Source organism: Punica granatum, chromosome 5 (genome assembly GCF_007655135.1).
Source record: "Punica granatum isolate Tunisia-2019 chromosome 5, ASM765513v2, whole genome shotgun sequence".
NCBI lineage: Eukaryota > Viridiplantae > Streptophyta > Magnoliopsida > Myrtales > Lythraceae > Punica > Punica granatum.
In genome coordinates, this window is record NC_045131.1 from 1298598 (window position 1) to 1542237 (window position 243640).

At 40.7% G+C, this 243640-nt stretch overlaps 48 protein-coding genes and 1 long non-coding RNA gene across 83 annotated transcripts; 22 read left to right on the plus strand and 27 right to left on the minus strand.

The window, feature by feature from the left end:
• Nucleotides 1-9881: 9881 nt before the first annotated feature.
• LOC116208736 (cyclic nucleotide-gated ion channel 2) lies at nucleotides 9882-15684 on the plus strand. The gene is made up of 8 exons (XM_031542286.1): nucleotides 9882-10101; nucleotides 10234-10885; nucleotides 13075-13290; nucleotides 13396-13715; nucleotides 14245-14356; nucleotides 14464-14700; nucleotides 14809-14895; nucleotides 14983-15684. Exons 1-8 carry the CDS (start codon nucleotides 10073-10075, stop codon nucleotides 15481-15483), a joined length of 2154 nt encoding a protein of 717 aa, XP_031398146.1. The 5' UTR covers nucleotides 9882-10072; the 3' UTR covers nucleotides 15484-15684.
• Nucleotides 15685-16359: 675 nt separating this feature from the next.
• LOC116208630 (probable ubiquitin conjugation factor E4) lies at nucleotides 16360-22106 on the plus strand. The gene is made up of 16 exons (XM_031542160.1): nucleotides 16360-17453; nucleotides 17656-17860; nucleotides 18026-18177; nucleotides 18251-18518; nucleotides 18617-18769; nucleotides 19085-19288; nucleotides 19370-19482; nucleotides 19586-19700; nucleotides 19839-19928; nucleotides 20042-20245; nucleotides 20361-20456; nucleotides 20575-20697; nucleotides 21098-21190; nucleotides 21294-21458; nucleotides 21569-21658; nucleotides 21746-22106. Exons 1-16 carry the CDS (start codon nucleotides 16606-16608, stop codon nucleotides 21914-21916), a joined length of 3090 nt encoding a protein of 1029 aa, XP_031398020.1. The 5' UTR covers nucleotides 16360-16605; the 3' UTR covers nucleotides 21917-22106.
• Nucleotides 22107-23116: 1010 nt separating this feature from the next.
• Nucleotides 23117-26681, minus strand: LOC116208633 (tRNA (guanosine(18)-2'-O)-methyltransferase). Of its 3 annotated transcripts, none has more exons than XR_004157103.1 (7): nucleotides 26438-26681; nucleotides 25882-26365; nucleotides 25338-25476; nucleotides 25053-25114; nucleotides 24293-24431; nucleotides 23656-23978; nucleotides 23117-23576 (listed from the first exon to the last, which is right to left on the minus strand). XR_004157103.1 is itself a non-coding variant. In XM_031542165.1 (6 exons), the coding sequence occupies exons 1-6, from the start codon at nucleotides 26556-26558 to the stop codon at nucleotides 23439-23441; spliced, it is 1083 nt and encodes a 360-aa protein (XP_031398025.1). In that variant the 5' UTR covers nucleotides 26559-26681; the 3' UTR covers nucleotides 23117-23438. The 3 variants fall into 3 exon arrangements, 1 of the variants encoding a protein (XP_031398025.1); XR_004157104.1 differs by having other exon boundaries at nucleotides 23656-24015; XM_031542165.1 differs by lacking the exon at nucleotides 23656-23978.
• A 187-nt stretch (nucleotides 26682-26868) lies between these two features.
• LOC116208631 lies at nucleotides 26869-31206 on the minus strand. 4 transcript variants are annotated; one of them, XM_031542162.1, is made up of 6 exons: nucleotides 31065-31206; nucleotides 30694-30905; nucleotides 30462-30569; nucleotides 29531-29766; nucleotides 28958-29384; nucleotides 26869-28755 (listed from the first exon to the last, which is right to left on the minus strand). In XM_031542162.1, exons 4-6 carry the CDS (start codon nucleotides 29762-29764, stop codon nucleotides 27224-27226), a joined length of 2193 nt encoding a protein of 730 aa, XP_031398022.1. In that variant the 5' UTR covers nucleotides 29765-29766; nucleotides 30462-30569; nucleotides 30694-30905; nucleotides 31065-31206; the 3' UTR covers nucleotides 26869-27223. The 4 variants fall into 4 exon arrangements, with proteins under 4 accessions (XP_031398022.1, XP_031398023.1, XP_031398024.1 ...); XM_031542163.1 differs by lacking the exon at nucleotides 31065-31206 and adding an exon at nucleotides 30275-30342 and having other exon boundaries at nucleotides 30694-31021; XM_031542164.1 differs by lacking the exon at nucleotides 31065-31206 and adding an exon at nucleotides 30275-30369 and having other exon boundaries at nucleotides 30694-31021.
• A 3015-nt stretch (nucleotides 31207-34221) lies between these two features.
• On the minus strand, nucleotides 34222-35558 carry LOC116208243 (UPF0301 protein SAV_5129). The gene is made up of 2 exons (XM_031541589.1): nucleotides 35225-35558; nucleotides 34222-35137 (listed from the first exon to the last, which is right to left on the minus strand). The coding sequence occupies exons 1-2, from the start codon at nucleotides 35343-35345 to the stop codon at nucleotides 34377-34379; spliced, it is 882 nt and encodes a 293-aa protein (XP_031397449.1). The 5' UTR covers nucleotides 35346-35558; the 3' UTR covers nucleotides 34222-34376.
• Nucleotides 35559-37113: 1555 nt separating this feature from the next.
• LOC116208242 (pentatricopeptide repeat-containing protein At3g29230) lies at nucleotides 37114-39368 on the minus strand. The gene has a single exon (XM_031541588.1). The coding sequence runs from the start codon at nucleotides 39301-39303 to the stop codon at nucleotides 37483-37485; it is 1821 nt and encodes a 606-aa protein (XP_031397448.1). The 5' UTR covers nucleotides 39304-39368; the 3' UTR covers nucleotides 37114-37482.
• A 1040-nt stretch (nucleotides 39369-40408) lies between these two features.
• LOC116208530 (chorismate mutase 1, chloroplastic) lies at nucleotides 40409-44220 on the plus strand. Its single transcript, XM_031542016.1, has 6 exons — nucleotides 40409-40861; nucleotides 41476-41698; nucleotides 41786-41872; nucleotides 42322-42465; nucleotides 43459-43551; nucleotides 43666-44220. Exons 1-6 carry the CDS (start codon nucleotides 40686-40688, stop codon nucleotides 43906-43908), a joined length of 966 nt encoding a protein of 321 aa, XP_031397876.1. The 5' UTR covers nucleotides 40409-40685; the 3' UTR covers nucleotides 43909-44220.
• Nucleotides 44221-45096: 876 nt separating this feature from the next.
• Nucleotides 45097-45705, minus strand: LOC116208305. Its single transcript, XR_004157033.1, has 2 exons — nucleotides 45564-45705; nucleotides 45097-45438 (listed from the first exon to the last, which is right to left on the minus strand). It is a non-coding gene; the product is annotated as an uncharacterized LOC116208305 (long non-coding RNA).
• LOC116208304 (lamin-like protein) lies at nucleotides 45605-47492 on the plus strand. Its single transcript, XM_031541677.1, has 2 exons — nucleotides 45605-45891; nucleotides 46838-47492. The coding sequence occupies exons 1-2, from the start codon at nucleotides 45714-45716 to the stop codon at nucleotides 47167-47169; spliced, it is 510 nt and encodes a 169-aa protein (XP_031397537.1). The 5' UTR covers nucleotides 45605-45713; the 3' UTR covers nucleotides 47170-47492.
• Nucleotides 47493-48530: 1038 nt separating this feature from the next.
• LOC116208303 lies at nucleotides 48531-51533 on the plus strand. 2 transcript variants are annotated; one of them, XM_031541675.1, is made up of 7 exons: nucleotides 48531-48838; nucleotides 49154-49248; nucleotides 49454-49571; nucleotides 49662-49780; nucleotides 49947-50133; nucleotides 50268-50417; nucleotides 50880-51533. In XM_031541675.1, the coding sequence occupies exons 1-7, from the start codon at nucleotides 48572-48574 to the stop codon at nucleotides 51174-51176; spliced, it is 1233 nt and encodes a 410-aa protein (XP_031397535.1). In that variant the 5' UTR covers nucleotides 48531-48571; the 3' UTR covers nucleotides 51177-51533. The 2 variants fall into 2 exon arrangements, with proteins under 2 accessions (XP_031397535.1, XP_031397536.1); XM_031541676.1 differs by having other exon boundaries at nucleotides 50274-50417.
• Nucleotides 51534-52374: 841 nt separating this feature from the next.
• LOC116208302 (probable WRKY transcription factor 4) lies at nucleotides 52375-55414 on the plus strand. Its single transcript, XM_031541674.1, has 4 exons — nucleotides 52375-53047; nucleotides 53709-54424; nucleotides 54509-54673; nucleotides 54802-55414. Exons 1-4 carry the CDS (start codon nucleotides 52637-52639, stop codon nucleotides 55082-55084), a joined length of 1575 nt encoding a protein of 524 aa, XP_031397534.1. The 5' UTR covers nucleotides 52375-52636; the 3' UTR covers nucleotides 55085-55414.
• Nucleotides 55415-56747: 1333 nt separating this feature from the next.
• On the minus strand, nucleotides 56748-61727 carry LOC116208300. Of its 12 annotated transcripts, none has more exons than XM_031541670.1 (11): nucleotides 61274-61727; nucleotides 60278-60321; nucleotides 59641-59981; nucleotides 59432-59515; nucleotides 58765-59262; nucleotides 58469-58604; nucleotides 58173-58338; nucleotides 57961-58089; nucleotides 57682-57876; nucleotides 57445-57567; nucleotides 56748-57137 (listed from the first exon to the last, which is right to left on the minus strand). In XM_031541670.1, the coding sequence occupies exons 3-11, from the start codon at nucleotides 59918-59920 to the stop codon at nucleotides 57024-57026; spliced, it is 1725 nt and encodes a 574-aa protein (XP_031397530.1). In that variant the 5' UTR covers nucleotides 59921-59981; nucleotides 60278-60321; nucleotides 61274-61727; the 3' UTR covers nucleotides 56748-57023. The 12 variants fall into 12 exon arrangements, with proteins under 12 accessions (XP_031397530.1, XP_031397525.1, XP_031397526.1 ...); XM_031541665.1 differs by having other exon boundaries at nucleotides 59641-59989; XM_031541666.1 differs by having other exon boundaries at nucleotides 60278-60407.
• Nucleotides 61728-68073: 6346 nt separating this feature from the next.
• LOC116207785 lies at nucleotides 68074-68943 on the minus strand. Its single transcript, XM_031540879.1, has one exon. The coding sequence runs from the start codon at nucleotides 68941-68943 to the stop codon at nucleotides 68074-68076; it is 870 nt and encodes a 289-aa protein (XP_031396739.1).
• A 735-nt stretch (nucleotides 68944-69678) lies between these two features.
• Nucleotides 69679-70835, plus strand: LOC116209377 (transmembrane protein 230). 2 transcript variants are annotated; one of them, XM_031543002.1, is made up of 3 exons: nucleotides 69679-69893; nucleotides 70102-70428; nucleotides 70525-70835. In XM_031543002.1, exons 2-3 carry the CDS (start codon nucleotides 70158-70160, stop codon nucleotides 70602-70604), a joined length of 351 nt encoding a protein of 116 aa, XP_031398862.1. In that variant the 5' UTR covers nucleotides 69679-69893; nucleotides 70102-70157; the 3' UTR covers nucleotides 70605-70835. The 2 variants fall into 2 exon arrangements, with proteins under 2 accessions (XP_031398862.1, XP_031398861.1); XM_031543001.1 differs by having other exon boundaries at nucleotides 69681-69890.
• Nucleotides 70836-70986: 151 nt separating this feature from the next.
• Nucleotides 70987-72350, minus strand: LOC116207786 (ethylene-responsive transcription factor ERN1-like). Its single transcript, XM_031540881.1, has one exon. The coding sequence runs from the start codon at nucleotides 72202-72204 to the stop codon at nucleotides 71152-71154; it is 1053 nt and encodes a 350-aa protein (XP_031396741.1). The 5' UTR covers nucleotides 72205-72350; the 3' UTR covers nucleotides 70987-71151.
• A 408-nt stretch (nucleotides 72351-72758) lies between these two features.
• LOC116209373 (CSC1-like protein HYP1) lies at nucleotides 72759-79740 on the minus strand. 6 transcript variants are annotated; one of them, XM_031542994.1, is made up of 13 exons: nucleotides 79545-79740; nucleotides 79248-79440; nucleotides 79020-79122; nucleotides 78251-78606; nucleotides 77638-77790; nucleotides 77461-77524; nucleotides 77148-77357; nucleotides 76823-77011; nucleotides 75915-76213; nucleotides 74971-75247; nucleotides 74133-74408; nucleotides 73708-73941; nucleotides 72759-73477 (listed from the first exon to the last, which is right to left on the minus strand). In XM_031542994.1, exons 4-13 carry the CDS (start codon nucleotides 78529-78531, stop codon nucleotides 73313-73315), a joined length of 2148 nt encoding a protein of 715 aa, XP_031398854.1. In that variant the 5' UTR covers nucleotides 78532-78606; nucleotides 79020-79122; nucleotides 79248-79440; nucleotides 79545-79740; the 3' UTR covers nucleotides 72759-73312. The 6 variants fall into 6 exon arrangements, with proteins under 6 accessions (XP_031398854.1, XP_031398855.1, XP_031398857.1 ...); XM_031542995.1 differs by having other exon boundaries at nucleotides 79248-79457; XM_031542997.1 differs by lacking the exon at nucleotides 79248-79440.
• A 408-nt stretch (nucleotides 79741-80148) lies between these two features.
• On the plus strand, nucleotides 80149-82307 carry LOC116209374 (pentatricopeptide repeat-containing protein At5g15340, mitochondrial). Its single transcript, XM_031542998.1, has one exon. It carries the CDS (start codon nucleotides 80347-80349, stop codon nucleotides 82231-82233), a length of 1887 nt encoding a protein of 628 aa, XP_031398858.1. The 5' UTR covers nucleotides 80149-80346; the 3' UTR covers nucleotides 82234-82307.
• LOC116209375 lies at nucleotides 82263-83879 on the minus strand. Of its 2 annotated transcripts, none has more exons than XM_031543000.1 (5): nucleotides 83509-83879; nucleotides 83303-83389; nucleotides 82943-83092; nucleotides 82732-82843; nucleotides 82263-82560 (listed from the first exon to the last, which is right to left on the minus strand). In XM_031543000.1, the coding sequence occupies exons 1-5, from the start codon at nucleotides 83749-83751 to the stop codon at nucleotides 82526-82528; spliced, it is 627 nt and encodes a 208-aa protein (XP_031398860.1). In that variant the 5' UTR covers nucleotides 83752-83879; the 3' UTR covers nucleotides 82263-82525. The 2 variants fall into 2 exon arrangements, with proteins under 2 accessions (XP_031398860.1, XP_031398859.1); XM_031542999.1 differs by having other exon boundaries at nucleotides 82646-82843; nucleotides 83509-83878.
• A 1924-nt stretch (nucleotides 83880-85803) lies between these two features.
• On the plus strand, nucleotides 85804-88018 carry LOC116207787 (transcription factor MYB35-like). Its single transcript, XM_031540882.1, has 3 exons — nucleotides 85804-85936; nucleotides 86415-86544; nucleotides 86788-88018. The coding sequence occupies exons 1-3, from the start codon at nucleotides 85804-85806 to the stop codon at nucleotides 87674-87676; spliced, it is 1152 nt and encodes a 383-aa protein (XP_031396742.1). The 3' UTR covers nucleotides 87677-88018.
• Nucleotides 87790-90570, minus strand: LOC116208659 (mitochondrial outer membrane protein porin of 34 kDa-like). Its single transcript, XM_031542196.1, has 6 exons — nucleotides 90413-90570; nucleotides 90195-90262; nucleotides 89106-89216; nucleotides 88902-88988; nucleotides 88570-88778; nucleotides 87790-88449 (listed from the first exon to the last, which is right to left on the minus strand). Exons 1-6 carry the CDS (start codon nucleotides 90459-90461, stop codon nucleotides 88143-88145), a joined length of 831 nt encoding a protein of 276 aa, XP_031398056.1. The 5' UTR covers nucleotides 90462-90570; the 3' UTR covers nucleotides 87790-88142.
• A 1344-nt stretch (nucleotides 90571-91914) lies between these two features.
• Nucleotides 91915-94711, plus strand: LOC116207488 (ATP-dependent Clp protease proteolytic subunit-related protein 2, chloroplastic-like). Its single transcript, XM_031540446.1, has 9 exons — nucleotides 91915-92076; nucleotides 92171-92214; nucleotides 92309-92381; nucleotides 93083-93197; nucleotides 93402-93539; nucleotides 93607-93723; nucleotides 93958-94026; nucleotides 94111-94206; nucleotides 94301-94711. Exons 1-9 carry the CDS (start codon nucleotides 92027-92029, stop codon nucleotides 94436-94438), a joined length of 840 nt encoding a protein of 279 aa, XP_031396306.1. The 5' UTR covers nucleotides 91915-92026; the 3' UTR covers nucleotides 94439-94711.
• A 269-nt stretch (nucleotides 94712-94980) lies between these two features.
• LOC116207487 (uncharacterized protein At5g39570) lies at nucleotides 94981-96825 on the plus strand. Its single transcript, XM_031540445.1, has 2 exons — nucleotides 94981-96182; nucleotides 96496-96825. The coding sequence occupies exons 1-2, from the start codon at nucleotides 95052-95054 to the stop codon at nucleotides 96580-96582; spliced, it is 1218 nt and encodes a 405-aa protein (XP_031396305.1). The 5' UTR covers nucleotides 94981-95051; the 3' UTR covers nucleotides 96583-96825.
• Nucleotides 96826-97108: 283 nt separating this feature from the next.
• LOC116207489 (transmembrane emp24 domain-containing protein p24delta9-like) lies at nucleotides 97109-98732 on the minus strand. The gene is made up of 4 exons (XM_031540447.1): nucleotides 98141-98732; nucleotides 97826-98035; nucleotides 97647-97723; nucleotides 97109-97431 (listed from the first exon to the last, which is right to left on the minus strand). Exons 1-4 carry the CDS (start codon nucleotides 98354-98356, stop codon nucleotides 97287-97289), a joined length of 648 nt encoding a protein of 215 aa, XP_031396307.1. The 5' UTR covers nucleotides 98357-98732; the 3' UTR covers nucleotides 97109-97286.
• Nucleotides 98733-101236: 2504 nt separating this feature from the next.
• Nucleotides 101237-105189, plus strand: LOC116207490 (phosphate transporter PHO1 homolog 9-like). The gene is made up of 13 exons (XM_031540449.1): nucleotides 101237-101995; nucleotides 102085-102391; nucleotides 102490-102538; nucleotides 102622-102693; nucleotides 102782-102911; nucleotides 103045-103165; nucleotides 103247-103505; nucleotides 103613-103717; nucleotides 103834-103878; nucleotides 103982-104131; nucleotides 104227-104505; nucleotides 104590-104729; nucleotides 104818-105189. Exons 1-13 carry the CDS (start codon nucleotides 101407-101409, stop codon nucleotides 104909-104911), a joined length of 2340 nt encoding a protein of 779 aa, XP_031396309.1. The 5' UTR covers nucleotides 101237-101406; the 3' UTR covers nucleotides 104912-105189.
• A 2810-nt stretch (nucleotides 105190-107999) lies between these two features.
• On the plus strand, nucleotides 108000-113063 carry LOC116207491 (phosphate transporter PHO1 homolog 9-like). Of its 2 annotated transcripts, none has more exons than XM_031540450.1 (12): nucleotides 108000-108917; nucleotides 109025-109073; nucleotides 109159-109254; nucleotides 110176-110305; nucleotides 110412-110532; nucleotides 110617-110875; nucleotides 110983-111087; nucleotides 111206-111250; nucleotides 111353-111502; nucleotides 111598-111876; nucleotides 111970-112109; nucleotides 112198-113063. In XM_031540450.1, the coding sequence occupies exons 1-12, from the start codon at nucleotides 108181-108183 to the stop codon at nucleotides 112289-112291; spliced, it is 2205 nt and encodes a 734-aa protein (XP_031396310.1). In that variant the 5' UTR covers nucleotides 108000-108180; the 3' UTR covers nucleotides 112292-113063. The 2 variants fall into 2 exon arrangements, with proteins under 2 accessions (XP_031396310.1, XP_031396311.1); XM_031540451.1 differs by having other exon boundaries at nucleotides 109159-109230; nucleotides 112198-113062.
• A 3883-nt stretch (nucleotides 113064-116946) lies between these two features.
• On the plus strand, nucleotides 116947-119073 carry LOC116207788 (phosphate transporter PHO1 homolog 3-like). Its single transcript, XM_031540883.1, has 7 exons — nucleotides 116947-117496; nucleotides 117588-117676; nucleotides 117795-117893; nucleotides 117973-118044; nucleotides 118129-118231; nucleotides 118519-118651; nucleotides 118734-119073. The coding sequence occupies exons 1-7, from the start codon at nucleotides 116947-116949 to the stop codon at nucleotides 119071-119073; spliced, it is 1386 nt and encodes a 461-aa protein (XP_031396743.1).
• Nucleotides 119074-119846: 773 nt separating this feature from the next.
• On the minus strand, nucleotides 119847-121951 carry LOC116207493 (SPX domain-containing protein 4). Its single transcript, XM_031540453.1, has 3 exons — nucleotides 121301-121951; nucleotides 120821-120983; nucleotides 119847-120699 (listed from the first exon to the last, which is right to left on the minus strand). Exons 1-3 carry the CDS (start codon nucleotides 121598-121600, stop codon nucleotides 120218-120220), a joined length of 945 nt encoding a protein of 314 aa, XP_031396313.1. The 5' UTR covers nucleotides 121601-121951; the 3' UTR covers nucleotides 119847-120217.
• A 769-nt stretch (nucleotides 121952-122720) lies between these two features.
• Nucleotides 122721-126471, minus strand: LOC116207492 (cystathionine gamma-synthase 1, chloroplastic). The gene is made up of 11 exons (XM_031540452.1): nucleotides 125888-126471; nucleotides 125680-125783; nucleotides 125510-125583; nucleotides 125238-125406; nucleotides 124913-124972; nucleotides 124622-124825; nucleotides 124426-124512; nucleotides 123967-124074; nucleotides 123537-123632; nucleotides 123300-123418; nucleotides 122721-123070 (listed from the first exon to the last, which is right to left on the minus strand). Exons 1-11 carry the CDS (start codon nucleotides 126384-126386, stop codon nucleotides 122947-122949), a joined length of 1644 nt encoding a protein of 547 aa, XP_031396312.1. The 5' UTR covers nucleotides 126387-126471; the 3' UTR covers nucleotides 122721-122946.
• Nucleotides 126472-133293: 6822 nt separating this feature from the next.
• On the minus strand, nucleotides 133294-134396 carry LOC116207426 (casparian strip membrane protein 1). The gene is made up of 3 exons (XM_031540353.1): nucleotides 134086-134396; nucleotides 133864-133987; nucleotides 133294-133742 (listed from the first exon to the last, which is right to left on the minus strand). Exons 1-3 carry the CDS (start codon nucleotides 134301-134303, stop codon nucleotides 133524-133526), a joined length of 561 nt encoding a protein of 186 aa, XP_031396213.1. The 5' UTR covers nucleotides 134304-134396; the 3' UTR covers nucleotides 133294-133523.
• Nucleotides 134397-135424: 1028 nt separating this feature from the next.
• On the minus strand, nucleotides 135425-139490 carry LOC116207424 (pentatricopeptide repeat-containing protein At5g15280, mitochondrial). The gene has a single exon (XM_031540351.1). It carries the CDS (start codon nucleotides 139345-139347, stop codon nucleotides 135586-135588), a length of 3762 nt encoding a protein of 1253 aa, XP_031396211.1. The 5' UTR covers nucleotides 139348-139490; the 3' UTR covers nucleotides 135425-135585.
• A 127-nt stretch (nucleotides 139491-139617) lies between these two features.
• On the plus strand, nucleotides 139618-142893 carry LOC116207425 (polypyrimidine tract-binding protein homolog 1). 2 transcript variants are annotated; one of them, XR_004156921.1, is made up of 11 exons: nucleotides 139618-139942; nucleotides 140040-140249; nucleotides 140466-140528; nucleotides 140627-140700; nucleotides 140820-140915; nucleotides 141329-141386; nucleotides 141483-141587; nucleotides 141675-141756; nucleotides 141843-141908; nucleotides 142164-142362; nucleotides 142451-142893. XR_004156921.1 is itself a non-coding variant. In XM_031540352.1 (11 exons), the coding sequence occupies exons 1-11, from the start codon at nucleotides 139760-139762 to the stop codon at nucleotides 142537-142539; spliced, it is 1272 nt and encodes a 423-aa protein (XP_031396212.1). In that variant the 5' UTR covers nucleotides 139619-139759; the 3' UTR covers nucleotides 142540-142893. The 2 variants fall into 2 exon arrangements, 1 of the variants encoding a protein (XP_031396212.1); XM_031540352.1 differs by having other exon boundaries at nucleotides 139619-139942; nucleotides 141843-141955.
• Nucleotides 142894-144680: 1787 nt separating this feature from the next.
• LOC116207435 (expansin-A15-like) lies at nucleotides 144681-146307 on the plus strand. Its single transcript, XM_031540370.1, has 3 exons — nucleotides 144681-144925; nucleotides 145122-145410; nucleotides 145518-146307. The coding sequence occupies exons 1-3, from the start codon at nucleotides 144790-144792 to the stop codon at nucleotides 145825-145827; spliced, it is 735 nt and encodes a 244-aa protein (XP_031396230.1). The 5' UTR covers nucleotides 144681-144789; the 3' UTR covers nucleotides 145828-146307.
• A 2490-nt stretch (nucleotides 146308-148797) lies between these two features.
• On the minus strand, nucleotides 148798-149931 carry LOC116207436 (probable calcium-binding protein CML45). Its single transcript, XM_031540371.1, has one exon. It carries the CDS (start codon nucleotides 149420-149422, stop codon nucleotides 149105-149107), a length of 318 nt encoding a protein of 105 aa, XP_031396231.1. The 5' UTR covers nucleotides 149423-149931; the 3' UTR covers nucleotides 148798-149104.
• A 3829-nt stretch (nucleotides 149932-153760) lies between these two features.
• Nucleotides 153761-157012, minus strand: LOC116207437 (cyclic dof factor 2). The gene is made up of 2 exons (XM_031540372.1): nucleotides 156616-157012; nucleotides 153761-155472 (listed from the first exon to the last, which is right to left on the minus strand). The coding sequence occupies exons 1-2, from the start codon at nucleotides 156784-156786 to the stop codon at nucleotides 154186-154188; spliced, it is 1458 nt and encodes a 485-aa protein (XP_031396232.1). The 5' UTR covers nucleotides 156787-157012; the 3' UTR covers nucleotides 153761-154185.
• Nucleotides 157013-162964: 5952 nt separating this feature from the next.
• LOC116207439 (uncharacterized protein At5g19025-like) lies at nucleotides 162965-165445 on the plus strand. Its single transcript, XM_031540375.1, has one exon. The coding sequence runs from the start codon at nucleotides 163409-163411 to the stop codon at nucleotides 164087-164089; it is 681 nt and encodes a 226-aa protein (XP_031396235.1). The 5' UTR covers nucleotides 162965-163408; the 3' UTR covers nucleotides 164090-165445.
• An 849-nt stretch (nucleotides 165446-166294) lies between these two features.
• On the minus strand, nucleotides 166295-166885 carry LOC116207791 (E3 ubiquitin-protein ligase MPSR1-like). Its single transcript, XM_031540886.1, has one exon. It carries the CDS (start codon nucleotides 166883-166885, stop codon nucleotides 166295-166297), a length of 591 nt encoding a protein of 196 aa, XP_031396746.1.
• A 423-nt stretch (nucleotides 166886-167308) lies between these two features.
• Nucleotides 167309-171791, minus strand: LOC116207438 (granule-bound starch synthase 2, chloroplastic/amyloplastic-like). The gene is made up of 8 exons (XM_031540374.1): nucleotides 171027-171791; nucleotides 170019-170610; nucleotides 169665-169729; nucleotides 169490-169567; nucleotides 169287-169397; nucleotides 169143-169187; nucleotides 168771-168944; nucleotides 167309-168563 (listed from the first exon to the last, which is right to left on the minus strand). Exons 1-8 carry the CDS (start codon nucleotides 171354-171356, stop codon nucleotides 167607-167609), a joined length of 2352 nt encoding a protein of 783 aa, XP_031396234.1. The 5' UTR covers nucleotides 171357-171791; the 3' UTR covers nucleotides 167309-167606.
• A 3273-nt stretch (nucleotides 171792-175064) lies between these two features.
• Nucleotides 175065-177369, minus strand: LOC116207440. 4 transcript variants are annotated; one of them, XM_031540379.1, is made up of 4 exons: nucleotides 176292-177365; nucleotides 175843-176211; nucleotides 175529-175758; nucleotides 175065-175447 (listed from the first exon to the last, which is right to left on the minus strand). In XM_031540379.1, exons 1-4 carry the CDS (start codon nucleotides 177259-177261, stop codon nucleotides 175196-175198), a joined length of 1821 nt encoding a protein of 606 aa, XP_031396239.1. In that variant the 5' UTR covers nucleotides 177262-177365; the 3' UTR covers nucleotides 175065-175195. The 4 variants fall into 4 exon arrangements, with proteins under 4 accessions (XP_031396239.1, XP_031396238.1, XP_031396237.1 ...); XM_031540378.1 differs by having other exon boundaries at nucleotides 175065-175429; nucleotides 175529-176211; nucleotides 176292-177369; XM_031540377.1 differs by having other exon boundaries at nucleotides 175065-175444; nucleotides 175529-176211; nucleotides 176292-177369.
• A 4223-nt stretch (nucleotides 177370-181592) lies between these two features.
• On the minus strand, nucleotides 181593-190043 carry LOC116206651 (structural maintenance of chromosomes protein 4). Its single transcript, XM_031539440.1, has 28 exons — nucleotides 189685-190043; nucleotides 189408-189497; nucleotides 189186-189287; nucleotides 188771-188947; nucleotides 188558-188688; nucleotides 188080-188158; nucleotides 187844-188001; nucleotides 187677-187752; nucleotides 187460-187588; nucleotides 187250-187394; nucleotides 186649-186779; nucleotides 186240-186392; nucleotides 185974-186163; nucleotides 185633-185766; nucleotides 185130-185288; nucleotides 184595-184903; nucleotides 184338-184514; nucleotides 184134-184217; nucleotides 183844-184053; nucleotides 183618-183707; nucleotides 183370-183491; nucleotides 183122-183277; nucleotides 182950-183057; nucleotides 182807-182867; nucleotides 182579-182713; nucleotides 182238-182325; nucleotides 182062-182134; nucleotides 181593-181959 (listed from the first exon to the last, which is right to left on the minus strand). Exons 1-28 carry the CDS (start codon nucleotides 189850-189852, stop codon nucleotides 181839-181841), a joined length of 3756 nt encoding a protein of 1251 aa, XP_031395300.1. The 5' UTR covers nucleotides 189853-190043; the 3' UTR covers nucleotides 181593-181838.
• A 415-nt stretch (nucleotides 190044-190458) lies between these two features.
• LOC116207992 (probable LRR receptor-like serine/threonine-protein kinase At1g67720) lies at nucleotides 190459-196739 on the minus strand. Of its 2 annotated transcripts, none has more exons than XM_031541157.1 (16): nucleotides 196424-196739; nucleotides 196143-196233; nucleotides 195014-195545; nucleotides 194069-194574; nucleotides 193771-193903; nucleotides 193233-193304; nucleotides 193061-193129; nucleotides 192916-192987; nucleotides 192705-192773; nucleotides 192306-192457; nucleotides 191976-192217; nucleotides 191764-191890; nucleotides 191603-191674; nucleotides 191318-191504; nucleotides 191079-191214; nucleotides 190459-190998 (listed from the first exon to the last, which is right to left on the minus strand). In XM_031541157.1, the coding sequence occupies exons 2-16, from the start codon at nucleotides 196231-196233 to the stop codon at nucleotides 190663-190665; spliced, it is 2796 nt and encodes a 931-aa protein (XP_031397017.1). In that variant the 5' UTR covers nucleotides 196424-196739; the 3' UTR covers nucleotides 190459-190662. The 2 variants fall into 2 exon arrangements, with proteins under 2 accessions (XP_031397017.1, XP_031397016.1); XM_031541156.1 differs by having other exon boundaries at nucleotides 196143-196342.
• A 3979-nt stretch (nucleotides 196740-200718) lies between these two features.
• Nucleotides 200719-203309, minus strand: LOC116208068 (60S ribosomal protein L4). Its single transcript, XM_031541283.1, has 2 exons — nucleotides 202127-203309; nucleotides 200719-201096 (listed from the first exon to the last, which is right to left on the minus strand). Exons 1-2 carry the CDS (start codon nucleotides 203231-203233, stop codon nucleotides 200983-200985), a joined length of 1221 nt encoding a protein of 406 aa, XP_031397143.1. The 5' UTR covers nucleotides 203234-203309; the 3' UTR covers nucleotides 200719-200982.
• A 4514-nt stretch (nucleotides 203310-207823) lies between these two features.
• On the plus strand, nucleotides 207824-214232 carry LOC116207552 (pentatricopeptide repeat-containing protein At5g02830, chloroplastic). The gene is made up of 12 exons (XM_031540547.1): nucleotides 207824-208417; nucleotides 209252-209339; nucleotides 209555-209759; nucleotides 209910-210017; nucleotides 210181-210345; nucleotides 210488-211078; nucleotides 212452-212517; nucleotides 212624-212704; nucleotides 213069-213166; nucleotides 213242-213452; nucleotides 213640-213700; nucleotides 213832-214232. Exons 1-12 carry the CDS (start codon nucleotides 207853-207855, stop codon nucleotides 214107-214109), a joined length of 2517 nt encoding a protein of 838 aa, XP_031396407.1. The 5' UTR covers nucleotides 207824-207852; the 3' UTR covers nucleotides 214110-214232.
• LOC116207553 (DNA topoisomerase 6 subunit A) lies at nucleotides 214211-215950 on the minus strand. The gene has a single exon (XM_031540548.1). The coding sequence runs from the start codon at nucleotides 215743-215745 to the stop codon at nucleotides 214483-214485; it is 1263 nt and encodes a 420-aa protein (XP_031396408.1). The 5' UTR covers nucleotides 215746-215950; the 3' UTR covers nucleotides 214211-214482.
• An 887-nt stretch (nucleotides 215951-216837) lies between these two features.
• LOC116207902 (thioredoxin-like protein AAED1, chloroplastic) lies at nucleotides 216838-220069 on the minus strand. The gene is made up of 9 exons (XM_031541018.1): nucleotides 219760-220069; nucleotides 219530-219674; nucleotides 219386-219431; nucleotides 218962-219021; nucleotides 218465-218501; nucleotides 218079-218158; nucleotides 217886-217977; nucleotides 217604-217664; nucleotides 216838-217251 (listed from the first exon to the last, which is right to left on the minus strand). Exons 1-9 carry the CDS (start codon nucleotides 219989-219991, stop codon nucleotides 217192-217194), a joined length of 813 nt encoding a protein of 270 aa, XP_031396878.1. The 5' UTR covers nucleotides 219992-220069; the 3' UTR covers nucleotides 216838-217191.
• A 293-nt stretch (nucleotides 220070-220362) lies between these two features.
• On the plus strand, nucleotides 220363-223713 carry LOC116207899 (ABC transporter F family member 4). Its single transcript, XM_031541013.1, has 2 exons — nucleotides 220363-220540; nucleotides 221169-223713. The coding sequence occupies exon 2, from the start codon at nucleotides 221193-221195 to the stop codon at nucleotides 223392-223394; it is 2202 nt and encodes a 733-aa protein (XP_031396873.1). The 5' UTR covers nucleotides 220363-220540; nucleotides 221169-221192; the 3' UTR covers nucleotides 223395-223713.
• A 2794-nt stretch (nucleotides 223714-226507) lies between these two features.
• On the plus strand, nucleotides 226508-230230 carry LOC116207900 (probable WRKY transcription factor 3). 2 transcript variants are annotated; one of them, XM_031541014.1, is made up of 7 exons: nucleotides 226508-226836; nucleotides 227058-227118; nucleotides 227825-228280; nucleotides 228360-228455; nucleotides 228668-229344; nucleotides 229436-229594; nucleotides 229695-230230. In XM_031541014.1, the coding sequence occupies exons 3-7, from the start codon at nucleotides 228062-228064 to the stop codon at nucleotides 229885-229887; spliced, it is 1344 nt and encodes a 447-aa protein (XP_031396874.1). In that variant the 5' UTR covers nucleotides 226508-226836; nucleotides 227058-227118; nucleotides 227825-228061; the 3' UTR covers nucleotides 229888-230230. The 2 variants fall into 2 exon arrangements, with proteins under 2 accessions (XP_031396874.1, XP_031396875.1); XM_031541015.1 differs by having other exon boundaries at nucleotides 227831-228280.
• Nucleotides 230231-231209: 979 nt separating this feature from the next.
• On the plus strand, nucleotides 231210-234349 carry LOC116207901 (probable serine/threonine-protein kinase PBL7). Of its 2 annotated transcripts, none has more exons than XM_031541016.1 (5): nucleotides 231210-231743; nucleotides 232107-232309; nucleotides 232574-232763; nucleotides 233064-233455; nucleotides 233659-234349. In XM_031541016.1, exons 1-5 carry the CDS (start codon nucleotides 231653-231655, stop codon nucleotides 233983-233985), a joined length of 1203 nt encoding a protein of 400 aa, XP_031396876.1. In that variant the 5' UTR covers nucleotides 231210-231652; the 3' UTR covers nucleotides 233986-234349. The 2 variants fall into 2 exon arrangements, with proteins under 2 accessions (XP_031396876.1, XP_031396877.1); XM_031541017.1 differs by having other exon boundaries at nucleotides 231212-231743; nucleotides 232110-232309.
• A 222-nt stretch (nucleotides 234350-234571) lies between these two features.
• Nucleotides 234572-239183, minus strand: LOC116209586 (thylakoid membrane protein TERC, chloroplastic). Of its 2 annotated transcripts, none has more exons than XM_031543274.1 (15): nucleotides 238912-239183; nucleotides 238731-238811; nucleotides 238360-238502; nucleotides 238189-238265; nucleotides 237773-237860; nucleotides 237573-237656; nucleotides 237420-237476; nucleotides 236972-237053; nucleotides 236575-236624; nucleotides 236273-236329; nucleotides 236066-236144; nucleotides 235902-235960; nucleotides 235658-235715; nucleotides 235447-235567; nucleotides 234572-234956 (listed from the first exon to the last, which is right to left on the minus strand). In XM_031543274.1, exons 1-14 carry the CDS (start codon nucleotides 239063-239065, stop codon nucleotides 235476-235478), a joined length of 1161 nt encoding a protein of 386 aa, XP_031399134.1. In that variant the 5' UTR covers nucleotides 239066-239183; the 3' UTR covers nucleotides 234572-234956; nucleotides 235447-235475. The 2 variants fall into 2 exon arrangements, with proteins under 2 accessions (XP_031399134.1, XP_031399135.1); XM_031543275.1 differs by having other exon boundaries at nucleotides 237573-237653; nucleotides 238912-239182.
• Nucleotides 239184-240105: 922 nt separating this feature from the next.
• Nucleotides 240106-243302, plus strand: LOC116208680 (protein MODIFIER OF SNC1 11-like). 2 transcript variants are annotated; one of them, XR_004157111.1, is made up of 6 exons: nucleotides 240106-240552; nucleotides 241261-241341; nucleotides 241428-241550; nucleotides 241671-241798; nucleotides 241964-242100; nucleotides 242772-243302. XR_004157111.1 is itself a non-coding variant. In XM_031542221.1 (5 exons), the coding sequence occupies exons 1-4, from the start codon at nucleotides 240191-240193 to the stop codon at nucleotides 241747-241749; spliced, it is 645 nt and encodes a 214-aa protein (XP_031398081.1). In that variant the 5' UTR covers nucleotides 240106-240190; the 3' UTR covers nucleotides 241750-241798; nucleotides 241964-243302. The 2 variants fall into 2 exon arrangements, 1 of the variants encoding a protein (XP_031398081.1); XM_031542221.1 differs by having other exon boundaries at nucleotides 241964-243302.
• The last annotated feature ends 338 nt before the right edge of the window (nucleotides 243303-243640 follow it).

Sequence of the window (243640 nt, forward strand, 5' to 3'; positions counted from 1 at the left end):
GATTAAATCATATAAATGCCGTTTACCATACTACATTTCTCTGCTTGCCGCAAGTTTCACAAAGGAGAGAGAGAGAGAGAGAAACATAGTGAGGAGAGAGACTGGGGAGAGATAGGGGATAGAGTGGAATGTGAGAGAGACAAGAGAGGGAGGAGAGCGATAGGAGGGAGAGCTTTTTTTTTTTTTTAAAAAGAGAAGATATTTTAATTCAAAATTTTTAAATTTCAAATTATTTCAATTTTATTTAATTAGAAATGATTTTTTTTATTATGACAGTAAGGCCACATCAGATATCATGTGACGCATATAGGTGCCATGTCATAAAAATGTTAACGGCGTTAGCGAAATTGACGGAATGTAGTTGATTGTATCATTTTGTAAGATTTTGTATCAAATTGTTATAAAAAACAGTTTTTCTATTGCCGGCGAAACTTTGCAAAAGTTTTTTGTTTCAACCGAGTAATTTTTCCTGAACTAATATATCCTCAACTTTTTTTTTAATCTAATAGTTCTTAATTTTCGATGTTATTTTTATTATTAACAATATGGTAAATATAAAATGTTACGCAAAATTACTTCTCTTCCCTTTAGTAATATAGATGATCCAAACATACAAACACAATATGTCATGACCTACTCACGACGCGTATTTCTTCACAATTTAAACTTACTTTTAGCACTTCTATTTCACAGAATAAAAAGTGAAGTATATTTAACATATGAGATAATGTGACACAAATTTTATAAAAAGAAAGTCTCGCATGCATCTGTATTATCTTCAATATAAGAGATTGTAAGGGTTGCTCCACATATCACTGAAAGACCCCATCAAACCCTACGAGCTAGATAAGAGAACAGATAATTCTCGAAGCATATGTTTATGCGCCAGCCGCACTTGCTCGAAGGCGACTCGAATACGACATGGCCTTCGTATGATTAAAAAAAAAAAACCGAGTGGACACGTGTATTTTGTAATTTTGTTTCTCTCTGTGTTCGTTTTGCTTATTACAAGCGATTCAAGATGAGTAAGCTCTCTTGCGTGCGTCTTGCGGAAGGAAACACGTACGGTCGGCAGACAGAGATGGAAGATGCGTGTGATGGGCGTTGGTCGAAGGTTCCTATGTTAGCGCCATGCATGAACGGCTACCTACATATATTATAAATTATAATGACAGTACCGTACGTATAATGTAACAATATTTGTCTGCCACTGTCATCCGTGATTAATTAACAAACATCCAAACAGAAGTACAGTTTTTTGGGCGAAAGGAGTACCTAAAAAATAAAAAGTAAAAACGAACATATTTTTTTCTTTAATGTGGGTCCAATGCATGAAAATCAAGCATCGATTAGATTTGTTGATATATCCCACCCCCCACCTCCCCCCTCCCGAAAAAGAAAAAAAGCAAAAAAAAAAAAGGGTCTCTTGATAACTTATCCCAGTTGTTTTTTTCTTTTTGTACGGTCGAATGGGGACGCCAGGTGATTTGTTTTGTTGCTTTTAGGTAAACTGTGGTTTCATAAGGAAGTTAAAGGGCACGACTTTTGGAGATTCTTTAAGGCCCTTTTGCTTAATCTTTTGAAAACAAAGTTCCCCTAAGTTAATTTATCGTTTTCTCCATAAATAATTCCAATAGGTTCGTAGATCATATATACATATATATAGAGAGAGATCTATTTCTAAATTGTTTATTCATAGCCCCATTTGGATTATGGCCAGTTGAATCCCACGTGTATCGGATGCTAATAGTTTAATTATCCACGGAATCTTCCTTAACTGAGTTAATGATTAAAATCTCTGTACCATAAAATAATTAGTAATTCCACTTTTAGATATCTTCGAGATCATGGCCACAAAAAGATATATTCGAGAGGTTTATTTAAGTATTCTTTTTTATACATTCAAATAATTTACTTAAAAAATATTTATTTGAAATGGTACATTCAAATATAATACCCACTTTTCATTCCAATGTATTGTAGAATAATCTTTCACTACAAGGGATATATATTTGTGAGTTTATATTCTATATTCCGGAAGAGGGGAAGTCCATTCATTTTACATGAAACTAAATTGCTCGAATCATTTCTTGTTATTCATCTAAAAACTTATGTTTAATAATCTTTTTTTGGCTAAGTCTTATGTTTAATAATCAATTATTGTAGTTCAATGGATGTAATTGGATCTTTTTTTTTTTATGGAGTCTAAGCAAGGATGTCGCCATTGTGACTGCTGCCAAACATCCCCTTGATTGGACAGATTGATTGGATTCCCGATTGGAGCAAAAAGAACAGACACAGAAAACGAATATTCACGGGTGATAACTTCAAGGAAAAAAAAGATAACGCAAAAGAATATTCACGAAAAACCATGATCATGATCACACTTCACTTTTTAGTCATTTTTGAGTTAAAGGTGACACTCCCAAATGAAACCCCACTTTGTAAGAATCTTTGACATGAATTTCATGGAAGTAGAAAATCTAAATCAGATATTGTGGGCATGCAGGTTAGATTAGGGGGCCTCCAAAGGGGGAAATGAACAGAAGTTCCATGTCACGTCGTGCCCAAAGATATAGCAATAAAACATAAAAATGTACGCACGTTATTTGAGAAGCCATGCATTAATTGAAAGACCAATACGTGGCCTAGATGGCTGGTCTATTACCTATCAATGCAAGGGAAAAAAAACAAAATACTAACCCAAATTGATTTAAGCAGTTCGGTATTTGCTCTCCTTAAATAAGATATCGAGTTTGAATCTTGTAAATCCATTCGGGTTTATATATATATATATATATATATATATCACAGATACATATAAAAACTGATGAACCGTAGAGCAGATTTCATCAATTTCTGTTGAGAGTGTATTAGAACAATTATTTATGTATTTCCCGAGCATAACATTATCGAGTATGTTATTACGTGCACACTGTATATATATATATATATATATATATATATATACACCGCATGCAGGGAGAGGACCACATGCATGTTCCTATGTAATGTTTGGCACTCTTGGAAGATAGAGGGATGAAAGTAAACTACAAAGGAAGAAAGAAAGAAAGAAGAAGTTGGGGAACCGTATGGACCATCAGAACATGTTATGCACGCAATTGACTGTTCATATGGCCTGTGTTTATGTCCTCGTCATTTTCTTGTCGCTCATATATATATATATATATATATAATATATATATACATACTGTCTTCCTCTCTCCTCTATACAATTTTCTAGCATTCACACTCCTAGAAATCCTTTGATTAATCTGACATGCTAATTGGAATTAGTACTCAATTATAATTAAATCAGTAACTCTAAAATCAATTACAGATTAAATTAAATCTTCCCATGTATGCAATTCCTTTTTAGAGGATATATATATCTGGTTCTCAATTACATCTTGCAAGTATATATGTCATACGTGAACTAACTTATAAAGAACATCGTGATGCTCTGCAAACGGCGTTTCTAGTTCATCCTAAATGGAATGATGTTGGGCCTAAATCCCGATTTATTCTAGCTGGTGTGGGAACGGGGGAGAAGGCACATTCTTCATCATTTATTAGAATCAGAGAATCGATCGAGACCATCAAGTTGCATTCTTTTCCTCGGCTATGCATTAATTTTGAGTGGCCAAATTTAGCTTTCCTTCAGCACAAGAATCACTTTCACATCCATCTGATGATCATCGAAAAGGCCAAAGAAGGCCAGCAATTCTCGATTGATAGTGGCAGAAGAAGCAGCCAAATTTGGGCAAAGCCGCATTATTGCTTCTCTCTCTCTCTCTCGTGCATTTTGTCTTCAAATTATAAAATGAAGTTATACATGTATCTATCAATATCGTGATTTTAAAAATAAAAGAAAGAAACCCATGATGATATATTATACAGATATATATGATCGATATCGTTATCTCTGTTGATCGCACAAAATCTTTCTTTCTTTCTTTCTTTTTTCTCCTTTCTGGGACCCATCTTGTTCTTGGATTAATCTTTTCTTTTTGGTGGTAATTCTTGGATTAATATATTAGTACGACGAAAACCTCGGCTCTAAATTATAGAATACAATGCAGATAACAAATTACGCTTTCTATAAGTAAATTTTAATCATAGTTTAGGACTTTTGAATCTACTAGTTATTAACATGGATTGGTTCAAGCGGTTCGGCGTTTGTTCCGCTTAAGCCAAGTCTCGTGTTCGAGTTCTTGTCAAAAAATTCATGTTATGAAAGCTTTATACCTTAATGAGTCAACCCGGCTCAACTGAATTACTCGGAGCTCAATTAAACTTTCAGATATCAGATTCACACCGAAAAAAATTTATTATATATAAATAACGTGTTCTAGCTAATAGAAAGAAAGAACCTTCAAACCTAATTGAGACCATTAATACCCAAAAAAAAAATCCTTATCTTTCTGTGACTTGCACTTTTCATCAGTTTTGCCTTATTTTTTTTATTATGAATATTTGTTAATTAAGTTGGTCTTTTAGCTAAAAATTATGATGAGCCGATAAATACGTACTAATTATCAGGTGTATCGTGGAGAGTCAAATGGGTTTTTTTTTTTTTACACTAGCCAATAAAACAATATGTCTACAATGCTATAGGTTTTATACGAGCTTTCAATTCCATCTTCACTTAACAGTTTAAATTTTGAGGTTAGAGATGATTTAAATTCGTATTGACCCACTAGAAATTTAATATGTAGATATACTTCACTTTCATGGTAACATAATTGATTCGTCATTAACGAACTTCGTATGGAATTCCTAAGAAATTTTCAGTCACTAACTGATAATGCCAATTCACGTTATCATATATAATGCAATCTTCTCGAAAACATAGATGTCAATCATCAAAGGGTTAGACTAAAAACAATCCTTTCTATCGGAATTATTGAAGAGGAAGACGACAGTCATCCATTAATATAATCATGAGGTGGACCTTTCCGTTCCTCCTTCGAGCCGGAGTCCGGTCGTTTTCTGTCTCCGTACCATACTCTATGTCGTACCGCTCTTTCTATCAACTCACTTCCAATTCTTCTTTTTCTTTTCCTCCTCATTATTTCTATCCTCGGGAATTATGATTGGTCATCATGATAATTATTATCAAACTGAATCTTCATATATATGATAACGAGAATCGAAAAATCGAACGATTAAGACTAATTATTGGAGGTGGCGTGCTATGAATTCCCGATCAACATGTCCATATGCCTTTTCTTTAGTAAATGAAGCGATCAACTTAAACTGAGAGAAAAGTCTCGATATTAAAATTATTGTAAGAGGGGGAAAGTATTGATTGTGGGGGTGAAAAAAAATATGATTCCTAGATGCATCACTTCCCCTTCTTTTCTGTGGCTAATAATAGTTTGCCTACAGGTTACTTTCCAGGAAAGAGAGGGATGAGGCAAGGAGATCCTTTATTATCATACCTCTTTGTGATTGGAATGAAGGTTCTTTCTCTGCTTCTTGACTTTGCAGCTGCTCAAGAGAGGGTGAAATATCATCCTAGATGCAAATTACTTTCACTCACTCATCTATGTTTTGCTGATGATCTATTTATATTTTTCGATGGATCTGAAAGCTCAGCGATAAAAATTCTAGATACTTTGAGTGTCTTCTACTAGTGGTCTAGCTTGAAGTTTAATCATGACAAAACTGAGTTATATTATGGAGGCATAGAAGACAAAAAAAAATGAGGATTTACTGCACTGCAATGGATTTAAGAAGGGAAACTTACCTGTAAGGTATTTGGGTCTTCCTCTTATTTCTGGAAAGTTATCCTTAGGGAATTGTGAAAATTTGGTGGAAAGGATCGCACTGAAGATAAAAAATTGGACTGTGAAACACCTTTCTTATGCAGAGAGGATTCAACTTATGAATTCGGTTATATTTAGTATGATTTCTTATTGGTGTGCTCACTTTATCTTGCCAAAAAAGGTTATCCATTTAGCTCATCAAAAGTGCAAATCCTTTATTTGGAAGGGCATAGATGAGAACAAAGCTGACGGCAAGCTGAGCTGGAATGAAGTTTGTTTGCCTAAAGGAGAAGGAGGCTTAGGCATCTGGAATATAGAGGAATGAAATAAAACTTGTGTTTTGAGGAGTATATGGATTATTTTGACTAATGTAAGTTCATTGTGGGTCACTTGGGTGAAGCGACACCTAATCAAGAGAAGATATTTTTGGACGTTAAAAGTTCGTGGGGATTGTACTTGGAATTGGAGGAAGATCCTTCAACTTAGACCTATTGTTGAACCTTTGTTTAAGAAATTTGCGGGGGATGCGTCAACTATAAGTTTCTGGCATGATTGATGGATACCTGTGGGACTTCTAGCCCTATACTGTACTCGGGGTCTACAGTGCTTTCCTACTATAAAGAGTCATGAGCTGATTTGTCATGTCCTCAATAATGGTAGTTGGCAATGGCCAAGGAGCATTGATCCTTAGTTTGAGGAAATAAAGCGCTTGGTAGACACCTATTTTCCATGGATTCACAGACCATGTTATTTGGCTCCCACGTAGATCTGGACCCTATACAATAACAAGTGCACGGGAAAGTCTTCGAAACAAACGTTCTAAGGTTACATGGCAAAAAGCGGTATGGTTTGTTGGCCACCTCCCCAAGGCTTCTTTCATTAGTTGGTAAGCTTAACAGGTTAAGCACTAAGGATCGAATGCTTAAATGGAGAGTGTCCATTCCAACCCCTCAATGTGAGTTTTGCAGCGACTATGAGGAAACGATGGATCATCTATTCTTTGGGTGCATGATTACTAGAGGGATTTGGTGCAGCTTATTGTGCGAATAGGACATGTTGGACAACCAACAAATTGGGAACTTGAACTTTAATGGGTTTCAAACTTGAAAGGTAGGTCACTTGATATTACTACATAGAGACTCCTCTGGACCATAGACATCTACATGATATGGAACGAAGGGAACTTGAGAATATTTGAGAAGAAATTAGCAAGCGTAGTACATTTAGTGCTCCGTGCCATCAGGTTTTTGAAGATGAATTGTTATCAATTCTAAATGTACATTTTAAGTTGTCTAGATATTTCATAACTCAAAGTTTCAGGTTATAGTTTCTCTGAGTTTGTATTTTGGATGAGTGAACTCTTGTACGTTTTTTTTGCTTAATGAAAATTACACCACTTATCAAAAAAAAGAAGAAGAAGGAAAGATTCCTAAGTAGCTAGATAGCTTGGTTGAAATATTGGACATGAGAGGTAGCAGGTGACAAGGATTTGCAGGAAATATATGTATGGAGCGTTAACACATGTGGTGGAGATCATCAGTCTCTGCCACCCAACCCCAACATTATTATAATATTTATATTATATCAAATATCTCCTTTTATTTTGATGAATATATTATATCAAATATCAAACCAATTGAAGGGAACTACAAAAAAGAAAATAATAATAATAATAATAATAATAATAGTAGTAGTAGTAGTATGACCTCTCTAAATATTCTGTGCTTATAGGCCCTCTATTTGTTCTCCTAATCTATATATCTCAGTTCATTAACGTTGTCCATCCTTTTTCTAGCCAGGGCTTCAAAATTAATTTTATCTACTTAAAGTGATTATCTCCGAGTTTCTTTCATAACTCGTTTCGATTCGGGATTGCAAAGGTTAGAAGGGATGGGTTATGATGATTATAATATAAATTCGTATTATAACTTTTCATTATTCACCCTTGCATAACCTCCCTTAGCCCACTATCCAAACAAGCAGTTGAAGTATATAATTTGGCACTGCATCGATCATTCATATTTACAAATAACCTTTGCGGTTACAAGGGAAAAAAACAAATAATAACTCAGCAGAGTTGGAATTTAGGTGTCAAGCAAATACGAGGTCATGGTAAGATAGCTAGCTAGCTTGTAATATTTTCCCTCAGAACATCCCCGCATTGGATGGCTCTTTATTATGCATTTTATTCCCCTTTGTACGTAACCAATAGTAATATATTTTACAGGATAAAGGTAAAATTATTGCTACATTGACTATCTTATCGATCCTTGTAGTTAATTAGTCAGGATGCGATATCATTATCAGATATTTTTTTCAGGCTAACCTACCGGATAATAATGCACTTAATAGGAAGAAAAAGACAGTAGCTTCCTAATGTATTTATTGCGCGAGGACAAGCAATATTAATTAACCAGATCAAGGAGTATGTATTCCTTTAGCTCTCGGTTGTTTTTATGTAAGAAAATGCAATATGCACTCGATCGATTGGTAGCTATTGTGCGTGCATGACTTCGTTCAAAGAAAAGGGTAATCTTGGTGGAATATCATCCCTCATCGTCGTCATGGCTCTTCAATGGCAGAAACTGAAACACGTACTATATATATATATATATATATATATAGAGAGAGAGAGAGAGAGAGAGAGAGATATCATGTGTGTGCATGTAATTTATAGAGAGCAAGCTAGCAGTTTCTTGAAACATAAATATTATGTATACCGGAACCTGTAATGTGACGTACAGACATGCATGTGAGGGGAGAATCAAAACTGATGAAAAGCTAAGAAGAGAGAACAGGATATGCCGATAAGTAACTTTACTGGATTCCTCATGAATACGCATATTTCCTTACCAGCCATAGGAGAGTTTATAGCTACGTACACACATGCATACATACGGATATTCCTTTCATGCCTCGGGTTTTCGATTTAAGAATTCAGTGCAGTAGAAAAAGGTGCATTTGTATTCGAATATACGTTTCTCCGAACAGGGAAATTTAAACAATATACATTAATTGAAGAACACTACAATCGATCGAGAAGAAGTTGTCGGAACAAACAAATATTCACGGTGTCCTGATTCGTGTATCCATGAATACTGAATCCCGACTTACAAACAAATATTTGGTTCTATACAGTGTCCCAAACTAGGAGAACAACGTGACCGCATTCCACCTTTTAATCCCATGTAAGAGAAAGTTTTCTTGTTATTATTATTATTATTATTATTATTATTATTTTCTACATTGTACTATCCCTGGTGATCGATGCATATCTGCAGTTGGAATGATTCTGTAAGTGGAAGGGCAGAGTTTCTTTAATTAGTGAAGCCACGGATGACATATTTATAAGACAAGCGCATTTACGAATCTTGCGTTGCTTTCGGTAACATTCGAGCAGTTAATGTCATCGATCGCAGTATTTTCTGCGCAGTGAAACGAGAAAACATATGTGTGCATAAACGTACGGAATTGCAATGGACATATTTTTTTTTTATAGATGGTGGTCAGGGTATCTGTAGTTAACTATCTCAAAAAAGAAAAATCATGATCTTTTATCAAAATATAGCGTAACGTAATGAAGTGCATTTTTATATAATAATTAAGAGATTTTAAATTTAATATTTATCGTGAGATTGTTCGCATTCCATCATTAATTATTATAATTTTTATTTTAATGTAATAAGAGAGCATTTGATTTCAGAGTTGAAGTAACTTTGATTTTAATTTTGATTGTGAAAAAGGACAAATGAGATGGTATTATAAATTTGATTTGAAAAACATGTATTTTTATTGTTTAGCGGGTAAAGTTAAAATCAAAATCATAATTCTAAAACTAGTTTCAAATATCAAACGGGCCTAAGTCATTGTGTCTATGATTATTATAATAGGAAAAAATCATCTGTGTTTTGCATTTAAAGAGAGGGTGCAGTGGTGTGGTCCCCACCCTCGACCATCACATGCGGCGGGAGCGGCAGAGAGCAGTCAATTTCCCCTCAAGTCGGACCGGACGACCGGGGAGGGCCCCAATCTCCACGCACCACCACCATCGCCACCGCCAGCACCATTGTGTTCCGTGACCGTCTCTTCAATCGTCAACCTCACACCTCTTCTTCCCACAACTGTACTCTCCTCTCTCCTTTCTCTCTCTCTCTCTCCTTCATGTGCTACGGGACACATCTCTCTAATACAGTCCCTCCAAATTAAAACTCTCACTCCCCTGACTCCTCTCTCTGTGTTCGTCTCGATCTCTCCCACTCATCTGATCTCAAGCTCTTTTCCATGGTTCCTCTCCCACAATCATGGCTCTCTTCCGCTTCTCCCTCCCACGGTCTGCATACCCACCTCTGCTTCCCCTCTGTTAATTAATTAACATCTCTAATTCCCAGTCCCACCACTATTAACGTCGTACGTCTCTGTGTCTGTTAATGTTTTCTCCGGCGGTTTGGGTTCGATTTTGCAGGTGGATTGGACGGCTGGGGCTGCAGAAGCAGAGCGGTAGTGACGATATCGCGGAGAGTGACAGCAGCGGAGGAGACGACAGTACCAACCCGGTGGTCTTCAACTCCATCGAGTGCTACGCCTGCACCCAAGTAGGCGTCCCCGTCTTTCACTCCACCAGCTGGGACGGCGCCCACCAGCCTGAATGGGAGGCCTCCGCCGGCTCCTCCCTCGTCCCCATCCAGAACCGGAAGCGCTCCGGGGGTTCCGGATCCTGTACCGGCCGCAGGCCCAGCTCCGGGCCCTTCGGCGGCGTCCTCGACCCCCGCAGCAAGCGCGTGCAGAGGTGGAACCGCGGGTTCCTCCTCGCCCGGGGGATGGCCCTTGCCATCGACCCGCTCTTCTTCTACGCGCTCTCTATCGGTAGGGGCGGCGTCCCCTGCCTCTACATGGACGGCGGGCTTGCAGCCATCGTGACGGTGCTCCGGACTTGCGTCGACGCCGTCCACCTCTTCCACCTGTGGCTCCAGTTCAGGCTGGCCTATGTGTCCAGGGAGTCGCTTGTGGTGGGCTGCGGGAAGCTCGTGTGGGACCCATTGGCCATCGCCTCTCACTACGTCCGCTCCCTCAAGGGGTTCTGGTTCGACGTCTTCGTCATCCTTCCGGTGCCACAGGTGAGCCCTCCCCGCGCCCCCACCCACCCCCCCCCCCCCCCCCCCCCCCCCCCCAACCCAAACCCCAAAAACGATTTTTACTTCCTTTCCGTCTTTGGCCACTCCGGCTGTCCAATGACAAACATGGCACGTACGTCACGACCGTAATTGTCCGCAGAGGTAGTTGCGTAGGTGATGCCTTTTTCTGACGGCATCAGAAAGATTCACCCATGTTGTCCATGCAACAAGAAAAGGCCTCAACTCGGGCGTTAATACCAAAAAAGGACGTCTTCTTTGCTAATTAATTCGGTTAATAAATGATATTAGGCTTCCAGATAATTAAGTTGGTTCAAACGGATCGACATTTGTTATCTTGGACTCGGGTTCAAGTCTTATGAATAAATGTTGTGAGAGTTTTACTCATTAGTGAACCGATCCACCTCTAACTGAATTAGTCGGGGTTCAATAGACTTCTAGATATTATGGTATACACAAAAAAAATAATATTAAGTGTTGGTATTTGTCTCGATTAAGTTAAGAAAACAATAACCAAATAAGATGAAAACACAAACACGTTCCAATTAATCGATTGTGTTTAAGAGCTTGTTCGGAAGCGGAGGGGAAAGGGAGAGAATGCTATATAAAATTTTCAAAATTTTCCTCACACAAATTTCTCTCTATACAGTGGAATAATCTCTTGGCTCTGTATTGTATTTTTTCGTTTACAATTATTGTCAATGCATAGAAGAATATGATCAATCGGGATTAGTCTCCATCAATTGACATTTGGTTGAGCATTTCTACGGTTTTATTGAAAAAAAAAAAAGAACTTGGCATTTCACTAGGACTCAATTCAAGACATGGGAGCATGTAATATATATATATATATATAGATGCGTGTATTCTTTTATAAGTATAAATATATATATATATATTTATATACATTAGTTTCTTGTGAAATCAATGTCTTTGTTTTTCCTAATAAATTATGCGCAGCCTCAAAGTTCGAGCTGCTGGTCCCATTTATTGCACAGTTGCTCAAATTATGAGTTCATAAAAGGGCAGTGTTCTGTATGGCTAAGGCTACCTCTCGTGTCATCAACCCCACCATTTACAGTATCAATTTTTCTTTTTCCTCTAGCGAACGAAATAAAATTCTAGATTGCGTTTGGTTTCAGAATTAAAGTAACTTTGATTTTGATTTTGATTTTAATTGTGAAAAATGACAAATGAGATGGTATTATAAATTTGACTTGGGAAACTTATGTTTTTGTTATGCAGTGGGTAGAGTTAAAATTAAAATCATGATTTTAAAATCAAACTCTAAAATCAAACGGGCCCTAGTAAAGTTCAGTAGGTTTCGGCTAAATTATGTATAAGAAGGGTCAGTCTAGTAAAGGCTTTCAATCGTGGATTTGAATTCACAATACTCAAAATTCGACACGCATACATTATTAATTCTAAATATGATCCCCGCCATCTATCGTTTTCCACTTTCCGTAGTCGTTCTGAAGCAGAATATTGAGTGAGCTGTTGGGTCCCTCATGCAGAGTATTATTGCTGCAGCTCCCTCCTTTGTTTTCGCTATCTATATATAGCTTCCCCCCCTCATCCTTGACTTTCTGGCAAAACACTGCACATGTTTACTTGAAGTATTATTTACATATTTCTTGTCTCTGTAACCATCTGATCGATTTTAACTATCTAAAGATGATCCGACAGCTACATAGGCAAGTAAGAAAAGTTGAAGTGGACGTAGAAGCCATTCATAGTTTTCAATATAACATAAGCTTGCTCGCAGTACAAAGATCAGATATTTACGCGAACCAGCAAATGAGTAGCAGTCAATAGCTTCGTAACTAAAGACCTTCAGATGGTCACCAATAGCCGGACCATTTCGCATAACATACACCTTGTTTTATTTTTTTATTTTTGCCAGATGCATATATTACACTTAAATTATATATGTGGGCAAATTATTAAGTCTCTAAGATTGTGTACAGATGAAAGAAGAAAACAGGGTCCAAGAAGTGGCCAATGTTTTGATTTCTTTGTTTTCCTATTTTCTTTGCTCAAGAAACTTCCGATGTTCAAATCAGAATCGAAACTTATATTTGGTGGCCCTGAAATCATACTCTGGAAACTCACAGGGATCCATTAACTCTCGATATTTATGTTGCTCATACTACCTTTGTTTTCTTCTTTTGCAGGCTGTGTTCTGGTTAATAGTACCGAAACTGATCAGAGAAGAGCAGATTAAGCTGATAATGACGATACTCCTATTAATCTTCTTGTTCCAGTTCCTGCCTAAGGTCTACCACAGCATTTGCCTAATGAGGAGAATGCAAAAGGTCACAGGCTATATATTCGGCACCATTTGGTGGGGTTTCGGCTTGAACCTTATCGCCTACTTCATCGCTTCACATGTAAGCCCATCTTAGATTTTCACCAGTAAATTAGAATTAGATCTTCGTTCAGTTCTGTTCCCCTAGAGTCATCACTAACAAGAATTACAATGTATTACACTGCAGGTTGCCGGCGGGTGCTGGTACGTGCTTGCTATACAACGAGTCGCTGCGTGTCTGAGGCAGCAGTGTGAGAGAAGCGGTACCTGTAATCTCTCCCTTTCTTGCTCGGAAGAGGTATGTTACCAGCTTCGTTTACCAGCAGGCATCATGGGGAACCCATGTGGTAGCAACTCCACTGCAAAAGTTATTAGAAGGCCTTTGTGTTTAGATGTGAACGGGCCATTCAATTATGGTATCTATCAGTGGGCTCTTCCCGTTATTTCTAGCAACTCCATTGCTGTCAAGATCCTTTATCCCATATTTTGGGGCCTGATGACTCTCAGGTAAGTTTAAAACCCCAGGGATCTCAAGCGATTTTCCTGGATTTCTTGACACCTGAGTAGATTCGGGGCCGTTTGGATTCAAAGTTAAAGTTACTAGCCTGTTTGTTTTCAGAGTTACAATCACAAAAACTTTAACTTTAACTTTAACTCAACCCACTACACAACAAAAATACACATTTCCCAAGTCAACTTTAACTTTAACTCAACACACTATACAACATTTGTACTTTTCCACAATCAAAATCAAAGTTACTTTGACTCTGAAACCAAACGCCTCATTTGATTTTAATTTTAATTTTGATTGTGGAAAAGGATAAATGAGATGTGATTATAAATTTGACTTGGGAAACGTGTGTTTTTGTTTTGTAGTGTGTTGAGTTAAAGTTCAAGTTAAAATTTTTGAATTGAGAAATGTATATTTTTGTTGTGTAGTGTGTTGAGTTAAAGTTAAAGTTAAAGTTAAAATCAATAAACTCTTAATCCAAACGGGGCAGAAATGTCTGAATCTGAATTGTCGTTATGATTGCAGCACCTTCGGGAATGATCTCGAACCTACAAGTCACTGGATGGAGGTGGTCTTCAGCATATGTATCGTTCTGAGCGGTCTCCTTCTATTCACTCTATTGATTGGAAATATTCAGGTCAGTTAAGTCACGATGCAAGCTCTAATGTTTCCATTAGAATAATTACCTGTGACTTCCAAATAGAGGCGTAACTTGACATCGAGTGCTTGATATTTCTCAAAAAGGTATTTCTCCATGCTGTGATGGCGAAGAAGAGGAAGATGCAGCTGAGGTGCCGGGATATGGAGTGGTGGATGAGGAGGAGGCAGCTGCCCTCCCGTCTAAGGCAGAGAGTGCGCCACTTTGAGCGGCAGAGGTGGGCAGCGATGGGTGGCGAAGATGAGATGGAGTTGATCAAAGACTTGCCCGAGGGGCTTCGAAGAGACATCAAAAGATATCTTTGCTTAGACCTCATCAAGCAGGTAAACTCGATACTAGTCCCCATGCTCTAATCGGCACAATAGCCTGCATTTTAGAGCGGCCACAGTTCTAAGTTATCTTCAATGTCTGGATTGTTTTCATGGTTCCAGGTGCCGCTGTTCCACAATTTGGATGATCTTATTCTCGACAACATATGCGACCGAGTTAAGCCCCTCGTCTTCTCGAAAGACGAAAAGGTTTCAACTCTCAGCTTCACATATTAATTCCCCTATATATGACTGCAAACTCACCGGTATGTCTGACAATTGCTTCAATCTCAACAGATAATCAGGGAAGGAGATCCTGTGCAGAGAATGGTGTTCGTAGTCCGCGGACGAGTTAAACGGAGCCAAGGACTAAGCAAGGGCATGGTGGCCACGAGCATGCTCGAATCGGGAGGCTTCCTAGGCGACGAGCTTCTCTCTTGGTGCCTCCGCCGCCCGTTCATAGACAGGCTCCCTGCATCTTCGGCAACGTTCGTGTGCATGGAATCAATCGAAGCGTTTGGACTCGATGCCAACCACCTGCGCTATATCACCGATCACTTCCGATACAAGTTTGCCAATGAGAGGCTCAAGAGGACCGCAAGGTACTATTCCTCCAACTGGCGGACTTGGGCAGCTGTGAACATCCAATTCGCGTGGCGGCGTTACTGGACAAGGACCCGGGGGCATGCGGTCTCCCCAGTGAGCAGTAGCGGTGACGCGGGCAACAGTAGTGAGCGGCGGCTACTCCAATACGCAGCAATGTTCATGTCGATTCGCCCGCACGACCACCTCGAATAAAAAGGCCATAGCTCGGTCGGATTAATTTTTGATTTATTCTGTTTTGGATATGTCGCATCATTCCGGTTCATTCTTACGAGGTGGTCCATGTTGTGACTTGTCAATAATAATGTCTTTATTCAAATAAACTAAATTAAGATTGAGTCCGTTGATTCATCATAATTTCGCAAAAAGATATGAACTTTTATGTTGTCTTCACAAGATCGAAGCATTTCTCACTTGAAATTTCGATTACCTTTTTTGATGCATATGGCATGTATACATCCCGAAATAATAACGAAGAGGTAAGTGTTTAAGGTCCTAATTTCAAATCTTTTTTTTTTTGGGAAAAATTCTCTTTTTTGGGTAAATTAATTTCAAATTTTCTTTCACTATAGTTCTTCCTTTTTTTTAAGCAAAAAAAATGTTGAATAAGAACCTTTAACACATTATTTGGTTTTAGAGTATAATTTTAATTAAATTCTACTTATTTTCAATTCAACAACACAGTTGTTACTTTTCATTTTTCTTTAATTTTTTAACCATTTCATTTAATTTTTAATATTAAATTCTCTCAACTACTAATTACGTTTTTCATAATTTAACGACACAATTATTATTTTCTATCAATTATTCATTACTTTTTTTTACACTTTTTCTCATAATTCAACAATATAATCATTACAATTCAATTATATATATATATATATATAAAAAGCTGGGTAGAGCCAAAAAAGTCATAAAATTCGCGGGACTCACTTTTATGGAAAATAAATATTAATATTCAAATTTATTATTTTTTTGGCAAAATTTCCCCCCTCGGTGTAAACGGCGGCGTTTCACCCACCAGTTCTACAAGCTACTGCAGCTTCGGTGTCTCCTATATTGACTGGATTTTCACATTTCTTTCCGCCGAAGTCTCCGTAGAGCCCAAATTCTCCGTTCCGTTTCGCCGAGAAAATCCTTCGCTTATCACGAAGCTCTCAGCTCCGTCGATCAAATTGTTCAATCTCGGAACCGCCATGGATTCCTCAGAGCATCCTTGACCTTTATCAATCAATCAGTCGCATTCATCCAGCTCGTTTCCCGGCGAAGTTTGATCGGAGAACCTGATTCGGTCACGTTCCTCGGACCGCCGCAGCCATGGCGACCGCGAAGCCCCAGAGGTCCCCACAAGAAGTCGAGGACATAATCCTTCGGAAGATATTCCTCGTAACCCTAAACGATTCAGCCGAGACGGACTCGAGGACCGTCTATCTGGAGCTCACAGCTGCGGAGCTTCTCAGCGAGGGCAAGGACTTGAGGCTGTCCCGCGACCTGGTGGAGCGGGTACTGATTGATCGCCTCTCTGGAGGCTTCCAATCCGCTGAGCCTCCTTTCCAGTACCTGATTGGCTGCTACCGCCGTGCGTACGATGAAGGTAAGAAGATGACATCCATGAAAGATAAGAACTTGAGATCGGAGATGGAGCTTGTCGTCAAACAAGCTAAGAAGTTAATTGTTTCGTACTGTCGCATCCATCTGGCGAATCCGGAGCTCTTTGGAAGTTCCAGCCCTAGTGATTCTACTAGAAAATCGAATGTTTCGCCGCTTTTGCCCTATGTTTTCGGTGAAGTGGCTAGCACAATTGACGCCTTTGGAGGGGCTGGGACTAGTGAAGGTGTCAAGCCACCTCCGGGGTTCGTGGACGAGTTCTTTCGGGATTCCGATTTCGACAGCTTGGACCCGGTATTGAAGCAACTGTACGAGGACTTGAGAGGGAGTGTGCTTAAGGTGTCTGCTTTGGGTAACTTTCAGCAGCCACTCAGGGCATTGATGCTCTTAGTGAGTTTCCCGGTTGGCGCAAAGTCTTTAGTGAATCACCCTTGGTGGATACCCAAAGGTGCTTACTTGAATGGGCGTGTTATCGAGATGACCAGCATTCTGGGCCCTTTTTTCCATGTCAGTGCGCTACCTGATCATACCATATTCAAAAGCCAACCTGATGTAGGGTAAGTGCTATATTGTGATCCTGTGGACTGGAATCGAGCTTAGTACACATTACTGCTGTCCCAAATCCCGCCATTCCATTTCTTCTGATACTGTTTAAGCAAATATATGGACCATTGGAATGGGCATTGCCGTGTTTGCTGTTGCATTGCGTTGTTTGATTTATTTAAGGGGCTGAGATAATGTTGTTTCTTAAAATGCCAGACAACAGTGTTTCTCTGAAGCTTCAACTCGTAGGCCGGCAGATCTCTTATCTTCATTTACTACAATCAAGACCGTTATGAATAATTTGTATGATGGGCTGTCTGAGGTTCTTCTTGCTCTTCTAAAAAACACTGAAACTCGTGAGAATGTACTTGAGTATCTCGCAGAAGTAATCAACAAGAATGCCTCCAGGGCTCATATCCAGGTAAATTTTCCTTTCTCCGTTAAATTGCACTTTCAGGAAGGTGTTGATTTCAAGTCATACCCTAATGACACGACCAGTGCCTCTCCTGAGCTTAAATTGCCCATCTGAGCCTATTTTGCATTTTCTCGTATCCTGAATTTTGTTGCATGTTTTCTTTTGCCTCAGGTTGACCCTCTATCCTGTGCGAGTTCAGGAATGTTTGTGAATCTCAGTGCTGTCATGCTTCGACTTTGTGAGCCATTTTTAGATGCAAATTTGACAAAAAGGGACAAAATTGATCCAAAATATGTATTTTACAGCGATCGCTTGGATTTGAGGTAAATTCTTCTTCCTGGGACATCTGCACTTTCAAACTTTTCTGCTGCTGATGGTACTTATCAATTTTTATAGACCATTGACTGCTCTGCACGCATCATCGGAAGAAGTGGTTGAATGGATTAATAGAGAAGATCCTGGGAAGAACAAAAGTACTGGTCAAAATAATGAGGGTGAAAATCGCTTGTTACAATCTCAACAAGCGAGCAGTTCCGGCAGTGGACAATTAAGTAATGTTGGAAAGCCAAAATATCCCTTTATCTGTGAATGCTTCTTTATGACGGCAAGGGTCCTCAACCTGGGTCTTTTGAAAGCATTTTCTGACTTCAAGCATCTAGTTCAGGTAAGCATGTCTGGGATAACTATATAAATATATTTTTTATCTGAGATATTGCGCCTATGGCCATCGGTTACTTGATTTTATGTTGTTGATCTGAGCAGGACATCTCCAGATGTGAGGACGCTTTATCTACCTTTAAAGCCTTGCAAGGGCAATCACCTTCTCCACAATTGGATTCGGAAATTTCTCGCCTAGAAAAGGAAATAGAGCTATATTCTCAAGAGAAACTTTGTTCCGAGGCTCAGATACTGAGGGTGTGTCTACATTCTCTCCTCACTTTAAGAGTCGCAGACCACTCCTAGATACATACCTACAAAGAAATGGTGGTCAAGAGCAAACGGCCTTCCACTTTGTATTTTAATATCTTTTCATCAAGTTGTTTCTAGGAAGAACAAAGCTACATTTATTGTAAAAATATTTCCCTGTTTTGCTAATATGACGGTAAGGTAATATTGGGGAGGAAGTAGAAGATGCAGCATCGAATAAAATTCGAAAAAGTCCTTGTTAACGGGAGACTTACTTTCTTTCATTTGATTTCTCAAGAATGATTTTCTTTCCTTTTGTTAAAGGATGGAGAACTCATTCAACGAGCACTGTCTTTCTACCGGTTAATGGTGGTTTGGCTGGTTGGGATGGTTGGCGGATTCAAGATGCCACTGCTGTCAGATTGTCCAATGGAATTCGCATGCATGCCGGAACATTTTATTGAAGATGCCATGGAGCTGCTGATCTTTGCTTCACGCATTCCAAAAGCTCTGGATGGAGTTATGCTGGTATACTGTAACTTCTCTTTATATTGTGTCAATGTGTTTGCATGTATTAGCTCATTTTCTCTTTTCATTATGCATTGGCAGGACGATTTTATGAATTTTATAATCATGTTCATGGCAAGTCCACAATACATCAGAAACCCTTACCTTAGGGCAAAGATGGTTGAAGTCCTGAATTGTTGGATTCCTCGTAGAAGGTAGTTGATGTTTCTATCTATTCAGAAATAGTTAACTCCGCTTGACAGTCCCTTCCATAACTTAGTCTGGGTGACTGAGGTCTTTCTATCATGAATTCTGCAGTGGTTCATCTATAACAGCTTCTCTATTTGAGGGACACCAACTTTCTCTTGAATACCTCGTGAGGAATCTTTTGAAGCTTTATGTGGATATTGAGTTTACTGGTTCTCATACTCAGGTGCTTGCAACTTTATTGTTCTCGCCTTTTCATTTACTATGATCATCTTGATAAATTAGTTATCATCAACACCTTTCTTTCTTATTCTCTTTGGCAAATTCTTTTTCTGCATTTGTTGATATCCTAGTGTGCTTGCAGTTTTATGACAAGTTCAGCATTCGGCATAATATAGCGGAGCTTCTTGAGTACCTGTGGCAAGTTCCCAGTCACCGGAATGCTTGGAGACAGGTTAAATTATCATCTTCATTTTCTTACTGATGATATTATATGTATGCATCGTCAATGTTCAATTGCGTATCCTTCCCTGTCCGTCTGAGGTGATAAATTAATTGACGTTGCAGATCGCAAAGGAAGAGGAAAAGGGCGTTTATCTTAATTTCCTGAATTTCCTGATAAATGATAGCATCTTCCTTCTTGATGAAAGTCTCAACAGAATTCTTGAACTAAAAAAGCTGGAAGCAGAGATGGCTAACACAGTAGAATGGGAAAGAAGACCAGCACAGGAGAGGCAAGAGAGAACTCGATTATTCCACTCTCAAGAAAATGTGAGTTTGCTGATTTGTCTACTCAATCCAAAAGCACCTTTGGTTACTTGAATAGACATACATGTTGGAAAAGAAGTTGGATTGGACTGTAATGTAACATGCTACATGTCTGCAGCTCATCCGGATGGATATGAAATTAGCAAATGAAGATGTGAGCATGCTGGCATTCACTTCAGAGCAAATAACTGTCCCTTTTCTGCTTCCTGAGATGGTAAATAAAGCCTTTCCTCTATGTCTGCTTTCCCTAACAGCTTGTTACTGTGTTAACAAGAATCCTGCTTTATTTTTTTCACTAGTTTTATGTTTGGTGATTTTCTTTCCCCTTTCAGGTTGAAAGAGTGGCCAGCATGCTTAATTATTTCCTGTTGCAACTTGTGGGTCCGCAAAGGAAATCTCTTAGTCTGAAAGATCCAGAGAAGTATGAATTTCGTCCAAAAGAGTTACTTAAGCAGGTCCGTATTGGTTAATTTTAACCTTCTTTCTTTTTTTGTCTGGTCATATTTAAATGGGCTACTTTGCTGATTTAAATGATAATCAGAGTCTGTTTCTTAGCTATTGTAACATTTGATAAATCGAAAATGATTAATCATGAATAATTTAATGCCATCTCATGGGGTGAGATTGGCCAAACTCCCTCGAGTCCCTTAGCTATGATATGAACTGGAGTGGAAACCCATCATGGATTCATGTCGCTCCATTATGGCATAAATGTGGTAGTTACGATCGTAACATGCTGGTGTGACTTCTCATTGGGTGACAGTCCGATCCCATGAAAAGCAACCTCGAGATTGCAATTTGGATATTTCCCTGCATCTGTAATATGCATGATACCATTTTCCTCCTGGGTGGTAGATTGTTCGCGTATATGTTCATCTAGCTCGGGGCGATGCAGAAAATATCTTCCCAGCAGCGATCTCCAGAGATGGTCGATCATATAATGAGCAGGTAAATGGCTGAGCCAGTACGCTACTCTCTGTGGAAGGATGATGTTTTTTGGCTTCTAGAATTGTTCATTCGACGCCAACTGATTGTTTTGAGAATGTTCCAGTTGTTTGGTGCTGCAGCAGATGTTCTTCGAAGAATCGGAGAAGATGGGAGGGTTATACAAGAATTCTTAGATCTTGGTGCGAAAGCTAAAGTGGCGGCTACTGAGGCCATGGACACTGAAGAGACTCTCGGAGAGATTCCAGATGAATTCCTTGACCCAATTCAAGTATGTACTACAGTTTAATGTTTCGGTATCATGATTCCTTTTGGTGTGGCGGACCAATGTCTGTCTCTAGGTTTATCTCTCATTGATTGTACCATTTTATGTTTCTGCAGTACACGTTAATGAAGGATCCAGTGATATTACCTTCGTCGAAAATCACGGTGGACCGGCCAGTGATTCAGAGGCATCTTCTCAGTGATAGTGTATGTACACCCGATGTATATTATTCTATTAGCCGTTCACAAATCTTTCCACCTGTGTTTTGTGTTGACTGAAGCGGTGAATTGCAGACTGACCCATTCAACCGATCCCACCTCGCTGTGGACATGCTGATCCCGAACACCGAATTGAAGGCAAGAATCGAAGAGTTTGTCAGGTCGAAGAAGCATGGGGAAGGACTGCCATTGCAAGCTGAGAAGGGGGTGATTCATACTAGCGGCGATGAGATGCTCATTGATTAGGGGTAGAATCAGCCAGTGAAGCATGCTGGCTGCTGTTGAGTGTGTCTTTTCCTCGGCAAACTTCATTGCAAGTAGATGGTCTATTTAATATGATGGTCTCAATCGATTTCTTTTCTAAATTATATCATGTTTTGGTTTTATATGTATGTATCAGAGAATACTGATTAATTTTTACTCAAAAGACTGGGGGGTCTGGGGAGTCTGATGAGGTCTGGGCCAGCCAGCCCCGGAAAAGCCATCCCCGTATGAAGGCTTGATGGTGCACCTGCCCGAGTCTTGTGCGTGATTGGGCGTTGACTGCTTTTCGGAGGGGCTACCTCTAGCCCCTGCGAAAGTGCTTTTCTTTCTTATAAGCTGTGCTTGCGGCCTTGTACTGGGGTTTTATTTCAGATTTGCGTGGAGCCCTTACTAAGGGCTTTTTTTTTAAAAAAAAAAAAAAACAAAATTTCTCAAATTCGTTGGACGGGTCAACAGATGGTACTCGAATGGCTCGTTCCTCCCAACGGGACATAACCTTTTGTATTAGTCTCAACAGTGATTTTTATTGGGGGGTTCAATATTTGGTCTGACCGGGATTTTTCTTGGGCTGCTTCAGATGCGTGCACTGATGGTGGGACTTTATAGATATATATATATATATAGAAACTCTCCATAATATAACCTTCAATTCAAACAATTGCGTGAGTCATTTGGCCTCACCAGAGTGTGGAGCATTCAATATGTCCTTCACTTTTCATGGCAATCAGCGGGTGCCTTCACTTACTTATGGCACTTTGACGAGCAAGGCCAGTGACGGGCCCAAGTGGGACAATAACGGGGCTTCGCGGACCAACAATGGGCCTGAATGGGATGAGCAATCCTGACGAAGCCACTAACCAGTATCTTGGGCAGGCTGAATTTAATCTGGCCTCTACCTTGAACGGTGACTCGCGTGTGCCTTAGTTCGGTCTTGGGGTCATGTTGGGTAGGACAGAAGCTACGGAAAGACCATTACAAGCTTCTGAAAGCCAGCAAGCCTGAATCTAAAGATTATCCGCTGGACCCGGGTTGTATTAAAGGCATTGCTTGACCACCAGGCTCGGACCTTCTTACAGGTCAAGTATGAGTTCAAGCTTGCACACGCCCTGGCCGACTCATCAGAGCCGCCCCCCCCCCCCCCCCCCCCCCCCCCAAAAAAAAAAAAAGAAAACACGTTCAAGGTTTAGGAGGAAACATACTCCCCCCATCATCACCTGGGCTATAAAGAATAGCTGCGGGATAAAATAATTATCCACTACAATAACTCGGGCAACCCTCAAACTCAAAGCAACAATAATTACTAGAACCCAAAAAGCTGCCAACCGCAGCTTTCTAGCTAACTTAAAGCAGGCATTCTCTGCCCAGATCCATTCCACGCACGTTCTCGTCTTCCCCCAATCATATTAGCGCAAACGAATGGCTGTAGAGACCTTCCATGTCATCTTCCCATACATATATATATGTATATATATCCTGAGGAGATTCAAAGATTAAGATTCCGCATTCAAAGTTTTGGCAGTGGCAAGGCCGGACTCCTCTTTGAGTACTCATTGGCAATGCTAATCGCACTCTTGCTGTGTCGCAGGAAGAACTCCGCTAGTAGTATTTGGCTCTCTTCCTTCGTCAGATCACCATGACGCCCCTGTAAAGACCATCAGTAGTTAGAATCTCCAGCTTTGTAAGGACCCAAGCATATAAAAATACGAAATAACTGACCCTACCAGATGTTCCGTGTAGCAACTAGTAAGTGCAGCGATATATTCTCAATTCTCAATGATCGGGATCACCCTCACAGCTCAACAAACCATTGGATGAACAGTAAAGACGAGCACCCCATGCCACAGGGAGTGGGACAGCCATTCAGTTGATTTCATTAGTAATGAGGATCCGTAATATTACATTTGATCAATCAAAAAAAAAAAAGAGACATGATAGTTTACCTACAGCAAGAAATCCATTCAGTTTGATGAGCACAGAAACATGATCAAAGAATCATGTGAAGTTGCAGAGTGGATGATTTCATTCCAGGTTTAATACTTTGTGGCTTCAAAATTGATTGAATCAAAAAGTAACTGAGAAATCTGAAAAAATAGGAATCATTTAAGAAAAAGAAATCCTCTATCAGCTCAAACACCAATAGTAGGCAGTAGACGCTGATCCTCACATGGCCATTTATAGATCAGGGGAGTCTTTGGATCTCGAAGCTAATGTGATGCACTGAGCATCTTTAACTAACAAGTTATGAATGGCTAATCTACCAAATTTAAGGCACGAGCACTTGTTGGAAGTGCATGGTAAGGAAGTACATGAAAAGATGCAACCGCCAAATGAATATCCACAAACGGTTGAAGGAAGTACCAAACGCGCAATTCTGTCACAGACAGCATGGTGCATGAGGATGCCAGCAGCGACAGAGACATTGAAGGAGTCCACCATGCCTTTCATAGGTATGCTGCAATGCAGATCTGACAATTCCAGGGCCTCGTCACTGATCCCCCTGTCATCATAGGTTCAAACTATCAGGTGATGATGCCAATGATAGACTTTTAACCAGGATATTATAAGTGGGAACTTGACCAGTTAATGCCAACTTCAATTTTTAATGAAATTTGAGCTGAAGATTACAAGGTGTTGTTTTCAGCACAGGGGAAGAAAAGATGGAAACGTCCTAATAGACTCCACAGAGCAGCCAATTGCTTTTCTCCTTCCATGATTTTCTAAATTACCAAGAATTATATGAACATACATACAAAGCAGTGCTCGTTTTTCTTTTAAATGCGGCTTTGAACACAACTGAAAAGGATTAAGAGAAACAGCTGCTGCGTAATAGAGAGATCACAAAGCAGCCAAATTGTTTCTCTTTCATGATTTTCTGCTCGAAGATTACATGGAAGTTTGCAAAAAACTGCTCGGGAACGTAATGTGTTGTACATCAATAGTAAGTCTGAATAACTATCAGCTGATACTGTCTAGACTTGCAAGATATGAGTGCGAATGACTACCAACAAGATAACAGTAAAGATAACCGTGTTCTGGTATATGAGATAACAAAAACAGCAGTAAACATAAAATAACTCTGTTTTGCTTTTGAAAGGCATATAACTAGGATTCAGCCTACCTATTCTCATTTCCAACAACTATTGCAGTTGGGTGTGACCAGTCCATATCATAAATAGATACCTGCAGAACACATCCAAGGGTAAGTGCCCCACACCCATAGGTAATACGATTATGTCATCATGGACTAGCAACAAACTTAAAACGCAACTCAATTAAGTACTTTATCCTACTGTACAATAGCTACTCAAAATCCTAGACAGGAGCGAGGTCAAACTTAGAAAAAGTGATGCATTTGGCAGGAAAACAGAGAGATGTTCATGGAAGATGCAGACTAAATCCTTACTGCATCCTTTCCTAGATGTGTCGTGGCAATGCGATATCCACGTGATTTAAGACTACTGAAACACTCCCTCGTAGAGTCCCAAAGTTCAATGTCCAACCATTTCTCTGCACCCATGCTTACATGTCGATTATCTCTGTACCTGCAATAAGAATGCATATGTCAGCAAAAAGCTAACGTACATTTAAAGATGAAGCAAATTAAGAGACTAGACATCCTTCTCGCGCACTACGAAAGACATTAATAGTGAAACCTAATAATCATGCAGAAACTATCAAGTGAAGTCTTGTTCCAAATTCTACAAGAAAAGATCATTCAGCACTTGAGCAGAACAGAGCATCCCATTCCTCAATAACAGTCATGCATGCATGGCCAAGGCACAAGATAAGCCCCGTTATTCCTAAGTGATGGAATCAATTCTCATAAAAGGAGATATACTGACAAAGAAAGAGTATTTACAGACACTCATGCCAACATCTTTTCTCATATCATATTCAGCTACGAATACAAAGGAAACGAGATCCTTTCACCTCATGCGTCGCAGCACCTTTTCGAGTCGCAGGACACGACGTGAACTGACTGGAGTCCCAATGCATCGGCAGAGCGGAACGCAGCTGAAACATTTCCGAAATCGCACAACCCTTCCACCACCAAGCATACGGAATAGCTTCGATTCTTCACCACATTTCTAAACCTCTCCTTCCGCGCATCCATAATGAGCGGATCTACAGCTTCCAAAACCTCACCGCTGCTCAAATAAGAGCCTCCTCCGCACTCGAACCTGTCCAAATAAGGAAACCACCGCTTCAGCTGCACGGGCCCATCGCCATCGCAGTCATCGGTCAAGGACCTCCGCTCCATCTTCATTAACCGAGCAACGTCGTCTCTGCTCGCAACCAACTGCTCCACCGCGTCCTTTGACGAGCTGCCACAAGACTCCTCATCGGTGAAATCGGCGGCTTCAAGCGAGACAGCTCCTCCAATCGAGGCAGAACGTCGTGAGGATACTCCAAACGGTTTGAAGCCTAATCCTGCGAGAAGCAACAATCAGAACGAGAGCTATAGCATAGATACAGAATCGAATCTGCGGAGGAGGAGAATACCTCGAGAGGTGAAAGAGTGGAAGGGCCGAAGGGAGAGAGAGCAGACGGAATGCTGGTGGCTTCGAAGAGTGGAACCGAGTGAGCGAAGCGAAGCGCGGGTTAGGGTTTTGCAGGCGCTCATCGTCGAAAGTTTTGGCGCCACGGAAATGAGAAACGAAGCAGAAAGACAGAGACGCTCTCGAATTTATCGGATAGCCTCTTCGGGCTTCCTTTTATTTGCTCGAGCCTACGACATCGTAATAACTACCTCCCGGGTAACCGACGATGTCCTGCCTAAGATAAGTACAATAAAAGATACGAAAAATCTCCCCAATGAAGGTTTTATTGCCGATGACATGAAAACGTACGTCACTGTATTATACTCCATTTCCCGAGTATCCTTCTACTGCAAAAAGAAGACCAAAAAACTCCCAAAACAAATGCACGCTACAAAACGAAAGGCTCTCGTTTGAAGCTTACGTGTATGAATCATTATATCCTTTGAATTTAGTCATCCAATAACAATCTCTAATGTAAAATGTCCACAGCAATGGATGTTATGTCTACTACCCGAGTAAATAATACATGGCATCGGGCATTCACATCGGAAACTACGAACAGGACAGAACATGGTAAATTACATTGAGGTTTCGAACATAATGCTATGAATTAGAAGCAACTGAACCCACACTTCTCTTCTGGGATGAAGAAGGTATATATACACTACAATGCGAGTGTGTCGCCGTGACCTCAATAAAGAAGCTGGGATATAACTTGCTCCGATATTGCTCGAACTGATAAAACGAATTATAACACTTCCCTCGGCAATATTGAATGAATAGCAGCCGAACACCGAGCCCTCTTAGGACGCCGAGCCCTCTTCCCCCATCCCATCAGAGTCCCCTCCTCGACGCCCGGCAGTCGCCGCACAGCTTGAGGATTCATTGGATCATTACCTGTAAAATTCCTTTTGTTGGTCCTTCCCCTAGCTTTGCTGCCCTTACTGGCACCGTTTTTCTGCGACGGGCCTGTTCTTGAGGCCCCGCCTCTGGCCTTTATCATCCCTTCAATCGTGTGGAGATCCTCAGACACTTCGTTCCTCGATAGGGAAGTGAGACAAGGCAACACATCCTTCTGGAAGTCCTTCTTCTGCCTCCCTCTCCTTGCGTGGCCCTTCTGAGGCCGTCCCAAGGACAAGTTCTCTTGCATTTCCTCTGAAACAGAAGGCTTGTAAGACAGCTCCTCGACCTTCATTTCTGCCAAGTTCAGTGTGGCAAACTCGAAATAATCCATCCCCTTGGGAACGTCCTCTCCTCCATCGAGAGGTTCAGTTTCAAGATCAACTGAAAAAGAAGAGGTGATTATTTCAGCAAACCACTGAAGGGTCTCGCTCTGTGTGTCTTCAGATTTGTCAGGGAATATCGGTTCTATAATTTTATCTGCAGAAATTGCTGATAACTCGACTAGAGTTTCAACTGCAACGCTCAGAAGCCCATCATTATCTTCTCCCAATTTAGTATCCAGTATCACCGAGGATCCCTGTTTGCTATCCGTGGATTCCTCTCCTGGAGATTCATTAACTTCCGGGACCGAAACTTCCAAATCAATATTTCCTCTGAAGGGCTTGACGTGGGAAGTCTCGGAGCAAATGGTTGAAGAAATGTCCTCTTCAGTTGGACAGACATTTAAGTCAAGAAATTCTCTTGAACTCAAACCGCGAGCATTCATGTTCTTCTCCACAAATTGCTCAATCTCTACCCCACGTTTAGTATCAGGTGCAGCAGATTCTGGAGATATGGAATCATCCATCAGATTGATGTTTGCCGATCCAACTCCGCCAGCTGAATGAAATTTGCCCACATAAGATCCAAGAATCTTCTCGTTGCCTGAGCAGCCATCGACTCTCCTCTTCTTGGAGTCAGTGGTACCGGTCACTGATGAAGAATCCTGGACAAGACTATGAGGTATGCTTATTTTCGTTTTATTCATACCAACAAACTGACGAAAGTTGATTAGAAGTGAATCTGTGCTCATCTGGTATGAACTCCCCGCTTCTCGAATACCCCTAATTAGCTGTTCGTCCTCAATAACTTGAGGGCTTCGCATTGAATTCTCGAAGCTCAAATTTGACCCAGAAGACGCATTTCCGACTTGACCAAGTATTGCTTGCCGCTGAAGGGAAAGCTGGGGCTCATTGTGGTTTCTATGGGAGAATTCTACTCCGAAAATTTTCCTGCTTGTCTGCAACTCTGAGCTATGGTGGTCGGATAAGAGAGATACGGGATCCATTTCACCACGTAAACTTTGACCAAAGAAGCTCCCATCACTAGTTGGTTGCACTGAAAGACGGAGATTAGCCAGCTCAAAACCATCAGCATGAGTTGAAAAATAGAAAAACAAAAGCTTGCAGCAGAAAAATGAACCATGATTGGCAAAGAACCCAGAAGCAAAGAGACTGGCTCAAGCAAGAGAGTACAGAAATGATCTTGATCCTATCCTAACAATGTATCATCCCCAAAGACGAAAGGAAATGAAGTTCACCAGTCTTGAGAGTGTTAAGCAACTCTCTTTCGTGGAAGCTTGCTTGCGAAGAAGCAGAAAGATTCTTCCTTTGTAATCTTTCTTTGGAGCTGCGCACGATATCAGCAGAAGTGGAAGCAGACAGCTGAAGTTTCTGTTCCTCGATAATGTACTCATCAGCTGGAAGTTCAAGGTCAAAGGTCCGCCTGACAAGAGTACCACTTATTTTGGATTTGGATGCGCCCCGAGCTTCTTCTGAAGCGGGAATAGTTCCACTGTTTGGAAAACCCGAAGGGAAACTATGGATATGCTGCTTGCGTTTGTCACTGGAAGAGAACAAACTTGATGGGAAAGGACCCGCCGGTACCAGGGATCTGCTCAAATCTTTGGATTTGATTTCATTCATCAGATCCCTCTGTATTTTGTAAAGGCGGTGGAGCTCGTTTATCTGGACAAAGAAACAGTTGAGAAAGATAAATTAAATGCCCGCCCTGCTGCTAGATAACCTAAAATATGCAACTTCGGAACTTCTCCCCGGCATTTGCCTCAAACTTATAGTCGAGGGAGGGAAAAGAAACGTGTTAATTTTCACACCTGATGCCTGAAAATAGATTCCTGTGTCAATATTATCTGCCTCAGCTCTTCCTTCTCACATCTGAATTGTAAATCTGGTTTTGACCATCTCGAGAATCCATTGAATTGATTCCCATTTTTCATGTTGCTATTGTCGTAACTGAGCAGCAAGCTTTTATTTCCAGCTCTTTCATTTACATCATTTGCGAAATGATATCCTGGCAAAAACATCTTGAACTGTACTTCAGTCCCCATTCCTGCAATTAACTTAACAAAATCAGACGGTCTTCTGATACAGTGTACTGAATTAAATACGAACAAATGCAGACTACAATGACTCTCGATCACGGTTTTTCGGCAAAAACAGCATCAAAAGAGTGATTTTTACATACCAGTTCTGCAAAACCAGGCATGCCAAATCATGCAAAGCCATTTGTTTAAGTGTATCAAGGGAAAGAGCTTACGCAAAGTCCGCCTATTATTGAACTTTACACTCAATCTATTCCTCGTAAGAGATTTTATCAGCCATCTCATCTCCTAAAGAGAGAGACGAACCAGAAAAGATTCTTTACGACTAAATAGCAGTCTACATATATCTAACTCGATCTAGATACGGGAATACGGAATGCTGAGCATCACAAATAAACTGATACCGGAACGAGATTTTCATTTGCAGAAACACAGCAGGAGGAAAAGCAATAACTACAGCAGAGAATTGCCACAAAATCAGGAGGACACGAGTACAAAATCTCAAGGGGAACCAACCATTGGTGTAATATATATCAAGTAAAAGAAGATGACTGCAGCCCAGTGGTTTCTTGGATTAAACCCGTCTGCAACGACGCAGAGAGACAGAGAGACTGAGAGAGAGAGAGAGAGAGAGAGAGAGAGAGAGAGAGAGAGTCAACTCAAGTGCATCAGAAGTCAAGAAACGGAAAATCTAGTAATCTACCTGTGTGATGCTCCTCTCAATACAATCCTTCAGTATATGCTATGCTCCGAAGAACCGAAACAAATCCAAGAATCGACAAAACCCCGGATACCCAAATGGCTCATACAGCTGAAAATGAAGAACATTATACGAAATTCAACACCTTGCAGGGAGACAGGGAAGCAAAAACATTTCTATTATATTTGTTCCTTGTTTTCCTGTGGAAGGAAGGAGAGAATGGAATTGGACAAACCTCAGACTATCATGGGACAGGAAATAAAAGGGAATTTCAGATCTGCTGCTGGGCCACTGTCTGATGAGAAGAAGCTACCCAAACAAACACAGACCCACCCACAATTCTCTCTCTCTCTCTCTTAATTTTTCTTCAGATAATGGGGACGAAAAAAGAAAAAGAAAAAGATCTTTTCTCTTTGCCTCCTTGCGGAGAGAGAACCCATGACTGTTCTGCAAGAACAACAAACGATGACTTAAAATTTGTCAACTTGTGGTCTCCCTCCCCCCCCTCAAATAATCACAAAGCTTTGGCTTCATCATGGGGCTGGGGTTGGGTGATTTACTTCACATTAATTGCATACATACATAGATTTATGATTATATATTTACCGTTCTCGGGGGGTCGAGGAGGATGTGAAGGGCATGGGCCGTTTTTTAATCACATTTTTAAGATTCTCCTTTCCTTCCTTCCTTCCTTCCTACCAATCTCATCGCTTTTTGGGTAATCCGTTTTTATTTATTTATTTATTGATTTTTCGATTTTTTTTCCTTCTTTTTTTTTTTTGGGTAGGAGAAGATGAGAAATTTTTTGTGGGTATCTGTGCTTTTAACTAAAGCAACGACTCAACAGCTCCCAAAAAGCGGCTCCACAGAAGATCTTTTCTTGCCCTCTGGGCTTCCTCCATTGGCGCGTGGCTGTCACGCTCGAGGCATCTGCATGCTGGGAGAGGCAGATTATTCATTTATTCCACACGACGATGCATGAAGGGGAACTTTCTTCTCGGTTTGGTCAGTCAGCGTCCCATGGAATGGAAGGTCGTACGTATGAGTCTTCGCTCTTGTAGCTGGCTGCCATCCTTGATCTATATAGTGTCCCGATTTTCAACACCGATTTTGTTTATTCAGCAGATTCATAGACTCTTCCGTTCGATATCGACTAGTCCGATGAAATTGAAATACTTGGCATATTTTATTCGTGTACTGTCTGGACCAGGGGAATTTTCTTTTGTAAATCTTGTGGGGCCAAGTATTGAGATGTCCCACGCGCAGAGATATGGCGTGTAATTGACTGCTCTCGTTCTAGAAATGGACAACTTCATCCGACGAGAAAAATGAGAATGTGAAAGGTGGGACCCACTCAACTCGATGAGGAGGTTCCATTCTAATTACGTTCATTGAAAGGGAGCATAGATTCCCATTTGGTGGACTAAACTAATTTCCTTAATTAATTTCTCTCTTTTTCTTTTTTGTTAATTTTGTCTGGATCTGATTGGTACTCTCGACTTCAATATTACTTAATATATATTGGACGGTTCGATTATGGTCCAAAATACGTATGTGAATAACAACCTAAGCGAGCTTAACGAATAGCTAAGCTGGTAATTTATTCACGAACGTCATATAACGGTTCATATTCCTTCAAGACTAAACCGTTCATAAGACTTATTCGATAAGTTTTTCGAGCCAACGTGCATAATCGTGAACTTTACTTGGGCTATAAAAGGGAAGGAAATTTCGTGAAGAATACAAAACGAAAATTTATAAGAGACTACCTAATTCGAATGAACAAAAATATTTTATAATGGAAGCTGCTAAGTAAATTCTTCTTCGTCGTCCCAACTCATTTTCCAACCAAAATTCACTTTACAAATTGGTCGGTCTTACAAGGAATCAACAAATCCCGCCCAACTATAATTTATTAAGGATCTACAGGCTATTATTTAATGCATGTAAGTTGCAAAAAACCATGGTTTTCTGCCGCCACTTTCTTATACATTTAACTGCCATCATATTAGTAATTAAATCAAATACTGTAATTAATCGCGATAGATAGAATCATCACAGCGTAACACAATTTTAATATTACAGTTTTCGCAATTCATTATTTATTTATTAAAAAAAAAGGAATCGAAGGGAAGAGATTATCGTTGAAGTTATGACTCGGAAGGGGCAGACATACTTTATTGCACTGCCGATGAATATGAATATGTATGATGGCATAAATTCCTACATGAGTTCTCCATGAAATTGTACCAAACTTGCATTGCTTTTGGCAATGAAATTTTTCATTTAATTTCATTCGAGTTTATGAAAACAAAAGTAGTTTGTAAAAGTACGTGAGAGAATTTGAAGAAGAAAATAAAAAAGTAATGATTGTGTTATTGAATTGTGAAAAAAAAAATATTGAATAATTAAGAGAATTTAGTATTAAAAAATTAATTATAATAATAGATAAAAAAAAAATACGAGATAAAATTTGAAGAAAAAGATTAAAAAAAATAAAAAAGTTAAATTTAATTTTATAAATAAACATAAAGGTTTCTAAATTTTTTATTCATAGAGGGTCTACTTAGGATTTTTTTTTTCTTTTTGTTAATATAAAAATACCATTTTTATAATTTTCTTTTTAAGCAAGCCAAGTTTTGACTAATATTTCTTTTGTTTTTAGAGTCAACCTTTTCGTTGGATGAGAAAGATTCCAAAGGGAAGAAGCATTCTCTTGGTTCAAGACAAAACCAAAACACAGCCCTAAATTAAAAAGAGTACACATGCATAGCTTGAACAATTCATTTTCCCCAGCTTCAGCAAATCGCATCCTTTACGTATATGTAGACATTTTCCTATCATAATAAGCCTTGACGAAAGATCGATATCTCGACGGTATAAGATTTTCTTTCTTCTTCTTCTTCTTCTTTCCCCTGAGAAAATGCCGGATTCCCGAACGATCGACTTTTAAAAAGGGCACCAAAGTATTCAAAAGATGAATGACATGATCATGATTAGGAATCATTGGGACAAATCTCTTTCGGCCAGGCCATGCCTTCGAGCTAGACTAGATCTGGTGGGCAGCAGATTTAATTTGGGATTCCTTTTTTAAAGGACATTTTAGGGAATTGCGTTCGGATCTCGCCAACCTTTTTCTTTGTTTTTTTTTTTTTATTTCCCATTTTATTTATTTTTGTTATTTTCAATAATCGCTTCATATTAACATTTATGAACATTAAATTTCTCGTACCCTTCTTTCTTTTTATTTATTTAAGACTCAAAATAAACTAGACGAAGATCGATCCTAGAAATTGAATGTCCAGAAAGAACGTGAATCAAATCAATGGATTCCTCTCGTGACTTCTTCTTCATCTCGCCTAAATCGGCCTCGATGCTAAGTTATGTGATTTTCAGAAACCAAATGTCTAGTCGAAGAAGTTAATGTGCAGGACCTAGATCAGTCGACAAATAATGTGAACCTCGACCGACTGGGATTTGGATCAATGCTATTGACTAGGAACAAGAACATCAACGTGGCAGATAAAATAGTCTTTCTTATTCGATGTGATCCAAATGGGTATGATCTCAACTCAAGGCCTTGCAAAATTAATATTTAAATCAAAAGTCAATTTTATGGAATTAGTTGGCTGGGCTACTATGATAGATTAACTAACTTAGATTAAGCTATTGTCTGAATGATAGCATATTATATTATGATAAAAGAATGTCGAGGCAGCATTCATTTCTAGACAGCCTGTTCGCTGCCTTGTACCTCACAATATATAATAACCTTCTTAATTTGTTTAGTCGGACCAAACATGTTTGCGTACATGAGAGAGAGGTTCCAAATTTAGCTTTCATTAAATATATATATATATTACTATACACCATTGGCAAGCATCAAAGAAGGGGGCAAAGCATCACAGTTTTTTGGCATTACCAGACCTTTCTCGGGCCCATGAGCCCAAGAATCTCATTCCAAAGCCCAACACTTCCGACACTTCCAAGCCCAATTACACTTGGGCTGCAAGCAGCAACGGCCCAATACCCGGCCCGTATCTCATCATTCAACTGCCCCTTCTCCCACCCGCAGGACCCGTCGAAGAACCGGAAGTCCCCGACCCCGACAACGCTCCTCTTCACCATCTCAGCAGCACAGCCAACGCTCTCCTTAGTCCCATAGTAGAGCCCCTCCATCACCTCCTCGAACACCCCGCTCCTTGCCACCCCGTCGTCCCCGGGCCCCCCCGGGCTCACCAGGAATATCTCCCCCTCGAGAGGCCCGCCAAAGTAGAGCGGTCGGTCGGAGAACGTGCCCGCCACGTCGAGGACTGTCGAACTGGACTCCTTGTTCGACATGAGGGACGGTCGGTTCAGGATGATCCCGAACGGCCCCAGCGGGCCGGTCGACAGGAGGAGGATGACCGCCCTTTCGAAGATGTGGACCCCGTCGAGCTTCTCCGTGGCTATCAGCAGGCAGCCCTTCTCGGGCTCGTGGATCTCGTGCGCCCACTTGTCACCGATCGTCACGAGCTTGGGCTGGTCCACGGCCGTGTCAAGGTCGACCAGCGCGGAGGGCGCTTCGACCCTCGAGGCCCGTTCTCCAGCCACTAACCTTGCCCGGAAAGACCGCCAGTCGGACTCGATCGATGGGCTGTGGTCTCCCCCGGCCGAAGAATGGGACTCAGCATGGCAACCTGTCATTCGAATAGCCATGAAGAAACCAATAAGAAGCCTCCTCTTGCACAAAAATCCAATCAAGTCCAACAAAGTTAAGCACTCACTCTTGATGGTTCTCCAGCGGATTCGAGTCGAGAATCCCTTGTGATGAGTGATTACTTGGGTTTTCGGAGCAACTTTAGTGGCGTTGGTGAGGGAACTTGAGGTGAGAAAACAAGCTTCCATGGCTGCACAAGCCAACAGTGACAGTAACAGGCTCTTTGATCCTTTCACCTACTCCTCCCTCTCGGGTGCAGAACAGATAAAAAAGGCAGCTGATCGATTCACTTATTAATAATACGTGAAAGTGAAGATCAGCCTTCCCCACTGTAGGTATGGGCCAATGGATATGACTTCCACGTGGTAGAAGAAGAGGCCTTACCCGGGAACTGAGCTGGACTCGGATAGAACTTCTGCCCTTTTTATAATGCCCTTTTTGAGTGACGTGTCGTGCTTCTGACCAGTTAGCTTCCAGCGGCTGTCCGGTCATTAGTACCCACACAAAAAGCAGCCAGACGTCAAATGACTTTTGGGTAAGTCCATGAGCATAGCTGTCGACGCAGCTTGTCAAACATTATTAAACTTGAGGTTGCTCGATTTACATAGCACAAACGAAAAGATCAAAAAAGAAGCCTGACAATCGAGTGTTTCAAGAATAAGAAGAATACTTCATCGCTTCAAATTGCTCAATGTAAGGAAAAAACAAAAGCCTGAAAATTGGGTTTTTGGTATACTAAGTGTATAACTTTGTTGGGTGAGCTGGTAGAGTTTTCTCAGCCGGGGAGGATAATCTCCGACTTGCACTCATCATCCACGCTTCATGGATAAGATATGAGCCGGCCCGTTTGATTTTACAATCAAAATTTTAAAATTTTAACTCTAACTTTAACTCTACTCACTACACAACAAAAATCAATAACACAATTATTACTTTTCCATTTTTTTCGATTTTTTAATCATTCAATTTAATTTTTAATACTAAATTCTCTCAATTATCCATTATTTTTTTCATAATTCAACGATACAATTAAAATAAAGATTCAACTCTACTTAACATTTTACCGTAACTTCACTTTGCTTCCTCTGATCACATCTTGGAGCTTCAACCGTCCGTATCACCTGCAGAAACAAGTACCAGAACCAAAAACTCCTGCAGCTTTTCATGGTATGAGCTTCAGAACCTTCTGCCTCAGCAACAGCAGGACCTTCTCTAGGGGATTTCACTAAGTCCATTCTTAGAAAACCTTGAATCAGGCCATAAGCCACAGAGTGCTTTTCTTGCGTATTCTCGCCAAACCATTGTTTATATATAGTGTAGTGAAATCAGTTTGGGAAGTAAGAAGCCCCTTTGACGTCTCTTTCATCTGCAAAGAGTTCTTGACGTGGAACACACAGAGATTCCCTGTTTTAGCTAGTAACTGGTCATTTTAGGTTGCGTTTGGTTTCATAGTGAGATTTTAAAATCAGATTTTGATTTTGAAAAAGAGTGGTATAAATGGGGCTCACCCTTTGACTTTGTATGAGTTATGTTGTTTTATTGTGAAAAAAAGTAGTATAAATGGAGCTCACTCTTTGACTTTGTATAAGTTATTTTGTTTTGTAGTGGGTAGAGTTAAGTTAGAATTGTGATTCTAAAATTACATCCTAAAACCAAACAGGGCTTTAGACTTCGTAGAGGAAAAGGAGTCATACTTGCAGCAAAGCATGATATTGACAGACTTCCGGTGAGGATGCTATAGTTTAAGGATCAAAAGCAGACACAGTCTGTAAAACAAGAAGCTCGACAAATAATCAATCAAAATGTAGAAACGTAATTTGGATTCTGGATCCTTTCAGTTATTACCTTAGCTGATGTGCGCATTGTAGAATCAACTGCAAATAGATGACACAATCGTGGAGATAAAGAGTGCAGGATTTTGTTGTTACAGGATGCTGCAGCAGCAACACAACTCTATGATGGTCAACCCAATTATTTAATTTCTATGCAGTTAGCCGCAAATCAATCAAAAAGGAACATTCCACTCTCAATCAATGAGCAGGAGAGGAGGCAGAGACGGAGAGAAGAGCACTTTCCTGATCACAATTAAAAAGCAATTCAAGTGGAGCAGTCGCATAAGCTCAAATCCACATATGTTAACAGAGAATATGATGCTCTTTCGATATTTCAGCATGCAGTAGATATTCAATCCCACACGATCATCTAACCCGAGTTTGAGACTAGGAGCAATTCCTGAGTCCTCACTCACAGGTTCCTAAGTATAAATCAACTGTACAACAACCTGTTATATGCAGACCTTTTTTTGTTGATTCTTTTTCCTAGACCTTACCGAACTTCCTCAAGGTCCATTCTTAATGTAGCAACCACCTGATATATACCATCTGATTCAGTATGTGACGTGTCAAATGCCGTGAATTCATGGATCTCATCATCTACATCGATAGAACTAGCGCCCGGAGGTTTCTTGATACCTGAACTCCTCATTTGGAACCTCGCACTGGCAGCACCATCCCAATCTCCTGCTGCAGAGGAGATATTCGACAGTGTTGAGAAATTGCCCGAGTCGGATTTCTCCAACTTAACGAGACGATCAAGAACTTCCGCTGCCATTTCAGAATCATTATGAACTCGGCAGGCCCCTAAAAGGGTGCCCCATATAACAGCATTTGGTTCCACTGGCATGCTCTGGATGAGACCAAAGGCTTCCTTTAGACGACCACCGCGACCCAAAAGGTCAACTACGCAACCATAATGCTCAATTTGTGGAACAATCCCAAAATCTCTTCCCATCTCGAGAAAGTGATCTAGGCCCTGATCGATAAAACCAGCATGGGTACAAGCACACAAGACCCCAATGAAGGTAACTCCATCTGGCTCAAACTTTTCCTGCTTCATTCTATCGTAAAGCTCAAGTGCTTTCTCAGCATGCCTGTGGACTGCAAGCCCTTGGATCATTATATTCCAAGAGACAACATCTTTCTCGGGCATCCCACCGAAGATGCTAAGAGCCTTATCTAAGCTCCCACACTTTGCATACATGTCGATTAATGCATTCAACACCAAAGTATTACACGTTAACCCAGTCCTCTGGACAGAAGTATGAACTTTCATTCCCAGCCCAAGCAAACCCGACTCTGCACAGGCAGCTAAAATGCTAATGACTGTTCCATGATCAATGATCAACCCAGCCTCCTCCATTTGATCATATAACATGATTGCCTCCTTGGCGAGCCCTTTCTGAGCATACCCAGAAATCATTATTGTCCACGGGACCACGCTTTTCACCGGCATGTTATCAAACATCATTCTTGCCATGTCCAACTCTCCAACCTTACAGTAACCCGAGACCATGGTGGACCAGGAGACGACATTCCTCTCGGGCATTTTCTCAAACAGCTCAAACGCAGCATTCATGTCTCCCGCCTTCACATGCCCATCCAAAATAGTATTCCAACTAATTGCATCTTTCACGGGCATTTCGTCAAACAGGCGACGAGCTTCATTGAGCTCCCCCACTTTCACTAGTCCACTGATCATTGTATTCCAAGAAACTGTATCCCGCACCACCATCATCGAGAATAACTTCCTTGCCCCAAAAACACCCAAAGGCCCGCACCTATAATAAGTGTCAATGAGCGAATTGGGTACGAATATATCCGCACGGAATCCAAACTTTTCCACTTGGGAGTGAATCGTTTGAACCAAGGGCAGACAAGATTTCCCAGAACACGCCTTCAAAAGAAAAGGGTACGTGAAATTATCAGCAGGAAGGCCACTGCTTTGCATCCTCAAGAAGGTAGCAAAAGCCTGCGAGGCCTGAGAGTTGCGCACATGAGCTCCTATGAGAGTATTGTACAGATGGGTGTTGGGTTCTTCAATTAGGTCGAAGACCTTAATGGCCAATCCCATCTGGTGGCACAGGGAGAAGGCGGAGACCAGCTTCGCGGCCACTTGGAGGTCAGAGTGAAGGTCTGACTTAAGAATCTGGGCGAAGACTTGCTTAATGTGGACCAAGTTCTTGCATTTATGGAGGTCTGCGAGGTGCTGCTCGAAAATTCTCCGGCGAGAGACCCATCTCGGGGCTCGGACGGGGACGGCAATGGACATTCGGGGTGGTCCGGTGACGAGGTTTGGGTGATGAAACATTGGACGAGCATTTGTTTTGTGGAATAGAATAATGGTTTGAAGAGGCGGGAAACCAACTGATGTTTTATCGGTTATGTCTTTATTTATTTTCACTTCTTTTTTTCCACCAAAATTGCAAAAAAAAAAAAATTTAAAAGTTGTTTTTCTTTTTTACCAAAAAGAAGTTGTACTAAAAACGTCATATTATTATATTAGAAACATATTTTAAGTTTTTTTTTTCCGATTACAATAAACAAATTTTAGATTTGAATAGTCAAATATTCCTATTTTTCACTATGATATGTGACTTATAATTGGGAGAAATTGTTGTTCTTTGAGAGCATTATATAATTTTATTTTAAGTCGAGTATAGTATGATTAATATATTTAGATTGGTCTAAACGTTGCAGCGGATTATCTCATGGGCAAAGTTTAAGATACAATTAATATGAAGTACTGAGACGCCGTTGGTCTAATTAAAAACAAATATATATAATTTTGTTATTTAGGAGTACGGCGGTAGTCTGCCATGTCACGTTCACAAGGGCCGCCAGAAGAAGAGATTACGTGAGGCACACGTCCTTTCTCTAGTTAGTAATTGGTAGCGATCACCATTCATCAGAATAATGTGATGTGAGGCCACTTTTCTTAATAAAATGTCATTGGACCCGTCATAAGTTTGTTGGGAAAAAAAAGAAACATTTTTTTAAAATTAATTTTAGACATTTTCTTTTGTGAAATAAAGGTTAATTTTCTTTTTTTGTTGATCAATTTTTTTCTTCGAGAACTCATATCCGTACTCCAGAAAATGAAAGCTATTGCAACCGTACCAACTAAGGCCAATTCCCAAGCTTGACCAAACTAGTTCACATGCGGCATTTATTATCAAAAAACTCGGGTTACATTCATACTACTATTCTTATTCGTATTCTTAAGGTACACGTCAACTAGACATTATTCGGAGAAAATTATGCGGTTCGCTTGATGTAACCTCGACTCTGAATGATTCATTATATAAATCGGAGCTATATATTATTGGGTTGGGGCCACATGACCATTGAACTTGACTTGCTTTGCTGCTTCACCTTCCTACCTAACCCCTCCAAATTCAAATTGCACGCGGTGGTGTTGGTGAAGGAAGGGGGTGGGTGGGCGAGAGACCGTTGCCAAGGTATGAGGCTGGCTGCAGCTTCAGCTTCAGCTTCCGCACCATAGTTTATATCACCCTCTTGACCTCTCTCTCCTCTTTCCACTAATAAAGCAACCCCCACACTACTCCCTTTCTTTTATTCGATCGTTGTCTCTGCTTTTGTCTCTCGTCCTCCTCCTCCTCCTCCACCTGCCGCATCTGATTTCTTCACCCGCCTTCCTTCTGCGTTTGCCGTCTTCTTCCTGCTAATCCCATGGACGCGAAGAACCTGCTCGAAGCTCCCTCTCCTGCAATCTCCGTCGCCCGTCCTTCCAGGTCCTCGAGACCCATCTGCTATTTCACCACCCGGTCGTGGAAAAATCCTGGCTTTCCCCCTCTTAGCTCGAGGAGACCCATCTCGCGGGTCCGTGTCTCTCCCAGCTCTGTCGAGTAAGAATTTCATCCGCCCTTTTACGTGTATTCATCGAATTTTCATCTGTGTTGCCTTGCAATTTTTTTTGCTCCTTTGATTCTAGTGGGTTGCTGATTGTTTGCTGGATTTTCAACCAAAAAAAAAAAAGCTGTCTTATTTATTTATTTATTATCCTTACATGTTGATTGGAATCAAATAATGAGTCTTCATGCAGGGTAATGCTCTCATCTTTCACCGTGGTTTACGCTGTTGCTTTGTTCAGCTCTAAACTTCCTACTGGGATTCTCTGTGTTATTTTCGAATTCTGGACAAGTTCTCAATCTTTAATTATTTTGGTTCTCTGCCTTATGGGAACTCTCTGATCTTTTGTTTCATTCTTTTATAATTGGATGACAAAAAGGAGGAGAAGGTTATCTCGATGAGCAAAGACTTACTAATGCATCGAATTTTCTTCCATTCCACTAGTTGGTAGCCAAATCTCTAATGAGAATGTCATTGATTGAGGGCCATTTATATACGCGGTGTTCATTTTTGGTACAGTCAGCTATCTCTCAAGATGCTGATTTTTTGCTCCTGATTGTATCAGCACCGAGTTCATGAATTCTGAATAGAGGCTTTTCTCCATGTGTAGATTCACCCCGAAGAAGAGGATTGATACAAGTAAGAGTTTGACATTGGAGGGGATAAGGCGCTCTTTGATTCTGCAGGAGGATAGCATAATTTTTGCCCTTCTAGAGAGAGCCCAGTATTTTTACAATGAGGAAACATATGACCCGGTTGCTTTTGCAATGGATGGTTTCCCTGGTTCTTTGGTTGAGTTTATGGTCAAAGAAACTGAAAAACTCCATGCCCAGGTATGCTGTGAACATAGAAATATTGTAGAGGACTAGAGGGATCTGTGCCGGCCAGTTTAAATATTGAGCTATCATATGATACGTTAGGTGGGAAGATACAAGAGCCCCGACGAACACCCTTTCTTCCCAGAAGGCTTACCTGACCCCCTTTTGCCACCTCTGCATTACCCAAAGGTAAGTTATGATGCGACCTTTTACTGACTTGTCATAGATCATTGTTTTGTTGATAAGTCCTGTGAAGTTTATTGCAGAGTTCTTCAGACTAAATTCTCAGTTAATGTGGGTACTTTGCCCCGTAAGATGCTTATTTCTTGTGTTTTTACAGAGGACCCTATGTCTTCGTGCAATATCTTTCTGAGCACTCAAGAGTTTTCATGTCACCTTGGGACTTTGCTTAGGTCAGTTAGAGCACAATGTAGGCTTAATCCAACTAAAAGTTCAGATGATCACACGCTTTGTTTATGAGGACTCGAAAAATCTTGTAAAGAAAACCTTGCCTCCATGCTCTTCTGTTCTCTTTTGCTAAAGAGCAATGCAATAGTTATAGTTAATTATTATTTTCTTTGGCCATGTCATGGTTGATTATTGACTGATACCTCAAAGGATTGTTCTTTTCCGGATAGGTACTCCACCCCTTTGCCGATTCGATCAATATAAATAAGCAAGTTTGGCATATGTACTTTAAGGATCTGCTTCCACGACTAGTGAGGCAAGGCGATGATGGTAATTATGGGTCAACAGCAGTTTGTGATACGATATGCTTGCAGGTATGGGCCTTGAACCAGCTTGAGTCGCCACCATATTAAAGTACAGGGATGAGAGTCTTATTGTTCTTTTTATCTTTTATATGGCAAAGTCTGAGATTCTTATAGGAAATAGCTTATGGGCAAAGGCTTTTTCCTACGAAGATATAACCTGCTTTAAAAGGGATGTGGTTTTTGAGAAATTCAATTATGTTGGGCTTTGCAGAGAATTTGATATGGAAAAGCTAATATTATGAACAAAGCATAGCCTTTTGCTTTGTAAATGAGTATGGCGGGCAAAACACAATAATAACGACCTTTTGCTCAAATCTGAAGTAGCTTGTCCACTGAATCTTGTGACTTGAGTTCTTTTGCCTTCATGAATGATCTGCATCTCTTAATATTTTGACAGTCATATATCACTGCATTCATTCAGATGAGATGAAAGTTGTTAGTCATCTTTCTCATGTTCACTAGTCTAGTTGGAGATTCCTGGTCCCCTAGCACTTCTTCTTAATGTTGAGGAGAAAGGAAATGCCCTTAAAGTGGCGAGTACTGGACCTAGTTTAGAAGGATTCAAATGAATCTTGCGTGCTTACCTTTTACAAGTCAGCTATGACATATTAAAATAAAATTTGAATTGAATCTTTGAATCACAATTAAGCAGAATATACACCTGTCATGTTGATTTTTTGGCGCATTATTCTTGCCATATCTGATTGCAATGCTGTGAACATATCCTTTTGGTCCCGTTTGGTACGTGGGAATGGAATGGTATGGAAATGAATGAATTTTATATAGGGAAATGTAATGATATTGAGTGAAAATTTGTGATTTTATATAGGGAAATGCAGTGAAGGAAAAATATGATAATGAGGGAATGCCCTTTCCAACTAACACAAGTGACGCTATATAAGAAAATGAAGTGAAAAGAAGAAATGAGCATTCCATTCCATTCACACCTACTAAACGGGACCTTTCAGTCAATAAACGGTTAGTGACATCTTATAGTTGCAGGCCTTGTCAAAGAGAATCCACTACGGGAAGTATGTCGCAGAGGCAAAGTTCCAAGCCTCTCCTGAAGATTATGAAGTTGCCATTAGGGCTCAGGTCTGTATAGAGCCGAATCACTGGACGCTTATAGCCTCCTGTTAGCATTCGAAACAATTGAAATTTAGTTTGCGTTCCTGATAGTTATTTCTTTTCTTCTCTTGACTTTTGCAGGATAGGGCCAGGTTGATGGACTTGCTGACATACACATCGGTCGAAGAGACGGTGAAGAGAAGAGTGGAGATGAAAGCCAAGACTTTCGGGCAGGAGGTGATCCTGAGAGTGTACTCAGATGGAGTTGGAACCGACCCAATCTACAAAATAAACCCCAGCGTGATTGCTGATCTGTACGGGGACTGGATCATGCCGTTAACTAAGGAAGTCCAAGTCGAGTACTTGTTGCATCGATTGGAGTGAAGATAGGTAACAAACACTGGGGACGCATCTGGTCGGGTGAATATAACTTAGATTATAGCTGTTCATACTGAATATGTGAGGAGGCACGTCGGGGTCGTTATGGACTGTGAATGCATCACGATATTGAGTAGTCGGAAATTTTCTTTTCCTTGTTGTGTGGGGTAGGTGGGAAGCTAGTTAGAGAAATGGAGAGATGGTTTATGTTATTTGATGCAGAATCATGAGATTCATTCATAAGGGTATTCAGTATTCTATTGTTCAAGAAATCTGGTCTTTCATGCTAGGCAAGGTTAGGTTGCAGTGCCTTGTGCAGAGAAGTAATGGCCAACTAATCCTTTTTTTTTCTTTTATTAACTAATTAAAACAATTACAAATATTTGTCTGGTTACTAGCTGGACAATTTAAGCAAATGGATGGAATCAACTCACCTGGCTCTCCAGTCTTTGGTTAGGTCGGACCAGCTGGCAAATGACTGACTATTTAGATAAGATGAGCATTGCCTTGCCTTCCCCTACAATCTCAAGACATAAGTTCCCCCGTTTGGTCTGAAATTCATGGAAAAATGTCCCAGGAATTGACCGTTTCTCCTTTCATGTTTTTTAGACCTTAATCAAATTAACAAAGATTATTTGTACATTTAATTTGCCTAAGCGTGCAACATTATGATGATGACATCCATATATATATATATATATATAAGGGGGAAAAAGAAGAAGAAGAGGTTGGTACCATACTACCCATTTTGCTGTTCTCTTGAGCCCAACCACAGATTCGACATCCAATTATCAGATCTTCCTTTCTCAATCGAATATTTCCTTTTTCTATCTATGTGTTCTTAGTTTTTGTTGATCATAAATGCTAAAAGCTCGAAGCGTGAATCTATGTTACTGGTCAGTCATTATGCACAATCATCATAGTACAAGGGCCTTTTTTCAGTGGAAAAATGGGCCAAAGCGGTGATCCAAATAGCAAAATTTACTCTCTTTTTTTTCTAATCCTGAATAATCAGGTTTCGCTCAACTAATTTCTGAGCTTTGTGAATTCTAGTGACGCACGGAGTGGATAATTACGTCAAAAAAGCTCTAGTGGCTCCAAAGGGATTTTGAATTCGGGATCGGACGAATATTTGAACTCCTCCATGATTATTAAGTTAACTCCCTTGGAGTATAAATAGAAAAAATTACTCTCTGACAAAGAAAGCAGTACTGATATTATTAGCAGTCGATGCTTTTAGCACAGAAAAAGAAACTTTATTTTCCGGAATTCTCTTTCAAACTTCAAACCAGCAGTACAACTAAATACCCAAAAATATATAAATAAACAACAGTTACTGCAAATTTGGAGGCAAGGCCCACAGCTGGTAAGCAGTAAAAATAATGGGGAATTGAACGCAGGAACATGGTAACTCATCAGGCATAAGGTGGTCCAACAGCCCTTTCTCATTCACTCACAGTGATCGACTCAAAACCCGACTTACGCCCCTAGCCCAGCTCCATCAGAGTAGCATTCCTACGAATATACGAAGAACCCCTGTTCGGACAAGAAAAATCGGGATGTATTCAACCAAAACTGAGCTAATATATAATAATAATAATATGATGAAAAAAAAAAAAGATAATTAGCAGAAGCATCGCGGTGCAGATCTAGAAAGTAACCGGGAATATGATTTGCTTGACAGCATGTGTAAAGGACAGCCACTGTCCACAGTGACATATATAACCAAATCCTCGGAGGGGGTCAAAAGCACAGAGCTTGCTCGCTCGCTTCTTCTAGAGAGAGAGAGAGAGAGAGATAGAGAGAGAGCAATGGAGGGGCTGAGGACAGTGATGGGTATGGCGGTGGTGCTGGGGATAGCGATGGTGGTCATGCTGCCGGAAGTTGGAGCCACGCGGTGGACGGTCGGGTCCAACATGGGCTGGAGCCCCAACTTTAACTACACTATCTGGGCCAAGGACAAGCACTTCTACAATGGCGACTGGCTCTGTAAGCTCTTTCTCTCTCTTTCTCCCCCTCTTTCTGCACCTTCTTCTTCAGATCTGCTATGTGCCCCTGAAGCTGTATAGCTTCCGGGCAGCTCCAGTTACAGGGTGTGCTTTTATCTTGCTATATGAGCTGTAGATCCAATGATGTTCTGCGCATGAGCTCATTCTTTTCTGCAAAGTTGGTTTCTTTCCCAGCTCTGGTCACTGTAAAATTTGTTGGCCGAGAGCATCATTGATTGTTTTTTCGCTCGCAGAGCTGAGTAAGTAGAGGTGAGAGAAGATAGCTCACCATTTAAGAAGAAGCAGCTCGAGCCTTTTCTTTCTTTCTTTCTTTCTTTCTTTCTTTCTATTGTCAGCTCATTATTTCCAAAAATAGTGAACATCAGCACTAGTTTCTTGCATCCATGTCTTGGCGAAAAGCTTCAGTTGAAAGCAGTTACGTGTTTTCGGATTTTGAGCTTCTCTGATGGCCTTGCTCGACGCAGACGCTCGATCTAATCAGATCTGCATCTTTCCTAGGACTCCTGTCCTGCTTCGTCTTGAGTCTTCCCGATAATTAACTGTCATTTTACTGTAAATTCCTTCTATTTTTGTCACAAATCTTGTCATGTCAAGTATCCTTCACAGTTTATGAGTTGGGCAATGAATCCAAGTGACTTCATCTTTGTTGACCACAAAGCCATCAATCTGAAAAGGGCATAAAATCCTCGATCTGAAAAAGGGCCATAAAATCCTCCACTTTCAGCCTGAAGTTTTCATTTTTAGTAAGAAAGTAAAATGAATGGATTCAAAATGTGGAACTATATGTGAGTTCGGGGGGGATTAAGGCTCAAATTATCATGGGAAATCGGTTTTCTGGTAGTGATCAGTGTCCTATTATATTTGTACAGAACAAGCTTAGTCAGTTAATGCTGATAGCCCCCTCTTCATTTCTTGCTTCCCTTCAGTTTTCGTGTATGATAGGAACCAGCAGAATGTGCTCGAGGTGAACTCGACCGACTATGAGTCGTGCAACTCCGACCACCCGCTCCACAACTGGACCACAGGTGCCGGGAGGGATGTGGTCCCACTGAACGTGACCCGCAAGTACTACTTCATCAGCGGCAAGGGATTCTGCTTCAGCGGCATGAAACTGGCCGTTCATGTTGAGAACCCGCCACCACCTCCCGTCGCCTCTCCAGTAAACAGCGGGTCCCCCCCAACTTACCATGCAAGGATCATCATCCCGGCTGTTTTCACCATCGGGGCAGTGTGGGATGCATTCCTCAGGTTCTGGTAACGCATGTCTCAAATCGATTCGGGAACCACTTCTAGCAGGTTACTTGTGAAAGGAGAATCGAGCTGCTTTTTATTCCACTAGTGTCATTCTTATTCTGATCCTGGGGGTAAAATTACTTCCTTTGTGGGTTTTTGTTCCTGTTCCTTCTTCTTTTTCATGTCAGGTCGGCCGGAATTCGGTCGATCTGTCTTCTGATTTGAGTTTTAGCGTGGCGAAGTGCAAATTCATGGGCATTGGTGCTTGAGTCTTTGAACTTTATGACTGTAACACCGAGGAAGAAATATGACAAAAGATTCATTTATTTGATTGTATGCCTTTTCAGATTTGAAAGTTTTTAACGTCTGGGGGCCCCTTCAAGGCCATGTGATGTGTTTCATTCGTTCTATTTGCGAGAGAAGGGCCATTGATGCCGGAAGACAGCATGTTACTCTGCTTCAGACTGGAAAATCTTTAATATTATCTCCAATGTTGGAAGAGTAAAGTGGAAGACTTTTACTTTGTCCTTAATTGGAATCAGCGGCAGCTCCCCGCTGTCTGAGACTTGTACCATGTCGTCAACTATAACATGTTCTGTGCTGAAGATTGTTAGGTTTGTTTTTCAAATAATAATTTTATTAAACTCAACTCAATTCTTTTTTTTTTTCCTCTAAATTCAGTAATATAATCATTATTATTTTATCTTTTTTTACTATTTAATAATAATTTCTCATTTATACTCTTTCTTAATCATTTTTTAACATTTGCTATATATATATATATATATGCATGTATATATTCTCATATATCAATGTATTTGTTAACATTTGTAATCATTGTATAAAATTAAATTGAAATGAATAATTTATCAAATTTGTAATCATTGTATAAAATTAAATTAAAATGAATAATTTATCAAAATTGAAAACCAAACAAGCTGAGCTAATAGAAAGTTAATGAAATGAAAGCTGTCACTGCTTCTTCTATGCGTTATGATCAAGTATCATAGTCTAATGGTTGGTATTTATCCCCAACCCCAACCAAAAAAAATCCAGTCTAATAGGTAATGGCTGGTATTCTGGTTCGGAAAGTGAAATAACACGATCGGCCCCGAACTTCCTATGATGCATTTCGGTTTTAAAACAATAACGGACACAGCATTTTGAAAGATTGCGTGCAGCGACTACAGATTCTAGATGTGAGACTTCTGCGAATGTCATTACGTTGTCATATATCATCAAATCGATCTTCAAAATGGGCCTTCAATGAATTCTTCGCGCTTTCAGTAGAAGCTCAAGTCCATCAGGCAACGGTCCTTGCCTCCACCGAAACGATGTCGTTGACTTGGGAGCAAATGTCAGATAAGGGAATCCTGGTCTCATGATCTGATCCTTTCACTTCAGTATGAGAAAAGCAAACACTGTCCATGGCTTCTCTCTGCAACTGTTCACTCTCTTGTCCTCCTTATCCAAGAACGCAATGGAACCCATCAAGAACTCGCCCTTTCCTCTCAATCGGGTTGAGCCCGACATTTCCGGGCCACTGCATCTCCTCAGTCGGGAGCGCCGGATGTCGAGCTGCCGCGCCTGACAAGGCCCGACGGAGCTCATTCGCGAACGAGGCTTCCATGAGCATAGACAACCTCCACCGCTTCATTAACCTCAACGTCGGCAAGTGGAACGGTGCTTTTCACGTAAGTCTTGATGATTACTCGGCGTAGTATTCACACTTTTGGTTTCTGAGAAATGCATGAGACGAGACAAAAGGGAAGCAGCTTGATTCTTGAGTCTTGGTTTTGCTTGGCTGTTCCACGGGCAAGTGATTGACTTAAGAAAGCTTAAGTCCATTTCTTTGTGTTTCTGGAGGCAATAACGGTCTTAATTGCCTTCTGTGTTTAGCTGAAGCTTCATGGTGGGTAGTTCTTGAATGATTGAAGGATAGATTGACGTCATTGAGAATTTTAGAAATATTTTAGTTCCTAATACTGATCATTTCTGAGATATTGCAGCAATTTGATACCAACGGAAATCTGCTGCATAAAGTGGATACGAAGCTTTCGGCGAGCTCATATGGAGAAGACCAGCTCATCAGTCTCATTCAAACGTAAATTTCGCTTCTTTCCGCTCGCAGTTCAATAAAGAGAGCTTGTGTTTGGTTTTTCACTTCCATTCTGTAGTGCTGGTTAAAGTGACAAACTGATTGCGTCAGTGTTGTCGAACGCAAGCATGTCTGATCACCTTTGCCTATTGATCAATCAGTTAATGATGGCTTTCTGACCATGGGGCTTTGATTGAATTTTATCTGGTAGTCTCTACATAAAGCAACCTCCATCCAGCACTTCAGTTTTGGGAGAGGACAAAGAGCCTGACTGGGCAGAATACAAGATTAAAGAAACCAATATGTTCACAGTTGACAAATATCAACAGGTGAGTTACTTGAACTCTTTTGAAGTTCTCAAGTCCAATGGATTCTATTGCTTTGTTTCCTATCTAACATTTTTCATGATTAGTGTGCAGATGGGTTTTTTCCCCCAGGAAAAAGCATTTGCTCTTCGGTACCAGACTGCAGGCATGCTTGAAACTGTTTTAAGGCAAGGGGTTCTTGGGGAAGATGATACGGGCGAAGAATCTCCAAGGTAATTATCTGCTCGCTCTATAGATTAGATTCTTGCCATTTGGGTACAATTTTCTTGATATGCCATTCCTTTCTCGCGATTTTCCTCGAAGTTAATTCCCACTTCTCGATTGAATTCAGTGCCTGCTCGATTCGCTCTATTACTCTAATGAGATTCTTATATGCAGAAACCTCAAGCTTCCCTCTTACCGACCTTCTATTGTGTGCGAGAGCTGCCTATATTCTCAGGAGAGAGATATGCGGGCAAGAGCTTTTCATATAATGGACCCAAAGGGTGTCATAGAAATGCTTCTCATCTTTCTTGAGAAAAGAGATGATGGGGTGCCCTTTTCTCCTACTCTCGACAATTCTAAAGTAAGTTTGAGAAGCTTGTACAGCTTAATTTATGTATAGCAGTAAGCAAGAAGTTTATTTGCACTCTTATGATTGCTCGTTTAAATATATTACCACAGGAAGTTCCATTTTTCGTGAGAAAATTTCATTCTTAGTTGCAGGAATATGATAGTAGGATCATCCCATTTCTTGGAAAGTGGAAGGGCCGTTCCATAACAAAGCGCAGTGGTGTATATGGGGCAACAATTGCTGAAGCTGATTCAGTGGCGTCACTAGAAATGGACGAGAAAGGACATCTAATTCAGGTTAGAACTAAACTCCAATAACCAGATACTCTTCTAATGTTAGATTCTTCACTTAGATTCCTGATCCTTAAGATGAGAGAGCTTTAGAATTCAATGACTTGATGTCATCAAGGATCGAATTAATCCTGCCTACTTGTAGAGGACATGGATTATATAAATCGCCCTCTTTATATTTCAAGATGGAATTGTCTCTGTAAAATCCTAGTCCGAACTGACATCCTTTTTCTCGATTTTGTTCCGCATTCCATTTCACATTTGCTTGCTCTTTGTGAGGGACCAGACCATATCCTCTGAGTAAAGGTTTCTGGGTTTTGGGACTGGAGCCTGCCAATCTACTTCAGAACCGGAACTACCTAATATAGTCCTGCATCATACCAATTAAAAATTATGAGATGGTACCTTCCCCCCGCTTCTACGATGTTCTAACTCGTTTTTGTGATCTTCATCATCACTTTATCCTAGGACATTGCTTCCACATCGAATAACGGGGAAGTCACAACTAATGTGCACTGGACCGGTACAATGTCGGACAACTTGATCACATTTGATGGAGGTTATCAGATGACGCTGCTACCAGGTGGCATGTACATGGGATGCCCATCGGACGTGGCGAAGAGTGTGGCAGAGTCGAAGTCATTCCATTTGGAGTTCTGCTGGCTCGAGGCTCCAGGAAAGAGGCAGAGACTCATCCGCACTTACGACATCGAGGGCTTGGCGGTCTCTTCCACTTATTTATCCGAAACCCAAGTCACAAGATAGGGAGAATGAAGGGTCCATCTCCTCTTCTTCTGAACTGCAGAGCAGGGGGAGACAGCTCAGTTAGGATTTTCTTATGCTCATGCGAATTGAGGAAGCAAAGCGAAGATTTTGCTGCGGCAAAAGCTGATAAATCAAGGAGAAAATTTCTGCTTTAGGCATTGACAAATCGAAATTGTTGCTGCTACTGCTGCGTTATTGAGGGAATTGTATAGATCCACGTATGTTCATCGCAGGTTTTGATCCGGCTCGATCTATCCTTTGTTCTCTTCCAGTGCCCTCTGTCTCTTCACAGCTGTACTGGGACGAGGATATATTGATATTACTATCAACGTGTTACATGTCCAGTTCTCCGTGAAAGCAACCCAAGCAACTGGGGTGGAAAAAATATGAACTTTTTGTCCTTTGATGTCTAAAGAAGTAAAAAATGTAGAAAGCGAGAGGTCCCAAAGATCTCCATTGCCGTGGGTGGCTCTGCTCTGATTGATTGCATTGAAAGTCGGGACGCCGACGGCACCGTGATGCGATGCACCTCTAAGACGTGGGTCCCACTCGTTTCCATGGAATTGCCCTGCCGCGTCCTTTTTTGCGTGCCCGTTGCATTCAAGTTAGGATGCAAAATTGTTCTATTCACGGCGATGAAAAATGCGGACACAGAGACAGAAGAGAGAGAGAGAGAATGAGGATTATTATATTGATTGATGATTGATGATTGATGATTGATGATGATGATGATGATGATGATGATGATGATGAAAAATTGGTGAGCAAGAAGAAACTATTGCTGTTAGCCGCCAGCTGTCGATACTCCACGGGTCGGACACAACCAATAAACTCTTTGGTGCCATATGATATATGATGGGTCGAATCTACTGTAATTAATCACGACTTGCTCTTAACCTCCCGAAGTCGATGAAATAGATTTAAAGGATAAGGGCGAGTTGGTAGGAGTATTTAATGATCCGTAAAGTTGTGAACTTTGCAAGCAGAGTTTCTTACCCAGTTGATGGACAATAACTTGGATCCAGAACACAGAGAGAGAGAGAGAGAGAGAGACCCACTTGGCTTGAGTTTCTCCCCAACCCAATGGGACAAGTGGCTTCTGATATTTTTTTTTTTTAAATTGCAAATTCTTCAACTCATCAAAATTTCAAACTTATCCTCCACACGCAGCAATGGAAAATTGTCTCATAAATTATATATATATATATATATATAGAGAGAGAGAGAGAGAGAGAGAGAGAGAGAGAGAGGTTACAGAACCAATAAAGATTGTCCGAAATTTTCATCCGTGGACTTTCGTTTCCCCTGAAAGTTCAAGATAAACAAGCAAGCAAACAGGCAGGAGCTCCAACAGGGAACAACACACAGATCAGAGGAGGTTTTGCCGAGGAAGCGAAGCCTTGAGCTGCCAGGGGAAGCAAGAAGGAGCTCATCTCCCTTCTCTTTGGGCTGAGCAAGAAATGGCGGACAAGCAAGAAACCAGGAAGCCCCCAAGACCCACCATAACTCTCCCACCCAGACCTTCCATGGACAACTTCGCTGGGCTCACCGCCAACAGCCCCGGCCCCATGACCCTCGTCTCCAGCTTCTTCTCCGACAACTACCCCGAGTCCTCCCCGGATTTCAGGTCTTTCTCCCAGCTTCTTGCTGGAGCAATGAACTCGCCTCTTGCGGTTATGGCCTCTGTCCAAACTCCCCTTTTCGTGGATAATTCTTCAGCGGATGCCAAATCTGGAGATGGGGCTGATAAGAATTCAGGGTACAAGCAGAATAGACCTGTGAGCTTGGCAGTTGTGAGGTCACCTCTATTTACTGTTCCTCCTGGTTTGAGCCCGTCTGGTCTGCTCTCACCTGGATTCTTCTCCTGTCAGGTAATCTAACCATCCATCACGCCGTAATCGATCTAATACTCGAGTCATATACGGTTCTCATCGCGTGCCCATCGTGAATCGATCTCTCTCTGGGCTTTTTGGGGGTTGTTGAGCTATGAATGTTAGGTGAACAGATAGTGAGCTGTTGGTATGACATCTTTTTATTAGGGTTTTATCGGTGTTGTACGAGAAGAGACAACGGGGAGCTGTTGTTCATATTGTTGTATTGATACTTACTATGTTTGTGCTGCTTTCTGTATTGGTGGTCATGAAAATCTCGCAAATTGATTCCATTCCTCGTGGGAATTTGCTAAAAATGGGAGAAACTTTGCTCGGGATAAAGCCTGGGAAATGCCTGAAGTATCTGTAGAGTGCTGTTTGATAAAATTAAGCTTCGTCCGGGAGATATGAACTTGGAAAGCTTATCGCAGACGGGATTGTGTGAGACAATGTCTCTTCCCTCATAAGACCCGAAATGAAAAGCGATGTAACCAAGTTTTTGTGAAGCTTAACAGTGAGAATCTTGGGAAAGTTTAGGAATATCATCAGGGGCATAGATTTTTGGTTATAAACTTATGTGAATCTCTTTTGGGAGATGCGCTTAAGCGCTTCAATTTGTATCCGGCAGTGCCCTGAATGTTCATGTTTCTTTGTATTGCAGAGCCCCTTTGGAATGTCTCACCAGCAGGCCTTAGCACAGGTCACAGCTCAAGCTGCCCTAACCCAGTCCCACATCGGCGTGCACCCAAATTCTCAGCCACAAACTAATTTTGCTCCAGAGCCGTTATTCACTCACGAACCGCCCTCCATTCCCAGTGAAGCTCCTCAGCATATACAAGCACCACCACCATCATCGGTCCCTGCTAGTACCATTCCCGAATCATCTGATATCACCAGTTCTTCGATAAGGAATGAACCACTTCCTGTTTCTGTGGATAAACCGGCCGAAGATGGGTATAATTGGAGGAAATATGGCCAGAAGCAGGTGAAGGGCTGCGAGTATCCTAGAAGCTACTATAAATGCACGCATCCGCATTGCCCGGTAAAGAAGAAGGTCGAGCGCTCTCTCGATGGTCGAATCACAGAGATAGTGTACAAAGGTCAGCACAACCACGAGATTCCACAGCCCAATCGGCGGTCGAAGGAAGCTAACAGCGTAAGTGGAAGCACGCTTTCCCATGCTAAGCCTGAAGTTGCTTCACAGAGGCAGATGGGTAACTTGAATCAAATCGAATCTGCAAACACATTACCCAGAAGAGATCAGGAGCTTACTCAGGCAACGACAATGCAGACAAGTGTGTCGAGCGGCAATGAAGAAGCTGATGATACTGACACAATAACGATAGGCGATGATGATGAACCACATCCAAAGAGGAGGTAGAGTTTGAAACCTGAACCTACCTTTCCTCTTCAATTCCCTTTTGTTTTTCTTCAAGACTGACTATATGCATTGGCGTGCAGGAATGTGGAAGCCACGCAACCGGAGGCAGCTTCTTCAGCAGCACACAGGACAGTAACAGAACCAAAGATAGTTGTACAGACCAGAAGTGAAGTCGATCTTCTGGATGATGGCTACAGATGGCGCAAGTATGGGCAGAAAGTGGTGAAAGGGAATCCTCACCCCAGGTGAATGATTTGTTCTTTTATGACCCTATATAGTGTTCGATATCCGGTCCTCTTGGGTTTTTCTTGGTGTACATACTGTCGACGAGTTTGACTCCGCCACTGAAGCAGACAAATTTTTCGTGAAACAGGAGCTACTATAAGTGCACTTTTGCGGGATGTAACGTCCGAAAGCACGTGGAGAGGGCTGCAGCTGATCCCAAGGCCGTAATAACGACATACGAGGGGAAACACAACCACGGTGTTCCAGGTGCTAGAGGCAACAGTCACGCCACCGCAAATACAAATCAAGTGTCCCAACCAAACCCACGGAAGCCAGTGGCACAAAGTCACGCGTTGCGCGGCGGAACAGGCTTTGGGAACAACCAGAGGCCTGCACTTCTGCGGCTGAAAGAAGAGGAAGTTGCCTCCTGATGGCCAGAAACAGCCTGTCCGATTCTTTAAATTGCCAATTACGATGCATATAACACGCAGCATGTTGAACAATCAAGCAGTCGCAGGCCAGAGAAGCCTGCCTTCTGCAAGATGCTGTTCGCTACAGAGTGAAAAGAAATGAAGACACGAGAAGCTGTTGATCATATGTTGTGGGATGTTATAGTACTGAACAAATTTTCAATGTTTTGATGCTTGTAACATACAAAGTTGTATAATTTCAAGGTGCTGCTGCGCCTGTCTTCGCTGTACAAACTCTATGCCATATGCTTCTGTTCGTTAATGAATGAGCTCTCAGCTCTTTGCTTTAAAGGAATGGAATTCATATTTTGTTCCGAACCGAATCTTTGCCGTGCATTACCAGTAGACCATTTCAAGAACCACGCCGTATCCTTGAGGTATTGATTGCAGCTTTCTGATCAGGCAGTTATACGACAGCATGCCTTGTTCAATCTAAAGTTACAGTCGTCATCTAGCAGTTCTGTTGCTTGCGCGCATTTCAAATCATGGCAAATTCAAGAAAATTTTACAGCTTCCAGTCATGGGACTGACTAATGCCAAAGCAACCCGACAACAAAACCAGATGTTCAAGTAAAATTTTTTATTATATTACTGATAAGAAAATGAACATCTTATCAAATTTGAGCCTCACAAAGCTCGACGAAATCGAATTGTGTCAAAAAGAATCAAACTTTTCCAAATTTACGCACAAAAATTCAGAATTTTTCTCCATTTCTCTCCTATCCAAACACAAATCTCACACCACTTCCCCTCCATTTCTCACCCATCCAAACGACCTAATTGCCGATTGCAGAGCTCCTCACCCGACTTTCAGATCTGGCAGATATTCGATGGCAAGCCATGATCAATCATCCGTTATAGTCATTTTTCTTGCAGTTCTGTTACTTGCTCATTCCAAATCATAGCAAATTCAATAAAGTTTCTTCCAGCCTGCTTCCAGTCATGGGACAGACAGACTTTGCCAAACCCACACGACAACAAAACCAGATTATCAAAATCAAAATTTTATCAAGTTTGAGCCTCGGAAAGCACGAAGAAATCGATTTGTGTCAAAAAGAATGAAACTTTCCCAAATTTGCGCAAAAAAGTTCGGGATTTTGGGGAGAAAGCAAGTGGTGGTGGTGGGAAGATTGAATATATGTAGGGCAAAAATCCCCTCACTTCAGCTGCAAGGACTAGAGCAGAGAAGCGGCCATGGGAGCCCCTCCATGGATTCTTGGTTGATGTGCGCCCATCGCAATTTCTTGCGCCACGTTTCAACCTCTCTCGTGGAATACCACGCCACCCCATTCCTCAAGGGGGAAGCGCTCGGCCTTGGGCGCCTCTTCCCGATCTCCCCTCTCTGTCCGCCATTTATATATTCATGCCGCCGGGGGAACAAGAACCCTAATAGTCCCCTTCAATCGAATTTACCAGTTTACCCTCGCACCCAATCACAATTGCGTTCCATTCCACTTTTTCAAATTTCAATTGTACGTAAAATCACCGATTGGATTTGGCTCGGGCCCTCTGCATATGATCTTGATCTTGATTTTGACCCGTTACGATCCATCGGATATACGGAATTGTCCGAGGGAATTTGAACATTAACCCGTCTCACCGAGTTTAATAGCACAACTGTCGATTAAAGGGTATTGAGGTAAAATTAATGAATACACGTATAGATATGCTCCCGTGTCTTCTTCATTGGATGATGAGGAATTATTGGGTAATTCCATCTCTAGACCCCACTCCTCAGGAGGAGGGGGTTGATGACTCCGAACGGATATTATACATAACATACATTTTTAATAGCCATATCTCTTTTTAGACAAGAAATGTTTGTCAAGGGAATGACAATGGTTGTGGGGATGGAAGATTTCTTATTTATGTTTAATGGGTTTCCCGGTTACTTCATCGATCACTCCTCGTTGAGGTTCATCAGTGTAGGTATTTGGCCATGATTGACGAAGTCGATCTTGCTCAACCTCAAGCAGCACAGCACCTGCTCCGGAAGTTCTTCTGGCTTTTGTGCCTGTCAAGAGTTTATTAAACATAAAATGAATCAGCCCAATGAAAAGTTTTAAACCGATTATCCATGCCGGAAATCGACATATGGGCACAGTTTGGAAAAGTTGTCGACTTACACCTTTTTCTATCCCAATAGTTCATGCTAGTGGAAATACGGTAACCATGGTAAGCAAAATGTCTATAGGCTGGGCATTTTGAACTCCCAACATCCAAATTATGAAGATTGCAATTTCTGATGGTTTACTTAGTTATATGTTGAACAAGAGAAGCGAATATAGCAACTTCCTTACCGCAAGAGATTGAAGGTGTACCTGAATAGTTAGGCCAAGGTCAAGAATTCCATTCTTCAAACGATCTCGGAACGCTTCTAATCCCTTTCTTGAGATAAAGCTGAACCGGTGAATGTCCAGGTCGATTTCAAAGTAGTTTGAGCCCTGCATGAGCAAATGTCAACACGTTTCACTTCGAGATTATGTCATCCTGCTCTCCAAGCAAAGCAACAAGCTAGCAGTGGGAATAAACTGGATTCTAAAGTTTATGGAATTTACTCGATAGAAGTTGTGCTGAGGACGCGACAGGACAGGCTTTTCATTATAGGCCTGAATGAGCTTCCTTTCAGCAGAACTCAGGTGGAGATCCTCAGGGTTGACCATGCTGGCCATGATCTTTAGCCTCTCTCTGAAAGGAACTGTCGACTCTTTTGCAAAGCCCTTGACTTTTTCCATCTCGTCCTCAACTAATTTCTGTAACCCGATTTCGTGATTAGGAAATAAACGAAATGCATTCGTAGACGACCTTGAATTCCGGCAATTTAGGTAAAACTATACCTGGATGCTCTCTTGAAACTGGGGAGAGATGTCTTTTTCGAAATTCTCGGAAACTTTGAAATACAGCACTAAACTCATTCCTTCCCCATCACTATCTCCAAGGAACATTGCAACAGGATAAGTCGGCAACTGCAATTTTTTGCAGAAGCCGATAAGAAACGAGAAAGGAAAAGAAGTGCGAGAGAATCGGAAGGCAATATAGTAATATGCACCTGAATATTTACAATTAGAAGAGGAGGCACTTTTCCCTCTGCTTTTACATGAGGAAGCTCGAGGTGCTGTGCAATGTGGTTTATCTTTCTTGGACAGACAAATAGATCAACTCCGATTGGAGTATATGGACTGAAATCTGGAGCCGGTGACTTTCTCTTATCTCTGCTTTTTGAATCATCACATTATCATAAGCGAAGAGAATCAGGACATTCGAGCATGTTCTCAAGCAAAAATACTAGTTGATGAAAGAAAGCTTATCAGTCCAGTTCAAGGTTGGTGAGAAAAAAGTACGTACTTGAAGTAGGTTTCCCCGCGGAGTTTAAAATTCGAGGGTGGAATCTCAGACCAAGATCCTGGGGTCATGTTCTCACTGGTGCAGCATGGGATAATCATTCCTGCTCGCGGGCGGTACAAGAATTTTTTCGATGCCCCTGCACATTAGAAATACAAAGTTCAGTGCACATAAAATTTCCACGCCAAGCTTCAACTATTTTTGGCATATTTATCTTTCATTGTGAAGCTAAAACTGCATTGGATTCCTTGACTCATACATCTACAGCTATTAAGAATCTGAGAATTTCAGAGACATACGATGTTCAGTGGTCTCATCCCCATCACAGGATCTCCTCTTGAAAGAAAGCCTGAAGACAGCTGATTTCTTTCTTTGACCCAGCACAATATTCTGATGGTTTAACATCTTCTCATTAAAGCTCACTGAAGGAACCAAACGAGATAACCCAGATTTCAGGATACATTGTTGGGTTTTGTCATCGGAGTCCCTGTTATCCTCTTTCAGACCCTTGAAGCTCCCATATATTTCCAAGCTCTTCCTCCTCTTGGAAACTTCCCCGGGCTTAGTGGCAGAAGAAAGCTCATTAGCCTGACCATTCTTGATGAGAAATACATTTGATTCCTTCTGATCCTCTTTGCCCGGAGGATTCTCCACTTTTCCTCCGTCTATCTTCAGAAAGCTCCCGACGAATTCTTCATATGTACCCCTGCTGTCTACAAAGCACGCTGAAGTCTCATACTGAAGCAATTGACCATTTGTGATGTTCCCAATGGCATTGCTGGTTAAGGGAAACCCATCTGCACCAATGTACCCAAGACAAAACCCTCGCAACTTATATATCCATCTTTGTACCGAATCACAAACAAAAATGTCAAAAATTTCCTTATTTCGGCTATAGATTTAGTTGCTGAATTACAGGTTTTTCTTTTTTACCAGAAGTTACTGGAGTTATAGTTGGATAAGTACCTCCATAGACGCTAATAAAATCGTCATCTGAGTCAGACTCCAATATACTGACAGAGTCGAACCAAGCATCCTCTTGGCATATCACTAACCACCAATAAACATTCAGAACCATTATTCAGAAATACCATAACCATTTCAAGTATCGACTAATATCTTGGTATGTTAAGACAGAAGCAAGCATCTACTTTAAATTCTCAAATTGGACATACCATTGGCATCAAATTGACTGAGGTGCCACTGCAACTGGGTCAAGTGGAAAGTCGAGTTAGAAACCTCGGATCTTCGGCAGGTGGTTGTTTCACCTTTCTCAAAGTCCATGTGAATGAACTCGCTCACTGCAAAATCAGTGACTCGAGAACCAGCATTGCTGCTCCTTTTCTTAATTTTATCGGGAGCAGAAGTTGAAATCTTCCCGCGGCGCTTGCGGTGGCGAAGGTATCTCTTCTGCACTTTTGTTGGTTTTGCCGGGGTGGATACACAGGCACCCATTGTGAATGAAAAGTGTCGAATTAATAACTACCTTTTAGTAAGAGTCCTTTGCTTGTCCTGCCTAATCAGCTATAAGATCAACACATTAGTGATTCTTTCTGAAAAGTAAGGCCTATCATTAATAAGAGGAGCACCCAAATCCCTTATGAGTAGTTTGTTCAACAGAATTTCCTGAGATTACAACTTATACCGGACAGGGGAAAAAAGATCATAAATCTATATGTTGAAAAGAATGTCGTACACATTGGTCAGTGAATATTTTAATTTAGCTAAGAATCAATTACCCTGTTCAATTCTAAATTAAAGAGAACATTCAAGAAAGAAATCTGCATGATATTGGAATTCTGCAAACAATACCTCTAGTTGCTGCGCCTTCAGAGAGTAACTACAAGGATTAGAACCTGAAAGATAGGCAGAGAGAGAATCTGTTATCCCATCAACTTCTACAGTCACTGCCAGTCTCAGATTGTACATTTTATAACAGAACCTGCAGAAATGAAATCACAGATCATGGAAAAAATCGACAACAGAAGGACAAACATTTGAAACCTTAATCTTTGATATAATTCATTGAACTGTGACCTCACTTTTTAGTGACGAGACGAGACGCATATAAATGGTTCTCACATGTTATGATGAGACGCTGAGCAGACCTCAAAGTGTCTGAATCATGTCGCTCGTAAAGCGCACATTTCTGATTTATAGAGGAAAAGGAAAGAGGGGGGCGAGGGGGGAGGCGAAAGTTGTTTGTTCACTATCCAAGGAGCTTCCTTTAGCTTTCGGGTTCAGAATTTATATTGTGAATAATACAGCTGAAGGGTCCACATCCAGTGAAGGTGAAAAAGATGACAAAAAAGAAGAAGGTGGAATATATACATATACAATTGTCTAATAAAGGTTGTCCAGATTATATAAAAACCTATAAAGAATGGTGCTTTGTACCCATTCTTTGAAAGCAACGACAACTTGAAAACTGTAGCAGAGGTCACGTTTCCATTTCCCATGGCAATGATAATCATGCAGTATCCCATGTATTCACTGGAACGGCCAACCACAATATCACACTTCTACCAGAATTTACATCGTCCGCAACAACAAATACCAGCGAATAACATAACATATCCTAAAAGTTCATCTCATTGAGAAAAATCTCTTTTGGACAATGGCTGCAAGCCCGCGATTCGACGTGCCCACGAGATCGTAGGGAACGGCAGATTTATGAAAAGCATGGAGGCTTTAGTGATGCAAAAGGGACAGTAGGACACAAATTGAAATTACAAAATGAAGCCCAAAAGGGGGCATCTTCTTCGATCGCATGGTCAATGGACAAGATCAACAGCCCCCCCAGATTACCTTTCCGAAGCAGATCCTCTCTCATTTCACGACGAGGACGACGCCTCCCCCTCTTCGCGATGTGGGGGGAGGAAGAAGACAGGAACACACAAACTCCCCCACGAGAAGGGAGGGAGAAAACCGGGTTCGGGTAGGTGGGTCCGACGCAGTCGGATCCGAAAGCAATGGGCAAGCTAAATGTGCCCCCTCCTCCTGCCCTTTCTCTCTGTTCCTTCTCCTTCAACGGACCCCTGTTCTCCCTGCTCCGCTTATATTAGATAGGTATAGATATTTAGGGAACCGATAAAAATTGTGAGGGATGACGGATCCCTCTTCCCCCCCATTTCGCGGTGAAATGGGGTCTGATCGTTCCAATTTCAGAGTTGTTAGAGAGAGAGAGAGAGCGGAAGAGGGGAGAGAGAGAGAGAGAGTAATGGCGTTGTCTGTCTTCTTCTACTCCCCTGTCTCTCTCTCCTTGAGTTTAGTTTTTCGGCCATTTTTGTGAGATTAAGCTCTCTGTTTCCTTTGTTTTTTTCGTTTGTTTTCTTTTCCCTGTCCGTCCCAGATTTAGCTGGCAATTGCATGAAAAACAAATAAATAAATAAATAAATAAGAAAACAAAAAAAAAAAGGCGCGCCCAATTCTCTATTATTATTATTATTAAATTTTTGCCCCCCAAATCCCTAGTTTTCATTTCCAAATCCTTTTCTATTTTTTGGATAATTGTAATGTTTTCTCCATGTAGATTTGCAAATTGTTCACGAAACTTCCTTCTTTTTTCTTTTTTTCCGGTTGCAATGGGATAATTGCATTATTTTATCCATTTCGCTGGCAATTGCATGATATTTAACAAAAATAAATAACATAAAAATTATATCTTGTTGCCTATTTTCTGGCCCCAATTTTCTAGTTTATATCTCCACATCCATTTGCACTATTGGATAATCGCAACATTGTCTACTATTTCTACTCCATCCGGAAATGGTTCTTATTTTTGGGATTCGGTTACAAGTATTTTGAATAGAGTTATTATCAATATATAATAAGTTTGATTCTTTCAGTCATAAACCAAACGGTAAATTTCTCGGATATTCAACCAATAAAAAAAGGTTATCGAGGCAAATATTTTCTGATTCGAATATATCCATATCCTGTGAATGATGTAAGAGGCAAATATAGACATGGGGAGGGCAAACTTAGAGTAGGAGTAGGTTTTTTCAGGGGGTAAAATAGAATTATGAATATGTTCGTGGTGAAAATTTGAACTGAATTTTTGTCCGAAAAGGATAAACATAAAATACGGATCTCCTCTCCTCGTTGTCCCCGCCATGCGGCCACAAGCAGCATCCAGCCACGTCATCACCTCTTAAAGCTCACGAGTTGATCTTTTCCTTTCAAATCAGTCTATTTATTTATTCTTTTTTGCTTTGGAGTTGTCGATAATTAATTTCGACATCGTTACTAAAAAAATTGAAATTGTAATTAATTTCGGAATTTTTTGGTATTTGGTGTTAAATATTGATACATTCTAAAAGTTTTTTAGAAAAAAATATTACTTTTCTGTTTTGGGTAGTGCTATACATTCTAAAGTGTAATGAAATAAAATGGAAAAAGAAAAGTAAGAAGTTGGCATTCTGCCATCATTGAAGTGAATATCCCATTAGTGGTGACAACTTGAAGAGAATATACAACTATATAGTTAAGTTTTGATTGCATCTCAAAAGTTGTCATTAGTAACTTACATCGAAAATTGATCGTATCAAAGATCGAATTCCATACTTTAAATCGGGATGTAATGAACTGATTGCAAATCTTGCTTGAAGAGGTGGGTGTTTTATTACTCTAGAGGAAGCATCTCACATCATCCGTAGATCGTTGACTTGAATCCTAAGTCAACGCGATATTAAGTCTTGGGTGGACTTTAATTGATTTAACATTTATGTACAATGATGATGATTTGGATGGATTTTATTGGGAAAACCAGACGGAATTAATAAGATATAGAACGTGCATGTGCTAATTATATACGTGAAATAAGCAAGGAATCGTGGATTCCCACGTATCGAATTGACTCCCATTATGCTAAAAATTGCAATGCCAAATTGCCATTTAAATTAATTAATTCTCGAATTTAACTAGGTCCCCCTCAACTATGCACACGTGCTGCTAGCTAGCTAATTAAGCTTAACACGTAAAGATGCGGTGAACTAATCTATCCTGATCGATAAAGTAAATATCATTTGTGATGGATTATTGGCAAAGAACGCCCATAATTAATTATTGTATAATATTCGAAAAAATATATTATGGGAAGTCTTCCCATAATAAAATGTCATGGTAGAACTTTAATATAGTGGACCTCCACGTTTCCGAATTTGACCCATGTATATATATATATTATTGCTCCTATAAGGGGACTGTATACCCTTCGACATCTATCATTGCATGGATCATTATTGCTGAATAAATTGTAGAACCCGTTGTTTTTTTCCTTTTTCTTTTTTTATACCAATGATTTGACATAAATAATCAGGATTATTCAAGTGATTCAGTATTTATTTCACTGAAGAAAAGTTTATTGATTTTGAATATGAATAAAATTCACACTATGAGAACTTTATCCCTTAATACAGCGATCCAATTGCATTCTAAATTAATTAAGGTCATTGAGTTTTCCAATATCAGGTTATGCACGCTCAAAAAGAAAGTGATATAACATAAGAGAAGAGAGAGAGGCCAACATATAAGCGGGGGACATATGTATAATTATATGGCAGCTAAATAAAAGCTGCATGTGTTCCTTTCCCGCGAGAGAATGAAATAAATTCCAGATGGAAAGAACAACATATAATATTATTTGGAAAAGCCTTTATGATGATTCATTCATAAGAACTGATAAAAAGTATTTCCAGAAAAAAAAAAGAAGAAGAAGAAGAAGAAAAGAGTATAACAAGTAACATAATTTACATAAGAAAAAAGGGTGTACCCAACTTTCAAAAGAGCATTTCATTGCACGCATGCCATTCTACAGTTGATATGAACGAATGACTTCACAAATCAGTTCGTGCACATTTGTCCTTTATATATATATATATATATATATTCGTCCGTATATAAAATCTGGTTTTAGGCTTCAATCATTCATCCATCCATGAAAATTCACAAGTTTGTGCCAAACATAACTTTCACTAGGAAAATAGAAAGAAAGAACCATTTGTTGCCGATTCCATGAAAACGTATAAATACTCGGTTGATATTCTATCTTATGCACATGCGATATGTGCATGAATTGAGCCCATGGACTTGATGTCGAAGTTAAAGATCAATGAAAACGACACAACAATTAACATTAGTTTTGTTTCAGTTAAAGGGACTCGATAATTAAAAAAAAAAGAAAAAGGAGTTACATTAATTAGACTGAGAATATTCCTTAATCAGTGTTAACAAAATTAAGTAGCAAAAACCATGAAATCTTATCTGCTAACTGATGTCACTTTGTAGCCTTGTTCTATAGGAATCATCGTTTAACATTAGAGCTCGACGAGACTGATTAGGGTTTCCGACAATTTACGCACTGATCTTTGCTAGCTAAGGAAGTTAAAACTAATTAAGTTGTATGCATGTCTTCTGATTTAATACCAAAATATATACTTAATTAATGATGGTTCTGGTTTATCTTTTTTCTTGGTCGGCCCTTAGCAATTAATCAGTGGTTCCCATCTGACAATATAAACGAAACTTGTGAATTAATTGTTGAAGTAATTAATCAACCATCTATCTCTCTCCTCTCTCTCTCTCTATATATATACGTGTGTGCGCGTGTGTGAAAACAACATACGAGGTGGGTCTGGTTAGATGACCTCAGAACGCTCTGTTTCTCAATATAAATTTCTCGATTTTTTGAGTTTTTAACATTTTAAATTATCTTTTATTATGAAATTAGCAATAAAATCTTTCGAAATTATTTTCAATTATAATATTTTATTTTAAAAAGATTGAAAATACCATAAAATCTTTTGGATATTATAGTGATCTCTAATTTAAGGCAATATGAATTTTTTGAATGAAATTTTCTTTTTTTTAAAAAAAATTTCGGAATTATTTTTAATAAATAATATTTTTTAAAAATATATCTCATTATAAAATCTGATTTCTTGATTTCTTTAATTTTTAGAATTTATATAACATAATGTATTTGAAATAAATGAGAAGATTTTATTATATGTGTAGATATTATTCAATAACCTTAAATTTTTTAAAATTAGATTTAATATTTCGTCACATCAATATTAACATCAAATTAAATATACATTAACATATACTTTCTAAAAGGATTTCCTAGGTTTTCATTTATTTATATTTTCGGAATTATTTCTAATAAAAATATTTTTTTAAAGATATCTCATTATGAAATCTGTTTTCTTAATTTCTTTAATTTTTATAATTTAGATAACATAATGCATTTGAAATAAATGAGAACATTTTATTGATCTTGAATTTTTTAAAATAAAAATTAATACTTCATCACATCAATATTAACATAAAAATAAGTATATATTAGTATATATAAATTTATACATAATATAAATATACTTAATATATGGTTACGTGGCATCTTTTAGTATATATAAGTTCTATATTTTTCTAGATATCTATTTTTAAAAGATTGATTACATAATATTTTTTAGTGTAGATCTATATGAGTTATATTTTATTTTCAAAAAACAAATCAGATTTGTTAACCAAAAAAGGAAAACAAACCATATTCTCTAGATTTTATATAATAATTATAAATAGGAATCATCATACACATACACATGGGCCTATTCAGATCTCAAACAATAGGTCTACAACTAGACACGAGCTATCGAAACGTATGTCTATCCCTGGATGCAATTGAGTTGATTAAATTTATGCTTTGATTTTTTCTCATTTTTATCGTAATTTTTCATTTTTTTTTATTTTTCTCTAATTTTTGTTTTTTTCCTTATATTCTTTCTCAATATTGGTGACGTGACTTTTATCTCTCGGAAGGCTACCCCTGTACGCAAGCTTTCAGAAAGTAAATTCCTTTACCACTAAAAGTGAAGAAAGTTATTTGTTTATTTTATTATTTTATTCCTTTTTTTTGACTTGAAAGGATTTTTCTTTTTAATTCTTAATTATAATTTCTTTTCAAATTGATATAATATTCTGTGTAACCTACGGGTTCTACGACTAGTATATATATATATATTTACATACGTACATAGTTGTAGTCAGGGCACATACGGACCACACAATGAAAATCATAGGATAGATAAATTAAGTTAATTATAATTAATTATTTAAAAAAATTAATGTAGGAAACTATGGATGCACGATAAGAAAAGGATTGGCATATTCTATAAAGCAGCATCATAATTATATATATATATATGTCTATATACATGCATGGTGGTGATTCTCGATCACGTGATAATGATCATGTATATGGATCAACTCAACGGGTAAAGCCTTATGACTATTAGAGAAGGCACGTCGCATGGAACCTATGTTATTTTGCTCTCAAAAAATTCGAGGAAATATTTCCAAACTTAGCTTGATAGGGCGTTCGGTTTGTCTGCCCTCCGTTCGATGATGACACAATAACTATCGGATCGAGGCAAGGGCGGAGCCAGAAATAATGTTTAGGGGGGCAAATTAAAAGTTTTGGGACAAAATTCAAATAATAAAATAATTCAGGGGGCATTGATTTTTTTTAGGGGCAAAAATTGAAATTTGTACAAATTTTTATGTGAAATCTTCAACAAATAAAAAAGTCAGGGGGGCAATTGCCCCATAGAGCCTTAATGGCTCCGCCCCTGGATCGAGGGCTGCATGTAGACTTAGGTTGCGTTTGGTTTCATAGTAGGATTTTAAAATCAGATTTTAATTTTGATTTTGAGTGGTATAAATGGGGCCCATCCTTTGACTTTGTATGAGTTATGTTGTTTTGTTGTGGAAAAAAGTGGTATAAATGGGGCCCACTCTTTGACTTTGTATGAGTTATTTTATTTTGTAGTGGGTAAAGTTAAGTTAGAATTGTGATTCTAAAATAATATTGGGAAACCAAACATGCCCTTAAAATCGCTTACTACAATCTCCTCTGATCACTTGGATCAGCCCATTCATACGACAATGGGCCGAGTTCTTATTCCAATTGGGCTCTGACCTCTTATATCATTGGCCCATATTCAGATAACTGCAGCCAAAATGTCTACTCGCAGTCTTGAATTGACAGAGATCAAGATTCATGATCATATTATAGTTGTAGTTCCTGCTGATGAGTGATTTGTTAGGGACGTCCTTTTTCTCAGACCGGTTGCAGACGAAAGCGATCCGAGCACCGTGTGGACTCGGGTCTTATCACTCTCTTGATGTTATTGCAAAGCGATTATGGAGATGGATATGTCAACATGAACAAACTCAGAAAGGAGCAAGTTTGGACTATTATAATGGTTCAGGCTATCAATAACAGCTACATATAATCATGAAAGAGCACTGCCTCCTAGCAAGCACTGGCTTAACTAAACTAAAACCAAAACGGAACCGAAAGTTCGGCTTGGCAGCTCTCTGTCTACTTATAAACCTATCCTATTATGGCAAATTTCTGTTCTTGAAAAATTGTAGATATTGAGCAACTTCTTCCCGACTATGGTATTTTTTGCAGCTTCTTCTTCTTCTTTTTCGAGGGAAGCCTGTGACTGTGAAGGAGGTCTCTCATAGTTTCATGGAACCCATCTAACTTCAGGTGCATGTCTGTTCTGTATGTACAAATTCAAAGATGAATGTGAACAACTTCACGCGAGAAGAGAGTCTTCAACAACCTTTCCAGCAGCCTCACTGTCACTGCAGCATATCTCCGCTTCATCTGACGAGGCGGATGAGCTTGTTTTCGGCTCACTCCCATAGTCACTGATGAACAAGAAGCAAGCGGTTGTATCCAGTACAATGATAATCGAATACAGATAAGCGATCAGTAGACCTTCGAGGGATACTGACAGAACGGCTCTCCGGGAATCCTTCGGACCGAGAGCTCTCACTACTCTGCATCTGAAAAGCGACTCGATCGCAGCAGAAATCATACTTGAGGCCAGAGCCAATATTAGAGTCGTGGAAGAATCCTGGACCCTCAACAGGAAAGCTTCGCGAATAGCAACATAAGCAGGTAGATTCCGGGTTTCGGATATGACTAAAGCTAAGTTGAATACAACAGTCATGTTGGTGTATATCGTATAGTAGATAGTCCCAAATAATATTGTAAAGAGTGCGTGGTTCGGGTTAGCAACGAGTGATTTAAGCAGACAACACGAAGCAGACAGAAAGCAGAGCAGGAGCAGATTGAAACTTTGGATTTCTAGAAGAGGTTTGTGAAGTGAAGAGGGTGATGGGAAGGGCTTGAAGGGGTCCACAGCTTGCAGTATGGAGGATTTAGCCTTCACTAAGAAGACGACAGAGAAGGAGAAACAAGAAACTACAAGAAAGATGGACGAAGGTCGGTCGAGTAGATCGAGGGGACCGGGAGAACGGATGAGGAGGGCACGATAGAACAGAGATGAAACAGAGAAAGGGATCAAGAGGAGGAAGATAGGGGTGCTGCTGGTGAAGTACTGGTAGTTCTTGAGGAAAGTGAAGATCGCCCTTCTGATGATTTTCTTTGCTCTCTCCATGGAAGATGCTGATGGGTTTGCTTCAGTTGCAGAAGAAGAGATTGGCAAAAGAAAAATCCTTTGGTTCTTTAGGTTTGTGAGCTTCACCTACCCTCAAACTAACCCTAAACTGTCAAAAAGCATGTGTATATATCTGAAGTCATCTTATATATGTTCATATATATATATATGTATGTATGAGTATATCAGAAAATAAGCAACAAAACAAAGATGATAACTTTGGGAAATGCCAAGGGGCACGGACTCACTAACCTAAAAAACCATGAAAGATATTGGAACCGACCGACTGTACTTAAGATCAACTTGTGGGATTTAATTCGGTACCATAGGACGGAGGAGAATCGAGACACTGTATAAGCCGGGATTTCGACCACACATGTTGAGTGGACTAAGTGCTGATGCAAATCTAAGCTATTCCGGATAGGCACGGAAATAATGAGGCCTGCTTATTATCTTAATAGAAAACAATGGATATCTGCATTTCTTTAATGGGGGTGGCATTTTTAGTTTTTACTGCTCGCAGGAAAGGGCAATTCTTGACGCAGATAATATGGTGAACGGATTACAATTCATGCTACATATTGCTGGTGGACCCCAAAAAGGGCATTATCAAGACTAATACTACACACACTCATCCTGTTGGGAGAATAATCTTATGGCTAATAATAAACATAAATAATTTATCATGTTTCGCTCGTATTATCCGATCTTTTTAAGGAACCAGAAAAGGTGTTGCTGTTCATTGAAGAAAAAAAGTCTCTTGCTAGTCAGAGGTCCATGTCGACGGCTATCTACAAACTAGGAAAACCCAAGACTACAACTTTGACCTTAAAAATGTTCTTCCTTTAGCTGCAGTTTCTCCCCCCGAACACTGTAGTTTGGAAGAGAAGGTCGTTAAGAACACGGCTTCATGCTCTGCTGCATCTGTTTGAAGAACACGATCTGAGGTTGTCTTCTTGTTGTTTCCTTAACTACGTTTGGGCCATATATAGTTGCTGTTTTTTTTTTGGCAGCAAATATTTTAATGAGCTGCCACTTCTGTTTCTGGGCGTTGTATGTCTTTGAGATGGATTTTTTTCTCATGCCTTTGCCCTTTCAAAATTACTAAAATTTTGGTGCAAGATTCCTGTTCCAATTGCTATTCTTGTGCGTTTGTAGACCTCCTCCTGGTTTCATTGCTCGAGCGAAGTTAATCCTAAGCTGGGCAAACTGATATGGCTTCTAGGCGAAATGTTCCTTACAGTCCTCTTCCTGTTGATGAATATGATGGTACCAGTGGAAGGAAGCATGATCCCAGGTTTGATTACAACCCGAGATCCTTCGACCAAAAAATACCGTGGAAATCCATCGCTCTTGCACTCTTTTTACTGTGTCTCGGTTCACTGCTTCTCTTTCTTTCGGTGTTTATTTTGACGGGCCACATGGGCGGGGAGAAGTCGCAGGGATACGGGCTTTTAGCCCTCGGAGTTTTGACGTTTCTACCTGGTATTAGCTCAGAAACTGTTCCACGTTATCCTGCTAGTTTCCTACTGACTCGGCTAATATTCGACGGCCTTTCTGCTTACTGCGTATTTGCTGTAGGCTTTTATGAGACGAGGATTGCATATTATTCGTGGAGGGGAGTGGAAGGCTACCGTTTTGCTGCAATTCCTGATTACTGAAGTAGGTTCTTCTAAATTCCTATTGTACTGACGGGCCTCAGGATGTCCGAGTTATAGCTGTACAGAACTCGTTGAGTTGATTTCCTATTATACCGATGGGCTTCGAGATGTCTGAGTGATAGCTGTACAGAACTAGTTTGTCTTTTTCCGGAATCTCGAGAATGAAATTTATCCATTTTGGATGCAATCCCAAGAACTGAAGATGCTGATGAATATGACAGCTGATTTTGACTTCTCGCGATTGCAAGTTAATTATTCAAAGAGCTTGAGCCAAGCTAAAAATGATAGTGACAAAGTGACAGGGGCAAAGATAAACTCCTCAACGAGCTTATCAGCAATGGCAATGGACAATGAAGAGGAAAGTCATTTCCCATTTCCTACATTGAGCAAAAAGTTCACAAAGAGAATATATTTCATCAACTGACAGGTTCTCTCTTTCCTAAGGATTACATCGCCGTTACGGGTTTGAAATAGCCTGTATTCCGACCAGGAAAAAGAGAACAAAGAAGAACCAAGGAATTATTCTCAGGTGAGAACTCTGCACTGACTAATTGACAGAGCAAATGGGTGGAGGATCGAGAGAGCTCCAAAGAGACAGTTCCCCGTCATTTGCATCCATGGTCTCTCTGTTCTCTGCATTATTCGGGTCTTTCAGCTGCTCGGATATTCCCTTCGCTAGCTTATTTATTGATTCTTGTTTCCGTTTTAAGCACTCGGGTATTCCACTGAATGCATAGAGGGAAGCTGAGAACTTGCGCTCACACTTCATCCTCTGAATTGATGGCTCCTCTGAATCATTTTCCGGTTCCATTGGCTCGACAATCTCCTCTGCCATCTCGAAAGGTGAACAGAGAACCGGAGATCGTACATCATCGAGGAAATGAAAATCAATGTCCCTAAGATCCAAACTCTCCTCCTCCTCCACTTTTTCCTCCCCCCGATAATCTGCTCTTTCTACTGGATTACTTCCATCACTAGAACTTCGCGCGTCATCACTCGACTTATCGCCTGAATTCTCTTTCTCAGTCAAGCAGGATTCTGAAGTCATCACAGGACTTCCAGCATTATTACTGTGTTTGTCATCCTCCACAATGCAATTATCGGGATCATTGAGGAAATGGATGAAAGAATCCACCACTTGTTCTTGCTTCTGGTCGATGCAGGCAGGCGCTAGGCCAGAATCACGGGCATGGTTCCTCTCTCTGAGCCTCTGAAGGACAAGATTGGTGACCTTCGAGGGAGGAGCCGGCAAGAAGGAAGACTCCGGAGCAGCAGAGGCAGGCCAAAAGTACGTCCGTGTATTGGCCCCGCGGAGCAAACAGGCGGCCTCATCATAGGCTCGGGCCGCCTCCTTGGCGGTTTCAAAAGTGCCGAGCCAAACTCTAATCTTCTGAATGGTGTCCTTGATCTCGGCCACCCACCTCCCCGATGGCCTCTGCCTGACTCCAATGAAATGTTTTCTCGGCCTCCGGGCTCCGCTAAGAGCCGCCACTGCAGCTGCTTCCTTCAACATCTCATCCCAAGTCATGGGATTCTGATCTCCATTGCTAGACTCCTTTTTCTCCTCCATCCTTTCAGTAGACTTCCTCTTCCTAGCCATCTCTACCGAGCACAGACGAATGGAGTTCTTGGTTGGTTAAGGTTGCTGTGTTCTCCTCTCCTCCTTACACCCTCGTGTTGTATTTTATACTTGCTATGAAGAAGAGAGTGGGAAGATTCAGTCGAATGAGAGTTAAGGTTTTCTTTCTTCTTGGTTTCTTCTTGGTCTCAGACTCTCAACTGATTTCAGCTTTACATTAGAACATGTGGAGAGGAAACAAACACTCTTTAGTATACTAATCGAATAATTTGGAAGCGAAGATTGCTATAAAAACGGACTTTGTCAATGGCGGTAATTGCAACGTCTAGTCCAGGTTGCCCGCCTAATGTGGTGTGATCACCGTTTAAGATATCGCTTACCTGATGAAAAATGGAGTTTGATACTCATCCGTGGACTACTGATTGAACTTATCATCTGAAAGGAGTACATGGGAAACAACAAAGTATACCCAAATATCATTTTCGAATACTCAATTCTTTTAGTTTCTTCATCTTAGATGACACGTGACAATCATATGGCGAGCTGCAATGCGCTTTCATTCGTAAAACCTGAGATGAAGGTTACAAAATGACGCCATCCACATGGATTTAGATTATCAGAAGTGCCATGAAAGTACTTTGGACAAAGCAAAGCAAAGCAAAGGGGACATTCCCTTATCAGTTTGCATTTTGTCTCTGCCAATGGAACTCTAAGAAGAACGATTTCCACAAGGCAAGTCCTAGTCCAACCCATATAGAGTTTTGGCAGCAAACAGACTCTTGTTATGATCAAAGTTTATGGCAATCCCATGAAAGTGACATATAAGGATCATTTAACATCAATTTCTTCATCCATCCATTTGGATCACCCGCATATATCTCATCTCTCTACTGGTTAAAGATATCGAAGCTCGCAAAATCCAACAAGATCCCGAGATCAATGCAGCTACTGCATCTCACACACACTAATGCTTCGCTCATCACCAAGGGCTGTGTTTCCTGGATTTACTCGACTTAGGAAGACTCTCCTCTATCAGAAAAAGGCCGACCAAAGGGGTGGAAAATGGTTCTGTTCGCCTTAATATTTACTTGCAGAATTGCAGCACACGAGATAGATTGAAAATTACTGATTATGAGGTTCCAGTATCACGAAGAAGGGGAGACGTGTTTGTTCCGGTGGCCCCATAATATTCTCTCGCCTTCAGAGCTGGATCCTCATATGCAGTCGCTAACTTGTCGTAGAACTCCCCCATTGTCGGCTCATTCTGGTTTTCTTTGTCTTTCTTTATCAGACACTGCAAAAATGCAATTATCAAGCTTCCTTACAGAGAGCACAAAATATGCCATCAACTAATGTAAGTAGAAATGAGCCCAAAGAAAGAAAAGAAACTAATGGGGGAAAATAGTTTACGGAGTATATCTGCAAAAGGCAGCACCTAAGAACATCTTTGAAAAAAATCTGTATAAGTTTGTACCATGGTATAAAACAACGGAGATGTAAATGCACACAAATATCAAAGTTTACCTCAGCAGGATAAGCTTTAAACAGGGGGAGGAAGCGTCTCTTGCAGTACTCATTGAAGAGAAGGGTGAGAATTGGAAGAGGGAGAATTAAAGCAGATGCCAGGGGAAGCTTCTTCAGCGTGAATAAGCCAATCGCAATCACATGCATCAGAACCAGCGAAAATATCGTCGAGCTGTGCACTAAAGGCCAAAACTTCCCGGAGGTCTCATACTTGGACATATACACATTTAGAATCTGCAAAGAGTGAAGGAAATGTGAAATTGTAATTTTAGGATGTGAATAAATGAACATTTCTTGCAGGTTCCGATGTACATTCGGATTCTTATAATCAGCAAGAAAACCATTAGATCGTGAGTTATAAAAAGATATGTATGTTTACATAGGCTCGAACTTATTATTTGAAAAGGGAAGGTCAGAGCTCAAACCTGATTGCGGTAGACGATGTATCCCATGCAGTAGAAAATCAGGATGAACGGGAGAATTAGCGGAGCTAGGAAGAAGTATGTCAAACCAAGAAGCTCAAAGACGAGAATTTTGGGGATTTGACTATGGTAAGGGGTTGAAGGAACCTCCACGTGTTCATCATCCTTTTTACAAAATAGCCGCCTGCAGTAATTGGAGATGAGTGGAAGCAATCGGAAGAGTTCCGATGATACACCAGTCCATCCTGAAGTCACAACATATGCTATGAAGAAGGATGCCTAGTCACAAAGTTGAGAAACCATGTTAATAACAGAAGAAAACAGAGATAGATACAAGCTTCTTCAATATTTAGGTTCCATATTTGATATCTGATGGAGTTGAGAAGGAATAAGCCTGAAATTTTGCACTCCTAGCCATAATTGTTTTAAACATACTCCAACAATCTGATGGCAGGCATATAACATGAAATGTAAAGAATGTTCCAACAGTTTATCGTACACATGATTATAGATATACATAGATTCCAACAATTTGATAGTATGAATAGAACATTAGTTAATAATACTTACTTGAGTGGAAAATTTGAATCATAATACGGGCCTGTTTGGTTTCAAGATGGTATTTTAGAATCACAATTCTAACTTAACTCTACCCACTACAATCCAAAATAATTCATACAAAGTCAAAGAGTGGGCCCCATTTATACCACTTTTTTCCACAACAAAACAACATAACATATACAAAGTCAAAGGGTGGGCCCCATTTATACCACTCAAAATCAAAATCAAAATCTAATTTTAAAATCCTACTATGAAACCAAACGCAACCTAAACTTTGTACCTGTCCAGGAACAGCCTCGGCAAGCACCCTAGGAATATTCTTGGGGTCGAGGATGACATCTATCTGATAAAGAGCTGATCCTGATAGTGCATTTGCAAAGAATATGTTCCACATTGTAAAAAACAGCACCTTGATACAAGCACTCTTTTCAATCTGACTGTAGGCTACATATCCTTGGTGGGTGGAGAGCATTATCATCACAGGTGGTATGAGGGAGACAAATAGCTGAAGAATCAGACTGGGAAGATATCCTGTTATCACTTGCCTAATAAATGCTCTGCAGAACATATAATATAGAATTCTCAGTTTGTGCAAAAAAATTGTAGACAACTGGTTAGAGGACTTCACTTCATGAAAGGTTTTTATGGTGAAGAAAGTCAAAACCACAAATGATCACGTCCTTCCACAACTATTTTTAACACCACCAATCATGTAAACTATAGTTTGATCTTGGGGTGTACCCAATATTATGAGAAACTGGAAGCAAGCAAAAGCTGTAGGCATCTCTTCCACACCCTCTCAAAATTTACATGAAGTGAAAAGGACAGAGCTCTGGTGCTTTCGAAGTTCTCAAAAAGAAAAAGTGCAATCCTTGATCATACTTCTAAGAGGCAGAAACAAATTATTTCTCACACCAACTGTTAGAGCAATAGTTAAAAACCACACTTTTCCTAGAATTAAATAAATGCTTCACTTATTTATGTACGTTAGTTTTTCCTCAAAATGGAGCGAGGGACTAGAAATATGTTGAATGGCCAGAATTGTGCGCTTCCTCAAATTCATGAATTTGACAAATTACTGTAGAAGATCCACGAAGAACATGAGAGGGAAATTGGATGAACTTTTGCATGCAATGTGTCTTTTGAGTATAGCAATTATTTATTTATTTATTTTTAATTGGAGGCACAAGATCCTAAGGCTTTCAAGTAAAATCTCCCACTTACAGTCTCAATATCCCTTTCAGGAAAGGAAGCCATGTCTCCAGCTGTTCCAGATTGGTAAGTCCTTGAACTATAGCCACCGGAATAAGGAAGAGGATTGTAATAACAATACACGCCACCACCACTAACACGTACGAAATAAATCGCCGTAAGAAGGATGTGGAAAAGAAAACCCAGTGAATGTCCTTGTGATCTGGAGCTTGTTCAGTGACCCACACTGTGGGATTGATCCTCTGTTGGATGTGCAAAACAGTTGCAGCACCGAGACGTGACTTAAACGAAACAAAAGCAGCTGGAACTTCCTGACCATTTTAAAGCAAGAAAAATTATGGCTCATAGTCGATTCATGCCTGAAAAAGGAGCAACTTGCATGAAACCCTTTTTCTGTTAGATGTATCTTCCTACATGGTTTTATGCTTCATCAAACATCATATACTTTAAAGATTGAGGGTTTACTGTGTTCATAGACGTCTAAAGGACATAAATTCAACGAAAAGATTTGAAATAGAAGAAATATACTCCCAGAGGTAAAAAAATTCATTCAAGTGTTACAGAGAAACTGAACTTTAGATCAATCAACACATCATCAGTAGCTTTGGACATGATAGCCATCTTGTTATAGCCGTATGTGGCCCTCTGTACCTTGATTGATGCATTTTTACAAGCTTCACATGCTTACACGAGATCAGAGATTCGATATGTGACTTAAAAGTCTCCCAACTTCCAACGTGGCTCGTAACTTGGACCAAATATACCTATAAATTTGTTTCAATATTTGCATGGAATAGAGAAGGCCAACTGGATCCACCAAAGCATCTAAATTCTATATCAATAGGTTGAGATGTAAGTTACTAACTGTACGGTCATAACTTTTCTAGAAATTACTATTAGACAGAAGCAACATAGCGTACCTTCCCAGCCAAAGAGGACTGCTCCATTCTCACTTGCTCTTGTAGATCTTCTAGCTTCTTCTCATAATAGTCTATAACATTTACCCGACGTCCAAATATTCCCAAAAATCCTTCTCTCTTATGCCTGTTTGATGCATTTCCATTCAATTTCAAGCGGGCTAGTTTTCTGCGGAGCTGCTTCACTTCATTCTACAATAATCATGTCTTCATCAGTCAGCTAGTAAATCATGAAAAATTGTTTACCATTGAATGATAAATTAGAAAAAGCCAAGATATTATTGTCCATTCTAGCCAAATAACATAATTTAACTGAAAGGATACCTACAATGAGACTGTGGAGTTTGCTCGTTCGACGAACCACAGAATGTGAAAGGTAAACGGTAGGATAGAATTCTGAAAAAAAGCTGCCAACTTTCTCACTGACACTGTCACCCACCGACACAGGAATGCCACGAACTAAAACTGTAAACTGATGAGGCAAAGGTTTGCTTGCATAGAAGTAATCAATTATCTTTGACGAAATATAACCATATTCCTGCAGATTAACCAACCATGAGCGTCAGAATCACCGGTACTCCTTTTGTTTTGAGATGATCAATTTAAAAAAACACAAGCACCTGTATGAAAATGTTACTTACATTATACAGAAGATAGCAGACAACTCCGGTAAGAGCATATGCAGCACAAAAGTGAACCCATAACCTTGAACAGAAAAATCTACTAATCAGTCATTAAAATAGTTCCCCAGTTTGAAAAGTATGAAATCCAGATTATTTTCTTGAAAGAGATGGATTCTTCATGATAAAAATACTAACCAGTTCGACCCATCTTCGACATTTGATATACTGAATGAGTCCAATGATATATCTGGCAGGTCTGAATCATCATCACTTAACTGATTTCCAGAATAATTAATTGGAAGCAGAATAACAATTCCAACAATCCCAGCGAAGGTAAACACTCTCAAACTGCAGAAGGCACGTTAACATAATACTGAGTAACAGGATGTGAGGTAAGGGCCACAGAGACCAGATATGAGATGTACATATATCAAGAGCTAAGTAAGAGGTTCAAAAAGTTTGAGCAAGCATGTTTGATAGAGAGCTTAAGAGCAAGGAGGTTAAAGTTTATCATATAGATATGTAATTCCCAGGACTTACTTTTGAATTTTCACTGGTTTAGCAAATTTAAAGAAATGGGTGACACAGGAGAGGAATCAAAGCCAATTCTACAAATCAGTTTCAGATACCTAAAGCAGCATGAGATACATACAACAGCACCATTATAGCCTGCCTTATGTAATGCACATTGAGCATACTCATATCAGACACATTAACATGTCCAAATTTCAGCAGCCCTACATATTTCCGGTGTGCAAGATAAGAAGACAATGCTTCACCAGGCAAAATTTGAAGTAAGTTAGATTACCCAAAGACAAAAATGCGCATAGCGACCACTGTGTCGAGGCCAAAGCCCATTAAGAGTTCTTGTTCAGAGGGCTGCCATGCCTGCCTTATCCAACCAGCTGAAGGTATCAACCTCTCTAAGTTGAAGTCGCTCCTCTGTTCAGATTTACGTTGAGCAACCAAGCGCGGTGCATAGACAGCATAATTACCCGGCTGCTTTCTCAGTATAGAGTATAAAGTAAAAAATAGGAGACAAAGGCCCAGATTGATCCCAACAGAAGTTAATAGAGCTGACAGAATCATTCCTTTGGATGAATAAGTCCTCAAACAGAAGATGAACTGAGAGCTGACAAGATCACCCTCCGGATTAACAACTCGCTGACATGATAAGACAGCTTCAGTTTTATGGAAGGGATGCAAGAGATACCAAGTAAATCAAAATAATATCTAGAATTTTAATGCTCCAGTTAATTGCATTCGGAAAACCACTAGAGTTCGTAGATCACACTTTTAACATGCCCATACTAAACATCCTGATTCCAACTCCAAGAATGAAGTTGCAGGGCACGGGTGAAAAAAAAAAATTCGGATAACTTGTGTGAAAGACCAACAACAATCTAAGGAAAACTCGGCGAAGCAATATCACCATTTGAACTACATCCCACAAGTTCAATAATTGAACTTTCATGTCTTGAAAGGCTGCTTTTCTTCCGTTACACATCAAATCTGCCAGAAGCCACAACACTAGGCAATTTAAATTCACACTTAATGAAAGGGAGAGTGAATTTTACCTTTTGAGATTATCTGGATATGATCATGGCATCTTTTGGACTAGAACTCAAGTAGACGAGTAAGCCCTAGCTCAGTTACAGAATAAACCAACAGCAGTTTCACCTGTCAGGCAACCAAACATGCCAAAATCATCAGCACTAAGGAATGTGGCCATTCTTTTTTTCCGAAAGAGACCTGCATAAATCAAACATTTTTAATGCCACAAGGACGACCATCTCCCACCACACCATTTACGACACTCAAAAGAAACTTTCAGCCTGTCGGACGGCTCCTGCTTCCAGCTTCAGCGACGGCTGCTGGTTCTCCTTGTTAAGTTCACGAGGCAAGTTCAGACCTTTCGGCTTCACTCAAGACGATCGATCACGGAAGAGTAGAAGCTTGACGATCACAACGTTTACAAGGGGAAGGCCACCACACGTCCTAAACACGAACCCAAACTGATAACCGGCCGATTTCATCAAATGCACGAGCTCAAAGCCTAAAACTTCCCAGCCAGGGGACCAATAATGGAAGAAAGACCGCACCTTTTATCTAGAAGACGCAGTAGAGTAGAGCGTGGCAGAGATTGGAAGGACCAGTTGGTGAAATTTGCGTATGGAAAACAGTATTAAAGTTGTCTGCGCAAGCCGCGAAGTGTTATCGCATTACTTCACAGGACTGGAGTAGTGAAGTCGTCCCCTTCCGGGCCTTCCCTAGACGCCAGACCTGACCCGAATTTTCTATTCTATCCTCGGCTATCCATCCCAACCTACTCGCGAAATTTCATTAAAGTCTAATGCAGTCCTTTATTTACTCATTCATTCACTCATCGGAAAGTTCGATATCGCCTCCTCTACGATGTCTAGTGCAGGCTTGAACCCTTCGATTGCCGATGATCCAAAATATGCATCTACTGCCTCAAGTTTAGTCCCAATTGATTCTTTCGGTTTCTGCCCGTGGCTGCTTGGATGCAATGCAACTCCTCTCATTGTAGCAGATAGATTAGTGCAGCTCGTGGTGAGTATGAATCTCGAGGGTTAATAAAATTTTTCGTGGTACGCTGTGAATATTCAATGCTTGAATTTTCGTGGTACCTTATGAATATTCAATGTTTGAATTGTCTTAGGAATAATAATCCAACCAGGGACTTCAGTATCTAAACTAAACAACATTGGACCGTTCGTTTTTGTTAAGATTTCAGCCAGGGAAGTACATTGTCGGATGGACAGTTGACCGTTAGGCAGTCGAGAGAATTGGTGGGAAAGTCAAATTGCCGGAGAGACGAGCGTTTTATAACTACTCAGTCAACGTCCCATTGGCAGCTCCCTCCTTTCCCTCTCCCCTCCTATGAGATGGCCGATCTGCACTATCCTCCTTTCCCCCAGCTCCCACACTCTGCTCCGTTCCCTTCTCCGCGCTTGTGCTCGTCAGTCCTCTCTCCCCACTGCAGAGAAACTCCACGCCCTGATCCTCACCACCGGCCTCACCTCCTCCCCCATCTCCTTCCTCAGCAACTCCCTCTTGCATGCATACGCAGCATGCGGCGAGTTCACGTATGCTCGTGACCTGTTCGATTCAATTCCCCACTCGCGGAAAGACACGGTCGACTGGACCACACTGATGGGCTGCCTCGCCCGATCTGGCATGCCCCTGGATGCCCTTCGACTGTTTGTCCAAATGTGGAAACAGAACCGCCCGAGGCCCGATGATGTTACGCTGGTTTGCATGTTCAACGCGTGTGCTGGGTTGCAGGACGTGGGGACGGGTGTTCAGGGCCATGCGTGTATGTTGAGGTTGGGATTCGGGAGCAGTGTTAAGGCTTGCAATGCCCTGATGGATATGTACGTGAAGAGCCGATCCATGAGCGATGCCAGACGGGTTTTTTGTGCGATGGAGGATCGGAGTGTTGTCTCATGGACTGTGATTTTGGACGGAGCGATCAGATGGGAAGGTCTGGGGAGTGGAAGGGCGGTGTTCAATCAGATGCCTGAGAAGAATTTAGTCACATGGACGATAATGATCATGGGTTATGTGGGGAATGGATTCACTCGGGAAGCCTTCCGGCTTTTAGGTGAGGCGATCTTTGATTCACATCTAGGGTTGAACGAAGTCGCGCTCTGCTCTATATTAAGTGCTTCTGCACAGTCAGGAGATGCAGTGATGGGAAAGTGGGTGCATGTTTACGCATTAAAGACTATGGGGAGGGACATGGATATTATGGTTGGGACTGCTCTGCTCGATATGTATACAAAATGCGGCAGACTAAAGTGTGCATTGAGAGTTTTTGAATCGATGTCGAAGAGGAATTTGGTGGTGTGGAATGCCATGATTAGTGGGCTGGCAGTCCACGGAAGAGGTGAACTAGCGTTGGACATATTCCCTCGGATGCTCAAAGAAGCAAAGCCTGACAGCTTGACTTTCACATCTCTCTTGAATGCCTGCAGCCATTCAGGCCTTGTGGATCAGGGCTATCAGTATTTTCACGACCTCGAGTTGAAGTATGGGGTAGCGCCTAAAGTGGAGCACTATGCTTGTATGGTGGATCTTCTGGGTCGAGTAGGTCGGGTAGAGGAGGCTGAGATGATTGTAAGATCAATGCCGATGCCTCCAAATGAAGTTGTCTTAGGATCGCTCTTGGGCTCTTGTGTGGTCCATGGGAAACTCAGGCTTGCTGAAAGTACCCTGCACGAGTTGATCAAACTAGATCCCCACAACACAGAATACCATGTCCTGCTCTCGAACATGTATGCTTCGGAAGGATATTCAGAGAAGGCTAAATCCCTCAGGCAGGCCCTTAGGGCTAAGGGCATTAGGAAGATTCCTGGAATAAGCTCCATTCACATCAACGGCGAGCTTCATCAGTTCTGTGCAGGTGATAAATCTCACCGACGAGCGAGAGAGGTCTACTACATGCTTGATGAGATGATCCAACGGCTTAAATTAGCTGGTTATGTTCCTTTCATTTCATCACAGGCTGAGAATGGTATTAATGAGATGGAGGAGAAAGAGCAAGCATTGTTCTCACACAGCGAGAAGCTCGCAGTTTGTTTTGGGCTGATAAGCACCAAGGCTGGAACACCTCTTTACATCTTCAAGAATCTAAGGATCTGTCCAGATTGCCATTCTGCTATTAAGAGCGTTTCAAAAATTTACGAGCGGGAAATAGTTGTTAGGGATCGTAGTCGTTTTCATAGATTCAAGCATGGTTCATGTTCTTGTTCGGATTACTGGTGAACAAATCTGTGCTGCATACACAGTATATAAAAATTGAAAAATTCTCTAAATCCAGATTCACAATTTTCCATTCCGATTGAGGTCTTTTCCTTTTCACATGAACAATGATCTGTAACTCAAATTCAGTAAGAAATCAAGAGTTGAGAACTGCTTACTTTCAGGTATCTACTCAACAGCCTCGATTTTCCGTTTTTAGGTACTCTTAACTTTGGTCTGAACTTCCTGATCAAACCGGACGCTTCGGGCTTTGCTTTTGAACTCTCCGTAATCTGCAAGCAAGCTGCCATTGACTTTATGCTTCATGTTCTCCACCAATCTCTTCAACACCTGATGACGAAACAATTATCTTTAGGCCACTTTTCGCGGACATTAAAGATACTTTAAAGGAGAATAAAGCTTATGCTGTCCTAACCGATTCTGCTACGCTTTGGAGGACATCTCCGGGAACAAGAGCAAGCACTGGGGGTAGAATAAAGCTTATGGTCATCTCGAGCTGACCTTTAAGTCGGCTCCTTGCCTCCCTTCTTTCTGCGTACAAGGCTCCTCTAACCCCGAGCGAGAAATGAGATGGCTTGAGAACGTTATCGAGCCCTTGGAGCTCCCACCTTATCTACAGAGAATATAAAATATGCAGCATTAGTAGATGTCAAAGGCAAGTCAGTGCAGCTTCTGGGGCTACTTCACGTTTAGATGAGTTTTTGGAGCTTACAATGTCAAGCTCCAGGACTTTGGAGACATCATGAGGGACTCCAGCCGGATAATCTTTGCCCATCGACCTGCATCTCAACCTCATGTCAATCTGTGGCCATACCTTGAGGAATAGAAACTGAATCGGGAGCATCTGAATTCTCCACTCTTCCTGCACAGTGCACAGAGGAGAATTTGAGTTCCCACAAATGAAAACCGGGAATGCCCGAGTATCAATAAGCCCATAGGCTGTTTCGCAGATAATTTAAACAAATAAATGACCATCCTCCTCGAGCCTGATTCAAATCTTTTAAGCGGTAACTGAGTAATTTACATTGATTGTTAGGCGACGACGATAGATACCCGACTAACGGGGAATTACCTCATTCAATCGCTGGCTTCTCCTTTTATCAGGAAAGATTGCTTTGAATACTCTGGGCTTGTCCTCCAAATACTGATCGAACGAAGCCTTAAAAATGAACCCGAATGATCACAATTTCAGTAATAGTTGAGACACTCATAGCACATGGACAGCATATTATAATGCCTCGACAAAAAAGACGATTGAATTCGTGTCAAAGCACGTACCCCGGGAGCTTCGTAGAGTGGGATGTCAGTCGCGATCTTGGAGGTATAACTGGAAGGCTTCTTCCCCGTCTCGCTCTTTACTACCAGCAGCTTTCTCGACCTCGTCCCAGTCAGCTCCATCGGGCATCGAGCTCTGTTCTTCAGCATCACAAGTTGCTGCTGCTGCAGCTTCAACTTCCCTGTGCCGAAACCCGAGCCATTAATGCAAAAGCCCAGAGAAGCTGCAGCTCCAACTTCCCCCATCGTTTTTCTTGATCTTCAACCTCTTGGATTCACAGCATTCATATAGTCAAGCCTCCTTCTGTTTTTGTTTATTAATGGGGATGGAGAAGGGAAAGGGATCATGGGAGAGTTTCTGAAAGTGGAAGGATAGAGAGTGGGGGGAAGGAAGGATAGATCTTGGCATTTTGTCTTGCTGACATGGCAGTTTCCAAGACCAGTAACCATTTCTGGTGTAGTGTAGGCCCCGCTATGTCTTCTTCAACGCCCACTACTCTTGGGTTAAATATACCGTACGTATCACGCAATCAAGTTACCGTATAACATCTAATAAAATTGCATGTAAATGGTAAACATGGTCCACGAGTGATCCCGCAAAGTCCCATTTACATACATTTTGATTGATTGTTACTCATTCAAAGTGAATGAGTAGTACTGATTTAATATTTATATTACGTTTGGTAACGAAGTTAAGTTTGATTTAATTTGATTTATTTTAATTTAAAGAGATAAAAGATAATAATATTTGAGAAAATTATATAAGATAATTTAAAGAAAAAGATGAAAAAGTAATGATGGTGTTGTTGAATTGAGAAAAAAATATTGAATAGTTAAAAGAATTTGTGTTTAAAATTAATTTAAATAATAGATAAAAAAATGTAAAAGAGAATTTCAAGAAAAAAGATAACGATTATGTTGTTGAATTGTGGAAAAAAATTGAGTTGAGTTAAATTAAATTAAGTTAGGTTTTATTACCAAATAAATAGTTTTTGTTCTGTTATTTATGAATGTGGCTTTAACTTATTTGGGACAGACCAAAACTAGTGGGGGCTCCACAAGACAATTTATATTCCGGACCTTTGCTAACAGATTGGCAATAGTCACTTCAAGTGAAAATAGACCCTGAGTGCGCCCCCTTAATTATGCTTGATTTAACCACTTTGATGCGTTATTATCTTTAAATAAGATTTTCTATTTAAATCACTATCTTTAAATAAGATTTTCTATTTAAATTTTATGAATAGAAAAAACTCATGAGTAATAAGAGAATTTTTATCCCCTTAATAAGTTGATTTCTCGAATTGAATTAATCGTAATCTATTAAATTTTCGAATATCAGAATGCACAAAAAAAATAATTAACTATTTTATTAATGAATTTGATAATTAAAATATTATTATTTGGCAAGGGAACTTATTATTTTAACAATATTCTTGTATTCAAAATGATAAATTTATGATAAGATAATGAATAATTTCACATGAGAATAAGCTTTTTTATTATTTAATAAGTGAATTTACTATTTCAAAAAATAATAAGCTTTCATTATATGACAAAACTTTCAATTCACTGAAAAAGAAAAAAACCTCATTCTTTTTAAAGGAAGTTCACCGACGATCATTCAATACTTCTTGACGGAAGTTTAATCCTAGAAACTCTCAATTGAAACAAAGCTATAGAGGTTCTCGAGTTTCACTTTTCTCTCTCTCTTTTTTTTTTTTTTTTTTGGGTTCCTCCGATGGGAAGCGTTACTTCTTCGAATTTGGGTTTGATATTTAGTAAGTGTGATGCGCATTCCAGCTTAGCTTGAACTCCAACGAGTGGATCCGATGAACTTATGTCAAGCGCCCGACATGAAACATTATTAGGCGATCTCGCGGTTATGAACTAAATCAATTCATATCGCTATGTTCTGTGTTACTTAATGTAAACTGTCATATATGCACATACGCGTATATTTATACACATCTATATATGCATGCAGAGAGAATGTGCGTGTGAGAGAGAGAAATAGTTCTTGGAAGGGGGTCATGTCAAACCGTTGGGAGGAATGCCACAGATGAAATATGTTATCATGCAAAAGGGGTTTAATTTCCATCTAGCTAGGAGCCTAATCTGCATGCATTCCATGCTCTCTCTCTCTCTCTCTCTTTCTCTTACATTATTCATCATCGTCATCCTCCTCCTCCTTTTAAGTTCAATTCTGCAGCATACTGATATTCATTACCTCATCAGTGCTGTCCTGGAGTTTCCTGTTATACGCTTGCTGGTGGGGAGAAGACGAAGAGTTCTTGAATGGGGAGGCCGCCGTGTTGTGACAAGTTGAACGTGAAGAGAGGGCTTTGGACCGCCGAGGAGGATGCCAAGATCCTCGCCTATGTCTCCGCCCATGGCACTGGCAACTGGACTCTTGTCCCCAAGAAAGCCGGTTCGTATAACACATGCATTCATCCACTCCCATTATTGCATTTGAGGTCGTCCTCACACATGTATACAGCTAGAGTAGAGAACCACTTTGGGCCTACATTACTACGTACCTACGCAAAATCAATTACTTATAAAATGTCCATAGGCTTCCCGGATAATAATGACTTCTCTGATGTTCGCGTGTTTTCACGTACCCTTAATGGTCTCCGTTACGTTTAGTATTGAGTCGAGCTCCCCTGTCTTGAATGCATGCATGCTAGCTAGCATAGACTCGATCGGGTCGGATGATGAGGTCAGGGATATATATCGACTTTGGACTCGAAGATGATCCCTAGCTCGAATGTTTGTGGATAACCCTTAATGGCTACATCCTAAATCGACCCTTCACTCTCAACTCATCCCTCAAGAGTGCCTTGGTTCCAGTCTCTTCTTATGGCAATTCTCTTGATTGCGTCTGTCTCGTCGAAATCACTGTGCAGGTCTGAACAGATGCGGCAAGAGCTGCAGGCTGCGGTGGACTAACTACCTGAGGCCTGACCTCAAGCATGAGAGCTTCACCCCTGAAGAAGAGCAGCTCATCATCGACTTCCATAAAGCCATCGGAAGCAGGTAAACACTACTAAAAATGTGCGGGTTTACCTACTAGAAATTGTTCCCAGGTAATTCCTCGGTAAATCGGGGTTACCAACAGCTTATCCGAGGGACACCACCAATGGATAATTGAGCCCCATTAAAATTTATGAGGGATTACCGAAGGATAATCGAGCCTCGGTGCATTAGCTAGTTAGTAATCAATTTACAGCTATTTTCCGCACTATTTGCTCGGTTATAATACGTATGTGATTCTTCCAGATGGTCTATGATTGCGAGGCAACTGCCGGGAAGAACAGATAATGATGTGAAGAACTACTGGAACACGAAGCTGAGGAAGAAGCTCGCCAAGATGGGAATCGATCCCGTGACCCACAAGCCCATCCCTCAGGTGATGTCCGAATATGGAAACATTAACCGGCTTCCGGACTCCACCTCGTTGGTCAGATCCACTGCCAGATCAGCTCCCAGATCACCATCTTCGATCCTCCCTCGACTTCCCATGATCAATCATATGACAAGGAACCATAATTCTAGCCAAAAACCGAACTCGTTGGCAGGGCAACCCGATCAGAATTTGTGGCCTGGCATCAGCGCTGCTGCTTGGGACCAGCTTCTGCGTCAGTTCCAAGAGAACAACATTGACCAAGAAACTATGCGGCAGCCACAGCATTTCATGAATGAGGTCACGTCCTCCTCTTCTTCTTCTTCTTCCTCAACTGTGACCACACAGCTCCTCAACTCTTCAAGCCCGGGCTCTTTTGGATCATCTCAGGCCCACATTCCCCGCCCTCCATTCACTCGCCCCGATCTACTCCCCAGCGATCCACTTGCGCTTGGTGTGGACCTGCAGAAGCAGTGCTCGAGCTTCCAATCAGGAATCTTTACGCCCGGTGCTGGCCACGAGCCTCCAAGTCTGACAGAAGATCAAGCGTGTGTGGGTATCTCAACCCTCGGGAATGGACCTGCTAGGGACATAACTGCGTACAACACAGGCGTTCCACCTTATCAAGCAGCTCCTGGGGATCAGCTGAATCATTTGTATGAAGCTGCTTCTCCCGGTAACTCCTTCATCGATTCAATTTTGGATAGAGACAGCCAGATTCGACCAGACTTCCCTGAACTGTTGGATGGGTTTTTCGACTACTGAGAGATTTGGTGGGACATAGAGCCATGCATAGAAAGGTAGAGAGAGCTAGAGAGAACGAATAACACTTGTACTCTTCAAAGCTGCAACCAACATGAACAAAATACCAGACAGCATTCAAGATAAGCTGCTCAGACGTGACATCTGCGACGGCTCATTATCGCATATTCTGACATTTTGAAATGAGAAGTTCTCCTCAATCAAAAAGAGTAACCCAAGGGGTAAAAGGGAGTATTCCGCAGAAACTTATTTTTACAACTCACGTCGAGACCTAAATCAGAAGAAAGCAATGCCTCCTTCCAATCTCTTAAGTTGGGAAAATGAAAACAAAAGAAAAAAAAAAAACTGGGACCAATTGAAAGAAGAAGAGAAAACTTCCGTCTAAACAGACTTTTAGACACTTCCTTAAAGCCAGTCATAGAATGCTCTCACAAGAATGAGATGCACCAGACTCTCCTCGCCTTCTTGCTCATGGCTTAAGAGCCAAAGCCAACCCAACTTTGGCAGTCTTCTCAATGGACTTGGTGTCAACCTCCCCAGAGATGGTGAAGAACGACTTGGGCCGCCACTCATGCTGGATCAGGACGCTAGCCTTGCCTGAATTGTTCACACGGCCCTTCAATGTGGTCAGAGGATCCAGTGCATGCTGAGTTCCCACAGTGATGGTGTTCTCATTGGTTGAGAAACTGTGGGTCACCTCAGCACCGACAGCAGTGTTGGTTACGGCATTCACTATGTGGTAGTATGAAGCATTCAGAGAGTCTCCCTTGTCATTCCTGCATAAGTCATCTCATATAATTAAAAGAAGGCAGCAGAGACTCAAAAAGAAAAACTAAAATCTCACATTTCGTCCTCCTCACATCTCATTTCCACTATGTAAAAAGCAGGCTACTCACAGGGTCAATGATGCAATCAGGTCTGCATTGGAGAAACTCAACCCAGCATTGCACTTGGTGAAATTTCCAGTTTTGGTGTCAAAGCAAACATCAGTGCCAAGTGCCAAAGCATTTGAGCCAATAACCCCAGAGAAGTTAACAACAGGGTTTGCAGTCAATCCAATGCTCGAGCTTATTCCTGCATACTCATGCAAGTACTGGACCTCAACCTGTTACACAACCACAGGAAATCAGAAAACAACAGTTATACGTGGCATAAATTTTTAGCGACCTATCTAGGAAGATAAGCGGTAAGTAAACTTCGCTGTACACAGACAAAAATTAGTGGTTACCTTGCCCGATCTTTGATCAGGAAGTCTGAAGCTGAAGATTGTCTTCAAACCAGGAGCTGGCTCATCAAGAGTAATTGTTGTAGAGAGCTAGTGGAATCGAATGATATTAGGTGGAATCATCAAATAAAATGTCAACACAGCAATTAATGATTTGCTTTATATAGTGTATGATAGAGTCAAACAGAGAACAAGAGGGGGCCTTACATTGGAGTTTGTGTCAACCTTGACATCAGTTGTGATATTCCTGTTCTTGAGCTGAGTATTGACATCAGCGAGAAACAACTGACCCTTCTTCGTCCCTGATGAGGTTATAGCCTGAAAGAACAGCAACACGTTACTTGAGCAAAACCTGAAATTTTTCACTCTCTATGTTCTTTGTTTCCATGGTGATACAAAATGCACTTAGCATTAAGTCCAAGGATGCCACAAGCAGATCAAATGTGGAACGTACATATGCCAAAAAACATGAGAGATGGTGTGAAAAGATCGATTTACAACAGGCACCAATTGCTTTGATCAATGCTAGAATCAAATGTGATGGATAAAATTCTGCACACTGCATAAGAACACGAGACACGCCATTTTGGACGGTCAAAATTCCTTAGACAGTATATACGCTTACTGAACAATAGCCCCATGATAGTTCTTAAATTATGTTGAATCAGTTGTTTCTAAACTAGAAGGGTGCAAATGTACATGGCTTGTCAGAAAAGATCGATTTACAACAGGCACCAATTGCTTTGATCAATGCTAGAATCAAATGTGATGGATAAAATTCTGCACACTGCATAAGAACACGAGACACGCCATTTTGGACGGTCAAAATTCCTTAGACAGTATATACGCTTACTGAACAATAGCCCCATGATAGTTCTTAAATTATGTTGAATCAGTTGTTTCTAAACTAGAAGGGTGCAAATGTACATGGCTTGTCAGAAACCTAAATAGAACACACACATCTCCTGCGCGTATTCTTTATTATTCCCGCTCAAATTAGCATATCACGCACGAGCTCCCCAGTCTCAAATCCAATGCTTCAATGATTCGAGGACAAGCCAAAATCAGATGAAAGCTGGGATCTCATGACACGAAAAGTTCAATCGCATAACCGACCAAAGGCGATTACGTTCAGAAAAATCCAGAGAATAGCTTAGAGTGTGAGCTCGAAGATCTGCAGTTCCACAGCCGAGAACAATCCAACAACCGACAGAGATGCTAAAGCACCGAAACCTAGCTCCTATACAGCTAACAACAGATGCAGAGATCTCAAGACAAGGGAAGAAAGAGTCTCACAACTCCGGTAGGCGAGTAGGTAGTGATGGTGAACTTCTGGTCGCTCTGGTAGTCCTTGTAGAGAAGATCTACCAACAAACAAACGAACAGATTCGTTCAAACGCAGAGACTCACACTACAACACAATCGCATCCAACAAGCCGAGACAAAACCGAAAAACGGCAACAACTCGCAGCGAAACGAAATGATCAAACTGAGAGATAGGGAGGGAGGAAGACCTCTGGCTTTCTTGCCAATGTCGGTGTAGAGGCCTGGACCCTTGCCCATGATTGAGAGGTAATGGAGATCTTGCGGGTCACCGAGGAGAGTGCGAGGGGGAAGAAGAGGAGGACGCGACCTGGGGGAGAGGAAATGAAACGCAGAGTAGGGAAGAGAACCCTAAATTGAAGAGAATCTATTTCGCTTTCCTCTTCGGTGATGGGGCTCCGCAGCGGTACAATCTCAGCCGTTGGATTTCTGGAATGGACGCCTTAGATGCGCCGACTGTTTTGGCCGTTGATGCGCTCGGAGACCGAATCAGGTCTTGATGGGAAAAATACATATATATATACATAGAATAGAATAAAGGGCAAACTTCAAATAAAAAGGAAAAAGGAAAATACTCGGTCTACTTTATTGTTTATTAGGGAGTGTGGCAACATTTCGCAGGCGATACAAAAGTTGTCAAAATAATCTGTTGAATAGACGTGATATTAAGAAATTATTATTTCTTTTACTCACTTATTTATATATATATATATATATAAATTTATATCACACCTTATTAAATAAGAATATAATCGTCAATATCTAATAAATTAATATGTTATATGGAAATTGGATAATATTAATTATTTTTGTAATTAAAGAAAACAAATTTAAAAGAAACATTAAATAAGAATTATAATCACTTATTATTATTTTATAAGTAATTGTTATTTTGTTAGTAAATAAATATACATAATTTAAATGATGTTAAAAATTATTAAAATTTGCTTAATAAATTTTAATAATCATTATTAGCCACATACAAGTTAAATCAAGTAAATCTTTCCTTGAAGTGAGTAGTGATTTTATCTAAAATTATTCAAATTTTCACAAAATTTAATATATGAAATATGTGTGCGAAAAACACAATTATGAATATTGAATGCGAAAGTTTTATAGACTTTATAATATAATCTTTCATAATTTATAAACTAGCTAGGAATTTTCTTATTTTATAATTATTTTCTCATGAATTGAATTGATAATTGCGATCATGACTGAAATATTTAACATGAATTATTTGTTTATGAGCTTTTAATTTATATTATCGAGCATGGATATGAAATTTATATAGTATAAGAACAATATTTCTATTTTCTATACTTTAATATAAACAATATAAACCAATATTAATAATTTAAATATCTAACGTTTCACAATAAAATTTCATAATAAGTTTTCTTTACAGAATTCGTGCAGCGCACGAGCTTAATAGTTAATTTATATATGATTATAGTACCTTAAAATAAAATAATGGGCCGTCTTGTATAAATAAAAGTAAAGCATGTTACTTGTAATTCAAAAGTTATATGTTTAATTAGTATACATTCTTAGGAAAGATACAATATAGAGGGAGAACCCGGAGAAGTCTATATATTGAAAATTTGTGGAAAAAAATGTCGGGATACGTATAATTTGTTATCGCGGGTCGCCCTCTTTATTTTGTATATCGCTGTTCCTTTTTTCGGAGGAAAAATCAAAAAAGGAATATAGAAAAGCTGGTCTCCTTCGTTTCACTCCGTCAAGTCCAGTTTGGTTGGTATCTTATCTGCCTCCTTTCTTCTGCTCTTCGTTGAGCTTTGAACATGGCGGTCTCTCTTCACTCTCCGCCGAGGATTCACGAGCCTTCTCTCAGGTGCCCAATTCTGTTAAACCCTACTCTCCATTTCACTTAATTGATAGAACATGGAGCTGACCTTAAATGTGATTGGGTGCTTGTGTACTTGCAGCTGTGCGACCAAGCTTTATTCGGGGCTGAAGTTTCAATCCGCAAGTTGGTTCATTTTTTCTCCCACTCTGTGTGCTGAATTGAATATTGAACCCGTCTTCTCCAAATTGGTTCTTTCTTTCTTGGTTGGAATTTTCAGGTCCGTTGATAGCTGCAAAACCTAATGCGACTGCTGAATTTTACGGCAAAGTTAATAAGAGCCTCCAGTGCAGGTAATTGATATCGAGTTTTGGTATTTATCAGCAAATTGATCTCTTCATTGGAAGCAACGGCGGGTTATTCAGCAATTGCATTCTTTGGAAGCTTGTCTTCATCAGTTGAGGACATCTGAGTGGCGCTTGGTCACTTCAAATTTAACTGTTTGTGCAAACTCCAATTTGAAATGAATGAATAGGACTCGTTAATGTTTCTCGTCGGAGTTCTGAAACTGAAATTTATATGATGTCTTTCAACAATTCATCACATCTCCGCCGATTGAGCTCTGTTCGTCTTAGTTCAGAGGATTATCTCCCTCCTTGTCTGAATACTGTTATATTACTTAACGCAGTGATGCAAGCCTATGTTAGGAAAAGGAATTCCGAAAGTTTTAAGATGCCATCACTAAAATCTCTAGTTTCCCGGGAACTACAATTTGATTGTATGTTAATTTTCTTGGCTGCTACACAGATTTACTTCATTTCCGTCTGGGGTGAATTTTAAATCAACTATACACGGCTTTCAGCAATTTTCATTTCCCATAAGTTGGGATTTTGAGATAAATTTGCCTTGGACTTGGTTATTTGAATTTACAAAGGCCGCAGTTTTATGCACGCTAGTATAGGTCAAAAGCTGAATGAATATCTATCCCGGATCCTTTTGAGCATGCTAGCTATTCTCAATTTTAATCTTTTGATAAAGATTTCAATCTTTTCAGGAACCATAAACCAGTTCGTGCACAGATTAAGATGATGCCTATAGGAACACCGAGAGTTCCCTACAGAACACCTGGTGAGGGAACCTGGCAGTGGGTTGATTTGTGGAATGCCCTCGTAAGTTATTGCATCTACAGTTGCTCCATAATCCTGTTAATGCTAAGTGATTTTGGAATATTTGTTTGGCATTTATTTGATCCTAAAGCCTGTTAAGTGATCTCCGATGCATGTTTGTTCCTCCCTGATATGTTTATTGTAATTCCTTAGTCGATTGGGTTGATGTTTTTACTCCGCGCAACTCATTTTATTCTCTCTTTTCAGTATAGAGAGCGAGTCATCTTCATTGGGCAGAACATAGATGAAGAGTTCAGCAATCAAATATTGGCAACTATGCTGTATCTCGATAGCGTTGATGATTCGAAGAGGCTCTACTTTTACATCAATGGCCCTGGTGGAGATGTGAGTTCTTTTGGTTTGCAAATTTGACCCCCCTCCTTCCTCTGATTTAAGATTGTTCTGTTGACAGCTTACTCCTAGCCTGTCAATATATGACACGATGCAAAGTTTGAAGTGTCCTGTCGGGACCCACTGTGTAGGCTATGCCTATAATTTGGCAGGCTTCCTTCTCGCAGCTGGAGAGAAGGTAATTTGTTCTCCGCTAGGTTAAAACAAAATGGTTTTGGTCGATTGTATACTAGCAATAGAGTAGATTATGTTTGTACCATCCTTTATTGCAGAGCTCACTGATCCATATTGCAACTGTACTTCTTCCATTGGTCGTATATTCATCGTTTTTACATAATATCCTGAGGTCTTTGAAGCCGGCCATCAATTACACTCCAATTATGTGCACTTATATACGCATTGCTGTGTATAGGGTCAACGATTTGCAATGCCGCTTTCAAGGATAGCTCTACAATCTCCTGCAGGGTCAGCCCGGGGTCAGGTATTATGGCTCCAACCCCATGCAATAGTTCTTTCTTAACGCACCTCCTCTCTTTCTGGCGATGAAATCCATATCTTCTTGCAGGCTGATGATATTCGCAATGAGGCTGACGAGCTTCTAAGAATAAGAGACTACCTCTTCAACGAGTTGGCAAAGAAAACAGGTCAGCCGGCTGAGAAGGTGAGTCCTCTGCGCAATAGTAATCATACTCGATAACTCTTGAAATCAGATGTTTATGAAGCCATAACATTCCTCTTTTGTGATTTATATGTAGATTTACAAGGACCTGAGTAGGGTGAAACGGTTCAATGCTCAAGAAGCCCTTGAGTACGGGCTCATCGACCGCGTTGTGAGGCCACCCCGTATTAAGGCTGATGCACCACGGAAAGATAATGGAGCAGGTCTTGGATAGACTTTGGGATTCGGCAGCACCGCGTACTTGAATCAGTCTGGGCTAGACCGGCAAATTATCGGGATTCGGCTTGATCGCAGAGTCAATACTATATATAATCTTCTTTTGAATTTTAGCATAAATTCGAGTAAGCCGTCTTTTTCTCAAACTCAAAGGTCAAAATGGATTCACTTCCTCCACCATTTGGTTTATGGATGAAGGAGCTTTCGTTTCGCTTATTAGCTTTTTAGTGCCGATATTTAAGCGAAGCCAAGTACAGTACACATTGTTGTCCCTCCACGTGTCAAGCATTTGTATATGGTTTCTGGGGTGCTACGGGAGCACAATGGGCCCACACGCATAAGTAGTGGACCATCGGCCCAATCAATCAATCGGTCCCAAAACTTTCATTACGTGGCGAACGAACGGTGTAGATGATGCTGCCGACGTGATCCCCATTGAATGTGCCAACCGTCGATTCCGGTCACCTCCCTATATTCATGATACTGTGTCGTTTCAGCAGTCCTAAGGCGTAGCTCTCTCTGCTATAAAATTTCGTCGATCACTTCTCATTTTTCCTGTTACGAACACTTTTTGTCTGAGAGAGGGAAGATCGGATCAGGTCGGAGCGAAAATGCCGTACTACTCCCGACACGACGAGGACGACATCGAGTTCGACGAGTACGACCCCACCCCCTTCGGCGGCGGCTATGACATCACTCTCACCTATGGCCGCCCCATCCCTCCTTCCGATGAGACCTGCTACCCTTCCTCCTCCGTCGACCTCGACAACGAGGACTATGACCGCCCCCACTTCGCCTCCTCCGACGAGCCCTCTGCCTACAACGAGGACGTCCTCAGCTCCGAATACAGCAGCTACTCCCGCCCCAAGCCCCGGCCTGGCCGCCCTGGTCCAGGTTTCGGCGGCCCCCCACCCCCTGGGATGAGCCGGCCCGGGTATGGCGGTCCCCAGGAGTTCGGATCCGGTGGTCCCGGTTCTGATTTCGGATCTGGGTATGGCCGGAGGCCTGATTCGGGAGAATCTGAGCAGGGATCCGGTTATGGCCGCAGGCCTGATTATGAGAAACCCGCGTCCGACTATGGAACCGGGTACGGCAGCCGGCCGGACTCAGAATACGGGTCCGGTTACGGCGGCAGGACCGAGTATGAGAAGCCCAGCTCGGAGTACGGATCGGGCTATGGCGGCAGGACTGAGTACGAGAAGCCAAGCTCGGAATATGGAGCCGGCTATGGTGGTCCGACTGAATACCAGAGACCTGGATCGGAATATGGCGGTAGGACTGAGTATGAGAAGCCAAGCTCGGAGTATGGATCTGGCTATGGAGGCAGGAATGAGTTGGAGAGGCCCTCCGAGTACGGGTCAGGTTATGGTGGAAAACCTGGATCCGAGTTCGGGTCCGGGTACGAGCGGAAGCCGAGCTATGGCGAGGATCAGGCAAGTGGTGAGTATGGCAGTGGCAGTGGCAGGCCACAGAGGACTGAGTTTGAGAGACCAAGCTATGAGGACGAGCCACCCAGGAGGCCGAGCTATGGAGGAGGAGAGAGCTATGAGAGACCAAGCTATGAGGACGAGCCACCCAGGAGGCCAAGCTATGGAGGAGGAGAGAGCTATGAGAAAACGAGCTATGGGCGGTCTGAAGAGGAGGAGTACAAGCCTAGGTATGAGAAGCGTGATGATGATGCTGACGAGGACAAGCCCCGCCGATATGGCTATGGTGAAGAGGGCTATGGCCGCAAGAAATATGTGAGTGCCATCTTTCTCATCTTCGCTGCTAATGCTTTAATTCCACTTAGATGAAGCTTTTGCAATAAGTTGTTATTGTGAGACGTCGGCTTTCATATTGACAACTGATCAAAGCATTAGTTTCGGAATTACATGTCCAATTGTTGCTCAATCAAGTAGTGAATGTCACGATCTTCTGTTAGAATTGCTTTATGCTCAGTGGACTAGGTTGATTGCTATATATTGTTTTCAAGATTATGGATCGGAAGTTATAGTTTCTTGTGACTGATGGAAATGCGGGATTGACATGGTTGTAATACTCTGTGAACTGCAGGGAGACGACAACTCCGATGATGAGGATGAGAAGAAGCGTCACCACCACAAGCACCACCACCACCGCAAGGACTATGATGATGAGTGAGCGATGTTTGAGCTTCGCCCATATGAATGGAACCCATGTCACATCTACCTCTACCCTAGTACTATTACAGCTGAATAAATGGGTTCCTCTTGGCATATCTGTCCCTATGTGAGTGTGTGTGTTTGTTTGCTCTGTTGATCGTATCTGAATCCGCAGCGATGTCTTGTAGTGTCTGCAGTTCTTCTGTTGGACTCTTGCAAATCGCGTAATAAAATTTCTCGAACATTTGGTTTGTGTTGATCACTTTGGTGTTATTCCAGTTCAAGCTTTTGACTATGTCTAAAGGGATCAGTTGCAGCTGATGCACTTCCCTCTCTGGGCTTTCGGTAACCACAGTTACGCCGAATGCTGAGAAATTCAAACTGCATATGACAGATAATGTTAACCATTTTGAGCTTCAAATAGCAGGAAGCCCACTTAACATCGCCGAGCTCGCGACAGGTCAGGTCTAATGAAAAGTAACCAGGTTGTTGTTGCGTACACCGGTTGTTTGAACTCATGCAGACTAGATGTAGGAACTGATTGGTTCATGTAAGGATGAAATGGTCTTAGAAAAATTCATGAACATTGCGAGGAAGAGAAGAGGAGCGACATTCAACTCTAAGCTTCCGAGAAAACAAAGCTATCTGCTACTTAGAACTGCAACAGCGAGTGAAAAATGATGAAGCCTCTTGGTCAATGAAAGATCGTAAATGTAATATCGCCTAGACTAGCTTTTTCCTCTCGAAGTACGTTTTTAGATGCCAGAACTGTAATCCCGCGACGGACAAGCAGATCAGGAGTGAGAGGTACCCCAATGTTACCATCTTCGAGTTGGTCGACCGGTTCAACTTCTGCATCTCTTGTTCCCTTGTCAATACAGAAAACAAGCGACATGATAATGTTTGAAATAACAGCTCAGATATCTGCTATAGCCACCTGAGAGTACGATAATGAATTTCATAACTAACATGAACATTCTTAGGTTTCTGAAGGGATCATGCCTAAAATACCAAAAATTCTGTCTCGGGACAGTAACATGTGAACCGCAGAAAGCAACTGCAGATTGGCCAGGAAATTCTTACCTCTCACGAAGATAAAACATCTCCTCTTGAATGGATATTACAGTGTGATACAGCTTCTTCAGCTCGACTTGCATTGCCTGGAAATAAGAGTATTTGAAGTGTATTAGTAGTGCAGCGCCATCCGTTCAAAGTTTAGGATTTTCTCCGATCAAAGTAAGAGCTGCTACGGCTTTTCTTACATCGAGCTGTCCCTTCTTTGCAACGCTGATCCAGTCCGTAGCAGCAACACCAGTTGTCCAGTCGAACTCGATTATTAGCGCTCTAGGAGGTTTGCGATCGTACACGTAAAAGCATGTCGAGTAATCTCCTGATTCTGTCGCGGTGAATGCAAAATTACCAGAGCTAACATGATGCCCGTTGTGATAGTTGTTCCCATGAGGCGACGTCACCTGCAAAAATCTCCCAGACGCAAAAAAAGAAAGGCTTAGTCCTGAGGATTTCTATTCATCCTTCGCATTTCTCGAACATCAGATTCAAGAAAAAAAGAGTCCCACCTTGACGGTGATCCTGTAATCATCTGGCAGGGGATGCCCTTCATTCGGGTTCACGATGCTGTACTTCCCCACTGTCATTGCATTGGCTTTGATCTCCTCTGATATGCATTTCCCCTGCCCCGAGTTAACTTCGAAACGCATACCATCAGCAACAGCAAACATCAGAGCCACAAACGTGAAGAAGAACCTGTGGTAACATCTCGATCTCGGTGGCATCGTTCTCTCCCTAAAGGGGCTGTCGTAAGAGTTGGGGAATTTTGTGTGGGCTGTGGATCTGAAGGAGAACAAACCAGTGAGGCTTCGAGCTGAAACCGGGAGTTCTCGAGATGAGATCACGAGACAAGAGATCCCCTGTGCCGTTCTGTCTAGTGAGAGAAAATGGCGGGAGGCCTCTATTACTGTTAAGTGTCCTAATTAACGGTTTCTTCGTGTGAGCCGCTTGTCTTTTGACACGTCATCTGATGGGGGTAAACTGAGATGAGAGCGGAAGTTCGAGGGCCAAAATGAGATTACCCAGATATACGAATGGGCTCGAAGTGTGATTTGGGCCCAATGAGTCCACGGCTAGAATTTAGCCGCCGAGATCCGGCCCATGAACAGCTCCACCGGCCCATTATGACACTTTATGCCCTTTTCTCTCGATTTCCCAAAGACACACTTTCGTCCACAGGAAAACATACGATTCTTCCCTCTCTATGCTAGAAACTTTGTGACATAGCACATGAGTTTGAATCGATTGACGTAAGAATAAGATCAAGTCGAAAAGAAACCGACTTCGGTAATCATGAGATTAACAAACGAATGGCATTGAACTCGTGAAACTTGAGGACAATGGAAATTTTCATGAGATAGCGCCATGAGAACGGCCAGATTAATAAGATGCTCTGATGTGTACTCACTAACTAACGTTTATCGCCAAATGTTTAATTTGCTCCAAGTCACGTCGGGCATTCTGCCCGTTCAAGCAAATCAATAATTAATAAATTGAGTTATGCAACGAGATCAGAACGAATCATTGATGTTATTAGTATATACTAAAAAAAGAACATACAGGTCAAGCGTCCTTTTATTTCATACGTATCATACACAGTAATGGCGAGCAAGTTGGAAAAATCTAATGATATTCGATCTCGAATCAATTGACAGCTCGGTAAAAAACCTCTCTGACGAAGAGTCCGAGAACTGCAGATTTTCTACGAAGAAACCTTCATTATACTTTACTAGTTTCACTATCTTCGTGTCATATGGCACATATCGACCTGGTGCAATATCGGGATTTTTCCACACCGCGTTACCTTTTCCGCTGTCACAGCAGCCAATTATGTTGGAAAATTTTCAAATTTCATTATAAAACGATGTATTTGAAGAAACACTTTTTATGTCCTTTCAACATAAAGTCGTCTATGGAACAATCCAAATGGACATATCCCTTCAAAGAAACGAACATGTGTCTTATAAATTGATATTTTCAGCATCATAAGTATGTATAAAACATTTTCATCATAAATTCTTGGTCTGCTGCAATAGATTTAGAACGAGATTCTATGGTCTCATAAACATTTATGGATGTTCATGGGATTGATTTCGTCAGTACAAAACGCGGGCGGGCCATCATTGACTTTTTTATATCCCGAAGGTTAATTCGCGAATAATCCCGATTGCACGCTATTGATGGAGGTCGAATAATAATTTAAAAACAGCCATCATAATTCGCAAAAAGAAAAAAGAAAAAAAAAAAAAAACGTGTATTTAGAAATCGTCTCTCTTAAGATGGTAATGAGTCGTCTTCAGAGGCTGGCCGGATGTGAAAGGTCCAAACAAGGGGCTACATAGAAGAATACCATTGTTCAGTACATTCAAGGTACGAAATGATTATCATATACTGATAACATCGAATTGTTCATATCTTTATTATAGAAGGATTTTATTTAGTCATCTGATTTGTTTCACGTCCTTAGTGGTTCTGGTCAACCCCTTCACCTAAGCTTTTGTATATTCATTTTTTTTTATTCAAACATATCTTTCTTTGGCATTTACAATAATATTCGAAAAACACGCCCAGGGCATCGACTAATTCAATCCAATAAGCATCGGCCGTCTAAAAAATAAAATTCTATCAATAATAATTTTTTATTATTTATAAGATTCGAACCTAAAATTTTTACTTAAAATAAATAAATCTGGAATCGTTTGAATATATCCACGTTAGCAGTAACATATCTTTCTCAATATCCTTTTCTATGTACAGAAAGCAAACGGCTTTAAACGTTTCTTATTCTCTGCAATTAATTACAAATGCATATGAGACAACTCTCGCGATACCTATAATATCAAATAAGTTCACATACAGAACACGCAACCTCGCAGCCCTCATATCGATCGCTGACATAAAGCAATAATCATCGAGCCGATGGTGAAGGGCTGTTTTCTTTTTTCTCCTTTTTTCAATTTTCGATTTGGACAATGAGCCAATTAGGACAATAAATGAGAGCCAGTTGAGCCATAATGAGGCTCGGAAAGTCATACCGGTAACGCACCTAACAATGAATAGACATTAGAATATGGAGTAGACCACCACTGTCACCATCCACTTATTCATTAGTTATCGTTTTTATCCTTGACATATTTTTTTTACCACCAATTAACCCCAAACGTTGGCATTTCGTCTACAATTTTATACCCTTTCGTAACGGAACAGTAACGGAAAAGGTAACGCCGTCCATTAATTTTCCGTCACGGAAGTTAACGGAAGGGTATAAATGGTAGACGAAATGCCAACGTTTGGGGTTAATTGGTGGCAAAAATATATTGAGGGCAAAAACGGTGACTAATGAATAAGTGAATGGCGACAGTGATATTCTACTCTCAGAATATGTATACTGTTAATTTGGTTAGCTGTTGATTTTATTAAATCATTTGATTTTCTTCCACGCTTAATAAATGAATAAGTTATTTTTTTTGGTCAGAAAAAAGAAGCGCAATAAACCAACATGAAAATACAGTACATTATTACATTATGGTGATGTATGTATATTATAATAGTGTGTGGTGTATTTGAACTGTCAAAACTCAAAAGGACATGATGTTGACAAATTGAACGGCAAGTTGCGGTTTCTTCAACCGGTCCCGCTCCTGCATTGTTCCTCCTCTTCCATTGTTCTTGATTGACCTGTTCTTCCATCCATTCCCATGGCTGGACTGACTGATCTCAATATATAAAAGCAAATCTTAGACAGGACCCCTCTGCAGCAGCAGCATCAGCAACCATGAAGTTCGGGAAAGAGTTCGCGTCGCAGATGGTGCCCGAGTGGCAAGAAGCATACATGGACTACAACTACCTCAAGGCAGTCCTGAAAGATGTCCTCAACACCAGGAAGAGGATGCAGACGACCCCCCGGCAGGCGTCGACCCCGCGAGGCTCCGCACTGAAGAGGAGGGTCTCCCTGTACCGAGCCTTCAGCGGGCTAACGGGCAGGAACAGGAGGAACCCCAACTCCCCCTTGGCACGGGGAGACGACGAGGAAGTGATCCTCGTCAACTCAGTGACGGAGAACGGGTCGTCAGATGCGCGTTACCAGACTATGTTCCTGATGTCCACCGAGGAAGGAGGTGAGTACGAGCTCGTATTCTTCAGAAGGCTCGACGAGGAGTTCAACAAAGTTGTCAGGTTCTACCGGAAGAAGGTTCAAGAAGTTGAGGAAGAGGCCGATAGGCTGACCAGGCAGATGAATGCTCTCATCGCACTCAGAGTTAAGGTCGACAAGCCCGATGTTCGGTCTCAGGGGAGTCATGCTGACGTCTCTGAGCTGCCTCAAGATCGCAGCGGTGCCGGCCTTCCAGGAAGTAGAAAGCAGGGTAAGGAAACATGTCAAACTATTCTCGATATAGAGGTCGACATGAAGTTTTAAGGCTTCGCAAAAATGAATTCCATTTCTTTTCCATAGGAAGGGCAACAATGGATGTTATTCAGGAAGTTGAGATGAGAGGTGAAGAGCAAGTCGAGGGTGAAAGTAGAGGAAGTCGAAAGGATGCAGTCAATTCCGGAGGTTTTAGACCGGCTCCGTTGGAGATATTGGATCATGTGAAGATTAATGTTGCGGCAGATACTCCTGTTTCAACACTCAAGGGCATCCTCATGATTTCAGACTCAGACTTGTCCTTCAGCAAGGCCGAGCTGAGGAAAGCAGAGGAGAGAATGACGCGGGCATTTATCGAGTTTTACCAGAAGCTTCGGCTTCTGAAGAGCTACTGGTACCGCTTCTGTTTTCGTGTCCTAAAATTCCTAACATAAATCTCTTCTTCCTACCTTCAGTTTCTAATCATTTGTATCGATTTTTTGACTTGCAAAGCTTCCTGAATCAACTGGCATTCTCCAAAATAATGAAGAAGTACGACAAGGTATAAATTATTTGTACTCCGTCACCTAATATAAATCTTTTGCTATTTCTCGATTCGCTTCTCCTGATTACTGTGGTTCTCAGATCACCTTAAGGAGTGCATCAAAGTCGTACTTGAAGATGGTGGACGATTCGTATCTTGGAAGCTCCGATGAGGTCATAATGGTCGTGCATAAGATCGCTATACTTATGCAGTATAAATCCTTCTCTAATATGAATGCTGTACTGGCCGGTTAATCTGCAGGTTAATAGGCTCGTGGAACGAGTGGAAAACACCTTTATAAAGCACTTCGCAAATGGAAATCGGAGGAAAGGGATGAAAATACTTAGACCGACTGCTAAAAGGGAAAAGCATAGAATCACATTCCTTCTCGGTGAGACATTTTAGAGTTAATACTCCAGAATAGATGATCAAGTTCTTTATGGTATGGTAACTGTTTTATCATAATAGTGTGAGATTTTCAAATCCTATTAATTGCAGTTTTGATTTTTCCCACATCTTTGCAGGCAGTTTCTTTGGGTGCTCGTTAGCACTTACAGTGGCTATCGCAGTGGTAATTCACGCAAGAGATGTCTTTGATAGCCCAGGACGGTTCAGGTATATGGATAACATATTTCCCCTGTACAGGTAGGTTGATCGATCCATGGAGTTCAATTTCTGCTGCGAGTCGTAAAGCTGTTTATGACTTTAGCCTTTCCCTGTTTGCAGCTTGTTCGGTTTCATTGTGCTCCACATGATCATGTATGCTGGAAACATATACTTCTGGAGGCGTTATCGTATCAACTACTCATTCATATTTGGGTTCAAGCAAGGTACAGAATTGGGTTATCGAGAAGTCCTCCTCCTCAGTTTTGGACTTGCAGTACTAACACTAGCTGCTGCAATATCAAATCTTGACATGGAGATGGACCCGAAAACTGAAAAATACCAAGCTCTCACGGAGATGCTCCCCCTTGCCTTACTCCTTGTATGGATGAATTCAGCTCTCGTTTCCTTCTCAGTTTAAGCCATCAATGGAATTACTTATCGCAAACTTAAAGTCTTATGCAAATATTCGGAAATTCTGTTTCACAGGTCGTAATAATCATCGCATTTCTACCTTTCAACATCATATTCCGCTCGAGTCGGTTTTTTCTTATTTGGTGCGCCTTTCACTGTATATGTGCTCCTCTATACAAGGTACAGGGATCCTGACGAAGCCTAAACCTAAACGTATCAGTGGCTTAAACTGAAGGAAGAATGTCAAAGTTTTTCGTTGTATCTGACCTAGGAGTTCTTTCTTTCCCCTTCTGCAGGTGACCCTTCCCGAATTCTTCTTGGCCGACCAACTCACAAGCCAGGTATTGTCCCACATTTGCATCACGTGCTTATACCCACAAATTGTTTTTCTAATCAACTTATAGAATGATTTACCTACATTATGTGCGCTATTTTTTTTTCCAGGTGCAATCCTTCAGAAATATATCATTCTATGTCTGTTATTATGGCTGGGGAGACTTCAGGAAGAGATTGAACAAGTGTGCTGAAAGCAAACTTTATGAATACTTCTTCTTCATCGTCGCAATTATCCCATATTGGTTTCGGTTTCTTCAGGTAACTGAACCATACGTTACATTTATTTTCTCAGCATATATCTTCTGGATATGTCTTAAAAGTCCGTGTTAGTGACATTAGTCCGGGTGCTGCAGTGTATACGGAGGCTGATAGAGGAGAGAGACCCGAAGCAGGGCTACAATAGTTTAAAGTACCTCTCGACAATAGTAGCTCTCATAATGAAAACTATTTATGATCTGAAGAGGGGAGTTCATTGGAAAATATGGGCAGCAGCAACTTCGGGAGTGGCAACAATCATAAACACGTACTGGGATCTCGTTGTGGATTGGGGACTTCTTAGGAGAAATTCGAAAAACCCATGGCTGAGAGATAAACTTGCCATTCCTAGCAGAGGGGTTTACTTCGTGGCCATGGTAAGGGAAAGCTAAAAGTGAAATATGCAATAAACTGTCAGTTTCTTTTGGCATTAATGTTTGTGTTTTTCATGAGACTTGCAGGTTCTGAATGTGATACTGAGACTAGGATGGATGCAAACAGTTATGGGTTTCCGGGAGGCTCCTTTCTTGCACAGGACAGCCGTAATTGCAATCTTTGCGAGCTTGGAAATTATCCGACGTGGGATATGGAACTTCTTCCGGTACTGTGACAAGAATACATATCTTTTTATGATTCACTTTTGTGGATCTTCAAATAGAATCATCAAAGTAAAATTTGCATCTTTTCAGGTTGGAGAATGAGCACTTGAACAATGTCGGGAAGTACCGGGCATTCAAGTCGGTGCCCCTCCCATTTCAACACGATGATGACAAGAGAATATAAAAAGGCAGGCGAGGAGTCGAATTCAGATGATGATCATTTTTGTTTCGTTTTGTTTGCCCCCAATGTAAAATGATCGAAAGGAAAGATGTGCATAGAAGAATTCATTGAATTTCCAGAATTGATTATGTTCCAGTTGAGGCTGCCCCTTCAATATTCTAAGCAGATTGACCGGAGTCGCATCACTCCATGTATCATTCTGTCTACTGCAACGATCTTCCTCTTGATGGCACGCACTCGGAGCAGGACCTCTGTTATTGGAGAAATATCATATTTTCTGAGTCTCAGAATGATACCGAAAAAGTCGAATTAATAACGATATTTTACAGCATCCATAACTACTTCAATGTTGAATATATTCCGCTCCACACAGCATTTCTATTCATCCCAAGGATTTCTATTTGTCCTTTGCATTTCTCGAAAAATATCAGATTCAAGAAAAAAAAGTGCCACCTTGACGGTGATCCTGTAATCACCAGGAGGGGGTAGCCCCTCATTCGGGTTCAGATGCTGTACGTCCCCCCAGTCATCGCCTTGGCTTTGATCTCATCTGATATGCATTTCCTCTGCCCTGAGTTTACTTCAAAACGCATACCATCAGCTATAGCAAACATCAGAGGCACAAACATGAACAAGAACCTGTCGTAACATCTCGATCTCGGCATCCTTATTCCTTCCCTCCTTAGAGGGACTGTCAAGAGTTTAGGAATTTTGTGTGGATCTGAAGGTGAATAAACCAACAAGGCTTCGAGCTGAAACCGGGAGTTCTCGAGATGAGACCACAAGACAAGAGATCCTCTGTGCCGTTCTGTCTGGTAAGAGATCCTATGGCGGGAGGGCTCTCTTGCTGTTAAGGTTTTGTTTGGAATAAGCGTTGATTTCAGAATTAATAAAAATATTTGAGAGATAATAATTTGAATCGCTGAAATTAAAATTAAAATTTAAAATAAACAATAAGTTTTTATAATTTATTAATATGCAGGATAATAATTTGAATCGCTGAAATTAAAATCAATCAAATTGTAGTTTTGAAATAGTTCAAGAATCACTGTTTCTACTAAAAAAATCAGCAAAATAAAATAAAAATCAGCACTCCCAAACGAAGCCATGTTACTTAGAGGGGGTAAACTGAGATGAGAAGGGAAGTTTGAGGGCCAAAATGAGATCAATCAAGATTTATGAATGGGCTCAATATGTGGTTTGGGCCCAATGAGCCCACGGGCTTGAATATAGTCGTCCTAGATCCGCCCCAGAACCGCTCAGAAGCCCATTATAAGACTTTTCCCCGTTTTCTAGATTTCCCGAAGGCTGACTGCGGAAACCGTAGTATTTTTCCCTCTCTTTGCTAGAAACTTTCTTGCATCAGCGGGCACATGGGTTTGAATCGATTGGCAAAACATCAGGTCGAAAAAGAAACCAACTTCGATAACCATAACTTGTTGAACTGTACACCGACATCAACAAACAAGTGGCGTTGAACTCATACGGCATCACGCGTTCTCAACCTTTCCGTATATTTCCCAGAAATGGTGAATGTGTGAAACCCGACTTGAGTTAATTGAAAGAAAAGAGAGTGTAAATGTTTGAAAATAACGGGGCTCGAAAGGGACGCGCCGAAGCTCATAAGATAAAGAAAATGTAAGTCTACGACTTACGTAAGACTTGTGAAACTTGAGGATGATGAAAACGCTCTTAGCAAGTGCACCGTGTTGATATATATAATTGAAAATGCCAATTTCTGGACGTGTACTTACTAGATAATGTTTAATTTGCTCCAATTATCATGCATTCTGCCGGTTCAACCAAATCTTGATTTTCTTTCATTCATAGTACTCTAACACAAGACTTTATTTAAGAAAATAAGTACTAAACCGTTTGAAATAACCCATGCATGTTGGTAACAATCATACATTCCAATATCTAGAAGCCCAATGAGTCTCAAATAATTCTGCTCAAGTCGGGTGGACCCACCAAAGTTTTATGCTGCGTTTGGTTTCAAAGTAGGATTTTAAAATCAGATTTTGAAAAAGAGTAGTGTAAATGGGACCCACCATTTGACTTTGTATGAATTATTTTGTTTTGTTGTGAAAAAAGAGTGATATAAATGGAGTCCACTCTTTGACTTTGTATAAATTATTTTATTTTGTTGTGGGTAGAATTAAGTTAAAGTAGGATTTTAAAATCCTATTATGAAACCAAACAAGCCAGGCTTTGTCTGGCAACAAAATAATTTTTTAACTCTACTTCACTTATATTTAATTCAACAATACAATTATTATTTTTTTCTATTTTTTTTCAATTTTTTTTATCTTATATACCATTCAATTCAATTTTTAATGTTAAATTCTCTAAATTATTTATTACTTTTTCTACAATTCAACAACATAGTTAGTACTTTCTCTAAACTATTCATTACATTTTCCCACTTTTTTCCATAACACAATCACAAGACTCGAATTCAAAATCTCGCTTAAGGAGAACAAGCGTCGAACCGTTTGAACCAAACTACGTTCACGATAATAATATTTTTTTTCTTGATATCCTCTTCTATGCGTAGAAAATAAACTGGCTTGTAATGTTTCTCATTTTCTGCAATTAATTGTTATTAAAACCATAAGAGACAACTTTCACAGTTGCCGTTACTGTATAATATCGAATAAGTTTGTATGCCGAACGCGTATCCTCGCAGCCCTCATATCGATCGCTGACGTGGATGTTCGTATACCGTTAATCTGCTTAATAAATGTGCGGGTATATGTAATGGTGGAGCAAGCTTTGTTTTCCTACGTAGGACCATGTTGTATACTGTTAATCTGCTTAATAAATGTGCGTGTATATGTAATGGTGGAGAAGCTTTGTTTTCCTGCGTAGGACCATCAGCTACATGGTAATCTGTCCATGCTCTTCCATCAGGGCACCGAACCAGCTGTATAATAGAAAATGTCTCCCGCACGTAATAAATGTATAAATTTTTTCTTTTCAAGCAAAAAAGAAAAGAAAAGAAAAAAGTGCAATAAATGAATGAGATTACATTGCATTTACCTTACACTAATGATGCATGTATAGTATAATGGTGTGTGGTGTATCTGAACTGTAAATGAATGTTTCTCCAACCAATCCCACATTACATTGTTCCTCCTCCTGTATTCTTCATAGACCTGTTCTTCCATGCGTTCCTCAATTCCCATGGCTGACTTATCTCACTATATAACCGAATCTTAGACAGGACCCCTTCTAAAGCAGCAAACGGAAGAGCTAGCTAGTCAGCAATCATGAAGTTCGGGAAAGAATTCACGTCGCAGATGGTGCCCGAGTGGCAAGAAGCATACATGAACTACAACTACCTCAAGGCTGTCCTGAAAGATGTCCTCAACCTCAGGAAGAGGATGCAGACGGTCTCCCCAAAGGCATCGACCCCGCGAGGCTCCGCATTGAAGAGGGGGGTCTCCCTGTACCGAGCCTTCAGCGGGCTAACCAGCAGGCAGAGGAAGAACCCTAACTCCCCCTTGGCAAGGGGAGATGATGAGGAAGTGGTCCTCTTTAACTCTGTCAGGGAGAGCGGGTCGCCGTCGGGGGCGCGTCATCAGACTATGTTCCTGAAGTCCGCTGAGGAAGGAGGCGAGTGCGAGCTCGTTTTCTTCAAAAGGCTCGATGACGAGTTCAACAAAGTCGTCGGGTTCTACCGGAAGAAGGTCCAAGAAGTTGTGGAAGAGGCTGACGAGCTGACCAGGCAGATGAATGCTCTCATCGCTCTCAGGGTTAAGGTCGACAATCCCAATGTTCGGTCTCAGGCTGGTGCCTCCGAGCCTAGACTGGCCCCTTTGGAAATATTGGATCATGTGAAGATTAATGTTGCGGCAGATACTCCGGTTTCAACACTTAAGGGCATCCTCATGATTTCAGACTCAGACTTGTCCTTCAGCAAGGCCGAGCTGAGGAAAGCGGAGGAAAGAATGACGCGGGCATTTGCTGTGTTTTACCGAAAGCTTCGGCTTCTGAAGAGCTACTGGTAATGCAGCCGTTCGTGTGTCCCATAATTCTCATCGTCAATCTCTTCTTCTTCTTCTTCGTACTACGTAGTTTCTAATCCTAGTTTCGAATTTTTGACCTGCACAGCTTCCTGAATCAACTGGCGTTCTCCAAAATCATGAAGAAGTACGACAAGGTATGAACTGTTTGCACTCCGTTGCCTCATATAAATCTTTTTGAGATTTCTCGGTTTCGGTTCCCCTGATTACTGCGGTTCTCAGATCACCTCGAGGAGCGCATCAAAGTCGTACTTGAAGATGGTGGACGGTTCTTATCTCGGAAGCTCCGATGAGGTCATAATCATTGCCTATAAGAGGGTATAAAATGTTTTAAATGCCTATCACTTTGGTACAAAAAGTAAAAATTGTACCAACTGGGCACATATATTTTCAAAACTGTTGCAATCAAATGCAGTCCGTCATCTTCACTTTGACATTGCTTGCTCGACGCTTACGTGGCTTTATCACGTGCAAGTACTAATCCGACGTGGCTTATCACCAAAGCCACCATTCGTACCCCTGCCATCCCTCACGCCTGGCCTGGCTTCGTCCCTGTCCTCCACTTGTTCGTGTAAATCGCGATGTACAAAGAGGATTTAGCTTCGAATCAGTCGTCCTTTGCTTGTGAAAACTCCATGTACGAGTATGTGCTCCAGAGCTACTTGCACTTCATTAGAGGGGACGACGACTCTGTTGAAGCTTTGGATGGTGATTTCATGATGAAGTTGGAGCAGGAGAGGGATAATGTGGTCGAGAAGGAACTCGCCAAGGAGAGCAACAAAACAACCCACAATTGGTTTTTTTTTTTTAATCCATGCTGGCATCTTTTTTCACACCTTCCGACATCTAAGTTTATATCTATGTCACTTCGGATTAGCACTGACACGTCATAAGCCACGTAAGCATCCAACAAACGGCGTCAAAGTGGAGATGACGAAATACACTTTATTGCAACAGTTTTGAAAATTCATGCACCCAATTGTTACAATTTGTACTTTTTGTACCAAACTGTTACACATTTAATACTTCTTGTACCTCGGAGTAATTTACCCCCTATGAGATCACTGATTGTTAAAGTGAACGTAGAGCAAAATGCAGTCAACTATGTTACATTTCCAATCAAATATGTTCAACTAGACCGGTTTCGCCTCGGGACTGGATAAATTTCCCTGATTGTTATACTTTTGCTGTATAAATCCTTTTCTGACATAAGTGCTTAGCCTCGGGATTAATCTGCAGGTTAATGGGCTCATTGAACGAGTGGAAGCCACCTTTATAAAGCACTTCGCAAACGGAAACCGGAGGAAAGGGATGAAAATACTTAGACCGACCACTAAAAGGGAAAAGCACAGAATCACATTCCTTCTCGGTGAGACATTTTAGAGTGAAAAACTTCACGAAAGATGGTTAAGTTCTTTATGATAACCCTCTAATCATTGAATAATAGTCGAAACTTACCGTCACCGTCTTTGCAGGCAGCTTCTTCGGGTGCTGGTTAGCACTTATAGCGGCTATTATAGTGGTAATTCACGCCAGAGATATCTTGAATAGCCCAGGACGTTACCAGTATATGGACAATGTATTTCGCCTGTACAGGTAAGTTCATCTATCCATGGAGTTGGATTTCCGTCACACGAGTCGTGTAAAGTTGTTTATGACTCTAGCTTCTCCCTTCTGCAGCTTGTTTGGTTTCATTGTCCTGCACATGGTCATGTATGCTGGAAACATATACTTCTGGAGGCGTTATCGGATCAATTACTCGTTCATATTTGGCTTCAAGCAAGGTACAGAATTGGGTTATCGAGAAGTCCTCCTCCTCGGTTTTGGACTCGCAATACTAACTCTAGCTGGGGCGCTATCAAATCTTGACATGGAGATGGACCCAAAAACTCAAGAATTCCAAGCTCTCACGGAGATAGTTCCCCTTGCCTTACTCCTTGTATGGATGATTTCAACTCTCATTCCATTTTCTCAGTTCATCGATGAAATTACTTATTGCGAACTTCAAATCTTAGGCGAATGAAATTCGCAAATTCTGTTCCACAGGTTGTAATAATCATCACATTTCTCCCGTTTAACATCATATACCGCTGGAGTCGGTTTTTCCTTATCCGATGCGCCTTTCACTGTATATGTGCTCCTCTATACAAGGTACAGCCATCCTGACAAAGCCTAAAATTGAACATTTTCAGTGGCTTAAACTGAAAGAAGAATGTCTTAAGTTCATCGTTGTGTCTGAACTAGCAGCTCCTTCTTTTCCCTTCTGCAGGTGACCCTTCCCGATTTCTTCTTGGCCGATCAACTCACGAGCCAGGTTGAGTCTCGCATTTGCAGCATCTCCTTGTACCCACAAATTGTTTTTCTAATACAACTTATAGAATGCTTCACTTACATTATGTACGCAAAATTTTTCCAGGTGCAATCCTTCAGAGAGATATCATTCTACATCTGCTACTATGGTTGGGGAGACTTCAGGAAGAGATTGAACAAGTGTGACCAAAGCACAGTACATGAATACTTCTTCTTCACCGTTGCAATTATCCCATTTTGGTTTCGGTCTCTTCAGGTAACTGAATCATACATCAGATTTATTTTATCAGCACATATTAACTGGATCTGCATTAAAAGTCCATGTTAATGACACTAGTCTGGGTGCTGCAGTGCCTACGGAGGCTGATCGAGGAGAGAGACCCGAAGCATGGCTACAATAGTTTAAGGTACCTCTCAACAATAGTAGCTCTCACGATGAGAACTATTTACGAGCGTAAGGAGGGAGTCAATTGGAAAATATGGGCAGCAATAACTTTGGGAGTGGCAACAGTCATGAACACGTACTGGGATATTGTTGAGGACTGGGGACTTCTTCAGAGAAACTCGAAAAACCCATGGTTGAGAGATAAACTTGCGATCCCGAATAGAGGGGTTTACTTCGTAGCTATGGTAAGGAAAAGCCTAAAGAGAAATATGCATTAAACTCAACCATACATGCAAACAATTTGGCATTAATGCCTGTGTTTCTCATGAGACTTGCAGGTTCTGAATGTGATACTGAGACTCGGATGGATGCAAACTGTTTTAGGATTCCGGGAGACTCCTTTCTTGCACAGGACAGCCATAGTTGCAATCTTCGTGAGCTTGGAAATTATCCGACGGGGGATATGGAACTTCTTCCGGTACTGTGACAAGAATACATATCTTTTTGTGATTCACTTCTGTGGATCTTCAAATAGAATCATCAAAGTAAAATTAGCATCTTTTCAGGTTGGAGAATGAGCACTTGAACAATGTCGGGAAGTACCGGGCATTCAAGTCGGTACCCCTCCCTTTTCAACACGATGATGACCAGAGAATATGAAAAGGCGGGCGAGGAGTCAAATTCAGATGATGATCGAGAATGACAGATATAACATTGATGGGTTCTGAATTTCTTGATGATCATTTTTGTTTGCCCCTGATGATTCTTTCCGAGTCTGAATTCTTTTGGTGACTCGAGGTACAATGTAAAATGATTGAAAGGAAAGATGTGCATAGAAGAATTCATTGAATTTCCAGAATTGATTATGTTCCAGTTTGAGGCTGCCCCTTCGATGTTGTAAGCAGATTGACCGGAGTCGCATCACTCCATGTATCATTCTGTCTACTGCAATGATCTTCCTCTTGATGGCACACACTCGGAGCAGGACCTCTGTTATTGGAGAAATATCATATTTTCTGAGTCTCAGAATGATACCGAAAAAGTCGAATTAATAACGATATTTTACAGCATCCATAACTACTTCAATGTTGAATATATTCCGCTCCACACAGCATTTCTATTCATCCCAAGGATTTCTATTTGTCCTTCGCATTTCTCGAAAAATATCAGATTCAAGAAAAAAAAGTGCCACCCTGACGGTGATCCTGTAATCACCAGGAGGGGGTTGCCCCTCATTCCGGTTCAGATGCTGTACGTCCCCCCAGTCATCGCCTTGGCTTTTATCTTATCTGACATGCATTTCCTCTGCCCTGAGTTTACTTCAAAACGCATACCATCAGCTATAGCAAACATCAGAGGCACAAACATGAACAAGAACCTGTCGTAACATCTCGATCTCGGCATCCTTCCCTCCTTAGAGGGACTGTCAAGAGTTTGGGAATTTTGTGTGGTGTGTGGATCTGAAGGTGAATAAACCAACAAGGCTTCAAGCTGAAACCGGGAGTTCTCGAGATGAGATCACAAGACAAGAGATCCTCTGTGCCGTTCTGTCTGGTAAGAGATCCTATGGCGGGAGGGCTCCCTTGCCGTTAAGGTGAATAAATCAAGGAAGGGTAAAAGAGGTAATAATTTAAACTGTTAAAATTTAAATTTTAAAAAATAATAAGTAGAAACAGTTTTTATAATTTATTAATATGCTGATAAAAATCACGTTTTTAACCGTTAAAATCAACCAAACTATATTTTGAAATAGTTTGCGAAGCCATGTTACTTGAGGGGGGAAGCTTGAATATAGTCGTCGTCTATCCGCCCCAGAACCGCTCTACAGCCCATTATGAGACTTTTCCCCCTTTTCTAGATTTCCCGAAGGCTGTCTCTGGGGAAAACATAGCATTCTTCCCTCTTATCTGCTAGAAACTTTTGTGCATCAACGAGCACATGGGTTTGAATCGATTGGCAAAACATCGGGTCGAAAAAGAAACCAACTTCGATGATCATAACGCGTTGAATTGTACGCTGAGATCAACAAACAAGTGGCATTGACCTCATACGACATCACGCGCTCTCAACCTTTCCTTTTATTTCCAAGAAATGATGTGCGAAGAATGTGTGAAATCTGACTTGAGTTAATTGAGAGAAAAGAGAGTGTAAATTTTTTGAAAGTAACGGGGCTCGGAAAGAAAATGTAGGTCTTCGACTTACGTAAGACTTGGGAAACTTGAGGATGATGAAGTCAATAATATTAATAAAATAAGTGAGCTAGGCAACTAGATCAGAAGGGATCATTGATATTAGTAAAAAAGAATATACAGGTCAAGCGTCCTTTTGTTTTATATAATATCATGTGCAGTAATGGCGAGCAAGCTTGGGAAAAAAATCTAACGGCCGTTTGGATTCAGAATTAAAGTTATTTTGATTTTGATTTTAATTTTGATTGTGGAAAATGACAAATGAGATGTGATTATAAATTTGACTTGGGAAACGTGTATTTTTGTTGTGTAGTGTGTTGAGTTAAAGTTAAAGTTAAAATTTTTGAATTGGGAAATGTGTATTTTTGTTATGTAGTGTGTTGAATTAAAGTTAAAGTTAAATTTAAAATTAATAGATTGTGAATCCAAACGTGGCCATTCGGTCTCGAATCAATGGATAACTCGGCATGAAACTTCTCCAATGAAGAGTCTAGGAACCGCGGATTTACTACGAAGAAACCATCATTAAATTTTACTAGCTGCAGGATCTCGTGTCATGTAGCACGTATGGGCCCGATGCATAGTATAGGGATTTTTCACGCGGGGTGGCCATTTCCACCGTCACAACAGTCAATTGATCCAACAGAAGTTAATCTGGAGGGAATAAGTCGTCTTCGGTGACTAGCGGATAGTGAAAAGTCCAAACAAGGGGCTATATAGAAGAACATCATTGTTCCGTACATGCAAGGTACCGAGTCCAGACTGATTATTGACAAAAATTGAATTTACGGACCGTTTAGTTTTTTTTTCTTTTTTAATAATAAAATTATTATTATTTTTTCTTTAATTTTTTTCATTTAATTCAATTTTAATATTAAATTATCTTCAGTATTTATTACTTTTTCATAATTCAATAATACAATCATTACTTTCTCTCAACTATTCATTACTTTTTCACATTTTTTTCTCATAATTCCACAGCACAGTCATTATAAATCATTAAAATCAAAACTCAACTCAATTTAACTCTAAAACCAAACACAACCGTCTTCATCATAAAACGATTTTATTTAATCAACTAATTCTTTTCTATGTAAAGTAAATTGATTTGCTGTATTTAAAATAATAATTTTTTATAAAATAACGAGTTTTTTTATCATTTAATACATATCTTATTATATTAAAAAATAATAAATTTCTCGTCAAACAATAAATTTATTACCATTTAATAAGTTTATTATTATTTTTATTATTGAAAATTATTTTTAATTTAATAATATAATTATTATATTTTTAAAAAAAATCATTTAATTCAATTTTTAATATTAAATTCTTTTAATTATTTATTATTATTTTTACAATTTAATAATGTAATAATTACTTTCTCTCAATTATTTATTATTTTTTTCGCATAAAAAATTACGTAGAATGAATCATTATTCCGTACATGCAAGGTACAGAGTACAGACTGATTACTGACAAAAATTGAATTGTTTCATGTCTTCATAATAAAACGGTTTTATTTAATCATCTAATTGTTTTCTCTGTGTAGAAAGTAAACTGACTTGTAATTAATTGTTATTAAAACCCTAGGAGCCAACTTTCATAGTTCTTGTTACTGTAAAATATCGAATAAGTTCGTACGCAGAACGCGCAACCTCGCAAGCCTCATATCGATCGCTGATGTGGATGTTTGTATGCTGTTAATCTGCTTAATAAATGTGCGGGTATATGTCATGGTGCAGTAAGCTTTGTTTTCCTACGTAGGACCATCGGGTACATAGTGATTTGTCCATGCTCTTATCAGGGCACCTAACCAGCTGTATAAAAGGAAATATATCCGGCGCCTAATAAGAGTAAATTAGTAAATTGGTCCTCGAGAGATTGAGTTTGTCTCAAATACACCTCTACCCATTTTTTATATCGCTTTCACCCTTGACCGCCTAAGTATATATCGGATGTGACCTTCCATTAGCCTCCTTTAAAAAATGGATGAAAAATACAGATGCATCATTATTTTATTATTTCTTATTTCTTTTGTTCTTTCTCATCTCTGCCATTTCTTTATAGATATTTCATTCCTTACTTTTTATACGATTTAAAATAAAGGAAGAGGAATCGATTTGGAAAAAAGAGAGAGAAACACGAGGTTATGTGGAGAGGATCAGCGGGTGGGGCACCTCGCAACCGGCCACCGACCCCGAAGCAACCTCGCCAGAGGCTTACCATGCGTCTGGCAAGGTTGGCAGTTGCCGGTGTTGGTGCCACCTCTGATTTGCCCCCTTTCCTCTCTCTGAATCAAAATCGTTGTGACACCAATATACCAAATATGGTTTCCATGGCCGACTTCTTCCATGAGGAGACCACCAATGGCTTATATTTTCCTGCACAACACCATTCACCCACAGCAAAAAAACCCGAGATGGACCAGGCATCAAATTAAGCCATACGGCTTCCATCGAAGAATTTTCAGATGAATGATCGAAAAACTAGAGCTTAAGTTTCTTCATGATTGTCGCCGTGGGAGCTCGCAATCAGCCACTGCTTCTCCCTCTCCCCGATCCCGATTTGGTCCCTCTAAAAATAATGCATAAACGTTAAAGAGTAAAAAAAATCATAAAATATATTTAAGGTGATTATTTATTGTTTTCCGTCCAATTTTTTATGAAACTTGACGGAAGGACCCATTTAACGTACAAAAAGACCTAGGTAATGTACATTAATGCGATCAAAGGCGAAAGTGATGTAAAAAATGGGTCAAGTTGCATTTGAGGCAAACTCGATCTCTCGAGGGCCAATTTGCTATTTTATTCCGCGTAATAAATGTATAAAATTTTCTTTTCAAGCAAAAAAAAAAAAAACAGCGCAATAAATGAATGAGATTACATTGCATTACCTTATACTAATGATGCATGTATAATATAATGGTGTGTGGTGTATTTGAACTGTAAATGAATGTTTCTTCAAGCTATCCCACATTACATTGTTCCTCCTCCTATATTCTTCCTAGACCTGTTCTTCCATGCGTTCTTCAATTCCCATGGCTGACTGATCTCACTATAAAACCGAATCTCAGACAGAACCCCTTCTACAGCAGCAAACGGAAGAGCTAGCTAGCCAGCAATCATGAAGTTCGGGAAAGAGTTCGCGTCGCAGATGGTGCCCAAGTGGCAAGAAGCATACATGGACTACAGCTACCTCAAGGCTGTCCTGAAAGATGTCCTCAACATCAGGAAGCGGGTGCAGACAGTCTCCCCGAAGGCATCAACCCCGGGAGGCTCCGCATTGAAGAGGGGGGTCTCCCTGCACCGAGCCTTCAGCGGGATAACGAGCAGGCACAGGAGGAACCCCAACTCCCCCTTGGCAAGGGGAGGTGACGAGGAAGTCCTCTTTAACTCTGTCAGGGAGAACGGGTCGTCGTCGGGGGCCCGTAATCAGACTACGTTCCTGATGTCCTCCGAGGAAGGAGGCGAGTGCGAGCTCGTTTTCTTCAGGAGGCTCAATGACGAGTTCAACAAAGTGGTCATGTTATACCGGAAGAAGGTACAAGAAGTTGTGGAAGAGGCCGATGAGCTGACCAGGCAGATGAATGCTCATGTTCGATTTCAGGCCAGGAATCACGCTGGTGTCTCCGAGCTTGAGCTGCCTCAAGATTGCACTGCGAATCTTCTAGGAAGTAAAAAGCAGGGTAAGGAAACACATTCGAACTGTTCTGGATATCTAATGCAAAAAGTTTGTAACAATGAAGTGGATTTCCTTTTTTATAGGAACGGCAACAATGGCTGCTATTCAGGAAGGCGAGATGAGTGGCGAAGAACAAGTCGAGGGTGAAAGTAGAGGAAGTACAGAGAATCCAGTAAATTCCAGAAGATTTAGACCAGCTCCGTTGGAGATATTGGATCAAGTGAAGATTAGTGTTGCGGCAGAAACTCCTGTTTCAACACTTAAGGGCATCCTCATGATTTCAAATTCAGACTAGTCCTTCAGCAGGCAGGGTTGAGGAAATCGGAGGAGAGAATGATGCAGGCATTTGTCGTGTTTTACCAAAAGCTTCGGCTTCTGAAGAGCTACTGGTAATGCAGCCTTTCGTGTCCCATGATTCTCAACGTCAATCTCTTCTTCTTCTTCCTACTACATAGTTTCTAATCTTAGTTTCGTATTTTTGACATGCAAAGCTTCCCGAATCAACTGGCATTCTCCAAAATCATGAAGAAGTACGACAAGGTATGAACTGTTTGCACTCCGTTGCCTGATATATATCTTTTGAGATATCTCGGTTTCGGTTCCCCTGAGTACTGCATTTCTCAGATCGCTTTGAGGAGTGCATCAAAGCCGTACTTGAAGATGGTGGACAGTTCTTACCTCGGAAGCTCCGATGAGGTCATATTCATTGCCTATGAGATCACTGATTGTTATACTTCTGCTGTATAAATCCTTTTCTAATGTGAATACTCTGCCTCTGGATTAATCCGCTGGTTAATAGGCTCATTGAACGAGTGGAAGCCACCTTTATAAAACACTTTGCACATGGACGAAAGGGATGAGGAAACTTAGACCGGCCACTAAAAGGGAAAAGCATAGAATCACATTCCTTCTTGGTGAGATGTTTTAGAGTGAAAACTTCACGAAAGATGATCAAGTTCTTTATGATAACCTTCTAATCATTCGATGATAATCCGAAACTTACCGTCTTTGCAGGCAGCTTTTTTGGGTGCATGTTAGCACTTATAGCGGCTATTGTAGTGGTAATTCACACGAGAGATATCTTCAATGGCTCAGGACGTTTCCAGTACACGGACAAGTATATGGACAGCATATTTCGCCTGTATAGGTAAGTCCGTCTATCCATGGAGTTGGATTTCCGTCACACGAGTCGTAAAGTTGTTTATGACTCTAGCTTCTCCCTTCTGCAGCTTGTATGGTTTCATTGTCCTGCACATGTTCATGTATGCTGGAAACATATACTTCTGGAGGCGTTATCGGATCAATTACTCGTTCATATTTGGCTTCAAGCAAGGTACAGAATTGGGTTATCGAGAAGTCCTCCTCCTCGGTTTTGGACTCGCAATACTAACGCTAGCTGGTGTGCTATCAAATCTTGACATGGAGATGGACCCAAAAACTCAAGAATTCCAAGCTCTCACGGAGATAGATCCCCTTGCCTTACTCCTTGCATGGATGATTTCAACTCTCATTTCATTTTCTCAGTTTAAGCCATCGATAAAATTACTTATTGCGAACTTCAAATCTTAGGTGAGTGAAATTCGGAAATTCTGTTCCACAGGTTGTGATAATCATCACATTTCTCCCTTTCAACATCATATACCGCTCGAGTTGGTTTTTCCTTATCGGATGCGCTTTTCACTGTATATGTGTTCCTCTATACAAGGTACAGTGATCCTGACAAAGCCTGATATTGAACATGTTCAGTGGCTCAATAAGTTCACTGTTGTGTCTGAACTAGCAGTTCCTTCTTTTTCCTTCTGCAGGTGACCCTCCCCGATTTCTTCTTGGTCAATCAACTCACGAGCCAGGTCGAATCTCGTATTTGCAGAATGTCCTTGCACCCTCAAATTGTTTTTCTAATGTAACTTATAGAATGATTGACCTGCATTATGTACGCAAAATTTTTCCAGGTGCAATCCTTCAGAGATATATCATTCTACATCTGCTACTACAGCTGGGGAGACTTCACGAAGTGTGAACATAACAAAGTACATGAATTCTTCTTCTTCACCATCGCAATTATCCCGTTTTGGTACTGCGACAATGATACATACTTTTATCATTCACTTCTGTGGATCTTCAAACAGTATCATCAAAGTAAAATTTGCATCTTTTCAGGTTGGAGAATTAGCACTTTAACAATGTTGGCAAGTACCGGGCTTTCAAGTCAGTACCCCTCCCTTTTCAACACGACAACGACAATGACGTAGATAACATTTGGTGAGTTTTGAATTTCCTGATGATTCTTTTTTTTTTCCTTTCTGTTTCACCTGATGATTCCTTCAGGGTCTGAATTCTTATGTTGGTAACTCGAAGTTCACTGTAAAATAACTGAAATGATGTCTACAGAATAATTCATGAATTTCCACAATTGATATGTTCCAACTGAGGCTGCCCCTTCTTTATCTGCACTACGTAAATACTAAGCAGATCGACTGGAGTTGCAACGCTCCTGTATCACTGTCCACTGCTACACTCTGAGCAGGACCTCTGTTACTGGATAATACCATGTCTTCAGAGTCTCATGTTTGAGATACCCAACAAAGTCTAATTAATAACGATATCTTACAGCATCCAGAACTACATCAAACTCAAATATATTCAAGTCGACACAGCAGAAATCAGAACTGTCGTTTCACTTGCTCTAGAAACAGGATAACAATCTAACAAACTAACCTGAGTGTGCATCTTCATCTTCCGTATCATTCGTGTTTGGCAAAGTTGCAGGGGAGTTAGCAGCTGAGTTTTCAGCTGTGACAGCACCAGTGCTCTCATCGTCCTGCCTGGCATAAAACGACGATAACGACAGAGGGTTGTAAGTAGAGCTTGCTCTCTGTAGACCTCTTATCGCTCTCATTGCAGCAAGAGTGCTTCTGTACACATCCATGGTTTCTTCCCCTAGCGTTGCTGATGGCTCTGTCTGCATATCTGCAGAAGACTGCGAGTTTGATGATTGATTGTCGATGGCCGTGGTGGATTCAATAACTTCTGCTTCAAGCGGGAAGAGGAGTTCGAGATTTGCCTCGCACTCGCGGACCAGTCTAGTGAGAGGTTCGGTCGTGAAGAATGGCTGGTGGAGAGCGAGCTGCGTGAATGGCAAGCGTAACAGGCCTCCCGTTCGTTTGTCGTATTTCTTTAAGATTTTAACGAGGCCTGGTGAGCAGACATATGAGTGTCGCTTTAAAGAACTGCACGTGCGAAGATCGGAGAAACAACGCTACTAGGAAAAATTTTGAAGCCGTCAATCTCATCACACCAAAGAAGTTTGGGGTACCTGCGAAATTCAGGGAGCTGTAGTTCTTGAGGAGCACCATTTCTCCGTGAATAGTGACAAAGTCCTTGCGGATTTCCATCATCTGCTCACTGAACTCGGTTTCTGAGGAGAAAGCTCCATCTTTGTTGCTCTCTTTAGCACGCTCGATCCTCTCCTTCAACTCCTGTTGTAGATGCGATAAATGAAATGGATTAAAACCCGAACGAGAGGTATAACAAACTCGGCAAGACACTCTCCCCGCTCGACACAACAAAAGCACTGAACGAAGAAGTCTTCTCGAGCAGCACAAGAACCAATCAATCATGGAAACTTCTCTCGATTTAAAGGTGCGAGCTTTTCAGGTGAACAATCACCTGCCTAGGATAGGATTGCTGGTTAAACCAACAACAGCTGATGAGCTGACCAAATGAAATCACTCTCTCAAGTCAAAGGAAAGTGATGAACCAACCGAAGAAGGGCAGAATCAAAATTAAAAGTCACCTGGAAACGGATGATGAAGTCCTCCTCCTTGTCGACGTAGAAGTCGTTGAACTTCTCGAGCTCATCATTCAAGATGCCGACGAACCATTCCTGGAGGTCGACGAGGGGCCTGTGATCGGGAGGGTTCCCGTCGGCCCCGTCTTCAATATTAGCGGGATCGCCGGCGAAGGCGGGGTGATGGTCGACTGGTGGTGGAAGGTTCTTGAGGAGCTTCTTGAGGGGCTTGTAGCAGAGGAACTTGTCCCTCCACTCGGGCAGGGTTTCCTCGAGATGGGTCCTGAACTCCTTGCCAAATTTCATAGGACTTCGCTCGGCGATGCTTCCTCGCCTTCAATCAGGGCCGGGTCGAGGTCGATGATGGTGAAGCAATGGAATTTTGATCGATCGGGTGAAGGCCGTCTCAGTGCAATGACAGTGAAGACAACACAGGAGGGAGAAAGAGAAGGTACGGTGGAATATTTGGCAGATTCTGATGAGGACGGGGGAATTGGGAATTGGGAATTTGGAATCTCTCATCAACTGGACGGGAAGTGATGTGATTTTGATATTTGGTGCTTTGAATGGATTGGGATGACATACGACCCAGAGGCCCTTGGAACATTGATCAAATAGTCCCAGGCCAGATGGTCTGATCCGAAGCCGGAACCGATATATATGACTTCCTCGAGCTTGTGGAGGATAGGAATTGATGGACAACAAGATTAGGGTTGGTTTGGAAATGTTTTTACTATTGGAGAGCTCAAACAAAATTATTGAAATACGGACGCTCATTTCAAAATAAATTAAAGTGTCCGAAAGAAATTAATTTAAAATTAATAAAAGTTAAAAAAAATAATTATTAAACAGATTTTATTAACACGTATTAATCTACCCGAGAAAATCACGATGGCAATCGCAATTTCGATCCAAATCGTGATTTCATAAACTTAAAATTATAAAAAAAGATAATTATGAAATTTCTCATCGCACTCCCAGACCAACTATAAGATTGCGAAATTACATTAGATTTTGGTTTATCTATTCGGCAAAAATGGAAGTGATGTTGGGTTTCTCCGGCCACCGGACGCCCTCTCTTAAGAAGTAATGACTCGTTCATGGGTAATACCGTGATTTGCAATCTACTCCGCACGTTTGATTCCGCAGAATATTTCGGTGCATCCTATTTACTTTCGATTCGAAAAGCATCCATAGAAGAACAGTTATCCAATTGGGTGGGCAATGGAATCACATACTTTCTGTATTCAGATAAGCATAGAACATTGCTTTCAGTCCATCCCCTTGTCAGTTTGCAAGCATGATGCCATCGACAAATGCAATTTATATACAGACTGCGCCGTCCGCATGAACTGAATGAATTTGATGGGATAACAACACCAGAGTGACTCACCGCGAACGAACAACTGAAGCTAAAATCGTGCGATCAGCAAAATGAGCAATAGCATCCAGAAGAAGCATTTCATCCTGAAAGAATGTTTATTGCAATCCAAAGGGGAACGCATTCAAAAGAGAATGCCGGTTGAGACAACATAACATTTGGTGATCAAAATACCAATTGAAGCACCAACGATTTACGGAAAACATACTAAAAAGGAAAGCCGAAGAAAAATGGCAGCGCAGTTTCAGGTGATTTGCAGGTGTCCCCTCTCTTATATGGCCTCCAGAGCTTGCAGTATGTCAGCCTTCAGATCTTCGAAGTCCTCCACACCGAAGCTGAACCTCACCAAGTTATCCAGTATCCCGTATTTGGCTCTTTCCCCCTGGCTCAGGTCCCTGTTTCAGCACAATATGCACATCACTTTCCCTCTGTGAAACCATCAAAACCAGATCTCCAACTCTGTGATGTTGACTTTTTCCAAAAGACTTTATGGGAGGCAAGGAAAAAATGGATCAAGATCCTAAGACACTGGCACAACACAAGGTACGGTTGGTGGCCTAGAACTGTTTTCCCCATAATGTAAATGAAATGTATGATTACGACAGGGATGTTTACGCAAGTTACCAGTAAGACATGATTGCAGGTTGATCCACAATGCTCTCACAGCCACCGAAGGATGGAGCAATATACGGAATCTTCAGGGTATCAACAAACTTGGCAGTAGTCCTCAAATCTCCATCAACCTGAGAAAAAAAGAAAAATTGAAGGGGAAGGAAAGATCTTTACCAAGGCTCTTGACAAGAGGGCAGAACTGAACACAGCCCATATATAACATCTAGAAAGTTAAGTCGGGTAAATCACCTCAAAGCTCACAACACCACCAAAGCCGGTCATTTGCTGCTTTGCGATGTGGTGCTCAGGATGACTTGGTAAGCCTGGATAGTAGACACGCTTCACCTGCCAGGAACACCATACAAAGTGTGTGAAGGATGGTCCTTACAAAATTCAATATTAATAATTTAACAAATGAATTCTAGCATAATAAGAAATGGCTATTGATACTATTAACACTCATAACTAACAGGATACTAAGCTCCACTGCATGAAAAATTTAAGTGCAAGCACAAAGATGCTCAAGATTTCCTTCCCCCCCCTCCCCTTTAAGAGCAGATTATGGTAATTATAGCTTCACTGGGGGAAGGGAGGAATGTGAAGTCAAAACAGTCATCATGATGTTGACCCAAGATTCCAAACACGTGACAAGTTACAGAAACTTCTTCTTTAGTTATACCTTTGGATGTGCCTCTAAAATCTCGGCCATCCTCTGCGCGGTTGAATTTTGTTGCTGTACACGAAGGTGCAGCGTCTTCATACCACGGATGATCAGGTATGCAGCATTCTGTTTGCATAAGAGATAGTACACACATCATTATACCCACTATAACCTTACTAATAAATTGTAAATGAAAGAGCAACTAACGTGCTCAATGAACAAAAAGTTGAGAACACCACATATGAAGAAGTACGAATCCTCGTATTCATAAGTGCTAACTAAAACGGATATATAAAAATCATCAGTAATCTTTCATCCTAAACTCAAACTCCCGCACAAATTTTCTAGTCTTTTGTGCACTATCAATGCCCCATTACTGTAACCTTTCACTTTACAGATCCATTGAGTAAGAAATACGCCAACGAGTGCAAGTACATTGATGGCAACATAAAGGAGTCCATAACTAATAACACTTACAGGGTTGAGAGCTCCACCCAAAACATGATGCAAATTACGAATTTCGGAAATCAGTTTCAGTGGGCCACTAACGCAACCAGCAAGTACCTGGAAAAGGGATTCACATCATGTCAGTCCTTAATCACAGAAGGCATTGGGAAAATTCAACAGCCCAGAGAATCAAAGGAAAAAGGTAAAAGAATATAGGCCTACATACATCATTATGTCCCCCAATGAATTTTGTAGCAGAGTGAAGAACCAAATCTGCACCGATGGCCAAAGCTTTTTGGTTTAAAGGAGTTGCAAAAGTTCCATCTATGCATACCAGTGCTCCCTTCTTATGGCAGAGGTCTGAAACCAACTTAATATCGACGCATCTGAGGAAGGGATTGGTAGGAGACTCTGTGAAGAAAAGAGACACCTGCAAGGAATGATAACCACACAAGATCCCGTTATGGCCTGTTGTTTCAATGAGAGTGAAAGAAACAAAATCTACAAAATCGCAGACCTTATGTTCCTCAAGTGCAGATTCCAGGCCTTTCATATCTGCAGGATCAATGACAGTGGCCTGCATTTGTCACAGTAATTTAATTAGACCTCCATATGCACCCTTGCCACCAGAAACCAGTAGCATGAGTTGCCAAATGCATTTTACACTGAAATGAGCAATCTGGTTAATGCTAGGTGCAACCTCAAAATTTTAGACATCATTTCTGTTTCCCAAAGAAGATCAACTTATGATGGAATTCTCTTTCTGCCAAACACGGCAAAAGAAAACATAAAAGAAGATTACAGCCTCAAGAAGTGGGTGCATAGAGCAACAAAAGCTTTACCGTGATCCCCATCTTGGGAAGAATTGTCTCGATGAAGATCCTAGTTTTACGGTAGCAATCTGTGGTGGTCACAATGTGCCCTCCAGCTGGAACGAGTGCCATTAACATAACCGTACTAGCACACATTCCAGAGGCCATTATCAGGGTTGATTCAGCCCCCTCCAGCGCACTGTATCACCAAAGCAAAGGATTTTTCAGTTAATAATGCAATCACCCAGAGGCTCGGACAATTACACAAGGTATCAGAAACAACAGAAAGAAGAGGAAGAAACCTGATTTTCTCCTCCGCAACCACAGTTGTGGGGTTCCCATATCGGCCATACTCGAAGCTTGCCCGGCGTTTTTCCTTACAATGACAGTACAGAGACAATCGTCCTTAGATGCAAAAAACGCGGGTGATCATATTCAATGGCTCCAGGATCTACAAGTAGAAGACTCGTACCTTGAAATCAATTAACTCAGCAGTTTTCTTGAAGAAATAGGCAGAAGTGTTAACGACAGGCGTCGTAATTGCATCGGTAACTATGCCGCGACCTAATCTCTCACCTATGGAAGAACGGAACAAAGCAAAACAAATCAATCACCAAATAGTTGCAGACAACACCATACTAAGAAATGAATATGACGAATCGCATTTTGAGGAAGCGTACCAGCATGAATAGCGAGACTCCCGTCGGAGCTCAGAAATGACGCTTCCTTCAAATCCAAATCCTTCAACTGTACATCCTGACTACTCTCAAACTCATCAACGACCAGGACCTCCGCACCGGCCTGGAGCTCCTCGACCGGAGCAACCGGCGCCGAGGCCGCTGCTGCTGCGGCGGCGTCGACGGCAATCGCCGCCGCCGGGGGGACTCCAGCTGCGGCGGGATTGTTGGACCAAGAAGCAGCCACCACCTGCGCGACACCGATATTGCTGCAGTTCCTCCGGGCCTTGGTGCTCAGCTGGCGCACGAAGTTCGGAGGGAACCTGAAGATGAGAGAAGACAGACCGTGAAACGACGCACCGGCGCGGACCGAGCTGGCTCGGGTGGCGAATCGCCCCGGACCCGCCTTCTCCGACCTCGCGGAGCTCGAGAAGTCGGGATCCGACCGGCACTCGAAGGAGGAGGCGTAGATCTTGGGAAACGAAGTCGCCGAGACAGCCATTGGAGCTCGATGCGGCGGCGTTTCGGTAGTTTACGGGTCTCCGTTCCCCCTGTGATTCCTCAGCCGAAATGAAAATGAAATACGGGGGGTGGAGAGGGCTGCTGTATTTAACGCCGCCGACGAGGTATTCGGGGACAGATCTCCTTTTTGCACCTCCAGCTTTCTAATCTGTCCATTTGGTCCCCAGACTTCTATGTCCATACAATATTATACCTTCAACTTTGAAGAAGGATCGGCCGTAGTTTTGGGCATCATACCTTTTGTCTTGAGAGTTGAGACTCTTGACCGCTGTGATAGGCGTAGGCTGTGGACGAATCGAGGCAAGGAGTACTAGTATGGATACCATTTTTGCAATGCAAAAGATAAATACTAATGCACCGTAATTTTTTTTGTTTACATTTTAGAAATATATACATCATTTTTTATTTAATAATTAATTTGAATTACTATCATCACCGACCATCTAATGCATCATAAATTTATTTGTTTTCTTCAAGTGAGCTTCTTTACCTTTATCTTTTTCTTTCTTCTCTTGTAAATAAGATGAAAATTTGAAATTCTTTCTTCTACTAGAAAAGAAAGATATGAATTTCCATCACCAAATGAGCTAAAAAATGTCACTCGTATAATACAATTAGTAGCTCCGATGTGGATTCGCACCATGCCATACTTAATTCATAAAAGTAGGAAAAATGCACTTCATGTTAGTCCCCATCGCTCGAGCACAAAGCTTTATGGTCAGTTATTGAGGTGTTTAAGAGCACGTAACACATGATGATAAGTAAGAAAAGATTGCATGTTACCATGTGAGTGTGAGTATTGAGAGTTATTATCTCATATTTGAAAATAAATAAGAAACTGATGACTTTATAGGATAATTGAGTTTATCATCCTATTAGCTAGAATTTTTATATTTTTTATATTTGGAGGTGGTCTAGATCATTTATAGACTCACTAGCTATTTACAATATGTAACTATTACAATCGCAAATAAAGATTACTTAAATGATGAAATATGATTCGACGAACAATCAAAAAGAGACACAATGCAAAATTTTCTAGAAAAAAAATCACAATTATTTTCCCTATAGCCCAAATTTGGTAGGTGAAACTATGATTTTATAATTTATAATGTTATAGCTTGATAAGAGGGGAAAAAAAAAGTAAAGTTTGTCCAATGGTCCAAGTTCATTGAAAGCTAAATCCTGAATTGATATCGTATAAACTTTTGGGGAGCAAAGTTGATATATCGTAAATATTGGGCGTCATACAACCGATTTTGCAGCGATTAGACCCTTTGATTTGTCCGCTTCGCTGTTTGTCGCGTAGAAGATATTAACCGTGGTTAATAGATAAACTCAAACCTCGACCAAGGGTTAACTTTGGGAGAGTGGCCAAGTGGCTATGTAGTCAACAGGTGCTGACGTGGCGGACTGCGGCTGGTCGGCCATTTTATTTGTGAAAGATCGGTCAGGGGGGTCAACACTGATGGGCCGATTCACTTGCCAAGCACATTCTGTTTTGCACAATTCGGATACGATTTGTATCCAAAAGTGAAACGTCTCTATTAATTCAAGTCGATCGTGACGAGTGTTACATTTATCGAACGCTCTTAAGTCGGTAGGCGCTTTAAGAGATCATCGGCATGCCTCGGGATGTATGAAAAGAAATAATTGTTTAGATGTTGCGATTGATTTAAATCATATGCTTCTCAATCTCAATAGTTAACATAGATGGAGTCATAACATAGTCATATTAAAATATATTCCGCGTCGACGAGAGCTGCCCGTGCTTTTTCCTTCCAATTCCAAGGAGGAATCTATGGATTTTATATGCCAGTCGTCATCTCATTGTGTGTCACTTTGATTAATTAACGAATATTCATGTCCTAGTGGCAAATAACGGGACAGAGAAAAACATTGTCGTTAATTTGTAATATTATCCTAAACTTTACGCGGTTAAGCTAGACAAACAGACCACTTCGATGTTCACACTGTTACGAGTTACATTCAGTCTGCGTACGTAATTCTATTAGCCGAATAAGTCGCTTTTATTTATTCATTCATTTACTAGTTGGATTTAGTGTCATAATTAAGCACGCGAGGCGGCTAATGTGATGTCGATGTGATTTTACTTTAATCATAGTGGAGTGATTTTACTTTAATCATAGTGGAGCCCATAGTGTGACCTATTTCACGAAAATGTTTTACATTATTCCTTGTGGAGGCATGAACGATTGATTAATCACGAGTGTTTAAACTTTCATTGTGCCACTGCAGTGAATATGGATTATTTATATATAAAAAAATGGAAATTAAATCCTCAACTTGACTCTTTGTTTGTATATATTGGATGGACATCATTTAAACGTGATTCTCTAATGAATAATGCGCTACTTCAATTGATAAATCGCTTTGGTTTTGTAATCTAATTGTAAAATTTTAACTATAATTTTAACTCTACTCACCACACAACAAAAATCAACTCTTTCAATTCAAAAAAGATGAACCCCATATATAAACCCACGTACAATTTCATTATACTCAATTTAATTTTTAATATTAAATTCTCTCAACTATTCGTTAATTTTATAATTTGATAACACAATCATCACTTTCTCTTAACTATTTATTATTTTTTCTCATAATTCAACAACACAATCATTATAATCCAATTAAATCAAAATACAACTCTACTTGACTTTAAAATCAAATACATTATTAAATTTATGAAAAGAGATTATTCTAATGATCTGGCTACTGCCATTTGCCATGGGCCATGTGAAACCATTGAAAAGGCACACTCAACTACAGTAATTTGTCCTAGAAAAGATCAAAGGCAAGGGGCTAACCCAGTTTCTTTCTCATTTCAAATATGAACTAGATTCAAGTTCGAATTTTACTCAGATATATATAAGCGAGAAAATGAACATATCAAAATTATTTGATTTACGAAACAACTAATATCCGACAAAGTTAAGATATATTTGTGAATTGAAATTTCTTTTCTTTTTTTTCCTTTTCTTTTTTTTTTTTGCATGAATGGTTTAATTTTATTTAATATTTTTTATGTAATAATTGTCATAATTTGATATAGGCCTACATGTAACTCCGAGTAAACGCACATAATTTAATTTGATAAGAAAACTTTTTGTTTTCCAAAAATTTGTTTAATGGATATTCATGAATAAAAAAGTTATTTACTTTTCAAGGAATCTCTTAATATTTACTTTCAATTTTCAATGAAAAATTCAATGATAGGACTGTTTCCACCTCTTCAATGACCAATCTACCCCATTTATTGTTCATCTTACCAAAATGTCTGTAATACCATATTAATTGCTTAAACTAATATAGATAGAATTCTTAAACCATTCTTTCCCATTCATTTATTAATCAATGCTTACAATCAAGATTTTTAGAATCGTGATTCTACCTAGAATCGGTCGAGATTTGTAGAATCGTGAATCATAAAATTCTACCTGTAATTAAAAAAAACACATATTTATATATAGAGAGCATACTTTCCTGAACAAAAGAAATCAATCCTTATTCGTTCAAATAAAGGTCACAAACCAACAAATCAACAATAAGTCATAAAATGATAAAAACACAAAATTTTGATAGGTTCGGTAATAATTCTTCTAATAACTTAGGATCTTTATCTGCCACGGATATTGGAGCATGATTAATATTTCGGTGTCAACTTCACCTGTTCTGGACTCTTCAAGGATAAACCCATTTGCCTAGTCAGTTATGTGTGCTTTTTAACTGCTTTCTCCGTATTTGTGTATATCAGGATGCCAGGCAGAGGCCTTATGCAAAGACACTGCTCTCGCATCCTTGGATACATAATTGCAGGCGTGCTCTTCAGTCTTCTCTTCGCCATAGTGGAACTCTAAGGTAATTTTATCTAAGTTAGCTTGTTGTCATTTGATTGTGTATATGCTGGCACATACTTTTTTTTAGGGAGTATCTATATAGACCTTCATATCACTTAATTTTATTCATGCATTTGATTTACAAGCATGTGCTGCCTATTGTGAACCTTATAAAGATGTTGTTACACTGTGTAGTTATAATTTTTTGTTTATACATATTCAACAACTCTTTAATATTAATGCATGAGATATGAGAAATATAATTCATGTTTTGGTCAATTCAGAATAGACTTGGGAAACTTCATTTTTTCTCGTCCTTCACCAAAATCTATCTTATAATGGTTTAATCACAAGAAAGGTTTTTTTCCTCAGACATATACAGGAATATATTCCAATTGATTCAGATCAAGCAGAGGCAGAGCAAGCAAGTTGAAGCAATTGAGCTGTTTTAGCCGAAGCTTGGGAGGTTGAAGCTCGGGCAGATCAACTCTACCTGGTCTGGTTGAAGCTCGAACAATCGAACCTCAAACGGTCGAAGCTCAGAACAGCGGAAGAAAGCACGGAAGTCGGAACTCGGAACTGCGAAGTTTCAAGCTCGTTGGAGACTCGAAACAACCGAGCAAGAAGAAATTGGCACTGGTAGAACAAGAAGAAGTGTCAAACATGAAGAAATTGCTGAAGCTCGAACCGTTGGAGACTTGGAGGTCCACTGGATTAGGGCAAAGAACTGTCGGGGAAAAAGGGGGAGCGTCGGAGAAGAAAGGGAAAAAGAGGGAAAAAGAGGGAAAAAAAAGAGAGAGCTGCCGGGCTCAGGGCCAATGGGCTGGGCTTCGGCCCGATCTGGCTTGGCCTTCGCTTGAGGGCTCGAATCAGGCCTGGGCTTCACCCGAGTCTGGGTCGAATCTGGAATGGCAGAATCGGCCCGATTTCACGATTCATGGCCCAATTCACCTGCGATTCCACAGTTTTCGACTCAGCCCACTGTATCGGAATCGCACAACCCCCCGTGAATCATAGAATCGTACGATTCTACAATTCGAATCACTATTCTGAAAACCATGCTTACAATTTATTTCTATTTCAATATTTTTTAGTCTATTTATCCCAAATATCCACTATTTAGTTATTACAATAGGTTTTGGCTCTTTCCTCGAAAGATCCAAACTTGAGTGTCAAAGGGATCTCAGGAAAAAAAAGCTTGAGCTCCAGCTGACTTTTGTTTTTGTGGTTCAGGGCCATTATCGCAATGACACGATACACTATGATGGTGAGGAAACCAAGGAGTGACTTGCAGATCAAGAAGGAAAAGAGTTTCAACCCTATCTAAATTTTGAGAAAAATCGTGATGGAAGAGAGATTATTACCTGGATTCATTTTTCGCATCACATAAGAAGAGCCTCTTAGCTCGAGCCTACATGGGGGCACATTAACCCCATTGGATAACCACACACCCCCTCCCCCCGGTGCAGGCCCGGGAAACTCGAGGAGCCTCCGCTAGGTCGGGAGGCTCAATGGGCATCCCTAGGGTCGCGACGACCAACAAGCCCCCGTGGGCTCAGGAGGCTAGCCTCTCGACGGTCGGTGGGACTGACAAGCCTCTCGCATGCTCGGGAAGTTCGATGAGCTCCTACCTTGATTTCAACAAGCAAGTCTTCCTAAGTATTCTAGAATGGCACTAGTCCGACTTCGTAGGCCTCGGCCCCAAACAGTGACTTAACAACTCAAAGAAGATCAAGTATATTCCTTTGTACTCTCATATATATAAGGGTAAATTGCACCGGTGGTCCAAAATATTTTACAAATGTTTCATAATGGTCCAAAAAGTTTTTTTTCGCTACATGATGGTACAAAATGTTTCAAAGTTGTTTCATGATGGTACAAACCGTCAATTGGCCCTGACGCTGTTAACATTTTGCTGACGTGGCGCGTCCTATGTGTCACTTTTGTTACGTGGAACCAATCATAATACGCCACGTCATTTAAGACAAAATAAAATTTTAAAAAGTCCAAAAAATACAAAAAATAATTTAAAAAATACAAAAAAGAGTAAAAATTTTGAAAAAAAATAAAACAATATTTTAAAATTTTGAAAATTTTTAAAAATATATATTTTTAAAATAATAAAAAAAAAAAAAAGAGTAAAAATTTAGAAAAAAATAAAAAAAATTAATATATTAATTTTTTTTAATAATTTTTTAAAAATTTTAAATTTAATATTAAAATTATTTTAAATTTTAAATTATTTTTAAAAGTTTTAAAAATTTTAAATTATTTTTAAAAGTTTTAAAATTTTAAAATTTTTAGAATTATTTAAAATTTTTCGGCCACGTCAGCGTCGGCTTGACGGCGTCAAGCTCGAGTTGACGGTTTGTACCATCATGAAACAACTTTGAAACATTTTGTACCATCATGTAGCGAAAAAAACTTTTTGGACCATCATGAAACATTTATAAAACATTTTGGACAACCAGTGTAATTTACCTTATATATAAATATCAACCTCATATATACGGATTGGGTAAGTTTACTGTTCATGACAATGACAATAGCTATTGGCTCTCTTTCCTAGAAAGACCCTAGCTTGAGGGTCGGCGGGGGCCCCAACTGACTCTTGTTTCTGTGGTTTAGGGCTATCACCGTAGTAACACGATACACTAGAGTGGTGAGGAAACCAAGAAGTGACATGCAAATGAAGAAGGACAAGAGTCTCAAATCCAATCCAAGTTTCGAGTAAGTTTGGGGCGGGAGAGAGATTCCAACCTCGGATTCTTTTTGCAAGTGGTGCCTTTTTAGGAAACCGTATGGACTGGGCCCAAAGCAAACAAATATCTCTTGGGGAGCATCTCCGTGGCACGGGTCTTAGGCTGCATCCCCGGCTCGATTTTATAATTTTACTTTTTCTATATCTTCTTTTGAGTGTCACCCTCCCCTTTTGTTTGATAAGTTGAGTTTCGGCCCCTTAAATCAAACTCTTAAATCTGTTCTTGTGTTCATGATACCAAAGAAAAGTCGGAGTTGTGGTTTCTTTGAGCCGTATAGTGACAGAAATTTGTACGGAGATTTCCATGCAATCCGCCATTAACATGCAATACAGGAAACCTTTAACACTCCAGTACAGATTAAAGGTACGAATCCGTTAAGAACATAGAGACCGTAGGAAACACAATTACCACTCATGGAATTATCACATATCGAGCACATAGACAGGCATGCATATACCCGTGTACACGTGGGGTTGTTGCAACTGTGGGCTAGACTCAGCGTTGTCGAGATAGGGCCACAGCGGAAAGCAGGATGAGCAGGATGAAGAGGGCGACGCCTCCAAATGATCCAATGAGGGAGCCGGAGATGCGCTCACAGAAGGAGTTGAACTGCTGGCATATAGAGAACCAGTTCGTCCTCGTGTTTCCTTTGTGAGCCAGGTACACGATCGCAGCCGATGCCGAGGCTCCAGCAGTCAGCAGCGCCAGCATGGACTTCAAATAGTAATTAATCAGTCATAGGCAAGTTAATGCAAAATATATAATTCTCAGTGGAACCTAAACATATAAATGGTGGCTTTGGCGCAAACTATTAGTGAAATGCTTTTATGTTTACCGTGTCTAAGATGATTAGAATGATTCTGCTGTTCTGCGCACGACTCCTCATAATGTGGAATATGGAGATGGGAAGGGAGAGGATAAGGTAGCCGCTCACGACGGCATTGGCAATCACAAAAAATCTGTCCATAAACAAATTAAAATCACGCGTCGAGATGTTAAAAAGTAGTAAATTCTCGTTAATGAGTATGCTAAGAATTCGCATGATTCTCGCACTCACATGAGCGTGGGGAGATCGTCATACTCGGCCCTGAACCTGATGAACTGAGTAAAGAAGGGAAGCGTCTCATTGGTTGTCCCCATGGCAATGGCGCTCCCGAGGGTGCACACGAATGCAATGATCCTCAGGATGAAGTCGAGGATCGATATCCCACGGTTGTTCCCCCGGGAGGCAGCCTTGGAGCTATCTCCCAGCTCGACAGCAGCACCTTCCTTCATGTTTGTACTGTGTGTATATTTCTTGCAGATAGATAGTATGCGAACTGAAGAACTTTAAATTTTTTCTAACGGTTTGAAAGCTTTGTATTGCCAAAGAAATGTGGCATTGCGTGGGTTTATATATGCATGTAAAGTGGACACAAGAGAGTGTAGCAGGTAAACATTTAGGCTCTTCTAGTTCATACATAAGCCCCACTTCGTTACCCTCATTGTTCACGTCCCTCGACTCATCAATTTGACCAAAAATAGGCATGTCGTTGGTGCGGCTAATCTTCGTAGACTGGATTAATTACAATGTAGGGACATTAATGACGAGATATGGTGCAAGTGCAACTAATCTGTAAGAACTTGCTTACGGCCACTGCGTTGCTACCAGCTGGATACAAGGCTGAAAGCTTCCAGCTCATCAAGCGATTCATGATCTTGCTTTGATCAGCTTGGTCTTAGCACGAGACAATTGATCTGACTCGTGTGCTATCACCAGTTTTAAGTTGGAATTGTATCTTATCCATGTGAAAGTTTTGCACTATAAATGAACCGATCGTGTGATTTCAATGTCTCTTCGGTTTATCGTAGACTCCATTTTCTAATATATCGAAACGAATCCGTGGATCAAATGCTAGTAAGACAGATGGCAGTACTAGCTAGCCACAGGCAGCTTGGAGTTCCATACTCAACTGCCCGTACTAGCTCAACCGCAGAATTGGCCATTATATACATTATCTGATCATCATCGTCATCTTTTGCCAACTCCACCATAACCACATTGACCCTCAAAATGGAAAAAGTCGCCGGTGAACCAGATAGGAAAGTTTGTCAAAAAATAGTGTGTTTTCCCATCTGTATACAGCACAAGTGTCGGTCGTCCCCCTCTGCAATACAAAACATGGGGGCAGTTGAATGTTATCTTTCCCTAAAATTATTTGGAGCAGTAGGCCTTGGAAACAAATGGAGGTTGAGTTGGTGCATGTTGGTTTATGTCGTGACATTAGCAATTTATGGGCAAACATCAATCCTGCAACCGTGATTTAACAAATCCACTGATCTTCTCCTTCGCGATGCAAGTATGGCTCCCGCATCGTAGTTTCACCTTTCCGCATGCCGTATGTGTATCCAGGTTCTGGTCCGAAACAAGTTTGATGATACATCCATTCTCTAAATAATCTATGCTGAGAAGTACTTCAACACAGTATAGAGCCATGATCCGACAATTTCCTCAATTGAATGCGAGATAAACATTACGTGCACATACAAGATATTCTAGAATTCGAGTTCTGATAGTTCAGCTCCGTTTCGATTTGGTATCAGTTCTCCAAGAAAACCCGCTTCCTGAAAGCAGCCTTGACAGAAACCCTGGCTGATTGGTGACTTTACTATGCTCGCCCTTCGATTGGTTCAGCGTGCTTATGAGGGACCAGTGAGTCTCGAAATCAGGCTCGTAACCGATCTGCTGCATGGCCTGCACGAGCTCTGAGGCTTTCCTCGGGTTATTTTCAGACCGATACCTATTGATTACGGAATTATACATTTCCCTAGTTGGGGTTTGACCAGCCTGAGAAACAGAAAGCAGCAGCCTCTCTGCCTCCACAATTCCCCCCACCTCACAGCATTTTCTAATCATCAAGGACGTCGTTTTTATGCTTGGAGTTAGACCTCGAAGCAGCATTTCTGCGTGAATATCCATCGCGCTATCCACATCGTTATCAGCACAAAAACCATTTATCAAAGAATTGTAGCAAGAAGCATTAGGGACACTTCCTTTTTTCAGCATCACATTGAGGAGATCAACGGCCTTCCCCACCCTTCCTTGCCTGCATAGTTGCCTGATGAGACCATCGTAAATGACCTCATTCGGAATTGAACGGTGCTCCGACATTCGGTCGGCGAAAGCCTCTGCTTCACGAATCTTACCACCAGAAACGAGACCATTAACTATCATATTGTGCATAGTCGAACTGTGAAGCCATCCCCTTGATTCCATTTCTCGGCACAAATCTCTAACTTTCCCAAACTCTGAAACACCACATAAGCATCTTATGACATTTCTCAAGCTGCGATTGCTCGGTCTATGTTCCTTGGACATCATAGCAGATAGATAATGCATTGAACTTGGATAATCCTGGCAGTGAGAAAATCCACAGATGAGGAAGTTGTATGTGACCTCATCTGGCAGAAAACTCTTCGCTTGCATTTCTGACAAAATACTGTGAACAACCCAACTTTTCCCAGTCATGAATAGATGGAAAATCAGGATATTGTAGATAACAAGACCGTTAGAGTTGCTTTGTCCCAGCATAAACTCTTTAAGTCCCAGGACACGATTTAATCTACCTTGCACACACATTAACCGCACAATCATCCTAAAACTAGAGACCGAGAGGCTCAGGTTTCTCCTCACCATGAGAGCAAGCAACTCCTCCACTTTGTTCAAGTTGTTTGATCGGCATATTCCTCTAAAGATCATATCATAAGCTTCGACACCAGGACAAATTCCCTTAGACAAGAGATCCCTAAAAAGATCAGACGCTTCTTGAAAATTTCCAGCTTCAGTATAGCCCTTAAGTAAAGCAAGGTGTACAGGAAGAGAAAACGAAGGATGCTTTTTCAACAGGAAGTCACCAAGAGTAACAGCTTCAGTGGATCTCTCTGCTAGACAAAGAGAAGGAATTAATGTCACCAGCACATCAGTTGCCACAACTAGCTTGTCAACTTGTGTACTATCAAATATTCGAAGGGCTTCAGAGTGATTATTTTCCAAGCAAAATCCTCTTATGAAGTGACCTTTTGCAACATGATCCAAGAACCGACCTCTGAGCTCCATTTCCTTTGCCAGCCTATTTGCCATGGTTGTAAAACCAGAAGAACAAAGTTTCTCGAAGAACACATCACATACTTGGGAGATGGGATGGTACATTAGCATTCTCTCAAAAAGCTCCACTATTTCAGGAAGCAATTTTTTCCCACAAAGACGCTCGAGTAGCAGTTTAAAATCATCAAGCCCTGGGGCCCACTTATTCTTCCTTGCGAGATCCCAGAGCTTACGAAACTCTATTAAATCCTCCTCCTTGCACAAGCTTGCAAGAAAAGCTGTATATGTCTCATTCTTAACAGTCATTTTCCTATCCAGCATTCGCCCCAAAAAAGCCATCCCTTTTCTGCTCAATCTTTTCTTACAGAAAAACCTAGCAAGAGAGTCAAGAGTTACTTCATCCAGTCTATCAAAAGAAGTGGGCATCTTTTCTATAAGCCGACTCGTTTCTTTAACAGAAGAGTGGGACAGACAGAGCTCTTTGACTAGAGCTGACAGGACGGGCAATGACAAGTCCTGGCCCCAAAGAGACATCTCAGAGACCAGCAATAAATCCAATTTGGGATTCCCAGATGTACATTCCTTCATTATAAGTTCATTAAAATCAGGAATTATAGACCCATGAAGAACTGCATCGACTTTGCTGTCAAAAACTTCCAAGTCGGTCTCCAAATAAAGCCCATTACCAAGGCTATCAAAGAACTCTGCCCGTGAATAGCCCACGTGGCTGTCTCTCTTCAGCCGCACAGCTTGCGGACTAAACCCCAAGATCTCAAATGCTTTTGAAAGTGGATCTTCCAGTGAAGTGAGTTGGATGAAATAGAATTTTTGCATCTCATCGATCACATTCCTCAGAAGATCGAATTGTCTTGCTTTACAATACCCAGCTAAAAGAATTCTGTAAGTTGTGCAGTCTGGTGAGGTTCCTTTGTCGACCATTTCATTCAGAATCTCGTCAACATTCCTCCACATGCCTTGATTAAACAACCCACAGATTAAAGCATTGTAGGAAAATATATCTGGTTTCAGTCCTCTTGACAAGCTTTCTGAAAGATACATCAAGGCACTTCTCAAGTTCCCTTCATTACAGCTCCAACAAATTAAGATTCCAAAGGTTACTTCATCAGGTTTGAATCCAAGATCTTCCAGTTCCAGCAAGAACTGGTCTCCCCTCTTGGAGCCAAATTCCCTACAGAGAGTATTTACGACTCGGTTGCCTGATACAGTATCAGGTTCACACCTCAATTCTCTATACAAACTCAGCAGATCCTCGAAATCCTTCTTCTCACAATACCTAGCAGTGATATCATTGAGTATGAAACTGCAAGGCTGCCATCCCAAATCTGAGAAGGTAACCTTCTTGACCAGATTCCTCACTTCCTGAATTCTGTTGCTTCCACAGAGCAATCTAACCACATTATCAATGTCCCTCTTAGCTTCACCAGCCAGCTTGTCAGTACACCTTTCTACCATATCCCAGCAAATGGAAAAGGCCAACTGAGTTTTCCTCCTTCGAACCAAAATTTCAATAAGAGCATGATAACAGGATGGTAATGGCACCAAACCTTGCCGACGAACACGGTCATAAACGGCAATTGCCCTATCTAACTCCCCTAAACCAGCATATTCCTCAATTAAGTTACTGAGAATTTCAGCATTATCCAATACGAGTCCTCGACTTTCCACATTTCTCAGCAAGGATTCAGCTTCCCTAAGCAGCCCAGCTCTTGCGAGCAGCAGAGCCATGACTCTGTAAGTACTAGGCAGGTGCTCAAAGCCCTCAACATGCTCAACTGCCCAGTTGAAAATTCTCCACAAAGGCTCGACTTTGGTGGCTAGAAACCTTTCCTTTTCACACTCAGCCTGAAAACCCAGAAGAATCTGGAGCACATCCTGAGGTTTCAGCTCGGAAACCCGAAGAAAGCGCCGTCCAGTGTCGGGAATCACATCAAGAACCTCGAAGAGAAGGTCCCGGAGGGAAGAATCAGCAGAAATCCTTGCTTTCCCTCCCTCCAAAATATGCGGGTACTTGGAAAGAACAGACCTTGCAATCCCAGAGAAGCTGTGAGCGGAAGGAATCAACTGGGTCGTGCTCGCTCTCACTGCAGAAGATAATGGTGGACATGGTGACAGCAGAGGCCATGCGACAGCAGTGGCGGTCGAGTAGGAGACGAGCGAACGGACCTTTCTGACGGGGAGCCTGGGGGAGCGAAAAATGGCGGCAATTGGGTACATATAGCGGGCAAGATCAAGAAGAAACTAACGTGACAAATGACAACATCTTCCTCCTCCCTCAACCTCGGCGACGAGCTGAAGGTGAATGCTGTACTTCCGACTACTCCGAGTGTGGAAAACCGGTGAACGAGTCAATTGGGCCGGAGAGGCGGCGGACACAAGTTCAGGGACCAAATTGAATTAAAAATGAGAAAGGACCAACATGAAATAAACGGGAAAGTTGGAGGACTGAAAAAAATATCAAGTCTCAACATTATCCCCGAAGAACTTCCCCCTGGAGAATGGAATCGCCAAGCACCTTCTAGACAACCGGACAAGCTCCCGGCGCAACCCCAAAACCCTGGCAGCCCGAAAGATCGAGTCTTGCTGAGAGGAAAGTGAAGCCGAGCCCTAGGTTTCGATCTCTCGAGCGATGTCGGCGGGGGGGCAGGCGCAGTTCAGGTACACGCAGACGCCGTCGAAGGTCATCCACCTCCGGAACCTCCCGTGGGAGTGCCACGAGGATGAGCTCATCGAGATCTGCAATCCCTTCGGGAAGGTCATCAACACCAAGGGCAATGTCGGCGCCAACAAGAACCAGGCTTTCGTGGAGTTTGTGAGTAGTTGATTGATTGTGTGTTTCTCTGATTTTTTTTCAATTCCGTCGAAGGCTCTGAGCTGCTTGTTGACCGAAGGTGCTTCCTTTCTTGCAGGCTGAGCTGGGTCAGGCCATAGCAATGGTCTCTTACTATGCTTCTTCTCCGGAGCCAGCGCAGGTCCGTGGTAAGACTGTGTACATTCAGTACTCGAACAGGCACGAGATTGTCCATAACAAGAGCCCGGGAGATGTCCCTGGTAACGTCTTGCTAGTGACGATTGAGGGAGTAGAAGCTGGTGATGTGAGCATTGAAGTTATCCACCTCGTAAGCTCTTTTGTCTTCAAACTCTATGGAATTTGTGTCTGCATTGTATCTGAATTTTGGAAATGAAATCCCCGAGCGAGTCTTCTAGTCGCCCCTGATGATTTTTTGAATCGATGTTGAAGTAGAAGAATGTTTTCTCTGGCCCATTATGCCATTGTAAATTATCAGCATCCAGTAAGTTTTGTTTACACGATATCTGGGCGAAAATGCTTCCAGGTGTTCTCGGCTTTTGGATTTGTCCACAAGATAGCCACATTTGAGAAGGCTGCAGGCTTTCAGGTGAAAATGCAGGAAGAAATTTGTGCATCTTGCGGAGATTGCCCTGTCATTTTTCCCCCCCTTCTTCTCCCCATTCTCATCTGTATATGTATTGGCAGGCATTGATTCAGTTCAGCGATATTGAGACTGCATCTACAGCAAAGACTCACTTAGATGGAAGAAGTATTCCAGGGTATGCTCTTTGCTCTCTACTACTGAAAATGTTTCTAGTCTCCAATGGTGAATGAAGACTGGGATTAGTCAAAATATGTTGTGCATATGCGTACTTTTTTCTTGAGTCTTTTGATTCAGGTACCTGCTTCCCGAGCACATTCCTGCATGCAACTTGCGGATATCATATTCTGCTCATACTGATCTGAATATCAAGTTTCAGTCTCATCGCAGCAGGTATAATGAGATGGACCATGTTTTTGGCATAAGTACATTTCTATCTTACTCTAATTGTCTTGCGTGTTCTTTGTCATCTAGGGTTAGTCAGGCGTGGTTGCCAGATAACAGATGTCTTGTGATGGCCACTTAGTAATTTTCTTCATCTTTTGAGTTCCTTTTTTAAAGATTTCACTCAACTTAACATGCTTTAACTCGTTTTTGATGAAGTAGACACAGCATTTGGCTCATGGAGTTTAAACACAGTCAGTGCCATATGTCATGAAGCATCACATTCAGTTTTCTGTTATTTCATGTTTTTGGAAGTCCATTCTGTTTAATACAAGTGGAAGACATTTCCTTTCATGTAGCTATTGTGAAGTAAGTCCTGACCTTTTTATGAATGTGCTTCCTCTTGTCTGCATATGCTGCAGGGACTACACCAACCCTTACCTTCCTGTGAATCCAACAGCATTCGAGGGTGCCGTGCAAGTAGGTTCTTGGCGACCAATGTACTTTATTGTGTTCATTTGTTTCTTCTATTTTACTATTATAACAGTTCTTGTCATTTGTCATTTTTTGCTTCAGTCTGGTGCGGGCCCTGATGGGAAGAAGTTGGAACCAGAGAGTAATGTTCTCCTTGCATCGATAGAGAATATGCAGTATGCTGTGACCTTGGATGCACTGCATACAGTAAGTATATCAATAGCTCCCTTGTTTCTTGGCATTTCCCTCAAATTGTCTATGTAACTTATAGGTGGAAGTTCGTAATTATTGCAGGTATTTTCTGCATTTGGTCCTGTGCAAAAGATTGCGATATTTGAGAAGAACGGTGGCACCCAAGCACTCATTCAGTATCCCGGTAACTATCCTAAATTGGGCCTTTTTACGGATAACTTCATATGGCACTCATTATAGCTGATTAATGCTTCCAATATATTCTTTTAGATGTGACGACTGCAACAGTTGCAAAAGAAGCTTTAGAGGGCCATTGCATATATGATGGTGGCTATTGTAAGCTTCATCTAACATACTCTCGTCATACTGATCTCAATATAAAGGTACTAATATGTTTAAGTTGATGCTCATGACACGACCAAAATAGAAATTGTTAATCACCGAAAGAAGAAAAAGTGGATCTACTCTTGATCCAAAAATGATGCATGCTTCTGAACACTTGAACATCGATCTATTCCCAACTCTTCTATTATTTTGTAAATAGATTATCTTATTTCATGCTCAAACAAGTTGCATTTCGTCTCGTTTTAGGCTTACAACGATAAAAGCAGAGATTACACAATTCCTGCTCCGAGTATGGCATCAGCCCGACTTTCTGGAGTCCCTGCAGCTTCTACAGCTTGGCAGACTCCTCAAGCAGCTTCAGTTTATTCGAGCGCTGGGTTTACTGCAGCTGCTCTTGTAGGTCCTGCACAAGTGCCGACATCTTGGGCCCAAGGATCATTCCCTGGTAAGATATTCTTACCTCCTCAGGATTACTTGCATATTCCTGTCCAGTCCTCCATTTACATAACCATGGGAAAATACGAATTTTGCAGCTTCTGCAGGACCAACCCAGATGGGGTTCCAGCCCAATCTAAGACCGGGAGGAGCTTCCCCACCTGGGATGCCGCCTTATTATGGATAGTGGTCTCAGACTTCTCTGTGGTAATTAATAAAGCATGTTCAGGCTTATTCTTTAGGAGTTAAGTTTTGGAGCAAAGTTGAGGAAATATTAAGATCTTGTGTTGATTTCGGCAGCTCTCCCAATCTTGTCGAGTCCTCTTCCGCTTATTATTTTCTTTTTTCTTTTTTCTTTTTTCCTGTTTAGTCCCAATATTGTAATTGTTGCACACCGCCTGCCCATGTTCCCTTGGAATCCTATTCATATACTTTCAGGAAGTCTGTCAGACTCTCGATCACACTCCGCCATCATTTTGTTGACGACTTGGCATCCATCTGCTTACGCCTTTTAAATATGGAATGCTGGTAATTTGACCGAGACAGTACTATCTTCTTCGGCTGTCTGTCACTTCCCTGGAATGAGAATTAACCAGGAATTCAGAAACAACATATTCCAGATTTCTTGGAGACAATGGTGTAATATTGCCAACTGCGTAGGTGCAGATCTACGACTACTTTTACTCCATACGGCAGCTGTGACTGCCATAAATTCTTGCACCCAATTTCTATGGCGGTTTATCATCGGGACAATTGTATTCATATCTGGATTGTACAATTCGTGCCATCAGGAGTTATTCAGTGTTGCCGTATACAGATATTTTAGGCAATGGATCGAGGATTTTCATCATGTAATAAGGTTTCATCTAAGGAACAAGGGAATAGGTTTTTTACCTGAGAATTTATTGAGCTGGCTGTCGTTGTCGTTAACTCTTTAGTAGAGGTAAGGGCTCCTTAGATGTTTGCTGTTGGGCAGACCAGCACATGCAAGTGGGTGCATAGCCGATAGCCCCTCGGATCAGATCCACCCAACCCTTAAATGGCATCCTCGTTCATCTCCGACCATAATAAACTGACCCCAGCATCGACATATGCTATGAAGTGGAAATATCACAAGCAAATCCAACTGTATCCTCGTGGATCTGATTCCAAATCCAAGAATGAACTTATCATAGCCTGCGGTCATGCTCTTGTTCTTGCTTCGTGGTTCGTAGCTAACTCACCGGGTCGAAAACTGCAAACTGGACAGACATCAGCCATTAACCTATTCATCTGAGTGTCGTACAACTGGTCGGATTTCTAAATAAAGGGCCCAACAGGACTGCCCCATCAGGATGAAATGAAAGAGGAAAGTGGGCCCTTTTCTCTTCTTCTCCTTCCGGTGACTGGGAAAAAAGGCCAATTGGACGAACAAAGCGCATGTGATGATATCCCATCGGTGCCCACTCTCAAGACAGTGAGCATTAAATTGGGCAGCTTCTCACTATTGATGGGTCGATGCCAACGACCCTCCCGACGTAATTGAAATTTCGACAACCTCCTCCTCCTCCTCCTCAATAACTCGAATGCAATAGTACACCGCGTCCCTCGTTTTCCAGAGATTTTAGATCGTGACACTGCACGGAGATTTACTAAAGATTCATATGTCAGAGTAGTCACGATACATATGCCTTGCTTATTCTCCATGTGCGTATGGTAGAGCAACACAAGCCGAGGGTGCATGGACATGAAACTAGAGGCACTCGCCAATTGGCGCTCCTGGTCGGACCGAATGATGATGGAAAACTGCTCCGCACGAATTCATTCTAGTGCAAAAGCATGAGTCCTATAACCTCTCCCAAAACCGCATGCATGTGTTCTTCTTCGGTTATAAGAGAGACCCGTAAATATGGTATGATGATATAGACATCTTAATGATTAATAAAGAAGTATGAGTATTCCTACACTAAATATCGAATAAGAAATCTCTTTATATATTTATATATATACATATTCTACTTTATATTTGCATATTAAATGTTTTTCCTTTATAAAAAGAGACTCGTGTTTTAATAGAGAATAAAAAAAAGAGAAGCAAAATAAAAGAAATAAAGATAATTTTGCTAATAAAAATTGAAATTAAATAATCTCTTAATTCTTAATCGGACGGTGTAACACTGAACTAGTCTGTTTTTAAAACTAAAAATGTTTTGCTCATAAAAACAGTTGGATTGTGGGGCCCTCCAAGTCCATTAAAGCTGTCTGCAGAAATCTGTCAGATGGCTGAGATACTGACTTACACGATCTCTCTATCCCTCCCCCTCTATATATTCATCGCTTTCATTAGCTTCTCCTTCTTCATTTAAACCATATATCCTAATACAACCTCTCCTCCAAGGCTTAGCTCTCACTTTCAGATCAAGATAAAAGTGTGTGAGAGAGAGAGAGAGAGAGAGATATGAGTTTGCTCGGACTCGTACTTTTCGGGTTTGTCTTGGCGGCTTCACACGTTGTCGACGGATACGGATTCTACGGAGGTTGGACTAATGCGCATGCCACCTTCTATGGAGGCAGCGATGCCTCTGGAACTATGGGTACGTACGTATAACAGACTACTGCATACGAAAACTGTGTATCGGGCATACTCATTGCCTGTCCGATACACTCCGGGGCGGCCACTAATCGAGAATGTTCAACAATGTATACTTTGAGCTATTACATGTAACACTTCTTGGTGTTTTTGTATTAAGACGTTATTAGTTAGCCCGGATGATACTCTCTGTTGTCCAGGTGGGGCTTGTGGGTATGGAAACCTGTACAGCCAAGGATACGGGACAAACACGGCAGCGCTCAGCACTGCACTGTTCGACAACGGGTTGAGCTGTGGGGCCTGCTTCGAGCTCAGGTGCGTAAAGGACCCGCAATGGTGCCTCCCTGGCTCCATTGTTGTCACTGCCACCAACTTCTGCCCGCCTGGCGGGTGGTGCGACCCTCCCCAGCACCACTTCGACCTCTCTCAGCCCATCTTCCAACACATTGCCCAGTACCGAGCTGGCGTTGTCCCCGTAATCTACCGAAGGTATAAAAGCTCGAACTTAATCATCATGCATGCAGGCAGGTTCACAATAATAAATTAGTTGAAGAACATGTTGATATAAATTCGCAATGGTCTCTTCTTGTTCGTAGGGTAAGGTGTCGGAGAAGGGGAGGCATCAGGTTCACGATCAATGGGCACTCATACTTCAACCTCGTCCTCATCACCAACGTCGGCGGTGCGGGGGACATTCATGCGGTGTCCATCAAGGGCTCGAGGACCGGGTGGCAGCCCATGTCCCGGAACTGGGGACAAAACTGGCAGAGCAACTCCTACCTCAACGGCCAAAGCCTTTCCTTCATTGTCACCGCCAGTGATGGCCGCAGCGTGGTATCTTACAACGTCGCCCCAGCCGGATGGTCCTTTGGCCAGACATATACTGGTCGGCAGTTCCGATATTAATTACAAAATTATCCTCCAAGAAGATGAATTTCTAGCTGGTAAACCACGACCAATTTAGTTAATCCTCGGCCCAACTACATCGATTACTGATACTTAAGAAATAATTACTTCCGTAAAAAAAAAGGATATCTCTGCTAAATCTCACAGGGGGGGGAAAGCCGAATGCAAAGCCCTTTCTCAAGCTGCCGGAAAAAGGGCCGGAGTTAAAATTAAGATCGAATCATATTGATAGCATATGATTTGAGGAGACACCCGCTGGGGGACATCGACCGGATATTAGCTAAGCCTGGGACGCTGGTGGTACGAATAGGGCAGACAAGAGGAGAAATGTTTAGAAGAATAATATGATTTGTATTTGCGTACTTTTGGAATTTTATCAATTATATGTCACGTTCCAGTAGCTGCTACTGCTTGCATATATACAACAAGATCGAACAAATTAATTAATCAAATAATAATTTGCATGGCTATTTTGATTCATGCAATATGCGTCTGCATGGCTTGCTTTTTTCCAGAATTATCAGCCGATATTCAATACGTAAGAACATTATGTCTGATGATGGGAAGAACGATCTTATCAGTTTTCTTGATATTGGCAAATAATACTAACTGCGTATTTATAGTATAACATAAAATAATATATTGATTTTCACATTTCTAGCTAGCTATAATAATTTCACAAATATTAATAAATATTATAATATCATTTTTTTTCAACACCCACGGCCTGATATTCAAAAATCCAAATGGACCATAACTAATTCAAGAACGAGCCCATTGACCCCATAAGAGATAAAAATCTTCCGCAAGGATTTTCTTAATCCATATGATTTGAACTCGAAATCTTGGGATTAAAAGTGATAAGCGATATGATTCATCATTTTCTCTTCATCATTTCCTTTTATTAACTAAACTAATCCCGTTCAAATACCAGTTTGTGTTGGCCGCAAAGTGTTTTCCATGGTGCAAGCAATTGTGTGATTGTGCTTGGGGGATTTTGGACCTGATATATTTGCTTAAATTAATTAATTAACTTAATTTGGGCATTTCGAATATTAATTTTATTGGATATATATATTTGAAATTTTGGTTTTCGAATTGTCGGCAGGCAATTTTTTCCTCCCAAAATATATACGAGGGAAATTAGAAAAGTAGAGAGAGAATCTGATCATGGGATTGGGAAGGCGAGATCTTTCGTCGATTCAGCTAATAACTCGTGGGATCGAACGGAGACAACAGTGTTGTGTCGTACCCGAACGCACATGTTGATGGACTGCTCTAGGCCAAGACACACTACTGATCCCCTCTCAATCGGCCCCACTATTTCACTTCGAAAGCCCCCACAACATGTATCGTACGTGTGACCATGCATGAGCTACCAAACGAGTATGGATCTCGAGAATATTTATGACTTTTGATCATCGTGTGATGCATTATAAACCAGTCGAATCATCCGATATTTAAATGGAAGAATTCTTCATATCTCCGTGCAGTTTGTCATATATATTTATATATTTTACGTAACTTACTATGAGCCCCTCTAGAGCATGCATATATGTGCATATGCGTAGTAGACCGTATTATGTTAACTCAAAGTGAAACTCTCCATTCTGGATATACATCTGTCCATGTATTAATGTAAACGTGATGTAAGTTTTATCTTACGGATTCACCCAAAAAAAATAAAATAAAAGAAGTTTATCTTACGAACAACTAGTGAGTGCAAGCAATAAGCAAACACAGTCATTATGAGGGTGGGTGGGCACTCTATGGAAAATTGTTCGTTCGGGAACTCATAAATCAACATCATTAAGGATCCATCGGGGCCCATGGATATGGTTCAGTCGACAGACACTACTGGCAGAGAGGGAGAGATGTGATTGTGCAATATGGCACGTTGAGAGGGCAATCCCTCGTGAACCAGTGAAAAGTGAAAGTAGGGTCCTATGGAGTAATGGTGGTATATATACACATATAATATATATGTGTGTGTATATATATATATATATATATATAAAGAGAGAGAGAGAGAGGATAGAAGAGGAACACATATCTGAAGCCAAATTCACCTCTCATGTCTGCAGTTACAGCTAGCCAGAGAGGGCTTTTCGAGGATGAGCATGAACCCTTAATCTTCATTGTACCCCTTAGTGGTCGTGACACCGACCATTGTACCGTGATACATAGATATTATATATATTGCAAGTCGTTTTCATAATGTGTTACTCCTAGCTAGCTAGCTGTGATTGGAATGCCCCAGACCTTATTATTTCCTGGCATCGAAAGTGATTGTTCAAGCTCTGTACTCACAGGTATCAAAATCAGTCGCAACCCCATCGTTATATATGTCCCGATTCCTTAGCCACAAGTTAATATTACATCGTCATTATATATATTCGCATGCCTTGTCATTGACACTTGACAGATCATATCGTCCAAAGTTGTTATCAGTCCGTTGTATGTCGATTTTGCTTTGAACTTGTGGCATGCAAAACGAAACCTTATCAAATAATAATTGATTGCTGGTTCTGTACCGAGCAAAAACCGTCATATGAAGGAAATTCGACTCGGTTGCAAATCCTTAGTTAGATGCGGGACTTGCATTGATATGTGTAATGCTTGAAGGACTAGTTTGCAACTTAGGAAGTTACCAAAAGCTAACCTAACTCACCTGGCCTAATCCGATCGGCTTAAAGCCCAAAACTAATCTCATATAGAATCATTCTCTTAAGAGGACCATGAAATTCGTATATGCCATAACTCATTCCGTGACAAAGAGGTCCAAAAATCCTCTAGACAGCACGGGGATCTACATAACAACCGAGACATAATTATTATATACTCGTTTTTTCGTACTTTAAACAAAAATATGAACTTTATATATAAAGTATTATATGTAACGGAAATATCACGTAATACTGTTACAAGTTCATAAGAATTTGTCATTTTGATTTTTACTATGTAAATAAAAATAAGAAAAAATCCTTTATTGACAAAAATAATTGTCAAAAATAATATTCTATGTGTCTTGTAACATAATTCTACGTGATATTTCTATTACACACAAGGTCTTCTCAAACTTTACATAGTAGGAACTTCATAATACGCATCTCTTTTTCTTAACCCAAATCTATTTGAGTACATAAACTCGAATATCAAAGATATTTACATTGATCCGGAAAATAAATCATGTTTATTACGGGAAGTCCTCGCATTACCCTTGCATATATATGACCCAAAAAACTAAAAAATCAAATAATTCGGAGAAATTAATGAATCAGTTGTCCATGAACATCACGAACTCCTCAAAATCAATCTTCCCATCTCCATTCCGATCAAATGATCTGATCATCTTCTCGCAATCTTCTATCTCCCTCCCTTCCTTGAACCCCAACCTGCATAGGACCCTCTGCAACTCCTCTGCGTCGATGAAACCATCTCTGTTCCCATCGAACACCATGAAAGCCCCCTCGACCTCTTCCAAGGTCGGCTCCTTCTCGTCCAAGACACCCGATATCTCGTCGGGTCCGTAGACCTCTCGAATCCTGCCATCGCTGGCCGGGCAGCAAGAAAGCCCCAGCCTTTCCATCACCATCTCCACCTCCTCCCTGCAGAGGAACCCGGAACTTCCAGCGTCGTGATCGCTCCTCCTATCCGTTCTGGTCGGTTCCTGGATCGCCGTCTCTGGCCGGGGTCCTGAATTCTTGGGCTCGCTCGGAGACCGGACGAAAGACCAAAACTTTGCAAAAGAATTCTGAAGGGTGTTGCCTTGGGAGCAGACCTTCTGGTACAAGAAGAAGTCGAGCAAAACGGAGAAATGGAAGAGAAAGTTGTGCTGTTGTCGGGCGATGACGAATACGAGTCCTCCATCTCCAAAAGCCGAAAATTAAGACGCTACTCTTCGACGCGGGGTTATTCGAATGCCCCGAGATAATGCCAGGATGGGATTGGAGTGGAGCGGAGGAGGATGAAATTTATGGGGAGGGGCTCCCTGTGTTAATGTAAGGTGAAAAGTAGGCTTGTTTCAACTAAAAAATATGGTTGAGGAAGGGGTTAACAATGGTGGGCTGTATTTGAAGGGCGTTGGTGGCGGCTCGGAACAGTCAAGGAAGAAACTTGAATGATGGTTCCAGGGTCGGTCGGTCGGTCAGGTCAGGTCATGTCATGGAGAATAATAAACATTATATGCATGCCATTACGGACACGAAAATGATTTAATCAAAATGATGGTCAACGATTCTGGTCTCTTTTCGTCTTCTCAGGAGCTTCCGGATTGTGTTCATGTCAAGGCAAAAAAACGAATTCGCACCCTTGACCCGAAATTTCACTGCCTGGAATCGATTTTTGATTGCCGGTCCATTCTTCTCCTTTATTGTGGCTTTATAATATAAGAATTGTATAATCTCTTTCGGTCCAAAATGGGAGAGGAGAACTTTCACCATATAACAAATTTCGGTTGGGCCCATGCAAGCAACAACAGAGGATTCTTGGGCACCGAGGCTCAATCTCGGCACTCGACTCTCTTTCTCATGGATGGATCAAATGGGACTGAGAGATGGCTGCTCTAAAAGTTTTTACATCTAACCAGTTGTTTCGCCCGTTCGTCAAGCGAGAATTCGTACGTTTGATCGTGTAGATTCTTAGAATTATTAATTGGTTTGTAATTATAGAACTAACTCTTTGATAATCGTCGAAATGATAATAAACATAAAAATGTTAAATTTATCGTACTAAATTTGCTCTATTAAACACTTTATGCTTTACTTATATAAAAAAAATGCGTTATCCACTTAAAAATATTAATATATATATATATATATTATAAATTATATTACTAAAATCAAATGAATACAATTATTCTAATTAAAATTAAGGGAATTAAATAAAAAAAATTAGTTTCTAAAGAAAATTAATTTTCAATATCGGAATTGTAAAAAAAAAAATATTCGGATTTTATTAGTTTTACATCTCTTAAACGTCTTGATCCTCGCAGCATGATGAGGATTGACAGTTCACAAATATCCAATCTCTTGTTTTATAATGCCACGGGGTCAAGCGAAATTGATCCTCACGTATAACAACAAATTATTAAGGGAAATAAGCACCAAATTACTTGAGTCAACGCACGTCGATGATTCACTTTAGATGTTGTTTTCTTGTCCCAAATTGAAAAGCCTGTATGTTGGTAATTGCTGTTTCAATCTCAATTAGGTGATTGTTTTTGCTCCAACGCTTCAGACATTGTCCATAATATTTGTTGCCAATATTATCAATATTGCAGAGCGGCGATCAATGGGTCGAGTCTGAAGTTCAGCTGAATGATTCTAGGGATGAACTTTTGTATGGAAATCGTGTACTTGGCACATCCTCGCTTGTTAAGGCCAGGATTTGCATCTTTTCAAGTGACCACTGCTCATTACATACATTCGGCACGTATGCGTCTATGCTATTAGAGAGCCTCTACAGTATCGATCGAGACACTAACTTTATTAGGTGAACCATGGTAGTGCAATCAGAGCGCGATTAACAGTGTCAACCAAACTTGCCAGGCTTCGTTGATTACTAGAGGATGGTTCTCGAATTTTTAGGAACATCGATCGAGAATATTATACTAATTGACGTCAATCCTGTCATGGTAATCTTGACTGATGTACTGAAGAATTAGACATGGAAACCAGAAATCTCTGTTTTGCTATTGAAATACCAATTACATTAGACCTCTGTTGTACGCAGAGATACAGCTAGTAATGGCGGCCGAGCTGGAGGATGAGGAGGAGGGCTTAGGAAGTACCGGGTTCTCGGGTTCGTGTTGGCCTTTGGATCGGGATAGTCCATCAATCCAACCGGCCCCTCCGGTTTTGCTTCAGATTCCTGTCATAGGAAGTACACAAACAGAACATCACAATCAGCCCAAGAACCAAGAAGACGGGCAAAAATGGGAGCTTTAGGACTGTGGGAGAGGGAAGTCATGCCAACCAACCATTGCATTTGCAGCGCGAGGGTGCTCATCTTTCGCAACCTCCATTAGTTTTCTCCCAAAACCTTGAACCACAGTCGAACAGAGTTTAGCAGAATCGACTGAAAACACAAACATAGAAATTTCCGAAAATCGAGACTTGCATGTACCATGACGGCCGAGGAGAGCAAGGGCAGTCGACAGAAGAAGAATTCGTAGAAAATGGGACCGACCCATCATTGCCTTCCCGATTCCAGAAAAAGGGTTCCTCGCAGATTCTCAAATCTCAGTAGGATTATATGGTGAAGACTGGGAAAGATTAAACGTAAAAATCAGCCCTTTTAACAATTTCGACTATTTAGCTTCAGATCCGTCACGAAAGGCTTCCAATCGTCGGTGCTGCCATTTAACCATTACGGCTTCCTAGATTTTAATTTTTAACACGTGTTGGGATCATCGACACCTAAACGATCGGACAAAACAAACGACAGTACAGAGAGCCCTTATTCTGCCAAGTATACGTACAAAACAAACTCGTGTTTGTATATGGGCCTTCAGCTCAATAAAATTGAAGTCCATGTCCCCTTTGGGCCAAGGCAGACCTTGAAAGTTCCATGGAGCTGGAACCCAGCATGGGCCATGGCCCAGTTGATAATGGTGATGATCAGATGAAAGTTGAAATGAAAGCTTTGCCTTTTGTTCCTTTTTGGGGATGGAGGGAGGACCTTTTGGAGTGCTATCACTTTAGTGAGTGACACGAACATTTTGATGCCCAAAGTACAATGGAAACTGAGTGGCTTAGAAGAGACCTAAAAGTGGGAAAGAAAAAGGGCACCCTTTTGAAGGTGGGCATGATTTTTGAGGGCCTTTCCCCCTACCCACATGCATAATGTCAATGTGACATCTCTTGCACTAATACAGGCAAGGCAAGCCAGTCTGCGAAGGATTCGATTTTCAATTTCAATCTCAATTTCAGTTGCTTTTTGATTTGGTAATGAGGAGACTGCTGGCCATAAGAAAGCCTGGAGCTTGGACCCTTACCTCAGGGGCGTTTTTCGGGTTCTCTCGATGAGAAAAACCGGAAAAACTGGCATTGCATTACTCTTCTTGTCGGGTTTGGGAGGATCCGGATAAAATCGAACCGGAGAAGTCGAGGTCATAGATGACGGGGCAGATATCATTTGAGAGGTTGTGGTTCATCGGTGCCCGCCTGCTCGTTAATTAACTTCGTTTATGGCATACCATGTCAGCCTTCAGGGCAAAAGGACAGCAAGATGAGGAAAAAGACCCCATGGCTAATGCCCAAGTTGGCTTAAAAGCTTTCACGTGCCTTTGGCCCCATCAACAGCTAAGCTTTCCTCAAGCTTTTTTAATCCTTTTGTCCACACCCACGTATAAAATATCTTAATTACCTTCTAACTCTCCTGCTGGCATGACGGATCCGTCAAACAAACCGAACTTTAATCCTTGAGACGCTGCTGGTTAATTATCAGATTCCGTCTGGCAAGGAAGAATGGACCTTGATTCATCATGTAAGAAACTACTAAGGATGGCAAGATTCATAGAGCAGGGTGAGACAACAGCTGAACGGAGGCATCCAAAAAGACTTGTTGATCTTGATGATCAGTTCCAGACACCTTTTACTGCTCTACTGATGCGGATCTTCTTTCTGGGTGGAAAGGGAAAGCTACTCTTGGCCTTTAGTGATAAAAATTCGAGTCTATCTTCAATGGAGTCCCCACAAGAATTCCTCCCTGTCCCCTTTTGTCTTCCTCTTTATATTTTGATAAATGTCCTCTTTGTCTTTCCTTCCTTTTATATGAGTGACCTTAAAAGGGCTAATCTTTATTCATTTTCATCAGTGGTTCTTTATATAATATATACATATATATGGTATAGAGAGAGATTGTGCGGTTAAGAACATGAGATATTGGAAGAAGTAAGCTCGTTGAAGTAAGAAAACTTAGCTTAGCAGAGTGTGCGGAACCTGTAAGAAAAGGACTTTAATTTGATAAACATCACGTTTCAACCTTATTTTCGTACAGGGACTCCCTCGTTTCAGCTCTCAACTATATTTTCTTATACAGAATATGTACATTCAACTGACCAAACCAATATACTAGGAAATTACAAAAAGCACGACTGCTGCTGCTTCTAGCAACTACTAGTGAGACACGAGGGGAAGGAAGATCAGGTTTGCTACATCTGTAGAACTATGCGGGTGGTCCTTTCTAGACAGGGAAGTTCCGGGAGCAGGGGAGAGTCTTCAATTCTGTCTAGCTGTTCCTTTGGTCAGCAATGATCTTCAGAAAGAAGCTGCTAGATCTGCATTACTTTTCCCCTTGCAATTGAGATCCAAGCCTCCTAACAATCTTTACTCGAGTCCTGGGTATCTTTGGAGATTATGAGCTCTCGTGGAAGTTTACCGACCGAGACAATGCTGCAGGATTCGCTTGTAAGAGTGGAGAAGCTTCAGAACTGTGATTTCTCTCTTCACTCTTCGACTGGAACGCTTTGAAGAGGCCTCCCCCGCTGACAGGCTCAGCCTTATCATTTTTAATCCCGAGAGTTGCCCATATAGAGCTCTTAGCAGCTTCTCCCGGGTCATCAATCCTCAGTGTCTTCGGGATCCAAAGGCATTTCTCAGCACTTGCCTCTTTGGTTGGCTCATCATCCTCTCCTCCCCCGCCGCTTTGTTTCAGCACATTCTGCTCGTCTCTCGAGTGCTTCCCCAGGGTTGGAGAATTCGGGCCTGAGCCTGTGCTATTGGTGACTGGAGAGGATGGACCTGGGACCCAAGGGAAATTCCAAGCACCCGGCACACTGCAACCCCAGTAGGCTGCTGCTGCTGGGAAGAAAGGCACGGCAAATCCTGGTGGGCAATATGGGGGCGGTGGGGGGAGTGTTGGGCCCCATTGGCCTGAGTTCCACGGATATGGCCATGGAGCCCCCGGATAACAAGGTATCTGAGTGGCAAATCCTGGCACCGTTCCATCTTTCCCCTCTGCATCCTTGGAGTTGGGGCCCATGGCTGAAGATCCGTTTAGTGGATCGAGCCGGTTCTCACTGCATGCGCCTGGCATAATTACACCATCGGGCTTGTGAAACCCATTCCTAGGGTTGACCCGCATAGTCTTGTCAGCCAGGTTCAGAACTGAGGCCATGGACTCACACAAAGGTGTGTCTGATGAGCCAAAGGCAAGAACGGTTCCATTAGGCTTCACAGGGTGGACTCCGTTCGGGACAACATTCTGGAGGGCTTCTGAGACTGTTATGTGGCGGTGATAGTGAGAGGCCGAGCTCTTGTTCTTACGGCGGCCAGCCCCTACCGGAACGTTCCTCATGGTCCCACCAGCTGTCCAGTACCTCTGACAGTTCTTGCAGAAGTGCCGGGGCTGATTAACATTGTAGTTGTTGTAGTAGCAGAACTTTGTGTCCATGCTGTTGCAACGGGGACAAGGTAGGATCTTGTCAGGCTTCTTCAAGGGCTTCTCTTGGGTATTACTCGTCTCGCTCTGTTCCTCGTCGGATTTTGAAGGCTTTTGAGTGGCACTTTCCTTGTCTACTGATGTTGTCTTATTGTTTTCGCTTATCCCCGAAGCCGCATCTGGATCAGTGGAATCTTCCCCAATGGGACGTAGAGTTTCATCTTCCTGTGTACTCGTAGTTGGATTTCCCTTTGACGTTTCCTGAGTCAAACATGTTTAAGTTCATAATGATAATCGGAAAGGAGATGACGATTGGACAAGATTAGTTTCAGCTGTAATTAGCTAAAAATTCCAAATCCACTCCACTCTTGGTCCATGTTATGTGACAAAGTACAACTTCTAGCAATTTATATAATCTATGAGGGAAAAGAAGTCATAAGTTATTTTGACACGGTAAGAAGACATGAAATCCCCACTTTAGCCATAACAGAAAGCATGTCGCAGATGATAGGAACAGGAGATTGTATTATCACGATGAACTGATTATCAATTCAAAGTCAAGATCGACTCAAGCCCGAGTGAAAAAAGGCCTATATCGTGCAATTTAAGTATTCTTTCAAAAGTTTCGTGTACATGAACTGGATAAAGCAGTAAAAGTGCTCCCTGAGAACTAACTTTTGCGAGAGAAGATCATATGGAAGAAAAGACAATTAACCAGATAATTCAATACATATAGGGACACAGAACCCAGTCAATAAAACAAATTTCTTTGAGTAATGTGTTTTTGATCTGAAAAGAGTATGAAACATATCGAAGACAAAATTTCGATTATAGTAAGATGAAACTCGGAAGCTCAATCTGAAATATGGAAGGAAGGCATAGATTTGATTGAATCAGATATCATACGAGACCTTCCAGAACCTCAAATTCTCAAATGAAGATTAAGAAACAGTGATTAAGTGAAGAAAATTTAGCTTATAGGGCACTTCGATAAGATCAAGAAACAACAAACTTGGAGCTTATGAGGTGGAGATATCCTCGTATGTATGTATCCAAAAAAAAAGAGCAAATCCCCCCACCAGACACTAATCCAACAATATTGTATTGCCCAAAGCTTCCTTAAGCACCAAACAAATTGCAAAGTCAATCAAACATCACAACAGACAGTTTCACTTCCACCCCCTCATCACGGAAAGTCCAACTTAAGCGAACAGATAAGGGAAAGATCCCAGCTTTCAAGATTCAGCAGCGTCCCCCAAAGAACAAAGGGTCACTGGCGGGAGTCAACACAACCACAAACTGAGGACGACCCATTTCAATTGAACACGTATCTGAATCTGGGTCGATCCCCAGATTCAAAATCATCGAATTATTTTATATTTAATTTATCCATACAATACTAACCTTACTGTCTTCCTTCTCCTCTTTATCCGCCCTCACACAGTCCTCCTCGGGCGGAGGACCCGTCTCGTGGGTCAGATTGCTGTCAACGGGAGCTGCTTCGGGAGGGATTTCAGGCAACGGAATCGTCTTCCCGAAGAGCTTGATCGCCGGGTCTTTTGGCTCCCCCGACATTCTTGCTGCCCTGTTTTTTTTCTTTTTTTCCTCCTACTCTCGGCGTTGTTTTATTTTTTATTTTTTTTTCCTTTCCTCTTTTTCTCCTTCAACTGCGAGAAACGGAAAAAATGGAAACTTTTTAGAGAGAGAGAGAGAGAGGGAGGTGGGGAGGGAAGGGGAAGCGAAGGGTGGGGGGAGAAGCGGAAGAGATCTGACACGTTGTGTCTGAGGGAGGGGTGAATGAATCGGCGACGGAGGGTATTTTGATCCGTTTAATCGGGCAAGTGTGCCACGTCAGCCCCAGGGGGCCATTCTCAGCCACAAGTTCTTTGTGGCCTCTAAAGATCTCTCCACTTTTTTTCTTCCCCTTTAATATTTGTTTTTTCTTTTCTTTTCATTTTTTTTGCCTCTCCCGATACTCTCTTTCGAACCTAGTCAGCATTCCCAATTTTTCCACCTACCCTTTTTCCGATTCCTCGGCTACTCAATGCGTACAAAAGCTCGGCCCCAACTCCGTCAATCGCCCAAGATTTTAATAAATAAAATATTATTGATTTTCCCGTTCTCTTTTTGGTGATTATTTGTGGATCATAATGTAAGTTGGCCCATTGCTCCTCTCCTTTTGCGATGACTTTTCACCTATGTCCACTTTATGGAATATGAAAGGGAAGTTCGACATAACTTTGTGCATTAAAAATAATAGAAGGAAATTTGAAATATTCCGGGGAAAAAAGTCATGACAGATGAAGTGTGTACAAAATTCACGCCGACAAGATGAAATAATTGAAAAAGATCTCAAGCCGTGAATAAAAATTTTCAAATTCTACGGTGTATAATTTTAATTTTTTTCACGCCGTATAAAGCCAACATGAGCCGTTACATCTCCTCTTTTAATATGGACCATCCATTTTACATAATATTTTTTAAAATATTTTCGTTCTTTATTTTCTTTTTTTCATCCCATAAAGTTTCAATAGTGTTACAAATTAGCCATCAAGGATTGACCAATGAGGATAGAGTAATTTTGAATATCTTTGCTTCAAGAATTGGAAGAAAAATAAGATGTGTCTGATAGAAATCGAAATTTGCAGAAGATTGGAGGAATTAACACTAATGATCACTTTTATGAAATGTGTCTGCCAAAAAAGAAAAAAAATATTATTGTTTGAGTAAGATTTTCCTACATAGTTAAATGCTTGGCTATCAAGAAATACTCGAAAATTGAGCTATAACCCAGAATCTACCCATGATAATTTGCTCCCGATACTGTTTCTGCTTTGATCCATCGCCAATTTTACTGGTTGTTGATTGGCCCGAAGAACATCCTCTAAGGAAGTGCTGCTACACTCTTTTTTCTACTTTATGTTTACGGTCACAAACTAGTTTATTTCTTTTCTTTCCTCGTAGCCCATTTCTAGATAGAGAAAGTAGTGAGAGAAATGCAAGTTCCAAGGAGTTCCTAAAGACTGAGCAGGGGTTTGCGGACGGCGCATTCTACAAAGGCGCCCCCACTGCAGAGCTCCAGGGCTCGATGTCAGCTCAACCGAGGAATGGGAGGGTTCTACCACCACAGCCAACCGACACCGACAAGGAGACTTTGTCGCCGGCGACTCTTTGCCAGTTCCTAGTGTCGCTGACTAATTTATAACAGTGACGTAGGGTAAAAAGTGTCTTATCTGTTTGTTGGCTCTCTGTTTATGTCAGCTCTTCGACGGAAAGAATTGTTGACAAAATTAATATTTTATATAATAAAAGAATCAAATTGTGATTTTTTATGGGTATTTTTGAAATTCTAAAACTTATAGAAATGGACGTTATGGATTAGAATATAAGGGCCCAAACTAGTTATGTGTGGTATACAAAAAAAAAAAACATGCACTGAAGAAGCGGCCATACAAATTTATATTATTTGTAGTAATTTATATTGATTATTCAAATATTTATGTAAATAATTAAAGGGATTTCAAATGATTGTAATTGTACGAACTAAATGGCAATAATTAATTTCAAGATGAATTTGTATCTGTTAGGTGTAAAGTAGTAACATGCAATTAACTATGACCAAATTCAACAAATTGAATTCAAGAGTATAATTAAACATCCAACTGTTTGATACGCGATCGACTCATCTAATTAATCTGGGAAATGAATTGATCTACAGGACTGTATCTTTGGATTAGACTCATACAAGATTACTCTAGAGTCTACATTACACCAATTTGTAAATAATATGAATTAAAAATCAGAAACTTCTCTTAAAACAAATCAACTATTCAAAAACTAAAATCATAAATCTCATTATATTTTTTCAAACTTGAAAATTTTCTTGAGTTAATTATCATCGTTGCCTTATTTCAATAAAATATTTTTTTGCGGACCATATTAAGGCCGTAGAAAATTTTAAGATTGTTAGGTGTCCCACCTCCGCAATTAGGTATAGGAGTTCCTGCCCCCTTTTTTTATTTTTTCTTTCACTTTTTTCCTTTTGTAGTTACAAATTATATACAAGTATTTCTTAAGTCATAATTATCCCAAAAAAAGGAAAAAGATAAATAAAAAAAAAACCGAGTAGGTGGACTTTGGAGGACATCTGTCTTTGACACGAGTCGAAGCTATCCCCCACGATGTTTTGCCGAGTTTTTGCACAAAACATGCGGCGGAGAAATCCCGGACTGTTATGGCAAAATTGTCGAATACGAGGCCCCCTCTTGAAATCCTACCTCGGGGGATGGGGTCCCACCTGACCTGACAGTTCAAAACACCTCGCCACGTCAGATGCGCATGCCTTTTTGGGGGCCCCACCCCCCAAAAAGTAAAGTGGAAAAGCTCCATCGCCTTTCCAAAAACCCCCACTTGGACGAAGTTACTCTAAGTCATTGTTATCAGAACCGGACCGGACCGGCCGGTTCGACCGGTTGAACCGGGAATCGGCACCAAGTCCGGTCCGGTTCGCCTAAAAACCGAAATGGCAGCTTTGAACCGTCGGACCCATTGAACCGGTCGGTTTTAAGCAAAATTTCATTAAATCGGCCGGTTCTATGGGTTTTTATGGGTTTCCTATTTAATGTAAAAATTGGTTGGTTGTGTAAAGATTTGAACTCATGACCTCTTACTTTTCATATTAGCATACTACCAACCAAGCCACCACCACTTTTTTATTCTTTTAACTCTACTTTTAAGTACTTATTAAAATAAAATATTTATTTTGAAGTAAGAAATATTAAATATAGATACTTTCTTATACTATTGTTATATTTCTTTAAAATCATCATACTTTTATCTTAATTATCATAATTTTTTTAATAATATGAATATTTATTTTATTTTAAATAAACGAGCGGTCCGACCCATCGAACCCCCGGTTGGACCCATAAACCCATGACCCCGTACCCCTTCCGGTTCATCATCCGGTCCGGTTCTGATAACACTGCTCTAAGTACATATTTCATATATTTATATTATATTATATTAATTATATATACCATGCCAAATAAAATATATATATACAAAATACAACTCACACAATTAAGTACTTTTCGGCATTTTCATTAACCATATAATAATAATAATATGAAAAATAATATATCATCGACATGAAGCATAAAGAGAAAAGTATGAATGGAGACATTTCTCTTTTAATGAAAGAATACGAATTAATAACACATACAAAAGAAAATATTGATTTTTCATCTTTGAGAGTCGAAGGGTAATCGTATGCCCATTATATAAAAATTCACATTGAAACATACGATAACATGTAAATAAAAATAAATGAGAAACAATGAGGTTGTTGGATCCAGTTATAGAAGTAAAGCGCGTAGACTTGTAAGCTTGTGTTTAATTTTTTAGTTGGATAAGTGATCAAACTCAATTTGATTTTATGTAATGACCGTACATAAATGTTGATAAATGTATTAATATATGAGAATATATATATATATATATATATATATATATATATAGAAGCTCGTACGGTTTTGGAAAAAGAAAAAATACGACATGAAAAATTATAATTAAAAAATGAAGAGAACATATGAGAAATTCTATAAGTCGAAAATTTTAGGAGGAATGGCTATCCTGCGTTTATCATTGGAGGTGGCACGTGCGAAGTGGATCACACGCGTGGAGCATATCTCATCCGAAGAAAGCCAAAAAGGGCAAAGCGGAGAATCTACCGCTAGTGGCTGAGGTTTGTTCCTTGTGGGGAGGATATTTGCCCTGGGAACGACACGTGTCCGTTGGCAAAATCCAGGAGCGCATCTTTTTCTTCCATTTTGGTGCTGTTTAATTGATGGAATAAATAGAGATTTTGAATTAGAATAAGATGATGATAATAATAATTAATTCATTAATTAATTAAGAGTACAAAGATTATAGAACGTCCTAACGCGCAACCTTTTCGATGCAAGGGGTCTCCTTTCCTAATCATGCTTTGTCGGAAAGATTAGGCACGAACGAACAATTTTGACTCATCCACTAGGTTCTTCCCGTACGATTTCTTTGTTGGCTAAAATCCATCGGAAACGTGAAGTTGTTCTCTAATCGTCGGTCGAGTTTTCTTCTACTTCTACTCTTTCTTCCTCCTAATATGGACCGATTCCGGTCGATTTCACATGTAGTGACGAGCTTAGACGGACCGACCGTGATCATCGGCTGAGGAGAAAACTGTGGGCCAGAGCCCAATACTATGGACCGATAGTAATTACTGTGGAATCACCCAGTTTCTCATCTTCCAATACCAACCACCTATTCCTACAAAGCCCAATTACTATGGGCCAGAGCCCATTAAAGGCCTTTTTTTTCCTTCTCCTTTTTCTAATTTTAAGCAATGGAAATAATATTATTAAAAGAAAAAAAAAGGAAGCAATCGCACTCATTGGCTACTAATGGTGTCTAATTACATGCTGCCAAAACTTTTTTCAGGAGATTGATTTGATTGTTATCCTTAATAAACCCGTTCCTAGGCCGGAGGAGCACGCTTTGGACGGCTCAAATGAAGTCCGACAATCTCAGATCAGCTCGAAATTCATTTATACATCGCAGATGTGCCAAATTACCCCATCTTGCAATTCGACTAGCATGTGAAAGTCAGTTCGTACATTCGGGGGACTTCTATTGCTTTACGGAGAAGAATTGAATATTCAATTACGCAAATATATCGAGGATAGACTGGATAGTAGATACTACGACGAGACACTTTTTATTATTTATTTATTTTTTGGTTGAAGGCGTGCTTCGTGTTGTTGTGATCTAATATCGCGTGGACTTTGTACCAAAAATAGTGACGGGGACCCGCACCCAAAGTGAAAAGGATATTTAGAGGAAGCGTCCGACATGAAATCCTGCGGTCGAAGGAATTTGCTCAAACGCGGCCATAAGCGATCCTTCATGATGAAGAAATCATGCATATGTTTCGTTTGACTTAGATCCCTAAACCTAATGAATCCTCTTTTTTTGTTTCGTAGATGTAGGCCGAATCAATCAGCAACATACCACGATATTTTCCACTTTCTGAGTCAGAAATTTGGTCGCATAATATTATTTGTTCTCCCCTTTTTTCATCCAGAGCTTTATCCGACTCTAACTTTGGTATTATGTTTCTCCAAAAAATTAAAAAAAAAAAAGATAAGATAAATCCGAATTATACTACATGAACGTATTTCTAAAAAAGAAAATTATGTAAGGGTGGACAAATATATCGATGTATAAAAATATATATATGTATGTATATATAGACGTGAAAGTAGATAAAAAATTTATTACTAAAAATTTATGTATATATAATTGTGAATGTAGATGGAAAATTTATTATAAAAAAATTAGAAAAATGTATGTAAGAGAATTTATTTAAAAAAATATAATGATTATATCGTTGAATTGAGAGAAATATAAAGTTAAATTTAGTTGAGTATGATTATGATTCGGTAACAAACGAATTCTAGGATTTTCGCCAAATTTGCATCTCTTTTCGCACAAAATCAGATCAAGCCAACTGCCCATTTGGGCCCATAGAATTGAATCTGCGCGGAACTGAACTTTTATGCTTATTTCTTTCGGTGGATTGAACTTTTATGATTTAATTGAATTCATAAAACGCGGAAACTGCTGATTTATTTGTCACCATCAATCCACCAAATGGAATAAATAGATTTACGTAATATATATATATATATATATATTCAAGCTGTAATTTCCATGCGAGAGGACGAAAGCCTACCGCTTTGCACCGAAGAAGATGCGATGATGAGAGAGACGTGAAAATTGACATCTATCCTGACTATCCACCGCCATCTCGGTCCCTGTCGTCTCCCTTGATTTGGAGCCATCCAATTCCAGCCGGCCCGTCAACCAAATCCACACAGCCAGCCCACTCCACTTTCCAATCTATCCATTGAGCTACAAATCTCGAGCTCACTAAAACCGCTCGGTCGAAATTCAAGATTCCATCGATTACTACTAGGAATTCCCCGCGCCGACAATTCCTAATCTTCAGGAGCACTCTATAAATGCATCTTCTTCCCGCTGGTGCTTGAGGTGGGTCGATTCGCTTTCGAGCCTTTTTTTCCAGGGGGTTTCGCTCCGATTCGACGTTCCTTCACCATTGGATTGTTGGGTCTTCGTGTGTGGATCCAATCTTGAAATGGTCGATCACTACACCCCCAAGCTCGTTGACCAGTTGGCAGTCATGGCGAGTACTCTGAGTTCTCTCGACTCCTTCCCCAAATCGAGGCTGAACAATCATGCTCATCGCAATCGAAAACAGCCTTCTCCGCCCAGCTGCTCGAATTTCCCGGCTTGTCCTCACATCTCGAGATCCGCCGTGATCGATATCGTGATCTTCATCGCAGTTGTTGGTGCTTTCGGGTTCTTGCTCTACCCTTACGTCAAATTGGTAGTTGTCGGATCGATTGGAATGATCGGGGTGATCTCTTATGCAGTCAAGGATGAGATTTGTGATGCTCCACTGATTTATGGATCCATTGGGTTGAGTGTGTTCTTTGCTGCTCTGGCTACATGGGCTCTCGTGATGTGCACGAGCCAGAAGTGTGGGAACCCGAACTGCAGGGGCCTTAGGAAGGCGGCGGAATTTGACATCCAGCTCGAGACTGAGGATTGCGTGAAGAATTCTTTGCCCCCGGACGGGTCCAAGAGTTGCCTGTTTGAACTTCCTATTAATCACCACCGGGAAATCGAAGCAGAGCTGAAGAAGATGGCACCGCCCAATGGGAGAGCTGTTCTTGTTTTCCGAGCAAGGTGCGGCTGCTCTGTTGGGAGACTGGAGATTCCAGGGCCGAAGAAGCCTCGGAAGATCAAGAAGTAGTAGGGGATACTTCTTCCTGAATTCTTACTCGATGAACAAAGTCTAGTCCGATAGCATACACAGGAATAATAATTCCATTGCATATAAAAGGCTTATTCTAGTTAGTACCATCGGAACCATAAGCTCTGGCTGCAATAATATGTAAGGATCAAACATTTCAATTTATCACGGTGGGAACATAACCGGATTCCGTTATCTTGCTTTCATCAACTTTATGAAGGATTTTATCAATCTTCTATGGGTTGCTTCGGTAGTAAATGATTAAGGATATTTTCTTTTTTTGTGGTGCCCAGTGGGGGCTCACCTTTGATGAACTTTTCATGCCACATAGATGTTAGATTATTGCCAATGATGCTGGATAGAATTGTTTAGGTGCTTCTCTTTACCTTGACATTTCATTAGTTTGACTGCTTAATGGATGGAGACGGTGAAAAGTAAAGAGGGTGGAATGCATATTATTTTAAACATGATTATGAATAGTCAAACTCATGCCCGATCCATCATACTGATGTCTCTGTTTAGAACTTTTCTGCATTAGTCAGGAGCTCCTGTTAGTTTAAGTAGTAGGGTTTTCACACGCTTTTCGATCATCACAAGAAGATCGAGGAAAAGGTTTATGAAAATGATTCCAATCAATGTGGCCGAGTACCATGTAGTCCTGCTCACTGATTGCTGGTACATTGCGATACGATTCTTCCCAATGCTTATGGTGATACATGCAGCATCCTTTGTTATTATGAACCAACACGTGATGTAAGCAAGCTATTCTCGTGGTTCATGTACTTGGATTTGACATACTATTGTACTGCAATTAATGTTCATTTTGCTACTCCTTTAGATCAATCTTGGTTTGATTTCATTCTTGTTGGCAGGAAGTGTGAGACTGGTACTTGAGAACCTTTGTCCCTGAATGTGCCTGTTTCAAGATTCATCATCTTACAATGTCAGGCAGAAAGTAGAATTTTAGGCTCCCAGGTTGCTCACTATATATATATATTTTTTAATAATTCATTGTCGATTAACTTACTAGAATTCGAAAATACCGCTGCCTGCTGTTTCATGAGTTCTCAAGTAGTACTAGTCTGGAAGAATCAGTTTCTTAGGCAAGGCAGCAATGAATTTTAAAAGGTGGAATATCTTCATCTATATTCTCTCAAGGCATGACTGAACTGACAGTTTCAGACACTGACAGATGAATCTGTGGTCTGCCTTCAAGTGCCAATATTTCGATTTTCTGATAAATCTGTACTTCTTCAGCTGAACATATGTACATCTTGAGTTGCTGAAGAAGAACTATGGATACTGCTTGTTCTTGTTCTGTTTCTGCTCCTAGGTAATAAGCTTTTGTCATGATTCTGTTGCGATCCAACTTTATTTCAGTTCCCATACTTTCCGAACAGGACTTGTGAGCCATCATGAAGTTCTGGTCTTTTTATGCACGCAGCAATGCAGCAGTATCATTTTCATGAGTTGTAATTGCTGTTCTTTGCTTTTTATCCTCATGTGGTTCCTTTCTCGGATGCAGAGAAAAGGCCATATTCGGCTATGGAAAAGGTAAAAGGCTCTAAAACATATAAAAAAAGAATAACTTGCTGCATTCTTTGAACCATTTTTAATCTTGTTCCACGTTCTACAAGGTCCATTGCTTTTGAATGAAAAATATGGGTAGGTATGGCTATATTTCTGAGAGCGAACTCCATGCGAATATGAAGAGCATGGATACAGGTTATGCCTTGGAATGAAAGACAACTCCGAATCAGCTTTGTCCACGAACAAGGGAGCTATAAGAAATGCAACTATGAATCTCATGGAGAGTTCGATCCTAGCTCAGGATGATCGGAGGCAGCATGCTTAACACATGCAAGTCAGACGGGAATTGGTGTTTCCAGTGGCGGACGGGTGACTAACACGTAAGAACCTGCCAGAATATGGCCCCTTTCATGTTCCTTGTAAAAGTGACATGATCTAGGTAAGGTAGGAACATATATCACAAGAATTGAAAATAATGAAACAGATTTATATTTCTCGACAAGTGCAAAAACTCGTATGGATATATGATCCTCATTGTGCCTATTTGGTTCAAATCCAATTGTAGGTAGAACTCATAAGATACCAAATAATAAATAGTTATAAAGAACAGGGGCCTAACAGTCACCAATGTTCTGTGTAAATCTTAATCTACTCCGGCACGTCCTCTTTTCAGGATTATACATCTTGGCTCGATGAACCATCTCGAGCACCCTGTGCAGCAGCTATATGACCCGAGCTGGTATCAGAACCAGGCCCATCACCGCTGCTGATCACCAGAGTCAACCAGACAGCCTGCTGGCTCTCGGGACTCTTTTCGTTCCCCTGCTCCTCCACAGGCATCAAGAACCGGCAAACCGGACACGTCCCGTGTATCCCAAGCCACTTCTCGATACAACCCGAGTGGAAACGGTGCTTGCAGGGCATCTCCCTCGTTTCACCACCCACCCTGAATTCCTCCAAGCACACAGCACATTCTTGACCCCTCTCTTCCCCTGTGACCATAATTCTCGGCATGGCAGCCACGGAGGTCTTTGAGGCTGGTAAAGGCCCTGACTTGGCCTCAATCAGTGAATCAAAATCCCAGGGTCCTCGGAAGATCAAGAGGTTTCTGGTTGCTGGGTCGAAGAAAGCAATTGCACGGGTGGCGCTATTATCGTTCTGGGTTGACAGCCCCAGAAGCAGAGCTTCAAGGACTGGTAAGCTCGTTTGGCGCTGCATTGGTGTTGCGGGGGGTGGGGATTCAGCGGACATGTCCTCTGCAGACATCATCGGCGAGCTTTCTTCGATTAGCAGAGAAGAAACTGCTGATGTTGAGGCTGTTCTTATTGGAAAAGATTATATACGAGGATGAAGACGGGTCTGCCGTCTGGTATGGTTTAGAACAATCTAGAGATTTGGCTTTCTTGCTTCTTTTCCCAGAAAGTAATAACAATACGCAACTCCTAAGTCATGGTCTGCATATTCCGTCGGACCTGAAGAAGTTTCGATGGGGATTTGAGAAGCCTAGCGATGTATCAATTACCTTCTCATAAGCTCTGGCATATCGTAAGAAACCGATACAACCAACGAGGATTTATCTCGTTATCACCGAGCTGATTGTCGAAAAAATAAAGATATCAATGCAAAGGGAAAAATAGGGAATCTTGCTTAAGATTATTCACTACAATTTCGCAGATGCAGGATCTCTAGTCGAGAGGAATCATCACTAATGCCGCCTTTATCTGTAATATTTACCAACAGAACTGAAATCCATCCTCTGTGTCCCAGAAAGATATACAATGTTACTTTCAGCAATGATCCACTAGACTGAACTCATGCTATCAAGGGGAAAGATAGAACGCAGCGACCTCTGCAGAGTTGCAGTAAAATTCCCAGAAAGCTTGAATAGGGAGATTTACAGCCATCCTTCTACCCAACTATGAAGTTCACTAATAACCCGAATTAGCCCAACAAGTTAAGCTACCTTCCAAGATGCTGAACCAAATGCTCACCACTGGTACTTGGCAGCAACAAGCACCTCTTCGTAGATCTGAGCAGCGTGATCCCAGCTTAGGTCCTGCATCATCCCCCTCCTCTGAAGCCCCTCCCAGCTCTTCTTGTACTCCCGGTAAGTCAAGAGGCAGTTTCCCAGTGCGTGGATCAGCTTTTGGGTCTCAGCACTGTCGAAGGTCCAACCAAGTCCTGACTCATTGAATGGATTGAATTGCTGGACCGTGTCCCTCAGCCCGCCCACTGCATGGACCACAGGGACCGTCCCGTAGTTCATTGCGTACAACTGGTTCAACCCACAAGGCTCAAACCTCGAGGGCATCAGCAGGATGTCCACTCCGGCAGTTATCCTATGGGCCATCTTGACTGAGAATCCGACCCATCCCCGGACCTTGTCCCTGTGCTGGGTCTCGAATTGCCTTAGCATCTGCTCAAGGTCGGCCCTGCCGGTCCCAAGCATTATGAGCTGTACATCTTGGCCCATCATCCATGGGATTGCCTCTGCGATAAGATCAACACCCTTCTGGTTATCAAGCCGTCCAATGAATCCAATCACGGGGACATCTTCGCGGAGAGGCAATTCAAGCTCCTTTTGCAGGGCCGCCTTGCATTTAGGCTTGCCGGTTTGCAGCGTCTCTAGTGTGTAGTTTGTGTAGCCATCAGAGGTCAAGTGGATGTCAAACTCAGGACTCCACTCCCTCGTGTCAATCCCGTTGACAATCCCCCTCAGCTTCCAGTCGTTCTCGTTGATGATGTTGTGTAGACCCCAGCCGCCCTCAGAGGTTTTCAGTTCCCATGCATACCCATGACTCACTGTGACTATACGGTCTGCAGCCTTCAGACCAGCCGCAAAAATGTTGAAATGTTCGCCCCCCACTGGATCATAGAGTTTGAAGTGGTCCATGTAGTGTTCGGGCAAGTCCACACGGAAGAAATCATCCACCGGGCCCCTTCCCTGGACAAAGGTCAATGATTTGATCAAAAAATGAATGAACCTTGAGAATGATAAATTGAATCAACACTGACTGAATGGTTGAGTGTTTAAGGAGTAAGTTTGACCCCCCAACCTTCTATTTAGGGAAAGCCACCCACATAGCCATCTAGCCCCTCATCATAAGAAAGAAATAAAAATCCGTACATATGAAATGAAAAGAGTAAGAACCTGGTGAGCAATGTTGTGAATCACAAGAACTGATCTAGTGAACTTCATTAAACTGTTGTCTCGATAATGGGCCTTAAGATAGACTGGCAACAATGCAGTGTGCCAATCATTCGCAATGAAAACCAAATTTCCGTCGCCGTAGCAGACACCACCGCAAGGCACGTGCCATGGAACCTGAAAAACCACTAACCTAAGCATGTTCTCAAAAGAAAAGAAAAGAAATATCATGAAGAAATATTGTTGATTGAGTAGAGACTCAAACATGTTTCAATACATAAATGCAGCCTATTTTCTATAAAAAGGGCGACATTTCTCAGTTGAATTCAGCGAAATCCATACTGTTATATCCATTCTCTTTTCTGTTATCCATACCTCAACAGCTGCCTTGCAAAATAATACCATCCTTTTCAGAATATCCTGCAATATGAAAGCTAAATACATTTCAGTCTATTTTAACAAGTAGAGGATACATCATTTCTAGATTTTATAGGCATAAACATCCAGGAGGAAACTTACCAACTGGTTTCCCCCATATATGTTATTTTCGAGATGACGAAACACATGGGCGTCAATAAAAACAAAATCCACACCATCAATGTAAGCCTGGAAATAAGTTACTTCGATATCCTGCAGATATATAAACATAATAACTGGTCAGAACTTTTAATGCAAATACTTTGATAAGAACCCCCCTCCATATACTTACAGAAGCAATTTACCTGGCCATCAACCCTGTATGATTTCCTGATTCCAGTCTCTTGTGGTTCTGTATAGTTACCATACCGTGGAACCACCACCTGGTAGAATAAAGACGAACGGTGAGAAAGAGAATAATCTTTTCTTTTCTAAGCAACAACTTTTAGGAGTACTTTAACAGTAGAGATTTTGTAGTACCATAACCCGATGACCTCGACGGGCCAATGCTTTCGGTAAAGAACCGGCAACATCTCCAAGCCCACCTGTGAGAGATTGACACTTTAGCCATAGAAGTCAAGCAACTCCATGTCCAAATTCACAAACTACTCAATTCATACTAGGGTTCGCCCCAAAATTCAGCAGGCAAGAGTTTCCATAAGCATCTGTTAAATTCAGATTTTTATTCCCAAAAGGAATGCAGTCCCTCAAAAGTTAAAAACGAGAAGCACGAATGCAACATTCAGCTAGGATAACTGATCCTTTTCGCTAACTGACCTTACACAAAGAGAAATTGTTTCTGTGGATCTCGGATAAGTAGTACCAAGCAAGTACCTGTTTTAATCCATGGTGCGCATTCTGCAGCAACCAATATAACATTCATCACATTGGCTCCTGCTAATGGAGGAGGTTTTCCATCTTCAACCATTGTATCACTATCACCATTATCAGCACCTAGCTGTGTGGTGGCTTCCTTGGAATACTCCTCCTCCTTCTCGTCTTTGGGAATGGATATCTCAGGGATACTTGAGACAAAGGGTGGAAGAATATCAGTCTTGACCGAATCTGAGCTAGTAGCATCTTCCGTCGGAGGCTCATATCTCCCGGGAGAAGGAGTGCCATGGGAAGGGAATTCGAATTTCCCCTCATGCACTGCCTCATCAATATCATGAATCCAGTTTATGGTTGCAGGTTCAGATCCTGGTGCCTCAGATGAAGCATTAGAAGCTCTTCTGTCGCTTGAAAAGATGTTCTTGCTTTGTTCTTCAAGGCTAGGAACTGAACCATTTCTGTCACTGACATCGCTAGTTGAATCAACTTCAGGACTTGAAAAAGCTTTGTCCTTCTCTCCGACCGAACTTTCATCTTCTGCAGACACAGTGGTGCTATTCCTTATGGACGAAACGAGTTTTCTTCTTGCAGTGATCTGCAAAGGCCGAGAAAAATGTTTCACTCAGACAATACGACATATTCAGACAGCCGTACTATGGATGTATTTTGTGGATATTTAGCAATCAGTAGATGTAATTCAGACATCCATATTTGATAGAAATCATACCAAAAGATATAGAAATTTTATGCTCATAAAAAGAAACTTTCGAGCGTTGGAAAGCATAAAGAGGATTAGGAAGACCTTTGGACTAAACAGGTGCTTCCCTGCCTTTGGCCAAACACATTTTTCTCTTTCATATTTATATTATCACTTTCTCCACATAATTTTATATTCAGAAAAGCTATAAGATCCACTTTTTGCTATCAAGAATAATAATAATACCATTGAGATTCAAATTAAATGTCATCAATCAGATTCATCGTCAAAAGAAGATCTTGGAAAAGAAATACCTGATTAAGGAGTTCCCTCTGCATTGCCAAGACCTTCTTGCTCTTCTCGATGGTGGCCTGAAGCCCGTCCTCCGACGGCACATCATCGCCGTCCCCGCCCTCGACCGAGCCCCCGAGCGTGGCCCTCAGTCTCCTCTGCCCGGAAGACAAAACCCTACCGCTCTCATCTTCGACATTCCTTGAGGTGCCGAAACCCCTTAGAGCAGCAAAATTTAAGGACCTCCTCGGCCGGAAAAACCCGGGCCGGGGCTGGCTCTTGGCGTGGAAGAAAACACACCTCTCCGCCGCCTTCGCCTCTATTGTGAAAGGCAGAGACCCAATCGAAGCCATAGTAAAAGGAGCGACTCTCAACGGTTTAATAATCCCGAGAGCTAGAGCCGAGCAGACAGCACCAGCTGATGAGCTAGCTCGGAGACTGACCGCAAGTAGCTCACCTGGAAACAGCACAGACCCAGTTCAAGCAACGAAGGAATAAATAGACCCAGCTGTGGAAAAATCAAGAACTGGGACAGGCACGGCTCCTGCGTGTCGGAAGGGGGCCCCGCCGGATTTGGAGACTCATGGCAGTTGGTGGGTTTGAGGCTCAGATGAGCTGAGGAATTGGGAGCAGAAGCAGAAGCAGTAGCAGTAGCAGTGTCGCCGTAAAATTTCGGGGATGAATCAATCAATGATCATTGGCACAGCACCACACGTTCTGATCCATTTTCGTCTTGTTGTCCGTAGAGAAAGGAGAATGGCATTTTTTTTTTCGCTTTAAATCTCCAATTATTAGCTAAATAGTAATTCCATTTGGACATTATAATTATAGACCTGAAGACGAGAGGCTTCCAGCGAGCAATATTTTCTTTTTCGGTATGATTTTCTTTAGAACAATATTGAAAAATGACTGCTCATATTCAAGTTGTTGTGTGTGATTATTTCGAAATGTTTCAAACTTTTAAGGTTAGGTTAGAACTATGATAAAAGACATGATTGGTTATCGATTATTTCTTATTGAGTAAGATAAAAAAGCTCGAAGAGAAAACTCACCTCATTCAATCAGTAACGCACAATATCAGTTAGATACTCATAACAATAATGTAATTTTCCATATGAATAATTATTAACCATGTCTTGTCAATTTTTATTTTCAGTATTTAAAACGTTAGGGTTAGGCCAATGATATCGATGGTTTTGTTTTCTTTTTACCCACCTCACCACGTTAATCACATGTATATGAGCCAAGGCATGACTTCTCCTCCATAAGTTACGCATTCTATTCTTCTTTTTTTTTTTTTTCCAGAATTGATATGTCACCCCTCGGCATCATATATTATCGTGTCTAACACAAACGAACGAGAATGTTTAGAAACAATGACTTTGTTCGCATTTTATTTACGGGGTAGCCATTCCGAGTCCGACCAAAGAGGGGATGTCGGGTTGGCACCTTATTATTGTAGGCATCCTTTGTACGTACAGTGTAGGCAAGGAAGGGGCCTTATCAGATAGACGCGGGGTAGTGCACAGTGTGAATGGGATAAACGGACCGTGGGCCAGTTCTATTTTCTAGTGGGCTGGACAATCACGAGGCTCACTGATGGGCCTGATCCGGATGCTTCCCGGGTAGCTAATGGGCCTGGGCCAGAGCCCACGTTTCATATTATATTCAAAATATATTTTGATTTTAATTTTTTTAAATATCTTATCTTGTTAGACAAGAAAGAAAGAAAGAAAGAAAGAAAGAAAGAAAGATTTTCTCCCCCGCGCGCAGGTGATTCTCAAGTATATCTAGATCCATATCTATCTTATAAAAAAGATAATAGAAAATGAAATATGATGGCAGTTGGGATAACTTAATTGTATCTCGAAAATGACCGTTTAAAAGAGAATAATATGCTAAAAGTTATTAAATGTAGAGGAAGTTAAAATGCTGAATAAGTGATTTTATTATTTTTCAAACTACCCCATTTTCTCTTTGTAACTGCCCACTCTCTTTCGTCTGCCTATTCTGATGAATCAGGAGTTGTTCGTTTCAGCCTACCTCTCCTTCCGGGGTACTGCAGCGTAGGCAGCTCCTTGTTCCTAGACGGAGGTTTCATTAACAACAGAGACGATGATGTTTGTCCGAAATATTTGTTGTCCTTCAACCCTACTGCAGCACCACCGCCTGGAGGGATTATTGGCTGTCCTCGTCCAGTTTCTACTTGGAGCATTTGCGGTTCCATGTGTCGCAGTCGATCGGAAACCTTGGCAGTCCCATACCATGGCAAGGCTTGAGTCCTTGGAGGCGTCTGCTGCCGAAAGTCTTGGGTCGAGCGAGATCTATGACCTGGAATCAGGCAAGTTCGGACTGCCTAGGAACGTGCCTAAAGACGTGGTCGATAGTTTCCCAGCTCTTACTTTCTGTGGAAGAGAAGGCCTCATGACAATCCCCTGATTGTACTCTACTCGTCCATAAGAAGAAAAAGACCACCTCTACTCGTACGACTAGGAAGAGGACCGCTGGGAACTCTTCGACCACAACTTCCCTCCCCATCCATCCGGAGTTGGTCGCTCGAGGAGGAACCTCATTCCAGTGGGTGATGCTCTTCTGATTATCGACAAAGCTGCTAGTTTTTCTTCTTCTTCTTCTTCTTTTTATTGTATTATTTACCTGAAAAAGAGGTGGTGGTCATGCGTTGGATGAATGGGTATGCAAAATTTAACATATCTGTGGTGAGGCAATTTGGTAGATTAAGATTTTAAATGGTTTACCCGAGCTTGAACATCCTCGGTAGCTATAACTAAAACATTTTTCATTTTTTTTTTTTTTATTATTATGGATGGATATTCTTGGATCAATTGTTTTAGCATGTTAAGCATATCAAGCCGCAAGGTAAACATCTTCAGAATAGGCACCACGACCACAGCAAGCTCTGGTGTTTCCATTAGGACGGTTGGTTACTCCCAACTCGTAAAAGTAGTCTGGGACGAATCTTAACCATCATCTCGAGAATCGCCCAAGCCTAAGAATCATAGCAGTATGATCAGCTTCATGCTAGCTAGAAGAGTAATAAAAAGCCCAATTTGTATGCAAAAAACTTGGCAATTCATTCTGATCTGATCTGATCCCTTCTACATCACCCTTTTTTTAGTTCCCGATCAGCAAACATGTATGCCATCTCTTTTCTACTTTTTAAGAGAGCTCGAAGACCCCTCCTCGGCTCACTTTCAGCCGTTTACTCATATGAATACATATTTTATTAATTAATAACCATTAGATCGAGAATATTATAGTCGTAATTTGCCAAAGTAATTTCCCACATTTATCGCAGTTCTCTCCTTCCCTCCCTCTTTTCTCCCTCTCTCTCAGTTCCTCCCTCCCCAAGGAATAAACCGCAAGTGGCTTATATGTTCTTCCAAATGATTTATGAATCAAATCTGATCTAATCGTGATCAAAGCAACTACATGGCACGATTCCAATGTTACTGTTTAATCCTATCTCGACGAATATTCTACCGTTTGATATCGTACCCATGCCTGTATCTTCCGCAACAGAAAAATGGCAAACCCGCATATCCGACTTGACTTCGTGGTTGGTCGTCCAATCCTTTTGGTAGGTTCAAGAAAGACAGCTAGTAAGAGAACTAATTGTGTAGACTTTTTTCTTTCGATCGTAATTAGTCGAGCTCCGGTCGAATGTGTATCTGCTTTCCCTGTTTTATGAGAGATCAGTCCTGTTGTCGGAGTAGAAACCTGGTTGAGATCTGGTGGTCCTGGTTGGACGAAATTCCTCACTGGGAGCTCATTCAATATATTTGCTTACTTCTCTTTATTAATCTTTTTTTTTTTTCATTTTCACTATACTTTGCTTGCTTTTCTGTTTCATCCTCGTATCCAATTTTTTGTTAGAGGAACTTCAAGTTTCAGTATTCAATTTTAGTTCCTTTTTTTTATTTTGTCATAATTCTCCTTTTCTTTTCCAATCATGTGCAAGAAGTCATGCATTAGGTTGGCCTTATTCATGAACAACATAATCTTTTTGAAATGAAAATTATCTTTAGAAAATGATCAAGACATGCAGAAAGGATCAATCTTCTCCTCTATACTTCGACTTGTCACCTGGAGAACTCACAAATGAACATCCCTAATATTGGATTTCATTCCACTCATGATAGAAAAAAAAAAATATAGGATGTCAGCATCGGCATCAAGAAGCCGGGAACAGAGGGCATACGCAGCCTCTCGTAACCTTTCCATCCTGGAAATTTATGTTACCAAGCTTCGATTGGCACCACTTTAGCTGGGAAGAAGAGATGGTTGCCATTTGCAGGACTCTGGAGACCAGTTTCAGGTCTATCATAGTGAATAACACCTCCTTCCTCTGAGACTCGCCGATCCATCCTCCTCGCTTGATCCGGCATTTCCCTTTCCCTTGTAGATCCTTCAATAGCAGCACCTTCTAAAGAAACAATAAAGCACGAGACAGGAATATATAATAGGTCTCACGAACTGAAACTCATGTTGTTGTTTTCGTATTTACCTTCTGGTGTCTTTCGGTAAGTTCGTCTAAGAGCTGCAAGTCTCTGGGGTCTTCAACTGGAGGATAGCTCCACAGAGAACTCTTAAGCTTCCACCAAGACTTGTCCTTGTCCGTCTTTACGAAGAGATAGAATGCTTTTATACAATTCTCCATGGCTTTTGCAACTTCTTTCAGCTCTAACACTGCTCCACTTTCTCTTTCCGTCGGCTCCTCTTCCACCACGGAAAAGCCTACACAGAAAGTAAAACAGACAAGCTCAACTTCTCCCACCTTCCCTGAGCAAGACCCTGATAACTCTGTATTTCCAGGATTACCTGAGAGCTCGGGAACCTGAAGAAGGCTCTTGAGGGAGAATCTCCCCTGAGCAAACTTGAGGTACCTCTTGCCTCCACATCTTTCGTCTTCCAGGAATCTCTCGATGAGAACCTGAAAATTTTGGAATTCTCCGACCAACTTCGTGTGTCCTGAAACTCTGACTTGAGGGCTGGACGAGCTTAATAATAGCTCCTGGACCTTCCTATATTGATGATGCAAAGCCTCCCAGGAGAGGCACATCTGAGCCACGTAAACCAGTTCGAAGTCACTCTCTAAGCTCTTCAGGAGCCTCTTCTTCGCAGTTTTGCCACACGAGATGTATGGGTTGGAGATAGTTGCAGGATCAAATTGCTTCTCAAGAATTGCACCTGCAGAAAATGACCAAACGTCTAGATGCTTCAATATTGAAAAACTTTGGAAGGATATAAGAAAGAAATAGAGAACCTACTAATTCCACATGTCCTTTCGTAGCTAAGGACATCAAACCACCTCATTCTTTCACTGTACTTCTCATAGAATGGATCTGAATCCTTTGTCGTATCAGGTTCTTCCCTGACTAGTAGGATGGTATTCGAACCAACATTCACAGTCGGTTCATTATCAATCCACTCCAGTTCTGAGCAGGGAAAGTCAGTTGGCCCAGTTCTGTATTGTGAAGCCAAGTCCTTATTCATGTCCATACCTGCGAGAGATATATGCTCATAGGGTGAAGGAATATATTTGTCCAAGTCCGATACCTCTTCTTCTAAAGAATATGAGGTGCCACCATCAGGAGGAAGACTTTCGGGCCACCTCCATATAACTGTCGGACTAGTAAGATGGGTACCATGTTCATTCACAAAGACATAGGGTAATACTAAGTCCTTTGCTACAGGCAAGTTGGAGCAACAAGCGGAAGAGAAATACAAGCTCTCATCTGCGTTCGTGTCGATATCCCTATTGGGCTTTGGTTCTTTATTGGAATCGCGAAAATCCATTAGAGCTTCTGCATATTCATTTTCATCCTCCTCTCTGTAGTCTATAGCCTGGGCAGGAAATACTTTCAGCTCAAAAGTTGAAGTTGCTTGGCACGAAAAGCTAAAAGAACGGAAGACTTGATAGTCCTCATCAGAGCTTTCTGCAGGTCCGAAAGTCTCTCTGCTATGTACACAATAACCACGGACTCTAATGAACGAAAAGCAATAGACAGCAGAGGACATAAAGAAATTGTAGATATATATACATAGACAGTTGACGGAGTTGAGAAAAAATAAGAGAATGACAGAGAGAAACTCTTTTAGAGCTTTGAGCCAGAGGAAGAACTGGCACGCGATGAGAAGAAGAGGGTGGAGATAGAAGCTGAGGTAAAACCACTTCAAAAGACCATCAGGAATGAGATACAATTCGATGATCAACCAACAAGAGGCAAAGAAAGCCATTGTCTGACCATAATATTGATCTTTCAAGAACTACCCTCCTCTCATTTTAGGAAAGGCTAAGGTTTCTATCTATTGGTTTGGTCGGTTTTCTTTACCAGAGGAAAGTTAAATAAAGGCAGCTGGACCACTAACGGATGAAGCAACCGAGAAATTAATGGACTGACAATTAGAATTTGATGATTAAACTAATGGACTCTTTTAATCTTTTTCTTGTCTTCCTCTAGAGCAAAATGCCTTGACTGGCTCTTCTCTCGGACTTCTTTTGGCAATTTATTACTTGTTTGCTTACTTGGATCTTATCTTTCACCGAGAATTTTTGCTCATATGCAATAGATTTGGTCATATACATGCACATATATATTATATAATAATAAATGCATATAAACTAATACTGTTAATTATATATATTGTAACCTTTCAATACTTGACGACAAAGAAATCTTTTGAAAATTGATTAGGAAAGGCTCTTAACTCCAACAAGCATGACAACCAATTTCATATTGCGGGTTGAATTCGAAGAATGGATTTGGCCTCATGTTAAATATGATATCAGAAGAAAAATAGACAGCTCGACATACAAAATCCTATGAAAAGAGAAGTGTATACAAGCCGCACGAAAAAAATTATTCGATAAACACAAATCTATAATAAGCAAATGCGTACGATAGACCAAGCCAATCAATACAAGGTCCCCGTGCCTTTCCCGTTTAGTCCAATTCAAATAGAGCTTTTTTCAGATATGATGATGGATCAAGTGGATTTGATGAATAACAATTTCTTAAATATAGGATAGGACTACCGAAAAAAATTTCTTAAATATAGGAACACGGATAAATATAATCTATATATAAAAATAGAGGTCCGTGCATATTGCCTCATAGCTCTGCTCTTGTCTTACCTTATTGCTTTGCAACTACCTACCTAATCTATCTTAATATTAACATTGCACAGTCTTTATCTCTCTCTCTCTCTCTCTCTCTCATCATAATCTTGCAAAGTAAGGACTGAGATTCGTGCCCGATCTATTTTAATCCAATGTCAGTGATCAGGACCATGTTATAGTTCGAAGACCATCTGGAAAAAAGAACATAAAACAGAAGCTCTCGGATTGGAAGTGGGTTCACCTGATGCTAAAATTCCAAACACAGGCCTCCGAATCCTTTGTTAGATTTCTCCCGCGAATGCAGCCGGAAGCTTCAGTGAGCAGTGCAGAAAAATCTCACGAATTAAGGATTTGGTCACCAAACATGCTTATACTATTATTTCTGAGACCAAGCGGCTTTATATAAGTCATCGCCGACAGTTTAATACGTATTTGCATCCAACAGGCTACATATTTATTTATAATGGCTTCACACGATCACAAGCTTTGAGATAACAACAAGTGATTAATGCATATATCCTAGACGATTTAAATGAAGCCTCAATTAATAATAGCTTTACTAATTCAGCAAGAGAGAAAATCTTGTCGTGCTTCACCACATCAGCCGAAGGACTTGCCCCGTCGCTTCTCTTGTCTTGTCTCCTCTCCTTCCTCCGCCTTCTGGTTCGCAATCTTCCACCATTGCTGTGATCGACTACGGAACAAAGACAGGGACAATAGACAAAGAGAGACAATGAAATCTGCCTACAGTTCCTGAAACAGTCGAAGAATCTTCACAAAGGGTCGCTTGTGCTATGCTTCTTGTTTTGATCTTATTGTTTTCATTCGTGACTTTCGGTTAGTCCGTTACGCTTCATTTGGTCTACACGAAAGGCCAAAACTGGAGTCTTTCAGGAAGTACATCTATATATGTGTGTGTGTGTGAAAGCAACATACGAAGTGGACCAGTCTAATGGTCTCAAGATGCTTGGTTTTTTAATGTAATTTTCTCAGTTTTTTGAGTTAAAATTTTTAATTTTATTATTTCTGTTATAAAATTAACAACAGAATATTTTGTAATTCTTTACCAAACCGTCATCAATTTCATTGAATCAAATTTACTTCCTATAGTGTTGAGTTCTATGGATCGACTAAATATATCGGAAATCCCAATTTTGATATAAGTATGAGGTGAGTTCGGCCAGATGGTTTCAAAACGCTCCGATTCTGAAAGAAATTTTCTCAATTTTTTGAGTTTTTTTAATTTTACATAATCTTTGATTATAAAATTAGCAACAAAATTTTCTGAAATAATATTCCATTTAGAAAAGCAAAAATACCATAAAATCTTTCGAATACTACGGTGATCTCTAATTGAAGGGAATACGAATTTTCTAAATGGACTTTCTAGGCTTTTTAAATTTTCGGAATTATTTTTAATAAAATTATTTTTTAAAAGATATCTAATCATAAAATTTAATTTCTTAATTTTTTACTTATTATAATCTATATATTATTTATGATCTTGAATTTTTTAATATGAAAGTTGATATTTCATCCTAGATTGTCTTAGCACGCTCTGTTTTTAAATGGAAATTTCTTAGTTTTTTGAATTTTTAAAATTTTAGATTATACTCAATCATAAAATTAGCAACAAAATCTTCTTAAATAATATTACATTTAGTAAAATCGAAAATACCATAAAATCTTTTGGATAATACGGTGATCTTCGTTGAATGCAATATGAATTTTCTAAATGTAAGTTTCTAGGTTTTTTAAAAAAATTTAAGTTTTCATAATTATTTTTAATAAAAAATATTTTTTAAAAGATATCTCATCATAAAATATAATTTCTTGATTTTTTTTTAAATTTTCGGAATCTATATATTATTTAATAATCTTTAATTTTTAAAATAAAAAATAATATTTCATCATATAAATATTAACATCAAAATAAGTATATATTATTATATTTTCATACATAAATATTGATATATCAATATATGGTTATGTGGATAACTTTTAGTATATAAAATAAGAAAAAGTATATATGAATTATAATGTTTTATAGATATATAGTTTTTAAAAATAGATTAGATATATATAGATATATATGGAGTTTTCTAGATTTTTTGAATATTATTATTCTGGAAAATATTTTTAAAAGATATCTTGTCATAAAATCCATTTCTTTAATTTTTATAATCTATATAACATAATGCATTTGAAATAAATGAGAATATTTTATTATATGTATAGATATTATTTAATAATCTTGATTTTTTTAAAATAAAAATTAGCATTTCATAAATAAATATTAACATCAAAATAAGTATATATCTTAGTATATATCCATACATAATATAAAGTAAGTTAATATATGATTATGTGGACAACCTTTAGTATGCAAGAAAAAGTATATATGAATTATATGTTTTTATAGATATCTATTTTTAAAAACATATTATATGATATTTGTTGATATACATAAATTATATTTTCTTTTTTAAAAAAATCATGTTTGTTCACCGAAAAAAGAAAACAAATAAATTTGTATTTCATTTATATTTTATATGATAAATATAATTTATCACAGACATAAAACGGAGCTTATTCATCTCTCAAAAAATATGTCTGCAACTAGACGCGACTCTTGAAACTGTTTCTCTCTAGATACAAGTGAATTTATTAGTTTTATTTTTTTTATTTTTCTCTCATTTTTATCCAAAATTTTTCATTCTTTTATTTTTTCCCTATTTTTTTGCTTTTTTCATTTTTTTTTTCAAGATTGGAGCGGTGAGTTTCATTTCTTGAAAGGTATTGTTATCCCTATATATAAACTCTTAGAAAGTAAATTATTCTACCACTAAATACGAAAGTTGTTTATTTATTTTATTATTTTTGTTTCGCTTTTGATTCTCCAATATTTCTTTTTAATTTTTAATTATAATTTTTTTCAAACTGGTGGAACTGCACGAACTTCAAAACTAATATAATATTAAAAAAAATAAAAACACTTATCAATCAGCACAAGTTTTGGATCTTACCCTGCTCCCCAATTGCCTATTATACTGGGAATTAAAACAAATTAAAACAATTGCCTATTTAACAAAAGATAGGCTCACTTGATTGATAATTTGGATCTTACCCTGCTCCCCATGACTAGTATCCAAGTAGGTCGCTTGCGTGCTCACTTTCACTCTTCAATTGAAAATGCAAATTGTGATTATAAAAACTCATTAGAAAGAAAAGAAAGAAAGCAAGAAAGAAAGCGACCTCCGTCCATCTCCTCCGTCAGGAACACGCAGCTCGTCAAAACGAGCCATCGCCTTCCTTCTCTTTCGAGAATTCTCACTTCCTCTTCGGGCACGGGCAGCTCGCCATCCATCTGAGGTTTCCTTATTTTTATTTTAAGGGAGGGAAAAAAAAGAAGAAGAAGAAGAAGAAGAAGAAGAAGCGCCAGCCTATCTCTCGGAATGTTTTCCCGAAAAAAGTTCATGAAATCAGGAATCTGCGAATAAACTTCCCCACAAAAGAAAGGAAAAGATACATTAAAACTTATAACATTACACTTGTGAAGCAGATGATATTGTCTTTCTTCTGCCCGTCAGATAGAAAAGCTGTAACATTGGGTTATATTTCATTAGTTACAAGGACACGTGAACAACATGTCCGCATGAAACTGTGATCCCTAACAGGATTCTTTTCGAATGCATCAAGCGGCTCTCTCACACACCACGTAGCTCCTGGGATTGATCGTGATGCTCTTAGTGCAGTTGTCAGTCTTATATATGCCCACCAGCCGATCAGCCAACTCAAACATATTGTTTCTGAGGCTGCAGATTGTTTTCAGGTTAAGGCGCAACAAATCAGATGCTGAATAAGATATCGAGATCTATAAAAGTACTAGTTGCTGATTTTTGAGTTGGCTGCTGTACCTTATGATTATGAACTGGGCATCCTTTGTGCGGTCCTTCACGTAGTGTCCCACAATAGAAACGTTCTTGAAGTCTAAAGAAATACAACAAAAACATGAATCGATAAATACGAAGAGAACTCCATACAGGGGTAGAAAGAAAGAGAAAAAAGGATTTTGTCGGTCCATGAGAAGTACCTAGAGCAGCATCGATCTCATCCATGACATATAGAGGAGTAGGCTTGTAATGATGAAGGGCAAACACAAGAGCCAACGAGCTGAGAGTCTGAATAATATAAGGAGATTGAAACATTAAATTGGCGACCATTGAAGTTGAGAATTTCTGGAGAAGAGCATAATTCAGAAATTGAATTTAATGGTTCTGGAAAGTGGAAAGGGCTCCCAATTTTCTGTTTTGCTTCTTTTTTTTTTCCCGAGAAATGTCTCAGGAGACAAAACAGATCTTTCAGACTTGTCGAAAAACGCCCATTTTTTAAAGTGGAATCCTACACTGGCAGCTACACATGACCGTATATTACCTTTTCACCACCAGATAAATTAGCTATGTTCTTCCAGCTCTTCTTTGGAGGCCTGACACTGAAGACAACTCCTTCTGAGAAGGGGTCCAAAGAGTCGACCAGCTCGAGTTCCGCATCACCTCCCAGTGTGATCATCTGTTTGACATCCGAAAGGCATAAGATTTACAACAAATGGAAATCTCAAAATAAAATGACATCTTAATTATATACGAAAGGTATACACTCAACCTGGTACATTTCTTTTAATTTCAGAGATATTGTATTGAATCCTGCCATGAACTCGTCGAGTCTGCCATATATTCAGTTAACAAACAGATAAAATGTTAAAAGAGATCAACACGGAAATTATAAATACAATTGCATATGCATACCTTTTCTTTCTCCAGTCATCATATTGCTTCTTCACATCATCACGCTGTTGAGTAACCATGTTAAGATCCTCTACGCGTTCGTTATACAGAGTTGCTTTCTTCCGGTACCTGTAACACGGAGTAGGATTAGAAGAGAGCTTGAGTAGACCAAGTGAATAATATGGTATCCTACTCTGATATCGAGTCAAGATTAGGACTCAATTCTTTCAGTTGTGCTTCCAACAATGCAACCATTTCAAGCGCCCTTCTCAAATCACAAGCTTCGGTGAGAGATTTATCGGTGAGAGTAGCCTGAAGCTTCTCCGGATCCACTAAATCTTTATGGATCCTAGAACCACAAGCATGAAACTCTGTTAGAATATCCCAACAACTCCATTTGAAACAAACTTCTAGGCACTGCTTTCTCAAGGACCAACTTACTGTTCCATGTGCTTTGTGAGAGACGCTTGCAGATCGTCAAGCTTTTTTGTGTAACCCCTTCCCTTCAACTCCAACTCTTTATACGCTTTCTTCATGTCTTGCAGTTTGTACTCGGCATCAACCTAAAGAGAACTAGGAATCGCTGACTTAATATATAGAGAGGGTTTTTTTTTTTTTTTTTTGGGGGGGGGGGGGGGGGGGGGGGGGGGAGGAGGGAATTGCCAGTACTGATGCCACATCTCAGTTACCTGTGAAGCACGCAACTCATTGACAATTTTTTTCTCCTGCTCGTACTCGGATTTCGCTTTATCCAGTACTTCACGATGCTGATCAATAAGCTGAAAAAAGAAAATTATTAAAAAAATTGATAAATCAACAATGCAATTAATAGCCGAACATAGTTTGTGTTTTAACAAAAGCTGTAAGCACTTGGCGTAATGGTTTCAGGTTCTGAAATAGAGAGACCAATCAAACCTCTTCTGTTTTTCGGTAATTTTCTTGAACTTTGAAGGCCTTCTCTTCTAATTCTTTGAAAACCAATCGTAACTTCTCCTTCTCCTCCATGATTCGATCTTTCTCCTTTTTGGCTTCCTCCAATCCCTTGGTTAATTTCTTTATCATTTTTTGGCCAGTCTCTATCTGAACCTTGTGCCGGTTGATCTCTGTTCTATCTTTAGCAATATTCTGATGTGTGATGACAAGTCAGCATAGACAATGGAATTTCATAATTCATATAGGTGAAAAAAATTCAATACTATACTTACAGATTGGATCCCAGCAACCTTTGACTTCTGGAGTTTCAATTTTTCACCCCCAGCGTTTTCTATCTTCTGTTGAAGCTCTGTCGCCTGAAAACAAGAATTATCAGGGGGAAGAAGAGCATTGAATTAAAGGAAACATAACAGTCTCGGTTCTATATGTGATTTCCTCCAAGAAAGGCACTGAGTGTAAAGGCGTATTGCACATACAATCTCTTTCAGTTTTTTAGACCCTTGAATCAACGTATCAATTTCCTTTTCTTCAGCGGCAATGACTTTCTTGAGCTCTTCCAGCCTAGCAAGTTCATCCTTCTTCGGTCGGGATGCTGCTTCAAGGGAACCAAGTTGTTTCTCAAGGTAACTGTGCTGGGAGTGCAGACTTTCAATCTGTACAAAGATACAATTTTGGACGACCCCATATCAATAAATGCAATCAGTGAGACACCAGCTTTAAAATGGATTAGTACCTCCTTTTCACTTTTGGCCAACTCCATCTTGAGCTGCCCTAGCTTTTTCTCTGAGGATTGCCACTTCCTCACTGCATCTGCGATTTTTTGCCTGAGGCTGCTCAGTTTTTCTGATAAACCTGAAAGCTCATTCTCGGCATTTCCAATGGCCTCTGCAGACACACTTGCTGATCGAATGGATGTTCCCATCTTTCCACCACGCGGTTTATTTCCTCCTCCACTCATGGTTCCAGATTTTTCAAACAGTGCCCCATCCAGTGTTACCACACGCCTAAATTCTTTATTTCCACTGTAGGCAATCCGTGTTGCCTGCAATTACAAGAGAGATGCCATCAGACGACATGACAAAGCATGAAGAATAGTGGAGAGTAGTCTGTATCTGCAGCACTCATACAATATTTGAAAGAGGAGCTCAATTTCAATCATGAAATATATTTTCATGTACTCAAAGTAAGCCCAGAGAGTAAAACTTAAAGCAGAAGAGGAAGATAAAGAACTAGGAACAAATCCAAATGTAGACTAGTGATAGATGTACCTGGTCTAGACTATCCGTGACAACAGTATTCCGGAGTGCAGCATAAAATGCTAGTTTCATTCTCTCATCCTGGACTTTGATCAGATCAAATAGACGAGGAACTCCCTCCGGAGGGTTTACCTTCTCCTTCAACTTAGGAAGAAGATCAAGTTGCTTCTCCTGGATAACAAATGAACCGCTTTCATCTATCAGATGCTTTGAGAAGAGAGGCCAAGCACATAGCTCCATTAAAGATTATTTGTTTCATTCAAAAGTGTCCTGTAACACCAGATGTTTCATGCATGCTGAGGCAGTAGTCCAGTTTTTCAACGGTAGTACTTTTAAACTTAAAACAAGGATTGAACAAAAAACATGAAAGAGATAAAAGAACAAGGAAAAAAAAAAGAGGAAAGGAGTGGGTTAAAGGCTTTGCCAGTGCTATTTCAACTTGAATATTTCAGGTGTCTTCTGAGTTGGCCTGCCAAATAAGGTTTGGTATAATAACACTAACAAGTAATCACTACCAATATCATGAAAGTTGCAACACCGAGGTTCTCCCTCCGCAGTAGCTCTACACATGCTTGGGCTGCACTAGTCGTCTCCACAACAATATAATCAAGTCCAGGACATGCTGTTGATACAGCAATGTCATATTTAGCTGCAATAGTGAAACCAGTTGGAAACAGTAAGACTAAGATGGGTCACTAGGAACAATTTACATGAAATAATTTATACGTCCTACCTAGAAAAACCCATATTACTACAAAAATCTAAATTCCAAATTGATAAAACTTTCTAAGAATGAAAAAGTCAAACTAATAGGGGAAAACTAAAGCTGCCATTGTTTCAATCATAAAAGACTAACCATCAATAGCTCCTAAATCACCCATTCGCCCATAGATTCCCTCTATTCGATTTGACTGCTTGGCCTGCAAAATTGCTTTCAAAACTGATCCCTGACTCTTCTCGGAATCCATAATGGATTTGAGTTCTGCAAGCTTTTCTCTAGCAGCTTGTTCAAGCGGTATTAGTGCTTCTTGTTCTCTGATGCATTCCTGCAAAATGCTTAAAATATGTGACATGCATTTATGGTGCAAGACAGTCTATAGAATAGAGTGTAAAATCAAGAACCTCTTCCAGCTTTCGAGCTTCAGATGCTTCTTGTTTTGTCCTTTCTATTTCTCCTTGAATATTTGCAGTTCTTTCACTTCTTTCAGCAACCTTGCCCGTTATGTCATCCATCTGCTTTCGAGCATCTTTGAACGCAGCACGACCAGCTTCATGCTGGAAGAGTGATAAACACATACTGTCAACCCTTTAATTTAAACAAAAAAATTTCAATACTAGATGGCTTCAGTCAAATTGAAACCAGATCCTCTTATAATGCTGAAATTGTATTGGAAGCGAAATCAAGCCAATATAAATGGGATTTGCCAATAATTCAATTCCATTGAGATTGAGATATTATGTAAAATATCTCGTTTTAAATGCAGCAAAACATAAACAAGTAAATTTGGTAAGTGACAGGTATTGACATCACCTTCTCAGACAGAAGCTTGCTTTCAGTACATGCAACTTCAAGCTTTCCCTTATGCTCAATTAGTTGTATCTCCCAAGGTTCTAGTTCAGCACGAACCTTTGCAAGATCAGAACGGTATCTCTCAGTTTCAACTGCATTGAGCAACCCATTAGAAGAGTAAATCTTTGGAAATTTTTACTAGCAAAGCTCATGCAAGCTTGGGAGAACAAAATTAACGTCCGACAAAGAAATATAGGCAGGGAATAGATAGGGGTCAATATATAACTCCACCTCTACAGTACGAATTTCTGCGGTCATTTTGACGCTAAATCCTAAGCATCAAAGGCGTCAATGTGGTGGGTATTCAGCATAAATGAAGTTTCTCCTTTTTATTTATTTACACAAATCCCGTAAAATTTGTATGGGATAGCATAATAATCTTTCAATTCAATAGTTATCCAAAAAAAAAATTCAGTTCATACCCTTTTCAGATCAAAGAACATGAAGAGTTCAGAGTTTTTCCTTATATCAACGTACTTTCCAGTGCATATTGCAGAATTTTTATTTTTATTTTTCATTTTAAAAAGGACAAATCAAAATTTTAGTGTAGTAGCATCAGCACCTTTAGCATTCTCTTTGATTTCCTCCAGCACTGTTTCTTCATCAGCCAACGAACTTTCCAATTTCGGTACATTTTCTTCAAGCTTGGGTATCATAATTGTTGAATCTTCACATCCCTTTTGTAACTCTTCAATCTTTGTTGAATCCTACAGCGAGCACAAATTGAAACGCGTGCATGAATCTAATGCAACTAAACTAATTATCTACTTACCTTTTCAATTTTATCGTCGAGTTTTTTGATCTTTTGCTTCTTGTGCTTCAAGTCCTCACGGTATTTGACATCTTGCCGTTCAAATTCCTTAAAGTCTTCCTTACAAATTCTTAGGGTATTATCCAATTCCTGTTCATGCATAGCACATTTCAGGATGAGAAGTTGAAATGCGGCGATATATGAGAAAAAGTAACGGTGCTTTCCATGAACTGCATACCTCTTGCCTTTTCATGTACTTGTTGTGAACAGCCTCGAGCTCCTTCAGTTTTTCATTGCTTTGCTGAATTTTCTCCCTAGATAACAAGACAGACCAATATGACTGAAACTTTTATACTCTTGAATAAAGATATAGAGAGCATACGTATGAACAAAAATTGAAAGTACCTTTCACTTTTAAGTTTCTCTTCCATACTGGACATTGTTTCTCCCACTTCCATCATCTTGGCGTCAGTATCTTCACAGGCCAATCTAGTGGCTTTCTCTTGCCATTTCAGCAATGATAACTCCTTGAGCATGTATACTTCTGCTTCATTTTTTCCATCCTGGAGCACACAATTGTATCGATGAACAGTTGACATAGTCTAATATGCACTAAAAAAGTAAAAATGCACGGTGGATACCTCTAAGTTGTCTCTTTCTTTTTCAGCTAACTTCACCATTTGCACCACCCCAGATCTCTTCTCATTCAAAGACTCCAGCCTGAGAATAAATAATTCAGTGACTTGTACATTCAGTTCTTGCTAGCAATATTTTAGACCAGAGAGACAAAGAAGGGTATGCATATAGTTGGTCCCCTGACTGAAGAATAGGAACTACAACACTCAGATTCTAGTGCAATCATGCAACCAAATGCAGGATACAATTTAGAGTCAACAATATCATCCATTTTGTCAACTTTAAAGTTCTTAGACGATGACACCTAATTTTTTTCATGAAGAATCAATAACTTGTTATTTCATAAGCTATTCTCCAAGAGATATCATAGTTTTTCCTCTCCTGGTTTGGCATAGTAACTGTTGCAACTTGGACCTTTATGACTATAGCAGATGACAATGGATGCACCAGCAAACTGAAACTTTGCTAAGATGAGGAACTCACTCCTTATATGATTCATCAATTTTTTCAACGTATTTGTTGGTGCCAATTATGTCTTCCAGATATTCAAGAAACCCTTCATCATGTGGTCCCTGAGCCTTTGGTTTCATCAGTGAGATTTGCTCAACTTCACCCTGATAAGACCAAAAAGAAGATTTTGAATAATGAAGAAAAGGCTATCCTTCAATTTATTTTTCCACACTAGAATTACTGAACCTGGAGAATCAAAAAACGGTTATTGTCCAAGTCTACTCCTTTTCCTTTGAGCAAGCGGGTGACCTCGGTAAAGTTACTTGAACGGTCATTAATGTAGTACTTGGAGGAGTTGTCACGAAAGGCAACTCGTGTGATCGCAAAATCACTTCCAGGTACAGCTTCATATTCTTCATCATCCTGCAATTTTATAAAATAAAAAGTTTCACAGAACAAAAAGTTGAAATTGCAAACATTGCTCGTATGAAACTTAGAGAAAACTTTGGCTGACTAACAACACAGACATGAGCTTCACACTAAAACTAGCTCATTCAAGGTTGGAGCAATTCTTTAAGACATTATCTACGACATGGCAATCAAATTATCCTTCTCCCAGTTCAAAATCAAATTGGGAGGAAGATTGATCAGAAAATATTACCAGATCAACGATTTCCTGGAAGTGAACAGAAACACCAGCACTGTCGAGGTTCTGGTGATTTGTTGAATTATGGATGAGCTCTGACACTTTGTTGAGCCTCATCTGAGCAATGACAATTCAAGATGCAATTACAGCTGCCACTAACTTAACAGTTATCCCAGTGGGCAAGCTCATAATCGATCCAAATTCAAAGCAAGCGGTCATATCGATTGAAGAAAGTACCTGCTTTGCTCGTTTACCGAACACAAAAAGCATCGCATCTATCACATTGCTCTTTCCGCTCCCGTTCGGGCCAACAACAGCTGAAAAGCTCTGCATCCACAAACAACAATCAAGCGTGACTCTCAATCCCCATGGAAGAGCTCCTAATTAGCTAAAGGAACACAGACTCCGAACTTATGCTTCTGTCTTTCCTCACAGCTCAACATTTCGCATTACAGCTAAAGGGAAAATAGATTACAGGAGAGTAGAAAACAGAGACGGAGAGACAAAGCCGCACCTTGTGGAATGGTCCAACACGCTGTTCACCAGCGTAGGACTTGAAGTTCCTCATGACCATTTCTCTGATAAACAGCCTCGGCGAGCCTTTCCCCTTAGATGGCCTTGCCTGCGGAGACGGGGACTTGCTGGCCGGGGAATCGCGCGGCAGCTCCATCCCCTTGTCCATTCAACTAACCGGAACTCGCTGAATCACCCTGACTTCCACCGACTGAAAGCTTCTCCAGCTGCCGATTCAGTCGCTGTGGTCTCCGAGTAAGAGAACCAGCAGAAGCTTCGAGCTCCGATCAATGGTTCCTCTGTCCGTCGATCTGCCAGTGAGATTTGGGAGGGAATTTGTTTCAGTTCAGGGCGGGAAAATGAAATCAGACGAGGCTCCTTTTTAAAATTGAAGGGTCTCGTTGGGCCTAATGGGCCCATGAGGCCCATCTTTTAGGAGTTGGCCCAGCTCGTGTACTATATATATCGCCCCAATTTTTTGTTTTTTTTTTTATAAGTACCCCAATTTTTTGTTATGGCTGCACGCAAGTATCCTGACGTCATTAATCTGTCGCGCATGTATACTTTTCGTTTAATTGAAAAAAGAAGGTGAATCGATTTAAGTTATTTAACATTTATTTCTTTTAAATAAAATCTTTAATTCGAATTTTGTGAATGAAATAAAATTCACACTGAAAAAATTTTACCAATTAATGAACCGACGCTGCTCAAACTGAATTATTGAAATCAAAATCTACAATAAAAGGGCAAATAATAGTGATATAAGAATTTTGAAGCCGTGAGAAACCGAACCGTTACTATATCGAATCAAAATAAGATACGAAAGGAAGAGCGAAATAAATGAAACACGCCATACTAGAATCGATACAATTGCGCATCTTACACTGAATAAACACTAGGGATAACTTCAGTAATGTACGTACACGATGATGAAAGATTTACATAGCAAATTTCATATTTAATCTCATAGAATCTCCCGCTATCGTGCAGTTGGCTGTGCAACAGACTCGTCAATCGAGAGGCAGTGCTCGGTCCCCGCAATGTCATACTGACCCGTATTGAGTGAGGAATGGCCTGAGTTCCGAGACATGTCATCGGACAGACCCTCCCTCGCCACCAGAGCCGCTCGTTCTATCAGGATTGCATCCTGAATCTCCTTGAGGACTTCAGAGATCGAGGGCCTCATGTGCCCGTGGGGCTGGACACACATCAGTGCCTTCTCTGCAATCTTCCACATCGACTGGATATCGTAATCGTCCCTCAGGTTCGGGTCAATTATGCCCTGAATGTCCCCACTCTCAATGTGTAACTTCGCCTGAAAGCGGAAACGAGTAAGTACGGCTTTCACTTTATTCTTCTTAATTTGAGGAACTAAGGAGAATATCCAGGACTAACCCATTGGACTATGTTGCGGCAGTTCACTCCGAAGCTCTCGTTTGAAATTGCTTCTCGACCAGATATTAGCTCAAGGAGTATAACACCAAAACTGTACACGTCACTCTTATCCGTCAACTGCTGCGAGATATAGTACCTGTCACATGATAAAAAGCAAGTTTTCTGAAGCTAATCCCTTGCATCACAAGGATCAGTATAACGGGCCTAATGATACGAATAGGAACTGGGAAATTGCTCACTCTGGATCCAAATATCCAACGGTTCCACGAACAATGCTTGAGACATGGGAGACTCCATCAACTGCAGATTTCGACAGGCCGAAGTCTGAAACTTTCGCCATCATGTTCTTGTCAAGGAGAATATTGCTGCTCTTCAGATCTCGGTGTATGATTGCAGGGGTGCATCCCGTGTGAAGGTACTCGATCCCTGAGCAGAAGTATGATTTTGTTTCAATTGCAATGCGGATTAAAGATCTAGAAAGAAAGATGAAACAATAATACTCCTCTTCTGTTGATAAGTACGACCTCTCGAAGCATCTTCAGCGATCTCGAGACGCTTGATCCAATTGATGCCCCTTCGATTTGACAGGGGACCAACTGCATATTTTGCATCAGAAAATCAGAAGTTACTTTCCCAGATTCGTTAGGATTGAAAAATTCGTGATGACTCTGAATACCAAACGTACTGTAGAGGTGCTCTTTGAGGGTCCCGTTGTGCATGAACTCATAGACGAGCATATTTCGCCCACATTCTTGGCAGTACCCTAGGAACTGTACCAGATTCCTGTGGTGTATTCTCGATAGAAGCGTCACCTAAATCAAAAAACGAATCCATTATTCCTAATGCAGTCGAAAGAAACTTTGCCCAGCCCCACTTCTCAAAGTCATAACTAGATACCTCATTCGAAAATTCACGCTTTCCTTGGTACGAATCATTTGTCAGGACTTTTACTGCGATCTCCCTTCCATCTTTCAGCTTTCCATAGTACACAACTCCAAATCCACCGGAGCCGATTTTCTTCTCAAAATTTTTCGTGGCATCTTCAATCTCAGAAAGCATGAAGCAATGCGCAGCTTCTGCAGGAGGATCTTTGAAGGTAGAAGCCAGCCGCTGAGATTGTATGGTATGTTTAAGTTCACCTGAAACAATTAATGTAAGAGAAAAGGAGTTCATAAAACACAGCGAAGGATCATCTGTATCCTCGAGCTCGACATTTAATAGTGGTACCTTGGTTGGAATATCTGGTCTTCCGTTTGATAATGTATAGGCACAAAGCTATTGTAACTAGTAGGAGACTAACAGCACCTACTGATGCACCCACAGTGATTTTAGTCTGGCTCTTTTTTTCCTCTAAGCGAAGTCCAGGATTTCCCGTGAAGCTGTGAAGAGCCAATATGATGAGTTACAAACAAGATAGGTTGGAATTTAGTTCCCAAACACATAATATTATAAGATTCTTCCAGGTCGAATCAATCAAAAGGAAAACCATTGGTAGTGATGAACATGAAGAAACCAATGTCTGTGATAAGACTATCTCCTAGAAAAATCTCATTCAGGCCATTCTAGATACAATTTCTTTTTCTTAATGCCGCAGGTTTCAAGAGACGAGTCAAAAGTGATACCCACTTGAAAGCCAAGCTTTTCCCGTTTAAACCAGATGGCACCTTCCCTGACAGTATATTGTTCTGCACATACCTGCAAAAGTTTAAGTCCAAGCAAAGTTAAAGCTTTGTCTTCAGCAGGCAGTGAATTTCGAAAAGAAACGGTGGAAATCTCTCAAACAGTAAGAACTATAAAGAAGAAATTACAAGTACATTTCTAGTTCTTCGAAACTTACAGCTCTTTCAAACTGGGTAACTTCAGCAAAGACGAAGGCAGCTCGCCGGTCAACTTGTTGTTCTCTAAGTGACTGAATGGGAGAAATTCAGGATGACTTTTAGATATTGCAAAATGTAGAGCCAAGAGAAGTTACGAAAACTTACATGATGCTCAAGTCCACACACGAAGAGAAATCAGGTATTGAACCAGTTAGCGAATTCCCATCGAGCCATCTTCAGAAGAAAAAAGAATGATTATGCATTTGCCTGCTTTCAACGTTAAGGGCATTCATTAATTGAACCATAAACATGATAAAGAGATCCACTTCAAACTTACAACTCGACCAGGCCAGTCAACTTCGTAAATGCGAGAGGAATATTTCCAGTCACGTTCTTACTGGACAATATTCTGCCAAAGATTAAAATGAGAAATGAAAAGTAAGCAGGACCATAGATGAAATTTTTACAACACTCATTGTATTGAATCTATTGATCTTAACTTCGTAGCTCCAAGGAAACAAACTCATTCTAGGTAAAATAAATGCAGGATAATCGTCTTTTGAACCCCAAAGCTCCATCTTTGGTCCATTTCACATTCTGAAAATTACATATCATCTCTCTGTATCTTAAAAACTTCGGATTTGGTCCAAACGTCATCCTCAATTTTACATATTACCAATATTGCATGCTGAGGTTTTAAAGTAAAGTCCGATGTGCCCGAGCTCTCGGTAAAAGTTATGGTGTGCACATAGGAGAAAGTGAAATTACGGATTTGTATTTATAGGCTCACTGAAAAAGTCTCAGCTGACAAGTGGAGTGAAGGTGAAAATCTAGAAATTTTCCCAAATAAATAGTATAAGAAGATGAACCTTTACATTGCAGTTACCCGTGGAGCGGGTTCTGTGTTGCACTGAACCCACGACCATGGAACCGGAAGGCACGGATCCCCCCCTTCTTGTGCCCAAAGAGCCGGTAAGTAGGACGGTAGTGCACCAGCAATAACTGCAACTGCAACACCATACAAAAACTCTTCAGGAACTCCAACAAAATGTTAAGAAATAATCTTTACTTACTTTTGAAATTTGTGAAGTTCAACATGGAAACCGCCATAGAGGTTAATTACAAGCATTGACACATAAAATATGAACTAAAGAAATCAACTGGGATACTGACCATCAAGAGAACCATAGATCTTCTGCAGATACTTGTTTATTTCCATGGCATTCAAGAGTGGGCCCTTGGAAGAATCGGATGTCTTGCCAAACCTAAATGATAGTACAAATGGGAAGGACAAATTGACAAATCCTGGCTCATAAAGGCGATATTTACCCTGAGCATTTTCCATGATGTTAACAACCGCTTTGCTGATATCAGGAGCACCAGGAAGCACGAGCCTAAACTTCCTCGTCTCGTCGGGAGCTAAGTCCTCGATTTCTGCAAAGTAAGAGTAGGCCCACCCAGCACCGGGAAAACCATCCAAGTTCAATCGATAAGTCAAGGAACCATTTGTTCCGACCACTGCTGTCTGCATGACTTTCTCGGGAGGCCTTTCATCTCGGTTTACATCGATGGGCTGTTGAGTTGACACTTTTTTGGTTCCGGCGGCCACATCTACGAGGTAATTAGCTTTCTTCAGAGAGTCAGACTCCCATATTCTATCAAACGGATCATCTGGATACCTACACTCGTAATCACGACAAGAGTTCGTACAAGATGTTATTTATCAAATTTCTTTAACCTGCAGATCGTTTCTTTAACAAATATCTAAAACGAATAAAGTCACAACATGCTAAATTATGGACTGTGAGTGTGACGTCAAGGCCGTTCTAGCACCGAGAGTGCCCCATTTCATATTAAAAGAGTCCATGCAAGCTTTCTGGGACCAATCTCATGTCTCTTAAAAAAATTTTAAAACAAGTTGAAGAGACAGGAAGCTAATTCAATAATCCTGATAGGAAGTGTTTCTGCCACGAATTGCTGATATGTGAGATGTTGTTTCCTGCTTTTATCGCCATATCATAAATGCAGCATTCTTTGTTTATGAGGAGTTTGAGGGCAACCAGGGGTGCTGATTATTCAATCACTGTCACAAAAACAAACTCCGACATACTAAGATACCTGACTGGATCAACGCTGTCTGCCCCGAAATTGATCCTTGCAGAGATACCAAGGTAAAACTGCTCCTCAAAGTCAGTATAGTACATCGAGCCATTGAATTGGCGGAGCTCAAGGGTAGATATGAAAGGCTTCCCCGTAGTAGCATTAGATAAACACACGCTAACAGTAGGATCCAAGGCCAGGAATATGAGCTCCCGCATCTCTATAGTAGTAGCATCAGATATGACAATCGTTGACCAGAAAGTGGGCCCAAGGGAGAGATCGAACTTGGGATAGACATTATTGTCGTCGAAGTTCCCATACAAGAATGTCGCCCTTATGAGATACCTCGTCCTAGTCGTCACATTGAGGGTGTAGCAATACTTCCGGTTATCGATGGGGAATTGCCTAAGAGTCTTGTACTGCGTCCTCGTCTCGTTCGCCACAGATATGTTAGTTGTTTCCCCAAAGGCAAACTGATTATCAGGGATCCACTCAAGACCAAGCTCATCTGTGAAACTCGCCTCGCCCCCACAGTCGATACTTACAAAACCTGAGTAGCAACACTATGTTATATATCATCCAAATAAAGCAAACTCATCCGAAATGACCCTTAATAGCTGACTCATTCAGGGTATTCAAGAACTCGCGAATGGCGATCAAGGGCAAGGAGTAGATGGCAAAAGGTCAATTCTGCTTGCATAAGCAATTTATTGTCTTTTTTTTGGCCAAAACTAATTAAAGAAAATTTTGTTTGGACAGTTATTTACAGTCTGTTCCCAGCAATTTCGATTTTTAATGAGGAAGTCTCCTCCTCCTGCTGCTACTGCCATAGTAAAGCAAATTATTCTTAAAACTTCAGCTAACTAGAGAATTCAAAAATAATAAGATAAAAACAGTATTGGGCTTCAAAGATGCATCAGATAACCATAAAAGTTCACTGCTTGGACTGAACAGCCACGGGATTCATAATCCAAGCTCTCTAGTATTCTGAACATCAACAGATTCCAGACTCAAAATTTTCTGAAATCTATTTCTGAACTCAGCCGGTGAAGTATTCGAGCTCAAAATCGAGATTTTCAGCTCTAACTTCAACTAAGAATGAAGAAAGAAGAAGACAATGAGAGAGAGAGAGAGAGAGAGAGAGAACCTGGCACTTGAGCAGAGCAAGAGCTGATGAGCAGAAGGGGAAGGAAGAAGGAGGAGGAGATGAGAGACCAGAAGCCGAACCCCTTCCCCATCTGCAGAGAGAGAGAGAGAAGCAAACACTGGCGAGATGAGATGTGGTTAGAGAGAGACAGAGAGAGAGTTCGCATCAAATGAACAGAAACGGAGGAACCAGGAGCTACCCTGTTTTCCAACAAAGAGTAAAGTTAGCAACAAAAGAAAAGAAAGAAAGAAACATTAAAGAAGGAAAAGAAAGAATCGGACCAGAGAACGATTCTCGCTTTTGTCCCTGAGGATCGAAAAGGAGCAGCTTTACAGGAAGAACGACACAGAGACAGCAGAGACACGGAGCTCTGAGTTGAACGGTGGTGGCGGAAGTTGGACTCAGGCAAGAGTCAAGAGAGATGGGAACTGTATATGGAGCTAGCTAAAGCCTAATGGGTCGCCATCGCAAATGGGAGCAGAAGCTCAGGAGCTCTCGTTTCACATTTCCTGATAATAGAAGTGTGGAGCGAAGACAGAGAGAGAGAGAGAGAGAGAGAGAGAGAGGAGAGAACAGAGCAGAGCAGGACGAGGAGAGAGAAAGAGTGGGCAGTGTCAGCGAGCTGCTGACTATGGTGGACTGATTGCGGTTGCATGTTCCGTGTAGTGTGGACGCGCCCGCTGCCAATCCCTTTCACTCAATAATTCCAGGTCCCACCATCTTGTTAAGGTTAGGAATTTGGACAAATTATTGAGGTTATATATGGTAGTTTGTTTTCAGAGTTAAAATCACAAAAATTTTAACTTTAACTTTAACTCAACCTATTACACAACAAAAATACACATTTTCCAAGTCAACTTTAACTTTAACTCAACACACTATACAACATTTGTCCTTTTCCACAATCAAAATCAAAATTACTTTAACTCTAAAACCAAACGCCTCAATAATGTCCGATATCCATATACTATATATATCGTTGTAAAAAGAAATTAAAAAAAAAAAAGAGAGAGCGAGAGAAAATAGATGCTAATGCCATTTTATTTTTTCTGGTATTTGGTGAATCCGAGTGGATGACTGTACCACAACTCAATAGTTGTTTCGATTTTCGGCTTTATGAACTCGTAAGATATACATCATGTCGTGTTGAATCACGGATTGCGGTTTCGGGTCTATGACATGAAATGATTAAAGAGTTTGAATGGACAGACTTCCTATAGCACCCATTAATGCTTGATACATCATCGGTACCGAGCTAGGGAATTTTTCCAATTCATTTAGCTCATTGCTTCAAGTTGCCAATTTGATATTTATCGAGCTATGTGCACGTGCTTTTTTTTCCCCCCTTGCCCTCGAAAAGGGGCAGGTCTAGAAAATAAAATCGACCAACTTGACCAGAACCCTCCTCTAATAATTAATTATTTTGATGTAATTGTGATGTGAAAGCAATGTGATTTTTCTTTTTCTTACTTAATGTGCTCAAGAGATTCACAGCTAATATAACTCACAGGACTTTCACTTGCATATAAATCGAGTCCTACTAGCCGATGTAAGCTTGGAGAACGAACCAAACCGATCAGCTTATATATACTTACAAGGGAATCGGGATTCACGTTAACGTATTTCGCTCCTAGTTTAATTACTTAACCTTGACATATGGTATAGGCTACTTAAGATGATGATTGTTGTTATTATTAAACAAGGCAGCGCCTTTTACAAAGTAGTTGGTCGATCAAATTATCTTGACTTGGAGAGCGGTAAGTCTTACCCTACCTAAAAATATTTTTGATTTTGAACACTAAACCTAAGATGTCTCTCTTTATTTATTTATAGAAATTCACGAAAGATTATTATATCGTGATTTACAGCGAAGGGCCTTTTGAAGCAAAAAGTGCAATCAATATCAACTTTGCAAGACTTATTCTAAATAAATAAACAAAGTAGTAGTTATTGTATTAAATGTTGATTTCTCTTATAATCGAAAATAAATATATATGTAACACACCAACTCCAAACCGATGCGATTCTTCATATTAGGTAACCTCAAGTCCGTGTGAATCGTTCAACAGCAACTGAGATGCATGGATGTACCAATTCATCTCCTCGTAAAAAAAAGTAATTATTAAAATTAAACTTTCAGATATAACAGATAGCGCAAGCATGTGCTAATTTTGAGTCATTTGGATTTTATCTGAAAGTTTAAAATCATTCCTTGTGAAGGACAACGACACGTACGGCCCGAAACATGCTGCGTGGTTCATGGAACTAACCAAAGTGGTGATAGATAATTTAAGACATTTGGGTGATATTTTTCGACTCTTTTTTGACTCAGCAATCAATGATTGTCCATTGATAATAAAAATGAGTACAAGATAAAATGTTTAAGAGAGTATTACAAAAACAGAGAAAATACAACAGATTAATGAGATCACTGCAAAGAAAAAAAAAGCGATGTGACAAAGCAAAAACGACGAGCACAAATACAATTATAGAAATCCTTAATAATATTTCAACTCTATTGCAGGGATATTCACAGGCGGCATTATCTTACCTCGCGATGCTTCTGCTTTTTGGCGTAAAAGTGATCATTGAAGTGTTGGCTCGGGTTGTCCTAAAGTCGTAGCTTTGCAAAAGACAATTAATTTCTCCTTTTTCCTTTTTGACAATGGCATTTTTTCTTTTAAAAAAAAATGGTATGTATGCGTGTATATATATATATATATATATATATGTACCCTTTAGACTTTGGAGGATACAATAATGAACGAATGGTTTTGAAAGTATGTGTACTGGTTTCTAGTAGTGGATGTCTTTCAAGGCAATAAAATTCGGGATTCCTTAGGGGCTAAGGATATAAGGTCACGGAGAGGGGCACCCTCAAAGCCACAAATTTATGATGAACTTATATAAAGAACATGAAAATTATAATAAAGATATCATCTATAACTCCTCAAACTTGTGTAGTTTCGCAGCATTGACTCCAAATATATAGCAATTAGGACCAATCACAAGGTGTAATTTAGTTGGCAAAATTACAGTTTATGTAATGCAAACTTCGCCTATAATGCAAGGGCTCATTACCATGACCAAGCAGGGATTAGTCTCTTGAAACTGTATCGTCATCGTCTGTTAACTTAAAGGTCGCAGGTTCGATACTTAGCATGACTATCCATGCCCATTTATTAGTTATTTATAATTTATTTTTTATTATACTAAATTTTGAGTTTTCTTTGTAACAAAATAAAAATAAAAATAGAGGATCCGAAGAAAAGATCGGTAGAAACTGATTAATATATGACGGGCCCCCAGACGGCTTTGGAGGTGGGCCTGAATGATGTAATACACTCTATGTATTTATAGATGGGCCTCCAGAGAGTGACTGGGCCACTCCATCCATCGAAAGGATGACCACTCTTTGAAGAAATTGCAGTCCCTTTTTGATGTTTTGGTTTTGGTTTCCTCGGCCCTGGTTATCTAATAAGCCAGTCGTCGTAGGCAGCAGAATCGGGAACCCTGATCGGGGGAGGCCAGAATCCCAAATTAACAATTAGTCAGCATTGTGCCCGATCCCGAATTGCCAAATCAGGGTGAAGAAAGAAATCTAGAAAAATTCCGAACGATCCATCAAAAATGGGCCGGATTTTGGACTGACAAGCCAAGCTAAACATGCGGAAAGATTTCGGGTTATAAGCCCATACCACCCGTAAAGTCTGAACAGATTCTAATGATGTGTTTGGTTTTAGAATTAAGTAGAGTTGAGTTTTGATTTTAATTTAGTTATAATGATTGTGTTGTTGAATTATAAGAAAAAGTGTAAAAAAGTAATGAATAGTTGTGAGAAAGTAATGATTGTTTTATTAAATTGTGGAAAAAGTAATGGATAGTTGAGAAAAATTAATATTAAAAATTGAATTGAATGATTAAAAAAAATTGAAGAAAAATGAAAAAATAATAATTGTGTTGTTAATTTTTATTGTATAGTGAGTAAAGTTAAAATTAAAGTTAAAATTTTAAAATTTTGATTGGAATATGAAACGAAGCTTAAAAAGCGTACGAAATTCCCCTTCCCCTCTTCTTTTCTCAGCCACCAGCACTCGTACCAGTCAACTGACTGGAACTGTCGGCCATTGCCAACACCACGGAGATGAAACTGTTCCAACCAACACTGCCGTAGTCTTCTCAAATTGCCATTTCACAAAATCACGTGACAATCCAAGTAGATTTCAAAGAAAGTTGATTTAAACTTTCTGAACCTACTTGATTTTCATGTTTAGTTTAAACATTTTAACATGGAGGGGGTGAAAACGTGAATTCCCTCCTTAGAGGGAATGCGTATCACTAGTAACACCAAACGCCCTCTCAGAGACGCCAAGGTGGTTATCCGATAGAACTATATAGTATTTCACTAAATCGCTGAATCAGGAGTCCTTGTTAGTTATTGAACCTAAGCAGAAAGCTCTAGCCCGAGAAAAGCCTAATGCAACCCTCAGCTGATTGAAAGCTTGAACGCAATCCATGTTACTGCCGCGATTTTCAGTCGGTAAATAAGATAACAACGCTACAAAGCACAATTAAATGGCCAGAACAAATCAAGTAAAACCTTTAATTTGGTGCACTCTGCGAGAAACAGCTATGGCATCATAGAGAAGGGAAGAGGAAGCAAATTCTAGGGCGTCTTAAGATTGAACTCTCTTTCCAGATCCAAACAACTCGAAATAATTACCCTTACAGGTCCCAAAACTTCCATCAAGCACGATATAAGATGACATGAAATGAAAACTAATTGACCAAAAAGCCAAGTTCTAAACGAGACACTGACAGTAGAGACTAATTAATCAATTCACTGGGAGACGCCAAGCCACTTCGAGAAGTTCTCAAACTCTGTGTAGTCGCTGTCTGAGATCATGGTCTGGTACCACGCCTTCCCAGCAGACTTGATTGCCGAGGCCTCCTCCTGACAACAAGAAGCAAGGGAGACAAAAGTCAAGAAGAATGCAGCATTAACTTTGAACGGCTGGATTATGCAGCGATACTTCTCTGGATCACCAAAGAGATCGGAAAAGGTCTGTCCTTTGCCCAAGGATAATCACATAGGACCAATACAATAGTACTTGACTTCTGAAGTTTTTGGATTATAAGAATTTCAATCTAGGTTTAGACTTCATCATATAGAAAGGCAAAAACAAATTGCATAAAGGAGGAAAGCACGACAGCCAACAAGATAACCCAAGTCTTTTGAGACAAGACCAATCAACAACAAAGTTAGGATATGCAAATTAATGGCATCTTAAAAGGTAATTATCATAATCAACAAATCAGAAAATTTAAGTCTTGATGATTGAAAGACAGCCATTAGCATACTACATAATCAAGAAGAGAGCAAAACTGCATATCTGAATTAAAAGAAACAGACCAAAGTAAAGCTTCACCAAATAAGACAATTAACAATTGCAACTGGGAACTGGTATCAATGCAGCTTTACAGAGACTCCATTGGGCAGGATGGAGTCACCCAAACACAAAAGACATTATCATAGATTGATGACCACATAGTGTAAATATATGCGACATTAACATCAGTATTGACAAACCTTCAAATTGGACAGCAGGTCAATTCTTAAGAACCTTTTTCAATTGATTAATTTAACATCAACCCATACGCGAATAATGCTACAAAGCAAGCAGATTACTATTCTGGAAACACAAACAAGTTGTGCATGATCAGCAAAAACTACAGTCGTTCTAAAGCTCAACTATGCAAGCAATCATCAAGCAACATCCATCTACCGAAACATATGACCGCAGCCACCCCAGATAACCATTAAACAGAACAGATGACATCAACATACAACTCAGACCCGGCAATTACTACCCAACATATCACCACAAATCACACCGTCCAGTAATATAGTCAAGTGTTGAGACAGGTAATTAATCAACCAGAACATATACGTATTGAATGAACAGAAACGACGTTAGCATTACCTTGGTGATGGCCTTCCTCTTCTTGTCAAGCTTCTCCTTCTTGGCCTTAACACGCTGCTCCTCGGCCAAGAGAGACATCCTCCTCGCAGTCTTTGCATAAGGGTTCAGCCTCAGCATGGTGTAGAGGTTCTTCAATGGGTTCTTCTTCAAGGTTGCTCTCTTCACCTCCTTTTTAATGGGTCTCACCACAGACTGAACCTCATCAGAGTTGATGATCCTGGCAAGGTCAGCATTGACCATCTTGGACCTGGGCAGCACATACCCCTTCTTCTTATCAGAAGACTTCTCGAACGACCCGTAGATCGAGTCCAGCTTCTCGAATGCAGACTTCGTCCAGATGACGAACCTGCCGAGGTGGCCACCAGGAGCCAGCTTCAGGAGGTTGAGCCGCTCAACGTTGGCCACCTCAACACCTGGAATGTTCCGGAAGGCCTTCTCGATGTTGGCTCCCTCAGTTCCGTACACAATCAGAGGTCCCTTGCGATTAATGTATCGGCGGTTCCTCATTTTACCTTTCCCCGGCCTGATCCCAATGCTGTCCTTCGACTTCTCAGTATCAGCATAGGCTCCGATCTGCTTCAGAACCTTGATAGCAGCTGAGGTCTTCTCGACGCTCTCAGCAGAGTCGCCGATGACGAGAGGCAGCTCAGGCACTGTCTCGACCTTGTGACCACGAGCCATAACCAGAGAAGGGATGGCTGTGGCCGCGATGGCGGAGACCACCGCGTACCTCTTCTGGTTCACGTTGATCCTACGGTGCCAGCGGCGCCAGATCTTGGTCGGAGCAAACATGCGTCCGCCACGGCACATGTTCCCAAAAGCTCCCTGGCCGGCGCGATGGGTACCGCCACCAGGAACACGGGGGATACGGGAGACGGCACGGCCGGTACCCCAGGACTCGGCCGAGGTCTGGTGGCCAGCGCGCTTGGAGACAGCGTAAGGCTGCCGGCTGTTCTTGGAGATGTTTGCGTGAACGAAGTTCACGATGTCGGGCCTGATCGAAGACTTCATTACGTCAGGCAATGCTACCGTGACCGCAGCGTCAGTGGCCATATCGCCCTCGAGGGCTTGAACAGTGACGAGGGGGCGGGCGGCGGCAGAGGCCATTTGTGGTATTGGTGGGATGGGAACTGGGAGGGAAGCAATAAACGGGCTCTAGGGTTTTGGGGTAAAGGACTGATCGCTAGGTTTGCTATGTTTATATAGGGAAAATGTTGTGCTATATATTGCAGTTTTGCCACTGAACTTCAGATATTGGGCTCAGTTGGCCCACGTAATAAAATTGGGCCCTTGGGCCTCATTCGATTGGGTTTCATGGAATGAGCATCGGGATGAATATGTACTTGTCAGTTGACAATCACGTGTTAGCTCTCATGTATGCTTCTAGAGAAAATCATACTGGACTGTTGTCTGCATAGTAAAATGCTATATCGATAGTGAATCCCGGGGCGCTATCTACTCATTGCTATGTTTACGTGCTTACCAATGTTCAATAATACAATGAATAACTTAAAATTCAAGGATGGATCGAGAATCGAATTGAATTAGTGTATGTTCACATTTTCTCTTTCAGCTCGACATATTGGGAGCCTCAATGCACGTGGGAGCTCCAGTAGACCACTCGCGCACATACATAATGATTGAAATGCTTATTATTTTCGACATGACAGATTTTACATACTAATTTATCACGAGTTTTAGAAACGAGAGGGGCGACCAACCGGTTCCATCACAAAGTAGCGAGCCTGCGGAACCGTGTTGGACACTGCCTATACTACCACATTGATCTAATCCTTCGGCGATCTTTTTCCCCCGGTGCAACAGTCAATGAAGAACTCGAGAAAGCTCAAAATTATCTTCTTCTTGATTTGGCCTCTCCTCGGACAAAACCGTGGGGTTGGCCTTTCCTTCGAGTGCTCCTTCTGCTCGTTAGAAATTGCCATTGGAATACTGTTTGTTAAGAGAAGAAGAAGAACACAACAGCAGCAGCTGTAGAGCAAGGGAAGAGGATGAGGTATGAATGATTCAACGTGTACATATATAGACACATTTGAGTGGAGATTTGCCTTCCTTTTCTGTGCTGTCCTGTCTTTTTTGTAAGCAGGACCACATATTGGTCACAAACACAAACACTCATGTTCAATAACATGAAAATTTAATCAATTAATAAAATATAAGGTGTCATTTGGTAACGGAGTAGAGCATGATCCTACTTAATTTTACGGGATGAAGACAAAAATAGTTGAATAATTTATTATTAAAAAATTAATTGTAATAATAGTTAAGAAAAATTATGTGAGCGAATTTATTATTAAGTTGAAGAAAAAAATAAAAAATAATTATTTCACTGTTGAATTAAGGAAAAAGTAATGAATAATTATGAAAATTTAATATTAAAAAATTAATTTTTACGATAGGTAATAAAAAATATATGAGATAATTAAAAAAAGTAATGATTGTATTGTTAAATTTAATAAAAAAGTAAAGTAAACTTAAATGAAGTATGATTTACTCCGTAAATAAACAGAGCTAAGTGATTATTGATTAAGTTAACATTATTTGATAAAAATTAAACTGTAAAAAATTAAATTTACTTTATGGTATCATAATATTTTGCTTATTCATATTTTGACCACTTTTATATTTTAATATATATTTTAAATTTCTATATATATATAAGGTAAATCAGCTCGTCTATCTAACCTCGGAGGGGAAGGGAGTGATCGTGGCTTGTCGGTCAGCCACCACCGATCCACCACCACAGACGAAGTCGCCGACGGGATCTGTACAGAGGTGGTAGTTGGCCGACGAGCCACCACTGTCGAGAACTCCTCCTTCTCTCTCTTTTCGAAGAAAGAGAGGAGGAGGAGATCTGTGATGTCGGTACTCGTCCGGGGCGAGCATTGGAACAGGCCATTTATGAGGTAATTGGCGACCTCCCCTATATCGGTGCTTTATGACGCCCCTCTCCAGCTATGTTGCACTCCATCCCACTCTCACTCTCTCTGTTTTGACAACTCTGAATGGGACTCATTTGTATATAACAAAAAGCTAAAGAGTACTGCTGCAAATATTTAAGAAAAGCTCAGCAAAGATGGAACTAAATGAAAGTAGCTTTGGGATTATTCATTAATCAAGCACTTTTTTTTCGATTATGACGAGGTCCATGAGTAAAGTACATCAAAATAGGAATTTAAATATAGTTAATAAAATGGTATGAGAAACCCCATAATAAGAATCGAGCATGAAACTTCATTGAATCCTAATATAGCTAATAAAAATATTTTTTTCCCTATCGATTCATTAAATTAAGTCAATTATTGTTTTTTTTTATTATGAAGCAAGTTGAACTCCTCTGAGTGTTGAAAATTTAATGTCAACATTTAATTGAAGTAATTAAACACATTCTTAGTTTCCATACTAATGGGATAAGGTGATATGACGCTTTATCCTGAAACCTTTTGATAAATTTCTTCGAACCGGACCTAAAGGTTCAACATTCATCACCCCCATCCACTTACCTCCTTTTCCAAGCAAAGTACGTGAAAGTGATAGAAACCACGCCATCTAGCGGGGCCTCCATTGCTAGCAGCTACAATTAACTCTCTCTTTTTTTAGGGTTTTAGGGTTGAATATAATTAACTGCATTGAGCTTGGTAAAAATGTTAATTATCAAAAAAGTTTGGTAAAAATGACAGTAATCAAATGGATTATCCAGATGAAGATATGATTTGAATAAAACAGGGCACAAATATAACGATTTCTGGGTTCGAAAGCTACAAGGAAAACTATCAAAAAAGAAAGCTACAAGGAAGGATCATCTCTGGGAGTGGGAGATGTCTCGTCAGCTACGGACTTTGGCATGTATCGATTGTTTTCCACACTACCCACGCTGTGCCCCGACCAATGTACAATAACAACGCATTTATGGGGTGCATGACTTGTCTTCTCGTGCTTTCAAAGCTTCTTTATGTCTCCGATGACATAAACAGGAAGAATTAAGACATTTACAAATCTCCAATTATCGTGAAACGGAAGACAACCGTTTGTCAAATCTTAAGATGCAATATTCTCTGTACTCCATGAAGCGCGGCACAGTCGAATATATAGAAAAATAAAATAAAAAATAGTATATATATTTCGTCTCTTCAACAAGTTTAGTAATGAGTATAATAGTCTTATCGTTCCGATAGTGAGAAGAACCTATGATTATCTTTTAAGGAAATTTCTAAACCTACAATTTCAAAGATACTTCAAAGAGATAAATCTCGGATACTCTTAACAGATTACAAACATGATTCCTTTACGTGCACGATGGTTGATTTAAATGTTTAGTCATTTTTTGGTGTCTTTCTCTTCTTTCCTCCTTTCAAACTGACTGCTGTCTCCCCCTTTACGAACCATGCTAGCACCTAGGTTCCCAGAAAGAGAAGCACTGATGTAGTCCTGTAGATGAAAAGCACATAATATTTCAGTGGTGAGAATGTGTTTTTCTGGGACAACATTCAGCGGTGGAGCGCAGCATTTCATATCGAGAGCTGGCTCTTGTCACCCGCAGCACATACCATTTAAATGCACGAGTCACGACATGTACCCATGATTTGCACATCCTTTCCAGTCGATCATAATAATCCTTCATATGATTTTGCACATTCTTTTACGCTCGCTTTCTTTTTACATACATGGCGATTCTTGGTCTATCATTCGATACGTAGAATGCACTGTACAGCTGATGAGGTCGAAGCCGAAAGACGGTGGGGAAGCGGTGGTTTGCGGTGGTCAGGGAAGCAGTGGTTGTTCCGGTGATAGACAGAGAGAGGGAGAAGAAGATGGAGAGAGAAATCAGTCAGATGGGAAAATCGTTGCTTAGTACACTAATTGGTGATTAAATTTTGCTATTTATATTCGCCTACATTGGGCTTATCCCCCAAGTGTGGGCTTTATAATGGCGGATCGGCCCATTGGGCCTGTGTTGATGAGTTCTAAATCCATATTCTTGGCCCGGTCCATATTCTTGAAACCGGGTCCACCAAATAATGTTCCCATTACGCCCTCCACGAAGGAACTCCACGGTCCTCGCCTCTCCCAGAGCTGAAAACACCCGCCTTTCAAATTTGATCCACTTAGCCTACGCGCCTTTTCAAATTTAACTACTCTCATACACCTGGAGTACGTATCCTCCCACATCGAGTGGCCCTGCGGACTAGGAGTGGGGCAATATTGCGCGTTTAATAACGAATTTCATTTATCATGATAATCGAAATGAAACTGATAGATCATTCGCATTTAGCTGTGCTTTATATCCCATGCAGTACAACAATATCGTGCGTTTTATAACAAGTTTATATGAAAATTGATTGGTATAGATTTTCGTAAAATCGAGATGGACTCTCGACTGATACGAAGATATAAAACTACAGGGACATAAGATTCTTAGGTTTCAATATATACAGGAACATTCCTTTCTTGTATTTTTTTTTGGGTGATTATGGTGCCCTAAACAAAAATTAGATTGCACAAAATCGGGGTCTCATGCCTTTTTTGTTAATTATAATAATTTCATTAAACCATCGTCTTCATCATCACGTTATATTATTTCCCTCTAGTAAAAATAACGTGTAACGGGCGGACATGCGCCTGGCGTATCTACCTTATTTTGGTTGGTAAAAGAGAAATGATAAAATGTTGCCAGCTCCACCACCACAGAGAGAACCAGCTGGCCGAGAATGAGAGCGGTGCTCATCCACAGCTCCTCCTCTTCCTCCTCGTCCTCCGCCATCTCCCCCCAAACTCCGGCCCCCCATCACCACCTCCACCGTCAATCCCGGCCCTCCAAGACCTCTCTGCCGAGGCAACTGCCGGTCCCGCCTCCTCACCCGGTCTCCGCTGCCCACCCCCATCCTCACTCCACCTTTCGATGGGACAACCTCTCCCCTCCTCCCCTCGCTCCCGACCTCCGCTCCTCCGCAGACGTCGCCTCCAGGATCGCTGGAGACGGCCGGCTCGAGGAACTTCCTGCGATAATGGACGGCGTGATTGAGTCAGGACCGGAGGCTTCGCGTTTCCTTACGGCATTGAATATGGACATGGTGGAGATGGGATTGTGCCGGGGGCTGAGGGAGGGGAAATTGTGGAGCTTCATCGAAGTGTTGAGGAGATTCGAGAAGCTCGGTGTGGAGCCGATGAAGCTTGTTGGTAAGAATGTTGTGAGTTTGGTAGGAAGAGAGTGTCGCCGATTGCTGGAATGTGGTGACATCAGGGGGCTTGTTCAGGTGATGGAGACTCTCTCTGGTAATTGACTGCTGCCTTAGTTCGAAAGCTCGAGTCCAATGCAACTCTGTATTATATATTTACTCGAGCAGTCAGGCTTGAACTTGATTTAGGAATGCTACCTCTGGAGAGCAGCTAACGTTGCATCCTTTAGGTTTAATAATTGACTAAGCTCTCGGGTTTGGTTTGAGCAGCTAAACAAGTTGCTCGAGCTAGTGTTGGACTAAATGTAGATGATTAACCGAGAACCAGCAGGCAGCAAGGGTTCCTCGCCCTGCCATTTTCAGTCTTGTAGGACTTGTTCAATTTGCAAGAATCTCGACGGCAGTCGTGCACTGTCATACCGATGGTCTGAATTAGTCAACAGTAGCTTTGAAAGGTTTGAGATCAAAGGCTTATAATATATTGCCAGTTTCGCTGATGGGTGTACTAGCGACTGCAGAAGGGAGTTCATCCCACGGAAGTCCATTTGGCAACTTACATTGTAATCATATGCAAAACGGCTCTGGATGTGGAATGCTTTAAAGACTACTAGTGGCCAGGGAAGAGAGTTCATGTCACAAAAAGTCCGATTGGCAGCTTACATATGTAATGATATGCAAAATGGCTCTCTATATGGAATGCTTTTGGGACTCGTTTAATACAAAAGATTGGTGTCAGACTGGGATTGCTATAGAGAGATGGGTAATCCAATTCGTGCTAGGTGTAATGAGTTTTCAAATAATAAAAGAGTACTCAAAACACTTGATTTGATAGCCTCTGTACGTGTAGTCTATCGTTTGGATCATTTTTATAATGTTTTCTTTCAAACCTGTCGCTCTGTCCTTCTTTGATAACAGATTTTTGGCATTTTAGGCTTTCAGTTTCCAATTAGGGAGCTAGTCAAGCCATTTGAAGTAATCAGAGTCTGCATTGATCAGAGGAGTCCAGTTCTGGCTGTAAGGTTTGTACGATTCTGCTCTCTACATGCTTATATCTAGAAGGCCCATCGTGTAGTCTAATATTACTCTTTCTGTTCTACATGCGAGCAAGATACATTGCAACACATTTATCTGGCTTTCCATGGGGATTCAATTATGTATAGACACATAATTTTACCCATCAACATTTGTTCTCATATCGATAGTAAAAAACTTCAACTATCAAAACTTTTTGCAGGTATGCATGCACTCTTCCACATGCACAGATATTGTTCTGCTCTATTATGAATGATTTTGGAAAGAAAGGGGATCTGGTTTCTGCTCTAAAAGCATACGAAGCACTGAAGCAAACAACCATAGGCCCTAATATGTTTGTCTACCGTACAATAATTGATGTTTGTGGTTTCTGTGAAGACTCTGTGAAGTCTAGGTACATTTACGAGGTAATCCACTTGCCTTGCCTTGTAAAGTTGGTGTAACTTTTACATACTCGTACAATTAAATGTGGTTCTTCTTCCACTTAGTTTTCCTATTATCTTCATACTTGACTATGAACATTTTAGGCTTTTCTCTAAGCATAATTTTTGTTGCAGGACTTGCTTAATCAGAAGGTCACTCCAAATATTTATGTTTTCAACAGCCTCATGAATGTCAATGCCCATGACTTGACCTATACTTTGCACATATACAATGATATGCGGGTAAATTCTCGTCTACCCACCATACTTGCTCATATACTTACTGATCATAGCAGGTTGATTGCATTACTGATTGTCACTTTTCTTTGCTGAAAGTGAATCTGTTATCATTTATTAAATCAATACTGAATTAATATGAAATGGAACCTTATTTTTTATGCAACAGAATCTAAATGTCAAGGCGGACATGGCATCCTATAATATTCTGTTGAAGGCATGCTGTCTAGCTGGAAGAGTTGATTTGGCCCGAGACATATACCGGGAAGTGCAGGATTTGGAGTCAGCAGGAGCATTAAAGTTGGATGTCTTCACTTACAGCACAATTATCAAGGTCGTCACTCTTAAGAACCCATCTGATATCATCTCTAGCACGTAGTTTCTTCTCTTTCTTGCCCATTAAAAGTCGAAATGTGTTTAATGACATTTCCCTCTTAAAAGATCTTAATGCATACGTCATGACCTACAATTTTCAGGTCTTTGCAGATGCAAAGATGTGGCAAATGGCACTAAAGACTAAGGATGACATGCTATCTGCTGGTGTTACTCCTAATACAGTTACATGGTCATCATTGATCAGTGCCTGTGCAAATGCAGGTCTCGTAGAGCAGTCAATTCAATTATATGAAGAGATGCTGCAAGCTGGTTGTGAACCAAATTCACAGTGCTGCAACACACTTTTACATGCTTGTGTTGAGGCTTGTCAGTATGATAGGGCTTTCCGACTAGTCCAAGCCTGGAAGGATAGTAACACCAGCAAGACTTTGAGTGGAGATAGAGAGAGCATTACAGAGGAAGTGTTGGAAACTGAAGAAACTAGTGAATCTTCCTTAAGTTCTCCACAGCATATTTCTCCTTTGCATCATGCGAGCTTTCTTAAAACTTTTCGATTTGCCCCCACAATTACAACCTACAATATCCTGATGAAGGCCTGTGGAACTGACTTTTTCCGAGCAAAGGCTTTGATGGAGGAAATGAGGTCTGTTGGTCTCACCCCTAATCAAATAAGCTGGTCCATTTTAATCGATGTTTGTGGAGGCTCGGGGAATGTGGAGGGAGCAGTACAGGTATGATATGATATTTGTGTGTCCATGGTCACTCATCTTTAATTAGCAATTCACACAATCTTCCATACAGTTGGATCATTTAGCTGCCAATCTAATTCTTTGGGTTGTGATAATAGTGTGTTAGTATAGAAGGATGGTATTGGAATTAAGACGGCGATACTTAAAAAAAGAAAAAAAGATTCTTATGTTACAATTAAAACTAGTTGAATACAACGCACGGGGACCATACAAATAATCTCTTAATTATTTTTGTAGAGGAAAATGTTATAAATATATACATGAATTAAAATCTCATTAAAGAAAATTGAGATGAGACATATGTGAAAAAAATAGAATTGAATTAAAATATGTGAGCAAATATTTCAACCAAAAGAAAATAATAATCTCTCCAAGCAAAAATATCATAATAAATTAAGTGAAGAGAAAATCTGATGAAGCCTTTTTGAACGATCAAATTGACATAGATCGGTGTTGGTAGTGATGTGCAGGCAACGCGATATACATATAAAGCCCGCAAAGACACCAGCGCGTCTTTGCAAACGGAAATATAATGGTAAAGGTTCTGTGTAAACGGTGTCTATATATATAGCTCCAAAATATAATGTAACATTGTATGTGCAATATATGTCTTCAACCATATACATATATATATCCATGTTCCTATAATATATGAAACAAATACATATATTATATATAGCTGCCAAATAAAAATTACAATACATATTTCATCGTATCAAATCATATATATATTCCTATAATGCGAGATTGTGTATCATATTTAGATTCTATTATATATATATATATATCAAATATATATACGAAAGGTGGTATTTTGGCCGGTTATGTATACTATCAAAAGAATGTTATTAATATATTTTGGTTGCCATTTTGTTTTTGCATTCTATAATTAAAAGAAAAAAACTTTTGTTGCCTTCCTCATAAGGCTAATAACAAAATAGTCGTTTCTCTTAATAAGAAAGGTAGTATCTTTTTAATATTTACATAATTAAAATGATTACGTGGCTTTGCTAGAGGGACCGTAATTTGACGAAGTGGCTTCTCCATGTTTCAAGTTTGGGAGGTGGCTTGTCTGAGAATATATATTGATGGCTAGTCTGGTGCATTTTCAAGTGAGAGATCTCACTTACTGGTCATTGACTTTTTCACCTGACTGGCAAATTTTAGATGGTAATTATTTGGCGATAAATGATGGACTTTCTGATATCTTAAAAGTAGTATCTAATCATGTTAGCTTGAGCACGTATTGCAATATTTTGTCTGCAGAGTTGTATTATTGAAGCATGACATCTTTCATCTGGTTAGTCTCCATCCATAAGCTTAATACTTATTAGGCACCTCTTTCTCTGAAGCAGATCTTGAAATCAATGCGTGTTGCCAAAGTTAAACCTGATGTAATTGCATACACAACAGCCATCAAGGTTAGAGCTCTTCATATGGTTAAGTTTGGTTATTCCACCAGAGGTAGGATTCTCTATCCAGTCTTTGTTGAACCAGATGTTGATGCATAATGCTGTATGTTAATAGGTCTGTGTGGAAAGCAAACGTCTGAAGTTAGCTTTCTCATTATTTGATGAGATGAAGAGGTGCCAAGTGCAGCCAAATTTGGTAAGTGGCTTTTTCCAGATAGTGTGCATTTTTCTGCTTATTAGTTTAAGGAAGTTCATTCTCTGGTTGGTGATGACCTAAATACATTTGGTGTTAATGGCACATAATTGATTTGCGTTAAAACCTTATGAGATGTATAGATGGGGATGCTCTAGGCAAGAACTAACATGGATGATTGACAGCCAAAACAACTTGACTGAGATGCCTAGTAGAGATTCTTCTTTCCTATAAAGGTGATAAAATAATCTTATTAGATGTCTTATCCATAGCAGAATCATCAGCATATTAGGCCCAGAGTGATGTTAAACTGATGAAGAATTTGAATGTTTGCACAGACTATTCTTTAACACAGTATCTGTTCCAGGTGACATATAATACACTGCTAAGGGCCCATAGCAGATACGGTTCATTAGACGAAGTGCAGCAGTGCCTAGCCATATATCAGGACATGCGGAAAGCAGGGTATGGCCCATTGCATAAATTGATGTTTTAATAACAGAACTTTTTTCATCTCATGATGGAGTGTTCATGACACAGGTACAAATCCAACGATTATTATCTCAAGCAATTGATTGAGGAATGGTGTGAAGGAGTGATACAAGGTAATAATCGAAAAATGCAAGAGTACACTTTGTCTGAAGAAACTGAACTGAGCGGGTCTCAGAGTCTTCTCCTTGAAAAGGTTGCGGTGAACTTGCAGAAGAGTGTAGCCGAAAGCCTCGCAGTTGATCTGCAGGGACTGACAAAGGTACAACTGACAGCCTCTTTCTACTGAGTGATTGACTGCTAAAGCGACTCCAATGAACAGTTTCAAGCAATAAAGATTTTAACTCAGGGAGATTGATTGATCACTTCTGCTCTATCTTGGCATGAAGAAAGCATCTTCTTTCCATGTGCCCTGATTGTCGTGCCTTCTTCCCTCAAACTTGTAACAGGTTGAAGCTCGGATTGTTGTTTTAGCAGTGTTACGGATGATCAAGGAAAACTACATTTTTGGTATGGGCAACTTATTACCTATACTTGCATAAAGAAAAGGAAATTTTGCAAGACATCCACCTCTGAATATCGATTATGTTGGAACAAATATTAGACATTATAATCATTGGACATTTTGATTCAAACTGCAGGTAATTCAGTTCAAGATGACATCTCGATCATACTAGGAGTCAGCAAACCAAATGCAAATAGAAATCCTGAGGTCAAAGATGCTGTAATTAGACTACTGCAAGACGAACTGGGGCTCGAGGTTCTCGTTGTAGGACCCAAACTGGAAAGGACTCCGGCCAGTTCACCTATCGAGATGGAGAGCTCAACCAGGAGACCAGCTATTCTCCAGAGGCTGAAGGTTAGGAAGAAATCATTGCATCAGTGGTTGCAGAGAAGAGCTTTTGCACCTAGGAAATAAATCTGTATATCATTCTCCATTCATTCAATACAGAATAAGTCTTGTTCTTCCTCTGATATGAGCTGTATTATATATGTAATATATACCATCTAAAGCATATCTAATAAATCGATCATTGCTTAATTGATTCGGGTTTTCACCAGTGTCACATGTTTGAGCTATTACATTGATTCCAAGAAAAACACCAGAACCTTTAGATGACTACAATTCTAAATAACAAGAGACAACGTTTGCTTCTCTCACAATAAACTGATACTGAGAGCTACATGATCAGAACATTATCAATAGAAACAAGTTTTTGGGCTGTATGTCAATTTCCCAATAAAGGAAAGCATGAAATTCCCATCTCCCTCGAATCCATTTGCAGCTCAATTCAAATCCAGTCCTGTTGCTGCAGTTTCAGGGGCAAGTAAACCTCGGACAGGTACTGAAATCCGAATGTACTCAAAGCCTGAATTTCAGCCTTCTGCTTTGTCTTCACCATCAAAGATAGCTCCTCGACCCACCCCGGGTTTTTCTTCACGAAATCCTCCTCCAACATATCCTTCCCAGTCTTAATATCCTGCTCGGTCATCGACAACCTGCACTCCTCCGGTATCTTGTACTTATCCAAGTCGCTCGGCCTCACCCCCAGCCACTTGATATCGGGGGTCGTCAAATTTGCACTATCATAGGACATGTTCTTCGACCCGCAACCATAAACAGATAAGATCTTTAAACCGTAAGGGTCGCTGTCCACTAGAGCAAGGACAGGCAATTTTAGCTCCATCTTCATTTTCCTCAAAAACAACCTCGTGGCCACATCGGGCTGCCCTTTGGCAGTTACAATGATGCATGGGAACCGATTGTAGAACCTGTCCTCTGCTAATCGAATAAAAGCGGCATCCTTTTCGACCAGCAGTATGAATAGCGCATCACTCTGCATATCCCCAACCCTATCGATGTTCGGAGGAATGGCCTTTCCTCCCATACCCATCTTCGTACAGTCGATCATATCACCATTGTCGCTGAATATAAGCCTCCCAACAACCACTCCCTTCTCGGAAGCGATCACGTTAAGGCTAGATCTAGTGCATCCCAGCATACAGGAGACATCATCAAGGACGGCATCGGACTGGGTCTGGTCCTGGAAGAGCTTGACGTCGGTGTAGAATAGGTCACGCTTGGTGACATGGATGCTCTTGATGCAGAGCTGAAGAATGAGCTGGAGGATGCGGGCGGTTATGGTGGACTTGCGGACAGTGGAGACGTTAGCGAAGGGGCGGAGGGTGTTCTTATCCTTGAGAACGATGCGGTCGAGTTCCGGGACGTAGAGCTGGTTCGCGGAGGAGCGGGAAGGGACGTCGAAGGAGCAGCCATCACCGGAGAGGATGGATTTAGCGACTCTGAGGATTAGGGATTCGATTTTGGACTGGACGGAGTCGAGGGAGAGGTCCGTGACCTCACGGCAGGTGGAGGAGAGAGAGAGATCGGCGAGGGTTAGCGTTTTGGAGGTGGAGGCGGAAGATGAGGAGGCGGAGAGAGATCGGATGGTCTGAAGGATGATAGAGTCGGGTTTGAGGCGGTTCTTGAAGGTGAGGGCTGAGTCCTCGCCGTCGTCGTCGGAGCGGCGGCGCTTCTTCTTCTCCGGCGCCATGAGGGTAGAGAGACGAGAGATAGAGTGAAGCGAGAACCGATAGCGGCAGAGTGGCTGAGAGCGGGAAAATGACCGCGGGAGCGATGCCACCAATTAGGTCATCGCACAATACAATCAATTAATTGCACTACCCGTACTCCCATTTCATCAAAAATAAAGAAGCAGAAGATCCATGTACTGAAGCTCGTTGTGATGGGGCGAAAAGGCATGTGGTTGGCATACAAATGATCAGACCGAAATCCAATATGACATAAGTATGTTTTTTTCCTAGGTGGCAGATTACGCCCTCATTACGGGTGTAATTTGGGCTCGGAAATTTCATTTGGACTTTCCCATGCATTATGAGATTCCACCAAATGGTGCAATCTCTAAATACTAAAATCGATGTTGATATTTGGAGATTAAGTTAGCGTTTGGTGGCAGAGTTAAGTGTGATTCAGTTTAATTATAAACTTTTTTAAAATTTCAAAACGATGCAAAACTTTCATTTTATTTTTAAAATGTATCCACCCCTTTTTCTCTCTCTCTTCGACTCTTCTTCAACATTCTCTCTCTCTCTTCTTCCCCTATCGTTCAGTTCACCTAAACCTTTGCAATCTTCAAATCAAACTTGCACATCAATATGCCTCGTCCGCCTTTCCCGCAATCGGCCTCTATGCCTTGAACTGCAGCAGCAAGGGTTCAATCAAAGCCTAGGTGCTTCGATTCGGGGCATGAGGAGCCCTTTTACAATCAAAGGGTATAATTGTAAAACTATTTTACTTTCCAATTGATTTATTTAATATACCAAACGTAATAATCTCAAATTACGATATATTTTATTAAATACATAATAACTCATCAAACACAGTAATATTATATTCCTTGTAAAATGACAATCCCAAACTAAATTTCCCCCACAATCTAATATTCCATGTAATCTGAGATTAAGCGAACCAAACGCCCTGTAAATTAAAATTCTAGCCCGATGCATCCTTTTTTGCCTCGATATTGTTTCCATAATCAAGTTCATAATCTCTCTGCTGTTGGTCTGAAACACCCCGCAATAGTACAACTCAAAAGAGCTAAATTGAAATGCATTAGAAATCACAATTGAAGGCTTAAAAGACTTTTTTCCACTAGAAACTGTGTGTGCATATAAAATTTCCTTTTGCCTTTTCTTTAAAATTTGCGTTTATACACAAGGATATCAACTCTTCTTTTCAGTATTTTACAGCATCCCAAAGTGGAACATACATAATTAGCGAAGCCACTACGCAACCGAAACATGCTCCCTCGGGGTGCAACCGTAACATGCTTCCTAGGGGGCATTAAATGTTTCGGACCCTGAAGAACGGTCCGAAATCATTTTCCAACTTGCGATTGTATTAAAAAGCTGCCCTTTCATTCGTGTCTGATAACTTGGGACGAATAATCCATCAGAAGCATAATGAACACGTCCTTCCTTCATGAACAACAAGCTGCTAGGACTTCCTCAATGTCGGGGTCATCCCCAGCTTCTTTATCCTGACCAATGTGGGGAAACAGAGTTCTGTTAGAATCACGGGGGCATCACCAGACCAAGAAATTTCCATGTGAGCGTGCACTTTATATGTGATATCCAAGACCAGTTCTCTCCTGTTGCAGTTTGTGGTAGGCTACAACTTCAGCAAGTTCACTCTTAAAAGCCGGCTCGGTGGATCGAAAAGACAAGCGAATGGGACAGGGTATTCTTCCAATTACAAGGTCAGAGAGTCACCCTCACTTTCTACTCTGACTTGCTAAATAACATAGAGTTTAAAACTATAAATTATTTGTGCATTGCCGTGAATATGGCTGTAAATACATAGGGAAAAAAGAGCGCGCGCGATAAACTTACCCTGTGGATGTAGGAGATGTTCTTCTTACCTGGGCCTGCAACGATGATTCCACCTTGCTGCCTGGAAAATAGTAAATGCACATGAAAGGTTAAGTATAATACAAACAATAGTTACTTCATAAGACACCTATAAGTTTTTGCATAAGATTATGCTTGGTGTAAGGGAATGGAAACAGACTGAAATGGAACTGCCACATAAAATAACCTCATTTTCCAATGGCAATTCCATTTGGCATTATTTCCACTCCTTTGGACCAAATGCAATACAACTCTATCACATACCAGCCCCCCCTGGATACAGTATCCTTTTCGAATGAGAGTTTCCAGTCTTGTCGGTAGCCTTCCATGTATAATTGTATTATCTTCAGACCAGCCTAAGAAGTACACAATCAAAGTGAATGCCCGTATCTTAAGCATAAACATATGTTGTTTAGGACTTTCAGAATTTATGAATGGATAGTGAAGTGGAACTTACTCCAGGAGTGAATGTGGTCGAAACACCGGATACGAATCTCAGCGCGTCATATGATGATTGATTTGGATCTGCATATACCTCTGATAGGAAGGACTGAAAGGTTAGAGAAATCTGTCTGAGAAGGAACAAGCATGACATGCTCATGTAGACAACAGAAAAGAGACTATTAATCAGAAAATCCATGAAAAAGGTTTCCAAAATGCTTCATAATGAGGTTAAAGCATTTATTTGAGCTATGTCATCTCCATTGTATGCTATCTAAACTGCGACATAATTTATGCTCCAACATTTACATTTAGGATTGTCAATACGTAACCAGTGCAAAAACTTCAGCCACTCAGCCGATGGTGCATTAAATATCACAGCAAGGAATTACTCCGGAATACCTCCTTTGAATTTTGTTTGCTCAACAAAAGCCTTTGCCTACATGAAGTTCACGATAATGGTCAGCATATGACATGGAATCACACGTGTCAAGAGAATGCAATAGAATGAAAGAGATTACAGCAACCAAATCAGAGATATACATTTCAAAATGGCACTAACAAAAATTCAACCTCAGCTGTCAATGAAGTTAGAAATGATGAAACTAAGATTATATTCCCCCCTTTGCTTTCACAACCATAGGTATAGAAGGTTCTGCAGATTTGGAAAGAAATAACAAGCAAATAGAAATAGTACAATAATAGAAGAAACTCCAGGTGAACATCTCAAGCAGAAATGGCTGCTTGTAGCGGAAATAGTGTGTAATTTGAAAACTAGTTTAATTAGAGAAAGACATTTAGCAACAGATAGATATCTGATATAATCACTGGCCTGGCCAGTTAAGCTTACATACTTCCTTGTAAAGCACGAATGACCAGCAAAAAACAGTGACACTCACCTGATCAATGCTCCCCGGTCCAATCAGGACAAGAGCCACACCAGATGCATCCATCCGATCCTGTTAACAGAATAAATAAGTAGTATTACACAAGGGTGAAGGAACATGAATGAAAAGCCCATATTTTACACGATCTCACGAGCCGATTTATTGCAGGAACGAGATAATCATTTTATGGATCTCCCAGTAAGATTGTTAAGCAACATTCAGCAGAACTGAAATAGCAGATCGTCAAGGCAATTATCCACGTGAAAATCAACCAAAAAAAGGACCTACACTGAAAACTCTTTCCGAGGATGGTGTGGCAATAACTATGCATACACAACCTTTTGAAAGCGATCCGAGTTGAATTCTATATGTAAAGCTATTCGGCTAAAAGTTTCAGATTTCCAAGAACATGAGAAGGCATCAGAACATAGATTACCTTTTTTGAGGCCAGATAGTCGGCCCGTTTCCTGCAGAGGACACACCTAAACATGAGGCATTATGAACATTAGATCAAGTACGGCCTTTCACTCCGATATAGTTGAATACTTTAAGCGGACAAATAAACGGAAAATCAAATCACCCGAAATGGCGAGCAAATGCAACCACCGCTTTCCTATCCTTCCAAAGATCAGAGATTGGAACCGCATTTCCATTCAAATCGAACACTTCCACCTTATCCAATACTTCAGTCGTGTCTTCACCAACTGCTGAAGTCTCTACATCCGCTTCCATCAACCAAATTCCATGAAAATATGTTTGTCTAACAAAGGCGATAGCCGGAAAAGGTCTCTAACTGAGAAAGAAGCTTACCAGTAGAACCAGTAACAGCGGAGGCGGCAAATATGTGGCTTCTCGGCGACGAGGATAGCCTAATCGATCCGAACGGCTTCTCGGAGCTGGAGGAGAGCCAAGCCTGAGAACAACCCGCTGATGACCATGCAGGGAGTAGTACACTTCCCGAGACATGATTGCGGCCCCGACGGACCGGGAGACTGAGAGAGGAGCTGAAGAGTAGCGTGGACGAGAGAGAGGAAGCCGCCATGGACGACGGTGCTCGGAGCCGGAGGAAGGTGAAGGGAGGGAAGAGGAGAGGCGAAGAGGCATTGAGCTCGTCCGGTTCCGTTAAGCTTCCTGAGGGAAGGCGGTGGGACCCGCTAGCGTCAATAGGCGAATCCTCATGACAAGTGTCCGAGCTTCCCGCCCTGCTTCGGCGGCCAATGAGATGGCGACAGGTCAGCAATTAAGAATCTTCTCCGGTTCACTGACTGCCGGTCCAACAACTACCCGGTCCGAAATGGAATCAGCAGCCCAAATGCTTTTCTCTTCGTAGCCCATGGGACTGCGGCCCAGCCCAAAATCCTCTGAACTCCCTGGGATTAACCGACCATGAACGTTCCTATAATATAAAAACTGAAAAGTCCGAACTTTCATCTTGTTGTTCGATCTCTGTTCCCTCAGCTGCTCGGCTGCTCTCTCCGGCAGCCTGCTCCGTCGCTTCTCCTTCCGTAACAGCGATCTCTCATCTGCAGCTCAACTTCATTCACTTCTGCAGCCGCCGAGTCGTTTGACCGCGTGAAGTGAAAGGAAAAAGGTGCGGGTTTCCATCCTAGGGTTTCGGTTGTTTGTGGATGCGTGGGCTAATGATTGAGTGGTCTTGATATTGAATTATTTCTCGATTGGGGTTGGAGGGAGCTGATATACTTTTACTCTATGCGTTCCTGCAGTACGATGCATTTAAAGATGAATCTGGCGCAATTGATCGTGATATTTGATTAACTTCGTGGATGAATTTTCTTTTGTCGCACTCAGCTTTAATCCAATTGGAGTTTTGTCTTTTCGCTGTTTTAGAGCTTGTTTAGATTGCGGGTGATGAATGGTTATGAAGGGGTGGGTTATGGAGTGTTATTGGACAAACTCATATAGGAACTCTTCATAACCCACCCTCTGTAACCGTCCCTAACCCCCGAACAGTTAAGGAATCAGTAGTAGTCTTTTTGTAAATTGGAATTTCATTGCAATTAGATGCAATCAATCTTTCGATTTATTATATGTATTCTGGGCGGGAAGACTTGTAGCTTAGAGATTCTCGAACGGAATAATTTTGGAATATCCATGGATGGAAAATATTTCAATTTCAAACATTTACGTTTTATTGCAAGTCGATATCTATCTGCCTGTTGGAACAACTCTTAATTATGAGGTTCGTGATTTATGCACAGATCTTCTGTTTCAAGGCAATCCAAATGGGAAAGAAGAAGGCAGATGAAACAGCGGTGAGCAAGTCTAAACAAGGTGCCAAGGATGCTACCAAAGATGGGAAAAGAGAGAAGCTCTCGGTCTCAGCCATGCTCGCGAGCATGGACCAGAAGCCGGATAAGCCAAAGAAGGGCTCATCCTCGTCAGGGTCTACTGCTGGCAGACAGAAGGCAAAAGCTGCATCAAAACTTGCGTCGTATACTGATGGCATCGACCTCCCTCCCTCTGATGAAGAGGAAGGAGAGTATGGTTCTGATGAAGAGCAAGCCCAGATTGAAGCCAATAAAAAGCTCAGTCGGCAGCAAAGGGCTGAGACGAAGAATCTTGATATCGGTATCAGTGATAAAGAATTAAAGAAGAGAGAGAAGAAGGAGATGCTTGCTGCTCATGCTGTGGAGCAAGCGAGGCAGGAGGCTCTCAAAGATGATCGTGATGCTTTTACTGTCGTCATTGGGAGTCGAGCTTCGGTTCTTGACGGTGATGACGATGCCGATGCCAACGTGAAGGATATAACAATAGACAACTTTTCTGTTTCGGCAAGGGGGAAGGAACTTTTGAAGAATGCCTCAGTGAAGATATCTCATGGGAAGAGGTATGGGTTGGTGGGGCCCAATGGGATGGGCAAGTCTACACTGCTAAAGTTGCTTGCTTGGAGGAAGATCCCTGTTCCTAAGAACATTGATGTTCTTCTGGTGGAACAGGAGGTGGTTGGGGATGATAAGTCTGCTCTTGAGGCAGTTGTTTCTGCTAATGAAGAGTTGTTGAAAGTCAGACAGGAGGTTGCGTCGCTCCAGAGCTCTTCTGCTGGGCCCGATAATGAAGGTGAGGATGATGATGCAGATGATACTGGGGAGAAACTTGCTCAGCTGTATGAGAAGCTGCAGATATTGGGTTCAGATGCTGCAGAGGCTCAGGCATCAAAGATTCTCGCTGGGTTAGGGTTCACCAAAGAGATGCAGGCTCGTGCCACCCGATCCTTCAGTGGTGGTTGGAGGATGAGAATATCTTTGGCCCGAGCACTTTTCGTGCAGCCAACTCTCTTACTGTTGGATGAACCGACGAACCACCTTGATCTCAGGGCTGTTCTTTGGTTGGAAGAGTATTTGTGTAGGTGGAAGAAGACTCTCGTTGTAGTCTCCCATGATCGGGATTTCCTTAACACTGTTTGCACTGAGATTATTCACCTGCATGACCAGAAGCTCCACTTCTACCGTGGGAATTTTGATGACTTTGAAAGTGGTTATGAGCAGAGACGCAAGGAGATGAACAAAAAGTTTGAGATTTACGAGAAACAGGTAAAAGCTGCCAAGAGGTCGGGGAACCGAGTCCAACAGGAGAAGGTGAAGGATCGAGCAAAGTTTGCTGCGGTGAAGGCAGCTTCAAAGGATAAGTCGAAGGGCAAGGTGGACGAAGACGAGCCTCTTCCAGAGGCGCCAAAGAAGTGGAGAGATTACAGTGTCGAGTTCCACTTCCCGGAGCCCACTGAGCTGACCCCGCCTCTCCTGCAGCTGATAGAGGTCAGCTTCAGTTATCCTAATCGGGAGGACTTTAGGCTCTCAGATGTGGATGTGGGTATTGATATGGGGACGCGAGTTGCCATTGTCGGACCCAATGGAGCTGGGAAATCAACTCTATTGAATCTTCTAGCTGGTGACTTAGTCCCGATGGAAGGTGAAGTTAGGCGAAGTCAGAAGCTGAGAATAGGGAGGTATTCTCAGCACTTTGTGGATCTCCTTACTATGGATGAAACACCAGTTCAGTATCTCCTCAGGCTCCATCCTGAACAAGAGGGGCTTAGTAAGCAAGAGGCGGTCCGAGCAAAGCTTGGAAAATTTGGTCTCCCCAGTCACAATCACCTGACCCCCATTGCAAAGCTATCGGGAGGGCAGAAAGCTCGGGTTGTCTTTACTTCGATCTCCATGTCTAGACCTCACATACTGCTCCTGGACGAGCCGACCAACCACTTGGACATGCAGAGCATCGATGCTCTGGCTGATGCCCTTGATGAGTTTACAGGTGGGGTTGTCCTAGTGAGTCACGACTCGAGGCTCATTTCTCGTGTCTGCGAGGATGAGGAGAAGAGTGAAATATGGGTCGTAGAAGATGGGACAGTGAAGACCTTCCCAGGAACCTTTGAGGAATACAAGGAGGAGCTCCAAAGGGAGATCAAGGCAGAGGTGGACGAGTGACTGGCGTGATCTTGTCCGGCAGCTCCCCGTGCCTGCAATACTATTTTTGTCTTTCTTCCTACTGCACAATTAGTTATCATCTGAGTCTGTAAGGAAAGAATTCTCTCTTTGATTTAGTGAGTGAGGGCAACAGCTTGTATCGTGGTACGTATACAGACGCGAGAAAGATTTTTCCTATTGCGGCAACATTACACCAGTTATGAAGCAAATTCAGCTGCAGTTCTTCTTCTTCTTCTTCTTCTTCTTTTTTCCCTTATAAGTCGGATTCTTGTAATAAACATGTCGGAAATAATCTATTAAGATGAATTGTTCTGGGTTTTATTTGTGCCCCTATGTCTCTGGACATCGAGATAGAGCAGGAATCGATTGACCGGCTAGATGTGAATGTAAGAAAGAGCCATCATCATCAACCTGAGAGTCGGAGTCGGAGTTGGTTTTGGTTCCAGTTTACCATGTAGGAATAGTAAAACTGAGCTAGCCCTTGACAAACTGAGATGGCGGGATGGCGAATTCCACTGAGAGTCAATTTCCATGGGTGAATGATGATGCATCACGAAGAAAATCGGAGATGTTTCGGCATGGATTCTCTGTCGTCTGTTAATTCCATTTCTAGACTTAAGTGCGTGGACTTTGAGCCAAGAAAACTCACCCCTGCAAACTATAGTATTCTTTTAACATAATGCGTGGTCAAATTTTTATTGATGGTGCATACGACTAAATTCAACAAATTTTCAACATTTACGGCAGAAAATCTGTTTCTTTGCTACAAACAAAGTCAACACCGCGTGTGTTATATATTGTTCCACTCGTTCCGTCTCGCAACTAAAGTTCAAACTTGAATCTTAGCTCAACCCCCATAGCTGCAACGTTTATATCGTTCACAAGTAACACCAATGTTGGATTCAAAACAAACAAGGGGTAAGTTAAATAAATGACACGAGAAGACGATGTTTTTGTACCTTACATGTGGTGCTCAGTCTGTGCTCGTCTTTTCTATAAAAAGATAACACAAACTTTCCATGGCCATGGATTATTTATTTTTGCTCTCTTTATTAATTTACGAGTCCCACTAACGAAAATCAAAACAAGAACTTCTTAGTTTCAAGCAAGATAGTGCGCGTGTGACAGCTGCATCAATCATCTTTCGTGTTAATTCGTACAAAGATCTTGCAATAAAATCGTTTCTTTTTTTTTCTCTTTATTTTCTTTTAATAAAAGAAAAATCAATTAGAAGATATATATATATATATATATATTAGAAATATTAAAATTCAAATGACCATTATCGGGATAAATATTAGCTTTTATACCATATATATAATTAAGTTGTAGGATATTTTGAAAAATCTATATCACTTACTATCATTTGTATCTGTTTATATAGGTCACTGTGATAAAAAACTAGCACCAATCAACATTTGAAAAGCCATGAAGAGATGGAGTAGAATTGGCACCAAGACGAAGACCATATGTGATGGTACCCTTTAGATGCCTCGAGATTCATTTCTCCGCCAACCAACGAATAGTGGTAGGGCAATACATGAATTGGTAGACCTAATTGATTGCTAGGCAATGTCAAGTCTGGTCAGAGATAGATACTGAAGATTGCTGACAACACTCCTGTGAAGAGAGAGATCCCCGAAAGAGTGCCCATCACGAAGAGAGAGTTGAGACCTTGTAGTAATTGGTGAGTTGATAGGCTCGCACTCTAACATAGCAGTGAGAGTAAGGATGTCATGAATGTACTTGGACTTTGTGAGATAGAATCCAGTAAAATCCCTGCGAGCCTCCATCATAAGAAAGAAATGTAGATGATCGACATCCTTCATAGCAAACTCTCACTGTAAGGCAACAATTATGGACTGAAAAGGTGTACCTAGAGTACTAGTCAAGATGATATCATCAACATAGATTAGGAGATAGACAAGATAGTGCGAATCCCGAAGTATGAAAAGAGGTGAGTCGGCCTTGGAATCTAAGAATCCAAGGTGTTGGAGGCACTGAAATCATGCCGTAGGGACTTGCTTGAGCTCGTATAGAGAACGTCGTAGTCTGCACACATGATCAGGGCGAGAGGGATCAGTGGAACCTGGAGGCTGTGCCATAAAGACTTCTTTAGTGCGATGTCCATGAAGAAATGCATTCTTCACATACAGCTGTCGAATCAGTTAGTGAGAGGAGATCATAATAGAAAGAACTGTCCGGATAGTTACTGGCTTAATGACCGGACTGAATGTCAAGGAATAATCGATCCCTTCCTGTTGATTGAAGCCCTTTGCCACTAGACAAGCTTTATACCAATTAATGCTGCCATCGAAAAATGATGCAATTTTTTTCAATTCAAGACATCGCACGGGCATTGCACTCCAATATATTAGTTTATAATATTTATAAATATACACACATTAAAGCCTTGACCAACGTTATGGGCGGAAGTGGATTTAAAAAAATTAATATTTTGAAATTGTGATTTACATACATTTTATAAATTGAATATTTTTACATGCTTATTTATCTACATAAGATAAGGTTTTCATGCAATTATATTCTTCTTATTATTTAGAAATAGCTAATTTATAGAGAAAATAGAAGTTTACGGATGGGAAAAAAAAGATTGGAGAAAGGTAAAAATAAGAAAAAGAGAAAAGAAAAGAAAAGAGAGATAAAAGGAGAAAATGTGAGAATTGAGACGGGCGAGAAATAAAGAGAAAAGAGGGAAATGAGAGAATAAGGATGGTTAAATGAATATAAAAATAATAATTTTATTATTTAAGTTGTTCTAATTTAATGCTCCTAATTTTTTTTTAAAAATCATCAACAATAGGAATTATCGGAACATGAATATTAAATAAAATCTTTTCCTTTTCACCTTTGTAATTGTGCATGTATACATATATATAGATATAACGAAAATCAAAATTTTCACCCAGGAAAAAGAAAAAGAAAAAAAAAAGATTTGCCAATTTACAGCGCCCGAAGTCGGGGCGTGGGACCGGACTCAGACATTAATTTTGGGCGTCATAATGACTTATCCAATAGCACGCCGCCACGCGTCCAGTGGAGGGCCAGTCTTTTATTTCCTCTCCTAGGTCTCCTGTGACCTGTCTCGCTCCACTCTCCAGTCCTCTGCGGATCCGTACAAACTTTTTCTCCCTTTAGCTGCCGAGTCAGTTCATTCACTGACTCAGCCTCAGGCCCCGTCCGCTTGGCGACCGAGTCAGCCCCACCTCCGGACTCAGTTGGGTCACACTGAGCTCATTATGACCGTGAGCAATCTCTCCGCCCCTCTCGCTCTGCGTCTATGGTCCCTGGTTTCTTCTTTCTCGGTCGGAAGGTCAATGCCGGTGAGGGGAGAGAGATAGTTAGCTGGGCTGAATCTTTTGCACAGGCTCCTTTCTCACATTAGTCCAAACACCTCAATGTGGTTCTCCAGAAATTCTGGGTACGCGCCGAATCCTTCCATTTTCATGGAAACCTCGGAATAATAGTAACAAAAGAACAAGGACTCTTGGACAATACCTTTCCTCGAATCTCCCATCAAAAGCGGTCTGAGATTCTGTCGTCAATCACCCATTTTTCTTTGTGGGGAGGCGCAAGATTCTGAATTTTTGTTTGTTGTGTTTGTGTATATATTTACTAATGGATAGTTAGTTCAGTGTGCAGATTGAGCAGAGATATTGTGGAAGCATATGAGCTTGGAGCTCGTGGGTTGCTGCTCTTCTTGGTTAGCTCCCCTCTCCTCTTACAATTTCGCCTCTATAGCATCATATGAGCATACAATGCGTCCCTCCTTTTTTCATTGCAAAATTGTACTTATTCTACCCTTCAAATTGTACCCCCATGTCTAAGTTCCAGCGCTTTCTTGTTTTATTCTGTCAAAAAAATTCTGGGTTCTATTATATTCTGTGCTTCTTTTATTTTGGTCGGTGTAGTGCTCACATTCTTTTGGTTAATGCTATTATCTGAGTCTCGAATTCTCGCTTGTGAATAGCCCATGTACTCTATTTTCTATGATTAGTTCTAGTACAAAAGAGGGAGGAAAAATAATGCAAACCAAGAGAGCCTGATTTCATTGTTCGATTTTGGATTTCTAATGATTTTCGTTTGGCTTGAGCACTTGTATTGAAACAGTAGATTTATAGGTTTTTGACCTTTGTGATGCCTGAGAAGGGTGTTCATGTCTGCGAGCAAGTCCCCTCTTCTCGATATTGGTTGAATATGCCACGAAACATTGAACTCTCAAATTTCACGCCATTTTGGTGCAGAATCTGAAAGCGCTGCACTTAGCAGCTATTAGATACCTGGTCAAGTAATAGTGTTGCATACTGCGTGATTTCCCAAACTTTGAGCTACTCCTTTAGTTTCTTTTGATGGAAGTTGCTTATTTTGAGTTTTAACGCTGATGGAAGTTTTCCTTTTTCTGTTTAAAGCTGCAGAATTCTTGAGCATCTTTTTGATCCCTAAACTTGTATATTTTGCCAATGGAAGAGATCAGAATTATCGAAGGGGTCATAATAATATAGGTTAAAGAAGTTGTCTCAGTCTGCATTATTCAAGACTGTTGGGCGATTCTGGATGAAAGCTGATTGAAACTCCGAACTATTCTTCATCTTGTATGGGAGCATCAAACACCGACATCACTTGATATTTTTAACCCATCAATCAGAATGGAGAATAAGGAGGCGGACAGAATAGTGGTATCAAAACCTGTTGCTTCACGGCCTTCTTCATCCTTCATCCAGCCTTTCTCGGATCTCCTTGCAGGTGCCATTAGAGGGTCACTCCCCTGTGTGGGTCCCGAAACAGGCACTGGCCCTATTAAGCCAAAGACTGTAAAATTCAAGCCAACATTAACTCATGGTCCACCTCCCTCTGTTTCATCCCAGGTTATCTTGCTTATATTTCTTGTCTTATTGTTCTGAGAGTTTGGCGTTTGGAACTTACAAAGGTTTCAACCAATTTCAGGGTGATGCCGTGCGATCAGATATAAAACCCCCCATCCTGCACAAACCCCTTGCAAAGGCCGTCTCCAAGGTTGCAATGTCTGTCTTGGCAAATATGGTCAGTAACTGAAACTTTTTCTAGTGGCAGTTGAACACTTGTGTTTTCATTCTTTGGTCGTAGAATGGTGAGAAATTGGGGTTTTGGGAATTAATTTCCGTGCAAGTCTACTTTCTAATATTGTTTAGATGTTTGGTTATACGTAGTAGGGGATTCCTTTTCCCGCTGCAGTTCGTGCAATACTAAATACACCACTTTTCTTTCCTGAACAGGGAAAATACGAACCCAGACATCGACAGGAAAAACCATCTTCCCAGGCTCGTATCGACTCTGTCGAGCATCAGGTTGAGAAGCCATATTCTTTAAGGACTCAACCGGGCTCAAGTTTTCAAGAGAACTTGAGAAATTTGCCTGCCACAGCTAGTGGTGACTGCTCTAGTAGTCTCCCTGTGATGGACTCGAGAGATTTGCCAGCCCCAGCTAGTGTGGACCGCCCTTCTTATGATGGATATAATTGGAGAAAATATGGGCAGAAGCAAGTCAAAGGGAGTGAGTACCCTAGGAGTTACTATAAGTGCACTCACCCCAACTGCCCCGTGAAGAAGAAGGTCGAGCGGTCATTGGATGGGCAAATTGCGGAAATTGTATATAAGGGTGAGCACAACCACTCCAAGCCTCAACCTCCTAAACGAGGTTTGGGAACTGGGCAAGATATTGGCAACCCTTTGATAGGCAGTCGAGTAATTGAAAGAAACGAAGGCTCTGAAGGCGGAGTGGAGGCTACAACTGATATCAACCTCAAAAGATCACTCACATGTGACCGTGTTGTGGATAGAGACCGCGGTACCGCAGGGTTGAACCTCGATGATTCCTGTAGTCCTAGTGAGGAATATGTGGATGGAGCTATGGGGATGAACATCGATCCAGATGAGCCGAGAAGTAAGAGAAGGTAATTGTTCATAGCATTAGGGAAGCGCATCAGTTAGTTTTATTTGTAAATATTCATGCCTCTTGAGTTGTTCTGCATCATGATCTTGTAGGAAAACCAAGAAGCAACTCAATGGAGTGGAAATCAATGGTGAGAGCCCCCAGGAGCCTCGAGTCCCTTTGCAGGGTTCAGTAGATCCGGAGATTCTAGACGATGGCTTCCGATGGAGGAAGTATGGGCAAAAGGTCGTGAAGGGAAACCCATATCCCAGGTCAGTGCAGTTGAAAACTTCAAAGATTTCAGATCATTATTAGAATATTTCACTTGGTCATAGAGCTTAGGACTAATTCAAAGTTTGCCTACCATTGCAGGAGTTACTACAAATGCACCAGCATCGAGTGCAGTGTCCGTAAGTATGTGGAGAGAGCACAGGACGACCCAAAAGCTTTTATTACGACTTATGAAGGAAAGCACAACCATGAAATGCCCATCAGGAGCGTGAATGTACCAAGCTCTGAATCGACTCCACGAGCCACTGCTAACAAAGAGAGGGCACCAGCTTGATGTATCTATCAGTCAGAAATCTTTCTGATTTCAGCCCTTTCATCCGATTGAGAACCAAGGCGTCTTAAGGCACATAAGAAAGACGAGGTTTTGTCCACGAGTTCAGAGCTCTCAAAATGAAAGTCCTTTTAAGGCCATTCCATATGCTGTGCTATAAGTCCATTGTTAGCCTCTGTGTTACCGTAAGTAATCTACTACTACTGTATATGAACGCTCTAAGTTTCTGTATCAGTACATCTTCGAAGTCTGTCACTTCTTTTTCCAAATTTTGTAGGCATAAGATCGACCAATATACAATTAACGATCTCGAGAATATCCAGTGATTATCCATAACTTTTCTTCTCATGCTCGTGTCACAGTGGAGTCAGGTTCACAGACAAAATTCTTTCCTCCCTGTTCTTTTCCCTTTGCCTTTTACGATTAACTTTTGAATCTTTGGAATGTTTCAATCACAAGGCACGCAACGTTTCTTGTCCAGTCAAGATCACGTCGGCACGTCCAAGAATATAACCATCACGATATTTGATTTCAGTATCTTCTGCTATGCGTGGTGGCACGGCTCCGTACGGGCACGTACAGGTTTACATGACTTAGCTTCGCCATAGGGATGTACCGGGACTATTATATTAGGTGGACAAGGCTTGGGTCGAGACAATGCTTGTCTTACCTGATTCTTCGTGCATTGGGGATGAATTCCTCGTCTGAGCGTCACTTCAGTTGAACTTTCGCCTGTTTTCCTCGATTCAATAACTCTAAACTTCGTCCTCGGCTTCTCGATTCGAATTCTGGAATTTCAAAGTATGAAACCAAACTATAGCTTTGGCCATGGAATCATTAAAAGGTATGCATAAGTTGACAAAGTAGAAGGCGGCATCATGATTTGATATCATTAACTACAGTTTCGTCTTCTATTTTGACACTTTCAATTACATTTCAGAGACTCACTGTGGCCTTTCATAATTAAGCAACTGTAGATTAATCCAGAAATGGTGGGACCAGTGATCCAAATGCGCGACCCGAATTATCAAGTCCCGATCGAGAACGACCAAGTCTCATATGCTTGCATTTGGACGGACGACATAAAACGAGTACTACGACAATGTCCTAAGGAAAAATCGAACGTGACAGAGATATGAGATTATGTGTCACTTATTTTGATTAATTTATAAAATTGATTCGGGTGTGTCGGAATTAAACAGATGCTTAATTTACGTTAATCCTCGAATCAACGGCAGCCGGGCGATGATGATTTGGTCAAAAGCAAGAAAAAGGAATAATAATATTAATTTTTGCACAGCCGACGCGACACCGTTTAACTGCTCCCTCTGTCTCGCATCAGAGAGAGAGAGAATCTCCCGTCTCTGCTCTTTTTCTTCTTCGCCTTCACTACGCCCAAGCTTAATGTAAGGGGAAGAAGAAGAAGAAGAAGAAGAAGAAGATGTGGAAGAAATGATTGTTGCAGGAAGGAAGAATTTAATCACTGCACGAAAGTGAAAAGGGTGAAAATGATTGCACGAGCACCTTTCTGCAACTCTACCCGTTGAACCGTTCTTAAGTCTATGTCGTCACGGAGTCACGGGAGAGGAAGAGCTTCTCGTTGGTGCTGAGCCTACCCTTTTCACTTTCATGGCGGGTTGAGGATTTTTGGGCTATTATAAGTCTTTCCTCTTTGTGTTTCTCTCCCTGGAAGATGCACTGTTCAGCATGAGACCGCATTACTCAGCTGCGTGAGTTGGGTGAGAGAAGAGGCCAAACAGAGCAAGTCATGGGCTGGATACCCTGTTCTGGGATATCCGATTCCAAGAAGAAGAAGAAGAAGAAGCATCCTGATCATAACCAAATCAGACCCTCCTCAGGTATTCGACTGTATTATTGCTTGTTATTCGGTGTAATTCAGCTTTAGCTTAGTGAAGTTCCTTTTTTTTTTATGGGGGAGTTTCGGATCGTAGTTTAATTACGGGATATAGTTTGTTTAAGGGTGAGTTTACGGCATATGAAGCTAATTTTACTGTACTTCTAGGGTTCAGTCGAATCTTATCGAGCTTATGGCACGATAAATTTTGGTGATTAGTCGAGTTGGTGAGGTGAAGATGATCTTTTTAATTGTGAATTATATGTGCGGATATGTCATGGTATATATTTTCTGTATCTGTGTTCAGTATCTTGTTCATTGCTAATGATTGTTTGCTCATCTGGATTGTCTTATTTTATGGGACTAGCAGGTTCTCAGAAATCTACGTCCGGCTCTTCCTCGACTGGAAGGGAAGTCCCCCAAAGTGGAGGCTCAGATCATAATCATATCGCAGCTCAGACTTTTAGCTTTCGAGACTTGGCAACTGCGACTCGGAATTTCAGAGCAGATTGTCTTCTGGGTGAAGGAGGTTTCGGCAGAGTATATAAAGGGTGTCTTGAAAATAATAAGGTTCGCCGGGTTGAATTCGCTTTTTTGAATTCAGCTTTGCTCCTTTTAGTCTTCTATCATCAATTGGAATTGAAAATGAAATGCCATTTTTTTTTATGTTGAGTTCGTAAGCTTACGCTGCTCTTGCTTTTTGTGTTCTATGTTGATTTGTCTCAAGTTTCCTCAAAAAGCCTAGACATCATAGTCTTCTAAGGAGAGGTTTAGTATGGAGTATTCGCATGTAGTTTGCATGGTTAAGCAATCTGATTTGTTTGTTTAGTGTAGGTTGTAGCGATCAAGCAGCTCGATCGTAATGGATTGCAGGGAAACCGGGAATTTCTTGTGGAAGTATTGATGCTGAGCCTACTCCACCATCCTAACCTCGTCAATCTGATTGGCTATTGTGCTGATGGAGATCAGCGGCTTCTCGTTTACGAGTACATGCCGTTGGGTTCTTTAGAAGACCATTTACATGGTATGGATACAAATCTCTACATTTAGCTATGCACGCACAAGTGAAAATGGAATGGTATGAATGGTACCATAATTTCTAAGAATTTAAGTAATAATTTCCTCATGAGTGTGCTTGTATAATGGAGTAAATTTACGCAGTAATTAGGGGTGGAATGAGCATCTGTGACCTCAACTTAATTTGCCCCAGCCTCTGCAAAATCCTGGGGCACTCCCTGCCTGAAGATTGCTCTGAGTCATCTGAAAATGGAAGTCAGTAGATGAAAGCTAAGTTTTTTAATCACTTTATGCATTTATTTTCTAGATATTTCACTGGGTCAGAAACAGCTCGACTGGAACACGAGAATGAAAATCGCAGCAGGGGCCGCTAAAGGGTTGGAATATTTGCACGATAGAGCTAGCCCTCCGGTGATATACCGAGATTTGAAGTGCTCCAACATTTTGCTCGATGAGGGATATCATCCAAAGTTGTCTGATTTCGGGTTAGCCAAACTCGGCCCCGTAGGGGACAACACTCACGTGTCCACCAGGGTTATGGGCACCTATGGATACTGTGCTCCAGAGTATGCAATGACTGGCCAACTTACTCTGAAATCAGATGTTTACAGTTTTGGGGTCGTTCTTCTAGAGATTATATCTGGGAGGAAGGCAATTGACAATTCAAAATCTGCAGGAGAGCAGAATCTGGTCGCATGGGTAAGATTTATTTGCCTAGTTGAAATAACTCAATCATCTTTGGGGGGGGGGGGGGACTTATTTTAGACTAGTTAAGCCTAATTAGTTCCTCTTTATGAGGGTTAAAATCGATAAGCTTAGTTTTGAGAACTAGAAGCAGCTCTCTGGGATTTGGGTTATTTTTTACTGTGACTTTTCTCTCATATATATCATAATAATTGCAGGCCAGGCCATTGTTCAGAGATCGAAAGAAGTTCATGCAAATTGCCGACCCAACGCTCCAGGGCCAATACCCTACAAGAGGGCTTTACCAAGCTCTAGCAATCGCTGCAATGTGTGTCCAAGAACAGCCCAATCTCCGCCCTGTTATAGCTGATGTGGTCACAGCCCTGAGTTACCTTGCTTCCCAGAAATACGAAACTGATCAGGCAGCGCACAAGGCCCAACTAGCCCCCTGTACTCCCCCCCGAGCGAAACGGGATGGGAATAATAAGAAGCTCAATGGCGTTGGACATGGATCTGATAGAGAGAGGACCAAGAAGTTGAGCTGATACCTCAGGATCATAGTCTCAGATTTACGGAATCTTCTGTCCTAATACGCAGAGAGGGTCCCTCCGAGAACAGGCAAATTACTCGCCTCATAAACTCGTCTATTACAGAACAATGTGTTATGAGGCGATCGAAGATTTTTCAGTATTGATATATTGGTAGTTAGATGTGTGCAAGTGCTGTAAATTTCTGTGGGATCGTCTCTTCTCCATCCATCTATTGGCTTTCAGATATATATGTCAGTTGTAACAATATCTGTAACTTCATATATCTTACAGGTCATAGGATACTTGTAGTTAACCTAAATTATGTACCACGAATGGATTGTTTTATGGTATTAGATGAATGCGGATGTTTACGATCTAATTGCTGTCTTTTTTATGATAACAAACCGTAGATATTACAGTTTGTCATTTCTTGTTTGATGTTTTGACTTTACCATGTTTCTTCTACGTTGCTGGGCATTTGATCATTTCATTGGTCCATCATAAACCTCTCAGCTTATGCTACTTCTGTTAAGGCAGCTATGGAACTTTGAGTACATCAAGATTGAATTGATTTGAACCTGAATCTGAACTATCAAGAGCATGAGCGAAATGCGAAATCTTTGGAATTTTTAACTTCCAATTGTTAATCATCCAAGTCTGGTCGTAAAGCTACAAAGAAAAACGAGTTTGATCTTCAAAAATAAGAATAATAAATTGAGATATATACTGGTAATTTAAAAAAACTAAATAACTGCAACATCAGTTACTTCCTTCACAGGTCAATTTCCCGTAATTAGGAATTTTTTCGAAGGTCACTGGTTCTCAGAAATCATTTTCAGGTCATCAATGGTGGCAGTGGCGCGAGTCCTTCTGCAGGACTGTCAGGTAGTATGCCTTCCCAAGTTAAGGATGCCAATTTTTCCGTTGAGCTCTACTAAGAAACTCACATGGTAATCCCATAGCTTTTTCACATGGTAATCCCATAGCTGCGTACACAACAATGCAGAGAACTCAATCTCTAATCTGAACAGAGTGAGTTGATGAAAGGCAAGCCGAATCTACCCCTTCTTTTGCTTCCCTCAAATCTTTCAGGCAAATATTAATCTCATGATGTCAAAAGATATGCAAAAGTGGATAAGGTTGCAATTCAGATGTTTTGTTAACTGAGCACAAAAGAGGCAGAGAGCCAGAAATGAGTATTATCTCAAAAAATTGACCGAGCAGCTATTAGTGAAAGTGAAGCTTGAGCTCAAGTTAGTCAAGTCCAGACCACCTTTTTTTTTTTCCTTAAAAATAATTGATCAAGCTTGAGTAAAATTTTGAGCTCGAGTTTTGCCAATTCGTCAAGCTCGAACCTGGAAATATAAGGCTCACCTGGATTGCAGCACCTCGTGAACAAGTATACAAAATGAGAAATAGTTTGATGTCCCAAGGAAGAAGTGCTCAAAGAGTAAGAGAAAAATATCGGGCTCACACCTGAAACTTCATAGATCTGCATCTGCCACTTATTCAGATCTCTTAAGAAGACTTAAAAGCACTCCAGCACCAAGACATGTGGCTACAACACCAAGAGATGCTTCTGTCGTTATGTGAAAACCTGCAAGAACGGTTGAAAGAAGGCTCAATATTCCAAAGTTAAATCAAATGCTAGATAGATGTGGATAACAATAAGTGAGAATAAACCTACCAAAGAAATCGAGAATCATTTTACATCCAATGAAGCCAAGGACAACACCAATGGATGGCTATAGAATGACAGTGAAATGACATAAGATTAGCATAGATCTAATTAAGGTAATTTTGAGAGGCATAATTCATATTCATATACGATGAAAATGAGGGGTATGAGATTAATAATATGTTGGATTCAGGGGAATCACAAGAAATTCAAGTGAAGCAACAATGAGTGAAATTTTTGGACCACGATCTACCTGCAAGTACTCCAAGTCTGACATGCCTTCAGAAATCAGTCTATAGAGAGACCTCAAACCTAAGTTTGATAGAGAAAGGGTCAGTCATTGTTCATGCTAAAAAGTTCCAGTTTCCAATTATAGGTGAGAATGGGCAAAAAAAAAAAGAAAAGAATAAATACTACCTAATATTGCAAACAGATTAGATGTGAAAACTATGAAAGGGTCCCGCGTGACACCAAAAACTGCTGGTATTGAGTCAACCTGATAAAGGTAAAAGATTCATCACTTTTTTATGCTGTTATCTTAACGACATATATGATGAAAGAAATGAAGAATGCTAGTTTTGACGTGAAAGCATTTATATGGGAACAACGACAAGAAAAACTCACAGCGAAAGCTATGTCACTGAGCTCAATGACTGCCACGGTGAGAAGCAAAGGAGTGGCCTGCCCAAAACGTGCGATGCCTGTTAGAAATGAAATCCAAATTAATTTATCTTTATGAAATTCGAGCGATGAATGAGTTATTAATGGCTACTGCTGACTTTGTCCACAAGCTACGCATGGTTATTCATATTCTGAAACAAATCAAGCCACCAAAAGACCGCCGGAAAGACAGTCCATCATGCAGAATATATGGCCAAAGGAATTAAGAAAACTTAGTGAATGAATGAAGTCTAGAAGTGACTTACTTTCCATATGCCGTTCTGATTCGTTATAAATCGGTTGCCATCATAATTACCTAGAGGATGCAAAAGGATAGTTTAAGAACCCCCTCTAATTTTCAGGTAAATCAGAATGAGCTAAATATCCAATGAACAACCAATTAAAATAGCAACCTTTTTTCTGATATAACCAAGTAATTTATATTATGAGACCATAAGTTCAAGTTAACAATATATACGAGTAAGGTCTAGTCCAAGCTCAAGTTCACACAATAAATTTTAAGTTACAATTTCAAGCTACACTTGGTTCGAATAAATTAACTCCATTTAGATGAGAGCTTCTCAGAGTACATTCAACTGTAAGACTGGTGCATTCAAAGGAAAATTTACTGAGACATTGTATATTAGTAAGGCATGGCATTACTTGTTACAGGTATAAATTTCTGGCATGTCTTCACTATGAAGTTCTCCGATAGGTCACTATCGTCCTCTTCGCTGGAGAATAACTATCAAATATAAGGCAAGAATCCATCAGTTATATATTATAGTACGAGAAGACCAGGGTGGATGCACCAGAGATTTGACAATCACGTGAAAGTGATAGAAGAAGAGATTTACTTTATGCACGATAAGCTAGATGAACCAGGAAAACGATAGTCTAAGCTCCTATAAAATGAAACCTTTATCTAGAAACACATTAAGCAATTGAAGGAGAATAAACATCAGATGCTAATCATGTCCTTGGAAACATACAATGAATGAGCCAAAACCCTTCAACTGCAAATAGAATTAATATCACCCGAGAAGTGAATGTAGGACATATGCACTTGTCATAGTTATAACTACACATCTTTTCAGCAGAGAGGTTATACCTTAAATGATGAGTATAGGAGTATCACAGCCAAAAATAAATTGACCGCATCAAACCTCTGAAAGCATAAACATAAAAATGGAACAAGTTAACACTAAAGGCAACTTGGGATTGGACAAGCCTTGAAAGTATGCAGACACATAGAAATAATTACCTGCAGGGTAGCTGCTCCAAGTATTATCAGAGACAATCGAAAGATTATTGCTCCAGCAATCCCATAGGACAGTACATGATTCTGCTTTATCACCATGATACGACATTGTCAAATCAAATTAAGAAGCAAGAGTGGTTTACCTTACGGAAACATATGCAAAGACATCTATGCAAATGTTATATGAGAGGTTAGTTGGATACCTGGTACATAACTGGAACTTTGAAATACTTGAAGATAAGCACAAAGATGAAAAGATTATCCACGGATAAACTTTGCTCCAGAATATACCTGAAATGATTACTCATTACTGAGAGGAAGGTATTGTACATTTACGTAATGGTTAGTGAAATAGTTGATAGAAACCCATTGACATAACTCCCCTGCTTGTGGGGATAGGTATTTAAGATGCATCTACAAATGGCCAGTTGTCTCAAAAAACATAAAGAGAGATGAGACGTCCTAATAGCAGTCCCCTGTAGATCATATCTAATGTTTAGGCAACATTGAGCCTTGGCTTTATTTAGTCACTGAAAAGAAAAGCATCTTCTTTTTTCATGCAAAAGTGATAATTTTAGAACAAAGTTATCCATTGACAAGTATGTCATTTTATCCCTACCCAGCAAAAAACTCGGATGCCTTGCCAACACCATCTTTGAAGCCCAAACCAACACCAAAAGCCACTGCGCAGCTCACCTACAACAATGCAAGACTAACTGAGATTGATCTAACCATCTGGGCTTTTAAATAGACACAAAAATCAAAATCTCGGAGCTGTTGTTTTACTCACACACAGAGCAACAGTTGTAATTGAGGATGCATAACTCTCCTCTGTCTCATTGTTTTCCTCTGAACAGCCTACAGAGGTAGGAGAGTGTCCTTTGGCAACATTGTCGACTTCATTGGATGACTGGGAACTGGTTCCCACATCTCCTGCAGCATAACATTTCAATCACCACAATGATGTGATCCATTAGTTGCAACAAAGTAGAAGAATATAAATGCTGTCCATTGCTAAACAGAAACTGCAACAACCAAGACAATAGAGCTGGGTACATTTCACTGCCTAATTCAAAACTATCTAACTTCTACTCCTGCAGCCATTCTATATATCCAAAGACTTAAAATCAGTGTTCAAAGTAGTGTAATTTCTAATTATACCTGAAGCAGACAAATCACCCTCCTGCTCGGCTTTCCTCGCGCAAGGTATAGGATTGCAGCGACCAAGTCGAACCTGATTCACTGCAAACCAGTTTCTTCCATTTCAGAAGCAGAAAATCAGACAGACATCGATCGAAAACACAATTCTGCAGGAGGAGAGTGATTAAAAAAAAAAAAAAACCTGTCTTTAGAGACGAAACGCGATTGCAGAGAAATTGAACTCCGACCCGCTTGGGGAGGTCGCTCGAGATTCCCAAAGCGCCTCTCCGCGTGTGGTAATGGAGGTGACGTGGGGAGCTCCTGACGCAGTTCTGAATGGCCGAAGGGAGTCCCATGGCTGCTTGTATCCCGGAACAGAAAGGACCTCCCCGAGCTCGAAGGAACTGAGACAGAAACGGAGGGAGAGTAGGAAAGGGGAGCTTCAAGTTACATCTTATCCTCTGTTGGGGTCTGGAAAATCTGGTCTTATTATTACGTGGAAGCCACGTCATTTTATACTTAAATAAATGAGCGTGTGTAAAAAAAAAAAAACTGAATTTAGGGTTTTAAGCATATCAGAATAGTATTTATAGAGATTTGTGGGTATCTGTACCGGAATATTATAATTCGCTCGAGTTATATGATTTTTTGGTGAAGATAATTCTGCTCAAGATATGTGTTTGCATATATAATAGATAGTGGAATATCACATAAAGATATCAAGTAGATATTAAGAGAATTCAATATTAAAAATATTAGAAATATGTAAGAGATAATTGTGGACGAGACGTATTTACAAGATATTATTAGTGATTTGGTGTATAAGCGGGCCTAAAATGATAAGTCAGGTCGACAAGTCCAATCAATTTTTTTGTTCCTCAAACCTTTGAAATAGTGGCCTACGAAATGGTGGCCTGGGGTGTTGATCATGACCAACATGGACCAACGAGGATGTTGGTCCTTATAGGAGGGCTAATGTTATGGATTAAATTAATTATAAAGTATGTGATTTATCCCATATTGATTATAGAAGAAAATTAATGTGGGATTTATAGATTAAATAAATTCTCTCATTTAATAGACTAGTTTTTTAGATCGGACTGTTCCATGTAGAGCGTGGCCGGGAGAGTGAGGAGAACGGTGGCTTATGTCCGTCACGAAAGGCTCCCCCGAACCATAGAAGCTCCCTTGTCCTGTGTCGTTTTGTGGTTAATGTGAAGGAGACGATAGTAAGGACGATGTCGCAAAAAATTTTAAATCGACCATCAAAGTTTTAGTTTTGTCTCAATTAAGCCACTGAGTGGCATGGACATTAATGGGCCTGAGGTTAGGCCCAAATTACATAATTGAGGCCCATCACGGGATTTCTTTTTGTTCCAGATAAGAGCCGATGCTTTGATTATCGCATCCGCACTCTTTCCCTCTCGTCTTCTTCGCGCGGACTGCTGTCCGTTCCGTTGCCCTCCTTGCGATTCCCTTCAATGGCGAAGGTCTCCATCAACCTCAACGAGAAGATCCCCTCCGAGGAAGATGAAGTCTACAATCCAACCGAGGACTCGATCGTTGGTTCCTCCGATCCTTCCCCGGTCACCGGAACCGTGACAGATCACGCCGTTGTTGAAGCTTCTGTTGAACCATCGCCGGCCCCTTCTCACGGCAGCTCGGGTAAGGCGCTCAAAGAAGCTGAGGCAACGAAGAGCACCGTGGCTGTGATAGGGTCGCAGGCTGCGAATGGTAGCGCCGCTCCTGTCGACGAGATACGGCGGAAGATTCGACGTGCCGAGCGGTTTGGTGTTCCCGTTCAGCTGTCTGAGGGGGATAAGCGCAATTCTCGAGCTGAAAGGTATCAGTGTGATCCTTGTTTGGTTTGTAGTTTCGGTCTATCGGTTATCTTCTTGTTTTGGTTTGTTGATTTGCATTGAAATTTTTCTTGCTAGAGCTGAGAAGTTTAACTAGAGTAGTAATGATTAGCTTGTCAAACTTAGAGAAGCTCGACAATTGCGGCGGTTATCAGCACTAGGCAATCTCGGCATAGAAATAGCACCTCTTCTGATGATTTGCATAAATGGCTGTATAGGAACAACCAAAAATATATATGGCTGCTCCTGGTAATGATGAAGTCCACGGTGATTTGCATTTTCTCTGTTACTGGGAAGGATCTAGGAGTCTGAACTGGAAGGAGAAGTTCTTTCTGAAGTGACTTCGGGATTGGGTGAAAATAAAGACCTGCCCCTATATTGAGAGTAGGCATGGTCTTGGGCGAGTCCGTCTCATTCATACCTTGACATTAGAAAGGCATTTAAAGTAATTTTTTGCTTTGCGAAGGGCATGGATGTAGTGGTGCATCAGTATGCAAATTAAAGGGCCTGTGGTTGAGAGGTATTCTCAGGTTGTAACAATGATAATAGTTGCAGGGTTTGGGTTGCAGTGATGAAGTTTAGTCCTCCTCGAAAATTTCTCAGAGAAGAATGTTGCATGGATTTTCTTCCCCTTTTCATATCCTCTGAGAGCTGAAACCGAGCTTGAAGTCTCGATTTTTCACCATGTGTAGGTTTGGCACTGGTTCTGGCATGAAGAAACCTGAAGGTCTGAATAAGTCAGAGGAGCTGAAGCGGAAGGCTAGAGCTGAGAGGTTTTCCTCATTTCACAGGCTTGTGGTAGCTTATTTGCAGTGTTTGGACTTGCATAAATATTTACATCAATTTTGGCGCATCCCAGGTTTGGCATTTCCGTATCTGAAGCTATGAATGAGGAAGAGAAGAAGAAAGCTCAGCTGGCAAGATTTTCTTCAAATGCAACTGTTTCCAGTGAGGAAGAGAAGAGGAAAGCAAGGGCAATCAGGTTCTAATGTCTTACAAGTGCTCTTATTTGAAGAAAAATGACACAGAATAATATGTAAGGGGTCGTTCAGTCCTTTATTGATGAAAATAATATCTGATGAGTCGTTTTCTTTGTTCCCAGATTCTCAAATATCCCCAGTCCCATTGCACAAGCGAATAGCAAAGCAGCTGTTGCAGGCGGTGCCAGTGGAGGAGCATGAGGAGCAATTGCTCTCCATTTCTTCTTTTCTTGTTATTTTCTTCTTAATAGTATGTTATCAACCTATGTTAGTCTGCGTGGAAGTTTCTTTTTTTGTTATATATATATATATATATATTCTGTTCATTGACATAAAATACATCATATTTATTGATTATTTGGCAGTTGGTCCTTGCTTTTGCCAAGACTGACTTGCCTTTCTTCTGACTTTGCAGGTGTAGGGTTCTTAGTCTAATCTGCAACTGACCATCAATGCATGGGCAATTCCATAACATGACCAACTGGACAGTGACTTTCCTGCAGGGGTTTGGACCAAAATGATGGACATGCACGTGAATATGCTAGTTACCTGGTAAGATCTTTGGTCTGTAACTGATGCCTCCGGTGCTAACTCATCCTGATTTACTGAGAAAAGTAGGAATTATGATTTATAGCCTGAGTAATTTTGCTGGTATCATTTGGAGCTCTCCTCTCAGATTGCGCCACTCAATATGTATGGAAAGCGATAGCCTCTCGTATCCAATATTAGTGAATCTGGGGTATGCCATTAGCATCATCAATGTATTGTCTGAATCATTTTATCCAGGCTCAGGGCTGCAGTACGCTTTGTCATCCACCAAACCAAATTACTCTTTTGGCAATTTCAGTTGAACTAACATTTTTCACTCAAACGTCCTCTTACTCATGTTAGTTTTTCAGACTGAGTCATCTGTTAGTTTCTTAGGACTGTGCTCGATCTAAGATTACCTACAGATTGAGATTATTGCTGATTGAACATTGGAGTTATTCACATGCTTGCATATGATCATTCTTTTCTTGTTCTAGAGACTTTTGTTGAGTATGACAGGTTTTTTTAAGTCAAACTTGCAATTTAAGAAGCTTTGATAGTTATGATATTTGCATATCCATGTTATCTCTCGTTGGTTGCATGTTTTCCCTAAATGTCGAAGTATAGACAGTGCACAGTCAAGGTACTGTATGACTTGTAGTTGTGGTTGCTTTTTCATGTTTCCTTGACTAAAGGAGCAATGTCATCATCCGGAAAAATGTTGATACATGGTAGACATGCAAGTCATCATTTCCTGTCAGTGGACGATCATTCTCAGGGGAATAATCTGAAGGTAGAAAGCCAATTGTGTCAGTCGCTTCAGAACATTGGTTTGTGATTTTAGGTTTTTGATGAGCACGATGATTTTATAAACTGCATTGCAAGGATGAGTTAGCACTTGGGAAGGCCATTGTTACATTCTGCAGGTCTCACTCGGTGAATCTTACAATCAGCAGATGTGTGGTGTGGATATTGTAGAGACTGGATTGGTTGACATATGTAGATATGTTTTATCTCGTGTCTCTTGTTTCTTTCGGCAGAACTCTTTCTATGGATACAATGTAGAAGGTTGTGCTTGTTGCCCTGCCTGTTATGATTGCTCATCATATGTAATCTAAGTTTCACATCTGTTGGAAGGCTTGTGATGTTTTGGTCCTTTGTTCGATCTCTTTTCACTGTTCCAAAGAACTATCATTCACTTATTTATGAAGATTAAGTGACAATAACTTGGTTCTGGCTTCGGTATGGTCCTTCCGAAATTTAGGCACCCAAAGTTGGATTTATTGCTGCAAGTTTCATGGGTAGGTCCAATACGTGGTGTTAATTTGAGCCAACTGGTATCAGGCTTCAGCTCGACCCTGCAACTACGAGACTTGAACTCAAGACTGGCATGCAAGCTTTGTCAAAGTATCTTTGTTTTGGGCTCGAGCTCAATTTCTTTTGGCAATGAGGTTATGAGGTTGTAGTTGAACTTCCAGAATATGTTAAACCGGCGAATGTGCTTGTGACCATCGGAGCAATGTCATCGCGATTGGGTTGTTTTTTTCTGTTTTAGTCTAAGGCG

Coding starts and splice junctions, on each gene's coding strand:
- LOC116209375 (XM_031542999.1), bottom strand. CDS start 83,751: ATGGGGGAAGTTGGAGCTGCAGCTTCTCTGGGCTTTTGCATTAATGGC. Junction 82,844..82,942: donor AAGTCCTGGAGCTTGACATT/GTAAGCTCCAAA, acceptor TATTCTCTGTAG/ATAAGGTGGGAGCTCCAAGG. Junction 82,561..82,645: donor TCCAAAGCGTAGCAGAATCG/GTTAGGACAGCA, acceptor TTTCGTCATCAG/GTGTTGAAGAGATTGGTGGA.
- LOC116207992 (XM_031541156.1), bottom strand. CDS start 196,308: ATGCGAACTCTCTCTCTGTCTCTCTCTAACCACATCTCATCTCGCCAG. Junction 195,546..196,142: donor TTGCTCTGCTCAAGTGCCAG/GTTCTCTCTCTC, acceptor GTTGCTACTCAG/GTTTTGTAAGTATCGACTGT. Junction 193,305..193,770: donor GCTCCACGGGTAACTGCAAT/GTAAAGGTTCAT, acceptor AATCTTTGGCAG/AATATTGTCCAGTAAGAACG.
- LOC116207490 (XM_031540449.1), top strand. CDS start 101,407: ATGAAGTTCGGGAAAGAGTTCGCGTCGCAGATGGTGCCCGAGTGGCAA. Junction 103,166..103,246: donor AACATATTTCCCCTGTACAG/GTAGGTTGATCG, acceptor CCCTGTTTGCAG/CTTGTTCGGTTTCATTGTGC. Junction 103,506..103,612: donor TCCCCCTTGCCTTACTCCTT/GTATGGATGAAT, acceptor TCTGTTTCACAG/GTCGTAATAATCATCGCATT.
- LOC116208068 (XM_031541283.1), bottom strand. CDS start 203,233: ATGGCCTCTGCCGCCGCCCGCCCCCTCGTCACTGTTCAAGCCCTCGAG. Junction 201,097..202,126: donor AGAGGAAGGCCATCACCAAG/GTAATGCTAACG, acceptor TCTTGTTGTCAG/GAGGAGGCCTCGGCAATCAA.
- LOC116207491 (XM_031540450.1), top strand. CDS start 108,181: ATGAAGTTCGGGAAAGAATTCACGTCGCAGATGGTGCCCGAGTGGCAA. Junction 109,074..109,158: donor TCATGAAGAAGTACGACAAG/GTATGAACTGTT, acceptor TGCGGTTCTCAG/ATCACCTCGAGGAGCGCATC. Junction 112,110..112,197: donor GGGATATGGAACTTCTTCCG/GTACTGTGACAA, acceptor GCATCTTTTCAG/GTTGGAGAATGAGCACTTGA.
- LOC116207489 (XM_031540447.1), bottom strand. CDS start 98,356: ATGCCACCGAGATCGAGATGTTACCACAGGTTCTTCTTCACGTTTGTG. Junction 98,036..98,140: donor ATTACAGGATCACCGTCAAG/GTGGGACTCTTT, acceptor AGATTTTTGCAG/GTGACGTCGCCTCATGGGAA. Junction 97,432..97,646: donor ATGTTTTATCTTCGTGAGAG/GTAAGAATTTCC, acceptor TGTATTGACAAG/GGAACAAGAGATGCAGAAGT.
- LOC116208243 (XM_031541589.1), bottom strand. CDS start 35,345: ATGGAAGCTTGTTTTCTCACCTCAAGTTCCCTCACCAACGCCACTAAA. Junction 35,138..35,224: donor CCGCTGGAGAACCATCAAGA/GTGAGTGCTTAA, acceptor TTCGAATGACAG/GTTGCCATGCTGAGTCCCAT.
- LOC116208304 (XM_031541677.1), top strand. CDS start 45,714: ATGGAGGGGCTGAGGACAGTGATGGGTATGGCGGTGGTGCTGGGGATA. Junction 45,892..46,837: donor CTACAATGGCGACTGGCTCT/GTAAGCTCTTTC, acceptor GCTTCCCTTCAG/TTTTCGTGTATGATAGGAAC.
- LOC116207425 (XM_031540352.1), top strand. CDS start 139,760: ATGTCGGCGGGGGGGCAGGCGCAGTTCAGGTACACGCAGACGCCGTCG. Junction 140,250..140,465: donor GCATTGAAGTTATCCACCTC/GTAAGCTCTTTT, acceptor AAATGCTTCCAG/GTGTTCTCGGCTTTTGGATT. Junction 141,588..141,674: donor CCTTGGATGCACTGCATACA/GTAAGTATATCA, acceptor TAATTATTGCAG/GTATTTTCTGCATTTGGTCC.
- LOC116207438 (XM_031540374.1), bottom strand. CDS start 171,356: ATGGCTTCGATTGGGTCTCTGCCTTTCACAATAGAGGCGAAGGCGGCG. Junction 169,730..170,018: donor CGCACCATGGATTAAAACAG/GTACTTGCTTGG, acceptor AATCTCTCACAG/GTGGGCTTGGAGATGTTGCC. Junction 169,188..169,286: donor TATATGGGGGAAACCAGTTG/GTAAGTTTCCTC, acceptor TTCATATTGCAG/GATATTCTGAAAAGGATGGT.
- LOC116208300 (XM_031541670.1), bottom strand. CDS start 59,920: ATGGGTGCCTGTGTATCCACCCCGGCAAAACCAACAAAAGTGCAGAAG. Junction 59,263..59,431: donor TTTTATTAGCGTCTATGGAG/GTACTTATCCAA, acceptor ACATTGGTGCAG/ATGGGTTTCCCTTAACCAGC. Junction 58,090..58,172: donor TTCTAATTGTAAATATTCAG/GTGCATATTACT, acceptor AAAAAATTGCAG/TTGCCGACTTATCCTGTTGC.
- LOC116207902 (XM_031541018.1), bottom strand. CDS start 219,991: ATGGCGGCTTCCTCTCTCTCGTCCACGCTACTCTTCAGCTCCTCTCTC. Junction 219,022..219,385: donor ACTATCTGGCCTCAAAAAAG/GTAATCTATGTT, acceptor TTCTGTTAACAG/GATCGGATGGATGCATCTGG. Junction 217,978..218,078: donor CGACCACATTCACTCCTGGA/GTAAGTTCCACT, acceptor TGTACTTCTTAG/GCTGGTCTGAAGATAATACA.
- LOC116208242 (XM_031541588.1), bottom strand. CDS start 39,303: ATGTTTCATCACCCAAACCTCGTCACCGGACCACCCCGAATGTCCATT.
- LOC116208630 (XM_031542160.1), top strand. CDS start 16,606: ATGGCGACCGCGAAGCCCCAGAGGTCCCCACAAGAAGTCGAGGACATA. Junction 17,454..17,655: donor AAAAGCCAACCTGATGTAGG/GTAAGTGCTATA, acceptor TTAAAATGCCAG/ACAACAGTGTTTCTCTGAAG. Junction 18,178..18,250: donor AGCGATCGCTTGGATTTGAG/GTAAATTCTTCT, acceptor CAATTTTTATAG/ACCATTGACTGCTCTGCACG.
- LOC116207440 (XM_031540376.1), bottom strand. CDS start 177,261: ATGGCTTTCTTTGCCTCTTGTTGGTTGATCATCGAATTGTATCTCATT. Junction 176,212..176,291: donor CGAAAGGACATGTGGAATTA/GTAGGTTCTCTA, acceptor CATTTTCTGCAG/GTGCAATTCTTGAGAAGCAA. Junction 175,448..175,528: donor TTACCGAAAGACACCAGAAG/GTAAATACGAAA, acceptor TTGTTTCTTTAG/AAGGTGCTGCTATTGAAGGA.
- LOC116208680 (XM_031542221.1), top strand. CDS start 240,191: ATGGCGAAGGTCTCCATCAACCTCAACGAGAAGATCCCCTCCGAGGAA. Junction 241,342..241,427: donor CGGAAGGCTAGAGCTGAGAG/GTTTTCCTCATT, acceptor GGCGCATCCCAG/GTTTGGCATTTCCGTATCTG. Junction 241,551..241,670: donor AGGAAAGCAAGGGCAATCAG/GTTCTAATGTCT, acceptor CTTTGTTCCCAG/ATTCTCAAATATCCCCAGTC.
- LOC116207785 (XM_031540879.1), bottom strand. CDS start 68,943: ATGGAGAGAGCAAAGAAAATCATCAGAAGGGCGATCTTCACTTTCCTC.
- LOC116207426 (XM_031540353.1), bottom strand. CDS start 134,303: ATGAAGGAAGGTGCTGCTGTCGAGCTGGGAGATAGCTCCAAGGCTGCC. Junction 133,988..134,085: donor GACGATCTCCCCACGCTCAT/GTGAGTGCGAGA, acceptor GTTTATGGACAG/ATTTTTTGTGATTGCCAATG. Junction 133,743..133,863: donor TTCTAATCATCTTAGACACG/GTAAACATAAAA, acceptor TACTATTTGAAG/TCCATGCTGGCGCTGCTGAC.
- LOC116207788 (XM_031540883.1), top strand. CDS start 116,947: ATGAAGTTCGGGAAAGAGTTCGCGTCGCAGATGGTGCCCAAGTGGCAA. Junction 117,677..117,794: donor GAGGAAGTACAGAGAATCCA/GTAAATTCCAGA, acceptor TTTCAAATTCAG/ACTAGTCCTTCAGCAGGCAG. Junction 118,232..118,518: donor TGCCTATGAGATCACTGATT/GTTATACTTCTG, acceptor CCGTCTTTGCAG/GCAGCTTTTTTGGGTGCATG.
- LOC116207439 (XM_031540375.1), top strand. CDS start 163,409: ATGGTCGATCACTACACCCCCAAGCTCGTTGACCAGTTGGCAGTCATG.
- LOC116207487 (XM_031540445.1), top strand. CDS start 95,052: ATGCCGTACTACTCCCGACACGACGAGGACGACATCGAGTTCGACGAG. Junction 96,183..96,495: donor GCTATGGCCGCAAGAAATAT/GTGAGTGCCATC, acceptor TGTGAACTGCAG/GGAGACGACAACTCCGATGA.
- LOC116207437 (XM_031540372.1), bottom strand. CDS start 156,786: ATGTCGGGGGAGCCAAAAGACCCGGCGATCAAGCTCTTCGGGAAGACG. Junction 155,473..156,615: donor AGGAGAAGGAAGACAGTAAG/GTTAGTATTGTA, acceptor TGTTTGACTCAG/GAAACGTCAAAGGGAAATCC.
- LOC116207488 (XM_031540446.1), top strand. CDS start 92,027: ATGGCGGTCTCTCTTCACTCTCCGCCGAGGATTCACGAGCCTTCTCTC. Junction 92,382..93,082: donor AATAAGAGCCTCCAGTGCAG/GTAATTGATATC, acceptor CAATCTTTTCAG/GAACCATAAACCAGTTCGTG. Junction 94,207..94,300: donor CAGGTCAGCCGGCTGAGAAG/GTGAGTCCTCTG, acceptor ATTTATATGTAG/ATTTACAAGGACCTGAGTAG.
- LOC116207791 (XM_031540886.1), bottom strand. CDS start 166,885: ATGTCTGCAGAGGACATGTCCGCTGAATCCCCACCCCCCGCAACACCA.
- LOC116209374 (XM_031542998.1), top strand. CDS start 80,347: ATGAGATGGCCGATCTGCACTATCCTCCTTTCCCCCAGCTCCCACACT.
- LOC116208633 (XM_031542165.1), bottom strand. CDS start 26,558: ATGAGCGCCTGCAAAACCCTAACCCGCGCTTCGCTTCGCTCACTCGGT. Junction 25,477..25,881: donor GTGTCCTGCGACTCGAAAAG/GTGCTGCGACGC, acceptor TTCTTATTGCAG/GTACAGAGATAATCGACATG. Junction 24,432..25,052: donor GTTGTTGGAAATGAGAATAG/GTAGGCTGAATC, acceptor CTATGATGACAG/GGGGATCAGTGACGAGGCCC.
- LOC116207787 (XM_031540882.1), top strand. CDS start 85,804: ATGGGGAGGCCGCCGTGTTGTGACAAGTTGAACGTGAAGAGAGGGCTT. Junction 85,937..86,414: donor TCTTGTCCCCAAGAAAGCCG/GTTCGTATAACA, acceptor ATCACTGTGCAG/GTCTGAACAGATGCGGCAAG. Junction 86,545..86,787: donor CATAAAGCCATCGGAAGCAG/GTAAACACTACT, acceptor TGATTCTTCCAG/ATGGTCTATGATTGCGAGGC.
- LOC116209373 (XM_031542997.1), bottom strand. CDS start 78,531: ATGATTCTGTCAGCTCTATTAACTTCTGTTGGGATCAATCTGGGCCTT. Junction 74,409..74,970: donor CCGAGGCTGTTCCTGGACAG/GTACAAAGTTTA, acceptor CTTTGTGACTAG/GCATCCTTCTTCATAGCATA. Junction 73,942..74,132: donor ACATCGTCTACCGCAATCAG/GTTTGAGCTCTG, acceptor CACTCTTTGCAG/ATTCTAAATGTGTATATGTC.
- LOC116207899 (XM_031541013.1), top strand. CDS start 221,193: ATGGGAAAGAAGAAGGCAGATGAAACAGCGGTGAGCAAGTCTAAACAA.
- LOC116207552 (XM_031540547.1), top strand. CDS start 207,853: ATGAGAGCGGTGCTCATCCACAGCTCCTCCTCTTCCTCCTCGTCCTCC. Junction 212,705..213,068: donor GCCAAGTGCAGCCAAATTTG/GTAAGTGGCTTT, acceptor TATCTGTTCCAG/GTGACATATAATACACTGCT. Junction 213,453..213,639: donor ATCTGCAGGGACTGACAAAG/GTACAACTGACA, acceptor AACTTGTAACAG/GTTGAAGCTCGGATTGTTGT.
- LOC116208530 (XM_031542016.1), top strand. CDS start 40,686: ATGGACGCGAAGAACCTGCTCGAAGCTCCCTCTCCTGCAATCTCCGTC. Junction 40,862..41,475: donor GTCTCTCCCAGCTCTGTCGA/GTAAGAATTTCA, acceptor CTCCATGTGTAG/ATTCACCCCGAAGAAGAGGA. Junction 41,699..41,785: donor CTGAAAAACTCCATGCCCAG/GTATGCTGTGAA, acceptor ATGATACGTTAG/GTGGGAAGATACAAGAGCCC.
- LOC116207553 (XM_031540548.1), bottom strand. CDS start 215,745: ATGGCGCCGGAGAAGAAGAAGCGCCGCCGCTCCGACGACGACGGCGAG.
- LOC116207493 (XM_031540453.1), bottom strand. CDS start 121,600: ATGAAATTTGGCAAGGAGTTCAGGACCCATCTCGAGGAAACCCTGCCC. Junction 120,984..121,300: donor ACTTCATCATCCGTTTCCAG/GTGACTTTTAAT, acceptor CATCTACAACAG/GAGTTGAAGGAGAGGATCGA. Junction 120,700..120,820: donor CAGCTCCCTGAATTTCGCAG/GTACCCCAAACT, acceptor TCTGCTCACCAG/GCCTCGTTAAAATCTTAAAG.
- LOC116207435 (XM_031540370.1), top strand. CDS start 144,790: ATGAGTTTGCTCGGACTCGTACTTTTCGGGTTTGTCTTGGCGGCTTCA. Junction 144,926..145,121: donor CGATGCCTCTGGAACTATGG/GTACGTACGTAT, acceptor TCTGTTGTCCAG/GTGGGGCTTGTGGGTATGGA. Junction 145,411..145,517: donor GTCCCCGTAATCTACCGAAG/GTATAAAAGCTC, acceptor TCTTGTTCGTAG/GGTAAGGTGTCGGAGAAGGG.
- LOC116208302 (XM_031541674.1), top strand. CDS start 52,637: ATGGCGGACAAGCAAGAAACCAGGAAGCCCCCAAGACCCACCATAACT. Junction 54,425..54,508: donor GAACCACATCCAAAGAGGAG/GTAGAGTTTGAA, acceptor ATTGGCGTGCAG/GAATGTGGAAGCCACGCAAC. Junction 54,674..54,801: donor AAAGGGAATCCTCACCCCAG/GTGAATGATTTG, acceptor TTCGTGAAACAG/GAGCTACTATAAGTGCACTT.
- LOC116207424 (XM_031540351.1), bottom strand. CDS start 139,347: ATGTACCCAATTGCCGCCATTTTTCGCTCCCCCAGGCTCCCCGTCAGA.
- LOC116207901 (XM_031541016.1), top strand. CDS start 231,653: ATGGGCTGGATACCCTGTTCTGGGATATCCGATTCCAAGAAGAAGAAG. Junction 231,744..232,106: donor CCAAATCAGACCCTCCTCAG/GTATTCGACTGT, acceptor TTATGGGACTAG/CAGGTTCTCAGAAATCTACG. Junction 232,310..232,573: donor GGTGTCTTGAAAATAATAAG/GTTCGCCGGGTT, acceptor TGTTTAGTGTAG/GTTGTAGCGATCAAGCAGCT.
- LOC116208303 (XM_031541675.1), top strand. CDS start 48,572: ATGGCTTCTCTCTGCAACTGTTCACTCTCTTGTCCTCCTTATCCAAGA. Junction 49,781..49,946: donor ACGGGCGAAGAATCTCCAAG/GTAATTATCTGC, acceptor TCTTATATGCAG/AAACCTCAAGCTTCCCTCTT. Junction 50,418..50,879: donor AGAAAGGACATCTAATTCAG/GTTAGAACTAAA, acceptor ACTTTATCCTAG/GACATTGCTTCCACATCGAA.
- LOC116209377 (XM_031543002.1), top strand. CDS start 70,158: ATGGCTTCTAGGCGAAATGTTCCTTACAGTCCTCTTCCTGTTGATGAA. Junction 70,429..70,524: donor AGTTTTGACGTTTCTACCTG/GTATTAGCTCAG, acceptor TATTTGCTGTAG/GCTTTTATGAGACGAGGATT.
- LOC116207786 (XM_031540881.1), bottom strand. CDS start 72,204: ATGGCTAGGAAGAGGAAGTCTACTGAAAGGATGGAGGAGAAAAAGGAG.
- LOC116208631 (XM_031542162.1), bottom strand. CDS start 29,764: ATGGGGACTGAAGTACAGTTCAAGATGTTTTTGCCAGGATATCATTTC. Junction 29,385..29,530: donor AATCTATTTTCAGGCATCAG/GTGTGAAAATTA, acceptor TTCTTTGTCCAG/ATAAACGAGCTCCACCGCCT. Junction 28,756..28,957: donor GCTTAACACTCTCAAGACTG/GTGAACTTCATT, acceptor TCCGTCTTTCAG/TGCAACCAACTAGTGATGGG.
- LOC116207900 (XM_031541014.1), top strand. CDS start 228,062: ATGGAGAATAAGGAGGCGGACAGAATAGTGGTATCAAAACCTGTTGCT. Junction 228,281..228,359: donor CTCCCTCTGTTTCATCCCAG/GTTATCTTGCTT, acceptor AACCAATTTCAG/GGTGATGCCGTGCGATCAGA. Junction 228,456..228,667: donor TGTCTGTCTTGGCAAATATG/GTCAGTAACTGA, acceptor TTTCCTGAACAG/GGAAAATACGAACCCAGACA.
- LOC116207492 (XM_031540452.1), bottom strand. CDS start 126,386: ATGGCTGTCTCGGCGACTTCGTTTCCCAAGATCTACGCCTCCTCCTTC. Junction 124,075..124,425: donor TGGGTGGAGCTCTCAACCCT/GTAAGTGTTATT, acceptor TTATGCAAACAG/AATGCTGCATACCTGATCAT. Junction 123,633..123,966: donor TTTTAGAGGCACATCCAAAG/GTATAACTAAAG, acceptor TGTTCCTGGCAG/GTGAAGCGTGTCTACTATCC.
- LOC116208736 (XM_031542286.1), top strand. CDS start 10,073: ATGGCTCTCTTCCGCTTCTCCCTCCCACG. Junction 10,102..10,233: donor TTCCGCTTCTCCCTCCCACG/GTCTGCATACCC, acceptor TCGATTTTGCAG/GTGGATTGGACGGCTGGGGC. Junction 13,291..13,395: donor CCTACTTCATCGCTTCACAT/GTAAGCCCATCT, acceptor ATTACACTGCAG/GTTGCCGGCGGGTGCTGGTA.
- LOC116208659 (XM_031542196.1), bottom strand. CDS start 90,461: ATGGGCAAGGGTCCAGGCCTCTACACCGACATTGGCAAGAAAGCCAGA. Junction 90,263..90,412: donor CATTGGCAAGAAAGCCAGAG/GTCTTCCTCCCT, acceptor GTTTGTTGGTAG/ATCTTCTCTACAAGGACTAC. Junction 88,989..89,105: donor AGGTTGACACAAACTCCAAT/GTAAGGCCCCCT, acceptor CGATTCCACTAG/CTCTCTACAACAATTACTCT.
- LOC116206651 (XM_031539440.1), bottom strand. CDS start 189,852: ATGGACAAGGGGATGGAGCTGCCGCGCGATTCCCCGGCCAGCAAGTCC. Junction 189,498..189,684: donor GTGTTGGACCATTCCACAAG/GTGCGGCTTTGT, acceptor TTGTGGATGCAG/AGCTTTTCAGCTGTTGTTGG. Junction 187,589..187,676: donor AGTACATGAAAAGGCAAGAG/GTATGCAGTTCA, acceptor ATGCATGAACAG/GAATTGGATAATACCCTAAG.
- LOC116207436 (XM_031540371.1), bottom strand. CDS start 149,422: ATGGTGATGGAAAGGCTGGGGCTTTCTTGCTGCCCGGCCAGCGATGGC.
- LOC116209586 (XM_031543274.1), bottom strand. CDS start 239,065: ATGGGACTCCCTTCGGCCATTCAGAACTGCGTCAGGAGCTCCCCACGT. Junction 236,625..236,971: donor GAAATTTATACCTGTAACAA/GTAATGCCATGC, acceptor TGCATCCTCTAG/GTAATTATGATGGCAACCGA. Junction 236,330..236,574: donor ATCAGAACGGCATATGGAAA/GTAAGTCACTTC, acceptor CGTTTTGGGCAG/GCCACTCCTTTGCTTCTCAC.